Below are 259,752 nucleotides of genomic sequence, written 5' to 3'. Positions count from 1 at the left end.
GACGCCTAAATCCCTTCAGCCTCCAAGGGGCGGGGGTTTTGCGATGTCATTGGCATGCCGACCACCGAAGGAGGACCCGAGCCTGGGTTTGGAAAGTGGGAACGCTTCTTGTAGAGCTACTGCTCTATTCTCCCAGTAGACAGGCAGGGAGCGGAAGAAAAACTACAATTCCCGGAGTGCCTCGCAACGGCGGGGTGAGCTCCACGCTCTGCTACTAACGTGTGGGGTGTGTCTGCACACAGCCAACCTGACAAACCCCTTCGAGCCGGTTTCCCAGTCACCTTCACCCTTAGGCTGGAGAGGTGGAAAGAAGAAATCCTCATTCAGCTTTAAAAGCCACTTGAAGTCAGGGCTTGAACTCTCGCTGACATCCTAACATTGTATCCACTCTCCTCAGGAACTTTGTTGCCATCAGTATCTGTCTACTAGGAAGTTTCTGGCGGTTCCTCATCTTCTGGTTACAAAGTCCCAATCTCTGAGATCTCAGCAACAGTGTTGCATTTATTAGTGAGGGTTCTCTAGAGTCACAGAACTTATGGGTAGACTCTATATAGTAAGGGAATTTATTGATGACTTACAGTCTGTAGTCCAACTCCCCAACAATGGTCAGCAGCAGCTGTGAATGGAAGTCCAAGGATCTAGCAGTAGCTCAGTTCCACAAGGCAAGCAGGCGAAGAAGAGAGAGGCAATCTTTCTTCACCTAATGTCCTTATGTAGGTCTCTAGCAGAAGATATGGGCCAAATTAAAGGTGTGGTGTCACCATGCCTGGATGACCTTGAACTCAGAGAGCTCCCAGTCTTAATCTTTTGTGATTCATAGCCAGTATATGCCTCAAGATCTCCACGATAAGATCCAGGTCAGAAACTTGTATCTCCCAGCCACCAGATTAGGATCACAGGTGAGCCTTCCAATTCTGGATTGTAGTTCATTCCAGATATAGTCAAGTTGACAACCAGGAATAGCCACTACAATTTATTAAGAGGGCATCCAGACCCTGCACTTCTGTCCTAAGTCTCAGGATGGAAAATGCAACTCAAAACCCTCACACCCTGTTCTGTCTTCAAGCTATCTTCTTTGACGTTGAAAGACCATATAGATACCCAGAAATAGCTGAATGCCTTGTCATTGCTATTTGCACCCAAGCAAGACAGGCCCATAACCTGACAGTCTGTGTAGAAGGTCCAGTTTTCCTCAGAGGCTGGCGAACAGAATGTGTAAGGTTACAAGAAGAACATGGATTTTGGTTGGGTCAGAGCCAATCCCCAACTAACAAGCTAGGTCTGGCCACCCAACCTCAACAGGCCAATTAAAGGGCATAATTTATAGTTAAAAGCAGAAAAAGATATATCCAAAGTGGTCATATTAGGAAGAAGAAGGATCCAATAATTCAAAAAAAAAAAAATGATTTCCCCAACCTCAGCCCTGATCCAAAGCCCATCTTCAGAATCATGACCGGTTTAGGTTTAAGTAGAGAGCAGGAAGTATGCATGGGTAGTCATGGTAGCTGTGGTCCTTCCTATCATAAATCCACTATTGTGTCGGCTCTAGCTTCTGCTGAAAGGCTATCTGACAAGCTGCCAAAACTGTGAGAAAAATCTTTGTCTAGATTCAGGCTTCCGTTCTGGTTGGCTTTTGGCTTCAGCCATTTCCTTCTTCCAACATGGGATTCCTGTGGATACAAGGATCAATGGTCTTACAGTGGGGTTGAGGGCCAGGACACTGGTTCCTCTCTAGAATGTTTTCTCTCTCTCTCTCTCTCTCTCTCTCTCTCTCTCTCTCTCTCTCTGTGTGTGTGTGTGTGTGTGTCTGTCTGTCTGTCTGTCTGTCCGTCTTTCTCTCTTCCTGGGACAGTTAGAGAAGGGTAAAGGGGTAGATGCATGAGAGAACAGTGTGCCGTGTGAAGCACACCAAACCATCCAGTTGAGCCTCCTACAAGCCACAGGACATAGGACCAATTACCAAGTTGCTTGTGATGTTGTAACCAGGGTGATGGATGTTGACCTTCACAACTGTTCAGTTCTTACTTCTGAATCCTACAGATTTATCTTCACAGTAATTTTATTCCCCAGCTGGTTGGGTTTATTTTATTTATTTATTTTTAATGCATATTGCCTTAGCTGAGAAGAAACCCTCATCTTCTCACTCTAGTACATTCTGGCAAAACCGCAGCAATGCATTGCAGAGGCTTGCAAAGCTGGGTGCTACCCTTCTGCCACAGCACACTTCCTATGCTTGTCTCATTTCTGAAATGCTCTGCCTGCTACCTAGCTGTGTGGAAGTCCCACTTGGCCTTCTAGACTCCCCATTTTATTCCTGCAATTCTGAGTTAACACCCTCTTCCCTTTTTTGCTTCTTAGTGTCAATGGATTTTTTCCTTATTTTTGTTTGTTTGTTTTTTTCAAGACAAGGTTTCTCTGTAGCCTTGGCTGTCCTGGAACATGCTCTGTGTAGCCAGGCTGGCCTCAAACCTGGAGAGAAGATCAGCTTGCCTCTGCCTCCCAAGTGCTGGGAATAAAGATGCAGGTCACCAGCATGTGGCTTCAACTAATTTTGCAAATACCACAATTTAAACTGTGGGGTGAGTTTTCTTTTAACCACGAGATTTTGACATTCTCTGATGGCTCTAGCTTGGAAAACAGATAAATACAACTTGCTATGGTTCTTTCCCTCCCAAACATGTGCTGTAGCTTATTTTCCCTTGCATGCTAATAAAAGAATAGGAGTTTACACCACTAGGCGAGCCTCTAGAGGTAGAAACTTGGGCAGCCTAGTAGGATTAGATACGGTCATCGGTATGAAGCCTCTTGGTGGAGTGCAGTAGCTTCCGCAAAAGAGAGTGTGACCAGAGGAGGCACACAGGTGCACTCCCTGTTCCTTGCCCTGCAATTCCCTGCCTTGGGGCCTCCTCATATTTAAGGCCACTGCCAGGTGTTTTCTTTCAGCCTTAGGCCACTGCATCAGGGAACCCAAATCAATCTCTCCTTAAAATCACCCAGTCTGTGGCATTGTGCTATTAGAAATACCAAAGAGACTTAGACATGTGCCAGGTGTGGAGGGGATTGCTAGCAGCAAGCACCCCACACCATAGGGATGCCTGCAGCTGAGTGATAGGCTAAGTGGGGAAGAACACTTTGGAGGAACAGGAACCTAGCTGGCCCCAAGCGATCTTCTCAGGTGGAAAGGAGGAGCCCTACTGTGGATTGGGGAAAGGTCGACCTCACCCTGGTTACAACATCACTCTGGTTACAACATCACAAGCAACTTGGTGACCGGATCTATGTCCTGAGGCTTGTAGAAGACAACTGGAAAGTGAGTCACTAGGAGGACTTCCTAGATTTGCCAGAGGAGATTTCAAAACAAAGCACTTAAGACGAGCCACGGCTCACGCTGGCTACTTTCAGTTAGAGTTACTATTTGAATCTCTGCTAGCTGCCTGGAAGAGAGTGGGGGAGATTAAAGATGTGTTGAAGTAGTACAGGAGGTGTAAGCCTCCAACAACCAAAGGGAGTGGTCCGGCTAAGGAGCTACTCTACCTTGTAGGCACAGAATCCTTGTGGGGGTGAGTCCTCTCAGAGAATGAGCCCAGAGAACCCTTGGCCTCACTGCTCAAGGCACCTTGGGTTTGTTTTCTGGCATCCAGCAGGCAAAACACCCCACATCTAAAGCAAGGAGCGTTTGGATGTTGCTGTTTAGAATAAGAGACTTAGAGAAATACCTAAAATTAGATATCGCCATCACGGTGGTGCCACTGAGATGACCATTTGTGTCTTTGGAAGGGGAGAGAGGCAGACCAGAGGGAACATCAGCTTCCTGATCCACAGTGCCACCCGCTGACAGCCTTGAGGCTATACAAGAAGGCCATCACCTAGGTTTAGGCTTCCAGAACCACAAACAGAGTAAACCTCTTCTTACATCTTAACCAGCTATTGATATATGGCACTGACAACATAAAATGGCATAAGACCTATCTCAGCCTACTCGTAGGAGGACAAGGCAGGACGTAAAAAGAACATGTAGGTAGGAGCATGGCATGAGTTCTGACCCCCAGCATCCAAACCAAGGGCACTCCGTAGCAGCATGCATTGAGGAGGAAGAGACTAAAGGATCCCTTGGCATGCATGCTGTCAGCTAGTCTTATGGGATCCAGAAACGTCAGATCCTGTGTGAGACTCAAAAATAAAGCTGGAGAAAACTGAAGGAAGACCTAAGGTCAAATTCTGTCCTCCACACATTTGCTTATGCCACTCCTCCTCCACAGGGACACAGATACACACATGTGCGCACACACGTGTGTGTGCACACACACACGGGGGGTGGGGAGAGAGAGAGAGAGAGAGAGAGAGAGAGAGAGAGAGAGAGAGAGAGAGAGAGAGAGAGAGAAACGTATTTCCTCATAGACTTTTAAGAAGAACTATGCTTTTCTGACCATGTCCTTGGCCCTTCAGGGTACCTGCATTCTAGCCACGGCACAGAAGGATTCTCCATGCTGTCTGGTCCTGCCAGCTCTCTAGCTTTTGGAGACTCTTCCTAAAGGCCCACACTCTCACCTCATACCTTCACTGCCTCTAGGCACACCGAAGCAACACTTCCAAAAGCTGGCGTGATTGGCGGGCAGCTGGTTACTTACGTAACTGGGTGACACGCCTCAGCCCGGGTGGCCTGACACATTAGGTTCAGAAACAAAGGAAAATTCACCATGGGAAACTACTCATTATTTGAAGTCACTATATTTTGCTTTATGAGAAGATATATTCTTGGGCTGGGAGAGCTCCATTGCCAAAGTGCTTGCCACACAACGCACAGCCAGGAGGACCCAAGTCTCATTCCCAGAGCCCACATTTTTAACCATGTGGGTGCTGGGAATTGAACCCAAGTCCTCCAGAAGAGGAATAAACATCTTCTCTGCTAAGCCATCTCTCCAGCCTGCCCACATTTTAATAAAAGATTTAATTAATTAATTAATTAATTAATTTATATGTGAGTCCACTGTCATTCTCTTCAGACACAAGAGAAGCAGGCATCAGATCCCATTACAGATGGTTGTGAGCCACCATGTGGTTGCTGAAAATTGAACTCAGGACCTCTGGGAGAGCAGTCAGTGCTCTTAACCTCTGAGCCATCTCTCCAATCCCCCCCCCCCTTTCCCCCAGAGCCCACATGTAAAAGGCAAGCAAGCAAGCAAGCAAGCAAGCAAACAAACAAACCAATGGAGACATTCTTGCAATTTTAGTTATTAGGAAACAAGGACAGGCAGATACCCATCCCTGAGGCCTCCTGAACAGCCAGAATAGCCTGCATGGTGATTTCTAGGCCAGTGGGAGGCTCTGTCTCCAAAACCAAGATGGGTGCCACCCGAAGAGAGACACTGGAGAAGGTCCTCCACTGCCATGAGCGTGCTCACATGTGCACCCTGACACAGACATACAAGGAAAATAGTCTCTCATTTGATCAATTACCCAAAAGTGGGTTGAACAGTGTTATTAATTTTAAATCCCCCAACAACCCCTTAAAGTCTGCAGACATCTGTGATGTCTTCTGACTTTGTGACTTTCTCCTTCTGTGATGTAATGTTAGCATCTGGACACCAGGTGGCGATCTTTCCCTGTGTGATTTAGAAATAGCCTCGTTCCACTATAGCCTTTAGAGCTCCTTAGGGGAGGGAGAATGGTTCTTGGGACTGTCCACAGGGACAGATCCTGTAGGCCTTGCCCTCCACCGGTCAGTCCACTCTGCCTGGTCCAGTTTCCAGAATACACCTGCCTGTCCAGACTACATGAGTGTCTTAGAAAACAGTAGTTTGCTCTGAGCTATCCTTTAGAATGGTAAACCCAGAGGATAAACATGGTTCTCAAAGAAAAGCAAGGCTGCCTCATTTTAAATCAGTCATGACCTAGGCATGAATGAAAACCTGACAGGTATGAGAGCAGGAAGGACCTGAGTCCCTGCACTTCTGTCCTGTGACACGTGCAGACACTGTGCCTGCTTATGCACACCTCCTGACTGTAATGGCTGTCACACAAGGAAGGCAGGCCTAGAAGGCTAACAGGGGAACTCTCAAGGTGAGGATATGAAAGAGATGGAAACATTTCTCTTTACTTGGGGCCAGTGAGGGCTACCAAATGATGCACCCAGAACTGAAGACATTCTCTGGACTAGTTCCCAGGAAGCTGTGGGCTGCTTATGGGGCCTTGATCAGGGGATCTCTGATTATAGGAAATGGGTAGACACATGTGGTAAGCTATATTTTCCCATCACTGGGGCAATGAGGACAGGGTTCTGTGTGGTATGATAGACTACAGAGTAATGTGGACACAAGAGAACACCAAGGGGTAGAAAATGGGCCTGGCAGGTATTTTGTAGCATATTCAGGGCCAAGGCAGGATGGTTTGCACATCTTCAGAGGCAAGCTGGAGTTAACATGCTCCTATATCCACTGTCCTCAGACCCACAGCTGTCTAGAGCTCTGACTTCCTGCTGTGACCCCAGGGCACCTGATGCAGCTTAGCAAAACAGATTCCTATTTGTTCTTGGCATCAAGGCAGTTTCCAGGCCCCTGGCATCTGACCCATGGTACCATTGAGTTCTCCTGGCTGCCTGTTAGGAAAATGATCCTCCTGTACCCTTTGTCATGTCTATGAACTGGAGGAAAGATGATTCTAGAGCTCTGAGCTGCAAGTTAAGATGATCTCTCAATCCCAACCCTCTCCTTGTGCTGTCTGCTTCCGGATGCTAGGACACAGGACATGTGTAGCTGCCTTGCAACAATGTATCACGATGTGACTGAGTTCATACTTCCTGCTTCAGTGTGCTTCGTTCTGTGCTCAATCCTTGCTTTTGCACCTTGGCAGTGGTAGCTCTTTATGCAGCAGTATCTGTGTCGCTCATGCAGTATCTCTTGCAGACACAGTCCCATACTACTGCCTTTCTGTGACATGAGATTGGCTCCCAGTGCCACTGAGTCATGTCTCCCAACACAGAGACTCAGCAGCAGCACCTCAGATCCCTTTCAATAGTCAAAGCCTCTGTCTCCCACCACCCCCAGTGTCCTACCTAGCTATGAAACCTATGAACCACAGCAATGGCCAGCACAGCATGACAACATCAATGGATGGTATGCATACCTTGCCTGTTACCAACAGCTTCCTAATTGGACTTACAGCATTCCCAGTCAGTAGGAAATCAATCATGGTACTGGAAACCTAGCCAACTATTCAGAGCTAGTGAGCTCACAGATCTCAGAAGAGAACCTACAACTGCCACTTTACTAAGCCGGCATAATCGCTAACAATCTAAACATTTGTCCTTATACCAACAGGTTAAGTATTAACCTCACCCCCATCAAAAAAAAAAAAACCCAAAAAACAACCAACCAACCAAACAAAAAAACAACAAAAAACTTCTCTTTGCAAAAAAAAAAAAAAAAAAAAAAAAAATCACAACGAATGCAAATGCAGAGTTGTGGAGCTCAACCCCAACCAATGCTTCCACAGAACAATACTCTAAGGTAGTTGGAGGCAGAAAGATGGCAAGAGGCACAGGGAGATTGCTGTGAGGTTGTGTCTTGTAGAAGTATCAGAGAGGCTACTTCCATAAGGACTTAATAATGTGGTGGTCTAGACATGACCAGAATAAAACTGACATCAGGGCACATGCTAGTGTGAACTGGGGAAAGCTTGTGAGACCTCAGCCCTACACAGAGAACTATTTAGGCAGCCAAGAAATGCTGAGAGCAGGAGAAGTGGCCTTCCCCAGGGGAGAGAACCGTCACCCAGTCGTCAACCCTGAAAACATACGTACGAGTAGCTCTAGACAGACTGAGCAGGTTACATTTATGAATGTGTATATTTATTCACATCCTTGTGGAGCGTGAGAAGAAAGCCACTCTGGCCTCATAAATGCATGTCACAGCTGAAGGAGCCATGTGTGGTAGACATTTCTTTCACTGCTTCCTCCTCTCCTTGTCCAGTCCTGGAGGAATGCCAGCCAGCTGGATAATACCGAATCCTACTGGAGAAAAGGTAAGCCTTCTGGCCCCAAGCCCATCCCAGCTAGACCCTCAAGCGACAGATTAGAATTCCCGGCTGGGGAATTTTAACCAGATGATAAGAAAGAAAAGGGGCTGGGAGAAATGTTAACTGGAAGATAAGAGAGGCAGGCCTGACCATCAAACTGAAGGGAACTTTTTGTTTCCTCAAAGGGGCTTCGGGGGCCAAGGTCCATGGCTGATATGTCAGCTAAGAGACACCCCAGTTAAATCCCATGGAAATGAGCACACATATATGATTGATCAGGGGGTTTAAGTATGCCCTTCCTGGGTACCTTGCCCCGGGTTAAGACAAGTGTCATGGGTGTCCCCCTCTCCTCCCTTCAATATACTTAAGATATGACTCTTGGTGGACACCAGGCATATGGTTATTTTCCATTTTTTATCCTCCCCCCTGCCTAACAACAGGTGGTCACTCTGAAGAACTGGCTGGGCATGCAGGTGGCACGCCTTTCCAACCCAGGAGGGAGTGTTCCCAGCTCTCCAAGGTCCATTCAGTGCACTTCCTCTGGAGGGCCTGCTGGTGCTGTTGTATCTTCTCTGGTTATTTCTGTGCAATGCTTTGCTGGGTCTTCCTGGATCTTTCTCTTCACATTTCCACCCCCTCCCTACACAACATGCATCACTGAGTCTCGCTGGTGCTGTTTCCACAACAAGTGGTGGTACCTTCCTCTGCATCCACGCTCTCAGCTCTGCATGCACTCCTATCCCAGGCTTCCAGCTTTCCCCTGGATCCCTGGAGGAAGGACTAACTTCCTGCCACGTGCTCCCAGAATGTGCCCCACCCCTCCTTGCTCACAGTCCTTCACCTCCCAGCCGTGAGCATTGCCCAAGAGACAGAGGCTGGACGGTTTAAAGGTTCTTCTGCAGCAGTCACAAAGCCATACTTCCTTCTGTGGGTCTGCTCCAAGCCAGTCTTTCTGTGCATGATCCCTCTCATTCTCCAAATCTGTGTGGTTGCCTACCCTCAGCCCAAACATGGCCAGCTCCGGTCCTTCAGGTTCATACCACCAGGTATCTACCCCCAAATGGCCTCCATATCACATTACTTGAAATAAATATAAAATATTCAAAGTAGGTGAGTGTGAGAGTCAGAACTCACAACCCTGTGCTTCACAGTTGCTTAGAGCCCCAAATACCATGCAAGCAGATGGTTTATCTTGAATGCATTGATGAGTTTGGTTGCTTTAGCAAGTCAAACAAGGCCTGTGCTGATTTAAAGTGAGTCCTTGAAGGTCAGAGTTATCAAGCGGCTGATCCCGTGGGTCACAGAGAAGTGGTAGAGTTAGGACTTCAGCTTGCGTGCCAGAGAAGGTAGAGGCCATCTTGTGCCAGATTTGCTTTATGATTTCGCGCTATCTCCCAGAAGCCAGCACAGCACTTCAGACATAGCACACTTTCTAACAGGCCCCCAGAGGGTCTAGTCTCAGGCATGCATGGGGCTTTTCACTTACTACACACTTTTCTTGCACTGCTCTGTTCTTCCAGGTCTGTGTGAGGAAGCCTGTCTTCCATGCTCAGATGAGGCCTTACCACCTCCCTGAAGCTTCACAGACTTTTCGTTTCCATCCCTCTTCCTGTTTCCACCTGCCTATCCCCTGTACACACCTGAGACCCAGCTTCTGGGTTCTCTGGCACTTGTCCATGGTGCTATAATGTTACTTTAGTGACGACATCCTGCCCAGAGCACCTGCCTTCACCTGGCCAAGAGCCCTTGCTTCATTTTCCTCTCCTTGCTTGTCACCCCAGCACTGTGGCAGATGTCTACTGAATGGTGACTATGTCCTGGATGTGATTAACACACGGGACTCTGGGGGAGCAGGAGAAGAACCAGGGATCTCCCTAACACAGTGTGTTCTCCAGTCCTCTACCCAGAATTCCTTATCCCATCTTGCCAGTTTCTTGCACAGTCTCTTTGACAGCCAGGCTTATTTCTACCTCAAAATATCAATGTGAGCAGCATCTCCCTAGTCCCTCTGGTACCAGGACTAGAGCTATAACCTATAAAGCATGCTGTAGATGAAACTGGAGGTGCATCGCTCTAAACTCATTAGAGATGCTTAGACCCACCAAGTCATAGGCGAGCCTTTGAGAGTGTGGGTGGCTGTTATGTTAAATAGCATCCCCAGAAAGTGGCCTTTGTCAAGTACCTCTTTTCATAATAATTGCAGTTTTCCTCTTGTGCATGGTGTCATCATCTTTCCAAGCCCCAGTCACCAACTATCCATTTCCATTCTCAGACACACTCACATTGATCTTTAAGCCTTGTGTCCAGTCCCACCTCTCTTTGTAAGAAGTCCCCACCATCTGGAGATGTCAAAGATATTGCTGGCTGATTGATTTCTTGCATCAGCCAAGCCATGTGGATATCTTTCTTGTCTGTCTGCTTACCAGGTCTTTTGTGTTCCTCACGATGGGCTCACTGTGTACCTCACTCCTGCCACATACCGTATATGGATGTAGGATTAAAATTCTTCAGAGCATTAAGATAACCAGGAGTTGCCTCTGGGAATATTCCAGGGGACCAAAGAGCTACTCCCACAGGGAGGCCCCCTGTTTGTGATCCATGTATCTCAGTATGTGTGGGGAACATCCTTGCTGACTTAATCAAGACATCTTTAAGCTGGTCTTACTGTGAGACAGATCCCACATAGATACTCTGTGGCCACTAAAACAAGGGCTGATGGATTCCATTCATTGTCCCTCACACAATGGCCCTTTGATGTCTTTGGTCCTATCTGAGGAAATATCTTTCTCCATTTGTGAGCCTGGATGTAGGTTTGTGTCTCATGGGAGTCTTCTAGGAGAATTTGGAAAATGCAGGATCCCTTAGAGCATCCATAAAAGACTCATGATGCCAGTGTTTGCAACCTAGAGTCCCCAATGAAGGAGCTAGAGAAAGGACCAAAGGAGCTGAAGGGGTTTGCAACCCCATAGGAGGAACAACAATATGAACCAACCAGTACCCCCAGAGCTCCCAGGGACTAAACCACCAGCCAAAGAGTACACAAGGAGGGATTCAAGGATTCAGCCACGTATGTAGTAGAAGATGGCCTAGTTGGACATCAATGAGAGGATAGGCCCTTGGTCCTGTGAAGGCTCGATGCCCCAGTGTAGAGGAATGACAGGGCCAGGAAGTGGGAGTGGGTGGGTTGGTGAGCAGAAGGAGTGGGGAGGAAATGGGTGGGGGGTTCCAGAGGGGAAACCAGGAAAGAGGATAAAATTTGAAATGTAAATAAAGAAAATATCCAATAAACAAACAAAGAAAATCTCATCATTCTCTGTCAGAGTATCCCAGACTTGACATGTCCAGGTCAACTACACTCCTGTTAGTTATAGCCAGCATCTGAGGTTGAGACCTCCCACACAACCCTCCTTTCCCATGTGGACACTCATGTCCAGCTTTTCAGGGTAGCAGCTCAGTCAGAATAAAAATCCATGCAACCCTGACCCTGCCTTCACCACAAGCAGTGTTCACTCCTGTCTGAGTGCCCAGCATCTGCCACATACATCAAGACAAAGGTACTCTTAAATGTAAGTCCACGATATCTTCCCTGGATTAAGAAAGGAAACCCCAACATTAGAAGACTGTCAGTGACTCTTGCCTGCCTGTCTTCTCCTTCCTGGACAGCTGTGTCCCCTTCCTGCTGCCTGGCATGTGTCCGTCTTCCTGAAGACCTCTGCCCTGCTCTTCATTTCCTCTGGCTTCTCTTCCTTCCCCTGACCTCTGACCTCAGCTCACTCATACCTCTGCTCCAAGGCTATCCAGCCAGAGAGCTGCCTGGCACACAGCTCGTCCCTGCCTCTCAGCTGTCATCCCCAGCAGATGATGTCTATGCATTTGCTCACTGCCTCTCTCCCCAGGAGTGGGGGCTTCCATGAAGATAACCTTCACATTGTTTACTGCTGTGTCCCCAGGGCTGACATCATCCCTCACACATGACAATCACTCAAAAAAAATAGTTGTTGAAAGAAGTGTGAGTGAAGGAACTGATGGAAGCTTTCCAGCTGGTATCTAAAGGAACTCACAACCCCGGGAGAAGAGGGACGGAAAGTGTAAGCAATGGTGAGTCTTGATATCGACCCAGAGGGCTTGAAAAGTTTGGAGAATAGGAAAGCGTATGTGTGAGCATCAGGAAAACTCTTAACATCCCAAAACGTGGGGGGAGAACCAAGATGGTTTTTAGAAGGTGAATTAACGAACTCCAAGATGTAGTGACAATGGAATATTATTCAGCATTAAAGAGAAATAAGCAACCAAGTGATTCAAGGGACTTGGGGGAGGGAGAGGTTTTAAAAGCCGATTCATCAGTGAACAGTGCCCACGTAAGAAGGCTTCGTTTTCTGTGGTCCCATGACACTTGGGAAAGGCAGAACTGCAGAGACCCTGAGGATGCTGGTGGCTTTTGGCCCCACCAGGGTGGGAAGGGCAAGAGGCAGAGCAAAGGGAGATTACACAGCAGGGCAGCTGTTCTTTTAACTCTGTGATGTAGGCATATACACTTTTAGAAACCCATGGAGTGTCGAACTCAGATGAACCCTAACGGGAGCACTAACATCTACTAAACAAGCATGAACGGGTGGGAGTTGTTGCCACGGAGAGCTGCACACAGGTGGGGACAGGAGTTCATGGGAAAAAAAAAACCTCTCTGTACTTTCCACTTGCTTTTTAAAATAAAGGTAAAACCTTTAAAAAGTAAAGTCTACTGGGAAAACATACAAGAACAAAGTGTTGGAGCAAGAACAGTAACCTAGTCTGGGGTAGTTTGGTGTGTTGAAGACAAGGCAGTCTGTAAGTGTCTTGAGAGGGTAAGGGGCCATGGATACTTGTATGGAGCAACTGAGGCAAGAGGTGGGCACAGGTCAGGTTGGATGGACATTCACATGCTAGGGTAGCGAAGTTTTAGATAAAGAAGTTTAGGAATTGATAGTGTGGATGTGTGAATAACAGGAACAATGTCCACATGATTGACCTAGGAAGTTGACAGGGGAATAAGAGTAGAGAAGTGTACTGGCTAGTTTTATGTGGCAACTTGACACAAGCTAGAGTTACCACAGAGAAAGGAGCCTCCCTTGAGGAAATGCCTCCATGAGATCCAGCTGTAGGGCATTTTCTCAATTAGTGATCAAGAGGGGAGAGCTCCGTCCATTGTGGGTGGTGTCATCACTGGGCTGGTAGTCTTGGGTTCTGTAAGAGAGAGCAAAGTGAACAAACCAGGGGAAATAAGCCAGTAAGTAACATTCCTTCATGGCCTCTGCATCAGCTCCAGCTTCCTGACCTGCTTGAGTCCCAATCCTGACTTCCTTTGGTGATGAACAACGTGGAAGTATAAGCTGAATAAATTCTTTCCTCCCCAACTTGCTTCTTGGTTATGATATTTGTTCAGGAATAGAAACCCTGACTAAAACAAGATGCAAAGAGACTGTTCTGTTGCTGTGATGAAGATGCCGGGCGGGGGGGGGAGGGGGGCGGGGTAGGGGTGGGGTGCTAGAGAGATGGCTCAGCGGTTAAAGCACTGACTGCTCTTCTGACGCTCTTGAGTTCAAATCCAAGCAACCACATGGTGTCTCACAACCATTCATAATGAGAACTGACACCCTCTTCTGGTGTGTCTGAAGGCAGTTACAGTATATGTAGATATTAAAAAAAATTGTCAGGGGACACTTGGCCACTGTCCACATAGGAGAACAAGAGGGAAGGGGATCCGGCATGAATAGATACTATTGGCACTGGCAGAGTGGGAGGATTGGTGTACTGAGGGAGAAGAAGAGGTCGTGTTGGATCTTGGGATTCTAGCTTCAACCATGTGAAAGGAAGGGGGTGGGGTGGGCACATCACGTCCTGTGTAGACTATCACTTTCAGCTTTTGAGTTTAACCTTGTGGAGATGATAGAGCCCAACCATGTGGATGGTTAATGGCTACATACATTCCTAGTTTCACCAATATTTTAGCATGCATGTATGTATTTATTTGTGTGTATTTGCCTGTGTCTGCATATTGGTGTGTGTGCATGTCATGGCAAGAGGAGCTGTAGTTGATTCTTTTCCTTCAGTGTGTGTGTGTCCTAGAGATTGAACTCGGGTCACTAGACTTGGTGGCAAGCACCTGTACCTGTTAAGTCATCTCACTGGCCCTACTAAGGTGACTAAGTTCATAACCAGGACTTTAATGACAAAGAGGTGTCTGGTGAACCCCAATTTCTTTCATTGTTTCATTCATTACACAGAATGTCACTCTGCTCTTTGGAGCTGGGACATAGAGGAAGGAAAGGCCAAATTGCCTCTTCCACTGGAATTGACTTCCTCATAGAGACAATAAGTCCTGCCTAAGACTTGCCTGGATGCTTTTGGGACAGAGAACTGAACCTGGAGCCATGCCTACTTAACTTTGCATCGATACAATAGGGGCATAAGATGTCCTTATTAAAGGCATGCTAAGAAAAAAAATCACTAGGAAAATGCTCACATGTCTCTTGACTTTTATTTAAAGAGCTTTATGAAAATGAGCCATAAAGAGGAAAAAGTTTGGTCTTGTATGAGTAATTACTTTAAATTAAGGAAGGAGAAAAAAGGCTAGTTTAACTTCCCTTAGCTTTCAGCTAGATTATGTAGATTAAGTAGCTACAAACAGGACCCCTAAACTCAAGTTGCAGCAATTAGAAAGTGTCAGGGAAGGAGACAAAGCCAGGGAGTTTGAGTAGTCTTCTGCTCCTGATAGAAAATGGACACCTGGGGTGAGTCAATTCAGGTCACGTGCAAAGAGAGCAGTGGCAATAAATTAAAGTGGACTTGTGTCTCTTCTCCAGAGACGGGTTAAGGTGACAGACAAGTGATGCAAACAACACCATTCTCAACCCTGCCCTCATCTCTCTCTTCCATTAATGAAATCTCCAAAGCTGGGACTCTCTGGCATCCTGTAGAACATTAGAGAGAGAGAGAGAGAGAGAGAGAGAGAGAGAGAGAGAGAGAGAGAGAGAGAGTGGTTTCTAATGTTTTATAAAAACTAACAGAAGGACTGGAGTTTTCCTCATACAGAAATGACACACATTTAGGGAGAAGGGAACGCTAATTCTCTCGTATTGATCGAGACTCAGCTGTCACACAGAACTACCACGCTTCTCTATACCCGGGCATCATTTTCATTATGTGTCAATTATTTAAACAAAACCTAATTTTTGTTTAGATACAAGTTACACTTTGGCAATTAGACATTCACAGGGCAGGATCTGTCTTGCTGGCTGTATCTAGCAGTTCTCAGAAAAGCCCTGAACCCCCAGTAGGAGTGGAAGCTAGAGCTTTGGACTGGACAGGAAAAGAGGCCAATGGAGCAGGAAGGATGTGGCTGCTCTCTTCCTGACTCCAGTCTTCCTGAGTAACAGAAGGCAGTCACTCTGGTCTGTTCTGGTCTGTTCTGGCCTGACGTTCATCTAGAGGCCTGGTTTCCAGCCCAGTTTCCAGCAATTCTATAAGAACTATATTTAAATTATTTTATACTCAAACAGTTCGTGTCTTTTAAAAATGTTAAATGACAAACAATACTTGTATATTTTGGGGGTACACACACACATACACACCCATATGGTAAAAAGATTAATGTAATTTGCTAATACATCTGCCATCTCACCAGCTATCATGACACATAGAGAGGATGCTAAAAACTCCACACATACACAAATGTACTCCAACTTGAGTGAATGTGAAAAAATACCATGTGCTCTTTAAGACTTTCCCTCCAAAAAAACTTCCTGTTTGCTCAGCCTGCTGGCTAAATTTTCGCGGCAGACTGTACCGTGTTCAGGTGTGCTACTGTCATCTAGGGATGAAATAACTCAAAATATTATTAACTTTAGGGGGAGCTCAGAGCAAAAGAAGGCAAGGGACCAAGCCATCCAGGGCTCTAGCAAGCAAGGCACAATGGCGAGATGCTACAGAGACTTCAGTGAGTTCAGTAACAATTCCATTTTTGGAATGTGCTGTGCAGTATGGTAGCAGTTTTGACTGTGATGGGTCAGTTTTGTCTGGCACTTGTGGTGGGTCAACACCATCATTCCAGCCTTCTCTAGTGTGCTCTCCTGTATTTGCCACAGCATTCCTCACATTCCTGCAGTGACCAGGAGGAAGAGGAGCTTCGGAGCCAGCCTGCTCCCTTCAGGAAGAGTTCCAGGCAGAAGCAAAGCAGGCCTCACCTCCCTGGGGAACAGGAGTGAGCTGTGAACTGCTGTGGCCTTAGTTCATGGTCTAGCACACCCATCAGAACCTGCAGTAGCAGTTTCCTGTCTGTGTTCCTGCTGTAACCAGTTCCAGGGGTGATCTCATCACGGCCTGCCTCCCACTCCTTCTGGGGAGCTCAGCCCCTCAGAAGAGCCCTCCAGGGCACTGCCTGCTACCCAGATGGAGAGCCCTTCAAGGCACTCCCTGCTACCCACAGCTCCTTCTAACCTTTCAGCAGCCCCCCCCCCAAGTCTTCCCTCAGTTGGGTCAGTTGAAGATAGCTAGTGGACAGTGCTCCATGCCTTTGTCCCGTGCATGGCCTGGTGTTCCTTCTCTAGGTGTCTCTGAGCCCTTGCTTTTGTTCTGCCAACCTTCCTCCTTCCTATCACTGACAGTTCATCTGTCCTCTCGCTCCCTTGCCATTCTTTCATGTCCTCCTGCTGGGGGTCTTCCCTCTACAAGTGTTCTCTCCCTCCTGGCTCCAGAGAGACTTCAGGTGAAGCTGCCCAACTCTTTCTACCCCTGGAAGAGCAGACATACACCCCTTAAAGCAACGTGGAGAAAACAGGATGTGCTTTCATCCCCTCACCATTTCAGAAAGTAGTCCTACCCTCTCCTTACATCTCTGAACTCACCCTGCTGGTAAATAGGTCAGTAGGTCACAGCGCAGCCTCCCATCCTCACATGGATGGCTTTTACTCCCTGACGTTCTTCAGCACAATGCCATCATGAAGAGTCCTGTCTGCCTCACCCAATTCAACTTTGCCACCTCCAGCTTCCCACCCAAGCCCAGCGTGTTTTATGATTTACGATTGAACTCAGCTCAAACTAATCCCCCTGCCCTTTGAATCAAGGTAAACTTTAGAATTTAACAGAATCATGTCATCTGCCTCTCTCACCCACACCAACACCCACACCCACTCCTCTCTCCAGTTCTTCTACACTCTTTAATCTCTAGGTCATAAACTCCCAAACACTATCTCACCACTGGGTCTCCTCCAGTGTATGTTACAAATCAATTCACAAGGCAGGATTTAATCCATAATCATTTAACTGGAACGCTTGGGAAAAGTAGGCAGGGAATATGACTTATGCACAGCCCTCGAGGATGGTGTGAAATTCTTTACGTTGTAACATCCGATAGCCATGCATGTCTTGTGTTGCATAAAACCTTTGGTTTCCACTTGTGTTTCAGATGTTTTGCCCCAAACCAGGGGATAAGTATGTTGACTCACAGCTCTGGAATCCCGCAGAGCAAAGCACTGTGGTACTTGCTTTCCACGGGGAGACTGCAACGTGACCAGCACAGGGTCATGTTCTCCACGAAGCAGGTTTCACTCACAGATCTTAGATTTGACAAGAGCAAAAAGAATCCAATCCATTTCAAACTTGACAGACATGATCTATTGTCCTTGAACCAAGTGGTAGTAATTTAGAAAAAGAAAGGAAAAAAAAAAGTCTTTCTGGCTGCCAGAGTTCATGTTTTCAATTCCCTTATCTGAAAGTCGTCCCACGTTTCTATATCAGGGGAGATTCCCGGTTCCCACTACATTTGATGAAACTCTCAGATGCTATATGATTCTCTCACCTAAGCACACCCACAGAAAAGTAAGAATCCATGTTAAGACCCCTTCCCCCATTTCTGTTCAATTTTTACTGAATAAGCACAGAGTTCATAGGTGCCCCTGGCCAGCCACTGCTATGGGGATATGAAGGTTAAGGAGAATTCCCTCCTATTCAGATGTGATGAGGCTGAGGAGATGAGATCTCTTCTCCAGGTGCGATAGAAGCCAAGGAGAAACATTTCTGTATCCAGGTATGATGGAGGCTGAGAAAAAAAACACTCTGGTAACCATGGGTGATGAGGCATCAGAGATGCAGTTCCACCTCTGGGTAATTACAGCCTGATGAAGGGAACGCAGGCCAAGTGTGGTGGCCACTGTGAGCACTCAGTTCAATGAGCAGGGAGCAGGGAAGGAATATTTCACAAGGGAGGTGACGTTGGAGTCTGCCAGGAGCAGGGTTATTATTAGGGTCAAGTGTCTTCAAAGGAAGGGAACAGCTTTGATAAAGGCACTCAGCATAGAGTACAAGCCTCATAAGGACACGTGAGAACTAGCATACGGCTAGAAGAGAGATTGTCCGGGGAGTCCATAAATTCCAGGGGGACATCTGTAGCAAGAACACCATATTGTTTGTGTTCTAACAATCTGGACTTTCAACGTCAAGAGCTTTATAGGGATGGCTTCTGTTACCTTTTCTGTGGAGCACAAATAAAAACATTTGAAGCCCAAAGCTGCCCACATGCGCGCGTGCACACACACCCCCACACACACACATGCACACATGTGCACACAGTATTGCAAACTCAGAAGCCATGTACTCACTGTCTGAAAATACCAGAGAGCAGTGTGGTTTTATGCAAACACTTAGGGCACAGCCACTCAGTGTGGTCTTGGACAGATAATTAATGTCTAGGGAGGGTCTTTATCTATGCATTCACAAAAGGGGGCAAAAGTCCTTCCATTGTGCTACAGTGTATACATGCATTGTGCCTGGCTGCAGATCCCAGGCCAGGGTTCTCTTAGTGATGCATGTGGAGCTATAGAGACATCATGTTTGTAAGCCCGGTGCTTATCCATTTTATTGCACTTCCTTCTCACAGGCTGAGATCCTGTTAGAAGCAGCCCGATACAGAGAGCAAATGGACTCCTTGCTGTTCTAAGTTAAAAAGAAGTTATCTGGGTATAGTGGTTCATGCCTGCAATCCCAGAACCTGTAGTAGGAAGACAGAAACAATAGTATTACAGGATTTGAGGCCAGCCTGAGTTATACAGTGAGTTTTAGGTCATGCTGGACAAAGAGAGACCAAAACCCAAACAACAACCAGCAAACAACAGGAAGAGTTCACACTGTACTCAATGTCAGGATTATTAAAGCATCCTTTGGTTGACACAGTTACTCTCAGCACACCACTGTCAGCCTGTGGAAGCCAGGGCGTCCTCTGCGCTACAACTGTCTTGAGGAATTCTTGCTCATCTTCAGTTCCATGTTTTTGGTCTTTTGGACACACAGTTGCAGGTCATCTGATGGGTGAGAAGCATCCTGCTTGGACAGCCACCTTCCCTATAAGTCACCCCTACCCCTTCCTGCCTCTCACTGCTCTGACACTGGTTCTGACTGAACAGTAGAGTTACATCATGGACTCCCACCTCCATATGCCTGGCTTTCACCTGTCCCCTTTAGAAATTCTCCAGTGGGCAGTATGTTGAGAATCAGAAGGTTCACACCCACACTGACTCAGTGTCTACACTGGTACTGATGTCACTGTAGTTTTAAACCAAGTTGACTTTGACACTTCAAGTAACTCTTGTCCAGGGAAATTACAGTAAAACAAAACAAAACAAACAAAAGTAAGACAAAGCCCAATTTCTGATTTTAGTAACTTTCACCACCTGGGCCACCCTGGTTGCCTGGGTGCTCTTTGGCCATCTACTGCTCCTGAACCATTGTGTCAAGAATCTTACGTAGTCTAAGTAAGATCCTGCCTGTCACTTTGAAAGCTCTGCTTTAGCAGAGACAGAAAAAAACCACAATACTCACACTGCCCTTGTCCTTTTCCTCTTTGGCGCCTATCTGTGTTAGGTAGGACTTCCCAGATAGCATTATCCACCCTGTGCTCAGCTTGTTCAGGTAGCGTTTATAGGGAGCTGGCTTTGGCCTCATGAGTGTTAGTGCTAATGAGTTCTGTACTTAGTTTTGTGCCCAGGTCTCTCTGAGGGACCACTTAAGGTTAATTATAAAGTAGTTAAATAATCCAAGTGGGGTGGTACAGGCCTTTGATCCCAGAACTTGAGAGGCAGAGGCAGGCAGGTCTCTGTGAGTTTGAGGCCAGTCTGGTCTGCATAGTGCATTCTAGGACTGCCAGAGCTACATAGTGAGATCATTTCTCAAAAATATGTAATATATATGTATATATGATAGATGATAGATATAGATAGATATAGATATAGATAGATAGATAGACAGATAGGATAGAGAGACAGAGATAGATAAAGAGGTAGGTAGATAGACAGATAGGATAGAGAGATGGAGAGATGGAGAGGTAGAGACATAGTGATAGATGGATAGAGATAGATAGAGAGGTAGTGTCTTAGGGTTTCATGATGCACAAACATCATGACCAAGAAGAAGTTGGGGAGGAAAGGGTTTATTCAGCTTACATTTCCATACTGCTGCTGATCACCAAAGGATGCAGGACTGGAACTCAAGCAGGTCAGGAAGCAGGAGCTGTTGCAGAGGCCATGGAGGGATGTTACTTACTGGCTTGCTTCCCCTGGCTTGCTCAGCCTGCTCTCTTATAGAAGCCAAGACTACCAGCCCAGAGATGGTCCCACCCACAAGGGGCCTTTCCCCCTTGATCACTAAGTGAGAAAATGCCTTACAGCTGGATCTCATGGAGGCATCTCCCCAACTGAAGCTCCTTTCTCTGTGATAACTCCAGCTTGTGTCAAGTTTACACTCCAAACCAGCCAGTACAGGTAGATAGATAGATAGATAGATAGATAGATAGATAGATAGATAGATAGATAGGATAGAGAGATAGAGAGGTAGATAGATATTGATAGATGGCTAGAGATGGATAGATAGATAGATAGATAGATAGATAGATAGATAGATAGATAGATAGATAGATAGAGTAAAGTAGTTAAGCATACTACCTGTGGATTCCAACACACCAATCAGCAGTAGGTGCTGTCACTCTTGCTAATGCCGGGTGGTGGGCTGCATCATAACTGCTTCTGTCATGTTCAGCCTCTGTCCCTCCTGTGGCAATGGAGACTTGGAAGATGTGATCTTGGGATAGAAGGTTTGCTCTTGTTTTTCAGGGAAGGACCTACATGCAATCATGAGTGTCCCTATAATAGCAACTGGGTCAGGTTGATACAGATGTGAAACGGTGTAGGCAGAAACAGAGGTGACGTGATCCTTCACATTTTACTTCATGTAGGGAAATACTCAGTGGCCAGGAGGAAGGTGGGGAAGGGTGTGGTGAAAGTCCTCACAAAAGCCCCAGAGGAAGCTACTGACTGCACACATGGGGCCAGGCTGTCAACTGATCATCTCTTAGCCAACCCAACATGAAGGTTACAGTTCGTCTTTATGAAGTCCTCACTGACAAACATGTCATTGTCTGGATCCTGCTTACTTATCACCAGTGAGGTCACATGCACTTCTTGGCCATGTGTCCAGCCCACTTTACCTGTTCATGTCCTCTGTCCGTTCTCTTTCTAGGGAATTCAGCCTTTCCGAGAGTCACATTGTCACCATAATTTGCCTTTTATGAATGCTGCAAATGTTCTTCTAAATTCCCCATTGTCACTTTGGATTTATGCTTTTCTCCAATGAAGAAATTCACATGCAGTATAAATCCATCAAACCCACTGGCATTTTTCTTTATGATTTCAGTTCTTGGATTACGTAGACCTATCAATTTTTAACCCCTGAACTAAATGTACATCTATACTTTCTTCTACTACATTTTGAGGCTGTTATTTTGTACTTAGACTTGTATTATATTTAAAATTCATTTCAAAACAAGTGGCTATTAGAAAATAGACCCCCCCCAAGAGAGTTGGCCAGTCTTCTCAATTCTAACCATTGAATAATTCATCTTTTCTGTCATACTGTTCCTATATGAAGTCCGTAATGATCCAAGCTTTCCCAGACTGTCTATTCTATTCCCCAAGCCTGCCTATTATCTTGGCTGAAGGCCACATAATGTAAATTACTGTTGGTTTATATTACAGTTCCTTATCTGGAAAAACAAGCCTTGTTCAAAAGTCTTTTATTTGCAAATAGACAGTTTTTTTTTTAATAGAAAAAAATTGCTGCTTAAGGACCATGAGTTTTCATTTGGAGGCTAAGTACTTTGCAACTAGAAAGATATCTCCACTTCTTAGTGAAATATTCTGTCAATGATATTTGTGTTTTCAGTCATTTGGATATACATTTAGTTTGATTGCATTCTCATTATTATTCCCAGTGCTAATTTTTCTTTGTCCACAGAGCATGAGAATCTCTTAGACACAGGGGTCATCTGAATGTTGGTTGAGAGTCCCAAGTAGTGGGCAGCTTGTATAGTCTCAGGCTCGTGAGACAGTGTAGTGGTTAGAATAGGTTTGCCCCACATAGGCTCTGGTGTTTGAATGCTTAGTCTATAGGGAGTGACAGTATGAGGAGGTGTGTCCTTGTTATAATACATGTGGCCTTGTTGGAGGAAGTGTGCCACTGTGTAGGAGGGCTTGGAGAGGCTCTTATGCTCTGGCTCCACACAATGTTGAATGAGATCCTCCTCCTGAGTGGCTGTAGAAGACAGTCTCCTTTTTCCAGGAGCCTTTGGATCAAGATATAGAACTCTTTTCTTTTTCTTTTTTTTTTATTAGATATTTCCTTTATTTACATTTCAAATTTTATCCCCTTTCCTCATTTCCCCTCCAACCACCCCATCCTATTCCCCTCCCCCCTGCTCACTAACCCACCCACTTCTGCTTCCCTGTTCTGGCATTCCTCTATACTGGGGAATCAAGCCTTCACAAGGCCAAGAGCCTCTTCTCTCATTGATATCCCATCTTCTGCTACATATGTGGCTGAATCCTTGAATACCTTCTTGTGTACTCTTTGGTTGGTGGTTTAGTCCCTGGGAGCTCTGGAGGTACTGGTTGGTTCATATTGTTCCTCCTATGGGGCTGCAAACCCCTTCAGCTCCTTGGGTCCTTTCTCTAGCTCCTCCATTGGGAACCCTGTGCCCAGTCCAATGGATGACTGAGAGCATCTACTTCTGTAGTTGTCAGGCACTGGCAGTGCCTCTCAGGAGACAGCTATATCAGGCTCCTGTCAGCAAGCACTTGTGGGCATCTGCAATAGGTGTGGGTTTGGTAACTGTATAATGGGATGGATCCCCAAGTGGGACAGTCACTGGATGTCCTTTTCTTCAGTTTCTGCTTCAAAATTTGTCTCTGTATCTCCTCCCATGGGTATTTTGATCCCCCTTCTAAGAAGAACCAAAGTATCCACACTGTGGTCTTCCTTCTTGAGCTTCATGTGGTCTGTGAATTGTATCTTGGACATTCCAAACTTCTGGGATGATATCCACTTATCAGTGAGTGCATACCATGTGTGTTCTTTTGTGATTGGGTTAACTCACTCAGGATAAAATTTTCTAGTTCCATCCATTTGCCTAAGAATCCATCATTTTTAATAGCTGAGTAGTAAGTACTCCATTGTGTAAATGTACCACATTTTCTGTATCCATCCCTCTGTTGAACATCTGAGTTCTTTCCAGCTCCTTGCTATTATAAATAAGGCTGCTATGAACATAGTGGAGCATGTGTCCTTATTACATGTTGGATCATTTTCTGGGTATATACACAGGAGTGTTATAGCTAGGTACTCAGGTAGTACTATATCCAATTTTCTGAGGAACTGCCAAACTGATTACAAGAGAGATTGTACCAGCTTGAAATCCCACCAGAAATGGAGGAGTGTTCTTCTTTGTCCACATCCTCTCATGCTGTTACCTGAATTTTTTATCTTAGCCATTCTGACTGGAGTGAGGTGGAATCTAAGGGTTGTTTTGATTTGCATTTCCCTGATTACTAAGTATGTTGAACATTTTTTTAGGTGCTTCTCAGCCATTTCGTATTCCTCAGTTGAGAATTCTTTCTTTAGCTCTGTACCCCATTATTAATAGGGTATTTGGTTCTCTGGAGCCTAATTTCTTGACTTCTTTGTGTATATTGGACATTAGCCCTCTATTGGATGTAGGATTAGTAAAGATCTTTTCCGAATCTCTTGGTTGCCATTTTGTCCTGCTGACAGTGTTCTTAGCCTTACAGAAGCTTTGCAATTTTATGAGGTCCCATTTGTCAATTCTTGGTCTTACAGCATAAGCTATTGGTGTTCTGTCCAGGAAAATTTCCCCTGTGCTCATGTGCTTGAGGCTCTTCCTCACTTTCTCTTCTATTAGTTTCAGTGTATCTGGTTTTATGTGGAGGTCCTTGATCCATTTGGATTTGAGCTTTGTATAAAGAGATTAGAATGGATCAATTTGCAATCTTCAAGTGTTAACCGCCAGTTGTGCCAGAACCATTTGTTGAAAATGCTGTCTTTTTTCCACTGGGTGGTTTTACCTCCTTTGTCAAGGATCAAGTGACCATTGCTGTGTGGTTCATTTGTGGGTCTTTAATTATATTCCATTGATCTACTTGACTGTCACTACCAATACCATGCAGTTTTTATCATGATTGTTCTGTAGTACAGTTTGAGGTCAGGGATGGTGATTCCCCAGAAGTTCTTTTAATGTTGAGAATAGTTTTTAGCTATCCTGGGTTTTTTGTTACTTCAAATTAATTTGCAAATTGCTCTTTCTAACTCTATGAAGAACTGATTTGGAATTTTATGGGAATTGCATTGAATCTGTAGATTGCTTTCCCAAGATGGCAATTGTTACTATATTAGTCCTGCCAATTCTTGAGCATGGGAGATCTTTCCATCTTCTGAGATCTTCGATTTCTTTCTTCAGACACCTGAAGTTCTTGTCATATATATAGATCTTTAATTTCCTTAGTTATAGTCACACCAAGATATTTTATATTTTTGCGACTATCGTGAAAGGTGTTGTTTCCCTAATTTCTTTCTCGGCCTGTTTATCCTTTGAGTAGAGGAAGGACACTGATTTGTTTGAGTTAATTTTATATCCAGCCACTTTGCGGAAGTTGTTTATAAGGTTTAGCAGTTCTCTGGTGGAATTTTTTAGGTCACTTAAGTATACTATTATATCATCTGCAAATAGTGATATTTTGACTTCTTCCTTTCCAATTTGTAGCCCTTTGACCTCCTTTTCTTGTCTAATTGCTCTGGCTAGAAATTTGAGTACTGTATTGTACAGATAAGGAGAGAGTGGATAGCCTTGTCTAGTCCCTGATTTTAGTGGGATTGCTTCAAATTTCTCTCCATTTACTTTGATGTTGGCTACTGGTTTTCTGTATATTGCTTTTATTATGTTTAGGTATGGGCCTTGAATTCCTGATCTTTCCAAGACTTTTATCATGAAAGGGTGTTTGATTTTGTCAAATGCTTTCTCAGTATCTCATGAAATGATCACGTGGGTTTTTTTCCTTTGAATTTGTTAATATAGTGGATTACATTGATGGATTTCTGTATATTGAACCATCTCCATATCCCTGGGATGAAGCCTACTTGATCATGATGGATGATGGTTTTGATGTGTTCTTGGATTTGGTTTGGGAGAATTTTATTGAGTATTTTTGCATCAATATTCATAAGGAAAGTTGGTCTGAAGTCCTCTTTCATTTATGAGTCTTTGTGTGATTAAGGCATCAGACTAATTGTGGCTTCATAGAATGAATTGTGTAGTGTCCCTTCTGATCAATTTTGTGGAATAATTTGAAGAGTATTGGTATTAGGTCTTCTTTGAAGGTCTGATAGAACTCTGCACTAAACCCATTTGGTCCTGGGTTTTGTTTGTTTGATTTTGTTGTTGGGAGACTATTAGTGACTGCTTCTATTTCTTTAGGGCTTTCAGGACTGTTTAGATCATTTATCTGATCCTGATTTAACTTTGATACCTGGTATCTGTCTAGAAAATTTTCCATTTCATTCAGATTTTCCTGTTTTGTTGAGTAGAGGCTTTTGTAGTAGGATCTGATGATTTTTTGGATTTCCCCAGTTTTTGTTGTTATGCCTCCCTTTTCATTTCTGATTTTTTTTATTTGGATACAGTCTCTGTGCCCTCTGGTTAGTCTGGCTAAGGGTTTATCTATCTTGTTGATTTTCTCAAAGAACCAGCTTCTGGTTTTGTTGATTCTTTGTACAGTCCTTTTTGTTTCTACTTGGTTGATTTCAGCCCTGAGTTTGATTATTTCCTGCCTTCTACTCCTCTTGTGTCTATTTACTTCTTTTTGTTCGAGAGCTTTCAGTTTGTGCTGTCAAGCTGGTAGTGTATGCTCTCTCCAGTTTCTTTTAGGAGGCACTCAGAGCTATGAGTTTTCCTCTTAGCACTACTTTCATTGTGTCCCATAAGTTTGGGTATGCTGTGGCTTCATTTTCATTACATTCCAAATAGTCTTTAATTTCTTCCTTTATTTCTTCCTTGACCAAGGTATTATTGAGTAGAGTGTTGTTCAGCTTCCACGTGAATGTTGGCTTTCTATTATTTTGTTATTGAAGACCAGCCTTATTCAGTGGTGATCTTATAGAATGCATGAGATTATTTCAATCTTCTTGTATCTGTTAAGGCCTGTTTTGTGACCAATTATATGGCCAGTTTTGGAGAAGCTACCATGAGGTGCTGAGAAGAAGGTATATTCTTTTGTTTGAAGATAAAATATTTTATAAATATCTGCTAAATCCATTTATTTCATAACTTCTGTTAGCTTCATTGTGTCTCTGTTTAGTTTCTGTTTCCATGATCTGTCTGCTGATGAAAGCGGGGTGTTGAAGTCTCCCACTACTATTGTGTGAGATGCAATGTGTGCTTTGAGCTTTAGCAAAGTTTCTTTTATGAATGTGGGTGCCCTTGCATTTGGAGCATAGATGTTCAGAATTGAAAGTTCTTCTTGGTATATTTTACTTTTGATGAGTATAAAGTGTCCCTCCTTATCTTTTTTGATAACTTTAGGTTTAAAGTCTATTTGATTTGTTATTAGAATGACTACTCCAGCTTGTTTCTTGGGACCATTTGCTTGGAAAATTGTTTTCCAGCCTTTTACTCTGAAGTAATGTCTGCCTTTGTCACTGAGGTGGGTTTCCTGTTTGCTGCAAAATGTTGGGTCCTGTTTATGTATCCAGTCTGTTAGTCTATGTCTTTTTGTTGGGGAATTGAGTCCATTGATACTAAAAGATATTAAGGAAAAGTGATTGTTGCTTCCTGTTGTTTTCATTGTTAGAGGTGGAGTGTGTTTATGTGGCTATCTTCTTTTCAGTTTATTAAAAGATGATTATTTTCTTGCTATTTCTAGGGAGTAGTTTCCCTCCTTGTGTTGGAGTTTTCCATTTATTATCCTTTGAAGGGCTGGATTTGCAGAAAGATATTGTGTAAATTTGCTTTTGTCATTGAATACCTTGGTTTCCCTATCTATGGTAATTGAGAGTTTTGCTGGGTATAGTAGCCAGGGCTGGCATTTGTGTTTTGGGGGGTCTATATGACATCTGCCCAGGATCTTCTAGCTTTCATAGTCTCTGGTGAGAAGTCTGGTGTAATTATGATAGGTCTGCCTTTATATGTTACTTGACCTTTTTCCCTTATTGTTTTTAATATTCTTTCTTTGTTTTGTGCATTTGGCGTTTTGATTATTATGTGACAGGAGGAAATTCTTTTCTGGTCCAATCTATTTGGTTTTCTGTAGCCTTCTTGTATATTCATTGGCATCTCTTTCTTTAGGTTATGGAAGTTTTCTTCTATAATTTTGTTGAAGATATTTACTGGCCTTTTAAGTTGGGAATCTTCATTCTCTTTTGTACCTATTTTCCTTAGATTTGGTCTTCTCATTGTGTCCTGGATTTCTTGTATGTTTGGGGCTAGGAGCCTTTTGCTTTTTGCATTTTCTTTGACTGTTGTGTCAATGTTTTCTATGGTATCTTCTGCACCTGAAATTCTCTCTTCTATCTCTTGTATTCTGTTGGTGATGCTCACATCTGTAACTCCTGACCTCTTTCCTAGGTTTTCTATCTCCAGAGTTGTCTCCCTTTGTGATTTCTTTATTCATTTTTAGATCTTTTATGGTTTTGTTCAATTCCTTCACCTGTTTGGTTATGTTTCCCTATAATTCTTTAGGGGTTTTTTGTGTTTCCTGTTTAAGTCTTCTACCTGTTCTCCTGTATTTCTTTAAGGGAGTTATTTATGTCCTTCTTAAAATCGTCTATCACCATCATGAGATGTGATTTTAAATCCAAATCTTGCTTTTCCAGTGTGTTGGTGTATCCATGACTTTCTGTTGTGGGAGAACTGGGTTCTGATGATGCCATGTAGCCTTGGTTTCTGTTGGTAAGGTTTTTGTGCTTGCCTTTCACCATCTTGTTATGTCTAGTGTTAGTTGGTCTTGCTGTCTCTGGCTTGAGCTTTTCCCTTCTGTGGGCCTGTAAGCCTGTGTCAGCACTCCTGAAAGATGAGCTCTCCCCTGGCAGGACCCATGCACAAAGGGCTGTGGAACAACCCCAGCTCTTGGGTGCAGATGGAGGCTGGAAGGAGCTGTCCCAGCTGTTCCACTACTTCTGCTGACAGTGCTCTCCTGGCTGGTCCCACCTTAGACCGTCACTAGAGAGAAAATGGCAATCTCATGACGTAGAACTCTTAGCTCCTTCTCCAGAATTATGTCTGTGTGGACACTGTCATGCTTTCCAGTATGATGATAACATACTAAACCTCTGACACTGTAAGCCAGCTCCATTTTAATATTGTCCTTTGTAAGGGTCACCTTGGCCATGGTGTCTGTCTCTTCACAGCAATGGAACACAAATTAAAATAGTCAGCAAGACTATATGCTAGAGAACATCACAGATTTTTATGATTTGTGTCACAAGCTGTCTTAGTCAGGGTTTCTATTCCTGCACAAACATCATGACCAAGAAGCAAGTTGGGGAGGAAAGGGTTTATTCAGCTTACATTTCCACATTGCTGTTCATCACTGAAAGAAGTCAAGACTGGAACTCAAGCTGGTCCGGGAGCAGGAGCTGATGCAGAGGATATTCTTTACTAGCGTGCTTCTCCTGGCTTGCTCAGCCTGCTCTCTTATAGAACCCAAGACTACCATCCCAGAGATGGTCCCACCCACAAGAGATGCTTCCCCCCTTGATCACTAATTGAGGAAATGCCTTACAGTTGGATCTCATGGAGGAATTTCCTCAACTGAAGCTCCTTTCTCTGTGATAACTCCAGCTGTGTTAAGTTGACACAAAACTAGCCAGTACACAAGCCACTAGATTCCCCCAGCTGGCTGCAGTGGTTTTTCTTGTTCCATAAGATTCATCAGAGTGGCTGAAGGAAAATACTGTGGGGCCAGATGGGTTGCACAGTGCCAAGTGAAAACTGACCAGGCTTCCCTATTGCAAACCCTTGACTGCTGTCATCCCATGACTTTCTAAAAGTCAGGGTCAGCTAGATATTTGCACCTTTGAGGAACACCGGGCAGCATCTCAGTGTCCAGAGAAGCTTATAAAAGACTGTGATCCTATCACAATACTACCCAAATATGGGAAAGGCACAATTTCCCTACTGATGAAAACAACTTCAGCTGTAATTACTGATACAGCAGTGGGAGTGGAGTCAGCTTCATTCCAGATGGCAGTTTCCAGGCTTATAAGTGGGTCTGTGCACCCACCAGTGAGGGATGGAGGGCAGAGATTAATAATAAGGCTCAGGCTGAGGGTGCTGACAGTCTTCCTTTATGGGATGGTTGGGGCTTTTTCAAGGATTTACTTATTGATTCCAGAACAAATTGTATTAGTTTCCCTTTGCCATGGAAAGGTTACCTTGAGCTGTACTGCGTAGAAATAGCCACTTCTCTGTCTACCTTTAGCTGGTTCAAACTGGGGTATAGTGAGGCTGGGTTCTCTGCTCAGGGTCTCACTCAGTAAGATCAGGATGGTAGTCAGGCTTTCTTCCATTCAGGAGAGCTCAGAAGGACAACACTTCCTCAGAGACAGGCAGTGGTCCACGCAGTTCAGGTCTTCAGGGTTTTAGGGCCATGGATCCAATCATGTCTATACTCCTCTTCTTCCATGACAACCAGTCTCTCACATTGAATACCCAAGCACGACTCTTTCTTGGGAAAAAGCTTCATCATTTTATGAATTCACTTGACTAGGTCAGGCTCAGCTGGAAGATATCTGTACACTGAAGTGAGCTTATTTTGTATCTTCTCATCATCCATAAGATCCCAGTCATAAGATTGCCTAGCCAACATTAGATTGAATAATTTAATGGAATGATTGAATTCATATGCACTTGAGAGGGAATGTCTCAGACACTCCATAGAGGGGCTATCTCAGACACTCAGTAGAGCTCTGCCTCCCCTTTTCATTTTTCATACCTTTTCAGTATACCGGCTGCACTTCCCTTTTGTTTTGGAGGTAATGTGTGTGTCACCTGTGATCTACAAGAGATGTGTATTGAAATGCCTGAGATCTGCAATGATCGAGTGTATTGAAATGCCAGAGATGGGCCAGTGAGCATAACTCTGTCAACCTAGGAAGGCCTCCTCTGACCCTGTCAGAAAGACTTCCCTTGCTGCCTGTCCACTTCTTATCTCAGAACTAAATGACTCTGCATGCTTGAGACTGACAGTTGACTTTTGATGAATGGCTTGCAGATCCTGCTTGAAGCTTTGCTGTTCATGGTTTATTGGACACTCCGTATACTGGGACAAGAGGAGTTAAATAGTAGCCATAGTAGCAAGAGATATTAATATCATTTGCCTTTTGTTTGCCCTCATGAGGAGAGAAACCACCCAAACCCACAGCTGAGACACTCTGACGTGATTGTCACATCCTTGCTGTGTGCCAGTCGTTTCCCAGGCTACCATGATCTCATTCTCTGGGATCTTAGTCATGAGTATTTTAAAGTCTCTGGATTTGAACCATTGTTAGTGAAATTCTAGTCAGTGGGAAACACCAGCCAAATCAGGCTCCCCGGTGCAGACTGGTTGTATGCACCCTTCTTTCAGCAGCATTGGGAATGGGAATGAGTGCTGGAGAGATACTAAGGACTATCCCCACTAGTCCTCTATCCTTAAACCTCTCTGCCTAGAACATCAGCTTCTACATGACTGGAGGAATCCATGAGTCCCCACTTTTATGAAATGGGAGTGAGTTGCCCTGGATAGGAGGGAGAAGGCCCATTGAACCACCCTCTGTGCCAAATTGGTCACCAGTAGGATCCCCAGACCTGTTGTCCTTTTAGGGAACTGATGTCATTAATAAGACCAAGCTCAGAGACACAGCATTGCAGCTCATTTTCCAAAGCAGGCCATGTTCATATCATGAAGCTGCCTGGGCTTAATTTCCAGCCACCTCCCCACTGTCTGTTGAGAAGTATTGAGAGCCAAGCCCATTCATTCTTTCCACCTCTTGCTGGCGGTCAGAGCAGTTTAATGGCTGTCCTGTGAGGGAGACAGGGATGATGAACAGGAACAAGCAGAGAGTGATGAGAAAGAAGGATTACAAGTTGGAAGAGGAAGGCGAGATAATAAAAGTGTAATTTAAAACATCATACTTGTACAGTTACCACGCTTACTTAACAGGGAATCTAAATGTATCTCATTGCTGATGGTCCGCAGTGAGAAATAAGACTCAAGGAGATCCAGGGGGGCATTCTAATACTCTTAACAGAGCAGTGGGGGATGGGAAAAAGGTGGGGTAACAGCCACTCAGCAGTTTCCTACTCCCTAGGAGTATGTCTGGCTTCAGATGGGGTCTCAGCTCTGGTGCTGGCTTGCAGTCTCCCACATTCTCTGAGAGAACAGAGCAGAGAGAACAGAGTAGATAGGTTTTGAGTCTGCTGCTATTGCAGTGTCTGCTCTTACCAATAGTGTTAGCATTCTGTCTAAACCCCACCCCACAGTTACCTAGCAACAACCTGGTAGGCCTGACCCCACTATAAAAGGGGCTGCTTGCCCCCTTCTCTCTCTTTTACTCTTGTTCTCTTGTTCCTCTTGCTCTCTTGGGCTCTTGCTCCTTTGCTCTTCCCTTCCCCCCCTCTCCCCATTCCCTTCCTCTCCTCTCTTCACTTGCTCATGACCAGCTTCTACTTCTCTTCTCTTCTCTTCTCTTCTCTTCTCTTCTCTTCTCTTCTCTTCTCTTCTCTTCTCTCCCTCCCTTTCTCTCTGCCTCTACTACCCTCTTAACTCCCCTCTCCATGCCCTGAATAAACTCTAACCTATACTATACTGTCTTGTGGCTGGTCCCTCAGAGGGAAGGGATGCCTTGGCATGGCCTGCTGAGACATCCCCTTCCCCAACACCACACCACACATCCATAGAGCACATTCTTTCTTGCTCTATCTTCTTATAAACACATTAAATAGACCTTGCACCTCAGAGTGGTAGACACTGAGCCAGGCCTGAGAGTATTTCAAGTCTTGTTTGAACCTGCACCCTGGGAATCTAGAACATCCCACCTCCAACCTTTCCTTAGCATTCTCCCAGGCAGTTCTGTGGTTCCTTAGACTTCATTCTCTCCTGTATCCTCAGAATTCTGACCCACACAATATCTCACCACTCTGCCTCTATCCTCCCGACTAGGCTACTTCTTTCCCAGAACTACTCAAAGCCCTCCCCTCCCACATATCTTCCCTTTCTTGTTCTCACATATATTTTGTCTTCACAGTAGATTCCCTACTCCCTAGGAGTATATCTGGCTCCAGATGGGGTCTTCACAGGTGACAGAGTTTTGAAAAGGCTAAAAATCTAAACATCTGTGTCTTGTCCTTGCTCAAAATTCTCCAATGGCTTTTCATTGTGATTAAAATCAAGTATTCATGTGACCTCTGTAGAACCCACATTTGCTGCTTCCTAGCTCTTCCTACTGCCAACCTCCAGTGCTGTTTAATCTTTCTGTTAGAGAACTCACCAGGTTGTCTAAGCACCAAGCCTTCTGCCTGAAGTATAATCCTTCCTTCTGGATTATCCCCTGGTACTTAAGTGTTTATTCAATGCAGCTCTCCAGAAGGTTGTTCTGACGTTGTGAGACATGACCCCAGTAGGACAGCAGTCCTCATGGTGACAACAATGTTGTCATACTGAATTCTCTCAAATATTTGCAAAGTGAAGAAATGAATGATGGTACTTAATCCTTGTCAACTAGACAAGTTATAGAGTGTGCCACCCCCTCCCCCATCTCCACAGAGAATTGGCTGAAGACAGGAGAACTCTGGAATGTGTATGTGTGTGTCGGGGTAGGGGGCACAAAGTATCATCCTATAGGCTGTAGTCCCACACTGAATAAACAGAAGAATTCCAGCTGAGCACAGCATTTGTCTCCAAGCTTCTTGACTGCAGGCTTGGTAGTGTGACCAGGCATTTTCTGGTATGACCAGGAACCTCCTGCCCTACTGGCCCCAGCTGGAATCTCTCTCTCCAGGGTGTCTTCCCAAGACAATGAGCTACCATCCAGTCATGACCAAAACAATCCCTCCCTCCCTCCCTCCCTCCCTTCTTTCCTTCCTTCCTTCCTTCCTTCCTTCCTTCCTTCCTTCCTTCCTTCCTTCCTTCCTTCCTTCTTTCCTTCCTTAAACTGCTATGCCAGGTACTTTGTCCTAGCAATAACTAAAAACAGCTAATGCATGTGTGAATAAAATGGGTAATTCTCTCAGTGTTTTAGAAAGTCTAACCATCTAAACCATAAACTAAGTTTACCAGACACTCCATCTTTAAGTCTCTAAGCAGTCGTGCCATGTTACAGTCACTGATTGTGGGCAGCTACTGAGAAACAAACTTAATGAAAACACACAACAACTAAATGCTTAGTTCCTCAGTCATCTGTGTGCTGAGGATACACAGGGGCTGAGGATTCCTAATTGCTGACCCCTGAGTTGGTCTTCTGAGAGGAGGAGGATGCTGGGAAAAGGAAGACTACAGCAGATGACGGAGCGAGTCAGGCACAGATGGAAGAGATTAAGCAGAGAGGGGAGGCTCCAAGGCTTGTCTGGTCTTATCTTTTTGTCTTCTTTGCATGGTTTTTTTTTTTAAGAAAAAACAATAATTTATCATTTTCATTCCCAAACTGACATCAACTACAGGATGTCACAGTAAAATAGTGATAGTATTGGTTCTAGTCACTGCCGCCAAAAAGACAACTTAAATGAAATTTCCCCATAGGAACAGTATATGACCTTATAAGCTGCTGCCTTAGTCCATTTTTTGGTACTGTAACAAAGCATCTAAGTCTGAGAAACATAAAGAACAGAAATTGATTTTCTTAGAACTTAAGAGATTAAGAAGTCTGCTCTATGATCATGGCTCAACAACACAGCTTTCCTTCCTAGATGGCTCCTTTTTGCTATTCCCTCTGTAGGAGGTTGATCCTGTAAGGATACATGGAGGGGAAAAAGTCTTGAGCTAGTTCCCTCTAGCCCTTTTATAAAATACCAATCTAATCATGAAATTTAGTCAATGTATCAATAACTTTTGTGTTGTTCTGACCAAATACCTTAGAAAGACCAGTTAAGGGAGATGGGAGTTTTCGCCACTCACAGTGTCAGAGTTGTTTGATCACCATGAAGGAGAGAAGAATGTAGACATTGAGATTCTGGTTCTCAGGAAGCAGGCAGAGAAGACACAGGCACTCATAGGTTCAACTCTTCCTTCCTTTATCCTCTCGGGGCTGTGGGGTAGTGGAATGCTGCTGTTCCCAATGAAGTCTGCAGGTCCTCACTCCTTAGTCAGTCTTTCCTGGAAATACCTTCCCAGGCATAACATAAGCATATATGACCTACTGCATATGCCTCAGATCCATCAAGATGATGACTGAGGACTGACCACCCTACCATGCCACACGTTCCAACACTCATCATTTATAGGCACCTCCAAGTGCACTTAATGAACTATCAAAATAGAGATCTGAACTTGGGAGGGGGTACACTGAGAAAGAAATATGGAGAGTTGGAGGAAGAAAATGGGAGTAGATAGGATAACATTTCATTGCATACATGTAAAAGAAATTTCAAAAGTAGAAATGAGAAAGGAAAGGTTAATCTAGCCCCAGCCTCAAAGCCCCTGGTTCTTTACAACCTCGGTAGATGAATGAAAAAAGAACAAAAGAAAGCAAAAAGAGAGAAAGAACTCCTAGGTATGGTGTTTGAGAAAGTCTATTACAGATGTAAGGCTGACATAGCCAGAGGGAAACACATCTGGGAGAGTCCAGAGTGGGCATGACCCTGAATCATGTCGGGAGATAGGAGAGGGAATGGAGAAGGGGAGCCAAGTACAGCAGGAGGCCAAAGGTGCCAAGAGAGGAGGTAAGCAAAATGTCTAGATTATATAGGGAAGAGCCTCTGGTGAAAGAGCAGCCCTGCCCCTGGGCTGGAGTGTTCAGGATAGAGGGTGAGGTATGCCAGCCATACCCTGTAACAGGTAGGGACTGAAGGATGCTGGGAGAGCCTGGGGGCCAGGTCTGCTTTGATATGTTAAATAGGCACCTCAAGAGCTTGTCTTGGTTTTGGAACTTAACAGTGGAGAACCTAACAGGAGTATTGGGAGAACCACATTGAAACCAAAGCAGGAGCTATGTTAACATGCATGTCAACAATATCCTTCTAAGAAGCCAACTGTAGTCTGGAAATATCTATGGTGTATAGTGAATTCAGCTTTAGATAGGTTTGTACACAAACTTGAGGTTCTGTGCATCCCCAATGCCAATAGCTTAGGCTCCTTCCCTAGTGAGAGTTCACTTGCCTTCCTCTCCCACTCCTTTACAGTCAGCTGCGTTCTTGTCAGGATCTGTAGTCAAGAAGTGGACACACAGGACGCCAGTCTACAGGTATCCCATTGGTTTCCTTCCCCTTTGTGATTTTAGTTTCTGGTTCCTGGACAGCTAGGGACATTTAGGTCTTTGCTATCCCTTCTGCACCTGGTGGGATCATCTCCTGCAGCCATCATTTCACATTCAAATAAGTGCCTTCTAAAATGGTGTGATATTGCTTAAGAAACCAGAGTACTTAGGGGAAGGACTGAAGGAGCTGAAGGAGTTTGCAACCCCATAGGAAGAACAACAGTGTCAACCAACCAGACCTCCCAGAGCTTCCAGGGACTAAACTACCAACTAAAGAGTACACACGGAGGGACCTATGGCTCCAGCTGCATATGTAGCAGAGGATGGCATCACTGGGAAGAGAGGCCCTTGGTCCTGTGGAGGCTCGATGCCCCGGGGTAGGGAATACTAGGGCAGTGAGGCAGGAATGGGTGGGTGGGGGAACACCCTCATAGAAGCAGGGGAGGGGATGGGATAGGGGGTTTGCAGAGGGGAAACAGGGAAGGGGGACAATATTTGAAATGTAAATAAATACAATAACCAATTTTTAAAAAAAGACTTCACTTGGGCTCCATCCCCTCCCTGGACTGTAGGTAGTAGAAAAAATAACAGAGAAGGTTTGTGAGCCTCTGCAGAAGAAGTTCCAGAAACAATGGCACAGTTAATTTCTTGTTTCCAGGGACCTGGAGGAAAAGATGGTATTGGTGCAGAAGGAGGAAACCTGGTTGATTGAGTCTCATGGGGCCAGATGATGAAAGAAGAAAGGTGAACTGGGCTCAGATAACAGACTCTGAAACTGCCACTCAAGGGACAAGGGATGAAGATAATCTATAAGCAGCTCCTGGCCATGCCTGCGCTGGCCGCATGTCACATGGTGAGAAAAGCTGCGTGTTTATGCAGATGAGATGTGACCTTGCCTATCTGCAGGCTGGTTTTTCATTGCTCTTGGAGGGTGGGATGCTGCTCCCACATGTACGGAGATGATACAGCCATCTGCTTACAACGAAGCAAAGTGAACGTTGGCAGCCGAGTGTATTTAAATTGATATTAGTGCCAAGGTTGCTTTATTTATAGCTTTTCTAAAGTTTCTCACAATAGACCAAGGCAAGTTTCATGGTACCTGAGCCTAAATCAAACTTGCCTTTTTTCTGATGAGTATTTAATTTGTTTTTTGGCAGAAGACTGTGTGTTTTTCTTGGGCTTTACATCATTTATGAGGTTGCGTGGATACGCTCTAACAAAACATCATCTATAATCAGATGAGACTCACAGAAGAAAGAATAGCATTGCCAAGTCCGACTAATCTTAGCCTTTATGGGAATAGTTATTTGCTATGAATGATTAGCCAAACATCTGTGTCAACAGTTTTGGGGCTACAGATAGAGATGTTGACCCCCGCGTTTGCATGACTCTGCAGCAGGCTCAAGTACAGCTCCTCAGATCCAAACCCACTCTACTAATTAATTATGATCATTAAAGGCACAAATATTTGAACGGCGCATACGTGTACTAAACTCTAGTACAGTGGTATCCATTCACTACTGTATCGAGTTATGGAGTCATTTCTAGGGAGGAAACAATTTTATTTCCCCTGTTATACAGAAGCAGATGGTTCCATCTGGCCCTGTAATCTAAGAACCACCCAGCCTTTGCTGGCTCAGAGACTTACGTGTATTCTTCATAGGTGACTTGTATGATTGAGGATGACAAAGTTCGAACACTGGGTCCGTTGTAAATCCAGTTTACATCTGCACATAATTGTCCTACACATCTGTACATAATTGTCCTATGCACTTGTGACAGTTGCACTTGTTGTGGGAAACGCAATTACAAACACTGGACTTCCAGAGGTACCTGGCAGACTCACCGCCTGTGGGAAGAGGGCAGTGTGTGTGTCCAGAAGGGACATTTTTTTCTGCTCCGTTGGAGATCTATCCTGCTTCTTTGTGAGATTGCTTATTATCATGTCTGTAGAGCAGCGGTGGATTCTGAAGAGATGAGGTCTGCACTCCAGACGCTTTCTTCAGATGTAGAAAACGGTCATATGAGGACGATGATCAGTCCAGAGCAGTGTTTCTAACCTGGAGACGAGGCCGACACTCCCAGCTCTGGTTTTCAGCACTGGGGAAGTCGGTGCATTGCAATTACATTGGAATCCACCAAAAGCACCATCGCTCTTGGGATGCTCAGCTGTCCCTGGCTGCCTCTGTTTGGTCAGCTGCATCCGCTGTGGGCACGAGAGGCTTTCCAAAGCCCTCAGAGGGGGCCAACGCGAAGCCTTGAGTCATCAGATCAGCCAAAGACTAATTCCTTGTGTTTAATAAAAGGAACTTTTAAATCAAGTGAGCTTTCTTTCCTCCTAAGTATCTGCTCCTATTGAATCTGAATCCTTCATAAGTCCCAAGACTGTGGAATGGAAGGGCAAAGGAGAGAGGGCAGCCCAGGGTGGTTCAGGCTCAGCTTCCTTGGGATTCTTTTCTTTTTTTTTTTTTTTTTAACATTACTAAGGACTGCAGTGGAGTGGAGCCCGGTTTCAGATTTTATCTCACTCTGACCAAACAGTCTTATCTCTTTGTTTCTATAAGCCTGCCTCTTTGTTGGGTAGGATTTCACTTTATGAAGTAAGCTAGGTAGGGAACTAGGGAAAGGCTCCAGCAAACTTAGATACAAATTGTGTTAAGTTGAACAAAGAGTCTTGCGAATTTCTCTTGTTTGCCCGAGAGAACATATTGCTGATGACAGAAGTCTGTAGGCTTCCAGGATGATTTGGGATCGGCTCCCACCTCCTGGATAGCATGCACATTTTTCCTGGTCCTCTGGGTTTTCTCCACATACTATTCTGGGTTTGGCAATTTTACCAGGGAAACAATTCTTTACCTTTCCTCAGAAACCTACAAGTGACAGAAGAGATGATTGGTTCTTACTTCATTTCAAGGTTGGCAAACTGTGGAATCTCAGTGAGCTGCAAGCCTCCGCTATGCCACCCACAGTGTCAGAAGAAACCCTTAGCTCTGTGCTCCTACCTCAGAAGTCAGCTCCTACACAGAAGCTCAGTCTAATCTGTCTTCATAGAAGTAGCTTTGTGTGCAATAGTAGAACCTCATTCATAGGCTCCAGTTACCTGTGTTTAGTGTAGTTCAAAAATAGTAAGTGGGAAATTCTAGAAATAGGCAATTCCTCAGTTTTAAGTTACTTGTGAAAACATGGTAAAATCCAGGATCTTCTCTATGTGCCCCACTAAGGACATGGATTACCCACAGGCAGCATGTCTGAGTGCTATAGCTTACCTTACTGCTAGTCATATCCACTGTCTGCTATCTCAGCACTTCTGTTGAACTGACCCTTACTTATTTAATAGGAGACCCAGAACACGGGAGTAGTGAGACTAGCCATTTGGATGACAAAGAAACACAGTACCATGCTTGTGTGTGTGTGTGTGTGTGTGTGCAAAGACAGAAGTCTTCAACTTAATAAGCTAAGAAAACATATTATCTTTCACTTGGGACACTGCAAAAACAAACAAGAAATTCAGGTTCAGTCTACCTACCTCTGTGACAAATGTTCTGGCCAAGGTGGCGATGAAACGCTATATCATGTTAGTTCATGTATTCATATGGATGACGGAAACATGGCATCTGTGGTTGCTCATGTCCCTTGGGGTTTGGAACGTCATCCCCAGAACAGGATGTGGGTTTGTGCACAGCGGTGTCCAGTTCTGCATCTACAAGGGGACAGTGATGAATCTGAAGAGTATATCAGGTGCTCAAGGGCCTTCCACTGAGGACAATTCTGTCCTCCTACACCCCCCTAAGTCTGCCTGGATCTCCCTCTGGTATGCGTAGCTCTATAGGATGGTGCTAAGTCCCTTTCAGAGGAGGCAGCATCCTCTAAGCCATGCAATTAGAGAAAAGGGATGACTGCTGAGTCCTGCTACAGTTCAAGATGTCCTTGCTTCCATTCCAGAAGGCAGAAGCTCCCCACCCACAATCAGGGAGCATCGGAATGGAGGGCAACAGGGAGTAGGACTGAGTAGACTAAGCATTGAGCTTCCAGAATCTTCTTTTTGGAAATATTTTGATGAAATGTGACAGTTAGGCATTTCCATCATGCCCTCATTGTGGGGTGTGGGCTGTACCCCTTTCATTTTCTGAAAGCACCAATCTAACACCTGGACTCAAGCCTCCTATCTCCTTGGTCTGGATTGGAAACAATTTCAACTTAGAAGAAAGTGGGAAAGTCCAGGACATCTGAGGACCTTTTACTCAAAATATACCATGGTTCCTTATCTCATTTGCTTTTTCAGGAGTGGGAAGAAAGCAGTAGCATTAGCTGCTGTGTGTGGGATTCCTTACGTGTGTACACAGGTACACACATATGCACACACACACATACATGTGCACACTCAGACTCATATATACATATACAAGTATACACACATTTTCATATGTAGATACATGTATACACTCACATATATGTGTACATGCACAGACACACACATATACCTATACACATACATATACACATACACAAGACAGACAGACAGACAGACACACACACACATATACACACAGATAAAGAGTTCACTTCCGTCCTCTTGGATGCTATGCTCCAGAACTCCCATGGAAGACCAAAACATGTCCCATGTTGCCTGTCCTTCCTATTCATACACACCAAAACGCAATTCAATAGGAACGCACCATTCTTTGATATCAGTCCAGTGTGAAAGTTAGTATATGTAGACTGTCTAAGATCATCGCTTTCAATGACAGATGGGATACAGAGCCCCACAGTCACTGTGGCTTTTGGACATTTTGCTTCACTTCTGTCTCTCTCTCATTTTGCTTCACTTCCATCTCTCTCCATGTGCACGGTGATGCATGTATATATACAGTATCATGGTCCTGCACATGGAAGTCAGAAGACAGCCTCTGGTGTTGGTCTTCTGCTTTGAGACAAAATCTCTTATTTGCCACTCCCTATGCTAGGCTGTCAGACACATGGGGTCCGCCTGTGTCTTCTTCCTATACTTCTGTAGAAATACTGGGATTACAGACTTAGGCTGCAACTTCTTGCTCTCACCTTGGGACCTCACACTTGTGAGGCAGATACTTCACTCAATGGTTATCTCCTCAGACATCTTTATAGATCTTCCTTAGGAATGTTGTGGAGGAAAATGAAAATAGAGGGAAAACTGAGTCTGACTGAAGAACATACCAACGGCTGCTACTTTGGGGATTGATTCCTTTGTATAAAAATGAGCTAATTTTATATCATGTTCGGGGAAGACATTTTAGATTTAATAAACTAGTGAGCTTTAGACATTTGAAAACAATTACAAATTGTCCAGTTAGGTAGGGTTCATATTTAAAATGACTGACACCCACTCATTGAATTATTTCTAGCTTGAATGTTTAGTTTAGCTTTACTGTGGAGAAATGAGAAAATATGAGTATTTATAGTTTATTGTCTAAAAGTTTTCGCTACACCTTTAATCTGGAGATGTCGTTTAAAATTTTTGTTTCAAAGGAGCTAACAGAACAAACAACCCCCCCCAACCCAAAATATTTTTCAATACTTCTGACTGAATTTTTCCATTGTTAAAAAGTAAACGAAATGGCTAATTAGGGCAAACTGAAGAGCAGATCAAACTCCTTTGCTTTCAGATACTAGCTCTGCTCCATGATCCTGTGCAGGAGAGAAAAATGCCTGACAGGACGGAAGAAGGAAAGGACGGATACTCAACAATTCCACAGATGACTGAAATTGGAACAGCATGCTGGGAGTTGTGAAGCAGCGGCCTAGGAGGCATCCACAAGAACCTGAGTAAGTCCCAAAGAGCATGCGCAGTGTGAGGAGGGTGCTGGCCCAGAGGCACCACCAGGAAAAATCTGGTCACGAAGAGGATGTGCGTTTCTCTAATTCTTTCCTGAGAATTACCAAATATTTTAAGACAGATTTTTTTTTTTTTTTTTTTTTTTTTTTTTGTGAATGTTTCTTTTTATTACCCAGTTTTCTGAAACTGGAACATTAGTCACTTCCTCGGGATGAAATTGGTCCACCCCCTTTTCTCCTGCGTGTTGTTTGCCCCCAGGCACTGTTGTCTTTCTGCAAGGGTTAGCTCCCATGTCTTCTCTGTGTTTTTCTGCTTGTTCTGTGCCCCTCTGGGATGGTGACACACAGCTCTTTCTCTTCTCATGAAACAACAACCCTCAGCTCAGCCCCAGAATTCACAAACACTCAAAATCTTCCCACTCCACACAAGCTCCTTCTTGCACCTCAGGCTACCGCTCCCCTACTGCAGCTGTGCAGGCCAGCTCATAGCCAGGGAGGTTAGATCACTGTGACTTGTCTATACAGCTGGGTTCCTGGCAGGGTCCAGGAACCACTAATCCCTCCTTCATGGTAGAACCAAGAGTTTAGACTCAAATCCACTTTGCAGGCATACTCACATCTCTGAAAACATGATATGCTCGTCATAAAGTCCAAACAAGGGTCACCAAGCCTCAGCTGTGAGAGCATCCTTCTCCCACTGCCTGTCTGTGGCACTGGTCCTGGTGGAAGACCTGGACTCCTTCAGTTGCTTCCCAGGGGTCCTGCAGTGACTGTTCTCAAGACCTCATATGAAGGGGTCATATGTGGAGAAGGAGTTTCCCTGTGGTGTAAAGCAGATATTGGGGCGATGAAGACCATGGCGGACACTCTGGGGTGAAGGTCACGTGGTTGGTCATTTCTTATTATGGCACTAGCCACAGCTGATTTAGAATCTGATGGGTGAAGCCCACGGATTGGGTCCAAACCAGAAGAATGTCAAAAGGATGCCAGAGGGGAGTTGGAAATTAGGTAATAAGGAGGGAAAAGAGTCCATGACTGGGCTCTTAAGTCTATCTGTGGTCACCACTCATGGCTTGGCTGAGTTCTCATGAGGCCAAAGCCAAAGCTGTCAGGATAACAAGTCTGGTCAAACACAGACTCATCGTCATGGTGAGCTTGATCATGAAGTGACTGCATCCAGTCCAGGACCTAAGAGGCTGTGCCTGTTATCTGCCGTCATGGGCACTAAAAGCCTGTCTCTCCATGACCTTCCTCTTGATGGGCAGAGAGAGAGAGAGAGAGAGAGAGAGAGAGAGAGAGAGAGAGAGGCTGTTCGTTGGCACCAGTCTCTTGCTGCTGTCACTGGGACCTTGTATCAGAGAAATAACACGGGGTTGTGGTCACTGCAAAGGTCTCACTGAAGCAAACAAAGTCAGTTGCCATCTACAATCCATGGACATCATGTCTGCAAACTTTCAGCTCCTGGTACTCACAGTTCCTCAGGGCTCCCTGGCCCAGCTCCTCTTTCTCTGCCATCCACTGATCAAACAGAAACTGTCCAGTTCTTCCATAAGCCTGTGTCACGTGATTCTTGATTTACCTGGGGGTGGAAGTCAGGTCCTAATAGGTACTTTCTCCTCTAAGCAGGCTGACCTGGATTCTGTCACATGCTCCCTCAAGTCTGAATTTCTGTTTCTTACCACCCAAGAAATCCCAGACCACCAGTGGCTTTTGATTCCAAAACTTCTCGTTCTCAAGGATGGTAGATCCTAGGAATAAACCAGATGAACTTTGCCCAAGAGGAAACAAAGCTGCACAGCAGCAGAAGTGGCAACAAGTATTTAAGACCAGATATTTCAACTGAAGCCTAATTTCTGCTTGCAGAGTCCTAGGGCTGAACAGCAGGTGAGGGCCTGGGGATAGAAAGTTTCTGAAATCGGTGTGAGTCAGGACACCTGTCTAAACCAGTCTAACTGGATTCTGCCCAAAGCAGACTATGAGTGTGTGGCCCCAGAGATGGTGGGAGAGCAGGAAGCGGCTTGGATATTAAGGATGACTGGCGACACTGTGTGGAATGGCAAGTTATTGCTAAACTGACTAGGCTGAGTGTTTCATAAACTGCATAGTGCAGAGACAAGCACAGTAGTCTAAGATCAAGGCCAGTGGGAAGGATCCAAAGATAACCGACGATTGTTTTGTTCTCAGAAAATAAGGAAATGCTACAACCCTGTGATGGCATGTCTCAGGGACAGAGGACCTGGTAAAGATCTCCCGCTCCCCCTCCCTTTCTCATCAATCCTGGTTCATCCCAACTCCAAAATAATTAAGGATCTTAGTGGAGGATGGAAGCAAAGCCTGAGAGCACATGTCAGTAATAATTAGATTCTAAAACAAAGATGGGAGAGGCAGCCTTTGCTATATAGCACAGGGCTAGGTTGAGCTAGCTACATGCAGGATTATGGGATGGAAAAGCCCCTTTCTGAGGTGGGAAAATCTGGAGAGCTCAATTTACTCGGGCCAAATATACTTTGATGGGCTTCAGGACAACAACCTCTCTAAAGTCCCTCCTGGGTGGATTTCTTACTTAGAGAAACATTGTAGCTACAGAGAAGAGAAACCTGGCAACAGCACACAGACTGGTGATGAAAACCCGGTCCCGGACTTTGAGGAAGAGGCAGCGTCTAGTTACTGTTAGACAGAATTACATATTTTAGGCACACAAATTTCATTGGTATTTAAAATCGCTTTTTAACATGATTTTATTTTTTAAAAAATTACATGCACATGTGTGTGTGTGTTTGTGTACACATGGGTACAGGTACCTCCAGAGGTCAGAAGAGAGTGACAGTGGGCTGCCTGACATGGTTGCTGGGAATGGGACAATATGAACCTGTCACCTTAGAGCTGTTTCTTTAGGCCTCTAAAATATCTGTTGTGTCTAATATTCTAGGAGGGTCCTCACAGAAGTGCTAGCCTCAAGTGTATCACAAAGAAGTTTTTCTCCCCCAGTGTTACAATAGCTAAAAACAAGGAAGCGCCAAGGGCTGCCGATTACCCATGGTCTTAGACTAGAGGATGATGCCAGAGAAGAACCCATTGGGTCCACTGAAATTCAAGCAGTGGGTGAGATAAACATCAGTAAATGGAGGATGTTGGGATGGTTCAAGCTCAATCGAGAGGACTGGCTGATCCTTAGGAGGACCCAGGTTTGACTCCATATACTGGAGCCTCACAACCATCTGTAATTCCAGTTCCAGGGTATCTGAGTCAGGGTTTCTATTCCTGCACAAACATCATGACCAAGAAACAAGTTGGGGAGGAAAGGGATTATTCAGCTTACACTTCCACATTGCTGTTCATCACCAAAGGAAGTCAGGACTGGAACTCAAGCAGGTCAGGAAGCAGGAGCTGATGCAGAGGCCATGGAGGGAAGTTTCTTATTGTCTTGCCTTCACTGGCTTGCTCAGCTTGCTTTCTTATAGAACCCAAGACTACCAGCCCAGGGATGGCATCACCCACAATGAGCCCTCCCTCATTGGTCACTAATTGAGAAAATGCCCCACAGCTGGATCTCATGGAGGCATTTCCTTAACTGAAGCTCCTTTCTCTGTGATAGCTCCAGTTGACACACAAAACCAGTCAGTACACAGGGAATCTCAACTGTCTCTTCTGGCCTTCTCAGCCAATGTGTAAGCACAGGATACACAGATGCAGATGTAGGCAGAACATCATACACATGATTTAAAAAAAATCAGTAAGTGTTAAGTGTGTTAATGTTGGTAAATGTACTGTTTTGTTTTAATCAAAGTTCATTTCTAACACTAAAGCGGCATGATTTACCACGCTCTCAGACAGTCTGAAAAAAAGTGCATGTGGTGTGTGTGTCTCTGTGTGTGTGTTGTATAATCATGCAGTTACATGTATGCACATACACACACACACACACAGAGAGAGAGAGAGAGAGAGAGAGAGAGAGAGAGAGAGAGAGAGAGAGAGAGGAGAGAGATCTGCTTCATTTGTAACTTTGTGATTTTATTCCCTCTGGGCTTCCCTGTTTTGAAAATACTAGGAATTTTTCTTGACTGAACAGAGGCAGGCTGCGTTCCTCCACCCACACAGTATTATGATTCGTGGTTGCTACTTATTGCTTACTTACTGTCCCTAGCTTGTAAGTTGCACTTTATCATCGTTATGTATGCATCCTGTGAAGACGAATCCTACAACTAATATTGTATGGGGTGTCCTGTCTCTGGGAGGGGTACCACTATTCCTTAGATCAGGGTATTTGTCTGTAGATCTCTGCCTCTCTCTCTCTCTCTCTCTCTCATGCATGTGTGCGTGTGCATATGTATTATTGCATAGCCAAGAATCCCATTGTCATTCTGTCACTGTGAAGAAGCAAATGGAAAAGCATCATTAGCAGATTGTGAGCAAAAAGCCACATAATATTCTAACTCAATTTCTTGCAATTTTCTTTAACGTTGAAATGTTCTTTTAAAAAGGTATCAACAATGCCCTTCAAGGCAGCACTAACTTAGTGGGCTACAAAAACAAAACAAAACAAAACAAAACAAAACAAAAAACCAGACAAGAAGTCAGAGGTTCGAGGGAGACATGGGGAAAGTTGGAGAAGGACGTTAGGGCTGATAATAATCACATTGCATTGTATATATAAATGTTCAGAATTCTCAATGATAAAAAAGTTAAAAAAAAAACATGAAACTTGACTATATAACTTAAAGCCAACCTAGTTGAGCTCAAAGAATGTGACATTTATTTGGGGATAGTTAGGATTTCAATCTGTGTGAATAGATTCAAGCAGCCTTAAGAGTGCATTTACACATATAGGCTATATTATATACTGCACGTAGGCTGGCGATTTTGATACTTGTCAGTCAGGAATTATGACGGAGGAGTTAAGCGACTCATAGAGAAAGGATCAGCATCTTTCTGATCTTAGTTTCTGGGACCTTTGCAGAAGGAATGGATGCCTTGTGCAGAAGTGACCTCAGTATAGAGTAATGATGTCTCTGAGGCCAGCCCTGATCTGAGGGTTGGGGTTAGACAGGGTCTGAGTTGTGCATGTCTGTGCATGAAGGAGCATGGTCTCTCACCTCTACTTAAGCACCCCAGTCTTTTCTTTCAATCCTAATTCAGCACTAACAGGTGCAGAACATTCAAGTGGATCCCCACAGCACAAACTAAGGATTAGTGAACCCCACATCCTGGCCATCTGCTCAATTCCTCCAATGCCAGTATACTGTCTTCCAGATTCTGTTTTTACGGAGCAGCTAGCCAGAGGCAGCACATGTCACTCTCCCAGCAGCTGGCCTGAGGCAGCACAGTACACTCTCCCCTCCTTGTCTTTGTGAAATTGCTTTCTTCTTTCTGAGATGTTTATTTCAGTTCACCCCCAGGGAGCAAAGGGTGAAAGCTGTCCAGCTGTGTGTGGACAATCAAAACTGGGCTGGGCGCCCTTGTGCCCTCAGAAATAGTGTAAACAAGACACACACACACACACACACACACACACACACACACACAGAGAGAGAGAGAGAGAGAGAGAGAGAGAGAGAGAGAGAGAGAGAGAGAGAGAGAGATTTGATCTGGGAAAGAGACAGTTCAGTATTCCAGGATGTTAGAAACAAACTTTATTTTAACTACCAGGGATAATTTGAAGGGTTTCTTAGAGGTCTGACATGCCCACTGTTAGCTGACATCATCTCCAGGAAGCCACTCTGAATTGCTAACAGTCACAGCAGAAGTGTGACAGTATTAGTAATAATGTTTTCTACAAGTCCAGGAGCTGAGAGCCCAAGCCTTCAGAAATCCTCATTTCAAGTACAGAGGCCTGAGATCCATGTGGCATGGGAGCCCAGTGCTGCTCCTGATGGACAGCTCCTACACCATCATTTCACTTCATCGTTGCAATGTGAAGACCTAGGGAGGGTGTGGGTTTTTCAAGTGGTCAAGCTGAAGGAACATGGTCACAGGGACCCTGGGCCAGCAGCATCAGCAACATTCTGTGTTCCTAGAGAAACATGAGCTCTGGCTGCCCAACAAGCGAAGCGAAGCCTCTTAGCATATGGAGTAAAAAGATAAGCAATGCAGAGAAAGAAAGGAGATTTACTCCATGTGGCCATATTGAGAAGAGGGGCAGATTAGAGGTCTTGTGACTCCAAGCCTGTCTTTGTGGTACTGACATGACCTTTAAGATAAAATAGGGGGCACATGGTATGTATAACTATGGAGTCCTTATCTATATGTGGTGTCCTTGATCGTGCAAGGGGGTTGATCTTGATCAAAGGGGGAGGACACAGTGTTACACTGTCTAAGAATTACCTTCATCTTGGAGATGGTCTCTTTAAATCCCAGGTGGCTACAGGTTTAGGACAGTGACTGATTTCTGTTCCTTTGGCCTTCTGGGTAAGTAGAAAGCACTGAGATACATTGAGAGGTTAATTTGTTAACCTATGGCAGCAAGCTGTGTGTGATGCAGAGGAAATGAGGCACACACAGCATGGAGACAGAGATGCTGAGCTTCTGTCTGCCACTGAGTCAGCCCGTGAGCCGATGGGAAGCCAGTGTAAGGGCCTGCTGAACCCGGGCAATTATGATCTCAGGTTTATTGAGAAACCTTGAGCATTTTACCAAGGACTGTGTGTGATTGCCCTGCACTTGGATGTTTGGGTAGTATACAATACATCTCAATTCCACAAGGCTATGAACAGCACCAGGAGAAGGTGTTTGACCCAGCGCTGTTTGACCACTCATGGGATTTTGAGTAAATCAAATTAAACTGTGGGGCCTTCATTAATTGAAGAAGCTGTTACTTTGCTTATTCACATCAGAAGACCTGTATAATCTCAGCTTTGCTCCAAAATGGTTTGCTGAGCACCCTTTTCAAAACGTGGAACTGCCAAGTGTGTCAAATTTCATTACCAAGGAGACCGTATCAGCAAACCATTGAGGAACTCTGACTCCCTTTTGCCTTCCATTCCCCAACTTAGGATGAATGCAGAGACATGGAAGCTCTCTGGCTCACACCAAATTATACCCCAGAGAATGAGGACACCATCGTGCCTATGGATAGCTACCTGCTCTCTAGAGCCAGGGCTGGACCATGATGTCCATCTGCAAACAACTAGACAGATTTGCAAACCCACGGGACCTCAATGAGGAGAGAGCCATCACTACTGTATCCATGGAGTTGTTCTCTCTGAAAGTGATGTTTAAGGGGTTATGTATGAACAGAGGTCAGTTGGCAGTGGGCATAACTAGCTTGTCCCAGGTCCTGGGTTGATCCCAGCACTACACAGCTTGAGCATGGTAACACATGCCTGGATTCTCAGTGTTTAGGAAACAAAACGAGGAGGATTAGAAATTCAAGGTTATCTTTGGCTACCTAGTGAGTTCAAGGCCAGTATGGACTATAAGAGAACCTACCTCAAAGGAAAATTAAAAGGCCCTTTAGGAGGCTCTCAGATATCTAAACAAAAATACAGCCTTCAATTCAAAGGGAATGAAATAGCTTATTTTTGAGCCAAATGAGACTGCCTGTGGTCTAAGAACATGGGCTCAGCTTACCACAAATAACATGCTCTAACACAGAAATGGTTTCACGAGGCTTTATAGAGATTGACAGAAAAGAAAGCTGTGAGGGAAGGAACCTTTTGAATGCATTGGTGGAGACATCAGAAGGCATGCTTCAGCCTGTTCAGGCATTGATGTGATCTGACAGAAGTTGAAGTTTCCTAGGTGATGAGATATAGTGGCCTTTTAAGTTAATATATTCCTTTTGGCTTTATCTCATAGTCACAAAAAGGTAGCACAAACATAATTGTGGCTAATAAGTGGTCACTAAGGACCCTAACGACTGTTCTGGATCTGCAACATTCCAACCTTCCACAATTAGCCAATCAGCCTGGAAGAATCTTCAACACAGGTGTGGCTTCTGTTTTAATTTATTTATTTTTTTCTCTGGGAGTTTCAATTCGCAGTGATCGAGAGAAGTCAGGCATAGGTCTACCTTTCCCTCTAATGTCCTTGTTGCCGATGGCAACCTGTGATGGTGTCCACAGCAGCCAAGCTAAAAAGGCAGCATTGTTCCTCCTAGGAACAATGAGAGTAAGGCCTGGGAAAGACCTCCATGCTGTCACAGGGACCCATGTCTTCCCATCCATCTACCTTATGTGACTTCCTGAGCCTAATACACACAGGAAACAGTGAGGGGGTACAAACACATAGCAACAGCAGACATCAAGGCAGAACCAACTCTCCAAGGGTGGAGGTCATCCTGTGGGAGGCTGGAAGGTGGAAGGGGTACACACAGTCCCGTGGGAGCACTCCCTGGGTGGACCTGGGTGGTTATTTGTCCTGGGCCATCTGAGTGCTTCTTCTATATGCTTTGCTTCCTGCGGACAGATAGCTGGTTCTTTATCCCAGACTCTACCCAAAGTGATGGAAACTCTGTCTCTGTTCCTGCGAGGAGACTGAAGCTACTGAGGAAGTCAGTGGAGCTGGCATTCTGGGTTTGCAGTAAGCCAACTGTACACTGAGGTTTGGAGAGTGGAGTGCTCTGGGTGGATATAAGAAGATGTCATATGTCCAGTGTCATTCTAACACTGGCATGCATACATGTCACAGGAGGGGTTGGCATGACTACATGTCACAGGAGGGGTTGGCACACATATATATCACATGACAGTTTGAGTATTCACTCAGAAATGCTTGGAAGAGAGAAGTTTCTAGGTGTTCACACCTGCAGTCCACTCTTTCTTGTGAGCCCTTTTCGGCCTCAGGGTAAAGCACAAGTACTTTGTTCATATCTGTCCTGACGGTTCATTTTAAAATAAAACTATGTTATACCCTAGGGCAATTCCATTATTAAAGATATAGCTTTTTATGCTGTCTAGTGATGACTCATATGGCTTTGAATTTTACAAATAAAAAAGTTAAGTAACATAAAAAGAAAACTGAAGCCACTGTCCTCAGGAGAACACCTTCCTTCTCCCTTCTAGGTCAAAGCTTTCTCACGGGTGTAAGATAAAGATCTTGCTCACTGCAGGGTGGGGTTGGAGGTAGGGCATTTGGAACCTTTCCCACAGGTTCACCCCAGTTTTTCTAGGTATCCCCCACTTTTGTCATGATTGGGAAATCACGACTCCCAATCTCCCTTCTAAACCTGGGTCCCAAAACAGCAGTTTCAAGTTCAAGGGTAATCAAGAGGTGACCTTCCAGGTGTGTGTATCAGGATGCTCTGAGGTCTGTGGGTTTCCAAGGGCAAGGAGGGGACTGGGCAGATGACAACAGATCCTTCCAAGCCTGTCTTCCTTCTCCTGGGGAGTGGCTGCCTGTCCCCAATTTAGGTGGAGATGAATTAGAAACAGATGAATACTCACACTGGGTCAAAATTCTGTCTCCAGTTCCCCAGAATGCTTCCCCCCCCCCCGAAACCTCTCACCAGCACCGACCCCCAGGCTCTCAGCCAGCAGGAAACTCCTGAGGGAAAGTGATCTGGGAATGCAGAGAAGTGCTGTGCTTCATACATTTCATTCACAAGGTGTGATTCAACAGTGCGCTCCTCAAATGTAATGTGCGGGATCATTTTGTTTACAATGGGCCAAAATGTGACTCAAGGTCACTCTTGCCAGAAACAGGAGATGTTTTAATGAGGCAAATAATTGAACTGATTTAACACTTTCCAAGAACAAAGCACCCATGAACTGTTCGAAGTCAGTTTACCATACAAAATGTGTTTGGGACCTAGGGAGCTCTAATTTATTATTGAGTGTGTGCCTGGCAGAGGTCTTATAATATGAGAAACATCAAGCTTAAAGCTACAACTACCAAGGTGTCAGAGAAGGCAAGTTCTAGTCTCCTTTTTTTTCAGTTTTGTGTGTGAAGATTTTAGTATAAATCACTGGGCTTCTGTGAGTAAAATAAATACAAGGCAATACATTTTTTTCCAGGCAAAGCTTAACGCAATAGTCTAAATAGTGTGCTTGTAGGAAGGAGGGAGAGTAGGGATAGGGGGTTAGGCACATTGCTAAACTGCTTGTCATACAAACAGGGACTGGGTTTGAATCCCCGATACCCACTTAGCAGTGTAACCATGGTGCTGGGGAGTGTGGGGAGACACAGAGAAGATCCCTAGAGCAGCTGGCTGGCCAGCTTCACTGAAGCAGTGGGCTCCAGGTTCAGTAAGAGACCCTCACAGCCAATGAGATGGAAAGGAACTGGGAAGACGCTCAACTTGGACTGGCCTCCTCACCCACATACACTCACATAAGCATGCATACTGTCCCATCCAAGGAACATGTACACACACTCAAAGGGAAAAAAAAAACCACCAGAAAAGACAGAAATCAGTATCTTTGTTTTTAACAGGAAACAAAATGGCTGTTGCTCTGAGCCATGTGGCATACTGTCAGATAAGAACAATTTTAAAACCAGAATAACTGGTGTAATGGCAAGAGGATGCAGATTCCATCTTGTGCATCCTGGAGGAGGCTTTCCACCCTGTGGGAGCTTGCTCACAAGGAGATCTGAGTCTTGGTCTCTGTGGTTGGTGATGGAACCCTCTGGACAGTGGCTTTTTCTGTCCTCTGGGACTGAATCTGGCCCTGTCTCCATGGTGACAGCAACAGAGGGAAGGAGGCTTGGAGAATCTTTTTGTCTTGCTGATGCCTGCATAGGTCATCTTGGAGCCTTGGTCCTGTGAGCCAGGACGTCTTCCTGAAAACAGATGTCTATCCTCTTTACATCAGATGAAGAGCAATAGAGACTTGGGGACTCTGTGTTCTCTCTGTGTGTGTGTGTGTGTGTGTGTGTGTGTGTGTCCAGCTGCTATCTTTACCAGACTTGTCAGTTGCCTAGAAATGACTTTATCTTCTTTACAAACTTGAAGATGTTTTACAGTCAAGAGACACTAAGGTGGGCAGAGGAAGGGACACCCAGGGCACAGCTCTCAGACAGAGCCTCCTATGTTCAGTTCCTGAAGCTAAGATGTTGGGATCAGCATCTCTAGTTTCTTCAGTCCTCTTCTCTTTCGGTCAATACTGATTTCCACTTCTGGGGGCTGTTCAAATGCTTATCTCTTGATTTTGGTCAAACTCCAAGAAATTATCAGTTACTGAAGCTGAGTTTTAAACTGTTGAATAGACAAGTACTTGCTCAGGATGTGATACAAAGATTTGGGTGTTGGTTAGTTAGTGGCAGGCATTTAGCTTGTCGTAGCAGCTAGCTGTTTTCTGTCAAATATAGCTCGCAGCCTGTCTGGATATCCAGAGGACGGACCGTCTGTTTTCCTGGTGCCTCTAGCTTCTTCTGTGTGCTTCTATATCCCAGGCAACCCCGGCTGGAGGCACACTGCTGACAAGCTGTGGTCAAGAAGGTGGAGTCTACATTTGGAAGGTGAGAATTTAAAAACCTGGATGGAAACCCAGTAGCACCATGTAAAGTACCCCAATAGAGCAGAGCAGGCTTGGACATATGGCTTTGTTTTCATCACTCACAAGCCTCCTTCTTCTTTGTCTCACTGCCTCATTGAGGAAAACCAAGCACATCTAACTTTCTCTTCTTCATGTGTCTACTCTCTCAGTCTTCCCTGTGGTCACTTAGCATGGGTTTGGACCTGTGGATGCTTCTATGAAAAGGCCAAGCCCTCATTCCCTGCATCTTCTCTGCCAATGAGGTGCTCTGGGGAAGAAGGGAGGGAGGGAAGGAGAGAAGGAGGGAGAGAGGGAGAGAGAGGAAGAGGGAGAAAAGCAGAGAGGGAAGGACAGAGGGGAGGGGTCATCTGTGACATGGCAGTACCTTCCTTATTCCTTTCTTGGCTCTCCTTCCCTAGCGCTCAGCTTTCAGCCCACTTCCTTCCAGATGCACATGCCTCTCTGCTACCCACCACAGAGATCCAATTCTCAGTCCCATGCATCTCTGAAAATGCCCAGAGGTGGTGTTTATTAAAGATGCTCCCAAAATTGAATCACATCCAGACAGCAGCCTGGCTCCTTTCCATTCACAGCCCCTGAGCACATGGTAACCTTGTCTGCTTCTTCAGTGTCTTAGTTAGGATTTCCATTGATGTGAAGAGACACCATGACCAAAGGAACTCTCATAAAGGATATTTAATTGGGGCTGGGTTATGGTTTCAGAGATTTAGTCCATTATCATCAAAGCAGGAGTATGGCAGCTTGCAGGCAGGCATGGTGCTGGAGGAGCCAAGAGTTCTGTGTCTTCATCTAAAGACATCCCAAAGACTACATCTTTCACACTGGGAGGAGCTTGAGCATAGGAGACTTCAAAGCCAGACCTTAAAATGACATCCTTCCTCCAATAAGGGCACACCTACCCCAACAAGGTCAGACCTCCTCATAGAGCTGCTCCCCAGAGGCCAAGCATATTTAAAATACCACATTCCACTCCTTCACTACTTAACATTGCTTGCTTTGAAACTTGCTCTGTAGATCCAGCTGGCCTTGAACTCAGATCTGCATACCTCTGTCTCCTGAGTGCTGGGATTAAAGGCATGTGACACCATTCCTAGACATAAGCTTTTCTTTAATTCCTTTTCATTATAGCTCTTTATAATCATGGCCACTATTCCTTAAGATCTGGATTAAAGTCATGTGTCAATCCAGATCAAAATTGTGTGTCATCTGCCTCAAGATCTGAATCAAAGGGCTGTGTCTTCCAGCCTCAAGATTCGGTTCAGGTGAGCCCTCCATTTCTGGATTGTAGTTCATTCCAGATCTAGTCAAGTTGACAATGTAGAATAGCCGTCATGTTCAGTTTACTTGAAGCCTCTCTGTTCAGCAAGAGTGCTCGAGTTGGAAAAGGCTCATTTGTCTTTGAGTCCTGCTCCATCTCCTTCTCTCCACTGAAAGCCTTGTGGGAGCATCACCTAGATGGTGTCATGTGACCTTCTTCCTCTGTGGGAGAGGCAAGAGGGATATGAGGTAACTATGGAGTAGTGAGTCTTCATGTGCACAGTTCACAGTGCCACATGGCTTTTTCCTAGCAACTCCTTCGACATTTTAAAATCAGTATTGGAGATTCAACTCAAGACCTCATATGCTAGGCAAGGGCATTTGCTTTTATTCTTAGTTTTAACTTTTGAGACACATTCTAAGTTGCCCAGCCAAATCTTGAACTTGGGATCTTTATGTCCTATCCTGCTCAGTATCTCAGCCTACAGACTTGTGTTTCCAGGACCAAAGTGGTCTGTGCTTGATTTTCTGAACATCCAGATACATGTCTGCTGCACTCAATTGTGATAAACTCCAAGTTTACCAGTAAGGCCTTCCCCCAAACCTATTTAACTTAAAGATAAAAATAAGACATGGAGCAAAACAACAATAATGTCACTCAGAGAAAACTGTGTCACGGGCTCTCTGCATAGTGAGCTGGTGCACACAGAAAGTCTATGCTGTGTGAGTGTGTGCACATCATTTATAAGGTGATGCTGACATCAGGTGGCAGGTACCTGTACTGGAGCCATGCTCACAGGGACCACACCTCTTTCCTGCCATGGCCCTGTAATCATCTTCTTTCGCCAACCTGCCTGATTCTATTACAAAGAACCAAAGGTTGGAGTTGGTTCTGAGATGCTTGAGGCAAGAGTGGAGATAGCTCCTGGGTTTATTTATGTCAGACTGAAGCTAGGGTTCAGGGAAGTGACAGTTGGCAGGAATGCTGGCTACTGCTAGGCTGTGGCTGAGAGCTTGGGTGGGCTAGGCACAAGTGGCCTTACTATCATTAGCAGGAAGGGCATTGCTGTCTTGGAAATCCAGGACACTGAGGTAGATAGAGTCTATATGACCAAACAAAGAGAGGAGAGAGCTCAGGGAAGATGAGAAAAACCCACTCTCAACAGCTCTCCAGCCTGGCTTCTCAGTCTGAGAAATGGGTGGATTAAGCAGAATCCTGTATGTCCTTGTCAAGAATGGAATAATTTCCCCCAGTGGGTTCCATATCCAGGGTGGCTTCTCTTTAAACATGTATGGCTGGGAAATTGCACATTTATCTTTTTGGTCTTTGAGAATGTGAGTGTTCATAGATGAAATAATGTTTGTATACATCCAGTGTGTTAGTTTTTGTCAACTTGACAGAAACTAGAGTCACTTGGGAAGAGAGGACCTCAAATAAGAAAATGCCTCCATCAGATTGGCCTATAGGCAACTCTGTGGGGGCATTTTTAAGTTAATGATTGATGTGGGAGGACACAGCCCACTGTGGGCAATTCCACTGCCAGCTGGGTGGTTCTGACATGTCTAAGAAAACAAGCTGAGCAAGTCATGGAGCAAGCCAGTAAGCAGCATCCCTCCATGGTCCTTGCCTCTGCTCCTGTTTGGGTTCCTTCTGATTTCCCTCGATGATTGACAGTGATCATGGTGGATAAGCAAACAAACTTTACTTCCCTGCCCCATGTTGCTTTAGGACAGTATTTTAACATAGTTATAGAAGTGAACCAGGACCTCAGAAAAGACCATACTTGCTACAGTGATGTGGTTTTCATTCACTATCCCAGGATGTCCTCTTTCCAGGTAGGAACTAGACTTGCTGATCAAGCTGACTTGCCCCTAAACCTTTCAGTCTAAGGATCCCATCCTACCATCCATTCTCTTGGATATATGTTTCTTGATAAGAAAGTGAGTGATCTATTCCTCCATTAAAAAACTACCAAAAGCTAAAGTTAGTTCTGTGGATTTTTTTTTATAATTCCTTTATTTGCATCAATGCTAAATCACATTTCTCTATGGTGTCATGAAAGCTCAGTCTTGAAGGTTGAAGGCTCGCTGGTATTAATGAATGGACAGTATTAATACTGGGTTAGGTGGGTTCTTCAAAATTCCCCAGTGGTTCTGAGGCATTCTTTATTTCCCTGAAGATTTGTCTTGGTAGTCTTCACTCTTAACAAAGACTCTGAAGTATTATTTGCAGTTTCAGAGTCCATTCCATAACAGCACACACAGGAAGGTCTGGGCATACTTGACCCAAATGTACATAGAATCTAGGCTTAAATGATGAATCGTCTGCTAACTCTCCCTGAAATGCTAAAGAGCTTGCTATGTGAACTGTGCCCACCTGCCCACTGTCTGTTGGTGAGGTCACAGCTAAGCACACAGTGTAACTTATTTGAAATAAGAAAATGCAAGGACAGCTGTAGGAGGTATGCAGGCACTTGGGCTCACAGATAAGCTCGAGGGATGTTAAGCACTCAAGGTTGTCTCTTCAAAGAGAGTGATATATAACCTGCTTCCCATCCAGATGGCTCAGAGTAGACTAGTTAAATGGCCTGGTGAGTTTTGCACTTTCAGTGTGGCTGAGACCATGCTGGATCCTTCCCTAAATCCTTATCTTGAGCCTGCTTCTTTTGAGGCTGTGTTTTCAGTTTATCTATAGAACCTGTCTTTATAGAAGACATCACTTGTATTTTATAAGAGTTTTGATGTTATGTTTGTTGTGCTCACTGGGTTGAGTTAATTATCACCAGGAAACTTTTTTTTCCCAAATTGTGCTATGCTTAAATGTGCCTAAAATAAAGACCAGACAACGCTGTCTACTGAATTGTGGCTACTGAGTTATATTCCACAGAACTACCTTCGTGCCTCTTGTGAATCGTCATCCTGCTGGTTGTAGTGGTCCCAGAGACCCCTTATAAACATTTGTGAAGACTGTGTCTCAGCACACAAAGAGATACCAGCCATAACTGACTGTAACTCAAATGTCAATTTCAAATATAAAAACATCCAGAATAGTCATTATACAGTGTTTGCTACGTTCATCTTCTGAGACTATCAGAGGATGTGGATTTAACACTGAAACATTGCATGCTTGGAGGCACCCTTACTTTGTGTTGCACTGTCTAGAAGCGCATGATTTTATTAATCTGAATGATCAAGAACTGTCATATCGTGAGGACAGTTTGATTCTCCAAGCTCTATTTTCCTCTTGGGAATACGGTTGTTTTCTGGGATTTTTATCCTTAGTCCTCTTACACAGCCAAGCTTTTCGGAGAGGTCCTTGGTGGCAGGTGAGGTCCCCCCTGTACATAATAAGCTCATGCTCTCATATGTTTCTTTATGACTTTCAGCAGGATATATCCTCCTGGGCACACTCTGTTGCTTGGATCATCTGGGGCTGGTTTATTTTGCTTTTAGGCATGGGTCTTCTCAGATCTAAAATGAGTCTCTGGTTCAAGACCATAGGCTGTTTACATTTTGAAGACTATTAATGAAAATATTTCGCCTCAGTTCCTAAAAACAATAAATTAATCAGTACTCTTTGTTTTTAACTTGGCGATTGGCTGAAAACGTTATTTTGGGAGATGTTGCCAGGAGGTAATTTAGGTAGAAAAGAACACATTTTTCTAGGTAAATCTTTCAGGTCTGTGAGCCTAGCACACCTTGTGGCTTATTGGAATGTATAGTCAACCCAGGCTAACTAGGGCCAGATGATCTCAGTTATTTCTAAGAGTTTTGTAGAAACACGCATATGCACATATAGTTGCTTTGTCTCTATGATACCAATTTCACTGTTGAAGATGATTCTTATTAAAGATGCACATCTAAACCAGAAGCTTTACAAGTGATTGATAATTTCTGCTCAGGAATTTTTACTTTTATGTTTTATTCACTGAGTAATTAGCAAGTCTGTAAATTATCTTCCAGATATTTTGATAATGTTAAAATAAATAATTCTGCTAGCATTATCAAGTTTTGTACATCCACCTATCCATGATTTTATGTTCTTACGTAAGTGAGCTAGATCTTACTGGGATGTGGAATGCTATGCAAGCACTTTCTAGCCTGACACAGACTCTCCTGAACCCCAACATCTTCCCTTCTGTAAGGTAAGACTGAGCATGCTGAGGGTTGTGTTATTGTAGACCTGTCTGGTCTGAGCTAATGAATTTTGGAGATTTTGAAAGGAATGTAGATTTAAATGCATAGGGGATAATTTAGGGAGTATACTGAAGACACCACTATGCCCTGTGGCAGAGCCTTTGTGACCAGTGTGGAAACAGGTATCTGGGTGGATGGACCTGCAGGAGCTCTGAGATGATGGACGCTGGGCATCGGACACTGGCAGTAAAGTATGATCCTGGTCAGAACACAGGCAGCTATTCATTCCACCCATTGTGTTAAAAACCAGCCCTCAGCTCCTGAGGGTTGTGACAAGCCAAATAGGTAGCTTTTATGGAAGATTGAATTTTTTTCTTTCTTCCATTTTTATTTTTAAAGTGACAATAGACTTTTTTTCTATACAACATACTGTGATCACAACTTCCCCTACTTCATCTCCTTTTAGATCCATTCCCCCTTACCACCTATCCAACTATACATCTTCTTCTCACTCCTTAGAAAACAAACAAGAACAGTGGAAAAACAAACAAGAATAGAACAAAACAAAAAACAAAGAAAAAGCACCCACAGAGAGACACAAACACACTCACACACAAGACTGGGGCGCAGGGTGGTAGTGAAGGGGAAAGGGAGAGAGATCATAAAATCACACAATAATGTATAAAAAAAGCATAATGTATAAGCAATAGGTGAATAAGGTAAAAGAAAAAAATGATCAGACAAAGCATTGTGAGATCAAAAAACAAACAAGCAAACTCTAGAAATACCACTGAGTTTGTTTTGTGTTGGCCATTTACAGCCGAGCATAGGGACATAGGGACTGCCTGTAAGTGTAAATTTGTATGCCCAGTAAGAGTCCACTAATTTTTTCCTGTGTGAGCAGTTGGGGATTGTTGTCTATCCACAGGTGAGGGCAGGTGCAATATAAGGCTGGAGCCTGTGGTTGGGCAATGTAAAAAGAAGGCGGGCCTAAAAATTTTAGAGAAGGAGACAGGGGACAGATAGAGAGAGACAGACAGAAGATGGAGGAAGAAGATGAACCTGATCTACGTGGCTTGAAATAGTCAAAGGTAGCTATGGATATCATAGAAACACAATAGAGTAATAATGTAGGGTACGTTTGCCCCATCTAGATGGGAAGTTGGTATTTATATTAATTGAGTTTTGAGTTCTTGTTGTGGGCGTTTTAGAGGTTGAGGATTTACTGTTATAAATTTGGCTGATAAACTACAAGCCTCAGGAGTCTTCATTTAATAAGGTTAGGAATTTAGAGCCAGTGGCTGCCAGTCTCAGCAGGCTAGCTGCAAGGGCTAGCAGTGGGCAGATGGCCTTGGATGATACAAGCTGAACCACACGCAGGAAATTGGGCAGACTGCCACTTGGGGATAGCCTTGGGGGCAGGGAGACCGCATTGCTGGCACATAGTAGGCATCTTTAGCATGGATTTTTAAAAATAATTACACACTACAAGCAGTTGTCAACTGGAGATAGCTGCTGTCTTAGGGATGGGGGCTTGTGTCCACTTCCCCTCTCAGCACTGGGATTCCATCTGACTTAGATCTTTGAAGGCCTTGTCCTGTGTGTGCCACATCTCTTGTGAGTTCATTTGTGAGCCAACACTGTTGTGACTAGAAGGCCTTGTCTTGGTGTCTTCAATCCCCATTGGCCCTTATGATCGTTATGCTTCCTCTTTGGCAAAGTTCCTTGAGCTCTGAGGAGAGGGATTTGGTAGGGAAGCCTCTCTTAGAACACAGTGTTCCAAGTTCTCTCACTGCACATTGTCCAGCAGTGGGTCTCTGTTTTTGTTCTCCTCTAATGCAGATGGAGGCTTCTTCTCTGATGATGACTGAGTAAGACACTGATCTATGGATAGAGCAGAATTCTGTCTCATGGAATGGGCCTTAAGTCTAATCAGATAGTGGTTGGTTACAGCCATAAACTGTGTGTCTCTATTGTGCCAGTATTACTTAGGCAAGTCACCATTGTAGTTTGAAGAGTTTGAAGATAAGTTAGTGTTGACCTTTCTCCTCTGATAGCATGTTGGATATCTTCCAATCCCATGAACACCTATTTAGTAGGGGTGAAGACTATAGATGGGTACCAGTTTGACTTCTCCATGTTCAATGAGTTGTGTAATTGTAATCTTCGACAATAGGAACTTAGGTTTATCATCAGTTTGTAGAGAGCAACCAAAAACCTTGGCAAGAGTCTGGGTTGTTTGTGGGTTCCCATGAGGGTCCAAGAACTCAATTAGATGTGACCCATTCCTGGCATTGGACATGCTTATATATATATATATATATATATATATGATGATGAGACTCACCTCTTATAAGCAGGGAAAATTGTGGGTTAAAGGTTTTGTGGTTGGGTTGTTATTCCCATCCCTTCATTGGAAGTCTTGCCTGGTTACAAGAAGTGGAGTTTCACTCTTTGAGTTTCCTTATGCAGCTCAAGACCTCATACCCTAGGAATGGTACCACCCACATTGGGTCCTGCCAAATCAATTAACAGTCAAGATAATCCCTGGTAGAAATGTCCATTGATCAGTCTGATCTAGGTAATTCTTCAATGGAGACTTTCTTCCCAGATGACATCACGCTGGGTGAAATTGACCAAGGGAAGCTAACTAGGATGGGCTGTGAGCTGAGGCCAATGTTACACATACAGATTTTCTGCCGTAGGGAGTTCTATCAGTGGCTGGTATTAGTGACACTTTCTATAACCCAGAGATTTAAAACTACACTTCTCATGTTTCTAGGTTCCACTAGACAACCATTTGTTTCTAGCAGAGCCTAAAGTGAAAGGGACTCTTGAGTAGCTGGTTTTCTTGACCAGAAATCACTAGGAATATGTGGAGTCCTAAAACCATTTTTAAGTGGTATGGGTGTTTTCCTTTGTGTGAAGGAGGATGGACTTGTAGGGGTGCTGTAGTGTTACACTACAGAGGTCAGCCTTGTCAGACTTCATTTATTTATTGAAAACATGAAAGACCAGTGAGACCATAGAGATGGCCATGATCTTACAGAAGATTAGATCACATGGGATCAGGGCTTTAGCCTGCTGTCCAAAATCAATGTTTGGAATAGGATAAAGGAAGCTGCAAAAGGCAACATGACATAGCCCCCTGCCATTTTCATTAAGATGTTTATATGGGGTGGGGTCGTGTTGAGATGTTTATCCTGGGAGGGGCTGTGTTTCCTCTCCTTTGAAAATGAAGACCTGGCTTTGGAGGAGGCCACTACTGTTTGGTTGAAACCCATGCTTTTCTTCATGTCAATTTTATTTGGCCTCTAGGGGAAACCCATGGCTTCTACCTCCTTCCTCTTCTCTTCCAAGCTAGTTGTGACACAATAGGCTTACAGCATAATGTACAATTGAACATGAGTTATGTTTAGCTCCTTAGAGACAGGCATTGTGTTGCTGAACTTTGGTGTGTCTGCTGCTCATACATCAGGGTAGAGGAATTGCTTGCGTAGAAGCTGGAATGGTTAGTCTCTGTTGCCAACTTGACTGAACATATTATCACCATGGAAACACACCTCTGCACATGTCCATGAGGATGTTTTCAGATATGTTACTCTGAGTTAGGAAGGCCCATCCTGCATGTGGGAAGCACCACTGCTGAGCTGAAGTCCCTAGTGGAATAGAAAGGAGAGAATAAGATGTGTACCAACATTCATCTATCTGTCCCCGCCTCCTGACTTTGGATTCGGTGTGAACAGCTGCCTCAAGCTCCTGCTGCCATGACTACCAGGCAGAGATGCACAGGGACTAAATTCTCACAAGGTGAGCCACGGCAAGGTCTTCCTTGAGTTGCTTTTGCCAGGCATTTTGATGCACTGAGAAAGAACAACTCCTACATAATCCTAAGGAGACATAGTGAGAGCTTCAGCTTGTTTTCTTTGTGTGGTGTTGGGTAAATGTACATATACCTTCAGTACTGATTGGCCTTTCCTTCACAGAGTTGACTGCTTCATCTCATTTGTCACAGAGGCTTAGTGCTTCATGAGGAAGATCATATGAGACATGATGAGAACTCATGATATGATAAAGTATTGCAACAAATGCAGACTGGTTTGGGGGATATCAGATATGATGAATGAATCTCACATCTTATACAGAAATTGTTCAGAATGGACTGTATGCACAAACGTAAAACCAGTGCTGTACAGCTTGTTGGCTAAATGGCTCAGTAGTAGGTAAAGATGCCTGTTATCAATCCTGACATTGTACGTCAATTTCCAATTACCAGAATCCATATGTGAAAGGAGAGAACCAATTCCAGCAAGTTGTCCTCTGTCCTTTACATGTATGCTGAGACATACACATGTATTCCCCTACCTGTCACATGCTCACAAAGTAAATAAAATGTGAAAAAATATGCTAACCTGTAAAAGGAAAACAAGAGAAAATAATATCTGTGACCTTCAGGTAGACACAGAATTCTAAGATACAGCAGGAAGAACTCATGTTGTAAATTCGAAAACAATCAATCACACTTCTAGATGGCTAAACTCTGCTCTTTGAAATATGATGTCAAGAGAATAAAATCTAGGCTTTGTAGATGGAGGGAATAGTCACACATTTTATCCCCAGTAGTGTACATTTATATCAGTGATCAGATTTCAACCATAAAAACTAACATGATCAAAATAGATGAGGGATTTGAAAAGACAATTTGAGGAAAAAGAGATTCATGGGGGGAAGTTAGCACAGGGGAGTAGCTCCCATCATCAGAACCCTGGGAAAAGTCAGTTATGATGAGGAGAGGAAACACACTATTGAGTGGCTCAGTCCAGACACCTCCAGGCTTGAGGCTCCACGAGAGGAGTCCTGGTGTCAGTGGGATCTTTGGGATGCAAAGAAGAAAGAAGTTTCTGGAAGGAGACAGCATCCCCTATGAAAGTCTGGATTCAGACAGAACTTGTAAAGGTGACCCAAAGAGATGATTTAGTTGCAGATACCCAGACAACGCCTGTTGTCTCTGTGGTCAGGAGCATGAGAGTCTGTCAACCTCCTCATCTACTTCTTTGAAGCTGGAGCTATATTTGAACTTCTTCCCCATAAAAATCTCCCCATGCTTGATCAGCACATTTCAGAATATCTCAAACTTGTGAAGAATATTCTTTTCATAAAATTACCTTAGGAATGTGAGAATGTCAAGCACTAGCATGGAGGGCTTGAGGCAGAGCTGCTGGGAAATCCATGAGGAGGATACAGAAAATGTACCTCTTCCTCACATAGAATTGTAAGGATAGTACAGTGGGTGCTCAGCAAACACTGGAGGCAGCACAATCATACCTGCCAGGTGCAATGCACACAGAGCCCTGGCAAGAAGAGCAGCTAGGCACCCTGGGCCAAACTCCCCAGTTGATGCTGCACTGCCGTGCCTGTTTGTCCTTTGGGCAGCTTCACATCTCCTTCTGGAGTGAAATCCTTTGGACACCATGACTCCTTACCTCTCCTACCATATCTATTCCATGGGTTTGTTTGGAGCAGGAGCCTGAGACTCAAAAGTGCACAAACAGAAACATGAGTGTTTGTAATCCATCCAAATTCCCCCATATGCCCTTCCTTTCTCTTTTCCAAGATCATGACCTCTTTTAAAGTTAATTGTTGTTATACACACACACACACACACACACAAAGACAGAGAAAGACAGAGACAGAGAGACAGTGAAAGACACAGAGACACAGAGAGATACATACAAAGAGAGTCAGAGAGACACAGAGATATTTCATCAAACAGTTCACTTCCCATCCAAGCACTAACCAAACCTGACCCTGCTTAGCTTCCAAGATCAGACAAGATTGGGCATCCATGTTCATCTCCTTATGCCTGGGTACCCAATGGGTTGACTTTCCCAGAGTGAAAAGTGGTGACTGGACATCTCTCAGAAGCTGTTGTTGACTCCATGGGACGTTCTGTGCCGTTATTGAAGAGGACATTGGATATGGTTTGGGGAACAAGTTGCCCTGCCTGACATACCCTCCTCCCTTGTGTGTTTTGGTTTCTTAGGAAACTATGTGGGTGAGTGTTCGCAATCAAAGGATGCACAGCCAGTCCAATTCATGTGATGTTTCTATGACTATATGATTTTGAAGCCCATCTACAACTCATCAATAAACTAAACTTAAAATTTTTTCTATAGGCTGAAAATATAAACCAAACCTGTTTCAACATACAGAGGTAGCCAATGACTTTTATGGAAAGACAAAAGTCTGCAGATTATCTCATCCACAGCCAGACAATATGAATTTCTAAGCTGAGCTTTACTAAAAAAAAGCAACACTAGGCCGGTGGGAAATTAGATCTAACGGGCATCTCCTGTTCTCAGGCCAGGCCAGGAGTGCTCCATGTGAATTAGCTCCCCACCTTCTCACAGCAACCTTTTGAGGAGAGCACTGTGGTCATACCCACTTTATAGAGAGGCTCCATGTTGTTCCTCATCTCTTCCCAACTCTGCTCTCTAACAAGAGTGGGATGACTTCAGAGGATGTATAGTAGATAGACAGCTCTATTCTTTCTCACCCCCCTCCCCTCTCCTCCCCTCCTCTCCTCTAACCTCCCCTAACCTCTCCTCCTCTCCCCTCCTCTCCCCTCCTCTCCTTTCCTGTTTCTGCCATCTCTCTTTATCATCTACTATCTCTTTATTTTATCTGCCATTTATCTATTGATTATTCTATCTATCTGTCCATCTGTCTATCTATTATCTATCTATCTATCTTCATCATCATTATCTATATATCATCTATTTATTTATCTATCTTCTATCAATCATCTGTCATAATCATCATTATTTTCTATTATCTATCTTCATCATCATTATCTATCTATCTATTTATCTATCTATCTATCTATCTATCTATCTATCTATCTATCTATCTATTGTCTATCTATCTTCTTCCAACTCTCTATCACCTATCACTGTCATCTATCTCTCTGTCCATTATCTATCTACAGTATGTCTACTGATTATTTATCCTCCATCTATCACTCTCCTCTCCCTATCTTTTCTCTATTACTCATCTATGTATTCGTTTAACCAGTGCTACAGTCACCAGGAAAGAAGATCATTTGCCATCCAGGTGGAATGATGTCCTTAGGCTTCAGAAAGAGAAAAATCTACCGGAATCATGGACAAGAAGAAAAACAACCACCTAAGCATTCCCTGTGGGCCCTATTCGCCAGACATATAGCTTTTTAGGCTAGTATTGCAGAACTCGAAGTCAGACAAGCACACAGACAGTGTTTACACTGTTCCACAGGATGAAAGAGGTCTGTGACATTTACAGCCCAGATGGATATTTAGTGCTGATCTATAAATATCACACCAGTCAGCACACCCATTTGTCACTCATCCGGACAATTGCTGAAGCTTGTCACGAGGATTTTAGAGTGCAGAGCCTGAGAAAAAGTTTCCAAAATGTGGGAACCTGTGCAAGAATACAGAGATAAGCACGGCTCTACCACAGAGGCACTTTCAGGCTTCTGGGGTAACAGTGTGTGTAGTATCTCCCTGGAGATGCTGAAGACAACCTTAAAACAAAGCTTGGGAAACACTTAGAACTCCTGTCCCGTGCTGTGCCAAGAAGAACAGGACTTTGCCTCGGGTGCTGCATCCAGTGGTTCCTATGCCTTCTCCTCAAAACCACCTCCTCCTTGCTTCATTGCCCTCACCCCAAATTCTAAGGTTTTCCAGTCTTTAGAACCCTGGGAGTCCAGGAAAAGCTCCAAGTTTCATCCCCTTACCCTTCTTTTCATCTCACTTTCCTTTTTACCTCCCCCATTGGATACATGAGTGGAACTCTTCAGTGTCCATTCTTTTCTTAATTGCTCTTGATACATTTTCCCCTCAACTGTTCTTTGGTAATGTTGAAGTTGTATGTAAACCCCTCAAGGTTTTACTAACAAACCCTCAGGAGATCTCTCTGGACTCCAGCGCTACCAAGGTAGGGTCAGCCTTAAAGGAGACTAAGGGGGAACGCCCTCTAGGCCCTCAATCCTGGACCCCACTTGCTTTGCATGGCGATTTTCATATGCTGTACTTCATGTATGTGCCTGTGCACCCTTGAAGCTGTGTTTGCAAATTTTTATGTGCATTCATGCATCCATATTGTGTGGCTGAGTTTATATTTCTATGGGAAAAGCAGTCAAATTGGGCTAGGGGATAGTCAATAACCTCAATGTAGCAGGTTTAATTCTTTAAAGAATTTCAAGTTCAAGTCACATTCTGAGATACACATGAGTTACAGGGGATGTGGTGCACCTGTAATAATTTAAGATCCAGCCTAGAGAAAAATGAAGCAAAATGAGGCTGATTTGGGGTTAGTGCTAAATACAGACAACATGGGAGCATATGGAAAAACTGTCACGACAAGTATCAACTTCATACATACATTCTAAAAGGTAAAGTGTTTATGCATCTGTGAAATCAGGAACACAGAAACAGACCAAGATGAATTGTGAGTGTGGGGTTGTAGAGATGTGTGTGCATGAAGGTATGTATATGTGAGTACCCATGTGTGTGTGTCTGTGTCTCCTCTCTCTCTCTCTCTCTCTCTCTCTCTCTCTCTCTCTCTCTCTCTCTCTCTCTCTCTCTCTCTGTGTGTGTGTGTGTGTGTGTGTCTGTGTGTGTTAAGGTTCTGGGCAAGTGCTAATAGATACATAACTCAGGGACTGATGGGTACAGAGGAGTCATGCTGTCTAGGAAACCTACGGAATTGGGACGAAGACTCATTTGAATAGCTGAGGTCTTTTCCAATTGAAAGCTTGTATATTTTTATAGAGATAAGTATAGTAATGAATACCTCCAGCCAGAAAGTTTTAGGGCCAATTATAGGAAAGTAAATGCTGAGAGGATTGGGAACGGGGCAGAACTCAGGTGTTTTGACTGAGTGCAGGGTCTCAGTGTCAAGTTCAGCCCTCACAGTCTGTCCTTAAGACTTTCCTTTGGGAACCTTCATAGTCAAATCCACAACCTTCAAAAGTTTCTTAGATTTCCCAGGTGGGTTTCAAATCTACCTAGTGCAGAATTGCATTAAGCAAGGGGCTTTGCTCCTGGTGTTGCTGAAGAGTGTCTTTGAGTTCTCCAGGAGCAGACATAATCACCATAGAGGCTTTTGCTTCAACAAAACTATCCTTCCAAACACATCCACAGCAGACCATGGTTTAGGGGTGCACACAAGAGACATCAAGTAGTCTTCTGTGCTCTCCTCCATCTTCATGGAGGGGTTCTATAATCACCCTGAGCTCTGCTTTTATCCCATCTATTTAAACCAGGGATAGGAAACAGGAAGAAGAAATTTGTTTTCCTCAGACTCCTGCTGGATTAGCATTACATGTTGTCCTCTCTGTGGGTACTCAAGAAGAAACTTTCCATGTCTCAATTATGTTATTGAAGTGGGAGGACCCATCCTAAATATGGATGGCACCACTCACTGGGCTGGGGTCCTCAGCTGATCACAAACGGGGAGGTGAGTTGAGCAAGGTCATTTATTTCTCTCTTCATCAGCATCATGACAGACTATGCCCTCAAACTGTGAACCTGAATCAACACCTTCTAACTTAAGTTGCTTCTTGTTAGGCGTGTTGTTGCAATAGGACATGTGACTAATAAAATGCAGGTTCTTTCTGAACACTGAATTTATAGATACAAGATGATTTCATAACTATGGCTTAGGAAACACTGTTGAAGAGGGGACTGAAATATTGTAAGGGCCAGAGGTTCAGGGAGTTTGCTGTAAGACTGTGTCTCCTAGTCATATCAGAAGCCACACCCATAAGTTCTAACCATTGTGACTCCCCAAACATGAGGGGAACAGGGACAACACCCATTGGCTTCAGGTGAATGGAAAAAAGTTCATTAGGCCTCAACCCTGCACAAAAAGGAAAGCTGGGGCTGAAAAAGATGATAGTCTCCAGGGAAGAGCGTTGGCTCTCTAGTGCCAAACAGTAAGCCTGGAAAACCTAATAAAAGTAACATTATATGGAAGGAACATGTTACATTTAGAGATATAAGTATATACATATATGTATGTAATAACAAAGAGAAAAAAATTGCCATGAATTTGAAAGAGAGCATGGAAAGTCATATGGGAGAAAAGGGAAGGGGGGAGTGTTGTAGTTATCTCAAAATTACATGTGTACTCATATATTATATATTTCTAAATGCATTACTACAACCTGCTCAGTCTGTATATTACTTGTATGTGTGTTTTTATTGGCTGACCAATAGGTGTGCTCTTCTCTGGGAAAGGTTATTTCTCCTGCTTGCAACATTCCTTAATTGCCTGCAGTTCTTTGTCTAGGGTTAAGGCTGTGAATGCTTTCCCCAGTCCATGTTGACATGTTTATTTTTGTCTTTGTTCAGCTATGCTTAAGCAGTGATGTTGGTGAGACTTTGTGTGTAGCTGCTGACATTCCTAGGAGACACAATCTCACAGCAAATTCTCTGATCTTCTGGCTCCTAGAATCTTTAGCTTTTAACATATGGAATCTCTGTGAATGCTTCACACAATGCTTCATTTCATCCACCTTGAAGAGAGAGGGACATTGGTGATAATCTCCAGAGGTCTCTTGCAGGAGGTGTCTCTAATTCCTGAACTACGTGCCTGAGGAGGAGAAAATTTGAATACTCTGTTCCTTTGGGAACTACTGTTTCTCTTCCCCCTTTTCTCAATGATCTTGTAAACTGATGCCTCACTTTATAAAGCCAAAAGGAGCCCGAGGTCATCAGATCCCATAGGAGTCAGTGGGCAGCCCACAGCCTTGCAAAGGTATCTGTTGGGGCAGAATCTTCAACTACTGTGCTGATGGACACAGTTCCTAATACAACATGGTGGACCTGATCTCATGCTAAATCCAAAATGTGGGTGACAAATATTTTTTTCATGTGGCAAATTCAAATGACGCAAAGGTTGCCAAGCTTCTGAAGAGCCAGGCTGAGTGGTGGTAAATTCTATGGCTGTTTATTAGTACATGTGTGTTATAAATTAGTAAATGGCTTGCCTCACATCTAAGATGTCATGATCTTTGACTTTTTCCATGACTACAACTCACATGGATGTCTTGATTCTTTGGCTTGCGCAAAAGTAGCCATTTATATTTCATAGTTCTGTAGACTAGAAGTCAAAGGTTCTAGCACATTTGCTACTTGGTGAGTATATCAGGAATTTTGTAGACCTGCCAGCAGTGTAAATAAGGACACAATATTGTTGATATTTAAAACTTAGGCCTTTAGCTTGGGATACTTCTTGTCTATTTTAACATGACTAATTATGGTCAGTGTCCTTCCATGTTGCCAGGTCTACGTCTCTGTTCTTCTCTCTATCTTCTGCCCACCTCTGCCTACTGTTGGTGAATCTCTGCCTCTATTTTTTCCCAGAGTCCCTATGTGTTGTTCACCACTTCCTGTTCTGTTATTGACAACCGTCCTTTTATTATATACAATTGGCAAGTAAGGAAGGATGAATGTTTACAAACTATGAGGTCAGTGATAAGACCATATTGAGGCCTGATATTGAAGCCAGTACTAAGATCCATCTAGTACCCAGCCCTCTGCCTGGACGGCAATCAACAATGAACAGTACAGAGACACAGCATTATACAATATATACTAACATGTAACAGTTTGTTCTCTGAGTTGTAGGGCGACTGTTTTCTTGCTGTATACTCACATGGCATGACAGATGAACAGATCTCTTTTGGGTCTCTTAAAAGAACATTAATTATGTCATGAAACTCCACCCTTATTACCTATCACCCTCCTGGAGGTTCTGAGGCTCAACTGTCACTCTGTGGATTAGGATTCAGTACGAATTCCAGAGGACAGTCAGTCTCTCACAGAAAGCTCTTGTTTGACCTACATAGAGTTTGGTATCCTGAAGATGTTTTTGAGTAGGCCCATCTGAGTGGTGCCTGCTCTGACTTATCTATCTTTACTATCGCCAATTCTCTTCCATTCTGCTCACTTTGTGCACTTAAAATCTTACTGGTTCCTACAGGTGCTTGAATGTGAGACTCTGCTCAAAGGCCTCCAAAATGGTCATCTTCATGGTAAAGAAACCAGCGATATGGTCATGATTTATAAAACATCCTTGTTGAGGAAGAAGATCACCTGCTGTTCTTGGATGACTGGTAGATGACTGGCCCTTAAACTTGGTATAGGTTAGGTAAAGGTAAAATATGGGTTTCCCGTCTTTCAATTGGTACAAACTATTGTCTGTGTTCACTTGGGAATTAAACTTTATTAAAACAAGAGGCTTTTGAAGCTAAAAGAGATGGCAGGGAACATCTAAGCCTCTGGCATTGCTTTTAAGAGAACAGATGAAAGAAGAGGCATGGAATAGAGCAGAAATGCTGGTCTGAGCCTTTCTGCTTTTAACCTGCCCAGTCCTAGAAGGGAGTGCTTTCTTTTCCAGAAAAGACCCCACCTCCATTTTCTAAAACTAGACTGAGGCCTGATTGGATATACCTGAAGTTTATGCAGATGAAGCGGCTCTGCTTCTTGTGATTGGATGACACTGCAATATATACAAATCTGCAGGCGTACCCCTTCATGAACCTGGATGAGAAACTTTGGCTCCATCAACTGAATACCAAGGTAGAGCTGAGCAGTACATGATGGCACAACCAGGAGCAGAGTTTTTAGAGATAACACAAGTTAGGGGATGGTCAAGAGAGTCTTGACAATCTCTGGAGACTGCTGTTGCTGGGCAGCCATGAAAAAGCCTCAGACTCCAGAAGGAAAGCTGACCCCAGGACACCCATGTTTAAGATGTTCAAATGTGAATCTCACCACCAAGTCACAGGCAGCTTTGGCTGAGGTCATTAGTGAGCTATTGCTGTTATAAAACATCAATATATGCTTGTCAATAATAAAAAATACAAAAGCAGTGTTTACTCAGCCTCTTTCATCAGAAACCTGGACTTTAAAAGTGTGACTTTTTTGTACATCCAATCAAAGATTCTTTTTAAGAATCTGCTTTGGAAGTTATCTACGAACCTCCAGCCCTAAACACATCCACCCCATCTCCACACCCCAACCTTCACCTCCACCACCTATCCTCCCATCTCCACATGCCTTTCCAAATCCATGACCTTTGATACTGTTACATATATGTGCATGCATATAGATGCATATATGGTATATATGTACTTACATGACAAGTTATTTAGTATTACGATATATAAATGTTTATGGCTGACCTCTAGGAATTTGTAAACTATCTGTGAACCGGTCATGGAGAAAGCAAAATTTTTCTCTTTTGGCATTGGAATTTTTTTGTAGTTCATCTTCTAGGGGTGAGGCCTTGTGAGATTTCCTTATCCACACTGGCATGTCAACAACTCATGTTGTCCTTACTGAACCCCTGGGATGGTATCCACATTCAGGGCTATTCTTTCTGGCTTAGACAATCTACTCTAGAAACACTTGAGCTGACATACCAAATGGTGAGCCTCAGTTATGCCCTTGGTACACTTAACCCAATCACTTAGATAATGGAAGTTAACAATAGTTTTCCATCTATAGTCAGGGCTGGACCAGAGATGGAGGCCATTTTGTTTTCTGAAGGAATGAGGGAAACGTAGTTTTCCAATTTGTGGGGCACATTCTAGAGAGCAAGGGCATGGTAAGCTGAGGATTGGGTGTGAGGTGATGGTTTTCTTCGTCCTGTGACACAAGGGCATGGCATGCAACAGTGACTGGGTTTAGTGATCCTGAGAAGCACAGCTATCGCATAGCATACTTGGAAAGTGACAGTCATATTACAGGCCAGAGGTACCGCAGCAGTGTGACTGGAAAACAGGAGAAGGAAAACCTTCATGTTAGAGGCTATGGGGGCTTGGAGTGGGGTCTGCACTACCGCAGCCAATGTTCAATGACATCATACCCATGCTGTTTGCCCAAGGACCCCATAGCATCAGTCCTGTGTAAAGGAAGAACACTGCAAAACTGACAAAGTTTTAGAAACACACAAACAACCACTTTCATCAGCCTTAAGCATTGACCCTCTCCTAGGTCAGAGAGCAGCTTCGAGAGAGAGAATGAGATGAAGTCATTCCATTCTTTCTCATCCCCCTTGGACACTGAGGATCACTTGGGACTCATCTACTGCACAGGAGGATTAAACTCTTACCAGAAAGCAAGTTGGCTTTACATAACCTCTTTTTAGGCAGTCATTTCTTAGATAAGACATGAGAAGCTCAAGCAAGCAAAAATGGAAAAACAAAAACAAAAACAACTCAGATGCCCAGACCCCATTGAACTTCCCTTTTGCTGTCTAAAGGATGCTATCAGGAAAGTCGGGAAATAATCCCAGAAAAGAGAAAAAGATTCAAACATTCAATAAGTGAATCACACCCACAATCTAAAAAACATTTATTATTCAACAGTGCAAATGACTTCTTGTAGACAATAAAGAAAACACATTATTAGCACATATCCATGAAGTTCAGTAGATTAGTTATTAGAGAAAAGCAAACTGAAACTGAAATAGGATATTTTATTGAATCCTGTTTTGTCATATGTAGTTAACGTTTCTTTCTCTTTTCTGAAGGGAAACAGAGGGAGAGGATACAGGGGAGAGGGAAGGGGATGGGGAGTGTGAAAGAGTGGAGGGAGGGGAAACTGTGGTCAGGATGTATTGTGTATGAGAAGAATCTATTTTCAATAAATAATAATAAGTAGTAAATAGAACAATATGAGTTACCTGTTTGCACATATTAGACTCTTGAAGGCAGGAGGAACACAATGCTAAGTATAGGACAGGAAGGCTAAGGACAAGTTAAGCTGTGGAAAACAGACCCTTACACACTGCTGGCTCATAGGAGAAACAGTGTAGCTGTCTGGAGAGCTGAGTGAGCCTCTCAAAGTTAAACAGAGTTACCACAATACCCACTATACTCCTAGTTACAACCCCAAAAGAAATAAAGAGGCATGCTCAGCCAGACACTCACACAGGACTCTTCATAGCACATTGTTTCCCACAGCCAAGGCAGAAGAACAACCCCAGGATGACTGGATAAACAAAGTATCTACTTTCACCAGCTGGGAGAAGAAAACGTTCACCCTACTCACTGCACAAAGGGAAGGGGTCCTAGACAATGACCACATTCTAAATGAGTCTGCTTATGCAACATGCTAATGTAGGCAAAATCATAAAGACAGGTCAATCAGTGGTTGCCAGAGGCTGAGAGGCTGAGAGGCTGAGTGCTGTATGATGGAGTTTCTATGTGGGGAGATGAAATTGTTCTGGAATTGGGTGACGAAGAGAACCGTGGATATATTAAAACAGCCCTGGAAGCACTTAACTGTGTTATGTCTTAATTTTTAAAGAAAACAGAGTTGGAGAAGGCCTCAGAGAGTTTTGTAAATAAGCTGATAGGAGCTGCATGAAAGAAACAGAGCTGGGGACCATCATCAGTGCAAACGTCATCAGTTTCATTTTTATTTTAATTGGTTTTTTTTTTTTGAGAATGGTGTGCATGTTTTCTGTATTTACACCATTTTTAATTCATTTAGCTATGAAGCCTGAAAACCCAAGCAATCACCAACATGGCAAGATATTCTCAAGGGAACAATAGTAGTGCTTGAACCTTGGAGGTAACCAACTGCCATCTGACAGGGACTTAAGGTTGGCTGAATAGGAATTGTGGATCTTACCTGTGGCCAGTAAGATCGTGGACTATGAATCAGAGCAGAAGAGAACTTACTATTGTTACTGTCCTAAATAGTATAATGTCTAATTTCATTCTATCTATCTATCTATCTATCTATCTATCTATCTATCTATCTATCTCCCTACAGGTAAGAATAGCTCTTTCTTCTCAACAAAGAAGATTCTTTTTACAACAGATGGAGACCATTACAGAAACCCACACAATGCAGAGGACATATGACAGTGCATTGTACAACCATAATGGGTACATCTCAGTGACAGACTGAATCTAGTCACGCTTCTGCTGGTATCTTGGGTGCAGGTAGGTACTCATGGTACAGTCTGTTACTCTGGGACTTCTTAGTAGTTTGATGAAGAAACAGTCCAGTAAGGAAGGGGATCACACCTGGGTGCAGAAGGGGTGGGGGTGGGATCGATAGCCCAGGGCCAAGAGAGCTAAGCAGCTCCAGCCTCAGCCCCAGCCCCAAGTGGGGGTTACTTTTCCTGTGGCTTAGTCAACATCTGCAGGGGCAGAGGGAGAAGATAGCAAGAGTTCTGACTCATGGAGGCAACTGAGTATTCACACGGGAGGATAAGACACAGAAAATGTCGTGGGAATGCTTATATTGCTTAGGTCCTTCAAGAAGAGGGATTGCATACCAGGCCACAAGGACGACACACAGAGACACTTGTGGAGCCAGGAGGCAGGAAGGAGGAGGAATGGGAGAGCCCTTGCTGCATTTGTGTCAGATAGGCAGGTGACGAAAGGCCATGTTGTGGTTGGTTTGGGGACTCTGGGCTCCATAGGGTCATCTGTAGTAGATGACAGGACAGATGCTGGCTTAGTATGGGAGCTAAAGATCGTGGCTTCCTCCCAGGGGAGCCCTTAACTCTCTAGGAGTTTAGCAGTCCTGTGAGGGGCAGACTCTGCAGTTAGTAAAGAGTCAAGAGGCAGAAAGCAAGAAAGTTTTCTCCTCCCTAACAGCTCTCCCCAGGGACATTGATCATCCCTTCAGTGGCTCTGTCACAGGGGCTGTCTCTCATCCTGAGTACCCAGGATGGTGTCAGTGTAATCTGACCCCTTCCTCTGTGGGACACTAGGAAGCACAGGCTGACTATTGTCCCATCTTCTTTCCTTCCTTCCTTCCTTCCTTCCTTCCTTCCTTCCTTCCTTCCTTCCTTCCTTCCTTCCTTCCTTCCTCCCTCCCTCCCTCCCTCCCTCCCTCCCTTCCTCCCTCCCTCCTTTTCTCCCTCTTTTCCTTCCTCTCCTCCCACCAGATATCCCCTTCCCTCATCACCTCTCCTCTCTTCATTCCTTCCTCTCTCCGTCCCCTACCTTCCTTCCTTTCTTTCTTTCTTTCTTTCTTTCTTTCTTTCTTTCTTTCTTTCTTTCTTTCTTTCTTTCTTTCTTTCTTTCTTTCTTTCTTTCTTTCTTTCTTTCTTTCTTTCTTTCTTTCTTTCTTTCTTTCTTTCTTTCTTTCTTTCTTTCTTTCTTTCTTTCTTTTCTTTCTTTCTCTCTCTCTCTTTCTTTCTCTTTTGTCCTTCCTTCCTTCCTCCCTCCCTCCCTTCTTTCCTTCCTTCCTTCCTTCCTTCCTTCATTCCTTCCTTCCTTCCTTCCTCCCTTCTTTCCTTCCTTCCTCCCTTCTTTCCTTCCTTCCTCCCTCCCTCCCTCTCTCCCTCCCTCCCTCCCTCCCTCCCTCCCTCCCTCCCTCCCTCCCTTCCTTCCTTCCTTCCTTCCTTCCTTTTTTTTTTTTAACTCTTTGAGTGTTTGCTTGCAAGTCTGTGTACTACCTGCAGGCAGTGCCTGTGGAGGCTCCAAGAGAGAATCAGATACCTAGGACTGAAGTTACAAATCATAGCCTCCTCTTGGAGGCTGGGAATTGAGCTTCAGATCTTTAGAAGAGCAATCAGTGCTCTTAACCACAGAACTATCTCTCCACCCTCAGCCCATCAATTCTTAATGCTGCTTGTTTTTAGATTATTATTTTTTCTCAAAATAAATTCCTCATCAGTTTTAGGGGCCAGATACATGGGTAGCACTCATGGATCAAAGGTCATTTGTTTCTGTCCCTTCTGTCCTAAGCCATTCAGTTCTAGTCGATAAGAACCCACACACATTGCAGGAAAGATGGCAGAGAGACAGAGGACAAAGATGTAAGGATCCATCTGTGACTGATTTACATACACTTAGAGATAAACCAATCAGAATCCACTATGAGGAGAAGTCAGGAAAGGGTGAGCTGTTGCCTTCTGGGAATGTGAAAGGTCCCATGCCGTGTGAAGGCAGAGTAATTTTGAGATGAGTCATGTTAACAGGAAACAAATGCATGTAAGATCCCACCAATGGAGGTGGCTGGAGCAGGGCCTGGTGGGACAGAACTCAGGGTGTGAGTGGGCAGGCTGGGAAACTATGCTAATGTTTAGCTACATCTGTCCGAATTCCCTCCTTGCTAATAGTAGTCTTGCTACCCCATCACAGCAAACTTAACCTGCGTAGGTTGGTGGATGAATTGCTGGCCTCAGTTGTGTAGATTTGAGATTCACTCCTGCCTCTATCTCCCTACCTTATCAAGGACTTGGTTCTCTGGCAACCCACTCAGTTCTCTTCTGACCTTAGACCCCTCTCAGGGAAAGGAAATGCCAAAATGAAGACACCGAGCTCTTTGGGCTTTACTACAAACCCCAGTGATACAACTCAAAGAGGCCAATTTATAATTGCTTTGTAAAGTTGGACACTGAGAACAATTTATGTCTCACCATGAAATACAGCAATCAACACCAAAAGGGCTTTTATTCAGACAGGGTTTAGTGGTGTTTTTGATTAAAGGGAAACATGATGGTAGCTTTGCTTGTGAGCTCTAGAGTTGACCCTGAGAACTGACTACAGAATCTCCCTTCCCTTCCAGGGAAACCCCAGGGGACATTTAGACTTGTTTCTTCCAGAATCCAAGTCTGTTGCATCTAAGAAGGAAGGTGAGTAGGCACTGTTCTTAGCTCCGTGAGCATTGCTATGGTTACTGAGACCCGTTGACTGCAGAGGTACAAGGGCGATGTGCTATGCACCTTCCCAGCTACCACTGTGCCTGTGCAGTTCTGCTCTGTACCTTCCCAGTCATCACGCTGCAGTTGCACCTGTGCAGCTCTGACTGGGGGCCCAAGATCCTGAGGGGGGAAGGGGGACTACAGCCTGTCTGTCTGCTGGTGAAGCAGGCTCTCTTTGATTCATAAGAGGCAAAAGTCACAGTGGATAATTCATGAGCTGACTAAAGACTCATTCTCATGAAATCATGTATGTGGCTGACCCTTCCTTCCATCCAGGCTAGGCTGTTATGCACAATGTTGTTATGAATATTCATACGTTTTTCAGTGAATGTGTTTTCAATTTCTTTGAGCTTATACATAGAACTTTGTTCTATTGCTGTGTCATGTGATAAATCTGTTGCACTTTTTGAAGGTCTGCCAATTGATTTCCAGAGGGGCTACAGCATTTTGCATTCTTAATACTTGGCACTTAAAGACTTTATAATGAACTTGTTATTGTAGCTCTGCTCGTGGGTGTGAAATGCTGGCTCACTGTGGTTCCCTGATGGTTACTAATATTTGCCAGCTTGTTATCTTGTTGTTGACCAGTTGTAGGTCTTTGGAAAAATACTTTAGATTTTGTGTGTGTGTGTGTGTATGGCTTTTTTTTCCCTCAATTTGACCTATTTGCCCTTAAATTGTTATTTTAAAAGTTTTTTATACATTTCTGAATAGTAGGCCTGGTCTTCATCTTTGGGAGCCATTACATTATATTTTGGCTCGGGATGTCAGTAGGGCACAGTAAATGCATTAATTTGGCAATATCATTAAACTAAAAGCACACTTCATGCATCTAGTCACATGAACATCATGCTTAAGCTAGGCCATATCATATATATTCTGAGCACGTAGTTTAGCCCACAGATAGAGCTAGTCATGTAACATGAAGCCTGCATTGCACACATCATGATGATGTGCTTCGTGGCTCATGTAACTTACTCAGTGCCATAGTGAAACGTAAACCAGTGCAAGTGCTCGGGATAGTTTTGCATCACCATAAAGTTGAAGACATTTGCTCGATCACTGTGACAGAGATATCTCTTCTACCTTAGACTGAGACATGAACAAATCACAGTGTTGGTGTCACTGTTCTGGGGTCTGAGAGTCTTCATGACTGAGGCTAGAACTGCCCAAGCACACAGTTATGAGACATTTGAAGGTTTACCCTCTCAAGGGCTTTGCTGTGGTCATAAAGGATAAAAGGGAGAAAAATAGAGAAAGGGGGAATCAGATGAGGCTCCAAAGAGGCTTTTGGACTGAAAAGCTTCATGGATTTTGTGACCCTAGAACCACAAGTTTCATGGCTTGATTCTCAGAGAACTGAAGAGCCCAAAGGAATGTGCCCTTGCTTGTGACCCAAGGGCATCCAGAAAGTGTGTCTTCTGACTCATCAGAGTGTGTGGCCCATGGGGAGGAGTTATTTGCAATCCCAGGGTGAGGGGCTTGCCTATCCATTGTTGTATGTAGAAAGCACGCACAGTCACTGTTTCCCATTATGCCCACTGTTCAGTCAGCACTTCCTTCGCTAGCAGGATGCCATGGTTGAGGGAGGCAAAGAAAAGTCACTGCAGTGGTGATGTGTATCTTTATCTGAAGATAGGAAAGGAGGGGAGACTCCAGGGGACCTGAGGTATGTACCTGAGGTATTTTGTTGTTGTTGTTTTTCATTTTTTTACTTTTTATTTTTAAGTGGCAGTTAATTGCCCATCAGTGGCAGAAGGCTGTGTCCTAGCAATATCTGACATTTTAAAGAACATATCCTTCCATGCCTTTTGTGTATTTAATCTATTACATTACTACTTTCCCAGAGGAAGCTAGAACTGGCGCACTAGCTTCCAGGGACACACCCTCTTGCTTACCATGGCTTTGTTTGCACATATACGGGCCTTGCAATTCCAACCAGTCCTTTATCATAGACTCCCCAGTAGGTAGCCACCTCACATTGTCTGTCTTACTAGCAAAGAAATCGACATTCATCCATAGCCCTTCATTTATTCCTTAATAACTACCAATGTTTTCCTCCAAACTAGCAGAGACAAAGCACTGCTTGGGATGACAATCGTTTCTCTTCTATTCCATGTATTTGCACAGTTATAATGGCTATGGATAGCTCTTGATGCGTTTTATCCTTTCATTTTTGCAAGCTAGTTGCCTGAAAGACTTGGAATATGAGATACATAGTCTGTGCACCATCAGCTATTAAGTGCTGAGACTTCTTTCTGTGCAGTATGAGAGCTCAAACTCATAGCCTTGTGCATGCCAGCCTAGTCCTCCATCTGAGCACTCCAGCCCACCGCTCTATTAAAACACTCCAGCCCAGTGCTCCATCTGAGCATTCCAGCCTAGTATTCTATCTGAGCATTCCAGCGCAGTGCTCTATCTGAACTCCCCATCTAGCTCCAGAGACCCCTTCTTGAGTCCCTGATATTCCTGGCCTTGGTCCTTTGGACTGGGCCTTGTAGCATTTTCTATTCCCTTTCAGTTACTGCAGAAGGAATCCTAAGCAGTGATGCTTAAATGAGACCTAAACAAGAGTGAGTAGCTCACATTCTGCCCACAGTCTGAAAGATACAGGTGCTTACATAGCATGGCTGTCATGCATTTCTGAGGGCTGGATCTCTTGAAGCTAGATGCTAAGAAGAGACACCGTATCCTGATCTAAGCTGAGTACAGTTCTGATATTTTAACAATGAGTCCAATCAGCAGGAAGGACACCAGACTGGAGATTCAAACCAGGTGTAAGTGGAAAGAGGAATGGGATTCAGAGTGGAGGGAAGTGGGAAGATGGTGTCAGGGGTGGATCAGGCAGCTGGGATTTGGTTGGGAGGTAAATGGGGTTAGATAGAAGCAAACTCACCTCTGGGCTGAGTCAGGCTTCTGCATATCCCATGAAGAATGACAAGGAATGGATGGGGTGGGAATTCCTGATATTGCAGACCCAGAGGGGAGCAAGTGGCCACTGAAGCTTGTGGAAGCAGCTGAGAAGGTTCAGGAAAGCTGAGCTGAGAGGGATGTGTGACTGAGCACACAAGGAGAGAGCCTTAGAGAAGCCACATGGGATCAGAACAAGACTTCCCAGTTTCTAGATCCAGGTTCCAATACTGGCATGCACTCAGGTGTGTTGGGTTGGGAATGTGCTTGTGGCGATCAGAAAACAACCATGGGCATCATTTCTCAGGCATATTTTGTGTTATTTCTTTATTCATTTTGGAGACAGCATCCGAGTCTGGCTGGCCCGTGAGCCCCAGGAATCAGGCTACCTCCATCTCCCCAGTGCTGGGATTACAAACATATGCATCACATTCACCTTCTGTTCTCTACCGGTTCTGTTACTCAGGGCCTGGTGCTTCCCTGGCAAGCCCTTCGCTGACTGAGCTACATCCTCAGGCCTTAGATCCTGACTTCCTGCAGCTGCAAGGATGGAACTTCACTGAATGGAGCTTTACTGAGACTCTGAGTATGTGGAAACACTGACTCAAGAGTGATATCTGAGTTGGTGACTTCTGAGAAAGTGGCTTTGTCACTGTGTAGCAAGAGAACTAAATCAGAATCACAGAGATGAATGATGCCATTGTTAGGAGTCCCTGCCATTGGCCAGGGCCCTGGAACAGAAAGGCTTACAATGAGATGGTACATGTGTCAGGGATGTCTTCATGTGATGTCCCCTCAGCAGTGATGGTGACATCGAAAGTGTCAGTGCTGAGCATTTGCCTCCAGCCCTTCCAGGCTGCTTTGCTCTGCTTTATGCGTTTTGAAACAGTATCTCTATACATATCCTTGGTTGTGCTGGATGGCACTATGTAGACCAGGCTGGCCCTGATGGGACTTCCAGAAATAAATGACAACTATAAAGATTTTAACCTCTGTATGACCACACATCTCTAGCAACATCATACACTTCATAAGCTATGTCCTCTTCTCTTCATTTAAGCTCACCCAGAGCTGATCAGGGTATTGAATACACAACACTCATTTAAAGAGAAAAATGAAAAAAAATAACAAAATAATTCTTCCAGTGGATCAGAGAGAAAAGGATATATACTATATACCAAGTGGTAGGTGGCTCTGACAGCAGAATGGATGATTCTGTAGACCCAGAGGCTCAAGGACCAGCTGTCTTCAAGGCTGGTTCCAGGCAAGGGCTCTCTCCCCAGCCTGTAGATGCAACCTCTGTTTGTGTTGTCACATGACCTTTCCTCTGCGTGCAGGAGAGAGACTGGAAGCTATTCTCTATGAGAACAGTGGTCCTGTGTCATTAGGCTCCCACCCTTCACTGAACTCATTTCAAACCCTATCTCCAAAGGTAGTCAGCCACACTGGAGCTTAGGGTATCATTGTGTGGACTTGGGGCACACACATGATTCCATGTGGAACATGTACTCAGGGAATGAGACCTTAGGCTTCTCACAGTCATGGAAGCAAGAGTGACCAGGACAGAAGCATGGAAATGCACCACACATTTGAGAACACTCACAGTCACTTCAAAATGATGGAGGACAGAGAAACTGAACAAATACTCTACCCGTTTCCTCTCAGTGGTGACACTTTATCAGGGTAAAGAGGGAGGTTTGCATGTGCCCCAGCTACTGAAAAAAAAACTAGAATGGTGTGGCCTCATTTGTATTGGTAAAAGCTTCCTCCAGGGAGGACAGCTCTGTGATATCCAGTGCCTCTACAGAAGACATGGAGTTCGGCATCAGTGAGAATTGGCAGCTACTGGTGTCCCCTTGGCACAGAGTCACATGGAGAGATGATCCAGAGGAAGTAATTCTTCTGGGTTTTGTAGAGACATATGTGGCATGCCTTTCTTGGCCCTGAAAAAAGGGTGGCGGGGTTCAGATGTACAGTCAGAATCAGTGGATCCCCTGGACACCAGGCTGCCTACCTAGGGAGCACAGCAGAGTCTGACCCTCTTTACTCTCCTAATCTCAGAGCAGGGAATTGTTGCTGGCTTATCCCTCACTTCAGATTAGCTTTCATTATTTTGCATATCCACAACTGATCCTTTGTGGGTCTTAGTCCCCAGATGAAAGGAGTCAGCTTGGTCCAGCTGTCAAAAGCACAATATCAGAGGAAGAAATCTCCATCACTGTGAGTGTGGCCCAATGCTATCACCAGGTGGGTGTCCTAACATGCTTCACTCAAGCACATAGACCCTGGAGGAATTTAATTGCTTTCAGATCCAGTCAAGAGGCAAGTGCACATGGCAAGGCTATTTGTGGGGGACACTGCCAGGAGTATCTCAATCTATATATGCACCCCCCCAGTAGCCAGGTAGCCCTGGAATCTACATAACTGACCTCTTCCTGCTCTACCTGTGACCTAGAGTCTGGGTTTGGGCATAAGGATTTCAGCAGTCGTGGACAAAATGATTTCTGAAAACCCTTTGAATCTTTTCATATTTTGTTTTGAATTCAAAGCAACACTTTTCCACCAGCTGCCTGGTGAGTGAAGCTCTGATTTCAAGGCCACTTCATGTCATTAAGAGATTCTCAGATGTGAAGAGCATGTGACACTCTTCCAGAGAACCCAGATTTGATTCTTAACACCCAGATGGCTGACTGTTCATAACTGTCTGGACTCTCAGTGCCAGAGCATTAGGCGGCCTGCACTGCCAATGACGTCATGGGGCCACACTACTGGACTCCTTCCCTGCCTCAGGAATATCATGCATTGCTTTAGCCAGAAGACCACACACTCAAGTGGCAATGTACCCATTTAGAGCAAAAGCACAGAGGAAGTTGGCCTGTCCAGTAGCATCTGTCTCTTTCTCTTGGGATGATGGAGCAGTATGTCCTTGTTGGAAGCTGAACAAAACATCCCAGAAGGCCCTGTGCAGTCCATGTATGAAATAGCCTATCAGAAGGTTGTTATCACAGTGGCAATAAAAGAGTAGGTGTGCAGTGATGGTATGGAGGCTCAACAGGATACTCGTTAAGGGGCATACTCTATAAGGCTGGGGTGCTTCTACATACTGTGGTGTTCATGCACACTCTGGCCACTACTTCAGAACTCAGTGGTTGGATAAACAAGGCAACACTGGATGCACACAGGCACCGGTGGGGATGGTAGGTGACCTACAAACGTGTGAACACACCTGAGATGTGTGTAGCACTAGCCTGTTGCAGCTGCTTGGTGTGAGTGTCTTGAGCAGCCATGCAGATACACTCTTCATCTCTGGTAACCCACAGAATGATAGGATGAGTTCTCATGGTTATCTCTGGCCACATGAAGACAACTGGCATGTGATGAGGACAAGATAAGCTATGGTCTCATCTGCAGAAGACTGGGAGCCATGCTAGATAGATAGGTATTGTGTAGATAAGTCCTGTACTGCCCCCACCGAGACCTGTGCATGCAATGTGTCCTTTCTTAATCTCAAGGGGATTCTATTTGATAATGAAATATGTGGTCACCCAAGGCTTAACCCAGACACAAGTGCAAAACTATCCAATCTTTATACTAGCAAGAAAGACTCGAGAGCTTTCAGTTGAAGATAACTAAAATCAGTTGAAATGAAAAGAATTGGCTTTAAATATACCCATATCACTTAATTATCAGTTTTTGTGTAGTTGAATGTACATGCACAAACAAAGCAGGATTCTGAATTAACAGGTTGTGTTTTAAATCTGTTAGAACTTATTCTCTGTATCTATGTCACCAAGCAAACCCAAGTTTGGGTGTAGGGTCAATGTTTGCTGTGCAATCTCTTGCTGGTCCGCTGGCTCAGCTTACCTGAGTGATGATCCTACTTGGAAGGGTGATGCTATCTTTCTCCCTAGCAGTCCACAGTTCCTTTAAGGCAGGAGTCATGACTTGTGTATGAAAGCCATAAAAGAAAATCAGTAGTCTAAGATGGAAATGCTGTCCAGAGAAACTGAACCAAGTGGGATTGGATGCTTGGATTTATGTGTGAAAAGATACACTTGCAGATATAGGCAAATGGAGAGGTGTAGAAAGAGGTCTATTGGTTGATGTTAGACATGCATAGGCAGAAATAGATGGATAGATAGATAGATAGATAGATAGATAGATAGAGAGAGAGAGAGAGAGAGAGAGATAGAGAGATAGACACAGAGAGATAGCTATTGATAGGTAAATATAGATAAGAGATGCTTGAATAGATAATAACTAGGCTAGCTAGATATTGATATGTAGACATAGATGATAGATAATAGGTGAATAGATGGTAGATAAGTTAATCAATAAATAGATGATACCGAGCTATTTAGATGGGAAAATAACAAGTACATATATAGACAAAGATAGAGGCTGACAGATTGTTACTAGGTAAACAAGAGAATTTATTAGGAGAATTGGTTGTAAAGATTTTCGAGGCTCACAGTCCCATAATCTGCAAGCAGAAGGACCTTGTAGCATTATTCAACTGGAAGTGGATGCTCAAAGGTCTTAGAACTACTGGATTGGTCTTAGCATCTGACCACTTAAGAACCAGAGATAAGGGAAAATGTGTGTCCTGGCTGAAGTAAGAGAAGCAGTTTGGATTTCACCTGCTTTTGTGGGGAGTGGGAGTGTTATGGGCTTTCAATGTATTGGATGGTGCTGCCCACACTATTGATGGTGGTGTTTACTACATTTAAAAATCCCAAAGCCAATTTTTCCACAGACAGCATCCTAGCATCTAGAAATATTGCTATATCACCAATCTGGGCATCCCTTAGTACATTCAAGTTGATATCAAAAATTATTAATATCGAAGAGAAACAATGGAGTTCATTTGTATGCTGACTTTTGATGTCCCAGTGGTCACAATCTCTCTGAGGCTTCCCCTGTGACCTACCTGCTTCCCAGCACTGCTGCTCCTGATCACACCACTGACCAGTTACCAGCTCTGGTATATGTGAGTTTATAGAACAGTTGAGGATCTGATGTCAAGAAGTTGGGTGTCACTACCCTTCAGACTCATCATGTCTAAATGAAGATAATCCTTTACAGAGAAGAATCTTCTACAGTGGGAGGAATGGGTGTGAACATTGTGGCTCTGAGCTGGGGATGAATTGACAGTTCTAAAATCTGACAGAGGTGATCAGAGTCATTAGAACGCCCCTGGAGTTCTTGTGACTGGAATTCCCGGTGAGAAGCACAGACTGTATTTCTCAGTAGAACTTTGCTGACCTCAGTGATGGATTCCTAGCAGAGGAAATAATGTCTGCTGAAACAATGATGGCTTTCGTTGTGGCCCTCTATCTCAGTCACACTGGAATAGGCTAATTTCCCTTTGGGCCAACATGATGGAATTTGAATGAACAACTGCAGCATAAACTCTTTTATACCTAACTTTTAATCTCAAGCTCTTAATATAACATTTGCTTGTAAAAAGTTTTGCAAAATGTTGCCCAGAAGGCATAGCCTTGCCCACTACCCCTTTTTCTCTAAGAATGGCTGCTTTTTCCTGAACTTCAGGGTTCCCATATATGCATGGAAAGAGGAGAGAGTGCTTTCTTGGAGCTGTGAGGTCTCCTTCATGGTGCTATCTTCCTTGGACTTAAGGATCCTACACCATGAGTTCTCTTTAGCACCAACAACATAGAATCCATGCATACATTTACACTGTGCAATGACTAGCACCCAGCTATGCAGCTCAAGGTGCCTGCTCTGGGTCTCACTCAGCACAGGGTGTCTCTGTTCTTCTGCCTACTATTATACTTGCTTGCTACTCTCCATTGCTTTGGCTTATGAGGGCCAGAAACCTGGATGTGATGCTTTGAATGAGGAATACTCCCATAGGTTCAGGTATTTGGACACTTGATGCCCAGGTCATGGTGCTCCTTAGGGAAGTTTTAAGAGAATAGAGCCTTGCTGGAGGAAGTACATCACTGGAGGAGTGCTTTGAGAGCTTATAGCGTCACACAATGTCTAGGTCACTCTTTGCTTCTGACATGGTGGTAGAAGTGTGATGTTTCAGCTTACTGCTCCAGCTGTCTGCTGCCAGGCTTCCCTGACATGATGGGTTCATCCTCCTGAAATCCAAATACACTCTTTATTCTGTAAGGTGCCTTAGTCATGATATTTCAACACAGCAACAAAGAGGTGAGTTGGGTTTTCCTGTTTGTGTTGGAAAAGAAAGGAAATCTTTAGGCAAGGGGTGATGTGAGATTTCTGCTAAGTAGGTGACAGAGGGGAGAACACTGGAGGCTAGCTGTGAATGGCAGTGTGGACCCACCCTATGAGGGATGAACCACAAGACAGGTCTTTGCTGGCATCGGCTAGGAAGAGCACACAAGAAGGAATGCCTTGGAGACAAAGTGATCTCTGTCACAAAGCACGCTAGAGAAAGGGATGAGGGCATGCTTGGATGGGGGAGCAGCAGCAGCACTCAGTGAGTGATTTGCAGCTAGGGATTCTGGGAGTTCTAAGAGAAACTTCCACGAACAGTGGTAAGCTTTCTGGTTTCAGACACTTTGAGTATGCCCCTAAGTACAGACAACAGGAATTGTGGAAGTAGAAGGGGAAGGATGGGGCTAACCCCAGGTATGTTGTGTTGACATGCCTGGGCTTATCACAGGCAAGACAGTGGAGTACACATGGTGGTGCCAGACTGAACACATTTCTCAAGTAGACCCTGGTGGGGGTCAGGACCATCATACCAGCAGACTTTGTATTCTATCCTTGTTTAGGTTCTTGTCTGGGGCAGAGGTGAGAGGCTCACGGGTCTTTGTTCTCATTGGGGAGTACTGTTTGTAGGGGTCACTAGCCTCAGCTTCCTGAAGTCTAGAGGCATGGTGTGCTTACAGTAAAGGAAGATGATAAGACGCTTCGGAGAAGGGCAACATGCCAGAGTTGTGGTACAAAGAACAAAGTCAAGAAAGACCAGGGCAGAGAGAGCATATGAAGCTTGCTTCCTGTCCTGCTTTAGCCCAAGGCAGGAGTGGGTTTGCAGAAATAGCCCCAAGGGGGGTTGATGTGTCCTCTGAGACACAGAGGCATGAGCACCCACTGGAGCTGAGACCTGGCTGCCCTGGCTTACCAGACAGGCTCAGAATTACAAAGATAAGCAATAATACTGGATATGGGAGTGGGGAAGGGTGAGTTTTGCCACAGGAATTTTGAGGGGTGTAGGAGATTTTCTTTATCTTAAAGTCTCATGCAGATACTAGACACTGGAGTCTCTGAGCTAGGCTGGGAGGGATTGTTTGAAATGGGGAGCTTTGGCTAGATCTAGAGGACAGACAGGCAGACAGGGGGGAAGAGCTGTTCCTGATCTGCTTTGTCTGGTTGGGGCTGGCTCCTCACCCTGTCTCACCACAGCTTTGTTTTGTCTGACTCCTTCACAGCCTGGAATTCCTGGGGTCTGCATGTTGTCCAGATGGTTGTGGTTCCTGTTGCTGGGACATTCCGGGCTCACCCCATTGGGTTCCCAAATGCAGCATCTGGCATGATTCCCAAGAGGCCAGTGGGTAGGGACAATGGCTGCCTCTGGCTCTGTCACAGCTTCTGAAGACAATTGATAAGGGAGCAGAGATAATCCCTGCCTAAGCCCTCATGAGAAGACGAGGCAGCCAGAGTCATACTCAGCCTAAACTCGTCATTCACCAAGCATGCTGAGGCTGTAAAGATGTCTCTGGGTTCTCTATTTCTCTGACTATGGCCCATTTGTCACTAAGAACAGATGTGGTAGACAAGACATCATGACCAATCACAATCACCTGACCACAGCTCCTTGGGCTCAGAACCATACAATTATTCCAGGGCAATATGAGCAGCCATAGGTGAGTCCCGAGAAAGGAGGGGTGCACCGAGCACCTCCATGGGTCCACTGGTACCCAGGTTTTGACATTGCATATGGAGTGTGGTGCATAGGAGGGTTGAGAGGCAGGACCCTACCATGCACTTGGAACTGGGTGTGTCCCTGTGCACTTCTATACTTTACACTTAGAGCCATTTCCTGGCCCAAAGTTACAAGAGACTATATCAAAACACACAATTGAGAAAGAATAAGAAAAGTCCTCCAGTCGGGAAGAGGTTATATGATGACCAGAAATTTCTGGACACTGGAGTCTGAATATGGTAAGGTCCAGGTGCAACAGCAGGTTCAGCACTTGCCTTTAAGGAAATCCATGTTTATCTCCTTAAAGAATGAAGATGTGTGTGTGCGTGTGTGTGTGTGTGTGTGTGTGTGTGTGTGTGTGTGTATATGGTGTAACAGTAGGTTCTTCTTTTAAAGTGGTATCTGAAGATACTCAGGTATTGGAGCCTTACTGAGAATTACAGATAGAGAATGCCTGGCCCAGAGACAAAGAGGCTAGATCATTGTGGTGACAGGAGTATGCACCAAGAGGAAGGACCACACAGAGTGAAATGAAAATATGTGTAAGGACACAAGACAGAGGTTCGTGCTGTGACTGCCATGGCTGCTGACATGGCTGGGCTTCTGCTTTCTGGTCGAAATCACTTTTGCATCTTAAAACCTGCTAGCCTGGGAAGCACCTCATTGTCCAGTGCATTCTGCTCCTCCCGCTGAATTCAGAATGCCTGACCCCTTGTAATGAGAGCTTCAGGTCCAGAGCTGTTTAACATGAAGTATCATCCTCTCCACTACATTCAGCAAACACTAAACACATCCTAAGCAAAATGTGGTACTGGGCAGTTGCTTGCTCCAATGTTGATGGCAGAGAATAGATAAGGGCTCTGGTCAGACGTGGTGCAGCCTGGGTGAGATCCTTTCAGTCCTCTTCTGAAGGAGACCACGAGTAGCTATGACCTTGGAGTGGGAGTCAGAGAAGGGGCTGAGTTTCCTAGTTCTGTCCATCCTGACTTTAGCATACCTGGTCCAGTTCCCCTGTCATTGTTTTCCCTGAGAACAGAGTCTCAGACAGACAGTGGCTGCTCCATTCACTTCTCTACAAGCTCACAGTTCTGTCCAGTCTTCAGAAGGTTGTCCTTCTCTTGACACCATTGCTCCTTGTAGAGAAGCCAACACCTGTCTGATCCTATCCATGTGGAGCCCAGATGTGTTTGCTTATGTCAATTTGTAACTGCATATTATCTCCTTGAGGGACTGGGGCCATATCTTGGTCATATATGGAGATAATAACAGGTTCCCAGAAGTTTGCTCTGTTGGCAGGGCCTTGGAGAACTGCCATAGAAGGTCGGTGAATCAATATGGCTGTGAGATTTGAAGAACTACGGCTTTGGAATGTGTCACTCAGCATCCTATATAATTTTGTTTTGGTCTGTCTCTTCAGGGAACATTATACAGAGTTTCGTTCTTGATCTGTGTGTAAAATCGGTTGTGGAGTCTCTCTACGTGGGTAGATGAGATGGCCTGTACTCAAGGCTGTGGTGTGCTCCTGCAGCAGCAGAGGTCCTTTGCAAGTGAAGCAGACCACCTGAGTGAGTGGACCAGCCATGGGAGCTGACTTCCCCACAGTGAATTAGCTGATCATCCCTTGCAGGAAGGGGTGTACCTCAATCCCAGGAATAGCAATGGCTTCCCATGGAGACCAGCTAGGCCTGGATACCTCTGAGTCAAGTGGAGTACTACGCTGGTTATTCTGATTGGTTAGTGTGACCAGAGCATGTGATATGCTGGTCAAATCAATGCCAGACACTATGCTCTGTAAAAGTGTGTTCTAGATGTGACTAGCATTTGAATTATTAACCTTTAAGGGAAGATTATGTTCCCGCATATGAGTTGGCCTTAGCAGATGAGCTGAAGGCTCTACAGAAGAAAATAGAGGTTCCCGTGAAGAGTTGTCCGACACTGAAAAGATATTTTGGTTGGCAGACAGCTTGCCTTACAGGGACAAAGCTATTGTCCATTCCTAGAACATTATAATCCAGATATGGTGGCACACCCTTTCTAATCACAGCACTTGAGGAAGAGAGGCAGGGGGATCTTCCATGCATGGTCATTCTTGGCTACACAGTGGATTAAAGGCCAGCCTGTTTGCAGCCTGTTCTCTTAGGAGATTCACAGTCTAAATGGTAACGACATCCATTTTGTTTCCAAACTGCAGGGTTCTACTACGAACTCAAGGTGAGTGAGCTCTATAATCAGTGAGCAGTCCCTTGAATGACTTCTCTTCTCTTTATACCTCTGTGGGTTCTGAGTCTCAGGAGAGCTCCAAAGAGAGCCAGTAAGGATTGTTGCGTAAATGCTTCCACACAGTACACAGCCTCCATCACCCACCCTTGCACATCTCTCCCACAGATCTGTCCTCTTCTCCTCCATGACACTGGTGGGGAATTTCTCTCTTAGGCCAATCACAGTTTTTCCATGACATTTTAAAACCGTCTTAGAGACTGCTGTCCTGATATCCCCTGCCATCCATCCCTTCATCTGAGCAGTAGACCTCATGAAAAAACCATGAAGCGGTTCCAAAGCACACCATACAATATAAAATTTATTATAAAACTTCAGCAAATATAAATATCTGGGTTCCTACTGGGAAGGCCCTAGGTGGAGAGACCAGAAATAAGCACCAATGCAGAGGGAGATGGGAGCAGAGGTTGGAGGTGGCTGTGGGCCTTTCCTTTATAGACTATTGGCCTTTGCTCTCAGCTCAGAAGCAATCAAACTTATGGGATGTATTTAAAAACCACTCAACATACAATCCACAGCCTAGACCTTAACACTAACAGCACATTGGCCCCTTGACTGATTTCTATTGCAGGGGACCCTCACTTTCCACGGACACCTAGATTTTAATGTAACCGGTGCTTCCAATCCCTCATTTAAAACAGAACACTGAGAAATGGGTTGAGACAGGAACTCACTATAAAAAGTTGAGGAAGAAGACAAAATGTTGAAGTTGCTCCTCCAGCTCAGAGACCGGAAGTACAGAAAGCACCTTAGCAGGAATGTTTTTCCATTTCCAAGTATGCAAAATCTTATATCACAGCCCCCACCCAACTTGCAGGTACCTGTTCCAGGAGCCACTGGGGCAGGAAAGAATTAGCCCATACCTGCCTATCAAGGTCCGTAAACCTTTCACAGTGAAAATGGGGTCTCCAAAGTAGGAGGAAGGCTGGTGTGCTGGATGGCAGATATGTGAACATTTTACTGATTTCTTGGTCTTTTTCGTTTAAGAAATGCACCCAGCATTTGCTAGCTTGGATCTGGCTGTCTTTAGAACTTGATTCCACTGAATGAAAACATGGGGGGAAAGCTGCTTCCTGTGCACTATAGCACGGACTCTCCCTTCCACGTGCAGGAGACCAGCCCGCAGGATCCCACTTCCCCACCCAACAGGGTGCAGTTATGTGTTCCTATACTCAGAAACACATGGATCCACTCTAGGTCAAAAGACCCACAGTCCTTCCAGCTCCTGTCTTTTTTGGATGCATCCCAGTGCACACCATGCAGCTCTTGGGGCTGGCCTCTCTCTCTGCCACGGGGACATCTTCTTGTTTCCAGGACTGGTCCCAGCTCACAGGTTGGATTTGGAGCAGGTGTTGCAACACTGCTTGCTGTAGAACCTGTGGCCACACATGCCGTGCTGAGGTACCAGGTAGCACCAGTGGAAGAGGTCTTTGCAGAAGGTGCCTAGAAACAAGCACACTGCATGTCAGCCCGAGACTCCGATGAGCAGCACTGGACCCTATCAGCTACCTCTGTTGTTGCACAAAGAAAAGTGAATTTGTTGTTGCCAGAGAAGAGCTCCCCCTCTAGGCTGGTGGTTATGGTTTGAATGTGAAACCTTGTCTAGAGCCTGTTTTGTCTGAACTCTTGGTTCCTGGTGTTGATGGCGTTCTGGAAGGTCATGGAACCTTTAGGAGACTGAGAGTCACTAGAAAATGTGGGTCTTGAGGCTGTAGAGCATGGCCCTGACTCTGGCTTTCCTTTGTGTCTCTGCATTCTGATTATGGATACAATGTAACCAGCTATCTCACACTCCTGCTCCATCCCCCACCCAACCCCTACCTCCAGGACTGTATCCCCAAGTACTACATAAGCCAAAGTGTGTATGTGTGTGTGGGGGAACCATCTCCATGAAGGTACTTCCTGTGAAGTATTTGGTCACAGCAAGCGGACAGTTATTTATATGAGCTGTTAAAGGGGTCTTGCAGGACACTTGTTTTCATCAAACCCTTCCTACAAAACTGGGGCTTTCTTGTGCTAAATGCACTGATCCAACTCCTTGTTCCCACAGGATGTATACAATATGGACACTGACTGAATGCCATCCACCTGGTTCTCAGGATGAGCCCAGTCACAGGCTGCCTTAGCCCAGATGGTCTGGTCTAAGGTTCAGCCCGGACATCTGAGACATTTAGGTTTGTCCATTGCTTAAGGTCTTCTGCAGGTACACAAGAATGGCTTTTAGAGTCGACCCAAGGAATACGGAAGTTCGGTATATTTCAAGGTTACTTTTGTTAAAAAATGGTCTTTCTAAGGATCACAAAGAGCATACAAAAAGATGTAAGCATATGCCTTTTAAAGGAGAGACATCACAAAAGGTTCTGTCTTTTCTTGGGTAAGACGACAGTGGCAGGGATAGCCTTGTAATTATTTCATTGTAAAATTGAAGGAGGAGAAAAGAAGGGACAGCCCCAATTCCAGGGTGTTCCAGCCAGCACGCCTGTCTCCTGAGATCTTCTAAGGAATGTCTCCAGAAATTTGACACCACCACCAGAAATACCCAGGTCCAGTTGAGCAGTTCTGGCACTCACCTCTCTTCTCTGCAATGGGGCAGAAATGGGTGTTGCACGCTGAGGAGGTCTCAGGTTTCTCAGGCAGAAAACAATCTGAGGCTGGCTGTCCCCAAAGCAGGCATTGTACAGTCCTCCTCTGCACACCACCCCCACAGCTGGCTGTGCACTGCAAAAACCACACAAAATAGTCACAAGCTGCCAGGACATCAGCTCAGCTCAACCACTGGCATGCCCACAGGTCAGAGGGCAGGACAACAAGGAAAAGGGTGGAGGTCCCTGAAGTGAGGTATGTGACGACAATGCAGACACGGCAACTCCATCTCACCCTTCCCCCATCATGCACGGGGGTGTATGTCCAGCCCTCTCCTAGAGCCCCACAAACCATCCCAAGCTGTGGGTGCTCCGTGACCTGGCTGTCATCACCCTTCTTGAGGATCAAGAGAAGACACCCTCGGTCTGTTGGGATGCTCTCAGTTGGGGATGCAATGCTGCAGCCTTGACTAAGGTTTCCTGGGATCAGCATGATGGAGCACAACATACTTGTTAAAGACATCAATGTTTTGTATACAAACACAGGTATCTGTGGATTGTCTTAGGATTTCCTCAAATCATAGACAGTGTAAAAAAGAAAAGACTCAGATTCCATCTCAAGGGAACTTAACACAGGTTACTTTTATGTTAAAAAAAAATCAAGGAAGTTGTCGTCTACATCATTTTGGTTTCTTTTAAACATAATTGAGGTTATGCTATTGCTGATCGACACTGAGTCCAATGACAGGTACTCTGTCACTAGTGTGGGGCTTTGTCTTAAATCTGGCCTTATCATGTCCTTGTGCCAAAACCCTATTGCTCCTTCTCTTGCTCTCCTCTGCCTTCAAGGCAGCCATATTCAGGGTTAACTGCAGATATGAGCCTCTGTCTAGAATGTTCTTGGATGAGTCACTGATAACATAGGAAGCTAGTGCATGCAGGAGGAGAACAGGTTGCTTTCTAATGACAAGAAGGAACAGTGTCGTTAGGGTCAAGATGGCGCCTTCCCTGAGAAGCCTGGGAAGCCACATGGGTGTTAAAGTCAGACCCTTTTGGACTACAGGTTCCTCGGGATTCCTAGGTCTGGGCCAGCATGCTAGCCAGGAGCTCTTTGAGTTAGAGCATCATGTTTTAGCCCTGTAATCATCAGTAATTCAGGGAGAATGGAGAATGAGCTGCAAAGATCAATGTTCACTGTCTATCAAGGAACCCATGCCACAAAAACTGCATAGATTTTCCTCTGACACTAGCTGTGGGCAAAAGTGTCAGGATCCACAGAGAGACTGACAGAGGAACTCTCATGGGTCCTTGGAGAGTAGTTCACCCAAGAAAGAAAACAGAGCAAGTCTAGACTGTATGATATCAGCTGTCTTTAGGCAAGATGGGTGGCTCAAGTATGTTAAGAATGTGAGCAATTAAAGGGACACCTGGAAGATGAGGTCAGTGCTCAGTCGGGGTGTGTGGCAGGCAGGCAAACTGAACAGTTGCTTAATGTTTAGGAATCATACTGTGAAAGTTCGGGACACACATGACTCAATCCTGTTGCTCGCCCACACTTTCAAGGCAGCACACTGGACCCGTTGTCCCACTTCAGGGGATTAGAGCATCAGGAGAGGAACCCTTGTCCACAGCAGCCCTCCAGGGTCAGCCAACTGGATGCTGAACTTGTCCTTGCTGCTGCCTGCCACCATCAGAGTATTCAGGGTGACCCCAGATTCAGTGGGACCAGAAAGTAATGTCCCATCAAACAAATCACCTTTTCTTCCCCAGTGAGGAGGGAGGGAATTTGGACACACAGTCCTGGGAATCTCTGCTAAAGGGGCTGCATTTTGTCATTTCTTTCTCGTTGACTAATGCACGGTCAGGCCCTGAAGCCTATGATCGGAACATTTCCTAGAGCTAGACTCCTTTACTTCAAGATCAGTGAAAGTCACCCACCGTTCAGTTTTCACTTGTAAGTATGGCAACCAGAACAAACAATGCTTTGGGCAGCTGCAAGTTTTGTTTCTGAGTACCTCCAGGGTCAGGTGGGTCAGCAGGTTCCCCACTCTGTGTCATATTTCCGACATGCTGTAAAAGCTCGTTTCAGCCCTTTGTTCTTTACTCTGTGCATGTCAGGCCCCCAGCTCAGCTCATGGGACACTGAGAGCTCTTGGGACATGGGCAAACAGGACTGAAACAGCAATGGGCCTGGTATCACCAGGGACATCTGCAGTCATTTCTATCTACCTGCCCCTAGTTCTTCAAACTGAACCTGTTCCTGTTCAGCTGTGGATTCTACTTAGTGTGACAGTGAAATGTGACCAACCTTATAACACAGCTTCATAGCATCTTCTATAAGACCAACTCTTGAAAACCGAGTAATCATCGAGCTACCAAAATAAAGCCTATGCCAGGGTGAGGGGCATACGGGGGATGGGAGTGGGTGCCACTCTCTGAAGAGGAGAGGGAATGGGGGAGGAACTGTGGGAAGGGAAGACCAGGAAGGGGGGCATTGATCAGAATGTAAAGTGAATAAATTATCTCCTATTGTTTTACATAAATTATGATTTTAAGTTGGGAGGCATTCTCAACTCTCCTCTGCAGGCTGAGGGCCACAGATTGGATACACTTCGCACTTTTAAAACTGTTATGTTTGGTTTGATGTGTTTTCCCATCAATTGATTCCTCTAATTAACAACCCTAATAATCACCCCTCACTCCTGTTTCAGGCTGGGTTCTCAGCATTTAGCACTCATTGATGGACACAGAGACTCAGTCCCTGACCCCAGGGTTCCTGGTGAAGCCACTGATCTGATCAGCGTGTGGTCCTCAGCCTGGCAGTGCAGCAGCAGTGAGAACCCAGGCCCTCAGCAATGCTAAGTTCGCACCTTCACCTCCCAGTCGCCCCGCCCTCTCTGTTTCAGGCTTGGCACCATCACCTGTGATTCAGAAACCCTGGTTTAGAGAATTCGAGAATTCCCCATAGGGGAAAAATACTTGTGTAAGAAACAGCCTCTCAACTTCCCAACATTGGACTGAAAGAAAAAAGATGTTCTGCTCAAAATTTTGGCAATGTTCTGAATCGATAAAGATTGAAATATACAAGGAGATGAAAAGAAAATATGAAGTTAGAAAATGTGTATTTCTTTTTCTCTCCAGGGAAGGGAAAATGTGGAAATTGTTTATCAAGTATGCAAACATAGTGGCTTCAAACTTAGCTGTATGTTTAGGATTTTCATCACAGAGTTCTTGGGTCTTCCATTTACACACAGATAAGATGTTCCCGGGGTTCCTGGGAGCCAGCAGCCCCAGGGCTGGAAGGCAGGGAGCCAGCAGGGGTCAGAAGGCTCAGTTGGATGCTTGCTGTGGCCAAGCCAATGACAGCAACTTTGGAGGAAGACTGTTCAGTGGAGAGTCTGGACCATCAATTGCTTTGCCATCTTCCTGCAGTTTTTCCTGCATGTCCACTGAACAGTCTGCTGGTGGCACAGACTGGCTGTACTCTGTGTGTGCTCCCCTCTCTTTCTCTACCATTGCCGCAGGGTTTCACAGTTGTCATTTATGAAGCCAACAGTGTCATCTGTGACACAGCTGCTGACCTCACATAGTCAATGACCTTTTCAAATAACATGTACTACCCTGGTCCTGCTCTGCCAAGCTTTGAAACACTCATCGCTGACAAGTGAAGTGAGAAAAGTTTAACGGTGATCACGTTTAAGCTGTTCCCAGCCCCCAACAGCATGGCAAACACCAGATCCTAAGTCCTGACTGAAATGATTTAGGTCAGCGTTATATACGGTGGTACACCATAGCCTGAGAGGATAAACAAAACCGTTTGAGTCTGACCCCCGGATAACAAATCAACACAACATGCCTTAACTGAGGTAAGACTAAACCTGCTTGTAGTGGAGGGTCAGCCAGTCACAGACCATCCATTACTACCTGAAATTTTTCCAATTTGAAAAATTTCCCCAGATTATGGGCAGGGTCACAGTTACAAACGCTTATGAAAAACATACAACATAAGCTATTTCTCACCCCTTAAAGGTTATGGTATTGCATCAACAAATGAGTCACAGTGAATATAAACCATAGTCAGTTGATACAAATGACTCATTAGACAGATCAGGCATTTCAGATCCACCAAAACTATCGAAGAGGTGCAGTAGCTTTTGGTCAAGTAAAGTATTGATAAAACTCTACACAGTCCAAGAGCAAAGCACAGACTGTAGAGTTGATCACTGCTGGGGCAGGGATGGAGCATCTGGATTGGTCAACTCCACCAGTCATGAGGGTCACACAACTGCAAGACCTGTCTGCTTCTTGGGCTTTGACCCTAGCACCTATTCCTGCAAACAGTTATTGTCTCCCCAGGAAAAACTGTGAAGGCAGATGCTGCTTTGCTTGTAGTGAGTAGTGAGTTTGCCTGGCTCTTAAGTCTTTAGAAACTTACATACATGAATGTGGTCACCAGGCTGAAGAGCTAAGCACAGGCCCTTGTGAGGTTTTAGTGTAAAGCATCCTGCACGGGATTGGGTGTTTCAAGTTTTAGAAGATAGGGCCTAAGGAGAGAAAGTGGATTATGAAAGTGGGTTTTGGGCTGTGCCTCTGTCTGGCTACTAGAATGAAGCAGTGTAAAAGGATTGTCCTGAGCAGATGCAGGCCAGAGAGGTGGTTGGATGTACATCAGTGGCATGCTGGCCTCAGCAGCTCTGTGTTTACCCAATCTGGAAGTAGCAAGCAGTGAGTGAGGAGGCGGAGCATATGAGTGATGGACTTATGGAACCCAATCAGTGAGTGAGGAGGCGGGGCATAGGTGGGTGATGGACATGCAGAACCCAGGGCCTGAGAAACAGAAGCCCAAGGGACTCAAGTACCCAGAAGTCAAGTAGAAAGGAGACACAGAAGGAGGGCAAGCCATAGGAAGGAAGTGATAGGAGAAGTGAGGCCATGGGTAAGGAGAAGGGTGGAGATTCTAAAACCCCTAGAACAGTTGTTCTCGACCTTTCTAACGCTGCGACCTTTTAATACCGTATCATGCTGTGGTGACACCCAACCATATAATTATTTTTACTGCTACTCCACAGTTATAATTTTGCGACTGTTATGAACCGTAATGTAAATATTTGTATTTTCTGATGGTCTTAGGTGACTCCTGTGAAAGGATCATTAGACTCCCAAAGGGGTCACGACCCACAATTGAGAACCACTTCCCTGGAGGAACCCTGGAGACTCTCAGGTCAGGCTGCTCGCTCTACTCTAGGGCCCAGGCCCCACGTGAAAATCCCCATCTCATTTTCACAGCCTCTTGGTTAGCTATAAACCAACCACTGCTGATTTATTATGGATCTCATACTTTTTCCATTCACACCCATCTCTGGGGATCTCTGCCCAGGTTTTACCAAGAGTATTACATTTCCTTACAGCTGATGGCATAAACATTTACAATGATACTCAGGGGCCCAGTAAGTTTCAGCAGTATGTGGAGCCCATTCTCAGTAAGCCACACCCACCCTCGAGGGGCCACCCACATGCAAGAGAGGAATACCAGGAGGGCTCAGTGGGCTTTAGGGAATGCACCCCAACAGGGAGCTAGCTGCACCTTCCCAGTGTGAGCCAGCCATCAACATCAGCATCTTACCTGAGACCAGGGTGAGGCAAACCAGCTGCCTCTTGGGGAGCCTGAAGCATCATACGGAGGATGTTTGGGGCAGGGAATCAGGCCGCAGGCCCGTTCCAGCTCCAGGTCAGGCTTTGGCAGATGCAAGCATTTCTTCGAGGCCAGCTCTCGATACTTTCCGGAGATGTACTTCTCAGCACACCTGAGAACTCTCTGTTGTGTTCCCCCCTGGCATGTCACAGAGCACTATGAAGAAGAGCACAGAGAAGGGCATTTGAGCGAAATCAATGAGCAAAGTATCCCCTGATAAAACTGTTTTAACACTTATATAAATAAAGATGTTTCATGGCTTGGGCCTGGGCATTTAAAAAGATGTTACAATCTGAGGTTGGGTGTCTTAGCACGCGTTTGGGTGTTGTGGCACACGGATAGTGTTGTGGCACGGGGTTGTGTGTTGTAGCATGGGGTTGAGTGTTGTGGCACAGGGTTGAGTATTGTATCACAGGAACTCCTGGCTTGTGGGGCTAAGGCAGGAGGATGGCAAACTTAAAACCCTGCCTCAAAACAAGAACAAAACCAGCAGAGCATAGAAGCATGGCATTATGGGTAATAAATAGGGGCGGTCCAAAGAGAAACCACATGGGGATGACTGCAGACATTTTACTGAAAAGTATTGTCCTGTCCCTGATAACATCAGAGCGATTTTATGAGCAAAGACGTGGAATGAATCACAGCTCCCTGCATTGCCCCCACACCTCCTCTGCAGATACAATATGAGCCCCTAGAGTATTCCCAAATTCAGAAACCTTCCCTAGAAACCTGAGTGGTTCCTGGAAAGAAAGCAAGCAGGCATGGGGGGTGAGAGCATTTGCTCCCTCTGGGATTCAGGCCAAGCTTGAGTGGTCCTTCAGCCCAATCCTTGTATGAGCAGAGAGGCCCGGACAGAATGACATGTGGACAGAAGTGACTGAAGCATTTGCTAAGCAGAAATGGCTTGTGAGAGCAACACCCTACCGAGGGCCAGTGCTGGTGTTTGCAGCCAGGAGAGAGAGCGCACTCTGAGAGAGTGTCGGGGGAGGGAGGGAGCACATGATTTTTGCAAGGATAGATTGGCAATGCTGGGCAGCCTTAGGAGCATTGTGCCAAGGTGCCAACAGCAGATTTAAGGGAGTGGAGGTTCCCACACTCACTGCCTTCTGTGACCCCTTAAGCCGAGGCAGAGTCTCCACTGGAAGACAACTCTATGCTGTGTGTGTGTGTCTGTCTGTCTGTCTGTGCATTAGTGAGTGTATATATATATATATATATATATATATATATATATGTTCTACATGTATATGTGTGTGTGAGAGCGTGGTGTTTTAAATTCCATGTCAAGGATCTTCTCGCTGGACACAGCCGAAAGAGTAAGCAGCCTAAGTCTCCTGCCCTTCTTCACACGCAGCTGCAGAGGTTTGCCCAGCAGATTTTCAGCTTTTTCAGTATCCATTTGCCCTGGGTGAAAGGGAACATGGGCTCTTGACTAGCAGCTGTGAGCTTACTTTACGCAGCAAGCAATGCTGCATTTAGTGGTCAGTGACAAACTGTCTCAGATGCAAAGCCCAGGGCTCGTCTTACTCCCTAGCAAAAGCACTGCTTAAGGTGTGTGTGGGGGATGGGGCACCTTAGGTTCTTCCCTGAGAAGGATGAGCATGACTAGGGCCAGGAATAGGGCCAGGACCAGGAATTGGCTTCCCTTCTCAGCTGCTGCAGGAAGGTGGGGGTTTGACCTTGGGGAATAGACTTTTCTTTTCTCTTTCTTTCTTTCTTTCTTTCTTTCTTTCTTTCTTTCTTTCTTTCTTTCTTTCTTTCTTTCTTCCTTCCTTCCTTCCTTCCTTTCCTTTCCTTCCTTCCTTCCTTCCTTCCTTCCTTCCTTCCTTCCTTCCTTCCTTCCTTCCTTCCTTCTTTCTTTCTTTCTTTCTTTCTTTCTTTCTTTCTTTCTTTCTTTCTTTCTTTCTTTCTATCTCTCTCTTTCTTAAAAAGTCTATTTTATTTTACTTTATTTGAGTATACTGTAGCTGTCCACAGACACACCAGAAGAGGGCATCAGATCCCATTAGAGATGGTTGTGAGCCACCGTACAGTTGCTGGGAATTGAACTCATGACCTCTGGAAAAACAGTCAGTGCTCTTAACCACTGAGCCATCTCTCCAACCCCTCTTTTTCTTTTCCTTTTTCTTTTCTTCCTTCCTACCTTCCTTTCTTTTTTATGAGAGAGGGAGGGAGGGAAGGAGGGGGGGGGTGGTATTTTCTGTGTAACAGCCCTGGCTGTCCTGGAATTCAGAACAATGATTTCTGAATATGCTATAAGGACAGTGCATCCTTGACTGGTGTGTCAAGATTTCTGAAGCCCTTTAGGTCTCACTTAGGCCAAAGCTAGTCAGGAAGTCTTTTCTCTCTAAGCTCATATCTCCTGACTCCTCCTGTGTGGGGTCTGGATATTTACAAGCAGCATGAATGAGGACACGCCCTTCATTTACACCCATGCTGTCGTTGGTTTCACATCCAGTGGTTCAGGACATGGAACCTAAGCTGGCTGACCATCAAGACCATCTGTGTTTTCTGAATTAGCACATTTTCTCTCTAATCTGCCCAAGGCTTGATAAAGGCTACCGATATTCTTCAGTTATGGGCATCATTGTGAGGAAGGATGGGACATGGAGGGAGGTTGGCACAGATGCCAGCGAGGGGGAGTGATATGAGAGGATGAACCAGGGCAGTGACTGGCTCAAAGCATAGGAAACTGGACAGTGTGAGGAGACACAATGAAAGCAGAGGAGGCAGAAGCAGGCAGCTGGGAGAGTAGAAGTGGACCCCACTCTGAGAAGATCTGGTGAGCATACCTGGGACCAGGCAGATACCAGCCACTGTAGCTTCTTGTGCTTGTGGCAGCGCTTGAGCAGGCAGATTTCATGGGTCCGAGGCTTGGGTTCTGAAGTGCAGGCAGTGTCATGCAACAGCTGGGCTCGAGCTGAGGGGTTGGTGCTCTTGCAGGCCACTGTCCTCTTCCTCCACCCCTTGCCACAGGTCCGTGAGCACTGCATGAGAGAGCAAGTGGGCAAAACTTTCAGTGAAGGCGTTCCACAGTGTGTGGTCCAGTCACCACCATCCCTTCTCAGCCCACCTGGTTACCTCTGCCCAGGGCCCAGTGCTCCAAGCAGGTGGGCAGCTTTGAGAGTTGCAGGCTTGGTGAATGGGGGGCTCGGGCTGTGGACACAGGCTGGCTGGGATGGACTCGTCACGGTAGTGTGCCCTCCGTGTGCACCACACGGGCCTGCTCTGGGTGCCCCCACCACATGTCCGGCTGCACACGCTCCAGTTTCCCACAGACCAGCTGGCAGGGGACACAGAAGGCCACAGTGAGGGAAGGGATGGTGTCCTGGCTCCAAGGCAATAGACACATGGTGACAGAAGCCCATGGTTTTCCAGTGACAACTCACACAAATGTAGTGCTTTCTGGCCACAGTTTTCATAGAGAGGCCATTTGGACTGGTGCTGGGTTTGCCTCTCAAACTTTCAGGGCAATCTGGTTTCCCTGTACTTGACAATAACCCACCTTAGAACAGATCTCCGATCTCCCTCTAAACTCTTTTTTTTAAGTTAATAAAAGTTTTAATGAAAGTTTTAATAAAAATAGAAAATGTAATAAATTTTAATAAAAACAGAAAGCTTTAATAATTTCCCAAATAAAATAACTTTGAGCTTATATGTGCTCAGCTTCAATAGTCATCCATTAACAACTGACCTTAACTTATATAACACTTGCATGCAAATTTTACTTGTATGCAAATGAAATGCAGCTATTTCAATATAAAGTTTGCGTGCAAATTCCAGACAATTATTTCTATGTGCATGCCTTGAAGATCCAAATTCTTTGTGTTAAAAAAAAAAACATAGCCACAGTACCATTCTGGTGTCTAACATATGATGGTATTTAACTTGTGGATATGGGGTGAGATATTGATGGATTGGATGGGTAGTGTGTGTGTGTGCGTGTGCACATGTATGTTGATAAGTACAATCACAATATGTTGTGTGAAATATGGAGTTCTCAAAGAACTCACTCACTTCTAGTCAATGATGGGAGCTGCTTCCTTACTTTCTTACCTCCTATAACTTGGTTTTGTTTTTGTTTTTGTTTTTTTCTGATTACAGGATTTTGAGCACACGTCTCGGTCTCTCTTAGCAGTTGGATAATTCAGATTTGATTGGATTTTCCCTGCAGCCATTCAGGCCATGGCGAGCCCTTTTGATAAGATGCTGTGACACACCCCATCATCTGTTCAGTCTCCTCACAGAGTTTTCTCCCAGTGCTACACTGGGGATTCCCTCTCCCTTTTTAAAAGCATCCTTGTCAATGGATGCTGGCTGGAGAAGGAAGATGGAATGGAGGTGGGTCCAAGTGCAGCCCAGTGGTGCCCTGCTAGGTTGGAGCTTAGCCCGACTTGGGTAGGAGGGCTTCACAGCCATGATGCTCAGCTGGTACAAGTGGGACCAAGAGGATCCACACTGCAGTTGGGGCTTTTGCCTATTAAGCCATCTTCTTGGATGAGTTTGGAACTCTTTTGACAGTCCTAAGGCTAAGGTGGTAAATCTGAAAGGAAGGGAAGCTGATGGCATTTCCTGGAATAAATAGGGAAACTTCCTCGAAGAAAAAGGTAAGCACCGCACCGAGCTGCTGAGAGTCGCATCTAACTCCATAACATTTTCAACCTCAGCTGTATCACCCTGCTTGGACTCAGTTTTGCCTGGAGGAGCCGTAGGAGGTTTTATTCCTGAAAAGATTCCATTACGCTGTGAAGCAGGCTGTAAAAGGCCAGTGATGTAAATTTTGAAACACATAAAAAGGAAATACACAAGGGGTCGAGGAACTGATCAAGTGTCAACTGTGGGAACATATCAGGTTCTCGGTATCAGCAAGATGAGTGCTTTTTATTACATGCTAAACAAATAAATGGCACATCCTTCAGGCGAGGGACCGTTGTCTGCTGCCGTGGTGTGACGGCTCTGCGTCTGAGTCCTCTTGGCTGCTCTCTGGCCACCTCTGTGAGCTTTCATGTTGTTTTTATGTTTTCCCATTTCTTACATTCACTCTCAGCCCTGCAGCCTTATAAATGGTAATTGCTGTCCACACTGGGGCTGTGAAAGGCATCTTGGCTGCTCACGGGCTTTCCGCACCTCCTCCCTAAGTCTCCTGTCTCCACCATCTTAAGCCACTCCAACCGGGTTGATCTGTTCTCTGCCTTTCTCCCCTAACTGCAGGTCATTAAGAAAAGCCTTCTGCACAGAGATCGTGCAGATTGTGTCAGCAAGTGCCAAGTGTCTGCTTTGCTTCATAGGGGCGGCTCAGGGGAAATGCCTTCATTCCAGCTTAGGGGTGAGCTGCAATCCTTCTTACTCCTCTGCTGACCAAGGGAGGGTTCCCCGAGCAGAGCTGACTAGGGACTAGCAGTGACTGCTTTGTTTGATTTGCCTGTCTTTATTGGTGGAAACCAGGAATCTACCCTTCCTGAGCCAGTCAGAGTTCCTGAAGAAGTAACAAAATTTTAGGCCTTTAGGACAAGGCTTGGGAATGTGACCTTTGTGACTCATTGCTCCAAGGTATGCTAATCATACCTTGATAGCGACATTCCTTCCTCCACCTACCTGCTTCCTGGGTTCAAAGAGTGTTCATTCAAAGAAAGTCACCCTGACCAACTCCGGAAACTGCCATGCAAATGTGCTATTGTTAGGGGCTCTTAGAAACTGAGAGTTAACCAAAACAATTACCAGGTATTCTCTGTGACTCTTGTGACTTTGCACTTCCTTGTGACTCTTAACTGGTATCTTTGGTATTTTTCCAACAACGCCCTCCCCACTTCCTTGAGTTGTGGTTTCTTCCTTTAAATACCCCCCTATACAGCTACTTGGGGCGCCATGGTCCTCTACCCCTGCGTGGTGTATGACCATGGGCCCGAGAACTCTCTCGAATAAAAATCCTCTTGCAGTTGCAGCAAGACCGTTTCTTGTGTGATTTGGGGTGTCGCCTCTCCTGAGTCAGAACGTGGGGGAGTCCTCACGTTGTGGGTCTTTCATTCCCAGGCAGGGAATGTTGCATCCAGCCTTCACTCTGGGGTCGTCTTCACGGGGCCTCTGTGTGAGGATCTCACCACTGCCGCGAGCTATAGAGAGTGTTGCTGCTTTCTCTCAGAGTGTAAGTTGTATTTCCTGGGATCATTTGCTTTACATTAAGTATCTTTACTGATCAACAGCTACTAATGTTTGGGTATGGAATGTCCCTAAAGGTCAGAGTGTTGAAGACTTGGTACCAGTCCTCGGTGCCTTTTCAATAGAGAGGGAATGTTAAGAGGTGGAGCTTGATGACAGGAAGTGAGGTCACTAGAGCATGCCCTTGAAAGGGATGCTGGGAGTCCAGGTCTTCCAGTCTCTCATCTGCTTCCGGGCCACTATAAGGTAACAGCATTCTCACTTTCCTGTTCCTGCTATGATGTCATGCTTCCCCATAAGCTCAGGTACCAGGGAAGCCAGCTATGGAAACCTCTGGAACTGTGAGCCAAAATTAACTCCTCCTCCCTTTTCTGCTGATTCATCACCTGCATTTGTTACAGAAGCAGAGCACGGACCGACACACCCGCTATTTGATGTTTCTCAGTTAAATACTCCCCCACCCATTATAAAGATAAAAATAACACGCGACTCTGTTGTCTATTGGCCCAGTTGGAGCTTCGAGATCCAGCATTCGGTTCTGTTTTCTAGATTAACCGTCAGTGGATGCTTTTGGGTGCGGTAAGCATAGGGAATAATGACCACACAAATCCAAGTCTCAGCACACCTGTAAGAAGCTGTGAGGAGAGTTGGGTACACATAACTGGACCTCATCTGAAAGATGGGGGACATGGAGGCTCCAGCCTGAGCATTTACCACCAGGTGAGTCGTTCACATTCCTGTGTCTCTAAGTTCTCTTTCAAGATAACAGCATCTGTCAGCATACTCACATCCCTCATTAAACCACTTTCTTCACACCTGTAAATGAGCCCTGATGAGCTCTGTGACACCTCCCATTCAGACCACATGCACGCTCAGCATGTAGCAGACGTGTGCCTCCAGCTGCTTCTGCGGTGGGAGAGAATGGGTGCTAGCCAAGCTCTGAGGCCACATGAAGCCCCAACTTCACATGCATAAGTCATTTGGGATCCACTGCCCTTTCTAAGCAAAATGTTTTAAGTACAACAATTCACATCCAGCAGCAGACACAGGCACTATGAGGAAGATGCCCTTTCCATGGGAAGTGGGAGAATAAGTTAATTTAGAGCATAGTAGGCTATACCATGGCTGGGGTCAATAGACGAAGGGTGGGGGAGAAGACAGATGGCCAGATGACCTGTAGATCTTTTTTCTTATCAGGTGATGAGAATTTAGGAATTAGTCTCTGCCAAAGGCAGATGCATTTTGTCATCATCCATTGCTCTGTGGAAGCCAGTGGACCTGCAAGGTAACCAGATGCACACACGGGAGCGGTGGAGCCATATACATAGGCTTGGCAGACCCTCACAGTCTTTAGGCATGTGCTGATCTCTTGAAAAACAAACACAGAATCTCCAGGTCCTTCTAACATGTAGCAAGCAACGAAGGCTCAGAAATCATGGTGCAATATAGCTGCTGCACTGTCTCCTACCTTCTTCCCTAAAGGTGGTTTACACAGAAGGCAGACATATACTGACCAGAAGGCCAGGACCTTCTTTGTTTTCAGTGTTGCGTCTTTCTAGGACTTCATGCAGTGTCTATCTCTGCTATCTAGGTCAGAACAGAAAGCCCACCCCTGACAACCGTCTGGCTTGGGGCAAGGGCTGGTGCCAGGCCCTCTCCAGAACCATGAGGATTGGCACTTTATAGTTACTTCATTTTCTTTAGCTTCAAAGATCTGGACCACTTCTTTTTCCTTTGTAGAGCTGAAGGGGAGATTTATAATGAGCCAGACCCAGATCCAGGATTGTTTTCATGTCGAGATGCGGGATTTCTCTGCTGAAGCGTGCAAAGCCAGACATCAAAAGCTTGTTCCAAAGGAGCCATTGTGGCATTAATTTTATAAACTGTGAGGAGCCAAAGGCCTGTAAAGGTTCACTTATCAGAAGCCAAAATGCTAGTTTTGCCAGATTTTCTTCTCTTACCACCCTGCTATTGCATATTGTCTTGCAAACAATCAGGAAGACCATGAAGCTTCGTCTACACAGGTGAAGACAAGGAAGAGAGAATTCTGGGAGACAGACCTCCATGCTCTAAATGGTCTCAGTTCATCCAGGTTCCAACAAAAGCATTCATCTGTGAGACTCCTCCCTGCAGACACTTGGCTGTAGTAAGCTTCTCAGGATGCCTCGTAGAGAGACCAAACAGTTCCTGAATGAAGGTGGAATCATGGCTCCTGGGGAATCTGCCCTTCCTGTCCTTCCACCGGGAATGGGACGAGAAGAGTGTGCCTTTGAGCCTGGAAGCACATCAGTAGTGACTCCCATTGACCAGCCTTGCCTCTGAGAAAGCAGCCAGCTTGTGATTGAGATGGAGGCAGGAGTGAGAAGAGTTCTTAGTTCTGGGTTCTGTTCCTAGACAGCACAGAGACTCACACCTGCCCTTGTTCTGTTGGAAACAGCAGGGGTTTCAATGTTTAAATTCCAAAAGCTCTATCTGGCCTCCCGCAGAGAAGGAAGCTGCCCCTTAGGCACCTGGGTCTGCATGGTCCTTTGCTTAGGGTTTTTTGCAGGAACCCAGCTACCACCTCATGTGCTTTAGGGGCAGGCTGCAAGCCTCCTGGTGTTGAAGCAATGCCATCTGGGAAGTTAGCAGAGATTGTCTCCAATAGCTTATTCCTCCAAGCCTTCCAGTAAATTCACCTAAGGAAGTGGGGGACCTTCTTGCCCATGGAGGACAAAGGTAGGAAGGAGTCTGTTTGTTCTGTGCTTGGACAAGTCAGGCTGAGACAATGGGGAAACTCACAGCTGAGAACTAGCCCAGGTTGCCCAAACTGTACTTAAACCACCCCGTGAGCAGAGCACATGAGCACTTTCTCACTGGCAGGCTCCCACTGAGCTCTCTGCAGTTCTCCTCTCAGTGGAGAGCCACTCAGATGGGGCTCTGTGTATCTGCTGTATTCTTCCTGAGACATTAGTCTTGTGGCCTGGGTGGTCTCCTCTCTGCCCCTGAGCTCAGGTCAGCTTCACTAGAAGCTGGTGTGCGCACACTCACACCAAACTGAGACTTCCACTCCTTGGCACCCTTCACCTCCTGAGGGAGCTCTGTGGCCTTGCCCACCACTGAAGCACCATCTCAGAGGTGCCAAGCATGCCCTTGGATGCTCACAGCTTTTTTCTGCCACTGATGTCTTTTGGGTTTCACCCACTCTGCCGAGTCAGCCTTTAAAACCTGTTTATGCCAGCTGAACTTGTCACTGGAACTGTGTAATGTAATTAGGTTTGGCGTAACTTTGTGAAACATGAGCCTGAAAAAAAAAAGAGGCTTGTTTCTAAGAAAATGAAGTTGAGTCTTGGGATGACTGAGTCAAGACCAGTCATCAAGTGGGACTGCTGTCAAGTTAGGTGTGGCTGAGGAAAAAGTAAAACACTGAGAAAAATAAAAGTAAGCTGAAGCGATTTTGCAGAAAGATGAGTAGAGGAAGTCCACCCTTCTTTCAGAAACTCAAACTGAAACCAGGTGCTCTGAGCTTGTAGGTGGGTCCTTATTCGTCAAAAGGGTTGGGCCCTTCATGAACAGAATGAGCAAATGGCTCACAGTTATTGATGTCAAGTGAAAGCAAATATTCAGGCCATCTGGGTATTTTGTAAATTTGTCAATTTTAAAAATCAGTGGGTACCCAGATCTTATCTCAGTGACTCATGACCCACCCTGCAGAACCTCTGTTCATAGACAACTCCAATCAATAGCCAGTGGCCCCCCTCAGCTCCTGCTACCAAGGCAGCACTGTGTACTGAAGCTGGATCTTGGCCACTCTCTCCTAAACCACAGCCACTGTCCCACTCCCTAGCAAAGCTTTTCACCCCAGCTGTGGAGCCGGCTTCATGCCATTTCATGCCTTCACTGTGCTTAGCTGAGTGTATACCGTTCCCCATTGTGGAGCCAGGGTCACTTGCCCATGGACCAGGCAAAATTCGTAACCTGATAGACATTGAGAAAGCCTGTGGTAAGGATAGACACATTTGGGATTATCAGTGTTAAGACAGACTACCTGGGCCTCCAAGCTGACAACATGAGAGAAACAATCCGGAGTGGCAGAGACAAGGTCAAGAGAAAGGGTCTAAGATCAGAGTGTGGCAGCACACAGCAGAGAGGGATTGGAGGCCCGAGATGATAGCTGAGTTCCTGGAAATGATGGTGGAGAGACTGACTGGATGGCATATCGAGAGGCCTCCATGTCTGTGCGAAGGATCAGCAGAGCTCCTCTGTAGATGATCTACCCACTGGGAGTGACTGTGGCTCATTGACATAGCTCACACTGACTGCCCACGGAATGCATGCTCCAGGGCTGGCTACTTTATCATTGCCTTTGTGAAACTCACAGGTTGAAGAAGATGCAGTCTCACAAATTCACAACGGCCATCTCCATCTCCCGAGCACAGACAAGAAACCACTCTGTGTTGAGCATCATGCTCAACAGAGTTTCCTTTTAGTTTTACCACAGTGAACTTGTGTTGGGGAGAACTCATTTTCCTATGGATGCATAAATCCATCATAACTATTTGTACAGGGTTATGCTAGTCAAAGCCTGTCCTTGTTCCTGACCTTGGCTACAGAGCTGCCCATTTCTGGATTCGGACCACAGAGGCAGGGTACTGTGGGATAGAAAAGTGATCCTGGGTCAGGCTGTCTGGATTCAAATCTTTGCTCCTCTTTTTTTTGGAAGGCTGTCTTAGAATTTTACTGCTGTGAACAGACACCATGACTAAGAAAACTCTTATAAGACAATATTTAATTGGGACTGGCTTACAGGGACACAGGTTCAGTCTGTTATCATTAAGGTGGGAGCATGGCAGCATCTAGGGAAGCATGGTGCAGGAGGAGCTGAGAGATCTACATTTTCATCTGAAGGCCATTAGGAGAAGAATAGCTTCCAGGCAGCTAGGATGAAGGTCTTACAGCCCTTACCCACAGTGATACACCTACTCCAACAAGGCCACACCTCCTAATAGTGCTACTCCCTGGGCCAAGCATATTCAAAACACCACAATGACCTTTGGAAAATCATGAATATCCATGTCTCTATCACCTGTAGACTAGAGTTCATCCTTATATCCCCTCTATGCACTGTTTAGAGAAACAGGAGCTGGTATACAGCAGGAACTGCCGAACCATGAACTGCTCTTCTCATAGAGATATCATCCTCCACTTCACCCTACCTGGGCCTCTGTTCCTTAGCCCTATACCCCATGTAGTACACAGGACTCAGTAAACCCAGTGGGTTCTCAACTTAATCCACAAGCAAGGAGAGAGAAGTGTGTTTCCTACTGCATTGCCTAGACGTATGTGTTTGGAAACCCCTCAGAAGGGCATTAAAAGCATGATCAATCAATATGAATTATTTTAAAGCAAAAATAAATAAATAACTACAGGGACACAAACACTTTTTGTCAGCCTTTCAGTGATTTCCTGTCACAGGTTAATATGAAGTGGTAAAGAGACCACAATGTCGAGATTCTGCAGGAATATTGAGTCTATCAATGTTATAAATTTTAAAATTCTGCAAATGAGAGGAAAGGGAGGAAGAACGAATGAGGAAAGCTACAGGAAACCAGGTGCATTAACGCATTTCTAAAAAGGAGAAAGCAATTCACTGAATGAGAAATACCAGGAAGGTCTACAAAGAAAGTGACCTACATCTCTGCTGGAACAATGCCTTGGGGCTCATCAAGGTAAGTCAGCGCAGGAAAGAACCACCTGTGAGTAGCTCTTCCAAATCTGGTGCTTCATATAAAAAATGTAACCGAGTACTTGAACAGCTCCCAGGAGAAGCTGCTTGGGTCCACTGAGTCCAGAAATGGGAACACTGGGTCTTTGTGTTGCTTTTAGACAGTGCCTTTTGATGTCCCACAAAAGGACAAGGCCTTTTTTCCTCCTGTGCATGGCCACACCTTTAGGTCATAGGCTCCAATAGACATCTTATTCATTGGCCAGGGAATGTCCTCCTTACAGTATTTAGAGAAAAATGAGCTACACAGACATGAACTTGCACCCGACATTGGTGGGACAACCTCACAGCTAAGACACTTTGTTCTCTGGGAAGCTTTCCTGTCCTAGGAAGTGCCATGTTTCTAGCTGAGAAAGGAGACATGCCACCCAAGCTGTTCAGGCAATGAACCTGCTAATAAACACATCATCTAAACCACCCTGAGATTGTGCTTAGTGGCCTAGCATCCAACACAGGCACCATGCTTTCTATGAAGACAGTCTCGCTAGGGGATGCAGTCACCTGGCCTGGGAGAGGCAAATGTCCTACCAAAGGGTCTGGTGATAAAAGGCTTAGGTTAGTGATCCCTTTGAGAAGCAGAGGCTTTCCTACCTCAGTTCTTACAGACATAACTGTAACCATATATATGCAGATTTGGTGGCAGCTGCACCAGACCCATCTGAGGAGACGTTGCTTTCCTATGAGCCTCTTCCTTTTACCACATATATGTAAGCACGGTGGTGTGATGATGTCACTCCCTCTGATGCAGGGTTTTCTGACAGTCTACTTTGTGGTTTCTTGGATGTTCATATCTGTGTAAATATGTAGACGAGATCTTCTCCAGGGTCTTGAGTCCATTTCAAGTGCTCTGAATCTAGTGCATCTGGATTGTGGGAGCCTGGAGCACAGCTGCTCAGTCCCTGAGGCTTGGGAACATGGCCAGTGGGAATACTTCAAGGACTTAACACAGCAGGCTCTAGTTAGGCTCCTTCTCAAGTTCCACGTTAGAGCAACGGCAACCAAGAAACCACAAATCGCCTTCAATGCGATGAGTTTTCAGAGGGAAACCGAAGAAGCTGATTGGTCATGCTTATTCTCAGATTCAGTCCCCCAGCCTCCGACACACTGTGTGAAATCAGCCCATGCCCTCCCCAAGTCTCAGTCCTCTGCATCAGAGGACACAGAGGGATAGCAAGTACATCCAGTCACAGCACTAGTCCTCCTTCAGGGAGGTTAGCTTGCTAAGAAAAAAACCTGAGCATTATAGTTTCTTGTTTTATATAAAAGCTGAGAACTGTCAATCAGGGTTAGACAGCAGGGGTGGAGATGAGTACTGGGAAGTGACAGGCATCCTCCCGCTCCTCCTCTTCCTCCTCCTCTTCATCTCCCTCCTTCTCCTCCTCTTCCTCCTCTTCCTCTTCCTCCTCTTCCTCTTCCTCCTCTTCCTCTTCCTCCTATTCCTCCTCCCCCTCCCCTTCCTCCCCCCTCCCCTCCCCCTCCTCCTGTCTCCCTCCCCTCCCCCTTCTCCTTTCCTCTGCAGCAGCCCCAGCAGTTGCTGTGGCTTCCATACAGCGACAGCAGTACTGGTTCCTGAGTTGCACGATTTCTCAGGATCTGTCCATCTTATCTTTAAAGCTCTCAAGCAGCTGTCTGTTTACACCTAGCTAACTGTGTTTGAATAAGAATTGCCCCACAAAGGCTCATATATTTGAATGCCTGGTCATTAGGAACAGGTCTCCTCTGCACACATCGAGTCCTGAGCTCAACCTCTGAAATACCTGAACCCAACCACATCTTACCACCTGATCAATCTGCCTCCTAAGTGTATAGCCTCCACTTTCATCCTCCAGCACAATAGCAAGAATGTTTCTAAAATGCTTTTATGTGTCAGGTATTCTGTGATGATGTGAACCAGCATTGCTCCACTGGGGGTCAGGTAGGAAGGCAGTGTCCTTCTCGCTGACGTGTCTATACCCTTGCCTGACTATTTATGTAGGGTATAATTACCTGAACCAGCTAGCTGCCCAGCTAGATGAAAACTAGTGACTGCAGAGAATTGTGGGCATTGGATTTCTCTGACTAAACAAAGATGTGTTAGACGCTTTCCCCATGAGACAGTAGTGGAGAAAGAATCACTTTAATGTGTGGCTACTCAAGTAGCCTTGTTTTACCTGAGGACCTTTGTACCAGCAGTCTGTACCTGAGGACCTCTGTACAGTGTAGTGCCTATGTCTCTATGGAAGGCCTTCTTCCAGTCCATTGCAATATCTAAAGGCCACCATACTATACTCTGTCATACCTAAAGTCCAGCATACCATATGTGGGAATACTTACTTCTCATAAGAGAAAAGAAAGCTTTTGAATAGAGCTGTAGCCAAATATCCTCCCTCATTCAGGTTTGCCGTTGTGGTGTCACAAAAGAATCCCTTAACCCGAGACCCTGAGAAACAGCTTCTGTACTCAAGGGCACCAGACCTGCAAACAAAACTAAAGCAAAACAAGAAGACATTCTAACACTATCCCCAAGTGTTCCCGAAGGCAATGCTGAAATAAATGGAAATGCTGAGCAGGACCAGTTATGTTACGTCATTCATGGGAACTAGAGTCTAGTAAAGTGCTACACTCACTGTGAGAAGTCACTCAGTTCATGTGGGCAACAGCAGAGGCAGGCTGTGCTGTGTGTCTCAGCCTTAGGATGATATACCTGCTGAAGTGAGAGGTAAGGCATTTGGATAATTAAATGACCTGATTAGCTGGATGGCATCATATGAGCCAAACTGTCTTTCAGGTATTGCCTTCGTGGTCATCTATCTCTCTGCCTTGCCCTGGCAACAACATACTACTATGTGGCTAGTCTTTGTAAGACTTTTGTGTATGAGAGATAAGAGGTAGGAAAGAAATAAATGCCATTCTTTCTTGCTCTGTCAAGGAGTCAACTAATATAACTAGCCTGTTCATTCTTGTGTTTCATTTAGGCTGTGTGCAATCAAGCACACTCATCGGACCTATGTAGCTTGGTTGCAAAAAGAGATATTCAGCTATGGATTCTCTAAGAAGTCATGAGGGTATAGCACAGATAATACAAACAATTGAATATCAAGTACAGATGTGACCTCATTTGTAGATCCCGGTGAAAGACTTGAATTTTTCTATTTTAAGTATCTATCAGAATGTAAATTCTGTACTTGTAGAACTGTGAGAGAGTTTACCACCACCTGGGAGCCATTTTCACCCGACTTCAGTTCATCTACTGGGAAGGTGTGCTATTTGTACTTGTGCTGAGAAAACTACCGTTCAGTAACACTTGAGCTTCTCCGTTTAGATAGGTAGGTGAACAAGAAAGCAATATATCCCATGATTTGAAAGCAAGTGACACAGCTCCTGACTTACATTAAGATGAGGCATGAGTAGGGGATACAGGTCAAGGATTTGGGTTTCCTGACTGGACCAAGAGCAGAAACAATGAACAGGAAGAGTCCAGAGCAATGTCCGCTGCCCCATTCCAGCCCATGAAGCTTAGCTGGTATCCTTTACCTAAGCCATGGTGCTTAAGCTGGCTGGAGTGTGGACACATATATCTAGACAGACTCCCACTCTGTCCCATTCTGAAATCCTACTCCCTACTCTTGGCAGAGACTGATGGCTCTGGGGGATCCCATCTGAGTGAGTTCAGCAGGAGTCTAGGTCCTGCAGAGGAGGGTCTCAATGCTGACCTGACCCAGAGGCCCATGCTCTTAGCACTAGAATCTGTCTTGTTTATCGCCTTAGTTATAGATGAAGTGATTTAAGATAGTTTTGAAGTCCCAATCTCTGTGCTTCAGGACCCTCTTGCAAGCTGAACATGAAGCATCAGATATTGTACCCTGTATTCGAGATAGTCATCAAGAGCAATGACAGAAACTAGGGGTGCTTTGTGGCCTCAGAACAAAGCCAGTGAACACGAAGGATGGGGAGAGTGTCAGGACACCACACAGGGAGGTAAAGAGGTCACAAATACACCTTTGACTGCCAGAAAGATAGTCACAGGCTTGCTGTATAACAGGCGGCAATAAAAAGTCACCACTATCCTGGTATACCAGTGACTTTTCTGTTGCTGTGATAAAACCTCATGTCTGGAAGTAACTTAAGGGAGGAGGGCTTTACAGTATTAGCACAGGGTTCCAAAGAGAGGATGCTTTCACTGTGGGAAGTGTGGTGTGGGCTCAGGAACAGGAAGCTGTCGACCTCATCTTTACCCCCACACAGGAAGCAGACAGAGAATAGACAGTGGGGTGGGACCATAAACCCTCAAAATCACCAATAGTGACATTTAACCTCCAGATAAGTTGTACCTCTTAAAGGTTTCAGGACCTTCTCCAAAAACAAAACAAAACAAAAAACAAAACAAAACACAAAAAACAAACAAAACCCCCAAACAAAAAACTATCAATAGTTAGCCACACCTTCAAATTCATGACCCTAGGAGGGACATTTCACATCCAAACTCAACATACCTGGACAAAAGGGATATGTCACTTTTACAACTTATAGAAAAAAAACAAATCAACATCTTAAGGAAAATATATTCTCTGCAACTCAGGTGCAGATGGGCAGTGGTTAGACAAACAGACTCTATAAGGATTAGTGTGTGGTACAAATTCGGTTTTCTGCTTTGTCCTTGATAATTTCTGTTACAGATCAAATAAATAATTGATGAGAATGTTTCTCCATCTACAGATAAAATGATCAGAAGCCAAGAGTTGGTGAGTGTCCCTCTTAGGTTTAACATGGATTGTTTCAAGCCCTACCTTATCCCATAGTGGTAACTCCATTTTGATCTGGGTGATATCCAATCAGGAGAAGGCAGGTAGACCAGGTCTTGATCCCAGCTGCACCTTTGCCAGGTGTGTCATGCCACCTGTTTCTGTGCAGTCCTCCAGCCCTGGCACAGCTCAGGAGCCATAAACCCCCCTTGTAGGAGCTTTTTGTAGTAAGGATCTCTTGTTTCTCAGCTAACTAGAGACCTATGGATTCCACTTGTTTCCAGGCCTCCCACAGCCTGGTAGAGACGAAGAACAAACCCAGAAACATATCAGGAGCCATTTCCTTCTGAAAAACTGCCTAGCCAGAAATGCATGGTTTGAAGTCAGCAGTAAGAATTTTGTGTTGTTTCAGAAAGCTTTCTTTCACAGGAAATAATCCGAATATTCTAAAATCAAAGCTGTATCAAGGTAGATAAGAAGGCATCATCAGAAAACTGGGGACCCACAAAATCAAGTGTCTTCCATGTGCTGTTAGATACAACATACCTCCCCAACCCCGGCCCTAGAGTGATCCTTTGGTCAGTGAATGGTGGCACTTTGGTTATTAGACACTGGCCCTTGATGATTCTTTCTTAACTAAGAGGTATCAGAGTGAGAGACATACATTATACTGGACACAGGAAATGCAGAGGTGTCTTTGACTGAGGCTCCCTCCATATCAGTAAGACAGAGACAGCAGAGACACAGTGAGGAGAAACAGCATTACTCTCTGTAAGTGAGCCAGTTGTGAGTGAGCAGCAAGGCACCAATGCATGTCAGTGGGCCCATATGATTACCAGGAACTAAGACCCTCATGTCAGCTAGTGGTGTCAACTAGAACATAGGTGCAGAGGCAGCTGTGCACAGGGCACACAGGTGCAGAGGCAGCTGTGCACAGGGCACACAGGTGCAGAGGCAGCTGTGCACAGGGCATACAGGTGCAGAGGCAGCGGTCCACAGGGAAAGGGCTACCTTGGCACCGCACATGACAAGGCTTTTGTCCTTTCAGAACTCTAGCCAGGCTCCTCTGAACCCTTTTCTGACAAGCCTTAACTCCAGTTCAAGGACATGATCCTTGATGATACTAGTTCCCTTGACACACATCTGCTAGAGTAAAGCAAGGCTGCCAGAGGGCAGTTCTCCCCTCCTCTTCCTCTCAGAGGATAGATGTCCACCCTCTCCAGGAGACAAGGAGCCTGGCATCCATGAGAACAATCAGCAAGCACAGGTGGACTTCAGGAGGTCCGAGCAGCACCTCACATTGAGAGATTTCCTGTACACTTGCCCCATCATCCTCCACTCTCTCCCACATACATGCCTGCTCTAGCCAGGTGGCAGCTGAGATTGGCTCATGCTGGACTCCTTCCTGTATTAGCTACCACTGAGATCACTGATTAGCACCTGTCTGGGCTTCATTTAGTGTCCTTGGTTGCCTGTTGTACCTCAGCCCTCTTTCCCTCCAGTGGGAGCCTCCTTTCCTTCTGTAGTCAGTGGTGACCTATTTCTATTTCTCAGTTGGCTGTCAGGCTAACGTCTTAAATGTCCCTGGCTTGACATGACTGCACTAGAAGACCCGGGCAGACCCACAACAAGTCAGTGGCGTGATGTGCTCTTTCCTTCTGGCTCAGCTCAGCCCATGAGACACTTAGATCACAGGTGGCCAGTAGCTTTCTTTTACCAACCTTCTGGGCATCACAGGCAAGCTGCAAAGGCCAGTGTTATTAAAAAATATTGTGCCCAGTTCCCATGGACTCCAGGACCACCTTTTCATTGTAGTACAGATCCTAGGAGGACATCCAGGGGACCTTGTGATCAACAGTTTATCAAAACCTGTGTAACTTCTGACCAACATCTGGCTCAACAGCTGTGGGCTCTGAGGTCAAGGAATCATGGCTGATGTGGGGCTGCTGGCTGAGAAAGGTGGTAGGGCTCTATGGACATCACTGTTGAGAGGATATCATTTTCTGGAGAAGGTCCTGACCTTGATGGGGGCAACTCTAAGCTTTGTAAGTGTGGTATGTGTCTCCCTTGCTATGTTGAGAGAGAGGCCAGGTTCACTTGGAGTTCTAAAGAGAGCAGAGGGAGAAGTCACCTCCCTGTACTCAGCTGACTTGGAGAGATAGATAGTCACGTGCTTTAGCAAACTATTTCCCCAAACTGGGGATCCATTTTCCATACTCTGTGGACCTTTACATAGAAATAGTTTTCACCTTCTATTATGACCTGTTCCCCATAACAACAAAAACAGTGAAGCCCCAGGATGAGGTCTTACATGGCCAGGAGCTCCCGTCTCTCAGGAAATTACCCAACTCCACATCTCAGAGAACAGAGGAGTAGGAGTCATGAAGGCAGAAAGGAGATGATAGACAACTTGTCTCACCTGTGCACATGTGTGTAACTGTAGGTTCTAAATAGTTTACAAGCTGGGCAGGCCTTGGGTGTGACATTCACTAAGTAAAAAGTAAGCAGTGGTGGCTGCCACCAAAAGCTTTGGGAGACTCCACCATTAGCACCTGCTCATAAAAACAACAAGATTACAGGAAGACTCCCTTTTACAGGTGAAAGAATTTTCAGGCTATTTCTCACCCCCAAAGACATTTGTCCTGGTCCTCCATTCAGGTTGCTTTTGCTCCATTTGCCAATTTGCTACAACGAACCAGGATCTGGCAATGATCAACTCTCATTCTCTAGAACCAAGGGATCCAATGATCTGGGAACCCTGAGACTTCTTACCTGGCAGGACAAGGTGACACCTGGCAGGGCGCGAGCCCTGTGACAGGTCGTGTCTTGGGGTTGCAGAAAGATGCATTCACCGGAACCTTCAGGTCTCTGTAGCATCCCGCCTTTGAGTTCATCTTGCCTGTGGAAAGGGAGGCTGTGTTGAAGACTTGAAATTCTTTTGAAAAGCCTAAATCAAGCACTGTGGAAGGAAACTCCACTTTGAGTGAATGTGGTATGAGTGAAAGGGTTGTGTGAGCTATTGTGTCTGGAGTACTGTTCTCCATTGCCCTGACTCTGGGCTTACCTGGTCAATTGCTTTACCTGGCAGATTGCTTCGCATTTCTCCAAATCAAACCAGGACATTCCTTATCTTAATTCCTTAGTCAGAGCACTTTAGACTGAGTGTGCCTTGTATTTCCTGGATATATGAGACCCTCCCCAAAGTGTCTGAAGAAGTATGCATATTCGGCTAGGTTACTATTGTTGGATTTCAACAGTTGGAGTCTGAGCAAGAGTCTCTGAAAGAAGAAGGGGGAGATGGTTTGGCATACTTTGCCACAGTGAACATTTAATTGGTTATCACATGCTTGTATGAGTTGCTTATATTCCTTATCACCAAAGGCTTCTAGAATTTTGTGTATCTTTTAAGATCTTGGAAAACCAGAGACCTACAGGAGACTATCTGTAGCCACTCTTTCTGTTTTACAAGCAACTAGTCTCTTGTATAAAACACCTTCCTATTTATATATCCTATTTATATATGATGAAGATGTAGCGACAAGCCATGGATGTCAGGGCAGAGGAAAGAAGCCCTGATGTCTTACAGACATGGGGGGAATGAATGGTGAACCCTTGAGTGCCATGGGATCAAGAAAGCTGAGCTGAGAAAGACTTCAGGTACCTCAGTGGGGTTCTACCTGGAGAATAAAGTTGGCAGACAGAAACCACAAGGGCTTTAAGATGAGCAGAGGTCCTTGGTTGAGCACAGGGATAGGGATTGTGGATGACTTGCATAGAAAGAGTCGTAAAAGGCAAAATATAGAAGGAACAGGAAGAAGGAATGAGTACATCTTAAGACTGAGTTCATGGCAAAGAAGAACAGAAGGTAATGCTGATAGAAAACGGTTATCATGATGGGATGAATCTGGCCAAATGTCTTCTCTGCAGAGTTAGATTTACAAGAGGGAGAATAATACTCCTAGATTTGAATGGCCCAATGGAGATCAAGGAGCAAGAAACTTTCAGTTGGTCAGCACAGGGTCCCTGTGCAGGGTAAAAGTTGTTTTCCTGTGTGCAGAGGCTGTGAATGGTGCAATAGATACAAGAGTTGCCGTTGTTCTCCATGATGGTCTGGTCTCCTGTTTGCATCCCTGCACTGTTAAAATGTTGACTTCAGCCTATAAATGTCAGTAGGATTGGGAATTTTGTTAACAGAAATTCTTCTCCTACACAAGATTCCTATGATTAAAGCCATATGTGTGGGTGGGTTGTTCATGGTCCCTGGTCCCCAGTCTCAAGTCTTAGGGGATTTTATTTCCACTAATTCTCTTCAACGCATCTTCCAAACTGCTGCTATGACTTCCTCCTCAGTGCCCCTGGGAGGTGCTCTTCTGGCCATTCTTAGCTTCTGTGTTCAGAGTACTTACTGCTTTTTTGGAATCAGTTTCTTTGGGGGGTAATTGTTTCTCTGCAGTGACTCTTGAACACCAGAGATGCCAGAAGTATCAGAGTGTGCACAAAGTGCACTGGGGAACATGCATAGATACAGCATGTATGGGAAGAACTCTCACTGCAGAATCACAATGGAAAGTGATGCCTGCTTCACCAGAGACCACTGTCTTCTTTACTAAATAATTCTGACATATACATCTTGTCCCTCATGAAAGTGAACTACTTTCCTGCTGTCTTGAAGCCAGGGAAAGATGGAGGATTGTAGACAGATGGCTAATGGCCGAAGCCAACACTTTACCCAGTCTATTGGCCTGTGGGTGATGGAGCCTTCCTAGGTCCCCATATATTTTCTGTAGCATATATCTTTTTATATCTCACCATTTATCTCTTCTTCCATAAGAGACTCAGCTTCAGAAAGTTCACAGCATGAAGGAAGCACTGGTTAAGGGCTGCGAGGACAGCCAACTCTCATTTTACTCTTGATTTATCTTACATGTTATTGATTGACCAAGACCACAGAATGAAACTGGGAAGGGCCTCAGGGGCCACTTACAACATACAACTGTGTGAGTGACATTCATGCAGACAGCTACATGGACAAAGGGTAAGGAAGGAGAACCTGTTTAAATTTCTCTGCAAGCAAAGGTCAGAACAAGCCCAACTCTGGATCAATGGCTTTCTTTTAGTCTTAGAGTGCTTTGATCACAATATGTTTGTGATGAACATAGTCTTGAGTTCAGTGTGCTTCTAGGCTTTCTAAATAATTGGATTCTCATCTTTGCAGAGAAACCTCTGCATCTTCAGCCTTCAGAGTCCAGGATGTGCACCCTTCTCCTCACCTCAGCATGGATGCTGAAAGCATCCTTAGCAACCCTACCCTCTATGAGATTTTGTGTTTTCAGTGTGTCCCTCTCCACCCTGCCCATCCTCAGGAATTCCTCATGCATGCAACCCCTGCAAGAGGATCCTCAGAGTAGCTTAATATAATCTCTTCCAAATGTTCCCTCTACTGATCTCTAGTGAAATTAATTTTCTACTCTGTCAGTTGCAATAACATGAGATCTTGTGTGGTGATTTTATCAGAAGCATTGCATGCAGGAAAAGCAAATCCTTAACCTGAATAGGTATTTACTCCAGTAAGAATAAAACATTATTCATTCCACAGAGGAAGTGGTCCAATGTAGTGAACCTGCTACCAGGTTTCTGGTTGGTCACCTTGAGGAATGGTGCCATATCCGAAGCTTAGTGATGGTCTCTGCTTTTAGCAGATCTGGTACTCAGCAGTGGTAAGTGGAAGATCAGCCTTGGTAAGTGGAAGCTGAGCCCAAGCATAACCCTCATCTCTGCTACCATGGCCATTTTGTTCATGTTCCCATTGAACAATGACAGGGATGGCTGGGGAAATAGGTGACTGTCCAAAGAATGGGTCATCTTATCCAGTTGATTATTGAACTCCTCCTTGTCTGAAATCACCATTTGATGAGCATTTACATGGGACACAACTGTCTTCACATTCTTTGTCCATTTGGAGAGGTCTATCCGCATACTCCTTTCCCAGATGTCTTTCTTCCCAATTTTTCAATCCCTGACTATCCAGCCAATCCATTGGGTAAAGACCATGAGTCAGTGAATAATCATGTATCTGGCCATTTCTTCTTCCAAAAAAATTGTAATACCATGTGTACTACCTGAAGTTCTGTCCACTGCGAAGATGTTTCTTCGCTTGTATCTTTCAGGGTTTTTCTAGAAAAGGATTGTAATGCTAAAGCTGTCCACTTCTGTGTGGTGCCTGCATGATGTTCAGAACCAGCAGTAAACTAGGTCTGGGACTTCTCTTTTCAAGTCAGCTGGCCATAGGGAATACTCCATGAGACTATAGGTGCATGCTGGGCAGCAGGTGGCATTGTAACAGGAGTAGAAACCATAGGCATTTGGGCAACTTCTTTGTATAACTTCTTTGTGCCTTCAGGACCTGCTCAGGCCTGATTTCATATATATCACTTCTATCTGATAATACACTGCTACTGTGCACATCCTTCTTCATGACTCTATGGGCCCAATAACACTCAGCTCATAATGGTCAGTTCAGGTTGCATGGTAACCTGGTGTCCTATATTGTCAAATGATCAGTTTCTACTATGGCCCAATAGCAGTCCTAGAGCTTTTTTTTTTTTTCCAAAAAGAGAATAGTTGTCTGTAGATAATAGTAGAACTTTGCTTCAAAATCCCAAAGATCTCTTCTGTGATTCACCTACAGGTGCCTGCCAAAGGCTCCAAGCAGCATCTTTATCTGCCACCTAAATTCTTTGAGCCTGTGGGATCATATTCAAGTGATAGAGCAGCTTGCACAGCAGCCTGGACCTGTTGAATATCCTTCTCCTGTTCCAGGCCCCACAAAAGGTAGCAGCTTTCTGAGTCATTTGGTCAATGGGCCTGAGAAACCCACACAAGTGAGCAATGTGCTGTTTCCAGAATCCAAATAGATCCACTAAACTTGGTGCTTCTTTTTTTGTTGGTGGGAGGGGCCAGGTGCAATAAGTTATCTTTCACTTAGAGGGACTTCATTGAGGTGGATAGTCCTTGAATTTTGGTTGGATTTATTTCCCGTTCTCTGCTACACATATGCTTCACCAATGTATCAAAAGTGGTTGCTACCTCCTGCTCACTTGGTCTAGTCAGCATAATGTCATTAATATAGTACACTAATGAGATATTTGTGGAAGAGACAGATGATCAAGATTACTTTTAAATAAGTTATTACTCAGGACAGGATAGTTAATATATCCTTGATGTAAAACTGTAAGGCTATACTACCTGTCTTGCCAACTGAAACAAATTGCTTCTTCTGGCCCCTATGGATAGGTACTGAGAAAAGAAGCACTTGCTAGATCAATAGCTGTATACCAGGTGCCAGGAGATGTGTTTCTTTCCTCAACTAAGGAAACTACAACTGATACAGCACTGCAATTGGAGTTACTGCCTGGTTTAATTTTTGATAGTCAACTGTCTTTCTCCATGATCCTTCTGTTTTCCACACTGTCCAAATAGGAGAGTTAAAGGAAGATGTTGTGGGAACCACCACGCCTGCATCTTTTAAGTCCTTGATGGTGGCAGTAATTTCTGCAATTCCTCCAGGGATACAATACTGTTCATGATTCACTATTTTCTTTGGCAGAGGCAACTCTAAAGGGTTCCATTTAGCCTTTCCAACCATAATAACCCTCATTCCACCAGTCGGGGAACCAATGTGAGTATTTTGCCAACTTCTAAGTATATCTATCCCAGTTATACATTCTAGAAATAGGGAAATAACCACAAGATGAGCTCAAGGACCTAGTGGACCTACTGTGAGTCAGATGTTAGCTGAAACTCCATCAATAATCTGGCCTTCATAAGTTGCTAATTTAACTGGAGAGCCACAATGTTTCTTGGGATCTTCCAGAATCAACATCAATTCAGAACCAGTATCCAATAGACCACAGAAAGTCTGTTTTTTTTTTTTCCTTTTCCCCAGTGTACAGTTACCCTTGTAAAAAGCCATAGGTCTCTTTGTGGAGTAACTAGAGAAAGGCTAACAGTAAAACTTTTAGGTTCCAGAGCCATGGAATAGCTACTGAGGAAAGCCATTAACAGGGAGTGGAACCAGCCCAGGAGAAAGAAGCTTGTTGCAGTCAACAAAGATGAGAGGAGTTGGAGATCTGAAGAGCACTTTGCCATCGGACATGGAGATGCAGAGTTTGGAGTTGCCCAGCTGTTTGTTACTCTCAGTTTGGTCCATTATTTATTCACCATGACATTTTGGAGTGATAATATATATTCTGTAATATTAGAAGGATGTGATCTGCTTTTTTATTTCAATTTTATAGGGGATTACACTTAAGTGGTTGGATGAATCTCAGAAGAGACTTTGAACTTCAGACTTACACATTGTTGAGACTGCTATAGATTATGGAGACTTTTGAAGCTGGACTAAATATATTTTGCTTTGTGCTATGTTTAGGTATGGACCCCATAGATTCATGTGTTTGAAGAAGCCTATGGGACCAGGGAGTGGAATGTGGTGGTTTGTATATGCTTGGCCCAGGGATTGGCACTATTAAGAGATGTGGTCTTGTTGGAGTAGGTATGGACTTATTGGAAGAAGTGTGTCACTGTTGAGGTGGGCTTTGAGACCCTTCTCCTAGCTGCCTAGAAGCCACTCTTCTCCTGGTTCCCTTTGGAAAATGATATAGAAGTTTCAGCTCCTCTAGCACAATATCTGCTTTGATGCTACCATCCTTCCTGCCTTGATGATGATGGACTGAATCTCTGAAACTGTAGGCCCACCCAAATTAAATATTGTTTTTTTGTTTTTTTGGGTTTTTTTTTGTAAGAGCTGCCTTGGTCATGCTGTCTGTTCACAGAAATGTAAACACTAAATAAGACACCTTGGAAACTAAAATTAAACTCCTGCATGTGTTTGGAGAAATAAATCCATATTGAAATGAGAAAGTGTATAGACAATATTGACATAGACACAGATGTCCCACCTTCTCAGGTTCTATATGTACAAACATGAAGTCCTACATGCATGAGGATAAACACAGTAGGGTGTAGAGAAGATCTGCCTATGCCCACCAGGATAAGGTCAGTTTCCAGGACCAAGGACAAACATTTGACTCTTGTCCTGATGAACAAGGTGTGGGAGGAAGGATTGCTGCTCCTTGGTAAGGGGGACTTCTTTGTTTCACTCTAAACTTCAAGGCATCCTTGAAGAAACCTGTCAGATAGATCCAACTTAGGTCTACTGAAGAAAGTGTCTCCCCTCTCCAGAAAACATACCACTTTTCTTTCCCTTTCACTTATTTTCCTTCCTTCAGGAGGTAGGAAGATAGGATTGAGAATGGAAACTCATTTCGAATTCATTACAGTCAAGGCCAAAAGGCACAGAGTTATTTGTAGAAGGTCTGTTTGAAGGTGACTGAGATCTAGAATCATTTCCAGTTTATCTGTATTGCTTTGCTCTTCTAGTGAAGTTCAAGAGAAAGAAGTTACTCTGAGATTCCAAACGTGATAGCACATGAAGCAAAGGTAAGAGTGCGTAATTGGAATCAAGTCGACACCAGAATCAGAAAATGCAGAAGTATTGATAATTTATGCAGTAGGATGCCCCTGCTCCCCAGAAGCTATCTCTGTAATACTGCTCTATAGGACACATATTCCTGATGTCACAATGGTCTGTCTGAGTCACAGTCTTGAGGTGTCTGAGGGTTCTTCTTGACCATTGCATAACAGAGTTACAATCTTCCCTTTATCATACATGGACAAAGTCTCTCTCCAGACTGAGTGTATTTTTGTGGATCAAGCATGTACAAAACCAGGGCTAGAGGGATGACTCATTGGCTAACAGTGCATACTGCTCTAGCAGAGCATCTGAGTACATTTCCCAAAACTTATGTTGAGTAGCTCATCACCGTATAAAGGCATCTGTGTAACTTCATATCCTGGGGATGCAGTTGCCTCTCCTGGCCTCCTCAGGCTCAGTGTGCGCATGCATGCACACACACACACACACACATACACACACACACACACACTTTAAAATCTTTTTAAAAATTCATAAAAGTAGCACTTTCAAAGGCCCAGAGCCCAACCCTGGGCCTCATATATCTACAAAATAGTGGGTTCATAGAAACACCCACTTTCTTGGTGCAGTTGTTCTGGTGTACTTCACTTCTATTGTCTACCAACTAAAAAGTCACTGATCCATTTTTATGAAATTCAAGGAGCATGTCGAGATTCACTGCCAATCTAGACACAGAAGGAATTAATCTATGGTCTCCTGGACCTCTTAACATTTACCTGGATAGCTTTAAGAAGTTTGAATCCCAGATCTTAATTTTAGCATTTGCTGAGGGGAGGAATTCATGAACGAGTGAAGGAATTATTTGAAAGTAATAAAATAAGGGCAAGATTACTAATGGCTTCTCTTCAATTTTCCAAATCTAATTCCTCAATTAATTAAAGCATAAGCTCCAGAAATATTATCCAAGAAGAGAGTATTAAGGAAATCTATGAGAGGTTTATAAAACTAGTCTTAAAGCTTGTTGGGGAAACTTGAGTCATGAATTAGGTGAATGTGTTCATCCAAAAGAAAAGCCTCATCCCCAGAAATGCCCACTGCATATTGGAGACCTTGGACCATTGCCATGGGCCCTGCTTTGTAAACATTTCAATATGGAAAAGGAGCTTATGATTAGTTGACTGAGACACATTGAAACAATTCAATCACAGAAAAAAATATTTGAAAAAAATTACATTTTATAAAAACTTGAAGAAAATCTGATGCTTTTATGGAGTGAACAGCAAACATGAGCTCAGCACCAAATTTAAGTCTCCCTTCCAGAAGCAGACACCACCAGATCAGCTGGGTCACCACAAGATTCTTGGCTTCCCCTGCCATATCCCAGGGGCTGAATGAATGTCAATTCAAGGCCTGGCAGAGTAGGAAAATTGAGCTAAAGTCTGGTTATGTCATAAATAAAAAATGGAGATTAAGAAGTAAACAAAGTAGCCAGACAGGAAGGTGGAGGGCAGTGGTTGTTCACGGCTGCCAGGACATCATTTCCCTATGGAATCTGACCCATCATAGAAGACAACATGGCTGTTCATAATCCCAGAAGGAGGACACCTCCTCCTGATGCCAGGCAGAATTTATGAAGAGATTTCCAAATGTCCTCTCCCAGTTTGGCACTGCCTATTTGTAGATAGTTAAGAAGATGATACTTGGATATTAATAATCCACAATAATGGAAAGTCTGAACAAGCTATGATTTTGAAAGCATGGAATATAGGAATCTAAATATTCTTCCTGTGCAAAGTCAGTAAGAAAGGAAGGCAACATTCAAGATCTATTATCAGATTCCTGGACAATTGATCATTTGTCAAGAACTGGAACCATGAAATGATGCTGGTGTTAGATTTTCATTCTCTAATATTGATTGTATACCAGGCAAAATGAGCTATTTTACATCACATCTAATTTTTTAAAAGCTCCAACAGCATGAACATATTAAACAACTTTACCAACTTAGAGTAACTAAAAATTCCATTCTGAAGGCAATACGTGATTGCATTACATCTGTGATCACAGGACCTAGATAAAGCAAGCCAGAACTGGACTGGAAGTTTCCTCCTGGTTGGCCAGTCCTCAAAGTGCAGGAAGATGCTCCATAGGACACCAGGAGTGGGATTGTCAGCAGTCATACTCATTTATGGACCCCATGTAAAGATATAGTTATCACTCAGGAAAGAAGTACCTACTAATGCAAGAGTGGTAGTGGAAGAAACCACCCACTTCTTTATTGAATTTTTCTGACTTATTGCCATGACCTGGTTGTTACAGCAGCTGTGATTATTCATATAAGGAGGAGGAGAAAAAAGGAAGAAGAGGAAGAGGAGGGGAAGAGAGGAGAGGGAGAGAGAGAGAGAGAGAGAGAGAGAGAGAGAGAGAGAGAGAGAGAGAGAGAGAGAGAGAATTTGTATGGTTTGTAAGGCAGTTAGCTTTAATTGTCAAGGTGACTCTCCTGGGTAGAGTCTCAATAAGGGGTTGTATATGTTGGGTTCCCTAGGCAGTGGGTCATGAGCTTTTTAAGAATGGAGAGCACAAGCAAGTTCTCAGATCTTGAGTATAGCTGTGAAGTGTCTAACTACTCTAAGCTCCCACAAACAGTGACAGACTAGAACCTGGATGTGACCTAAGGGAAACCTCTTCTCCTCCAAGGCACTGTTTGCCATGGGCTTTTGCCAAAATAATAGAAAGCAACCAGGAACAGGTTGTGAAATTGCATCAACCCAGACACAAATATTTCTAATATACTCTATGATTTATAAATGGTGTACATTCCTCATCACATGCACATGGTCAGGGACTTAATGTGCCCCTAGAACACCCAACCTAAGAGTCAGACATCAAACCTACAAACATCAAGTCATAAGCCCATAGAACTTTGTAGTTTAATATATCATCAGTTAATATATCAGGTGATATACTAAACTACAAAGGAAATCCCAACAAATAAAAAACGGAATTGTTTCTTGCTTCTCACACTCTTAAATTTCTGTGATATTAAAGCAGTAAGTCTATTATCTATTATGGTTTTCTGCAGTGACATTTCTTCTCATTGTCATTACAAGTTTTTGTAACATCATAAAATTTCTTGGTGGATCTGAGTATACAAGGGGATGGCAAATTATTTTACAGTTTACTTCATTAATAAGCATGGATTAAGACTCTTGCTCTATACATATGCTTCTATCTTTCATGACCCATGACCTGATTTCATTCTGTATCTACATCGCACCTCCAGCGCAGCATAAGAAGTGACCTACCCCCTCCACAGGAGACGGAGCACTCAGAGCGTACGATGGCCCATGAGTAGCTGGGCTGGGCAGCTGGAGTCTTCTTAGCCCCTGACCTTGGCAATGAGAATTCCCAGGCCACACCAGGATTCCTGCCTTGGAACAAAAGCTACAGAAGAAGAAAGAGAAGACATAAAGTGAAGTACAGTAAAATCAATGACAAACTGATAAGGACTTTGCTTTAAACTATATAAAATAATAGCTTACAAAACTAACCATGTTGACAAATTTCTGTCTATTTTCTAAAAGTGTATCAGACACATGCAACACACAATTTTTTTTCTGAAGTTAGGAAGGATACACACAAATGAATGAGTAAATAAATACCACAGTAACTATAGAGAACGAAAGTCATTTCAAGACGAGAACCAGCTGAAGCTTGACTTGGCCATCAGCAGCACTTGTAGAGGATGTTTAAAGGAAATGTACATATAGAAAAGGAAGGAGGTCAGAATCCATCACAAGCACACAGGAAAGAATGATTTTCATATGGAAAGAGACCCTAACTGAGGAGACATAAGAACATCTCACACAGTATACCAGAGAAACCCAATATGAATACAAGAAAAAGAAAAGGAATAAATGAGTCTACTAAGAAAAGAGCCCACGAAATTACAGGACTCTATGATCAATCCCTCTCAATAGTGAATCTTCAGCTGTCCAGTTGGAAGATGTAGAGCAGCTGGTTGAGGTAAAAAGTAAGACTAGATAGTCTTTTTTGTTTTTTAAAGAAATACCCACTACTTTCTGGCCAAGATGCATCCATACTGAAAGTGAAGGTATGGAGGTAAAGCTGAAAATGGGCAGGGACAGCTATGCTCTCTGATAAACTAACACAAAGCCAAAATTAGGAGAGATACAGAAGATAGTGACATATTAATAAAGAAAATGACCTGCCAAGGTAATATAGAAATTTTATATACATAGGCACCGAACACTGATAAGCCCAACTCCAGAGAACAAATATAAATAGACATAAAGGCATTGATTTGTCCAGCTACGGTAACAATGGGTGACCTCGTTACCATGCTTTCCAAAAATGTGGAAACATAGTAACAAATAAAGTATTCAGACAAAAAGGAAAAGCACACAAAGAAAATTCAGACTTATACCACACATAGATCATAGGGACTTAACAGATACCCACAGAAATACCATCCAAGAGTCAGAATAAGTCAGCATCCAATGAAAATCATTGAAAATATATAGAGAAATCAGAAGCCTTTCTCAAAATAGCAAATATACCAACACAGAGGCCGGGAAAATAATTCCATTCATAATACCTAAAAGGAATTTCTAGGAATATAGCAAACTATATGGTTGATGGGACTAAATACTGAAATCTTCAAAACACTTTATAAAGAAATTGAAAAAGAAACCAGAATGGATAAAGAATTGATGATTCAGCAATATTAATACGATGAGAAAGGCTACACCATTAACAGCGATCTACAGATGCAATGCCATCCCTGTCAAAATTCCAATGACATCCTCCACAAGGATATGAGAAGTAATTCTGAATTTTTCTGGAAGCATAGAGCATCCTGGATGGGCAGTGTGATCCACAGAGAGAGAACGATGCTGAGGGTATCATAATAGCTAGGTTTTCAGCTTATACTACACAGCCATAGTAACAAAACCAGCTTAGTAAAGATCAAAAATAGACATAGAGAGCCATGAAATAAAATAATGAATGAAATAAACTCTTTCAGATAGAGCATCCTGAATTTCAGCAAAGTTTCCAAAACATACACCGGAGAGAAGATAGCATCTTCAATATTGCTAGAGAAACTGCATATCCATGTGTAGAACACTTAAACTAGACTGGGAGCTCTCAGCTTGTTAAACAAGCAATTGAGCAAGCAAGCAAGCAAGCAAGCAAGCAAGCAAGCAAGCAAGCAAGCAAGCAAGCAAGCAAGGAACAAAGAAAGAAAAAGAAAGAGAGTGAGCAAGCAAGCAGGCAAGCAAAGAAACAAATGAAACCCCACAAAATGTATTAATGGCTTTAACTATTAAAGGGAAACATAGACTACATTCATGGTATAATTGTAGGTAAACAATTCAAACAGGCCTCCATGGCTCAAGAAATAGCCAAATTTGACAAATGGAATTGAATAATATTCAAAAATATTATACATAGAGATAAAATATAAACAGAACAGAATAGGATAAAACAAACAATTATTACTATTATTGTCTATATCAGATTGCTGTTTTGTAATGACAAAGAAAGAAAGGGAATGGAATTTGCTCCGTGATGAGGTGGGGAGATCTGGGAAGAACTGAGGGAGGGAAAACCATAACCAGAAGATAGTCTATGAAAAAAAATCAATTAAAAAAGAATAGCACAGCATCATCAGAGGAGAGAAGGTGATAGAAAATCTTTGTTCACATGCACCAGATAAAGAATGAAAGAATGAACGAAAGACGAATAATATGTATAAAGTATCATAGAGCTAACTCCCCAATCTCAAAAGTATCTAATCAGTAAGTGAGCAAATGAACAAAATTGACAATCACCAAGAGCAAGGTATACAAATAATCACCCAACTTAGAAATGAGTCCAACATTATTAGTCTTCAAGAAAATGCAAATTGAATTTGCTCTAAGTTTCTCATTGCTGTCAGAATGTCTATCATCAAGAAACCACGTGACAGTGGTGGTTAATAAATGTCGTCAAGGCTATAGGGACAGAGGATAGGCAGCTGTTTGAAAGAAAAGTGATGCAGCCATGGTAGAAAGCAGTGTAAGGTTTCCTCAGAGAATGAACCCTAGAGTACTGCATGCTACAGTCCTCCGTGATGTATGAAAAAAAAAAAGGATCTAGGTCAGCACATCACAGGGATGCATGTGTATGCCTGGCTATTGTAAGACTACCCACAATGGCCAAGACATGGAGTCACACTGGCAATCAACAGGGAAGTGGCTAAGTACTGTGTGGTACATATACTCAACCAGGCTTTGTTCAGACACAAAGAAAAATGAAATTATGTTACTTAGGGGAAATGGATGGAACTCGAGATCATAATAGGAGTAAATAAGTCCCAAATATTTCTGTTTCCTCTCATATCTGGAATTTTCACATATGTGTACATATTCAAAAAGAATTTAGGTTTCCCAAATTTCTCATGGGTTTTTGGGTTGGTTTCCCAGACTTAGGGATTGTGGGGATGCTTGGATTCTCCTGCCCTGCTGCAGCTCATCTGCACTGTCTATCGCATGGGGATCATTATGATTGCTGAAAAGTGGCCTCACTGACTGACAGTAGCACTGCCCAGAAACTGGGCCCCTTAGAGGTCTGCTGTTCCCAAACCCAGTTCCTAATCTACATAGCAGTGGTCACCTGGATGAATTCCTGTTCATGCCTTTACCCACTCAGCACCCCAAGAGCACAGCTGACACTTACATGACATGAAAGTCAACAAGGGATGATATGGTGACAGAATGAATGCAATACAATGGGAACGAAGGGAATCAAGGCACAGGAGTAGGAAGAGAGACAGAATCACACTTTCATATGATTTATGCTAATCATGTATCAACTATGTATCTATGTATCTATGTATATCTATCTATGTATCTATCTATGTATCTATCTATGTATCTATCTATGTATGTATCTATCTATCTATCTATCTATCTATCTATCTATCTATCTATCTATCTATCTATCCATCTGTCCGTCATGCATCATCTATATTCAGCATCACCTATCTACCTATATATCCATCTATAGATTTCTACTTATCTATCATCTTTCTCTCTCCAACCATGACCTTAAATGAGAAGGGAGACTATGTGGTTGGAGAGCATCATGGGGGAAGGGGAGAAGGGGCAATGAGGAAATGAAAACAAACGAAGCCCAAGTATATACGTGTTCAGATATGTCATAACAAAGCCCAAGGACATATGTGTTCAGATATGTCATAAAAAAACTCTAAGTGGTATGCTAAATAAAATAATAATTAAAATAAAACAGCCACCACTCATAAAATCTACTGATAAAGACCCAGAGACTGGAACACAGGTAAGTACATGTACAGGCTCCTAAATCAAGCAAGGAAAGACAATAGTAAAAAGTCTACTGCCCCCTTGAGCCTGCTGCATGGATTGCTCCTGATTCTTGATAGCTACAATTCTGCATACATGCAATTAAAACCACCACAACAACCCTACCAAAGCCCCAGTTCATTAGCCCCAGAACCTAAAGCTGGTCTCTACCTCCACAATCAGAGTTTCATTAGTTGGTCCAGGGGAGGTTAAACTCTCAGGCTCCTTGTAGGACCGTTTGTAGTTGAAGGTGGCACCCGAAAACTTGTATCGCCCAGGCCAGTCCACACTCCAGTGTCCATTCAGGTAATATCTCTTGAGAGAATTTCGCACAGAAATATAGGAGGTAGAGATGTTTGTTTCATAGATGTGAATGCTCCGAGCTCCAGAAGGAATGGTTACCATGTGGTAGTACTCTGGATAGAGGAATGCAGTGTTTAGTTTAACCTAGCTTCTCCAAAATTGGATGTCAGAGTCCATGTTCCGAATTGATGGATCTACCTCTCGTTCTGCTATAGACACTTGTAGGTGTCCCTTTTCATCATTGGTTGGAGGAGTAATCTTGTAATGTGCAGTCTTGCTAAGGATCACTTTAAATCAAAGAACCTCCTATCCACTACCAGGTTAAAACGGAAGCTCCAGGTCAGTAGTCCTCAACCTTCCTATCGCTGCAACCCTTTAACACTGTTGCTCACATTGTGGTAGCCCCCTCCCCCCCCATAAAATCATTTTTGGTCTTACTTCATAACTGTAATCTTGCTACTGCATGAATCATAATGTAAATACCAGTGTTTTCCAATCCTCTTGTGTAACCCCTGTGAAAGGGTCACCCAACCTACAGATTAACAAAAGGAAAATCCTCCCTAGAAGACCTCAGCCCTCTAAGCATCCTCTGTTTCCTCTCCCTTAGCACCACCCAACACAATCTCTGGCTGAATCCCTTCTTGCACAGATGTACGACTCAGAGGTACTCACGGTTCGTGGAATGGTGCTTACTGTAGAGCCCTCTATGCGTGACACAGTCTGAGTTATTCCCCTTGCAGACCCCACAGGAGTCCTCTGTTGCATCTGATCCAAGGACATTGTCACAGCCAACCTTCTGGAGGCCCCACGAGGTCATAATCATTCATGAAAGAAAGGATGATACATGCGACAACATCACCAACCATGTGACAAAATCCTCCTCCCATTCCAGTCAAACAAGTTTCCAGCATGGGGTAGTTAACAAATAGGTGATGGATCCTGGTATGTGCACAGCATGGCTGGTCCTGGTCTCCTGGGATCTTTTTCTTGTGATGTGCTATCTGTCTCCCTTAGCAATTCCTCCCCAGGTGTGGTGCTCAGGCCCTAAGTTAAAGCTGGAGGACTGTGCTAGAGTAAATCTCAGACCAATACTGACTTGGTAAGCTGGATGTTAGTGTATTCACACAAGCTCTGCAGAAGTGAACTTGTAGCAGGAACTTATTGCAACTGCACAGAAACTCTCCCATCAGTGATTCATAGAGCTTAGATCTATGCAAGGCTGTAAAATTTGAGGCACTTATTACCATTTCTATAATTCTTGCTCTCTTCATATTTCCTATCAAGGTATGTAAAAGAATAAAATCCACTCAGAAACAAAGCAATCATAGTCTTTGTCCCCATGCTGCAAACCCTTAGGGCAAGAAATATTGTAGTGCTGTCGTGTGTGAGTGTAGAAAAGTCAATTCTATCAAGTCTGCTATCGAGTATGGCTCCCTGCAGGACTTGAGACCATTATGTACAGATTACTCATTAATTATACTGCAAATCTCTACCTGAGTTGGGAGGAAGAACGTGACCACCAGGAATACATGAGTGCAAGGAAGATTTTACCACTAAAAGAACCTAGGTTTCCCAGATTTCTAATAGATTTTTTGGGTTGGTTTCCCAGACTTAGGGATTTTGGGGATGCTTGAATTCTCCTGCCCTGCTGCAGCTCATCTGCACTGTCTATCATGTGGAGATCATTATGGTAGCTGAAAAGTGACCTCACTGACTGACAATAACACTACCCAGAAACTGGGCCTCTTAGAGGTCTGCTGTTCCCAAACCCAGTTCCTAATCTACATAGCAGTGGTCACCTGAATGAATTCTTGTTCATGCCTTCATCCACTCAGCACCCCAAGAGCACAGCTGCCTTCTGAGCACCCCACCAGCTTCCTGAAGCCACTGTGCTCTGCTCCCAGCACCCTTGTTCCAATGCACCCTTTGAAATAGAGCTCAGATGATGATGTTCCCTCCTCCTAGGTGCCCACAAATGCTCCAGACCCGCATCTGAGAATCAGCTCTCCCCTCTGCTCATGCTCCGTACACACCTCCATCACAAAGCAGTGCCATCAACATGAGCTCTTCTGGCTTTCTCCCCCTGGGCTGGGACTTGGAGGGGAAGGGCTCCTTTCATATGTCTGGCTTTCTAGCCCTCACGGGATGCCTGGCACAAAGCAGACTGTCTGGAGACGTTTGTTGAATGAATAAGCGGTCGTTATTACCTCACACATCCCATCTATACAAACATTACGGCTATCCTCCGAGCATGGAGTCCCATCTTTCACTTTATTTGACAAAGAAAAGAAGAAATCAAATCCTTCTGCGATACAGTAGAGTTTGCATAAGTCCTGATCTTAAAAAGAAATACACACACAAACACAGATAAGAAAGACACTTAAGCTCGGTGATTTTCGCTCGAGGTTCAGATTCTTCTGCGGTTGTCTACCCCCTAAAATTAAATCCCACAGAACAACACATTTCAAAGACATTTTGTGTTTTTAAGATTCGGGCCTCACCAGGTTTCCCTGTCTCTCCTAGAATATGCTAATATACTAGGCTGTCCTTGAACTCACAGTGATCTACCTGTCTCTGGTGTGTCCGACCATTATGGACCTTTGAAAGAAATTTTAACGTTCATCTTTGGTAAAATACTTCAAATTATCATTATTATTATTTAATGCTTTACTGTTATCTTTCTAGTACCTGTTGTCTAATATTTCCTTTATATAGTTGTTGGTACATAGTAGGTATTCAATAAGCATTTGTTCCTGGATTACGGTGCTTATGATCTACTGTATAAAGACTGCATCACAGGAATATAAAGTGATCAGTAGTGTTTTCTAACACTATGTAAAGTTCTCATGAATACAAAATGGTGTCTTTAAATTGGTAGAAGAAATGCTCAAAGTCCAGGATTCAATGTGTTCTGTAGGAACACTGCAGTACAAGGCCCTGGGGATCAGAGCTCCCTCATGGTTCAAGGCCTTACAGTTCCTATGGGTATCTGAAGCTTTTGTAGGGACCTTCTCTCTTCTCTCTGGATAAAACTGGGAAAGCTGAATATGGAAAGCTACACTGTCTCGGGAACTTTCTTGGGCCTAAGACTCACTCACAGATTCTTTTGCTTAATATGATTATATGCCACAGTCTAGCAAAGTTAGGGGTAGCACACACATTTCACCCTGATGTCACAGCAGCTAAGCCCTGTTTCTGTCATATCCCACAGACTGGTTTTCTTCTGGCCCAGGGCTATGTTTATTGTGGGCTTCAGTTTTACAGTTTATGCAGAAGGGCCAAACCCAATCTGCTGTGTATGAGAATGCTGGCAACTCCCTACCTAGAGTTCAGTAATTTTGAGAATTCACTGTGTGAACACATGGACTGAAATGATGGATGTACAGCCAGATGGACTGTTTCAGCTTTTCGGCTTCCCCAGAATCTCTGCCACTTGCCTGGACAGAATTCTCAGCTCTAAACAGTGAGGTAATTAAATGTTCTTTAACTATACTCCGAATCACGCCTCTTGAACTAGCAACATTTTATATTTTAGCTACTATACCATAATATTCTGCTCACTTTCTCCATCTGGTAAGTGTAAACCTAACTCATTCCAGGCATACATTTCTTATTGTATAGTTACAGAATAAGACTTCATCGCTATAGTATACTTGAAAAAATCATTCACTTTTTAATAAAGCAGACTAAAATCTTCTCTCAGCTTTTAATATTTAAGTTTGTAGTGGGCGATGCTATTATGGCAATGCCAACCACAAATACTGCCATTCTTATTTTTTCTCAGTAACTACTCATTCAACACATCTAGGCTGTGGACTTCTGACTACATGTCCGATATAGGTTAGATGCTTTGACAGAGGGGCAGGCCAGATCAAACCAGTCCCAGCAAAGAAGCATGTTCAACTGGGTTCCTAGATCTAGATTATCTGCCCATTCAAACATGGCAGTGCAATGCATATGATGTATTTGAAGCAGGTAACAAAGCATGGGGCACCCTAGAGGCTAGGACTGGAAACTTACCTTCCAATTGGGTGTAAGGCTTCCACTTGTAGAGCCACCCTCGGAAGCGCTTGCTGTTATACTCGGCACACTGGGCAGCACGGAAATCCACACTGTCCAGAGGGCATTTCTGACTGTTGCAAAGCTTCAGAGTGCGTGTGGAGCCCTGGCAAAACTTCCCTCCATGAGATGGTCTGGAATGAATGATTTAGTCAGAGATCAGCTCTTCCTGGACATGATGTTCAATGGGGTGACACAGCTGCTAATGTAAACTACTCAGAATGGGCTCTGAAGGGAGGCATCTTCCTGAGTCCATCCCGAGTGTTATGGTCCTGATGCTGGAGGACAAGATGGAGTTCAAGATTCCGGCTTGTATGCACTTGTTCCTTGTACCCCAGCATCCTCTGGAGAGGCAGGAAAGTGAGCTGCCCTTCACACCCTACAGAGGAAGTTGGGGAGTTGCTACTGAGAAAGAGGGTGACATTCCAAGATGCTCTGGTTAGAGAGATACCAAGGCAGAAATCCAACATCTTCTTTCTACTGCCAAATTCCTTGTGACAAAGCCAGGACATTAGGCCTGTGGGTCAAGTCAGATTATCACCCAACAGCACATGAGCCTGCTGGATGCTGGGGAATTCCCATGAGCATACACAAGGGTAGGTGTACACAAGGGGATGGTGGAGCAAATGTTGACTTTGGTGCGTCATGATTTACAGAGAAGAGCAAGAGAGTAACATGACTTATTTCTGAAAGGAGCCTGAGAGCACTTTACTTCCCAAGCTAGGTAACTGTCTCTCTGAGTCTAGTTGTTGAAATTAGGTTGTCTGTTGAAACATGAAGGTATTTGATGGGAAAGCAATAATGTTCCCTGCAGTCATGTGTAAGTGCCGGCATCAGCAACCTAAGGAAGCAGATCATGTACATACCTGGGATTGGTACAGAGACGGTCTCTGTGAGAGATTCCTCCCCCACAGGTCCTGGAGCAGGGGGACCAGGGGGACCAATCTGACCAATGGCCATGGGTGGGCTTTGGGCCTTCATCACCGTACTTGACACACTGTCCTCCACGGCACCACTAAACATTATAAATATGAATTAAAAGTAATTTACAAGAGTCCTGCATAGGTGGTTTCATTTCATTACTTTTGTAACATCGGGGGGAGGGGTTGTGTAAAATATGCAAACATTGGATTCTCTGCACTCGAGTGGCATGCACTGAAGACACATTCAGTGTTTTTTTATTTATCTTCCTAAATGCAGCATCACCTGAGGAATGCATGTAAAGAGAAGATGCATGGATCAGTCACCACAGAACCTCCCAGAAGATGGCTGACACAACTGAAATATTTACATGAACATCTGGTCTGATGGCTCATCTCTGAAACTGTGACCCCTGACTTCCACAAACAAGGTTCTTTTCTCAGCTTTCATTTTCAAGAGAATCTCGAGGGGAGGAGCCTAGCTTGGGGAGACCTGGGACTCAGCACCTTGTCATATCTGGTCAGCACCTGGATTTTACTCTGAAACACCTGGGCTCAAAGACTCCAGCTTGTTCATTTAGAGGAGGTTAGATTATAGCCAGCTTTCTGCGAGGTGAGGCAAATGCTCAGGAATTCTGCCTCCTCCCATGAGGTCTAGAGATGGTCTGCCCCTCTTTTGTAAAAGGACGGCTCACTGACCTCGATTACAACTGAACCTTGTGTGGCACCTTCACCTTCCTCATATACACACAGACTTTTGATCCTGTGTCTGGGACTCTTATAGTACTGTAGTATAACATTGACTTCAAGGGACACAGTGATGCAGGATATCTATTGAAAAGAGCGAAGACAAATGCCTTCCCTGGTCGCTGTTTTCATTCAATAAACAGAACCTGGTTTATGGGCCATAGGTGCATGCCAAGGGGCCATCTCTAGGATTTGAGCCAAAAGCTGAGTCCTGAGAGAAAGCAGTGCGACTTCTAAAAAATGGAAATGACACGATTTCAATTGCTTATTACTGGTGTGTGGGGTAAAACCTGTCAAATCAACTGCTGACAGCTGACCATTATTGATCAATGAAAATCGTTTTAATAAATATATAGGAAATTGCAGGATACATGTGACATGAAGCAGGAAATGGAAAAATGGGGATAGGAACTCAAGATAGATAGTGAGGAGGGAGGTTGGTGTAGAAGAAGGAGCAAAACAGGGAAAATAATACCAAGGTTGTTTGATAAAGCCTCGAGAACTCATGTTATTTTCTATTTACCTAAAATTATACACAATAAATATAAACATATGCATATATATATGTATATATATATACATATATATATATATATATATGTAGTGTGTGTGTGTGTGTGTGTGTGTGTAGCTTGAAGGATGTTATGCCACTAAAGCTGACAATGCTTCCCATAAAAACCACAGACTAACAAAAACCTCAGTACCAGGCACTGAAAAATCCTGTCAAGAATGGTTGGCCAGGTACACCGAGTGACTTTCCAAACAATAGAAAGTATGGCAGCTGCCACTGATTGACCCTCAGATGCTGAACGTGAGACCCTGTTGCTGAGGACACTACACGACCAGGATACAGGACTTCGACAGTTTGAGCTGTATCTAATCTGAAAGTCTCTTCCCTTAAGTGCAGATTCCATGGTACCAGAAGATCCTGGTTGGGATGCTAGAGGAGGAAAGTACACAGTCTTACCCAGCTGGGACAACTATGAACTGCATAAAAGACCGACAAGGCAAGATATTAGGTGCCACTCTTGTTGGTATTAACCAACAGCAGCTGCCTAACTGGACTTAAGCCTCTCTCAACAGGAAGAAAGCTATGTAGTATTGGAAACATAGACAGGTGCCTGGGGGCTTTGAGGTCCTGGGTCTTGGAAGAGAACCTACTACTACAGCATACTTCTGACTACATTCCAAACCCTGTCTTTATATCCATAGATACGAATAGTCATTGCTCTTCATCAAATAAGCTTCTCTTTGGAGTCCATGGAGACCATCACAGACGATCACATATGGGCAGGATGCAGAGATCAATCAGCTATGGGGCCCAGACCCAGTGGATATACCTACATCACAGCTCTTACATCTGTGGCTCATGGAACATCCCAGAAGAAGGAACAGAAAGAGTGTAAAATCTGGAATGCTGGAAAGTCCACTATGAAACAGTATCTCATAAAAAATAGTAGCATAAACAATATCTGAACAATAATAACATCAATACACATGAGAGTGTGGAAGTGGGTGGTCCAGCCTCTAGACAAGGAACTGTGGACAACTGAGAATTGCTGGGAGAAAGAGTTAGACTCTCCCAGGGAGGAGGCCCCTTATTGGTTGCCCAGTAGAGAGTGGGTGACTCTGAAACAATATGCACACAAATGCACATAAATAGTAAGAGTGGACACAGCAGGTTGTAGTTATATATTTGTGCATATATATTACTGTTAAATAATTATTATTGTTCATATATTTATATGTATATATATATATATATATATATATGACGAAATCAATCTGCAAGTGAGGGAGACATGGAAGGAGTTGGGGTAGGGTATTTTAAAGAGGCTGTAGGGAGGAAAGTAAAGGGAGAAAGGGATGAAATTATACTTTAATTAAAATACAAAAAGCAAAGCATTTTGAAAAATCTCATCCACATAATTTTTTGCATTTTCTTTTCCCTATAAGGAAAAAAAAAAGCTGTCTCCCATTTCACCCTCTGCTCTTACTGCACATGACAAAACAAAGTGCTAGCAGACACCTCTGCTCCCTGAGGCTTCTGTAGCTGGTATGACCAGATCTCCTAGTCTCAGACGACAGCCCCACCCTCAAGGGAAATGAAAGATGAAAAGACCAGGGTAAGGCCAAGGTGTTGCCTGTGAATGAGAGTGCCTGGTGGGCAGAAGAAGGTGGGTGTGTCTACTGCTCGTTTTATTCAGTTTTAAAACCACCTGTTTGAAGGTTTTCCAACACAGGGAGCAGCAGACACAGAAGCCAGGATTAGCAAGTTGACTAACCTGAGAATATTCTCAGGTGGACATGTCTCAGTTTAAAGATGACAGGAGACTGGAGCTCCTGAACAGAGGCAGGTAAGCAAAGGGCAGACCTGTGCCCAAAGGAAGAAGCTTGCTTCATGGGAGAAAGCACAGCATTACTCAGTACCTGTGGGTCATCTTGCTGCAGATCACAGGACTCCTGAATATGTGCCAAGTCCTGGCCAAGTTCACAAATTGAAAATAGGTGGTGTCATGTTTATGTGTGGTCACCTGTACCTGAATGCTTGGGAACATTACCCAGTGTTCTTTGATGATTAGAGATTCCAAAGCTGGTGTTCTTCCTACCCCCCTCCCACCATGGACTTTCAAGGAACTAAAAGCTTTGTGTTAGACTTTTATTATGAGTCAGTTGAGCTGCCTTTATCACTAGAATTTAACTGTCAGTTATGAATCTCAAAGAGGAAGTTGGCTGGAGAGGTACACTTATGCTGGCTACAGAAGTAAGACTATGTCAGCTGCAGAGGTAACACTATGTTGGCTGCAGAGGTCCACTGTGTCACCTGCAGAGGTTACACTGTGTCAGCTGCAGAGGTTCACTGTGTCACACTGTTTGTTGGATGCTAGTCTCAGGGAAGCTTCTTGTTGCTTAATGGCAGTGCTTCAAATTGAAAGTATGCTTTGGCTTTGTGTCAAACGTCAGATGTTCGACACAAAGTGTGTTTAAGTGTGTTTGGCCTGTGATATAACTGGGAATTCAAACTTGGTATTACCTATACATTTCTCTTTTACTTCATTAGTATCATATAAAAAGGTACACTACATAGCAAATGAAAATTGGAAGTGATTGCTTGGGTACAATATATTACCATTTTCACCATTACTCTTTGAGCCGTAAGCAGTGGTGGCACTTGCCCTTCATTGGTCAGTGAGACTTGGGCGATTTGTCTTTATTGTTGTTGTTGTTGGATATACTTTTAATTTATGAGGAATACACAAAGTTAATGTGTGTATACACACACACACACATACACACACACATATATATGTGTATATGTGTGTGTGTATATATATATATGTACATATACACACACACACACACACACATATATATATATATATATATATATATATAATTCTTTAATCCTTTTTTTACAGTCCAGTCTTCATTCCCCACCTGGCCTGCCCCCCCCCCCACTACTTCCCATCCCATTCCTCCTTCCCCCCACACTTATCTACAAAAGGATGTCCCCACTCCCCCACTCCACCCCACCTGGGGCCTCAAGTCTTTCAAGGGTTAAGTGCATCTTCTCTCTCTCTGCGGCCAGACCAGGCACCTATGCCTGATCATTACCTAATGCCTGACTGTTCATTCTACTAACTGTCTGTATGGCTTATTAATAGCAATATCAGCATAGAAGAGTCACAGTGTTTTAGCCAGGATGTAGGCATGCACATGGATGAGAAATTCTGGTTTTCAAACACCAGTGTAAGGGAAGGAGGGGGGTGTGGGTTGCAAGCCTGAGGTTGTAGTGAGGCCCGGTGGAATCAGCATCTTACCATGTCCTGTCCACACAGAGTACCCTCTGCTGCTGGCATGAACTTGGTCTCACATTTCCTTCCAATCCGATGGCACCACAAGGCCTTACAGATGTCCTAAAGGAAGGGAAGCCATTACTTTTAGAAATATTCTACACATCTGTAATAAAATCTCAACTTTTCAACAAGTGGGAGCCAATGAATGTCCCCTCAGCCACAGGGAGGAAAAGTCAAAAGATGACCAAACCCCAGAGCTCTGGCTTCTGCTCCCCTGGCTTCTGCTCCCCTGAATTCCATCCATGGCATTTTACTATTTGTGTTTATTCAATCATGAAATATGAAAATCTTATGTTCTAAACCAAAAGATAAAATAGGTTTAATCCAGGTATAAAGGGAACCCATAAAAATGTGATTTAAAACATGCAAATATCATTTGATCGTGTATTCCTCTCTACCTCTATTTCCATTCATTTCCTCGCATATGAAAATCAATTTTTTACTCATCCCTTATTAATTCCTTTATATTTAGAGTTAGAATCCTATTGTTATTCAAGCTGTCTTTGAATGCCTAAGATCAAATGATCCTTCTACTTCAGCTCCCCAGTATCTAAGACTATAGGTACTGTATCTACTCCTCAAGTTTTGGATTATCCACGATCACGATATTATTGGAAATCCATTCATCTACACACCATGTATGCAAGCATGCATGCCTCCACCTACCCATGCATCCATCTACCCATTCACTAATCCATCCTTCTAGGAGTCACAGAGACACAGAATTCTAATTGTATATTTACCTATTGCAGAGTTTCTAGTTACCCAAACAGGAGCTAGCAGAAATAAACAAAACTAAAAGGAAACATGGTAATTTGAAGGAGCATAGCTGGAGGTTTTATATGCCTCTATTGAATTACTGAAAAATATGGCAACATGGGGAATAAAAACATAAACGATACCACCAGACAAAAAGGAGTTATTTGGTGAACAGTGGATATGGCCAGTGCTGATGTCTGTAGCTTGTATAAGCTAGTAACACCTTGTTTGGGATACTGATAATAGCAATACATAGTCTGTAAAATAAATAGGATTTAAAATAATTTCATTTCACTCCATGAAACCATTTCATCAATAATAAACAGATACCGTATATTGTTTATATTTTATAAGTAGCATTGAAATGCCAGTGATGGCAGGGTTCAAAGCCACAAAACAAATAATATAGAGACCAGATGTACAGTCTGAAAAGTCTAATCTTTAAATAATAGCTTTAGTTTTATAAGTTTTCTTTTCCTTGACATATGTAAGAGTAACATAGAAAAAATCCTAGCTATTTCCCACAAAAGGGCAGCTGGCCTTTAGAAGAACCCTGACTGAGTTCAGAAGATGATTGTGCTGGGAAGACAAGAGGCAGGGGCATTACTATCACTCCTGAAGCGATGAGGGGTTTTTGGAAGACTGTACATACCTTTTCTATTTTATTATTGATTTCATTATAAACTAGAGTAAAAGTAACCTCAAAACTAGTTACTTTCATTGATTTATGAGTAGTTTTCCTTGTGGTTTTAAGTAGAGCAAATTCCTAAATCTGGATGCTCTCTGTCTAGCCAGAGTGTGTATCTGTGCTCTGTGAAGGATTTATGTGGGAAATCACTGAAGAGACATCCTGAGGGCTGCAGAGACATCACCTTTGTGAGGAACTGCTCTATAAATACTTTACTTGGGAAATTCAATAGTCAGAAGCACCATGATATACTGCTGCCTTTCAGTAGACTGTTATGTTGGAATGGGGGTGGGGACCATTGTTTTCTTAATATTATCTGAAAAATGCAGGGTATTAGTTTGCCAACTTAAACCAACTAAACGTTATTACTGCACTCGCTCCCACGTGATAAATCAGAGAGAAAGATCTGACCTAACAAGTCAAGTGAGCTCCCAAATGAAAGCTGATACCCACAAAAGTATCTCCCATCATCTGCTCCGCCAGGAAAGCATGTGTTTCCTGTTACATTGGGCCAGTCCCGGCGTATAGGACTTGACATTTGGTAGGTGCCCAGTAAATGTGGAATACATCACTGTCAGTTACACTAAACAAAATGGTTTTATGAATCATAGTGTACTGAGCATGTGGCAGTAACTAACCACTTGCCTTTCTGAAGTCCAGCATACAGAGCTTGGCTTTCTCTCCAAACTGCCACTTGCATTGGGTATTTGCATCGTACAACTGTCCCGGCAGCTTCTCGGGGTATTTATACTCTTTCACAGGCTTTGGCTGATCAGCAAGACATATCGCTTGGGCGGTGCTGAAGAAAACAGGATGAGTTACCAAGGGATATATGACCAATTATGTATCCTTTCCCACACAATTTGATGACAGATTTTGTTTAGAGAGAAGCTTACTCCCCCGCCCCCCCAGGCTCAGTACCATATCTTTCTTAGTTAAATTTAAATACAGAAGCCACATTTTCTGAAATTATTCATAAAATATTTTACCTCTCTACGACAAATTGCTCTTCATTAGAAATCTCAAGCTTATCATTCATCAAGGAGAATGAAGCTGAGTAATTGCAAGCAGATGTCTAACGTGAGGATTTCCCCCACAGAAGTCTTTATAAACAGCCTTGCCAGACACATGCAGACTATGGAAATTGCCGTGAAATCAAACCTTAATCAAACTATCTCAAATATGGCAACTCACTCCCTGCCCTCCCCCCTCCCCTTCTCTTTCCCTCGCCTCTGTTTACCGCTCCTCTTTTCCCCTTCCTTTCCTCCCTCCCCTCCCCCATCTTGTCCTCTCTCCCTCCCTCCCCTTCTCTTCTTTTTCTTCCTTCGCCTCTCCTCTTCTCTCCCTCCACTTCTGCCCAGGCTGAGGGGCACACACACAGCATCTACAGCGCCCTCTTCCAGGACTTTCTGAATATCCCATAGCCATTATCTGTACTCAGGGTGAGTACTGAGTAGACTTCCAAGTCCAGAAGGGATTAAATCCTGCTAAACCTCACTGGTAGGTAACAAGAGTCCAGCCAAGGATTCCTTTGTCAACAAACACAGCATTTCTAAGGGGGTCTGGATACAAAGAAGCCCCTCCAAGGGCTCATGTGTTCAAGTTTGATCCCTGACTAGTGGGCTTACTGGGAAGTAATTGGCTTCTGAATTCACTGACTTCATCAAAGGATTAGCATACTGATGAACTTGCCTGGGATATTGTGAAGTCAAGTCTAGTTGAAAGAACAAAGTAATATCTCATCACCCCCACTCTCCCCCTTTCTCTCCCTGCGCTCTGGCCCTGGTGAAATGAGGAGCTTCTTTCAACACGCACTACACCAGGATAATTTGATTTGCCTTACCTCACTCTCAAAACTAGCAATTCATAACTGAAATTTCTGTAACCGTGAACTCACAGCACCTTTCTCAGGAGATTTATCACAGCAACAAAATGTAATTGATATAATTCCTTGCTATACAGGTTAATATGTTTTGGGTGTAATCTGTGCACTTGTGGTGAGCATTTAATAGTTTTATGCTTGCAAGTAGCTAATTCATCCTCCCTGTAAGTTCTCACAGCCCACATCTCACTAAACATCTTGCTAAACCCAAATGTTGTAGTTATGACAGACTGAATTCTACAAGCTTTAAGTGTTATCTAAACTGACTAGGAGATCTTTGGCTGTACTTTCCATGATGTTACTTTGAGATCCCACACCTTGTAGATCACTGATCTGAATCAAAGTGGTGCATGGTCCTAAAGGTTCCTCCAAACATAGTGGGGTAAGACATAATGGTTCTCTGCCATCTTTTGAGAAGATGGGGGTAAAACCAAGTCTGAGGTCAGCATTACCCAAACCCAAATCCGGAGGGACTTACTAGAGGAAGTTACAAACCAAAATCTCTCATAAATATCATTGCAAAAGTCTTTTAAAAATTAGTGAAAAGTCCAAAATTATACAAAATAAATTATGTATTACAACCAAGTAATCTTAATCATAGCTTCAAAAATATAGGCTATAGCACAGACATGTGGGCATTGTCCTAGCTAGTTCAACATTCAAAAGTCAGTTAGAGGGCATGCTGGAAAGATGGCTCAGTCCTTAAGAGTACTGTCTGCTTTGCTACAGGATCTGGGTTTGGTTTCAGCATCCATGTTGTGGTAAACAACTGTCTGTAACTCCAGTTCCAAGGGTTCTAATTTTTTTCTTTTGGCTTCTGTGGGTACTGGGCATTCATATGGTATAGACACTCACATGCAGGCAAAACATCCATTCACATAAAATAAATTTAAAAAAATTAAAGATGGTTGGCACAATCCACTTTGTCAATATCACATAACCTTATCAACAGCTGCAAGCAAAACACAGTAAACTCCAACACCCATTCCTAGCAAACAACAACAAGAAGAAAATCCCTTCAACTTAATAGAGAACATCTTGAAAGGCTAAATTCATAATCAGTCTTGCAAAAGATGAAACTTTCCCATTAAGACCAGTCTCATTGATCATTTACAACTCTGTAGTAGATGTTCTAGCCAAGTCAGTCATGGAAGCAGCCAAAGAAACTGTCTGCAGATAGGGAGACAGGAGAGGAGACTGTCTGTGTGTGCAGATGACTGTCTATGGAGAAACTCTGGAAGCACCAAGGACACTTCCTGGAAATAATAGGGCTTACATAAGAAAGCTGCAACACAAAAGGCTACTATACAAAACTGACTGGTTTGTACGAACTGGCAAGGAAAAGCAGACACAAATTACAAGTATAGTGTAGCTTATATTGAGGCTTCAAAAACAGATCAGGAGTATGAATCCAGACAGAGATGTGTAATAACTTTAACTTGATATGCCCTAAACTGTTAAAAGGAACCAGAGAACTGAATGAATGGGGAACAGTTGATACCCTGAAAGAGGAAGTGGAACCAGTGGCATGGGGATGGTGTCCATCCTTGTCCTGATCTGTAATTACAGTAAGAATTCAAACATGTCATTCTATGGCTATAAATGCTGGCTCTCGAATTTATGTGAAGACTAAAGAGATTCACAATAATGTGCATAGAATTTAAGGATAAAAACAAAGCTGAAGGGTCATACCTCCCAATTTTAAGACTTTGTGGAAACTCACAATAATCATCAAAAGGTTGTAGTGCCAAAAGAACAGATAACTCCATCAGTGGGGCAAAACAGTCCAGCACAGAAAGAGTCCCATATAGATGTGCTGAACTAACCCTTAACAAATGAAGCTTGAGCTGAAGGGGTCTGCAACCTATAGGTGCAACCCTATAGGTGGAACAACAATATGAACTAACCAGTACCCCCCGAGCTCGTGTCTCTAGCTGCATATGTAGCAGAAGATGGCCTAGTTGGTTAGTCTTGCAAACTTTATATGCCCCAGTACAGGGGAACGCCAGGGCCAAGAAGTGGGAGTGATTGGGTAGGGGAGCAGGTGGAGGGGAAGGGTATAGGGGATATTTTGGGATAGCATTTGAAATGTAAATGAAGAAAATATGTAATAAAAATTGAAACAAAAACAAAAACAAGTGAAGCTTGAGTAACCAGATATCCATATATAAAATCACATCAATATTCTCAATACATTTTCTGGTTTCAAGATTTGCTATAAACTTATGGTGGTTAAACTCCTGTCATCTTCACAGAAGCTCAGATGTACAGGTGAGACAGAATAGAGGCTCGAGAGATATATCAGTCCTACACTGTCAGCTAACTTTTAAAACATTTCACAAAACTCAGTGCAAAATAACTTTGGCTGTCACATAAAATGGTCCAATTTTTTAAATTACTTTTAGACGTTATATGTTCATACAATAAAAACGAACGAACTAAATCAGTGTCAACTTAACTACGACAAATCTCTAATACGTGTTTCTCACGCGTCATTTCACAAGTTGAAAAGAAGAGGAAAAAATAACCCTCAGAACTCTGGGTTAAGAGACTGGCCATTGCTGGTGAGGTATTGCCTAGAGAAGACTGAGGTGTCTATATCGAGGCTCTGTAGCCTCACCCGAGAGAAGCCCCAGGCTTTGGCCACCATAGAAAACCCAGTGAGTCACATCGTCACTGTCTGTGTGCTACACCAGAACAGAAATAACTTGAAAACAATTGTTGGGGCCAGAGACAGGTTGGGGGTATCTCAGAACCCTTCACCATTCCAATGACTACATCATATACCATAAAGAACTTGGTATTGTTCAGCTTAGTCATAGCACCTTATTCCAAGAAAGAAAGTGGGAGGTCTCAGAAAACATAAATATGCTAACTCAGATACTTTCAAGAGGTGAGTTTAGATAAATGCGGCTCTACCCGCTAACGCTAACTCATCCCTCTATCTTCCTGTCCCTACGTGGTAGACTTCTTGTCTCGCTTTGTATCTTCAGCATGAGCGTCAGCCATGGCTGGCATTCCTAATATGAATGCTGGACAGCATCTGGATATAATAAAAAAGGAAATCATCCCAATGATGTCTCAGTGGGAATCCCATTATCTCGCCCACCAAACAGCACTTACCATGACAGGGGAGCCCGCTCTCTCTTGCATCTACAGCCCCTCAAAGTGGTTCCTGTCCCATGTATAATGCGCTAAACTCACAGACCCACACTGGTGAGAGGGCTGCCATGGGCTCTGCTCTATAGGACAGGATTGTAAATAGAGAAAAATAATAAACTGAAGACAATGAGTCCGTGTTGTAAAATGCATCATGGCAGGGGAGAGTCTCCCCAGGTCACTGACTTCTGGATGCAGACATGAGTAACTGGATGGCAGGCCAGAGTCTCCCTGGGTCATGGGCCTGATTTAGACATGAGTAAATTGAAGAGCTTTGTGTTTATTAATGGGAAATGACACATGACTTCACTGGGCAAATTTTCCAAACAAGCATCTGTCTTTCTCGACTCCACTGAAAACAGAGAAAAGCAGTGCTGGCCACCCCAGGTCCTTCAGGCTCCTTTAGTACATGTTTTTCCATTTCCCACATGCTGGGCTGCTGGAGGACAGCAGCAGCATCTTACTCATGGCTGGGACTGTGTCCCAGTGGCCACCTAATGGTGAAAGATAGAATGCTATTTGGATGATTGGAGACCAGGGAGCCAGCAAGCTCTTCAGACAGGCAGGCAGGCAGCCTGGGATTCCTTACTGCCGAAAATGCTAGGTTTCACGCATGTGAGACTGTTTAATGTGAAATTCTGTTTTCAGTTTAAATGAAACTCTGTACAGTTTGATATTAAGAAGTTACAGCATAAAAATTATAACATTTATTTATAAGTAAAAACAGTCTATGGAAATTAGTAAAGTCGCTGAAGATAATATCATTTAAAAATTCATTGGCTATTTTATTTTTTTTCTTTTTAAATATTTTTATTAGGTATTTTCCTCATTTACATTTCCAATGCTATCCCAGAAGTCTCCCATACCCATCCCCCCACTCTCCTACCCACCCACTCCCACTTTTTGGCCCTGGCGTTCCCCTGTACTGGGGCATATAAAGTTTGCATGACCAATGGGCCTCTCTGTCCAGTGATGGCCGACTAGGCCATCTTTCGATACATATGCAGCTAGAGGCAAGAGCTCCGGGGTACTGGTTAGTTCATAATGTTGTTCCACCTATAGGGTTGCAGTGCCCTTTAGCTCCTTGGGTACTTTCTCTAGTTCCTCCATTGGGGGCCCTGTGATCCATCCAATAGCTGACTGTGAGCATCCACTTCTGTGTTTTCTAGGCCCCGGCATAGTCTCACAAGAGACAGCTATAATAGGGGCCTTTCAGCAAAATCTTGCTAGTGTATGCAATGGTGTCAGTGTTTGGAGGCTGATTATGAGATGGATCCCTGGATATGGCAGTCTCTAGATGGTCCATCCTTTTATTACCAGAATGCAAAAACAGGGGGCTTCAACATCTACTTTTCCTCTTTCAATATTGGTGAACAAAACTGGATTTTAATTATAGAAGCTTAATAATTTTGAGAACAATGTTCTGATTTGAAGATTACTACAACCGGGCAGCAGTTTCTTTACCATGAGTCTTCATTACCTTCCTTTGGCCTCTTTCATGATATCCAAATTTTCATTCTCTAATTTTCCAAGCTGTCAGATGATAATTTAAACTTCTAAAAATGTTGATGTGTTTGTCTCATAGACATAGAAGTGAACGAGAGCTTTGTAAAATGTGGGACGAGAACCAGAAAATTTGGAAAATATTTTGAGTAAATCCAAATCTTCCCTGCTAATACAAGCAAGAGCAGAGCCTCTCTAAAAGGGCAAACTCTTCCTCATTACTGAAAGTTTCACTCACACTGGAAAAAGAAAGAACTAAAGACACTCCATCCACCCCCAGCATGTTGTGGGAATCACAGAAAACTCCCAGGGGAGGGAACCAGGATAGGAAAGTCCAAATGAGGGCCAATCAGTGCTGCTCTCCACTGCTCAGAGCAGCCTGTTTCAAGTGGCAGCAGCTAACTTGGGTGTTATAACTGGTCAAAGTCCAAATGTAAGTAGCTATGAGTGCTTGGCTCTAAGTGGGATATCGAATCAGCCCCTCTAAGCCCTTAGGGAACAACCATGAAAGAGGGTACAGAAAGAATGTATGAGCCAGGGAATGCAGAGTGTGGGAGGGAGGTGGGGTTTTATGAACCACTGATGTCCGTTTGAAACGGCATGGCTACTATATCCATGAACTCATAGAAACTGTGATTCCTTGCAAAAGACAAGACTGGCACCAGTTGACTTCCCAGTATGGAGTCCCAGCTCCCTCGAGGATGTTAGTCATTTAAAGATCATTGTGGGGAAGCAGAGCCATTTTCTTCAGTGGTGTGGCCACTATTAACTTATCCATGTCCCAATAGATAACCCTTAACCTAGCAAACAGAAGATATCCGAACTAAACTCAGTGAGTCACAAAATTAAACCACCACCACCATCACTACCACCACCAGTAAGCCAGAAAAGGCAATGGAGAGGGATATAGAGGGTTGAGGGATCGCCTAGTTAGAAAATTGCCAGATACAAGGACCTGAATTCAGATCTACATATAAAGCCAGGTAGGCAATAGATGCCTGCAACCCCAGCCTTGCAGTGGGGTGGAGGAGGGAACTAACAGATTCTTGAATCTCATGGGTAATCCAACATGGTCAAATACAATTTCTTCAGCTCATGGAGAAACATTGTTTCAAATAAATAAACAAACAAACATGGGAAGCAACTGAAAAGTGAGGCTTGATCTCAACCTTGGGCCCTCATACCCATGTGTCCTCCCCCCTCCCCAGCAGGCCCTACACTTATGCAAACATACACATGAACAGAAGAGAGAGAGACAGAGACTGAGAGAGACATAAAGACAGTGACAGAGAGACAGAAAAACAGAGACACTGAGAGAGGCAGAGAGATAGAATGACAGAGAGACAGAAAGACAGAGACAGAGAGAGACAGTGACAGAAAAACAGAGACACAGAGAGAGACAGAGATAAAGACAGAGACATACAGATAGAGACAGAGATGGGAGGACTTGTCAGAAGAAGGAATGGTTTCCAGTAAGGGAGAGAGAACAAGAGATGATAGTGGGCACATAAATGACCAGAATATATTTTATATACATGCATGAAATTTTCAAAGAACAAATATAATTTCAAAATAAAAACATATGAATTAAAACTCTAAACAATTCAAATTGTTGATGGGAAAATAATAAAAGGTCCCCAAAAGTTCAAAGTAGTCACAAAACTGCCCCAAGCGATCCATACCTCAAGAACTTGTGCAGGTACTGACGGCTGCAGGAAGACCAGGAGAAGACGCCATTGCGTCCTGCCAATGTTGGGGACATAATGTTGCCCTCAGACTTCTTGCACATATTCCCTTCTCCATCGTGGACCATGCCAAAGCTGAGGAAGAGAGAAAACGGTCATTTCAAATCACAAACTGGGCGATAGTATCCAATATACACTGAGAGGGGAAGTAGAGGATGTGAAGACCACTCCTCTTCAGAAACAGAATTGTATCAGTTAGACTGTGGTGCACGTAAGTGTGCTCCCAGAGCCTCTTGGAAGAGCGAGTGACTCATCACATAGCTTCAAGGACAACATATCCAAACTCAGTGTATCAGAACCCACAGGCATTACCAGGACGGGTGGAGGTTTCAGAGCCATTTGTTAGAAATATGGAAGTCATATGCATGCGTGCTTAGGGCTGATCACTTGGGATTGGATATCAGGGAGGTTCCCCTGGAGTATACTGAATCTTGCTCTTTCGGTAGCAATCAAATACAGGTAACTCTATGTCTGAGCCTGCCATCCATGTTGGAATGTCAGCTGGTGTCATTGTCCTAGGCTTGTTCCGGTGATCATCTTGTTGACATTTCATGTTTGTAACTTCCAATTAGCATTAAATGGACTCAGCAGGTTGTCTTCATAAATGCATATGTGTATATATGTGTGTACATATGGGTGTATATACATGTGTGTTCATATGTAACAAAACAATTGAAGAAGTCATGAATTTAAGAGGGAGTAGGGTATATACAGGAGGAGTTGGAGGAGGAGAAATTATATAAGTATAATTACTCATGTATGGAATTATTAAAAAAATGAAAATTTTAATTAGAAAAACAAATAGAGACGTCATGTTTCAAGCCAGAAGTTATTGGCTCAGGGGAAAAAAAAAAGATTCGGGCATTTAAGTTTTTCAGATAAGCTCCCCTGGCAATGTGGATGTTTGAGCGAGCTTCAGGATTACTGAGCAGCCATGTGTGCTCATCGGGGAGATAACATCCATCTCCACAACCATGCTGGGCTGCTCCTTGGCACCAGTTCCTCCACTGGAGGTTGTGGCAGATAGGTGGCCCTTAACTCCCTGACCCGATACCTACATTTCTGCAGAGCCTCCCTCTGCAAAGAGTAAGCAAGGTTGCAAGTAGAGGTGGGGACTCTTTAAATCTGTGCCCATTCTGACTGAGGGGAAACCACAACAGTTTGGGGGTTCTACCCTGGCCTCCTGCATGGACACATCTCAGACCTCAGTAGCTATGAATGGGGGTGCCACAGATGGCCATGTATTGCTCACTGTCAAACAGCATGTTCTTTGGAGAGTTGTGACACTGCAGCCCTGACCCTAAAGGGGCAAAGTGACTCAAGTAGCCACCTCCCAACAAAGCTCTGCATGTCTTAAATTCCCAAAGTTTTGCCTGCAGAAGAACTCATTGCCATTTTAAGCTCTTCCAGAAAGTACTCCAAACTGCCTTGAAGGAAAGCCTGGGGCAACTGGAAGAGCCACACGACCCTGAAAACCACTACTACTGTATGCATACTATTGGGGGCCCACTTACTGTTGGCCACTACTCTTTACTACACTGTCCTTATATTTGATTTCCCAAGAACAGGTGTTGAGTGAATGAGACCCAAAGGAAAGAGGAAAGGCTCTCGAGAGAAAGTAGAAGTGGGGAGCTTGGTTACTTGATTCATGGAAACTATCAAGATTCCCATGATGAGCAGATGGAAGACAACACAGTTAGGATGACTTTTGGTGGGTGTATGGTGAGGTCTAAAGGGAACAAGAGAACATGTCCTTCTACAGAGGCTTATATTTGCTTCCTGAGTATATTCTACCCTGATAAAGATAAAACAAAAGACTGGGGAGAGTCCTTTGTCCAGAATAAAGCCAAGAGCTCAGACATCCAGACATTAAGGTCTATGGGATCCATGCAATGGTCTAACTATAAGGTGATTGTAGGGTGTATCCAAGGAGATCTTGCAGGCAAATATTGTCAGATTTCTGCAAAATTCCTGGTCAGTACCAAGGGTGATGTGGATGTGGTCATTCTAACCTCCACCCATTCTCTGAAGTTCTATTAAAGGCAATTAATCAAGGCTAAAGCAACCACATGGCAGGGGAAATGTGTCATGGCTGTGAGAAGGATTTGGGCTGAAATCCCAGAAGGGAGGCTGCACAGGGAGAGAGCAATGACAAACAAATGCCAAAGCACGCTGTCTTGGCTGGCCCTTGACCTGGTTTCAGAGGAGAATGTTACAGCCCCACACATGACCTAGATAATTTTACTATCATTTCAGCCTACATTCTAAGGAATTCAAATAACAATGCCTGCTGCCTGGAGATGTCCTGGTTTTCTTTTTCTTTTTTTTAATTGAATGGCATTTTCAATGATCAAATTTCAAATTTTGCAGGTATTAAACATCAAAGAAAAACACCACAAACTTTGGCCACCTATAGCATGTCCTGGGAGACTTCTGGCATACTAGTAGGCTGTGAGATAGAGGTGAGCATGTGATGGTGTTCTCACTGACCCCATGTGACTTGGGTGCCCGACTACATCATTAGTTATCTTTCAAATCAGTACAGCATGCACAGACTCTATGAATATATCTATCACATAAACATACCACAGAGACCACATATGATATTAATGCTAAAGTAATGGAGTAAAGAGTAGATGTATTTCAAAGATAAGGTTGGTATTGCTCATCCAGAAATATAAGTCAAGCTATATATCACACATAAGACTTAGTTCCCATGTACCATAGCACTTTATTTAAAGTGGATATCATCCTATTGGCTAAATAATAAATACTATCTGTCCCTTCATCCTTAATAATGTGTAAGACTTAATGTCTCCTATCCTTACCCTGAAGCATACTGCCTGTGAATAAAACAGTCAATACCAGCTTCTCCATTTTGGGTTGTTGACTCAAGGGCAATCTTCCAACAATGACTCTGTCTCAAATAAAAAGTATTGGCCTGGAGGTCATTTTGCTCAGTTAGATATGCCAGATTCCGAAAGACAAATAGTGTGTATTTTCACTTGTATTTGAAGTCTAGATTTAAATATGTGTATGCACGCTGTCTTAGTCAGGGTTTCTATTCCTGCACAAACATCATGACCAAGAAGCAAGTTGGGAAGGAAAGGGTTTATTCGGCTTAAACTTTCATGTTGCTGTTCATCACCAAAGGAAGTCAGGACTGGAACTCAAGCAGGTCAGGAAGCAAGAGCTGATGCAGAGGCCATGGAGGGATGTTACTTACTGGCTTGCTTCCCCTGGCTTGCTCAGCTTGTTTTCTTATAGAACTTAAGACTACCAGCCCAAAGATGGCACCACCCACAATGGGCCTTCTCACCCTTGATCACTAACTGAGAAAATGCTTTTAGCTGAATCCCATGGAGGCATTTTTCCAAGGGAAGCTCCTTTCTCTGTGATAACTCCAGCTTGTGTCAAGTTGACACACAAAACTAGCCAGTACACACACATATGCATACCTATCTACCTATTTACATACATACATATGCATATAAAATGGAAGTATAATGTGGCTTCTGAAGGTGGAGAAAGACATATAAAGAGATGAGGAACAAGACATGATAATTGGGAAAGAAAAGAAAATGGTGTATGTTTTCCCTTGTATGGAAAATATGAATGCATGTATATGCATTCATGACACACACATGTATATATATATATATATATATATATATATACACACATACACACACATGACAATAAATCAGGAGAAAGGGGTTTCAGGGAGGAAGCAGACTCCCATAACAATGGAGTATACTGAAGATCAGTGGAAAGTGCAAATAAAACAGGCCACAATAATATATGTGTAAGAAAATCTCACCATGGAACATATATAATTAAACAATGACAACATGAAGAAGACAAAAATTACAAGCATACTTTCTTGAGAAGGTGGTTTTTTTAAGTGTACTCAGAATTCAGTGTCTCTCATGTCTTCCACTATCCTCTGAGTCCTGCCATTGCTATCAGAAAGTACTTATTCATTGCTAACCTATCTCCAGGGAGGAGCAGTGAGCAGTCTCAGTAAATGGTGCAGGCTGTTGGGACAATGTGGCTAAGGAGGTGAGATGCCCTTGAGTGCGGCAATGGGACAATGTCGTCCAGATGCTAACTTTGTTTTGGATGGTGACTGTAGGTAAGTCCAGATGCCCACAGCTCTGACATAGATTTCCTTATCATGAGGCAGGGGCAGACATGGAGACCCCAGATAGGATGAGATTAGGAGAGTTTAGACAGGTTTCTGGAGTGAGCAGGAGGTATGGAGTAGGGAAGGGGCTTAGTCAACACCTTTATTCAATCACACCCGAGCTGTTTAGTTCTGGGCAAATTGTTGGACTCACTGAGCCTCAGTTTATCCCTATATAAAGAGGCCTAACAAAGCTTTCTATATAGCAAACATGCACTGTGCTCCTGACATGTCACCCAACACAATGACCTCATCACTCACTAACGGTAGGTGTATATGTGTGGTGGTAAGGTGGTAGGGAGATGGTCAAATGCCAGTAAGTTTCAAATACAAGAACTCTCAAGAGGAATGACAATGAATAACCCAACAAGACCACTGGATCTTCCCAGAGGGCATTGACAATCACTAAGCTAGGTGATGGTGCCAGAGCTGGCTTGCTCTAAGGCTCTTTAAGTCAAGTGACTGGTCAGATGAAACTGGAAACTGAGTTCAACTGAGGAATAATCAAGCTGGATTTCAGTTAAATTAGCCACCTGCAGCAGGGACTTAGTACAGCCAAAGCCTATATCTCTCTGCTTATCAAACTCTAGTAGGTTGAGTTCTCAGAGACTTAAGTATTTCTTGCCTTGATTGTTTAATTAAGTTAAGGTATGGTTGAGTGGATAGCAAGAGCCTAGTGTCATTATAATGATAAACGTTTTTTAACTCTAGAAGACTATTAAAATACAATCATGTCTTAACTGAAAGCCTTATAGAGGGTAGGTGTAATTTTCTGGGCAATGAAATCACCAATCACTATCTGTGATAATGAAGGATTGGTAACTGGATGTATTGCTTTGTCTTAGGGTCAACAGTTCACATGGCCAAAGTCTGCATGGCCTCCATAGGATATGACTGAACAAAGGTATGCATGTTTGCACCTGTGGGGTGTGTGTGTGTGTGTGTGTGTGTGTGCTCGTGCATGCATTTGAGTACACCTGTGAGCCCACGAGTCTGAGAATCGGTGTATTGAATCCATTTTCCAATAGGAGATAGAAAAACTAGCTTTGTCAAAACACAAATCACAAGCATGCTGTCTCTATTTTCCTATTGTCAGGGAAATCAAACTGCACGAATGATGATTAGCAGAAAAGGGGGTTCCAAGTTGTAAGTTTTCTGAGATAAATTTCAAGGAGTGTCTCAGTAGGGCAAGCAATAATGTCTATGTTGCCAGTTGACCTCCATAGTCCTCAAGGTACTCAGAGGATGTCCAGAGCACTTTGTAAGGAAATGGGGCCTTTCATAACTCTTCAGTAGACCTGTCCCAAAGGGAATCAGCTGACAGGATTATAAGCATAAAACTCTTAAGTAGGAATATCAATTTCTCTGAGCTTTTGTGAGTATAAATATAAGATTCTTTTACATGAATAAAGAACACCATGAGTTACTTACTATGCTGGTTTATTATCTCACCTCCTCTGTGTGTGTGTGTGTGTGTGTGTGTGTGTGAACAAAACTCCAGAGCAGCTACCATTGACAAGAAGACTTGTTCCTCTGTCCAGTCAGATGGCATACCATAAGAGCAGCCTACTGGAAAATGGGATGAACCCACAGAATCAATGCAGAAATGCAGATATCATCCAGTCAGAAGATGACATCCTTCCTTCTTCAATGAGACAGACTTACTTGTGTCCAGACTCATGGGCAATGGTGAAGGCCAGTCCAAGTCCTGAGTCTTCATTGACTGTGCAGCTGCGATACTTACTGCACATCCCACTTATGGGCGCAAACCCTGTAGGACATAAAACATAAAGAGAATGCCATACAATAGTGTTGATTTATAATGAGTGGTGGTGGTGGCTTTATTTTCTGGTATTTGATACAGCTTGGTCCTTATCTTCATTTGGGAAATGTGCAGTGAGCTACACTTGGGCAGCCATGTAAACATGATGCATTGATGTGATAGAAGGGAACATATCTTACATATCCTTATGGGCCCATGGACTCTGCTTTGCGATAAACAAGCTTAGTTTTTATGCACTGTTCCTGGAAGAACTAAAGTTGGAACAAAATTCCAGTGTGGTTTCTCCTCCTGTCTCCCATGAGCTTTGCTTCTTTGTCGTTATCTTTCTGTAGTATTAAATCACTGGAGTTCTGAGATTTCACTGGGGGGACAATCACATAGGGCATGCTGAGTCCCCAGTGAGGAATTGTGACAACACCCATGAAGAGTCATCTGCCCAGAAGCCACACCAGGTTCTCAGCATCTGGAGTAGTCCCTGGGACCTGGTTGTGGAGGTATTTGGTGCCTGACATAGAGAATACTTCCAGACCTCTGGAGGAAGCACAGTCTTTAAGCTGTCCAGACACTGTAAGCCACGCTGGCCAGGGTGGGTAAAATATATGTCCTCCAAGCCCCACTGAGGGCTAGGCTCATAATGCCTTATTGAGAAACAGAGTTAACTTCTGCTATACTGGATCCTCTCTGGCAGCTTCTATATTAAAAATAAACCCCTCTGAACTTGGGAGACGAATAGAGTAAAAAGAAAAGAGTCTCTGTGGAGTCCTAAATAGTAGCACATTCTTTGGCCATTTAAAAAATTGCCAAAGCACCTCACTCTGTGAACATTTAAAACATAGCCGAACTGCTGATGGTCAGGTCTTTATAGAGAAACGTGGAAATGGAGAGTAGAGTATTACTGTAGTGTCACCATCAATATTAATGAATCCATTACTCTTGTGACATTATGAGACAGCTTGAATCTCCCTGTCCCGTTTGCAGTGGCAGGAGACATGGGAAAGGGCAATTATTACACGAGAAGAGGCAGGGACTGGGGTCCTTGTTCTTGCTACACACCAGTTGACACATCACATACAAGAAAGCTACTGGTGGTGATGATGGTAACTACATGGTGACCCTTCCCCCACATCCCTGCAAATCACACTGGAGAATCTTACCCAATGTGTCACAGGGCTCATTCTTCCAGGAACATATGTCCAGACCAGTCAGTAAGATGGCGTGGTCATGACGAGTTCCATCTTTCCCCATCAATCCAGATTGCCACTGACAGAAGCTGGTTAACGTGTGGTCTGCATGGTGACTAATCGCCAGCCCTGGCTAGGCAAGAGAGGCCAAGACACCCACAGACATGTAGAGAAAGCATGCTACAGCCATTCTCAACACAGCAGGCTATTCTTAGTGAAAATTTAAAATGCAAAGATGAACCCAGAAGGCACATGATAAGAGGTACATATGATGCTTTAACATCCCAAAGGCTTCATTAAACAAGTCACTTATGTACCTTTTTGTGCACAAGCCATTGGAATGTATTTGGTGGATTCTTGGATTCAATGACCAAGAAAAATAGCATCTTAGTAGGAATCTTTCATTAAAAAAATATCTTTGAATAACACTTTATAAAATTGTAGCTGAAATAGCATCTTTTGTGTGTAGCTCATACAATACACAAAGATACACACACACACACAGAATATCTCCCCAGCAATGAATTCAACTGTAGCCAAGAACAACATTTTCACCCTGATGTAACAATGTTAAGCCAGTAACTTTTCTACAGAGAAAACTTGTTTCCACCAAAAGGTCAATTTCTAGATAAACTTTAATCATGAAACAGTATAGAATCCCATTAGCCTTACCCATACATGTCAAGTGCAGCAGTGGACTATGGGCATGAAGTCTAGAACTACATGGGATGGAGGAAGGAGGGCCAGAAACACTGTGAGAGCTGTTGCATTGAATTATTGACCCACTTGTAGGTTTGCTACAGTGTCCTAACAGTAATCAGAGAATACCAGTTTACATGCCCCTGTTTCAGAGTGCTATCTTGTTCAATGCTTTAACCCCAACTGAAAAGAGTTCTCTCATAGTCACTCAAGACATTTTCTCCTTAAATGTTTATTTTGTTTTCCCAGAGTCCCATGCACTTAAGCGACCTGCTGTGCATAAGCACACAAGCACGCCTGCATTCCTCGGCTGGTGACTTCCAGGAAACTGTTGTTAATTAAAGTTAACACAGGTGTACGATCAAACGATAACCTTGCTTATTCTTTGCATTTTGGATGAATTCCAAAGCAAGAACGTTTTAATGCAGGGAATAATTAACCTGTCACCCGAGAAGCCTGGCTAGTTCAGCAACCTCCCTGCCCAGCTGCACACTCACAGAGCAGACAATGGGGTTAGACAGGCCAGACAGCCCTCCCTGCTGCATCCCACCTGCATGGAGAAGGGGCATCCCACAGATGGTATGAATCATCTCTGATTCCATCTAAAACATTCCTGGCTTTATAAACAAGAACGCTGTGGCTACCAGGAGACACTGAAGACGTCACCAAGGGTAGGGGTGGATGCTGGGTGTCTAGCTCAGGCCCTGAGCCCACATGCCTTTGCTGAGTCAGTAACCAGCCTAGGAGAAATAGAAGTAGGGCCCATTTTTAATGAAGATTTCCCTTTTGCTGATACTGTGAGGAGCTCCTTGGGGTGCTTAGCATGCATTTGTGTGGGGTGACAGGAGGCTACCCTGTGAGGAAAGGGTCTTTTTCACCCATTGCCACCAAGACAACATTAACTGAGATTAGTGTCCAGTGAGGAAAATGTGTTATGTCTTCCAGGATCTCCAAGAAAAAAAATAAAAGCCTATATCTGAACATTGTGGGGATTTTTGGAAGGAGGAGGTATCGGGTAAAACAACACAGCACAGCACAGTATGGTACAGTTTACCGTCCATGCTAGAAACATGGTTGGTCTTCTGCAAAGCACAGACAGAAAGCTCATGGTGTCTGAAGACACATTGGTCCTTCATTCTGTCAGTGTGTTTTCTTCCCACAGTCTCATGACAAATGCATTCTCTGTTCTGTTTCCTTGTGAGCTCACTTACACAACATAGTTCTCTCTCTCTCTCTCTCTCTCTCTCTCTCTCTCTGTCTGTCTCATACACACACACATACATACACCACACACAGCTCCCTACCATACTTACAGTACACATACAACATACACATGCAGGCACACACAGAGATAAACAAACACCATATAGACACATGTAATGCATTCATACATACACACACACACACACACACACACACACACACCAAACACACTACATAAACACACACACCACACCTACCATACCACCATGAGAAATGAAAAGAAATGAGTCATTTAAAACACAAAATATGAAATCTTTCTCTTCCCAAGTAAGAGAGAAATGAAGAATACACAGAGCGATTGCATTAAAACCAGAAGCAGCTTTTCACAGTCATTTTCCTCCAGGGGAAAGAGAGCCGCTGCTTTGGAAGCTGGAATACCTGTTCATCTTCCAGCAGAATGAGTCCCACAATGACAATGTTGATGTTTCCCCCAATTGTTCCATCCTTGAATAAGGTAGACACCTGAAACAGAAAATAAACAAACAAACAAACAAATAAACAAACAAAACACCTGCATTAGCTGTGAGCGAATCCTCAGCTAGTCATGGCCCAGCTTCTTGCCTGGCAGGGCAAACCCTAGTTCTTCAGTGCCTGAGCTAGATGAGTATCATCCCCTTACATTTCTCAGATGGTAAAGATATGTGAAACTCTAAATGTGGAAACTTGGAAGTCTACAGCTAAAGTTTGAGTAGGAGGTGGCAGAGGAGGATGAGGAGGTCCACCTATTAGCTATCAGGAAGGAGAAATGGGTTTTTAAAATCCTCCTCCTCCCCTTCCTCCTCCTCTTCCTCCTCCTCCTCTTCTTCCTCCTCCTCATCACCACTGCCACCATCATCATCATTATCATCACCTCCATCATCACCATCATCACCATCATCATCATCATCATCACAACAGCCTTGCTGTGTAGGCTAGTGAGCCTTTAACTCACACTCCATTATCTTCAGCTTCCTCTGAGCACTAGCCTGTGCCACTGTGTGCTACTAGAAGGATTATTTCCATCCCAGTGGGAAAAGCTTATGCCAAGTGCACTACAGGACATCTAGAACCACAGGGGAGACACTCAGGGCAAAATCAGGAGGACATAACAGAAAGGAGGAGTGGGGGTGGAACAAGAGAATGAGTGGACAGCATGAACACCGGGGACCAGGGCACCCAGACGCAGAAACAAAGGGATTAGGAGTAGAGTCAGTGTGGCAGCCATGGAGGCCTGAGAGAACCCTTTGCTGCCAAGGTAAGGAAATATTGGAATGCCTCTACAGAATACAGGCAAATGGCAGCTACCACTGATCAGAGATGCAGGGACCCGAGACTCCACAGAGTATAGCTTCAGAGCCAGGTGCTCTGGGAGGAGAGACACACAATGAATTTCCTTGATGGAGAGAGAGAATTTGGAGTTACTGTGGGGGAATGAGACCTATTTGGGGTACTTTGGGGGGAGTCACAGATTCATCTGGGTTACTCTGTTTACAGATGTCAAAATATACATTTTAAACACTGTTGTTAACTCTTTTCCTGACATGTGGGCACCTCAGTTTTTCTCTGTGATGAGGATTTGTCCCACAGGTGGCAGGTGCGGAGCACCGCTCCTGTCTTTATACAAAGACAGCTTCGTCTGGGAAGATATTCCAAAATAAGAGTTCTTCAGTTTCTGCAGATAACTTAGATTCAATACCTGAACATTAACATTCCTAAAACAATGGGCATTATCTGCACCCAACAATGCATTATCTGCATTTCACTTTGCATTATCTACACCTCACATTACATTACCTGATCCTCACCTAGTGTTATCTGCACCTCACCTTGCGTTATCTGTAATTCACATTGTGTTATCTGCATCTCACGTTGCATTATCTGCTTCTCACCTAGTGTTATCTGCACTTCACATTACATTACCTGCTCCTCACATTGGATTATCTGCACCTAACATTACATTATCTGCTCCTCAGATTAATACTATCTGCTCCTCACATTGTGTTATCTGTACCTCACATTGTGTTATCTGCACCTCACATTGTATGTTAATCTGATAAAGTTTTGTTGCATCAAAGTGTATCAATATCCCAGTGAGATTTCTAGTGTGTGAAGATATCAGTGAGCCCTAAATGTCTCAGAAACAAATTAAGTTGCAATGATGATCTAATTAGTTTCTCCCTATTTCATTCGCCAACATTCTAAAAATTCACCTTTTGATTGGAAATTAGTAAAATGAGAGTTTCTTATACTAAGACTCAGCTACACAAATGAGGAAAGAAGCACACGTCATATGCACAGAGATACATACATACAAATACACACATGAATAAGCATACAAATTAACATATACATATAATGTACACAAGGACACATGATCACATAAACACACACACCATACACAGACAGACACACATGCACAGATATATACAAGCAGATGCACACTTACATGCACACACACAAGCACACACACAGGCAGACACATACTGGGACACACACTGGCACATACACATATACACACAGGTGCACACACATAGAGAGACACACACAGACACAAACATACATGCTTACATGCACACACACACGTACACACTCAAGTGCACACACAAACACACACACACACACACAAACACCAGCCCTACCATGTTGAGAATGGTGAGGACATAGGTCGTAATGTTTTCATGGCCGTGGCTTTGCATCATCTTTCTGTCAACCACCACCAGTGTCTCCACATTCAACTCTTCATTTCTGTGGGATTTCCAGAGCGAGCGCTTGTGTCGGGAACTGGGATTGTACTCATCAGGCAAGATGTAGAGGTCATCGTTGGGAGGCTGGGGCATGTCTATGGAGGAACATGTAGAGAGCAAGCTAAAGCAAACCCACAAAACCAGAGGCATAGCTGATTCTACAGAAGTGTCTGCTTGTGCTGAGTAAGGCGATCCTGAATTTCATGAAAGCTTGGGCTACATAAAGACACTGAAGCATAGCAATAGGATTCTCATGTTAGAAGAACACAGAACTGCCCAGCTTTTAGAATACAAGACATGTTTTAGTCACCTTCTCTATTTATATGATGTTCGTACAATCTGGGTATCTTGGAAACCATTTCCAGAACTAACTTGGAATTCTTTTGTCCTGATTTAAAATGAGAAATGAACCCTAGCATCTAAAATGAGCATCCTAGGACCAAGGGCACAGGGACTTGCAGAGCAGGACTCCTCACACCTTGACAGAGTAGCAAACATCACAGGGCCAACAGCACAGCCATCGGCACTGGCTAATGTTTCTGTCATAGTTGACACTGGTGTCTGGATGGAGCTAGCTTTCCAGTACTCTTCCCAGTCAATCATCCACCATTGGTGGCAGCTGCACTCAGTGGGTGCTACACATTCTAACAAACTTCCCTGAATACTTAGCAGATTTAATTATAGAGCAGTCTGTTCTCTGCCCTCGTGGAAAGTTAACACTCTATCAAAAACAATTAACTCTAGAAGGGTGGCTAGGAAAACACAGGATCATTTTGTGGGGAGGTATACTTCAATCGCCACCTGGTGACATGAAACTCCCACTGGACCAGCTGTGAACATACATCTCCCTACTTGATTGGTGTTCACAGCCAAAGCACTTTAACTCTTTTGGTTTGTTGGTCAGTTGGGATTAAAAACTGAATCCAGAAGCGATCCAATATCCAACACTATCTTAGTTTAGACGTGAAGCACAAGTAGAAATCCCATCTTATATCCTTGTGACAAGTCAACCTGAAACCTACACACCCTGAGAACATTCTCGAGGATCACCCCAAGGATACATGAACAGGCACGTGGGCAATAATGAATTCCCTGTTCAGATTCGGAATCCACCCCAGGGTAGTTCATTATGTGTACACACAAGTATTCCACAACTCAAGATAGGATGACATAGGTAAAGGTTCCCATCTCAAGTGTTTATTACATCTGAGGAGAACATAACCTGTTACTCAAACCTAAGCAAGTCCTTGCCAAGGCTGACTGAAGCTGTATTAGCATTGTAACTTGCAGATGCATGCACGCCCTAGCACTTAGGAGCTGTCCTGGGTCACTCATTAGGCCTCTATATGAGCTACTGTACGAGATGCTGTGGGACCTGAGGCAGGGCAGTAAATGAAGACAACTGCTGGCTCTTATCTAGAAAGTGTTAGAAAGGAATTCAGATGTGTGTGGTGTGGTCTCAGATCCTTTGGTCTTAACCCCAAGTGGTGGGAAAATGTTGGCATAGCAAAAGGAGGCTGTAGCAATAGGCCTGGCAATTGTATCCCCAGGGCTGGGTACATGGGCAGGAAGTCCTGGAAGCTATATCAGACTGGCCAGAGCTCTTAGAAGCTCTTAGAGCAAACACAACATGTGCCTCAGGTCAGTGCTTTCCGAGTGCCCTGAAAACACCAGTCCAGGTAACCCCACATCAGTGCATGCCCATGGCTGAGATGATGACATTCCAATATTCCCTTCATCAACCTCAACCGTAGCTCCAGTTTCAGCATCCGCTTTAACATATTGTCTGCATTGGTCACTTGTTTCCGGCAGATGCCTCAGGGAGTGCGGAGAACACACTCAGGGTCTTTGCACACAGGTATTCTAATAGAGCCTTTGTAGGAGTGAGACCCACTTAGAAGAACAGGACCATACTGACAAAACCAGGACCCATCCCACAAGAAGCCAAGTAAGCAAAAGACACATCCCATTGAGTTGGACTCAATCTGAGATCTCCAGTTCTGTCTGAACACAGCCCTTGTATTTTGTTCCTGAAATAAGATGGGTTCAGACACTGCACAGGCTCTGATACCTCGGTGACACTCACTTCTTCATTGAGTATCAGGGCATTGACCCGTTCCCTAAGATTCACCCAAATCCACAGAGCACCTGCCAGGTTCTCCCTTCTGCTTCCATGGGGCAGATAAGACCACTATCAGAGGCAGAGAAGGCTGGGACTAGAGGCCTAGGCTTCGTTTCTGCTCTCTGAGAAGAGCTAATCAGATAGTACCTGGGCACTCAGGCAAATAGGGACTCCAGAGAACTGTGGTTTCCTAGATAGGGAGAGCTACATTATATGCAAACAAGGACCCTTGCTTGTGAATCAGAACAAGACTCTCCAAAGCCTTGCTGACAAATTGCAGGTGAGTACTTTCATGCTCTTGCCTCTTTGATGCAGTGGTGTCAAGCTTCAAATATGCATAAAAATAAGTTACTTCAGCAGGAAAAGTATGTGAGCTTTAATATGTCTAAACCTCAAGTATAGAGTTACTGGGGAACAGGGGGATGCCAGGGCTTGCTTTTTTTTTTTTTTTTTAGATGTCTGGCAGGTTCTATACTTCTGAGAAGTGTGTCATTTAATCTGCAAGGACAAGCTTTTTAAAAACTCGTCTGCCACATTCATCTACCACCCACGAGAGATATGAGACTACCACCAGAGTCACCTCCATAGCAGCATCAACAGAACATCTCACCTCCTCAGAAGACGTGCTTTCAATAAATTCAAATTGTCCCAGTATCCCATCTAATTATGCAAGTCATTAAATACACAAAATCTCCCTTACATACATTTCTTGCGTCTTCCACAGAAATGCTGCTTTTGTGAGGGGCCAAGATGGAAGTTGTCATGGTGCAGGTGTTGTCTTCCCAGATCTCGCTTCCTGGTGATCATCAGGACTTCGTTTTCTCTAGGAGCCTGGCGCTCTGTAGATCTCTTGTATAGAACATGGGAGGGGGAGTCGCCCTGTGCAGATCTGTTCAGTTTGCTTGTTAGGTGTGGAGGCAGTGGCTTCAAGAAGTAATCAGTGTCTTTTGTTCTTATCATGCCTAACTGGAGAAAAGGAGAGGGAGAGAGAAAAATGCCATGATCTAACAAAAATAGCAATGGCACTGGTTCTCCACCCTAGATTTGCTGTCATTTCTCCTCCAATATGGCTGCTTCGCCTCTGGAACCTGGTGAGAGAAGGGCTCAATAGCCTGGGCCTAGGAGGCAGTGTAACAAGGTCCCTACATAAGACTCCTCATCTCTATCTTGCCAGGAGCATACAACCTGACTTAGAGATGACAGGGCAGATGAGGCTCACAACACAGCCAAGGCAGGGAGTTTAAGCCACAATTACTTGGGACTGGAGAAACCATGTGCATAGGGTTAGATATTGATATTAGCAGGTGGTCTCAGTAGAGGGAAGAAATTAAAATCCTAATAATTTCCAAATGTCTATTCTAATGAACTTCAAATTTTTAATAGCATGCGATACATTCCAGAAAATATGTTAACAGAATTAATCTAGAAAAAGTCATGAAGCCTTCCTTTAGAGCATAGGAAAATCTTCCTAAATAAGATATTATAGAAAACAAGAGAGAAGTGTTTTTTTATGAAAACAATAAAATGCCTATATAGCATAATTGAATAAGAAAAATAACCTTTAAGATATGTTGAGGAGACAAACTGAGAGACTATTTTTAACCCTTTAGAATGGCAAAGACTTGAAGTCTGATAGTACAGCTATCAGTAAGAATGTGGACAAACAGTTGAAAGAGAAGACTCAGGGTCACACCCAGAAGGCATGCTCCATGGCCAGCCAGCATGTCAAGATTATAAATACATCGCTCAGCCCTACGACGTACGCCTTGACGGTCCCTGCCAAATATTTCTTGTAAGCATGCTTTTGTATTGACAAACAGAGCATGCTGGAAAGATTATTCACCACAGTCCAGTGAGGTACCCCAGACCCAAGGATGGCTCAGTATATATACCAATTAATAACTTTGTGTCAAAAGCATGTCCATCACACAGATGCAGGAAAGGCACTGGAGAAGATGCAATGTCCTTTTAGGATGGAATCACTGAACAGGTTAGACGTGAAAGAATAAACATTGACATAATAATGGCAATATTCAAACACCAACCTAGTGTCACTATTCTCATTGAAGAAATGATATAACCATATGTGCACTGTGATCTGCAGTAAGGCTGGGGCCATCTTAGCACTCGTATTCAGGAAATCATTGGCAATCTTATACAGAGCCATCAAGCAAGAGAAAGAAGTCAAGGACATTTAAATGGGACAGGAGAAGAACACCTTGCTACGTGGCTCACAGTGGCCTCAGTGTCCCCTTTGCCTACTCAACGCTCATTACCAAAAGCTATACAGAGAAAAGTCTCAGAGTCCATCAAAAATATTAGGATGAACAAATTCGGAAAAGTTGCAAGGTACACAGACAACACACACACAAAAAATCAGGAGCAGTGAAGAAATGATCTGAAAAAAATCAGGAAAGCAGCTGTATACAATAGGTATGGATGGAAAGAAAAGTAGAAGTAGGTTCAGTCAGTATTTCAAAAGGTCCTCACAGGAAGAGTTACCACTCACTGGTGGGAGAATGGAAGGTGACAGAAAGAAAAATCTCATTAAGGTTCATGGCCACTGAAAAATATTCGAAATGCCTTCTACCTTGCCTTGGTATGTGGGAAATTTGCACTGTGACTCTGCTGTTGTTATTCAAGCTTATTTTGAAGATCCAGTACATAGGATGACATGGACACCTGGATAAGCTTGTCTGTGATTTCAGGAGCTGATGATCCATTTTCACGGCCAGCTAGGGGTAGGGAGTCTCTCACACTGATGCCCATTAAATGTGCTGCCAGGCTGTCCACTGAGTTTTAAGATTTACACAGGCTTGGTTGACAGGCATGGAGAAACATTCTCTAGATATTGGGAGCAGGCCAATTTTAGTTGTAGGGAATGGGGATTTGGTGTGGGAGGTCTGACAGAAAGCCCTGGCTTCTCACACAAGGGAAGTTAAGCATTAGCCACAGAACTGTTGGGGAAGCAGACCTAAACAAAGGAAAACTTGGTTAAATTATCAGTGAAGCCATCAGGACCATGGGGGGTTGGCCTCCTGGGGCCCAGATTCCACCAAGGTCTGGGAGGTGGCAAGACTTTCAATGTCTAATCTGAACCAGGCAGAGCAAGAATGGGCTACCACCCCTGAGAAACAATTTCGGCCTTCTGGAACTTCCAGCTGAAAGAGACCTCTATTTTGTAGTTCTACCTGGGAACAGCCAAGTTTGGAATTCCATTGCAGCCCTGGCCAGCTGAGTTTCATTCTTGTGGTATTTTAGTGGACCCAGAAGTATCACAGAGGTGTTGAGCTCCGTGTACTATTCTGATTGGTTTTCCATGTTATTGAAGGCATCCAGTGTAGCCAGACGTTTGGCTTCTTTGTGGGTTCTTTTTAATTCCACCCTTCTCCAACCCCCTCTTCTTCTACCCTTTGAACCCCCTAACACTGGATAAGAGAGTAAAAAGGATAGAGGGAAAGGGTTCACATCATTAGACTACTCCTATTAAGACATCGATATTAGGATGTCCCTACTGCTACTAGGGACATCAATATCTAATTTCTTTTTATTTCTTTTTTCATGTCTACTTAGCAAACTGCTATCAATTACAACCAACAGCAACCAACCAACAATCCACCAACAAAGACCAACCCGTCTCTTGGGGATCTAGCCTTTACATACCCTCTGAAAATTTCTCAAAATTCCAAACATCACATAATCACAGAAACTACCTGCAACTGGCAAAAGCACACCTTTGTGAGAGCACAAGGCAAATCATAGTCAGCTGCTGGGGACAATTTGAATCCTACTCCTGGGATTAAAATGACACATTCTCTCTTATATTTCTGCCTTTTTAAAGAAATGAACATTTTCACTACAAACCAGTATGTGTAAATATTAAAGTTGAATAAGGAACTCACATTTGCAAACGTTCTCATTTGAGAATAATCCCTTGCTTTCTAGAAATACCCCTTAGAATAAAAGACCCTCTACTCCTTATGACCCAGCACAGACATTCCTCTGCCTCTCCAGAAAGACAGGGGTCGGCTCCCAAGCTTTTATTTTGTGGCTCTAACATTTATTTACTGTGTGAACTTTGATGATTTGTTCAGCCTCTCCTTGACATTTTATCATCTAAGTGGGTAGACACAAAGATAGTTACCTTTTGAAAAATCTAGCAGTATATTGCAAAACAGTCTAGTGAAGAGTCAAGAAAGATGGCTGGGCTAATGAAACAAAGAACAAAATGTTCTTTCCTTCACCCACTATGATCTCAGATTCTCTTCTGGTGACTCCAGGGTTTCTTAATAGTTCCTCAGTCCCCCTGGAGCCCTGATTCTCGTAGCATCTACCACCACAATCATCTTCCACACAACTTTGTTCAGGGCTACTCCTAGGTTCCTTGTGTGAAGTCTTTGTGTTCTATGATGGGTGTCTAGATTAACACCAGGTTCAAGCTGTTCTCTGTGATTAGGCTAAGAGAATTCCCACCCTGATTGTGGACCTCCTGAGACAGCAGGAGGAATGTGTGGAGTTTTACTAACCAAGAATCCAAGCAACATATTTGTTTAATCAATAACTTTTTGGTTATGATATTTTATATTTAAATAAGTTTCAATTTCACTAGACATGTAGAGCACAGTTAACTGGTAAAACAAAATTTTGGTAACAATGAAAAATCAGTGGATGAGGAAATATTTTTAAAAGTTACTCTACTACTTGTGTACATGATATCTTATGGAAAAGAATGGGTAAATCATGAAAGATGAATGTTTTCTCCCTGTTCAAGTGTTTTTTTTTTACTGAACCAAGAGGATTAATTTGGCAACTTGGAAAATATCTACTGCATACCTGTCTATGCTTGTTCCCAGTGGTATTAGAAGGTGGATAATTAACCAAGCTTCAGCAGAAGTTGGTATCTCCCAAGAGTGTATACCTCCCAGAGCCTGTACCTCTCACAGGTGGCCAGTCCTGTCATTTATCGTCACTGGAAATTTAGCAGTCTCCAGATGTCCCCGTAAGGGAGGGAAGGACACAGGCATGTAACCCTGAAGCCTGCTACAAAGCTCTGCACTTTCTCAATGCTGTTGCCTCAGACAATGGGCTGATGTGCTGCTCACAGGGGCCACAGTCATCGTAAACCTAAAACAAACCTGGGTCTCAGTGTTTCTGTGATTTAGTCAGGTCTATATTGTTCTAGGACACTTTCCAATAGCTTGTCTGTAAGTGTGAACCCTGAAGCCACATGAGCGGATTGTTAATGTGTCATCGCAGAGCATCCACTCTGTCATACTTGCTATTCATGATTAGAAGATGAGTTTTATGTCCAGTGCACTTGCTGACTACAGACATAGGTATGGATACATAATGTATCAATGTTTGTTACATGAACCAAACATACTTGGAAATGACTGTATATCCAACCCATGAGCCACCTCTCCTAAAGTGTGATAGAGTTCTAGAATGATCAGACTCTACGTGCATCTCTGATGGCAACATGTGCCCTTCCAAGAGAGATGTCTACCCAGAGGTACGGTGAAGACAGGATTGTGTTCAGCATGAAACTAGGAGTCTTTAGCTCCCAAATGGGAGCTAAACTGAACACGTCTCTTCTCTTCAAAAGCATGACCTGAGGCAAAACTTTATACTCATTTCAGAAGCCCTTAGTGATACTTCAGAAACACAACAGCCTCAGCATCCAACAAGCGTTTATCAAAGCCCAAATGCTCACTATTTCCTCATAACTTTAGGATCAAAATGAACCTGGCCCAAGACCAGCCCATCACTTGCCACATCTGCTCCAAACCACAGTCGGTTTTGTTCCAAGATGACATATGATGGTTTGAAAATACAAATTCAGCCAAAGTCATTGTGAAAGCTAAATGAGCCCAAGTGCTTGCCCTCTCCCCAAGGCATCTTGGGTTGGATTCTTTTTCTCTTACCATCATACCTGGCTAAAGCTCTGCACTTTCTCAATGCTGTTGCCTCAGACAATGGGCTGATGTGCTGCTCACAGGGGCCACAGTCATCGTAAACCTAAAACAAACCTGGGTCTCAGTGTTTCTGTGATTTAGTCAGGTCTATATTGTTCTAGGACACTTTCCAATAGCTTGTCTGTAAGTGTGAAACACTACTATTTTGACACTTGACACCTTGACAAGGTTTCTAGCTCAAGTTTAATCTTAGTAGTTATGGTCTTACTCATGTCACTAAATGCAATGAAGAGGACTAAGCCCAGGTTTCTCACACTCTTGTGTTACTGATGAGTAACACACCTTCAGCACTTGGAGCATGACTTCTGAGACATAGGAAGGAGGAAGGGAAAGAAACCCATAGGAAGAAAAGTCTGCATGTAGGGTATCATCTTTTAGCTGATTGATAGTATTCTTAGAGGCATGTAACCCCACACCTTCCAAGGAAACCTCCATAGAGCTTTTCTCCAGAAGAGCTAACAACAGCATTACTTTGTTGAATTCTGGGTAATTTCCCTTATGCTATGCAGTGCTCATCTCAGAGCTGAAGCTGCTCCGGTTTTGGATATGCTTTATGGCATTGGGAACCCTAGAGGGCAAAGAATTGTTATTTCTTTGGACAACTGAAAGACACAGTGTGATGAATCACTGTCCACAAGGGCTTCTCCAAGAACATTCTAGAATCTACACAATCCTTAGGTACTCGGAAGTATTACTCTTTTTGTCTTAAAGGTTCAACATTGTAGCTTCAAGAGCAAAATACCATGAACATGGAACACTCCAGGCATTGTCCTTAAGACTCAAGCAGATCTCATGTTGCTAATTTTTAGTACTAAGGTTCTCTGCTCAGGCCTTTCTTGACATATTTTCTGACCTACTAGAAGAAGGGACCTAATATACAGCTGAAGCTTTGAGGGGAATGATGCTTGTGATCCCAAGTAGCATTCTGGCTAAAGAACAAAGCTAGAGTGACTTGCTAGGGCTGAATTCTTCTCCTTTAGTTCTTGCTCTCCAAGAACAGGCTGTTTTACATGTGAGTTTGAGCTCATATCAGAACATAACCAGCACAACATTTTTCTTTCCAGATAAACATGACCAGAGGAAATGCATTGTCAATGGGGCTTGGTTGTGGGATACGCTTATGTAGCATGTGTGCAGTCCTGGGTGTCAACTATTGAAGTGAGTGACAACCAGAGATGTGGTACCTTCTGAAAGACAGAACATGGTCAAATTTTGGAGTTCAGGTTTAAAAATTCCACTTATGTATACAAAAACCTCTCTTATAGGCAAAAGTAGCCTATCAGTGGTTTGATGGAGAAACTGGGTCTACCATCTGAGTAAATATTTTTAGTTCATACATTATATTTGGTGTAGAATACAGACAATGGGTTTATTCCAGAACATTTAGGTAAGCCCAAATCATAACATTCTCTGTATCTGTTCCCAGGCAGAATATTAATTTGTAAATCATTTACTTTCTCTATTTTTAACTAGATAACATATGTGAAAATAAACAGATATAAACGTGACTTTATCTTTGATGCCTTCCACATGACTGAGAGGAGTCTACTAAGTTTTACAATGTATTTACTATTTCTGTCCATATAACAATTAAATAAGGTGAGAATTGGTGTTTCTATTTCAAGAATGAAGAAATGTTTCAGCATTGCAGAAGGAGCCAGCATAACAGCAGATGGGAGCTCAGGTTTGTGCGACTCCTGCATCCTGTCCTTTCCACTCCCTATTCCCTTGTTACCACCAAGTTGGCCTTATTCTTAATGAGCAAGTTCCTAGGCACACACAGGAGTGAGGGCAGAAGCTTAGAGGAAGGGACTGGCCTGGACTAGGTGACTGAGAAGCAAGAAGAGCAAGGAGCAAGAATGAGACAAAGTAGAAGGGTAAACAGACAGGTTGGGGTAAGATCAGAGCTCTGGGAAGGGGCTACTCCAGCACAGCCATATGTGGTAACAAGGGTATCTACTGAGAAACCAGGTATTTTGGGTTAAGACTCTATCTTAGAGAACCTGACATAAGGTTAAACTTGAACTAACAGACCAGTACCTAGCACCAGAGTCCAGGTAACACCTCCAACAAGACCTTCATCTGGCATGTTTGCCAGGTTATTCCCCAACAAATCTGTACCTCTAGGTCACAAGCGTGACACTTCACTTCCTAACAACCATCAACCAGGAGGAAAACAGAAGTTAAGCTTATGGTTTGGCTCCCAGCACCAGCCAATTATGTTAAAGGCCACAACAAAACCCCCAATTATATGCTTGCCAGGTTAGAAACCTCCAGCCCTTGCTTGCCATTTCCTATAAACCCTTGCCCTGATGAGTGGCAGCTTCACCAAACTGTCTTATGGGTTGATGATGAGTAAGCACAAGCTGCAGCTTCTAATTCAGAGACCCTAATGCTATTATATCGAAATTGGCTCCTTGGTGCTGTTTGGGTTCACAAAGGCTCCTGGCACAACAATACCACAGAAAGACTGAATTATCAACTGCAAGAACTTCACAGGGTCTGAAAAAGAGACTTGGATGGAAACATGCAGCTCTGAAGTGAGCAGCTAGAGCCTGCCCAGAAGATTTTCTAATGTACTGTCATGAAGTCAGTTTGGAGGCACTTTTATTTAAGAGTTGCATAATACCATCATAAAATCTTTAAATATAGCTGGTTGTTTATAAGTTATATTTAAAGATAGACATTATCCAAGAGGCAGCAGCATGTTGGAAATGGAGAATGAACATGGAAGCCCCTCCTGGTATCATCCTTGGTATTTATTTGGCAGTTATATCACCTGAGGGTTGAATCATGGGACCACAGAGAAGGCAAGCCTGGACAGTTTCCCCATCACTACAATAAACCCCAAACATTACAATAACAAATGTTATCATGGCATTATACGAATCATCATTAATATAATTTCCATCTCTTAGCTTACAATGTACATCAAGACAATATTTTCTGCATAGTAGCATATAGGCCAATGGTTTTCAACCTGTTGGTCACGACCCTTTTGGGGGATTCAATGACCCTTTCTCAGGGGTCACCTAAAACAATCAGAAAACACATTAATTTACATTTCATAACAGTAGCAAATTACAGTTGTGAGGTAGCAATGAAAATAATTCTATGGTTGGGTAGCCAGAACATGGAGAACTACATTAAAAGGGGAATAGCCTTAGGAACATGGAGAACCACTGTCATAGGTCCTAGCTGCGTTGATTTAAAAGTTGATAAAAAAAAAACTGATGTCAACATGGCTGAAATAATCCATGTGTATTCAAATGCCATGAATGGACAGAATTAGAAAATAACCCAAAAGCCATATCTGTCCCTGACACCAAGGCAGCAAGAGTGTAGGAATACACCCTGAGATGCAAGGGGGCAGTTAGCTTAGAAAGAAACTTGGAACTCAGGCTATTATTTATGTTCTGTCTTGAAAACTAACAGAGCATGTTCCTCTGATGGAAGATCTGAGTGGCTGCATACTGTTCTGGAGGATTGATGTGTTGGTGACCCCAACCCCGGGCCCACTGTGTTAAAGTCCATTTGCAATCACTGCTCATTTAAAAAAAAATTCTCTGTACATGCATAGTTATGTACTAGGTACATTATTTTTCATGCCTACCAAATATCCCTTGGGTTTCCTCATAGTGCATTTGAACTCAAGCTCTTCCTAGGTATAAATTATCAATTGTCAAAGTTCTCAATGCAGCCTTCCAAACACAGGCAAGCAATATCTAGTTTGCTTCTCTTGCAGTTGCAAACACGGTGACCAAAGCAACTCATGGATGAAAGGGTTTATTTATTTATTTATTTACATTAGATATTTTCTTTATATACATTTCAAATGCTATCCCAAAAGTTCCCTATACCCTCCACCCTCCCCCGCCCCCCCCCGCCCTGCTCCCCTACCCACCTACTCCCGCTTCTTGGCCCTGGCATTCCCCTGTACTGGGGCATATAAAGTTTGCAATACCAAGGGACCTCTCTTCCCAGTGATGGCCGACTAGGCCATCTTCTGCTACGTATGCAGCTAGAGACATGAGGTCCGAGGGGTACTAGTTAGTTCATATTGTTGTTCCACCTATAGGGTTGCAGACCCCTTCAGCTTCTTGGGTGCTTTCTCTAGCTTCTCCATTGGGGGCCCTGTGTTCCATCTTATAGATGACTGTGAGCATCCACTTCTGTATTTGCCAGGCACTGGCATAGCCTCATACAAGAAAGCTATAACAGGGTCCCTTCAGCAAAATCTTTCTGGCATATGCAATAGTGTCTGGGTTTGGGGGCTGATTATGGGATGGATCCGCAGGTGGGATAGTTTCATCTTAGATACAAACTTTGTCTCTGTAACTCCTTTCATGGGCATTTTGTTCCCTATTCTAAGGAGGAATGAAGTATCCACCCATTGGTCTTCACTCTTCTTGATTTTCTTGTGTTTTGAAAATTGTATCCTGGGTGTTCTATGTTCCTGGGCTAATATCCACTTATCAGTGAGTGCATATCTAATGACTTCTTTTGTGATTGTGTTACCTCACTAAGGATGATATCCTCCAGATACATCCATTTGTTCAAGAATTTCATAAATCCATTGTTTTTAATAGCTGAGTAGTACTCCATTGTGTAAATGTACCACCTTTTCTGTATCCATTCTTCTGTTGAGGGACATCTGCTTTCTTTCCAGCTTCTGACTATTATAAATAAGGCTGCTATGAACATAGTAGAGCATGTGTCCTTCTTACCGGTTGGAACTTCTTCTGGGTATATGCCCAGGAGAGGTATTACTGGACCTTCAGGTAGTACTATGTCCAATTTTCTGAGGAACGTCCAGACTGACTTCCAGAGTGGTTGTACAAGCTTGCAATCCCACCAGCAATGGAGGAGTGTTCCTCTTTCTCCACATCCTTGCCAGCATCTGCTGTCACCTGAACTTTTGATCCTAGCGATTCTGACTGGTGGAATCTCAAGGTTGTTTTGATTTGCATTTCCCTGATGATTAAGGATTTTGAACATTTTTTCAGGTGCTTCTCAGCTATTTGGTATTCCTCAGTTGAGAATTCTTTGTTTAGCTCTGAACCCCATTTTTAATGGGGTTATTTGAATTTCTGGAGTTCATCTTCTTGAGCTCTTTGTATATATTGGACATTAGTCCCCTATCAGATTTAGGATTGGTTAAAATTCTTTCCCAATCTGTTGGTGACCTTTTTGTCTTATTGACAGTGTCTTTTGTCTTACAGAAGCTTTGCAATTTTATGAGGTCCCATTTGTCAATTCTTGATTTTACAGCACAAGCCATTGCTGTTCTGTTTAGGAATTTTTCCCCTGTGCCCACATCTTCGAGGCTTTTCCCCACTTTCTCCTGTATAAATTTCAGTGTCTCTGGTCTTATGTGGAGGTCTTTGATCCACTTAGACTTGAGCTTTGTACAAGGAGATAAGAATGGATCAATTCCCATTCTTATACATGATAACCAGCAGTTGTGCCAGCACCATTTGTTGAAAATGCTGTCTTTTTTCCACTGGATGGTTTTAGCTCCCATGTCAAAGATCAAGTGACCATAGGTGCATGGATTCATTTCTGGGTCTTCAATTATATTCTATTGGTCTACCTGTCTGTCATTGTACCAGTACCATGCAGTTTTTATCACAATTGCTCTGTAGTACAGCTTGAGGTCAGGCATAGTGATTCCCCCAGAGGTTCTTTTATTGTTGAGAATAATATTGCTGGAAGTTCTTATCATACAGATCTTTCACTTCCTTAGTTAGAGTCACAGCAAGGTATATTATATTATTTGTGACTATTGTGAAGGGTATTGTTTCCCTAATTTCTTTCTGAGTCCATTTTTCATTTGTGTAGAGAAAGGTCATTGATTTATTTGAGTTAATTTTATATCCAGCTACTGCACTGAAGCTGTTTATCAGGTTTAGGAGTTCTCTGGTGGAATTTTTGGGTTCACTTATATATCCTATCATATCATCTGCAAACAGTGATATTTTGACTTCTTCCTTTCCAATTTGCATATCCTTGATGCCCTTTTGTTGTCAAATTGCTCCGGCTAGAACTTCAAGTACTTTATTGAATAGGTAGGAAGAAAGTGGGCAGCCTAGTCTAGTCCCTGATTTTAGTGGGCTTGCTTCAAGTTTCTCTCCATTTAGTTTGATGTTGGCTACTGGTTTGCTGCAGATTGATTTTATTATGTTTAGGTATGGGCCTTGAATTCCTGATCTTTCTAAAACTTTTATCATGAAGGGGTGTTGAATATTGTCAAATGGTTTCTCAGCATCTAACGAGATGATCATGTGGTTATTGTCTTTGAGTTTGTTTATATAGTGGATTACATTGATGGATTTCCATATATTAAACCATCCCTGCATCCCTGGGATGAATCCTACTTGGTCATGATGGATGATCATTTTGATGTGTTCTTGGATTTGGTTTGTGAGGTATTTATTGAGTATTTTTGCATTGATATTCATAAGGGAATTTGGTCTGACGTTCTCTTTCTTTGTTGGATCTTTGTGTGGTTTAGGTATCACAGTAATTGTTGCTTCATAGAATGAATTGGGTAGAGTACCTTCTGTTTCTATTTTGTGGAAGAGTTTGAGAAGAGTTGGAATTAGGTCTACTTTGAAGGTCTGATAGAACTCTGCACTAAACCCATCTGGTCCTTGGCTTGCTTTATTTATTTATTTATTTATTTATTTATTTATTTATTTATTTGGTTGGTTGGTAGACTATTGATGACGACTTCTATTTCTTTAGGAGAAATGGGACTGTTTGGATTGTTAATCTGATCCTGATTTAACTTTGGTACCTGGTATCTGTCTAGGAAGTTGTCCATTTCATCCAGGTTTTCTAGTCTTGTTGAGTATAGCCTTTTGTAGTAGGATCTGATGATGTTTTGGATTTCCTCAGGTTCTGTTGTTATGTCTCCTTTTTCATTTTTGATTTTGTTAATTAAAATACTATCCCTGTGCCCTCTAGTTAGTCTGGCTAAAGGTTTATCTATTTTGTTGATTTTCTCAAAGAACCAGCTCCTGGTTTGGTTGATTCTTTGAATAGTTCTTTTGTTTCCACTTGGTTGGTTTCAGTCCTGATTTTGGTTATTTCCTGCTGTCTACTCCTTTTGGGTGAATATGCTTCCTTTAGTTCTAGAGCTTCTAGGTGTGCTGTCAGGCTGCTATTGTATGCTCTCTCTAGTTTCTTTTTGGAGGCACCCAGGCTATGAGTTTTCCTCTTAGGACTGCCTTCATTGTGTCCCATAAGTTTGGATATGGTGTGGCTTCATTTTCATTAAACTCTAAAAGTCTTTAATTTCTTTCTTTATTTCATCCTTGACAAAGGAATCATTGAGTAGAGTGTTGTTCAGTGAATGTTGGCTTTCTTTTTTTTTTGGTTTTTCAAGACAGGGTTTCTCTGTGTAGCCCTGGCTGTCCTGGAACTCACTTTGTAGACCAGGCTGGCCTCGAACTCAGAAATCTGCCTGCCTCTGCCTCCCAAGGGCTGGGATTAAAGGCATGCGCCACCATGCCCGGCAGCTTTCTATTATTTATGTTGTTATTGAAGATCAGCCTTAGTCTGTGGTGATCAGATAGGATGATTGGGATAATTTAAATATTTTTGTATCTGTGAGGCCTGTTTTGTAACCAATTATATGGTCAATTTTGGTACCCTGTGGCACTGAGAAGCAGGTATATCCTTTTGTTTCATAACTTCTGTTAGTGTCCATTTGTCTATGTTTAGTTTCTGTTTCCAGGATCTGTCCATTGATGAGAGTGGGGTGTTGAAGTCTCCCACTATTATTGTGTGATATGCTATGTGTACTTTGAGCTTTACTAAAGTTTCCTTAATGAATGTGGCTGCCCTTGAATTTGGAGCATAGATATTCAGGATTTAGAGTTCACCTTGGTAGATTTTAACTTTGATGAGTATGAAGTGCCCCTCCTTGTCTTTTTTGATAACTTTGGGTTGGAAGTCAATTTTATTCGATATTAGAATGGCCACTCCAGCTTGTTTCTTCATACCATTTGCTTGGAAAATAGTTTTCCAGCCTTTCACTCTGAGGTAGTGTCTGTCCTTTTCCCTGAGGTAAATTTCCTGTAAGCAACAAAATGTTGGGTCCTGTTTGTGTAGCCAGTCTATTAGTCTATGTCTTTTTATTGGGGAATTGAGTCCATTGATGTTAAGAGAAATTTTACAAAAGTAATTGTTTTTCCTGTTATTTTTGTTGTTAATGTTGGGATTCTGTTCTTGCAGCTGTCTTCTTTTAGGTTTGTTGAAGGATTACTTTCTTGCTTTTTCTAGGGTGTAGTTTCTGTCCTTGTGTTGGTGTTTTCCCTTTATAATCCTTTGAAGGGCTGGATTCATGGAAAGATATTGTGTGAATTTGGTTTTAACATGGAACATTTTGGTTTTTCCATCTGTGGTAATTGAGAGTTTTGTTGGGTATAGTAGCCTGGGCTGGCATTTGTGTTCTCTTAGGGTTTGCATAACATCTGTCCAGGATCTTCTGGCTTTCATAGTCTCTGGTGAGAAGTCTGGTGTAATTCTAATAGGCCTGCCTTTATATGTTACTTGACCTTTTTCCCTTACTGCTTTTAATATTCTATCATTATTTATTGCATTTGTTATTCTGATTATTATGTGTCGGGAGGAATTTCTTTTCTGGTCCAGTCTATTTGTAATTCTGTATGCTTCTTGTATGTTCATGGGCATCTCTTTCTTTAGATTTGGGGAGTTTTCATCTATAATTTTGTTGAAGATATTTGTTGGCTCTTTAAGTTGAAAATCTTCATTCTCATCTACTCCTATTTTCCGCAGGTTTGGTCTTCTCATTGTGTCCTGGATTTACTCGATGTTTTGAGTTAGGATCTTTTTGCATTTTGCATTTTCTTTGATTGTTGTGCCCATGTTCTCTATGGAATCTTCTGCACCCGAGATTCTCTCTTCCATCTCTTGTATTCTGTTTCTGATGCTCCCATCTATGGTTCCAGATTTCTTTCCTAGGGTTTCTATCTCCAGCATTGCCTCACTTTGTGTTTTCTTTATTGTTTCTATTTCACTTTTTAGGTCTTGGATGGTTTTGTTCAATTCCATCACCCATTTGGTTGTGTTTTCCTGTATTTCTTTAAGTGAGTTATTAAAGCCCTTCTTGATGTCCTCTACCAGCATCATGAGATATGATTTTAAATTCGAGTCTTGTTTTTAGGGTGTGTTGGGGTATCCAGGACTGACTGAGGTGGGAGTGTTGGGTTCTGATGATGGTGAGTGGTCTTGGTTTCTTGGTTAGTAAGATTCTTACGTTAGCATTTTTCCACCTGGTAATCTCTGGAATTAGTTGTTATAGTTGTCTCTGGTTGGAGCTTTTTCCTCCTGTGATTCTGTTAGCCACTATCAAGCAGATCTGGGAGTCTAGCTCTCTCCTGAGTCTCAGTGGTCAGAGTACTCTCTGCAGGCAAGTTCTCCTCTTGCAGGGCAGGTGCACAGATATCTGGAGTTCAGACCAGCCTCCTGGCTAAAGATGAAGGCCTGAAACAGGGCCTGTCCCAGAAGCTGTGTAGCTTCTGTAGTCTGCACACTCACCTTCGAAGACTAGTCTCTGAGGGATCCGGGACCCAAGATGGCTCCCTCACCTGCTCAGGCAGAGCCCTCCCAGGTGGACACCTCTCCTCTGAGGCAAGGGTTTATTTTACCTCACACTTTATAGACCATCGTCTAGGGAAGTCAGGGCAGGAACTAAGTCAGGAAGTGAAGTAGAGAACACGTGGGAACACTGCTCACTGTTCTGCTCCCCATGGCCTCGTCAGCCTGCTGTCTCATACAGTCCAGCACAGCATGCCCATGGAGGCACATCCCATGGTGGATTGGGACCTCCCACATCAATCATTAATCAAGAAAACATCCCCAGACTTGCCTACCAATAGAGGTAACATCTCAATTGGGAGTCTCTCTTCCCAAGTGACTATATTTTGTATCAAGTTTACAAAAACTAACCAGCACAGCAGGAAATGACTAGATCCAGGAGATTAAACAATATGATTGAATTTCATGGTGGGCTCAGGGATCATAAAACACCATCATCATAAAACACCAATGTTTTCATGCCTGTCCATTTGTGAGCAGCTGCTTTGTATCCTGTTTCTCTAAGTTAGTTAGTTATCTGTCCTAAATTTCAGTTGAAACATCAGGAAATCATAGCAGCTTGTTAGCAGTATTATCAAGTCACTAGTTTCATAGTAAAAGTGTTCAAACAGAAATCACACAATTGTTATAAAAATAGTACGTATTTTGGTGCCACATTTGACAGTGACTCTATTCCCTGCTGAGAGTAAAACCGCTGATTGTAGAGCAGAGCCAGTAGCCTCCTCTGATCTCAGAGAGATGAAGCAAAGAATGCTAGAACCACTGAGAGACCAAGGTTACACACCAACTCTTCTGCTTAGAGCTCAAGGCCCACCTGGACCAGAGTCATAATGCTGACTTGCTACAACGTAAGGAATTCTGTGGTAATAGTGGCCACTGCCCCCATTGAATACCCTGCTTCCAACATGTCGTAATTAGTAAAGTCAGCCATCAGCTGAGTTAGCGTCACATGTAACTCCTTGGAAATACAATTGCCTTAGAAATAAAATCAACATGAACATGGTGGTAGCTTTGGACAAAGGAAATAGCAAGGAGCTTGAATGTTGAGGGAGCTCTTCCACACTGGTTCCTAGTCCTTAAAGACAGTGTCCCACACCAGTTAAGCAGGGACAAATGAGAGTATGACTGTTCTCTGGGCACTTGATGGGCTGTCATCATTGTTAGAGACCAAGCCAGGCCCTAGTGGGGTACCGACCAATGAGGAAAGGGGCTCAGCAAGCAACATGGGGGTATTTGTCAGTTACTAACCAGCGGGTCAAGAAGCCAAGCACAAAGAGAAACTGAGGATAAAGAGGAAAGAAACTCTGCACACAGTCATTGGTAAGTCATTGGTACACACTCTGTTTTTATGGACCCCCGGCCCGCAAGGCTCTGAATTCTCTCATTAACAAAATCAAGGAAGATTTCTTTTTAATTTTACCATTTTGATAAATTCATACATGAGAGCTGTGTCTGCATCACTCCCATCTTCCTTCGACAAATACCTCCTTCCCTGTCTCTGACTTTCCCTCTCAGATCCATGATGTCTTCTTATATAATCATTATTTTTACATATATAGATGGAGAGACACACATACAAGCATGAGTCTATTAGCATTGCTCAAATGTATACAACTAGGGCTGACTACTTGAGGTTAAAACTATTCAGTAACTCACGAGTCTTTAAAAATGCAATGAATGACCACCAAAACCCAGAAGAATAGGGTGGATATGAAAGAAATTTGGAATAAATGAGTCAGGAAAAAGTAAAAAAATCAATGTGATTACAGAGCAGATGCCCAACAACCTAAAACCTGGTTTTCATGCTGAAATGGGACACCTTCATGGATATTTAATGAGCAAAAACATGAAAAAGAGCCAAAATAACTGATACCATTATAAGATATGGCTGAGCATTTCAGTGGCAAGTCCCACTCCGAGAGATTAGATGCACAACTGCCTGCATTCTACATTAATCTGCTATGCTGATCTCTCTCTGACCATTGTACTGACTATCACACCAAACATTCTATCTGTACTGTCTCATAGATCCTGTGTAGCTTGTAAACTTAAATGTAATGCAAACTGAAAAAATTAAATTCAGTTCTGGGGATACTCAGAAGACTCAATAGACATCCAGGGTCAACTTTAAGGAAAGTGAAACTTCAACTTCCATCTATCAGTCCTCAGTCCTCCTATGTAGCCAGCATATCAGATAGTACACATTCTTATCATGATATGAAGTTCTACTGGACAATGTCAGAGCACTGCCATTGAACAACTGGAGATTAGTAGGTTTCAAAACACTGACTGAGATTTTCTTACAACATTTATCTGTGATGCAGAGTACATAATGTACAATAGGGGACATTTTTTGTTTCAGTTTTATTTAGGATTGAAGTCAGGGCCTCGGGCATGCTAGGCAGGTACTTTTCCACTGAGCTATAGCCTCAGCTCAAAAACAATCTTTACAGCCACACAACATAGCATTTTTGAAATATCGTCCCAGTTAAAACAATTGGAGCATGTTGTCCTAGACTGACTACATAATGACACTGCTCTGGGTTGATACAAAGCTATGTGAACTTACAGCAATAGACAGAATGTTTAAACAAGTGACCATCTATAGTTGAGGCATGGGAAATTATTGGTGCTATCAAAAACAATCTAAAAACGGCATAGATGAAACTGTCACAGATTTCTTTTTTTTAATTGGATATTTTATTTATTTACATATCAAATGTTATCCCCTTTTTCAGTTTCCCCTCCACAAACCTCCTATTCCACCCCACTTCCCCTGCTTCTATGAGGGTACTCCCCTACCCACCCACCCACTCCTACTTTACCACCCTCACATTCCCCTATACTGGGCCATCGAGCCTTCACAGGACCAAGGGCCTCTCCTCCCATTGATGTCAAATAAGGTCATCCTCTACTACCTATGCAGCTGGAGTTGTGAGTCCTTCCATGTGTATTCATTGTTTGGTAGTTTAGTCCCTGTGGGAGCCTTGCGGGGATCTAGTTGGTTAGTATTGTTGTTCTTCTTATGGGGTTCTAAGATTGCCTGGGACTTAGATATCAGTTCAGTTCCATACAATAGAAGTGACTCAGTCCTTTTAATCCTGTGTCTGTCCTCCCCACTCTGCAGGGGTCATTTACCAGCACAGACCGAGGATCCCACTGAGTGATCCAGACACATTCCCCAAACAGATGAATGCCCTTGTTCCAGCTTAAGTTAAAGCATGGGCCCTAGAGATGGATGACAAAAGAGATGTAGCAATGTCTCCTTTGATGTATGCAGAGTTGCAATCTAAGCCATGTTATTTTAAGAAATAAACAGCTCATGCTAAACAAGGACATCCGCATGCAGGGAGAGACCTAAGACAGAGAAGCTAGTCAGGCTTCCTATAGGAGGTGACACTTCAGAAAAGTCTCAGATAGGATGCACATCCACCTATGAACAGTGGAGGAATCGTGAGCCAGAAGAAGGGGTCACCCACTGTGGAGGCTCTGCACCTGCATGTGGCAGGTTGTGATCTTTGTGTTTCCTGTAGTATACACCTATGGCACATTCCTCATCCAGTGCTTAAGACAGTTGGGGAACTCCATATTCAGACAGGGAGCATTTCCTCCAGCTTGTCACAGAAGGTACAGTTCAACTTTTAGAGGTTGACCCTAGAGTTCAAGCCACCTCTCTCACCCCCAGGCTACACTTGCACTCTGGCAACCACCTTTCTTGTTTGACTTACATTTTTTTCCTCTAGATTTTCTAAAGTGAGAAGTACAAGCAGCCGACTCACTTGATAATGATAGCGTTGAGACCACTGATGAGCACAATACACATGCTGACCTGGCTGGGTGTCCTGAGCCTGCATGCTGTAGTCTGTTCAGCTCCTCCCAGGCTCCCAACCACCCACATAACTTGGGTTAGGACACTGTCATGTCAACCACCACTCTGTTCCAAGAACAAACAGATTATTTGGTCTCAGAATCTTCTATCTCAGTCCTCAGTCTTCCTGGCACACAAACCCTCCGTCATCCACTTGCCTGGGTCTTTCTCATCCTTCAGCCTGGATGGCCCAGAATAGAAACTTGCTTGTTATCATGTTGCTCTCAAAGCATCTGTTCGACCAAGGCCTTGTTCCCAACGCTGCATCCATCCTGTACCTTCCCACCAGTGGTACCTTCTGCTGGGCGTGACTCCAGCACTCAGCATGCTTTTCTCCAGGACTGGAGCTGTGCATGTATGTCTGTATGTCACCCATGTGTATCAGAACATACCCCTGTGCTGAGGGACTTGCATTCTATTTCTGGAAATAGGATATCTCTGTGGCTGTTTTACTGTGTCACTATGCACATTCAATAAGCCTGCTTCCAAGGTGAAGGGGGGAATTACAGTTACTGGTTAAGGTCACAGGGTAGATTATGGAAGAGGAAGTACTGCTTGGAACCTGCAAAAGAGATAGACACAGCTTTGAGTGTCTTAGGATTTAGTGCAGTGAGGAAATGACCAAGTCAAAGGGCAGTGTGGCAAGTTGCAGAAGAAGAGAGTGATTGTAGGTGATGCCTGTTTCTAGGTACATTCTGGCAGAAATGCAGCAGGTGGCCACAGTGGCAGGGGGACTCTGGAAAAGACAGAACGTCACACGTGCTTTCTAGTAGAAGCTGTGTGTCATGAGGTTATTGACACTCGGCCTTACTGGCTGGTTCTGAATTCCCACATGTTTCCCCCATATACTGCACCGCCCCTATGTGACTGTTGGGCTCCTGTCCCTGTACTTAAGGAGAGGCCGGGGAAATCTGTGATGAGGTCATGTATCTCACTCACACTTAGCTCATGAGTCAGCTGTTTTTCTTTTCCATGTCAACTCAATCCCTAGGGCAGTGTCTCCTTTCTCCTCTGTCATGCTATGGACGTCTCTCACAGCAGAGCCCTTGAGTACAGGCTCCGGGTGGGTGTGCTGTGCATCTGTGAATGTGAGAGGACTGTGAACTCTTATTGGGTGCCTATAATGCAACTCTTTCTGCCCCATGTTATGATCCAGAGCCTTGGGAAAGATGCACAGTGTAGCTTAGCAGTTATTGTTATGAAGAAATGAAAGCTGGAGGAATCTGAATGTCCACTCACTGGTGAGTGCCCCACTCATACAGCAGATGCCCTTTATAATGAAATGAACCGGGGAGATGAGAAACACTGTCCTGTGAACAAGTCCACATTCACTGTGCTGAGAGGGGAATCAGAACAACAGTCTGCAGTCAGGGAGATCTCTAAAGCAGGCAGTGGAGGTGGGAAGCAGACAGCACGGTTGACAGGCTTGAGTGGGAATAGGGAGTGAGTGCTAAGGGAATATGCTCTTCCTGGGGCAATGACAATGGCTAACGTCATATTATGGGGACCAGGGAAATGGATCAGGTGTTGAATGTACTTGCCCTTTCAGAGAACCTGAGTTCTGGTCCTGGCACTCACGGCAGTTATATAACTACTTGTAAATCCAGCTCCAAAGAATCTCGCACTCCCCTCTGGCCTCTGGGAGTACCCACACACATGTAGTATACAATCCCAAGACAGACACACAGACATACAGATATAAACCTTTAAAATCAGATTATAGAGAAGGTTTCACATGACAGCGTAAACTACCCAAATGTTCTTGAATCATGCACTTGAAGTGGTTAGATTTTGTTACATCGACTTTAACTCAAACATTTGGAGAATAAAGAAACCCGAAGCTCTGGGAGCCTGACTGGGAAGCTGGAGATCCTGGACCTCTGGGATCCTATGCTGAGTCCTTTATCAATATCAGTTGCCTCTTGGGAGTTGAGAAAAGCTAAGTGGAAGTCATTCTGAGAAACATCCTAGGGAAACACACGAATTAACCCACAAAATGCAGATGTCTAAATGCTGATGGAAGGTCACACTGTCTGCAAAGCGATAGTTGCAAAAGCAAAGAGGAGCAGGGACTCAGCCATCCCCAGAGGTGAATGAGATGTGGACTCAAGTAGCTTAACTTCACGCTGGGTAGAGCAGAAAGGTCTGTGTGTCATGCTTTTGATCATCAAGATTCTAGAGGCATCTGGGATCTGAAAGCCTATGGCCCTTCCCACTCTGCCCCAGTGGAAGGTGGTGAGAAGTCCGTGAGTTCCCTGCTGTAGATACAGTACAGGAACTGAACATGACTTCACAAAAGAAGGTATGGATGTTACTTGCGAATCTACCACCTCCTCCATGTCCACCCACAGCCTAAACCTTTTTGTTGAAGGAATGTAAAACACATTCTTTCTGTGGATGATATGAATCAGCTGGTGTGGGCTATGCAATGAAAGCAATGGTGCTCCCCAGATTCACAGGTCTGATACCAAGACAAGCCATGAGTTGTGCATGTGTATATACTGTGCTCTGTCATTTTGTATTTTTCCAGAGCTGGGCACAGGGGGGTGAGGGGATTGGGGTGTGGTAGAGTGGGGCAGAGGCTATTACTGAAGAAAAGCGTGGTTTTCTAAGTCATCTACCAAACACAATCTGACTATATGGAGTTTAATATAATGGACAATTTCTAATTTATTTTCAAGCAGGTTAGACTTAGACACCTAAGCTTCCTGATGCAAAGGTCATTGAGGAATTTCAAAGTACAAACTGACTACAGTCCCCTCCGTTCATTGTATGAACTGAGCTTATGATCTTCAAAGGCCTTTCACTCAGGGCCAGGAGGTGATCATCTGCACCAATACAGTTTTACCCTACTTCTACTACACATGTAATGACCTAGGGAGTTGCTTTAAACATCTGTTACTATGGAGACCAAATTGGACCATTCATAGCTTCCAGGCTCAGTTATGCATATGGCTGCATATGCTCTTGGTCACGTCAGCATCCTTGGAGGGTTATAAATGTTAGGACAGATGGTATTTTCAGATTGTTAGACTCAAATTATATGATCTTCATGCAAGCTGATGTGGCCACTGATACTCATGAAGATCTCTGAAGATGTCACAGTACATATAGAGATGGACTATTAAAGAACTCCCTAAGAAGCTGCTGTCCAGAATTTATTACACAAATAATGTCTTGTTTTCCTCCTGGAAACATTGACGTCACAGTAGCCCAGTTATTCCACAAGAACCTGGGCTATTCCTCATCGGTGGGACATTGTTTAAGGCTATAATGCCTGGACCGACCCACTGTTTCTAGAAGAGCAAAAATACAAAACAAAACAAGCAAAGGAAAAGGTTAGCAGATAATAAACACCCAGCAAACAACCCCAAAAAATGTCCAGTCTAGGTTGGCTGCTGTGGCTGCTCACTACTGTCCCTCTAAACCACTGTGATGCTATCTTTGAAAGTCCTAACATTTATAATCCTCCAACGGAGGATGCTGACATGACCAAGAACACATGCAGTCATATGCATATATGCAGTGGGTAGAGGATATTGTTGCCCCTGTGGACTCAAAGGAACCCCAAAGATGTGGCAATGTTTTTCTTTTCCTATCTCATGGCCAGAAAGCCAGTCTCAGAGGATATAAGTAGGATGACCAGAATGCTAAGTAAACTTTTTACATTAACCAGTACTATAACTCAGTTATTATATATCCATTTATTTTTATTATGTAACTCCTTTATTCACTGTAACAGTTGCAATTGTCTCAACCAGAAGCAGCGGAGACGCATCTCTGTCATCTCTCCCATCATCTTCCCACTCAGTTACTATCTGCTGGCTTTGATGACCATCTTTTGAGAATCAGGACCTGCAGAGAATTCAAAAGGCCATGACCATGGCTCTATCTGGCCTTCACAAACTCGCCAGCTCTTTATATACTTTTGGCTTAGAGAATTACTCTGAATAGATACTCTCCAAGTTATTAATTAGGTCACAGGTACAGAGCCTTGGGTAGATTTTCAAAGGGGAGCCCCACCTATTCCAAATGGTGTCCTCTCATACCGCTCTGCAATCCCACCACACATCATACACATCGGTGTCTGCTGAAGACTGAAGGCTACTCTTACCTACACCTCCTCTCCTACCGTCCACTTCCACTGTGCTGGAGCCCTGAGCCCAGTCCTGACATGAATGGTTGGAATATGTAACCCTTCTGTTAGGGCAGTAGGCTTCTTTAAACCTTACAGCTAAGGATTGTGATCAGAGTATACATAAGACCTTAACACAGTAAATGTTCCATAGAGGAGAGTACAGTCCCTACCAGGACATCAAGCCTGGTGTTCTCAGTATGGCTCTAAGCTGGTGGGATCCTTCCTGCTCAATTCTCCCCAGAGTCATTCACCAAAACAAAGTTTCTGAAAGGACAGCCTTGTGAAGTCATTACATAGGAGTGTGTGAGTGAATATGGGCAGGTATGGTGTGTGTGTGTATTTGTGTGTGTGGGGGGGTATGCATGTGTATGTGTGTGCATGGGTGTGTGAATGTGTATGTGTGTCTGTGCACAAAGTGAGAATGTGTATGTGAATGGGAATGGGCATATGGTGTGTGAATGTGTAGCTTTGAATACATGAGTGTGCTGATACCATGGTACTTTTTCCATGTCTATTATTGGCACAGTCACACTGAAAGTCACACTGTGCCAGGGCCACAGCTGTTCACAGGTCCAGACAGCTGAGAAGCACCTCAAGTAAGGAAATGACTGTGGGTGTAATTTAACTTCTGGGCTTCTGCTCTGCTTTTGATGTAATGCATGACAGCACTTTACCCCTGTCTCTCTCCTCCCCCTCCCTGCTTTCTTCCCCTCCCCTCCCTTTCTCTCCTTTTCTCTCTCCTTCCCTCCTCTCCTCTTCTCTCCTCCTCTCTCCTCACTAAATAGTATTGTGTCAAGAGTGTTGACTACTACATCTGTGACTGCCACAGGTGCCTTCCAAACTCTTTCCCAGAATGAATTTTCTGAGGGAGGCTGTATCCCATATACATACCAAATGATTAAGGCGTGGGTTATACATATAAGACCCTTTGTTAGCCCAACAGTCATTGAGACTCCAGAGGTTGAGAGGAAATGTCCCTGAATGGAAGAACATGTGTGGGTGGAAAGTTCCTCACATTCTGGAGTCCAATGGACATGGGTTGGGATTTGGGCTCCTCCTGCTATATGTCGGCATTTGGCAGGTAATATGCTTGATTCCCTTTATATAAGATGGTATGATACTTCATATTCATCATCAGCTTGACGTAGGTTCTTATCAACTGAGCATGTCTGTCTTGTACTTCCAAAGAAAATTACATGAGAAAGAAGTGCCTGTCCCAAGTGTGGGTGGCTCTCTGTGGTCTCGAGTTCAAGACCAAATAAAAAGGAGAAAGGAAAATGCTGGCTGACCAGCAAGCAGTAATCCCTGGCCTCTGCTTCCCGACTGTGGCTGTACTGAGACCAGCAGAATCTTTATCCACATTTCCTAACACAGGAAGAAAGTACCGATTACACTTACAACCCCACAGCCTGACCCCTGTGTATACTGTACCAGCCTCAGCCACGTGTGCACTGTATCAGCCTCAGCCACGTGTGCACTGTATCAGCCTCAGCCACGTGTGCATTGTATCAGCCTCACCCACGTGTACACTGTATCAGCCTCAGCCACGTGTGCACTGTATCAGCCTCACCCACGTGTACACTGTATCAGCCTCACCCACGTGTGCACTGTATCAGCCTCACCCACGTGTGCACTGTATCAATGGCAGCTAAGTCCCAGCTGCTCTATCCCATGGCAGAGCCTGAGTTGGTCACCCTTTGATATGCCGGATGGAAAGATGAAACTAGAGAAAGCAGAAGTGGTTGGGGGTTGACCCTGAGACCAAGAACAAACAGAGAAGACTCCTTAGAAGTTTCCAAATCGAATCCATTTTTCAAGGCAGGGCATGGCATGAAAGTGAAATGTAATCTGTGAAAAATTGCCAGATAATAGGTTTAAATTGCAAACTATGCAACTGAGTAGGATATGCTGTTAAAATGAAGCTCTCACTTCTCTAAGGTCGGCTATGGAGTTCTGATACAATGTATATTGTAGTCTTGCTACCATGTATAGCATTACCTTTTGCACCTAGTATAAAATGTACATTTATGATTGTGGCCACGTGATACTGTAATGTTAAGGGTTGTTTGTGCTTTTAAGACCTTTTGACATTTAAATTGCACTCTGGGAGATTAGTCACTTGCTCCCACTTAAAAACAAAAGTGTTTACGTTCTCTCAGACCCTGTGGTTTTCAAATGCCTGGTGTAGCACTGGGCACACAAGGTTCTTAGATTCCATGGTGAGGTCTAAGCGGGATTCTCCAGGTCCCAGCCACTACTGAACATAGAATTCAGTCGGAGGTAAGGCTGGAAGTTTCTCAGCTCTTCACCTTGCTCTTTCCCCAGGTTTTCCTTAATCCTAAGAGTGCTTTCCTAATTTAAGTAAATGTCAGCTTTTGCATAATTCCAGTTCAAATTCTTTAGAAACTGTAGCTCTACTGAGTCCTGTATCAATGTTGCTATTTTTTCCAAACAGTGCTCTTGAGATGTTTTTTTAGAAGACAAATGCAATTACAGATGCATTTCCTAAAGCATTGGGGAACTGAGAGGCACTTGTGTCACCTCTAGGAGGAGGAAGCATGCCAAGCACTCATGGCCATCCCTACTCATCAGGGAGGGCAGGAAATGTTAAAACACGGGAGCTCCTGGTAGTTAACTTTACTGAAGTGAGTAGCCCCACAAGCTCTTTCCTAACTAGCATACCAAACTGCTTGGAGTGAGAGGTGGGAAGTCAGTACTGACATTAGAGCGAAACCATTTTTAGTTGGTAAACATGCAGCCATGTTATATATCCCATCAACATGGGGGATGCAGATAGTGAGGGGGAATGGGCACAGAAAAGGTTAAATGATAGCACTAGCCTTCAGGAACAGATAATGACTGTGACTCTGCCTGTGGCATGCACACTGCCCTGTATAATTAAGCATTTACTATACATTTCCTCGTGTCTTCCACAAGTGTACATTTCAAGTAGAAATAGAACAGGGCTATAAAATACGCAAGCTTCTCTTTTGGCTTATTATTCCATAATCCATCACTCTTTATTTTATTGCCTAGTGATGACCTGCAGAGAGAATAGTCCAAACTCCCCAAGCTTCGGTTACATAATCTCTGCAAATAAAACAAGGGTTATAGCTCTTTTGGCTGCCGCACTGGGAATGCAGAGTCAGATGTTAGCTGTTCAGGGCACTTTATTCATTTACGACTCCTTGTTGCACACAAAGCAATCTCCCAGGTGCTGAGCATACACAACCTTCTTCCCAAAGTGTGGACATAAACGGCAGTCCTAAAAGCGAGTAAACAATGCCTAACATGGGAGAAAGACAGATCAAAGATTCAATGTTTATACTTTTAATCACCCACTATAATTCCAGTAATGGTTATGGAGAAAATAAAATATTTTAGAATCATATTTGCATTCCATTGTGGGACTCTCCTGGAGGCCAGCCTCGGCCATATTTGAATGACTGAGTGTGGCGGTTTTCTTAGCCTTGCTTGTGCCATATCCTTCACTAATGGGCAGAGAGGGGCTCACACAGAGTACGATCATACAGTTCCTCCACACCATCTCCTAAGGTAGGGACTTTGACATATCCTCACTCAGCCTTTATTCACCCCCACCAGAGATCCCCACTAGCCAAGCATAATGGAGACCGAAGCTCTGTGGAAAGCAGCAGGGCTAGTGAGAGGCATTAGACTGAGCTGTGCTCTCAGCCAGCATCTTGATTGAATCCCTCCTCCATCAGTATCTTCTCTGACTGTGCATCGATCGATCATCTGCTTCCCAAGGTAAGCCCTACACTCTTTGGTGGTATGTGTTCTAAAGTGTGTATAGTCGGGTCCTTGTTGTGTTAGCTTCTTAGTCATGTTGGCTAGGAAGTTTCAGTGAGGGGTTGTTTAGGTCAGAATTGGGGTGGGCATGTCTTTGAGGTACCATTTGGATCATGACCAAGTCTGAAGTGGGCAGCACATTCCACATGTTTGGATCCTGAACTATATAGAAGAAAATTCTTGAGGTGAGCACAGGCATGTGTGCACGAGTTTCCCTCTGCACCGGACAATAAAGTCATCACCTGTTTAACTTCTTAATCTCACAGTGCCGCGGACTGTACCCTAGAACTGCAAGCTAAAGCAAATCTGGGATCCTCTAAACTACTTTTCGTCAGCATGTTTTATCTCAGTGGCAGAAATGAGACTCCAATAGTCCTACATGTTGGTTGAAGAACTGTTTACTGTACGGTTCCCTTTCCTGGCAGAAGAAAATAAATCTTTGGTGTTCTCTTATTACTGTACACCATGTGGCCTCTCTCTGTCCCTAAAACCCAGTACAGAGTACATGTCACCTGCCACTTTGACAAAAAACTCAGCATGGCAGAAGACCCGTTCTCAGAATGCTTAATGCATGAGACTCACTCATCCTTGCCATGTGCCTGTTGATTAAAGAAAATACACATCTGAGAGGCTGAGGCAAAGCCATTGTAGTGTCTCTGTACCCCTATTGAAAGCACAAAGGTAGAACTGGACAGATACCATGTAATTTAGGAAATATCTAATGAAGTTTTCTGTCTATCACTTCATCATATACATAAACCTGAAAACCAATCAACTTATAGAATGATTAGTTTTGTGACAAATTGATTTTGTTGGTAGTGTTGTTAAAATTTGATGTAACAATTTCTCTGATTTGGTCTACTTGCTATTGATTGAGAAATAGAAATCCCACCTAAATTCTTTACAATGATCTTTTTGTTTGTTTGGGTTGTTGCTGTTGTTGTTGTTGTTGTTGTTGTCATTGTTTTGAGGCAGGGTTTCTCTGTAAGACCAGGCTATACTCCAACTCAAAGAGTTCTGCCTGCCTTTGCCTCCCTAGATGGAGAGGTGGTTCAGCCATTAAAAGCTAGGCTCACAACAAAAAAACAGGATGAACTTTAAAACAGCTATCTTTTGTTTAGTTTACTAAAATTAATATATATATGTATATATGAAATTATCACCAATTTATTAATAACTTAAATCCTTGGATTTGTTTGATTGAATGCCTCTCAAAACACGTGATATTCGTGCATAAAAATGTTAAAGCAATGAATTTCCAAAGAAAACAACAAAACAAAACAATCACTGCCACCAAAGCATATGACTGCATGCAGTAAGTGCCCAGGGACAACACCACTCTAGACTGTAATGAAATTTGGTGAATCACAAAAGACAAAAAAAAAAAAAAAAGACAAAAAAAAAAAAAGAAAAAACCCCAAACCTGAGGAACCAACTTGGGGCAATGGTGACCGTGGCTTAGAGTTCACTTTTGAGGTTTGGTTGCTTGAGACAGGTCCATGGTGAGGAAGGACAGGCCTCTGCTGATATATAACTCACTTTGATTCCGACTATGGCCTCAGGTCGAGCATAATGGTTCCCCAGTTGCTCCTTCAGGAATGATTTAGAGCTGCCAAACTCACAAATGGAAAACACACACATACACTTGTACATACAAGTCCCCCGAGCACCAGTTTATCCCTGCACATGCCATTAGATACAGCCCCAAAGCCTCTTGGGAAAAAATTACACTGCTTTATATTTCACACAAAGAGCACACTCTTTAACCAGGGCCGAAAGAGGGCAAGCACAGCCTGCCTGGGGAGAAACACCTGTGCATGCCAGGTTGCTATAGCTCCATCCCACCTACAGACAGGCTCGCCCTTCCTACCAAGGTCGACGTCCTGAGACAGGCTTCCCCTTTTCCTGTATAGACATGGGATGAGTTGCTTGTGGAGTCTTCATTAGCCCCGCAGACCCGTGGCTGTGTCTATTTGTTAAGCAACAGAATTCTTGATTCTGCCTTAAGACCAATTCATTCATTTTATGAATTTGTACTGAAGGCTTTATTGCACATTTTCACTGGCAAAATTAAAGAATGTGGACAGACATCGCTTTACATCCACACTGCCATCGCAGTGAAGAGCTTGTTTCCCGTCTCTCTTTTTACATTTTCTTTGTGAGGCTGACAGCATACTCCTCAAACCCCACTGTGCTTTGCCTCTGCACCTCTGCCAGTTCCACAGAAGGACACCAGGAACATGGAATCCAGAAAGGCCGATTTCTAGCTTCTTCCTTTCTATCCCTGTGCGTTTCTGATCTTCCCTACCACTTTCTCCTTCTCCTGTGGACTTCCGGTTTGCTTTCTGTTTTAGTTAGACACACCTCCACCTGTCGGTTGCAGTTTGTCCAGTAACTGAAGATAATCCTGGATTGTGGTTTTCCTCAACCACCTGATGCACATTGCTGCTTCCGAATTCTAGCAACAGCCGGCTAGCTCCTCATCCCCAAAGTTTTGAGGCCCGTTTCTGAATTTTAATAATGCAGAATCTCCCTCGGTTCCCTCAGCCTTCACTGCTTCTGGGTCTTCGATGGTGATGTCAGAGTCTCTTGAACTCTCCGTTCTCTCATGGCTTCTTGATGAATAACATTAGCTTTTTCCCCTAATAATTTATGTAGTTTCTGTCTCCTTACTGGACTGTTCTTGGTAAACTCAATGCATGCAAAGCGTCACAGGCGACTTCAGATGATGATGATGACGAGGAAACCTCCCGATAGTAGTGAGATTTCAGAAAGCAAAGTTGCATGAGCTAAACATGCAACCAGCTCCCAGCTCAGAGCACACAGCACCTCTAAAGAGCTTCTTTTTACTGGGGCTTGGGTTTGCTCAACATTACTCCTTCACGGTAGGTTTGTGCACCATTATTCCTAAAACAGTCCCACAAACAAACCATCTCTCAACGTCCTTGGTTACTGTTCTGTTTTGGTCCTTTGGGATGGTTTCAGAGAGATCTTGGTCATGAAGAATCTTTGCCGCACTGAGATGGAACATGAGCACTGTGACCCCATGATGATTATAGAAACCATTGCTGTAAGTCTGACCACGGTAAGAAAGCTTATGACTGCTGCCCTTGGTGGGACCAGGAGAGGAACTGCTTTATCACAAAGGGACTTTAGAACCTCCACAGGATAAGCATGGGAAAGCCTGTCATTGTATCTTCCCTGCCTGCTACCTCATGCATGTTCCAGGCCAAGGTTCCAATTGCTTTACTGTCACAGTCTCTGCAAAAAAAAAGTCTAACAGTTAAGTCAGTTGTTTGTCTTTTAATAAAAATATAAGGTCCATAGCTTCATCCTTGACTCCCTAAACCCCACCACGGCTTGTAATGATGCCAAAGCACACTACTATTAGAATCTCAAAAAATGAGGTAAGAATAATAAAACACATATTGTCATAATCATAGACTTATAGTTAAACCTATCTAATTCTCTATTATTTGCATCTCATGTTAAGTATAGAGAAAATATCTTATGTATTATAAGGATGCATCACCTGTCCATTAAAGAGCCTATGGCCTATGGCCTATGGCTTAAGCAGAAAGTAGAGGTAGGACAACTGGGAGGAGAAAGAACTCTGGGATAGAGGCAGGCAGGAGATTCACTGAGAAGATGTGAGAAGATGAATGCATGCACCGGTGCACAGTTAACCAGCCATGTGGCAGAATATGGGCAAAAATAAATGAGATATTTTAAATTATAGCTAATCAGAGAACAGCCTAGCTCTATGGCCAAGGTATTTGTAAATATATTTTGAGACCAAATCTTATTTCTGGGAGCCTGGGGATAGGAGGTAGAACCTGACTTAACATTAATAGTTAAGCCTCTAGAAACACCCATAATCTGTTAAAACACAAAAGGTAATCTCATTTAACATGACTTTAATGTATTTCTGGCTATTTGCACTTATTTAAATTTAAGGGTGCCATAGAGGTACACATATGTTGGTTGAAGGCAACCAACATCTTTTTTATTGAAGTGAATTCCCCTCCCAAAAAGAAGGAAGTCACATTTGGTACTAGAAACCTTGCTAACTACTCAGAGCTATGGGGGTCACAGTTTTTAGAAGATAATTTACAACCACCAAATTACTAAACCAACATAATCCTTAATAAAAATCTCTAAATATTTGTCCATATAATCACAGATAATCATCAAGAAAACTTCTCTTTGCAACAAATGGAGACTACTACAGAAAACCACAACCAATCAAAATGCAGAGTTGTGGAGTCCAGTCCCAAGTGATACATCTACAAAACGCTGTTGCACCTAAGTCTTAGGGAACATTGCTGAAGAAGGATCAGAAAGTGTAAAAAAAGTCACAGAATCAGGGAGTTTGCTGCGAGATTATGCTTCCTGTACCCATAAAGTTCCACCAGCATGACTAGCAAAACATGAACAATAATGACACCCATGGATGGGCCCATCAAAGTGGTTGGGAAAATCCCATGAGGCCTCAGCCCTACATAAAGAACTACAGGCAACTAAGGCGAGCAGGGAGTGGGAGAGGTGGTCTTCCCCAGGGAAGAGCTCACCAAATGCTTATCAGTCGTGAAAACATATAAACGTGTAACATTATATAGAGCGTACACTACAAGGCTGTAGTTAGAAATATATATACATATATATATATATATATATATATATATATACTATATATACATATATACACACATATACATATATGCATACATATGTATAAATATAAATAAATATTATATACACATATACACACATATACATATATGCATACATATGCATACATATGCACACATATAAGTATATATATGCATATTTATGCATACATGCACATATATGTATACATTTACATATATGCACATATTTACATATATGCAATATGTATATTTGCATATACAATTAATGAAATAAAGAGGCTATGAATTTGAAAGAGAGCAAGGGAGGATTAGAGAGGAGGGTTTAAAAGAAGAAAAGGGCAGGGAGAAATATAATTAAGTTGTAATCTCAAAAGCAAACAAAAGAGTCAAACTTTTTCTTACATTGTATCTATTCCTATGTAACCAATAGATGTTTCTGAAGCCCCCCAGTATTTTTCCACAATTGTCTTACAAACTTCATTATAGCTGACTTTGAGCAGAGGCCCTGACTCCCAAGATGTAGGTATCTGTGGATGCTGTTGCCAAGCAACGTTTCAGAACATGTATCATCTCTGTTGTCTGTCCTCAGTACTGATCCCTTTGCTTTCTATTCCTGCTTTCTCATTTTCCTGGCCCTAGAACATTTTTCCATCAGTTGAAAGTTTGGCAGAACTTCAGCATTTTCTAGGATTTATTGGCTGCTGTAGAAAAATCTCTCAATGGCTGGAGTTTCCAGGGAATTCCTGGAGCTTGTGGCTGGAAATACAACTGAGTACAGTTCAAACCAGTTCTCCAAGAAGCTCTCCAACCATATGAGAGGACTTTTAAGCACTAGGGCTCCTTGTGACATTTATGCTCTTTTGAAATATATTTGAAAGCAGGAGAGAAATGTAATTTTTAGGAAAAATTATATTTGCTTTACACAGAAATGCCAAAACAAAAATAATACTTTAGATCAGGAGAACTGAATTTCATGCAAATATTATGCCATATGTCATTAAATCATATTAACTTTTTATATAAAAAGCCAATCTAAGTACCGAACTAGCTGAAATCTTTTAAGAAAATCTATTCTTGTTATATCCAACAAGATGGATTTTTAAACAAACTCTTTTGGAAGTATTGGCTATTAGAACTTCTAGAGTAGTTTTATCAAAACTCTACAGACTTCAAAGCGGAATTTGGAGTGTTTAGCACTAGTTGTAGAAAGATATCAGCTGGAATGGATTATAAAACAATTTTTTTCTCTTTATGTGTACACCAAAATAAATGTAGGGCATATTCAGTCTCCTTCTCTCCCCTCACTTCCCTTCCCCCTCCCCTTCCCCTCCCCTCCCCCTCCTCTCCCTCTCCCCTCCCCCTCCCCTCCCTCTCACTTTCCCTCTCTATCTCTCTTTTGATAGTGGTGTTTCTCAAGTTTGGATGCAAGGTGTGCTAGGTACCTGGAACATATTCTGGCCCTGTACTCTATCCCAGATATCCCAATATTTCTGTTTTTTTTTTTCAGAGCTGAACCCAGGGCCTTGCACTTGCTAGGCAAGCACTCTAGCACTGAGCTAAATCTCCAACCCCACATTTCTGTTTTTAAGTTTGAAAAATAATAATTTATTATAAGAAAAATAATTTTAGTTATTAAATAACATCTTGAGGTTATAAGATGAGAGCAGAAGTACTCTCGCATGGTGCATAGGATAGTCTAAAAAAAAAAAAACCTGGCATATCTGGAATGGTCATAAACTTATGGCTAGGAAAGGTCACAGGCCTTAGAGGAGGCGTATTACTTTTCTAAGTACACATAACCCTAAACCAACTCCTAATGTCTTATTATTATGTGCGTATGTCAGTGCATTTCTCAAACTTATTGGAGAAGGGTGAGTTTACAGTAGATGACAATCAACAGATCAACAGAGACCTGGTTACTGAGCAGAGAATAAGAGGCTGCAGAGTTTTCATCCTGAAGGGGAATATCCACTCAGATCCCCTCCTCCCAACCCCAGGGATCATCACAGAAAAGGAGGCTGAAAATTACGAGACCCAAAGGCAGTGAATGACTGCAAAACATACTTCCAATTGAAAATACTTGGAGATAGAACCAAGATGACTAGAAATGATTTTAGCTCTTCGAGACCTTCCCCAGTGTAATCTTAAGTTTAATAGGTAAAAATCAGTCTCTCAAGGCTCCCAGGTGGTGCTATCATAGGACTACACAGTTTAGCAGTGTTAGCAGCTGCCTCACACACATGCTCGCCATGTCTCTATCTCTGATCAAAACAATCAAACTCTAAATGGGACCGGAGTTTGCACGTGGCTTTTGGACATTGCCCTCTTCCTACCAGCATGGGCTGAATTTCCCCTCACATCCATACTTCCTGTTTTCTGACCTGTAAGGGACTCGTCCATCCCCTTGTCTTTCCCAGGAGACAGCAACTATCTCCTGGGATGCAGAGTGGGTAAACTACAGAGTTACCATGCTGGGGGGGGGGCGGTTCATTCATTATTGAAACCTTTCTAGATTGCTTGTTGTTGCTATGCTAAAACACGTAGTAAAATCCACTCGGCAGGGAATGGTTTGTTTCTGCTTCCACACTCAGGTTGCAGCCTGACTCCAAAAGTGATCAAGACAGAAACTCAAGCAGATGTGCAAGTGGAGATCATGGGGGAATGGTGCTTCCTGGCTAGCCCTGGAGCTCACGTTAAGCTCTCTTCTACATAGCCCAGGCTCATCTTCCTAGGGGTGGTGCCACCCACAGTGGGCTGGGCCCTCCCATATCAATCACCAATTAAAACAGTCTCTCACAGACATGGCCATAAGCCAACTCAATGGAAGCAATTTATTCACCTGATGTTTTTCTTGCCCCAGGATCCATTGCTCTGACGGCAACTTCTAAAGAACTGCTTGTGTTAGTGTTTTATCCCCTTTATCTGTGAGTATGTTTTCATCCTTTTCCTGGTGAGTATATATTTATTGCCAATAGGATACCACCAATGATCTTTCACAGTCATCTTCATTCCCTAGAGGATTGTGAGGAGAATATTTCCAAGTTCAAACCCAGAGGGTAGAGGCAGATGGGGCAGTGGATCTACACATATATACTTGAAACTTGTGTTTTCTTACGGACATACACCATACACCATTTTCTCTAGTTGAATGGTAAATATGCTATTCCTAAGCAGTATGGTTTTTTTTTTTATGAAAAGTAATATTGTATCCTATGGGTTCTAAGCAGGAGGCACACAGCATTTCCTACTAGACAAGATATCATCTTCAGTATATCTCCTGGGCTCAGCCGAAGTGTGGATGATAATGAAACAAATGCTTATGGCCTGTGAGCACTAGACATAAATCCTTTAAATAACTAAGTGCTTAAGCTGTCTTTCCAGAAAAGGCCTCCAGATACCACTGGAGCACAATTTAGAGCTGTCTCTACAAGATTGGCTATGTGCAGGAATTGGAGTATCCATGTAAAGGCCCTCGGCTATCACAGGCTCAGAATTTCCCTACTAGAGCCTGACAGGCCAGCGTAAAACCACAGAGACAATCTATGTTTGCACAAAGGAGTTTAAAACCTGACCTCATCATCCAACTAATATCAGCTTCTCCTCTTACCCCACAAAATCCCCTGTCTCAGGCCTCTTTGAAAGGCCAATCAGAGCCTGTAGTTCCTCTCCATGCTGACTGTGGTTGCATGTTGGCTCCACATCAAGAAAATAGCACAATGTTCTTCTCTCTCTGAGCTCCCATCAGGGAACAGCATGAGTGGAGTCAGTGGGGGGAAGCCCTATGCAAACCTCAGCTCCAGCCTTCAGCATTTCACAAGGACAGTATTTGTCTGGCAGCATGGAGGACCCAGTTCTATCCTCAGTATAAGAAGCAAATAAAACTAGAGAGTTCATCTGAGCGCTGAGATGGACCACTGACTCTGGTTAAATATGAGAGTCAATATGTCAATGGTTATGAAAGGAGCTGTCATTCAGTGTGCACAGACTTGAAAGACAGAGCAACCACCATCAGGAACACACAACAGACTTAACAGCTTGCCTTAGTCAAGGTTTCTGTTGCCATGACAAAAGGACATGACCAAAAGCAAGATGTGGAGGAAAGAATTTGCTTGGCTTATACTTCTAGGTAGCAGTCCCTCAATGAGGGAAGTCAGGACAGGAACTCAAAGAGGGCAGGAATCTGAAGACAGGTGCTGAAGCAGTAGTCATAGAGGGCACTGCTTGCTGGCTTGCTCTCTGTGGCTTGATCAGCCTGCTTTCTTATGGAAGCCTAAGAATGGCACAACCCACTATGGACTGGGCCCTCTCCCATCAATCGCTAATTAAGAATGTGCTCTAGAGCTGAATCTCATGGAGGCATTTTCTAAATTTCAGATAACTCTAGCTTGTGTAAAGGAGACATAAAACAAGCCAGCGCACTGCTCCCTGGGGACCAGCTCCATGTTTGTATCATCTAAAGATGGAGGACTGGGTGGTTTTGTTTAAAATGCCTATAATTTGTCCTTTATGACATCATATACCTCTGATTCTTTGTTAGGAGAGAAAGAAAAACTGCACTGTGTGCATTTAGAAGGTCAGGAGTAGACTACATTCTCATGGTCTCAGTATCAGCTTCCATTGTTTATTGCCCAGAGAAAGCCTTCTGGTCTACCTTTATCACTTCTCTATCTTCCATCAAAGCATGTTTACAACTTTTGCTGTTAACTCCCATCAAGTTCAAATCGATTTAAAAAGTCTCAAACTATTCCCAGCCATTTAGACTCATGGTCAGATTCCCTAGAACAACTCAGCTACCTCTGCTGCTAGGAACCTCTAGGTTACCAGTGGGCCTTCATCTCCATTGCTAACTGGAAGCACCTTCCCCATTCTCTATGGCCAAATGCACTGGTGACTGAATTTAGAAGGCCATGACTTGCAGGCACTTTCTTTCCTGGATTACATCTTTCGGGAACAAAGCCAAGGATGTCTCAATGTTTTGGGTGTCACCTGAGATGTTTGGGTCTTTAATTACAGATGATTTATTTTTCTTGGTAGTTTGGAATAAATCATCCATGTGTCCTCATGCTTTTCACGAATGTGAAGTAACCACCACACTGGCTCAGGCAACTCCTTATGTCTACTCTCTAACCAAAAGTCTTTTACAAAGGAAGCAAGCATGATATCAGCTCATATCACATTCCACCAAAGACAGACTGTTAGCATTTCAAAAGCATTTAGAAGCGTTTGCCTGTGCTTAAGTGCTCTAAGGAGCTAGGTAGGAACATATGAACACAGTCTTTCAGCATATACCATTCTCGTACACATACACAGATTTTTTTTGTGAGATGAAAGAATTTAATTCTACCTTCCCAAAGAAGATAAGACTAAATAGAAGCCTTTCTAGAGATGAAATCAATGCCCAAATCTTTTGTTTAAATCAATGTTTTGACCATATATATATATATATATATATATATACATATATCCCCTAAATTCCTCTTGACTCATCCACCTCCAATAGTACTTCTTATAAAATATGAAATTATCTTAAGAACATCCATCCAGATGTCTGCCTGTGTAATTCTAATGAATAACTGCAGTGAATGTTAAGATTGATTCTCAACTTGACAGGATTAAGAGTTGTCATAGAAACACACCTCTGGCCACTCTTGAGACAGACCACTTAGTTCAGGTTAACTGAGGAGGAAGGACTCATTCTAAATTTGGGTTGCACTAGTCCATGGGCAGGAGACCCAGACTATACAAAAAAGGAGAAAGCAAGCTGAGTACCTATAGGGATTCATCTCCTCCAACTTCCTGATTGAGATATAATGTCACCAGCTACCTCTAACTCTATAGCTCCTCCCATATGATGCTCAGCACTGACAAAGGTGAGACAAAATAAACTATCTTTGTTAAAGTCACTTTTGTGAGGGCGTCTTGTCATGTCAAGAAGACAAAAGACTGCTGGGCCACATGCTCTTTATTCTGAACTCCCTGAAGCTGGGATCAATATCTTGTTGGAAACCCAAAGACCAGAAAGCACCTAGAAAGATTGCCAGTCTGAGAAGACTAGCATGGCCTCAGCATGGATGGATTCCAGGATGCATAAGCACATAGCCATTGTCAAGATGGCAGACACAGTGTTCTAATGGTTGCACACATCCCAACAAATAGCCAAGACAACGAAACCATCAGCATATAACATTAATACATAACTGGTTCTAAACGATGACCGTTTCTCCAGTTTTCACCATGGGCCTACACTCAAAATTAACAATGGAAAAATATCATTAACGTATTCAGACCTGGCTACAATCTCTTATGTGTGTTTCTTTCAAAAACAAGCATTCTTATAGGTTTGTGTTTTTTTTTTTTAGAACACCAGACAGTGAGTGCAAACATCATTCTATTGACCCAAGAATAGAGCAGAGAATATTTTAAAGAGCCACTTAGCAATTTCCATCTGCTGTCACAGATCACAGAAATATCCACAGCTGTAACAGAACAAGTGACATTGTTCTTCAGGCACCTCATGCCCTGTGGACAGCTAGTGCTGTCTGTACTCACCAAACCTTGGCAGGTAGAAAGGGCCACTGAGGAATTCCCCTGGGACCTTAAGGATCCTTGGTAAAAGCAGTTCTCTTCTGGTGGAAACATCTGTACAGACTTGGTGCCTCCCTTCCCCAGAGTTTGCACCATGAATCCAGGAGCCATCAAGTTGCTAACAGCTTTCAGGTCGAGGTGTAGGTCATGCCTGGGGCCCTTAAGCCTTAGATGCAGGGCATCTCCTCCTGGCTGGGTCACAGCTCTTCTCAGACGCCTCCGCTGGTAGTGCATGATGTCATGGGATACATAATCCCCCCTGTGGTCTACCTCATAGGCAGACACCAGGTCATACTCTGAAATTGAGAGAAGAGAAGAGGCTGAGTAATTTCAGGGTTCTGAGAAGGATCTCACAGTGAGTACACATGACAGCTGCTCCGTGAGTAAATAATGAAGTGCAATCCTGAAGGAGCAGCTCTCCTTTGATGTGGTATTTTTTTTTCTTCCGTTTATGAGTAGTAGAATTTGCTGTGTCAGTAATAAAGTGTTATGGCAGCAGAGATTTATCTGAAGTTTGCTTCCAAAATTTCCTCCTTTTGCTCTGTTATTTATCTCTCCACATGAATTTGAGAGTGGGTGGATGTTGAAATCACTCCCTCATCTCTTACTGTGTAGAAATGAAAAGGGGATCTTATGCTTTATAAAAGTTGTGAAGCATTCCTTTCTCTATACACTTTATGTTTTGTATAAAAGCCTTCACTGGACTGACAAGAAAAGAATGTTGGCCTCAAGTGCTGTAATTAAAATAACAAAAACAAACACAGAAAACATGACAGCCAGTCTTGCTAATTCTGAAATCATTGAACACACAGGAGGACAGGCAGACTAGAGTCACACACCAGGACTCACAGAACACTATAGAGGAATGCTCACGTGCTGCATCCCTGAGCCACGGTGGACTTGCCTGTTGCTCTGATCTCCCTTTTGTCCAGCTGGGTTCTTGTGACAACATTGGGAGCCCACCCCTGGGCCAGGTCTCATCATTATATTCTCTCGTGTCTTGGTCTGAAGAGCATTCAACTACAACAACTTATAAAAAGCAAAAGAAACTTCCAGACTCTGTAAGACTTACATGGCTGAGACTACAGCATCCTTTACAATAGCACCCAGAGTCACCACCCTCCACAGAAAGCAGAGAGATGTCACTGAGCCCGGTGCTTTCTGTCCCTGTGTATCTTGTCTGCCATTCTGGGAAATCATCTTTTTAATTGTTTTAAGATGATAAACAGGTCTTTCCGTACTCATCACTAACATTTACAATATCTTCTCCATGTCCACAGCCCAGGGATGGATCTTTCCAGGAGGGAGGAGCCAAGGACTGGGCGTCTAGATCAGGGTCACAGCTGGCTACTCGGCCATATCATCAGCTGAGACCTGTGGCCAAGGTTAAATTTTTTTGTTGTTGTTGTTTAGTTTTAGATTAGCTAGCTTGGTTTAAGTATTTGAAATCAGTAATTAAGCATGGAGTGTGTCCAATTGTATACAAAATTTGGCTGGGCTTTATGCCTGTATATTTTCTCCCCTAATCACTAAACACAACAGGCCAGCATGGTATCAGCGTTTCTATGAATGTACAGTGAGGTGTCTTTGCAAAGCTCATCACTTTAAACAGGGGGAATAGACAGGTCTAGCCTGACAATTTGGCAGACTATCCTCCAGACTGGCGGCCAGCACATTTGGAGTTTGACCAATTGCCACATTGTAAACACACGTTTCCACTCCGGACTATCAACCCTGTCTTAAGAGGTAGCTAGCTCTATTAGATGCTTTGTAACCAGGTCTCTGCCTTGGACTCAGCATGAGTAGACACATTTTTCAGACTCATGTATAAAGTATGACTTGGTTATAGGTGAGCAATATCAAGGTAATTACCACCAATTTATTTTGAGTAGGCACAGGCACTTGTCTGTGTGTTGCTATTCTCTCCTGACAAGTAATAGACAGGTAAAACAGAAGTTCGGAGAATGGCCACTGACAAGCCACAAAAGCTATGTGGTTGGGTTTAAGAGAGTCAGAGAAGGTTGAAGATCAGAGGCAGGGATTCTCTCCTGCTGACAATCATGGCAAGGTGAGGACTGGAGGGCACCAAGACTTTGGCTATGGTGCCTGCCACGTGTCATAGCATAAGGCCAGGGCTTCTGCTACTGAGGCTTCCTTCTTCTTCTAGCCCAAAGGGCTCTCTCTCTCTCTCTCTCTCTCTCTCTCTCTCTCTCTCTCTCTCTCTCTGCAGTCCAAAGCATAATCTACACATCTAGCCCTACTGTACAACTGTACAACTGGGAACAGCTGGCATAGGGAGGCAGCAGGCTCTGCAGGTGACTTAGCAGGCTCTGGCAGGCATCTGCACCAGAGCAGGAGATTTAGCTTTGGTAGGGTAAGACACTCTGGCTTCTATAACATTTTGTGTAGGATTATGGAGGATCAGAGAAACTGGTATATGGTGAAGTGGGGCAAGGAAGCACAGCAGGACTCAGCAAGTCTGAAGAGTGAATATAGGTGCATCCGTTGTCCTCGCACCATTGGTTTGCAGTTCACCAAAGTGTTTTCCCTCATGTGACACCGCCACTACTCTCTGCTCTGTGGGGCAGGCAGGTTTGCTGGGGTATTGTTGGCTAGCACATCCGAATCCTCACAGGATTCGTATCACTTCTGGCTACTTCCCCCTCCTTCAGAGGTAGTGGAAGAAAGGCAAGAGGTAAAAGTCACTGTTGTTAGCCTAATTCATGAGCTTCGCTGTCCATAGAGAGATGATTACAACCACAGCATCCAGCCGCACAAATCCTGGATATGGACTCAGATCCAGTCAACACACTACAGTCAGCATCCTACAGAGACACTGGACAGTTTTCACAGTAGCCAAGCTATGGAGTCAGCCTAGGTGTTGGTCATGTGAACAGATATGGAAAATGATAGGCAATGATAGGCAAAAAGACAGACAGATGACAGACAGACAGACACACACGAGAAGGACTGAAGAGCCAAGTCATTTGCTTGCAGGAAAATATATGTATGTAACCACAAGTTATCAAAGTAAGCAAATTAAGACCCATAAAAACAAATATACCACTTTTCTTATTGGGAAGCTGATAATTTGCACACATGTGTAAATCTTATATTCATATATACTATTTAAATTACAAATGAGACTACCTGGGGCAATGGAATGAGAACAGAGGGAAGCAGAGGTGGTAAGTACCGTCAGCCTCTGAACAATCTCTCTATCCCCCCAGTCAAAAGCCTAAAGAACTTCTGAACTTTTCCTTGAGATCTGGAAACCCAAAGTTTTAAAAAAGCTAAAAACCTGTGCCGTGCTCTTGGCAGAAACCATAGATGTTATTGCAATGACAATTATGGAAGGAAACCTTTGAGGAAACAAGAAATCAAAAGCAATAAAGAGTCATCAAAATGTAAATCGATACATCCGTGTTTGATAATCCAACTTATCAACTTATCTCAATGTAGTTATCCATCATTGTCTCAAGGGGTGCATGAGGCTCTCTTCCCTATTGCATAATTACTTCACAAAGGCAGCAAAATAGCCAGAACCCTTACAGGTCTCACTTTAGCCTAAATTCAAAAACAGCTCCAAAGAGTTAATTAAGAAATTATCTTGTATCATGGAGATGGGTCGTGCATAATATGCAGATCTGAAGGTCACAGGTGCTCTGCCACACCTTGCCTCTGCTGTGTGACTGCTGTCTGCTCTGCCTCTTTCTCTTTTGATAACCAGGAAAGGGTGAAGTTATCCTGCCTTCACAAAGTCAGCTCCACCTTTCAAGGACTCACACCCTCTGTGTACACTCTGACCAGGCAAGTGAAAGTCCATGGAAACACTGCCATTGGGATCCAGGACTGAGGCTCCAGGCTTGAGAAGCCTGCCCATGGCCTCAGGCACTAAGCTTGTCTTCTCTTCCTGAATAGCGTTCTGTCTATAATGTTATTATCTTGGATAACACTTCATTAGTGCAATAAATGTGTCCCGAGTGGCAAGGCTGGATTGCTCAGCCTGCTCCATGCTAAGCAAGACAGTCAGAATTTGATCCTTGAACTCCCACAAGTTGTCCTCTGACCTCCACAGTGCCATGCACCCTACACACATAATAAATAAATGTCCGAAATGCCTTGAGTCCCTATGGATTTTTTTTTTTAAGTTTTATTCTGAAAGTAGAGCAAAGTCCAAAGTTAGAGCATGAACACCTCCTGTAAGGTCATGATGTGTCAGAATTCGAAGTAAGAGGATCAGAAGAGGGTTGGAGATGCAGGTGACAGAGGGTGGGTTTCAAACACAATAGGCTTTCCCTTGCGGTCTAAACCACTGTACTGTTTGCGTCTGGCGCCCTCCAGTGGCATTCAGAGTCCTATAGCCGAGACTCATATATCCCTTCTTAACCCGTTTTCAGTAGGAGGAATTCAGTTCTTGTAAGTTTAACGTGATGAAGGAAGCGATAATGAGGGTTTCCGAAGTGTCAATTCTTTAATCCTGAACATATTCTAAAAATCTGTCGAAAAGATTAAACCTGGCTCGCCTCTGGTCGCCAATTCTCAAGCTAATTCATCCCAGGAAAGGACAGGGTGAGTAAAATCCTGCATTTGCTGTGGACCCAGCACAAACCTCCTGGCAAGTGCAATGGCCTGCTTTCTCAGTCACCAGGTGTCATTGCTAGGACACCTCACAGGGGAAAGCCACTTGTGAATCACTGAGGCGGCTGAACCCTGCAGAAGACTTGAATTCATGTTCAAGGAGGTCGAGGACACATCCTTTGGATGTCCCCTGTGCTATTAATTAACATTAAAGCGATATTAATGAGGTTGCCTTCTGTCTCCTCCTGTGACAGTCAAAGTGGAGAAAGCTTCAATGTGAAAGAAAGGCGAGGGGGAAGATGCTGGAGTGGGGACTACCTTGCTTATAATAGATTTGGTGTATACATTAATGATGTCAATATATAGAGTGATCTGGAGTCTTCCTACACCCAGATATCTCACTCCCCCAATGTAACTCTGGCTAGCCATTATCATATTACTAGGAAATAGGATACAGACGTTGGTCAGAAGTCATTCTTGAGCATGAGCTTGTGCTCGCAATGAATAGAAAAAGCAAGATAGCATCTTCAAAGCTTTTGGCGTCCTGAGTCCCAGGAGACTTGCAGACCAGCACAAGGGGTTGCTGGCCGCTTACCTGCGAGGAACTGAGAGCCCCCACCACGCGAACTTACCGCCGGTTTCCAGCCAGCTGGACCCGGAGGATGGGGGAGGCTGCGGGTCTCCCGGACTCCCAGACGCTGCAGCTGCGGGTCCCAGGGCGCACGCAGGTGTCTGCTAGGGAAAAAATATGAGGACACCTCAGTGAAAATGCGGGCACTGCAGAGCTCAGCCAAGGGCGGAATGCACTTGCAGCTATCAGACTCTGCTGGCCCTAGCGCCAGGACTCACCTGCTCACTGACCTGCGCCAGCAGCAGCACCCAGAGCGCAGCGCAACCTCGGGACTCCATGGCCCCCGTGCCCGAGGGCTCACAGGACTCAGGTCAACAGTCTAGACTGGGTCACTGGATAGTCCCGGTGTTAGCAGTATGCTAGGGTGCAGAGAACCGACCCGGCAAAATCGCAGGGTTTCCAGAGAGCGATTCAACCATGCACATCAGAGTTATCACTGCAGCTTCGTTCGGCACCCGGAGGTGGAGTGGCAGTGGTGGCGGGACTGCAAAGCACCCGCAGCAACCAAGGGACAGCAGGGAGGAGGGTAGAGAAGGAGAGGGCAGGGCTAGGGAGGGCAAAGGAGAGGAGAGGGGAGGGGATAGAGGAGGGAGTAAAGCAGGGAGGAGGGGTACCAGGAGGAGGAGGATAAGGGAGGAGTGGCAGGGAGAGGAGATGAAGCAGACTCATGGTAAGTACTGGGCATCCTTCACGCCTATAACCCAGCAGGAAGGTGTTTTGTCCACCTACATGAGAACTTGGGGTAGAGACAAGGCCAGGACATAGTAATATCTAGCCGTTCACCCCTGTGCTTTTGTGAAAAACTGTCTTGGTGTGTTACTCCAAAGTCCTCTGCCACCTGCCACCGCTGCAGCTCTGTGGGACTTCTCACTTAAGAGCAAGATTCAGCTGCATAGGGACAGGCATTCAGCATTCATTCTTCTCTAGTCCTTCCCCTGGTTACAGACCCTGTGGCCTTCCCTTCTAGTGGGAGATGTATAGAGAGGAATGTATCTGCTTATGAATGAATGTGAGTCTTTAGTTGCCCTGGGGCACGTGAAGAAAAGGGGTGAATGGAGGCGGGGCAGGGCAGGGCAGGGCAGGGCAGGGTAGGGCAGGCTATGAGGAAGTTGGATTTCTTTCTCACGCCTCTAATTTTTCATTGGACAGCAGTGGCCGATTTCAGATTCATTTTAGACTCTGGCTGGCCTGCTGGGAGAGCAGGTGTGAGACCACTGGGTTCCCAGAGCATCCTAGTAGGAAGTCTAGGAGCCCCAGCCTAGACCAGACCAAGTCTATCCAAGAAAACCAGCGAATGCTCTCTCTCCAGGCCTGTGTCCCGGTCCATCATGACCTGTGTATGTGTTTGAGTATGAGCGTCTTTTGCCACCATCAGTGACTGAGAGTGTCTGCTTCAGCGTGGGTACAGGTACAGACAGCACTGAGTGCATGGGTAGATGTTTCTATAAGTGGGACTGCCAATGACTGTCCATCCCAGCAGCTGCACTCCACTTCCTTCTGCCGGTCTCACATCCCAGGCTCCCTGCAGCTGCCATTCTAGGGTCCTCCATTTGCAGTCACACTGACCTTGCCTGGTTTGCAAGGCTGAGAAGGGGGAAGGCATGGGGAGCAGTGGCTGCAGTTTTCAGGGTGCTCACTCCAGTCTACACTGAGCTGAGATGCCCCAGAGTGGCTCTTTATAAGCCTGAAGTGACATACATCTCAGAAAGGACAGGGCAGAACCAAGATGAACTGATCTGTGTATGCATATCCATATCTCTCTCTGCTGCTCCCTCCCTTTCTCTCTCAGTCGTTCATATGAAAAATATCATCAAAGAGTACAGTTTTTTTGACTTACTGTTTCATTCTTTTATAATTCCATGCACCTACACTATGTTATTTTATTAAAGCCTCCCATTATCTCTTGTTAAGCCCTCTGTATTCCACCTGGCCTCTCTTGTTCTATTGTTCCCAAGTCTATCTGTCTGTCTGTTTGTCTGTGTGTGTGTGTGTCTGTGTATGCACACATAAGAGACGGGGGAGGAGAGCAGAGAGAGTGTGTGTGTGTATGTCTTAGTTAGGGTTTAACTGCTGTGAACAGACACTATGCATGACCAAGGCAACTCTTATAAGGACAACATTTTATTGAGGCTGGCTTGCAGGTTCAGAGGTTCAGTCCATTATCCTCAAGGTGGAAGCATGGCAACATCCAGGCAGGCATGGCGCAGCAGAAGCTGAGGAGTCTTCATCTGAAGGCTGCTAGGAGAATACTGGCTTCCAGACAGTTAGAACGAGGGTCTTAAAGCCCACACCCACAGGGACACACCTACTCCAACAGGGCCACATCTTCTAATAGTGCCACTCCTTGGGCCTATAATATCCAACCATCAGAGAGAAAGAGAGAGAGGGAGAGGGAGAAGGAGAGGGAGAGGGAGAGGGAGAGGGAGAGGGAGAGGGAAAGGGAGAGATGGAAAGGGAACAAGGGAGAGGGAGAGAGAGAGGGAGAGAGAGAACTGAATTAGGGCTTCCTGAATGAAGATGAAGATTAGCTACTGAGACATGGGCAATGTACCAGTGGTCATGTCACTAAGAAAGATGGCTTTCTCACTCCTATGACCTTTAGCTATCTGGAGTCCCTACAGGAGGGGAGGGACTGATAAGGCTTGTCTGCAATGGAACTTTGATGAAGCCAGTCTTCTGAAGGTTTCATGAAAGCAGCCATGGATGCTGAGTTCACCATACCTATCTGCCAGGCAGGAATTATCCACCAGTCCACTAGTGGTGTGACTGCTACAGCAATAGTCCTGCGCTTTCTTGGTGGATTTTAGGCCCACTACACCCGAGGAAATCATACCTGATACTATAAACCTGATCAAAGCTCAACTGGGGATGTCAGAAACCCGAAAAGAAAATCTATGACTGCTAAATAGTGTCAAACTGACTTCTAAGTTTTTATGTTTACACTCATTGTCTTAGGGTTTCTGTTGCTGTCATAAGACACTACAAGAAAAACAAATCAACGTGGAGAGCAAAGGGTTTACTTCATCTCACAGCTTGCATTACAAGATCCAGGGAAATCAGGGCAGGTACCTGGAGATAGGAGTTGGTGCAGAAGGCATAGAGGAATGCTGCCCTAGTGAATTATTCTTCCTAGCTTGGTCAGCTTGCCTTTTTACAGTAAGCAGGACTGTCAGCCAGGAGTGGCGGTGCCTACAGAGCTGATCCTTCTCACGTTTATCGTCAATCAAGAAAATGTGCCTCAGGCTTGCCCATAAACCAGTCTGTAGAGACATTTTCTCAGTTGAGATTCCCTCTTCCCAGGTGAGTGCCATTTGTATCAAGTTGAGCTATAACCAGCAACCATAAAATAGTGTTGCTCTTAGCCTTAGTCACAAAAACATACATTGTAGCTTTTATGCAAAGGTCTGAATTTGAGACTGGCCTTAAAACACCTGTATCCTCTCTGCCTCCTCCTTTCTAGCTTACTCCTCAGAGCCCATGCTCTCAGCCATGGGCTGGGAAGGACCAAGGTGGGCAGCACCATGGGCTGGGAAGGACCAAGGGGACACCCAAAATGCCCCCTAGAAAGAGAAGGGCTTCTTCTGGATGGGTGCAGAGCCTCATGTGTTTGGTAAGTGGAGGTTCTAAGTATCCCCAGTCCTGGCCAGGGTGACATGAAGGGAGCCAGACTGTCCTGTGGAGATGCCTGGGGCTTTCTTTCACAAGTTCCAACACTCACAAAGGACAGATGGCTGAAATTATACATTCACTCTTACAATGTAACCTAGCACAGTCTTAATGAGACTTTTTCCACTGTGAAGAGGCAATGCTCTTTACTAGGGCAGACTCTTTCCATTTCCCTTTGCCTGTGCAAGGAACCCAGTCTTCACGCTAGAACCAGGCCCTTGGGACAGCACATGGACTGACTGAGACTGAGAAAAGCAGAAGGTCAGAGATCGAAGTGTGTTAACACACCCCTCGCAACCCCCGGGAGGAGCCACAGGAAAGGATGGGGAAGAAGTAAACAATAGAATATGGTCCTCTTGAAATGGGAGAGTGGAATTGAATGCCCACACTGTGTGGGGTTTATCCTTACAATACTGGTGCCTGGTCTTCCGAATGTATAGAGAGAACATAAACTCTAAATCAGAATGTGAATTTCTCAAATATAAAAAATGTCCCAAAATAAGGGCCCCGTCTTCACCTTGCAGCTTCACGAGAACCAGCACTGCACACACAGAGGTCTGTGCTCAGGAACGTGTTCTGTTACCTTTGTTTAGCAGCAGGTTAGACTGCTATAGCCTGGATAGAATCTGCCTTGCTGCCTGGTTTTGTGCATACAGGTGTTTTGGAACTTGTCCTGTTGGCTTACAAATTGTCTATGACTGCAGTTAACTCCAGTGGCCCGTGAAGGCCAGCCAGCGTACTGTTGGTTCTTTGTGGAGGAACTCTGTGGACACATTGCTTCTTCTAATTAGGGGGCTGCATTGTCTCCTCTTGACAGCAGGGGCTCATTAAGAAGTCCTTGTGATGGACTGGTGGAGTACCTCGGAGGTAGACACTTGCCTAGCATGATGGATGCCATAGTTCCATTCTTAGCAGTACAGGAGGAAGAAAGTCATTTGAGAGAGTGAAAAAGAGAAAACAGAAGTGCTTAGTCAAAAGAAGTCTGCGATAAAGAAGCTGCAAAGTGGCCAAGTGCTGACCACTCGGCCTTGCTGCTTACCCTTTTACCCTTTTCCAGACTGGAGAAGCAGAGCCTCCCCCCTCCAAAAAAAAAGTGGCATTTTAGATAAGAACTTAACTTCGTCATTAGGCTTTTGTGAAGCACATAAGCTTTGACCCCAAGCAATGCAAGCTGACATAGACACATTACCTGGAAAGCAAAACTGCCACTCACACAATGGCATTGACAGAGGTGTGTGTGTGAGTGAGTGTGTACGCTACAAGGACTGTTTAGTCTGTACTGTGACACCCAGTCTATTCTGCACAGAAGTCAGTCAAGCAGCCAGGATCGCAATGGTCACAGATACTCAAAGGGAAAACTAAAGACAGGTCCTGATGACAAGCACTTGCAGTTCATGTTCTATTCTGAACAGTTTGGGTCAGTACTTAGCACTCCATGCAGACCGTAAGAGCACAGTGCCACTGGCACAGAGACAGGATCTTGCCCTTAGCGGTTTGGAGAGCTGAGAAGCATCAGGCTCTTCCTCATAAGTCACAGGTGAGCAGCTGTCCCACAGAGAAGGCAGAACAGTTCAGGTTACCACACCTGACACTACTAACTCCATTTGTTCCATGGAAAGGTTGTTCCAGGTCAGGCTTCAGGACATTTCTACCTCAGCCTCATCTTTGACCCCACTAGAGGGTGCTTTCTAAACCTGGAAATAGAATTTCTCCTCCATCATGAAAATTAAGCATAGTAAGAAGAAATACAAGTATTTTTTATGAAAGAAATTAAAATTTTCAGTCTGGGGAAAAATAAGGGCTGGGGCCAGCCCTGTATCCTATTGGTTAGAGCTTCCTGTGATCACAGGGCGCAGAGCTTTGGAAATCAGGGTCCTTGAAGAACTTCTCTTCTGTACCACATCTCCTACCCTAGACCCATTCCTAGATCACAGTGTGATCCCTTGTTCAAGGCCTATCTGACCACAGCACCTCAGTGATGATAGGGTTGTAATCCCTGGGTCCCAGGAACAAACCAGAACTGTCCTGATGGTTGAGCGAGGAGGGCAGAACCACTCTGGACTCCTGCAATCTGCTGCTCACCACTACTGGTGTGGTTTTCCTTCCTCTTCATTTTGAGATGTCACAGTTCGAAGATTAAGGAAGAGAGAGAGGCTGAAAGCACGAAGGGCAGACAGCACTGGGTTTCCAATTCAAAATTGCACACTTGTATTTATCTCCTTCTGTTAACTGAGTATGGATAAGCGTACTTCCAATAATAGTAACAATTTACATAGTGCTCTACTATGTTCTTGGAGTTACACTATCTATACTACTAATCTAACATTATTCAATTGATAAATGTTTATATTAACAGTATAAGATTTTTAGTTATGTACACAGTGGTGCAGGAGGAGACAGAGCCCAGTAGTGCTGACAGAGACCTCCACTCAAGGGGTGCTGCGATTCATGATTTCACAGCAGAAGGGAATTTTGAATTAGAGCATGAAGTGGAGTTAGAGCTTATTAAAGAGTAGTTCCTTTAAAAAAAAAAAACACAAGGGTGTTTAATTTAAGCGGTGGATAAACAGGGCATGTCCAGAGTCACGTTGCAAATGAGGGCCACAGTCTGTTTTCTTCATACTAGTGATGTATATGAGTTTGATAGGTTCTGAAGTTATCATCTTTAAAGACCTACTAGGACTTCAATGATTTCACAGGGAGATCCCTAAGGAGCAAGGGGCAACATAGAAAGGCAGCCTACAAGGTAACATGCAGCATCACAAAGGGCAGACAGGAAGTTAGGGTGTATTCAATGTAACATTTTGTTTGTGAGCTTCTTAAAAGTATCTGGGAAAGGAGGAAGGTGAGGAAGGTTACACTCAAGGTCATATTTGCTCAGGCGTTAACTGTGAGTCCTCCTGTTTTAACCCTGTTGTTTGGAAATCTCTCTCCATGAAAGGAGTATTGTCCATGCTGACAAACTTCACTGCAAACACTAACTATACAGCCATTGTTGAATCATAGCTGGTGAGAGGATGCAGTTGGACTTCAGACTATGGGATTCTTTCTCTTTCCTGCATGCCCCGTATTTCCTTTCTGTCCCACCTTAGCTACTGTACGATTTTTTCATCATGAATTGTAATGGCCAGTATTACACATGAAATAATGTGTCAGTGTTCTCTGTGCCACTGCAGTGATTAACTTCTTCCCCTTCCACGGTGTGGACTCTATCTCAGAGCTGTCACTCAGACACTTTTGAGAGTAAAAACCTAGCCTGTGTTCTTCCAAGCCTAGCCACATGGTCTATCATGGGGCAGGGGGAGGAGGGAGGACTTAGCAGATCTGCTTTATCCAGCTGAACCCAGAGGTAACAGTAACTGGGGAATCTTGCTGTCAATCAGCTGCTGCCATACTAGAAGCCCTCAGAATGTGAACGAGCTGCCAGCAAGAGCATGTCTGGCTTGCTCTCTTGCATTTCACATTGGCCTGTGGTCCTGATCCTACCCTGAAGGCTGGCATGGGAGGTTGCCTGGTTCCCTGGCATGAAAATTATAAGCGGTCTCAGTCTGAGATGGTCACACTGCCGCTCTGCCACATTCTGCTGACAAATCGGTTCCTGCAAGCTGTGTGATGCAGGGGGAATGTACCCCACGGTTTTCCAGTGGAGCTTCAAGGCCAAATAATGACAAGGATAGAGGAGAGTGGGTCTGTTCACCTCCATCCTGCTGTGTTTTATTAAAAGCTGCATCCACATACAGGTTTATATCTTTGCTATTATTCTCCATGAACATTCATTTCCATTTCTTTATGACACAGCAAATTAAAGGGGGAAAGATTGATTTTTTTTTTTTGGTTCACAGTTTCAGAGTGTCACAATCCTTCAGGTGAGAAGCAAAGTAGAGCCTTGGTGTGTATGGCAGCAAAGTGAAGTCCGATTCTAATAAAAAAAAATCAGCTTATGAAGCTTAAGAACATGAGAAATTGGCTAAAATTCGTCTTAAAATTAACATTGATATCAAGAAGCAGTATTAACCCCATAGTGAGTCTTCCCAGCCAAATCTTACTTAAGCTCTTCCTCCACCATGTATTTGGGAATAACTCCCCAAAGTAATTAAAGAAGAGACACAGAATACATGAAAGATAAGAGTGTGAGGAGGCTGTTTAGTAATAAAATTCACAGCAGTAAACCAGCAAACAGAACTGAGAGGGCAGGAGTGTGCACAGAAGGTGTTTAAATTTGGGTCCGACTTATAAAGTACTGTGCCTGTGGTTTTAAAGGTCTTAGGTTTTGTTTCAGAAGTAAAATGTAGTCATACATTCAAAATACATGTTTACTGCGCAAGTGAGAGACTGTTAAGTAATAAATTAAATTAACTTATATTTGTTAGGTAAGCATAAGAAAACTGTTACACAGTACTAAGCTAATTTATATTTGTTGGGTAAACATAAGAAAATGGAGACCAGTATATAGCACTGAAGGAGTCTTCATTTTCTCAGATCTATAATGGGTGCGATAAAAAGAATGGATCTATGGACAAGCAGTGGACTTACACCAAAATCCCAGAATTTACTGTGAATTAAAAATCAGTCTGGGACTGACTGATCCTGCCCCCTCCTCCTCCCCTCCCCTGCCCCTCTCCCTGTTCTCCCTCCATGTCCCTCTCCCTCTCCCGCTCCTTCTCTCTTCCTACTCACAGTCCCTATACATATCCTATCCCCGTGGGTAGTTTTTAAGGATTGGGTGAGTTAATGTTAATAAAGGACTTAGAATGAAACATGGCATATATAATTACTTTGAGTTTAAAACAGCTTTAATGGTTGTTGAATATTCTCAATGAAGAGTATCCCATGTTATTTGAAAATCAATGAGATGGGTAACAAAGCTTTCACACCAGAGTGGAGACACACCCAAGAGAGGCTGTACCTTGGCTCTGAATGCTGCCTCCAATTGGTTTACTGGGGGAAATAGCTCCAGGGACCCTTCAAGAATGAAGATTGCATCTCTGGAATAGACTGTAGCCTTTCTACAGCTGGAGACATGCTCAGCTGTTGGGTTAGTCTCCTTTGTCTTCCTGACAGACACCTTGTATAATCTTAAATACCTTCAACAAGTGGAAACACTGTGCACCAGAGCCACAGGAATGAAGGCAGCAGAGGACCAGTACTGCTCACTGTGTGCTCACTGTGAGGCGGGCTAGGAAACTCAGGCACTTTCAGAGAAGATGACTTGCCACAATGTTAATCCAGTCATGCTGTACCTAATGCCCTAGGCAGGTTCAGGGCAGGCTCAGTGGGAGCCTCAGTGATTGCAGCTCCTGTTCATTCTGATTCCTCTTTCGAACAAGTTGTTTCACATGTGAACCATTCAAATTATGAATTCTAAATTGACTGCCAGATGAAATTATTCTACGAACTAGACTTTTTTGTTTGTTTGGTTTTGGTGTGTGTGTGTATGTATGTGTGTGTGTGTGTGTGTGTGTGTGTGCAGAGCTAGGAAGATGTGGGGAGTGAATCTGGGATGAGTTAGGAAGGGGAGTGTAGTGAGGTTTCAAAATGATAAAAATATGTAGTACACATGATATTCTCAAATAATTAATAAAATGTTATATTTTTAAACAGAAAGGCTGATATTCCTCAAGCTGTCCTTAAACTAGTTCCATGGCAGGCAGAAAGCAGCAGACTTTATCATGTGGATCAGCGTGTGAATCCTTAGAACTTAAATTTCTCTGCCCTAAGCAGAAGGACCAGCATGAAAGACATGGTTTCTCTGGTGGTATGATTCTTAGCTGCAGATATTTCATCCTTGGCCCCTTCCCTCACCTGTGATCATGACAGTTCCCTTGGACCTTCATGTTTTAGAACAAGAAGCAGAGTAAAGCCATTTGATCCACTCTATATCAACATATTTCCTGTCCTTTAGGATTCACCTTTGGTAGTTTCAGGGAAGACAGAATGGGTAGCTTCAATGAGGCTTTCTAACGTACACAAGGACCATGCAGTGATTGTAGACCTTAGCAGGCTTCTGACAAGGACTCTAGTTCCAACTAGCACAGCCAAGATACACACAACAGCAGTGAGGCACGGGCAAGGGACAAGAATGGACCAAGGCTAAGATAATACAGTTGAGCACAGGTAGAAGCTAATCCAAAACTCCTAGCAGAGGGGGGATCTGAGGCCTGGGCCCCTGACTGCCTGATAGAGACAACAGCTAACCAGAGAAGACCATCTTCTCTTTACAAGTCCTGGGGCTGGGGCAGGGGGGTGGGGGAGCTGTCCATGAAGTTTCCTCTCACAATCAGCAATTCCTATCGCTGTCTTCCTTAACTTCTGGCCTCTGGGGTTGCCTGTGGTCTTTTACACAAGTTCCAATGTGCCTAGGAGTCCTGGGTGGGTTTTTATTCCATGACCCACAAGTTTGCACCAGGTTGTAAAGCTCATGGTCCATAATCCCCACTGAAGGCATGAGAACCCTTCAAGGGTCTAATGGTCTTATGTCTCTCTCTCTGCATAGTCTGACAAGCACACTTCTTGGAGGCCTGGAAGATAGAAAGTGAGCATTGCTCTTCTGCACGTGCACTAAGATTTTACAAGGGAGAAGTCTGAGATTGTGATCAGGTAACACAGAGGAAGCAGATGGTTCTTTATTGGGTCAGACTCCATTGGGAGTTGGGTAATGTTTGTGTCTCCAAGGGTCCACTAGACTCTGTAGGTATCTTGCACTCTGACATTCTGCAAGCCACAGCCACGATACATCATTTGTAGCAGATCCTCTCACCTAATCTCTCCAATATGCCTGCTCTCCTCTGTACAGACATGACAAATAGAGCAAATCGATTTATTCTTCTCAACAGAAGGCTGGGGCTGTCTGGGGCAGCTGGAGAGTGACCAAAGCTTTATATGAGTTTAGATTCTGGGTAACTCACACATGTAGTCCTGAATCTGCAAAACCATGTGGACACACAGAACAGAGTGGATTTAAAGGCAACCCCAGCCCTGGCCCTGAGTTACCTGTACTAAAGCCTCAGATGTTCTGCAGTAGATGACCTGAATATGGGTTCTGACTCTGGGTCTCCCTGGATTTTAGTTTCTCTGCCTTAGAACAGCTACAGATGGTGATAACTCATGTAGTTATCTAGAGGATCACATGATCTCTTGTCTATAAACACACGGTTTCCAGGAGTGCAGTAACAAGTGGCAACACATTCAATGATTGTGAGAGACACACATCCTTTCTGTAACAGTTCCAGAAGCCAGAGGTTCAAAAAGTTTCATGTCACTGAATTGGAAGTATCCCTAGAAGTCCCAGGACAATCCTGTTTGTTGCTTCTTATAGTGGTGCCCAGGGGACATCAGCATTCCTTGGTTTAGGGCTAGATCCTTCTGCCTCCCTTTCTTAAAAGCATCCGTGATTGTGTATTGTACCTATACAGAAAACCAACTATGTTGTCTCTCTCCCAAGATCTTTATTTCAGTATGTCTACCAAGAACATTAATTACAATGGATGGGTTTTGAGAGCAAGGACAGATCTCCTGAACCCTATTATTCAATTACCCAACTCATTATAGGTAGGAAGTGCTAATTATGTGTGTTTGATGAGCTGTCTTGTAGGCGTATTAAAAAAAGAAAGGGACAGCTCCAAATACTCCAAGTGTGAATGTGATTGAATCCTCAATGGTCTCTTGGTCAATTTTGTGTGCTGCTTTTAAGGGATTGGAGGCACGCTTGAAAGGCCAGCCTGACCTATAGCCACTTCATTCAACCCGCTGAGATGACAGTCTGAGGGTCTAGCTCCAAGCCTAGCAGTGCTCTGGGACATTGGGTGTCATATTCATGCCAACCCTCCAGCTGGAGATATGAGTAGGGTTTGTTACACATGAAGCCTGACAGGCAACAAGGAGGAGTCATGAGTTCTTGTTCCTATCTATGTCAAAAAGACTGGCTTGCTGCATTAGAAGATAACAGTGCGTCTGACAGAATCAGAGTGCCACCACTGAAAAACAAAGAGTGAGGGCTTGCTACTGAAGTCAGCATTGGGAAATGGAGTCCACAGGATATTCCCAGTGGCCCATCAGCAATCAAGGAAGGAATAGGTGGGACTGTGATCTGGGTGCCTTTTGGGGAGGCAGGGCAGATGTGTGCTGCAGAGAAAGTGTCTTACTCTCAGTCAGGAGCACCAAGAAGGAGTTTGAGAGGTCTGGAAGAGAAGTGGCCTCAGCCTAGGCCACCTATCCTAAGGAAACCTCTTGGTAGCTCTGCAAGAGACTGGGGTGACCATAGTAGCCCTTGAGTCATTTGAAGCCAGTTTTCATGTATGAATATCGGTAGACACACTAGCTGAGGGCACCGGGCATCCACAGGCTGGTACAGAATGTCTTTGGTTTTAGAGAGTCTGGAGTGGAACAGAAAGTGTCTGTATAGGAACTGGGGACTGGATCATAAAGTCCTGATCTGTGTGTGTGTGTGTGTGTGTGTGTGTGTGTGTGTGTGTGTGTGGTGTAAGAGATCAGGGGGTAGAGAGACAGAGGCAGAGGGGGAGGGGGAGGGAGAGGGAGAGGAAGAGGGAGAGGGAGAAGAGGGGGGAGAGGGAGATGGGGGAGACAGAGAGGACAGGAGAGACCCAGGCTGACTAAATCCACAGCAACCTTCCTACTTAAACCTTACAAGTACTGAAATTACAGATAATGAGGTCACCACACTTGGCTGAAATTCAATTTTTGAGAGAGGTTTTCCTCAAAAATTCAGAGAACTGAGCTGTCACTAGCTAGGAGCAGTATTCACAGGTCTCAGCTAAACCTTGGAGATGGGGAACATCTTGGGCTGATGATAAACAAAGGGTTCCTGCCACTTGGTAGGAGCTGGGGAAATGGACAGCAAGATGAGCTGCTTGATGGGGACTGAGAATTTTGTTTTAAAGTAACTAATAAATGTACTTATAATACAGGACTATACTTAGTTTAATTTTCTTTCTTTATTGTAATTATGCAAACAAATGAAGCTGGTGGAAAATTAAAATATGGAGGATGATTGGAGACCTGTTTCTTCTCTGAACACTGGGAGTTTCTGTCGAGTTTTAAATCTGCCATGCAAAGATTAGTGATCGAGTAGACAGGGCTTAGCATGCAATACATGCGTATTTAGGGTAGACGTTAGTGACTGACAGGTGGAGCAGGCATAGGTGGATGACTGACAGGTGACATGGGCAGAAGTTAGTGACCGGTGGGTGTGGTGTAGAGATTAGTGACTAACAGTTAGAGTTGTTAAAGACAACTGTTGCATGGGTGACATGCACACGGTTCCTCTATGGGCAGGTATGGATACCCCTGTGGTGGCAGAGAAGTTGGGCCCTTGACTTTCACTTACATGAACCTCAACAAGGAATTGGTTTATGGGATTTGCTCTTCAATGCTGTCACATTATCTCCTGTGGGATTTGCTTTTTCTAGAATGTTTTCCAACTTCTTTGGATTACTGAAGACATAGATTTTTCTGCTGACTTTGTTGGTTTCCCACAGTAGACACTCGAAGAACAAATATTCCCAAGGATGACACACTGGGACATTCCATGATTTCTCAGTGGACACTCTGCAATTCCCAGGCTGGGGGGGGGGCGGGGGGGAAGGCTGTGAGAGAGGCCTTTCCTCCCCCAAAAGAGGCTCTGAGGTCACTTAAACTTGGTGCTTCCCAGTGTGCTCAAGTCTCTCTTGGAAGCACAGCCCCAGGGTGGGAAGCTCTGCCTCCTCACCTTCTGTATCCATTGTAAGATCTGGTTCATGCTGTGACTACACTCTTGTGCCCATTGGTTATTTCAAATATTTACGTTTTTATTGTAACAAGAATGAAGTGCATATTTCTCTGCATAGTGAGCAATCACACTCTGTGATAAAATAGATTCTCCAGTTGGAACTCTCCCCTACACACACACACACACACACACACACACACACACACACACACACACACACACATTATCTGAATGACATTTGAAGTGTAGCCTGTAAGCTTCCATGACGTTCCTCTGTTCATTAACTGGCCTTAGAAAATGAATTTTCCGATGTCTGGGAGACAAGTTAAAAGTGTCAGCACCGTGTTATAGGATCTCACTAACACAGTGTTTGCTCTCATTTTATAACACGAGGCATTGTGGCAAGGTGAGCTTGGATAGGTGATTATTTGAGGACAAGGTGCCTGGTTTCGCAAGCATCCCAGAGAGTGGAGGGAAGGGATAGAGGGTCACGTTCCCTTGTGTGGTTAAGCCCCACACACCTTTTGGCTCTATATAAACCTGGAAGCTTGCCTCCCTTACCTGCTTTGGAGCCTGTTGTGTTTCTGTGGCTTACACAGAGACCCACTGGGGCTCAAGCCTGGGCCCCGGACAGGAGGTCCGCTCTGAGGTTGCCTCCTCCTGGTGGCCTCTGCTCTTGGGGTCCTGGAAATTCCTGGGAGATCCATGCTTCTTGACTATTGCGTATTCTAACTTAGGTAACATTTAGATGAGGGGTGGGACTTTAGAGCTGATACTGGATGGTTGATATTGTGGGGAGTCAGCATGGTGGGAGCTGTTGAGATGGGGTGAGTTTATTTTATATTCCAGAATGACATGCATCAAGAGGATCCAAGCATGGAATGTTATAGACTAAATGTGTTTCTGTAAAGTCATACATTAAAGCCCAATGCACTAATGTAACTATATCTTGACCCATTGTCAAGACATCAATAAACTTTTATCAGCTCACAGTCCTAGCTCTATCATAATATACATTAGTGTATTGGGCCTTAACTTACTTCAGCTAATTGTCATCAGCTCATGAACATCCATGCAGCACTATTTAACATTAACTCAGCGGGTCTCTCTCTCTCTCTCTCTCTCTCTCTCTCTCTCTCTCTCTCTCTCTCTCTCTCTCTCTCTCTCTCTCTCTCTCTGTTTTGTCTGTATGTCTTTCCTCCCTCCCCTCTCCCTGCCTACCTTCCTCCCTGCCTAGTTTCGTTTCTTTCCTTTCCTTTCCTTTCCTTTCCTTTCCTTTCCTTTCCTTTCCTTTCCTTTCCTTTCCTTTCCTTTCCTTTCCTTTCCTTTCCTTTCCTCTTTTCTTTTCTTTTCTTTTTTTTCTTTTCTTTTCTTTTTTTTTCTTTTCTTTTCTTTCTTCCTCCCTCCCTCCCTCTCTCTCCTCTTTCTTCCTTCCTTCCTTCCTTCCTTCCTTCCTTCCTTCCTTCCTTCCTTCCTTCCTTTCTTTCTTTCTTTCTTTCTTTCTTTCTTTCTTTCTTTCTTTCTTTCTAGAACACATGAAGCTGGAAGGAGTGGATCATGGGAACAATAAGGGAGGAATTGGAGGAGAAGGGATGGTGTGGGATTTGATCAAAATACATTATATGCATCATACATTTGCAGAAAGCAAGGAAATTCTGTAAGCTATGACAGCTCATGGTCCTGCATCACAGCATCTGGAGAAGACAAATGCAGAATGAGGAGAAAGAACATACAGAGGACCCAGGATCCAGAATCCCAGATTGGAGGATGTGAGTAAGGCTTCAGAATTCTACTCTGAACATTAATGATTCTTACTGCTTTTGCATTAAAGTAATTCATCTGCAAAGCCAGGTGGTGGTGGTGGTGGCACACACTTTTAATCCCAGCATGTGGGTAGTAGTGGCAGAGGCAAGGCCAGCCTGATCTACATGGAGTAATTAATTTACTTTTTTGTATAGAGAGATAGGAGTCAACTTTCATTCTACCTGTGAATATCCGTTTTTCTCAGCACCACCTGCAAAGAGGCTGTCCTGTCTCCAGTCTGGTTTTGCTGACTTTATCCAGTTAGCTAGCTGTAAATGTATGTGCTGATTTCTGAGCTAACAGTAGGTTACATTTGTCTATGTGCTGGTCGCTGTCAGCACCAAGCCTGTCTTGAAACTCTGATGCTACCATATAATTGCTTTGGGTACCCAAGGCCTTTTGAGTTTCACGCATGAACTTTAGAACTGCTTTTCTCTAGTTCTGTAAATAATATAATTTGTCTTGTGAGAATGGCTGCATTAGTGGGTACTTTGGGTAATAAAGATACTTTAACAATGTTGACTGTTCTTATCCATGAATGTGAGGAGCTGTCTTTCCATCTCTTAGTATCTTCTTTGATCACACACACACACACACACACACACACATATATATATATACTATATATTATGTACATATTACATACACATATATACTTAGTACATATATAGTACATATAGTAAAAATATAGTATATATAAATATATGTAGTAATAAATATATAGTAATTTTCCCTAATTAAATTTGTCTAGGGTTTTTTTAAAATAATTTCTAACCATTTTGAAAATGTAAAATTTTACTTTATTTCATTATTAGCTCTTTTCATTAGTTCTTGCTCAGCATTTTGAATATTAGTATCCTAAACACCATATTGAATGTATGTCCTGTCACTTGATCAAATTCGTTGATACCTTAATAGTCTTATTGGTGGAGTATCTAGATTTTTTTCATGTAAATGTCTTAGGGTTTCTGTTGCTGGGATACAACACCATGCCCACAAGCAACTTGGGGAGGAAAGGGTTTATTTCAGCTTACATGTTCTGACACAGTCCATCATCCTGTGAAGTTGGGGAAAGAACTTAAGTCAGGATGTGTGCAGAGTCCACAGAGGATGCTGCTTACTGGGCTGCTCCTGTGCTTGCTAAGCCTGCATTCTCAGAGCAACCAGAACCACTTGCCCAGGATGGCAGGGCTCACAGTGAGCAGGGTCCTCTCACACAAATCATCCATAAAGAAAATGCTGGAGAGATGGCTCAGCAGTTAAGAGCACTGACTGCTCTTCCAAAGGTCCTGAGTTCAAATCCCAACAACCACATGGTGGCTCACAACCATCCGTAATGAGTTCTGACACCTTCTTCTGGTGTGTCTGAAGTCAGCTACAGTGTGCTTATGTATAATAATAAATAAATCTTAAAAAAAAAAAAAAGAAAACGCACCCATCTGCTGAGGGAGTTTCCTCCAATATCATGTTAGCTGTAGCTCTCTCATATAAAGCCTTTATTATTTTGAAGGTTATTTTCTGCATTTAATTTCAATGATGATAATCATAGAGACATGTTTAACATTTTAAAACCTTCATTTTTTTTCAGATGGTCACGTGATCTCTACTTTCAGTTTTATTCATGGCACATTTATTTGCAGACTCTGAAGGCTCCTTGCATTCTTCTGATGAAGCCAGCATGATCGCAATGCATGATCTTTTTAATGTGCTACGAAGCTCACATGACTGAATAATTCCCTGAGGAATTCTCAGAGGATTTAAACATTTCTGTTTATCGGGAATGCTGGTTCATGGATTTGTTTTTTTGTTTTGTTTTGTTTTGTTTTGTTTTGTTTGTTTTTTTTAATTGTGTCTTGTGAGTTTGAGGTAATGCTTAACTCACAGAAAAAATTAAAGTGCACTTCATCCATTTATATTCCATGGAATAATTTGGGAAACATCAATGTTAATTATTATTTAATCATTTGGCAAGGCTCAGCAGTGAAGCCATCTTGCTCTGTTCTCTACTTAAGAAATATTTGTATTACTAACAATATGGCTGCATTTATTATTCTAGCCTGACTTCCTTTTCCCTTTGCATTCTTGGTGCAATGTTTGTTGGTTACATGTGAGTAGAAATTTATCTTATTCTGTACTTTTAGTTTGTTATCAAATAGTTATTCAAAATAATCCTTAGTGGTATTTTGAACTTCAATAGAGTGAGTTATGATGTTTCATTTTTTTGCTTCCATTTTTTCAATATCTAGGACATTCTTCCTATTTTCTTAGTCTAATTGAAAGTTTATTCATATTATTTATATTTTTAAAGCATGGACTCTGACTGATGGATATTTTTGTGTGTTAGATTATTTAATTTATTTTCTCTTAGTTTTCTTGTTTGTTTCTTCTACTTATTAGAACTGGTTGGCTTTTATTTTCTGAGTTGTTGGGCCGTTGATGTTTGGTTGACTTCTCTTTGTGCTGGGTGCTCAGTGCTGGACACTTTTTGCTTGGCGCTGATTTTGCTGCAACTTGTTGCTTTTGAAGTTTTGTAATTTTCATTCATTTCAAGAAAATTTTAAATTTCTCCACTCTCTCCCTCAATGACTTCTAGCTCATTAAAGTGTGCACTGTTTTGTCTCCTTGTACAATTTTTAAAGTTTTGTCTCCTTGTATAATTTTTTAAGTTTGCCTTGTTATACATCTACCACTTCCATTCTATTGTGACCTAGAAAGGATATACTTTTCAGTATTATGAATTTATTAATGTTTTGTAGCCTAGTCTGTGACTTATTCTAGAGCTAACTCTGTGTGATGAAGACAGGAATATGTATTCTGTAGCTACTGAGGCTATTGAGTGGAATTTTCCATAAACATTTATTAACTGGTTTTAGACTGTGGTATGATTGAATTGTGATGTTTCTGTGTTGATTGCCTTTGTATGGATGGTGTCAATCAGTATGGGGAACCGAAATTTCCCATCATCTGTGTACCATCAGGTGTATATTTCTGCTGGGTTTAAGGCCATTTATTTTATAAACCTTGTGCTGTTAGATGCATGTAGATTCACAACTGTTCTGTCTTCTCAATGAATGAACTCTTTGTGAATGAAGACACTCTTCTTGGGCTTTCCCGGGAAGCTGCTTCCTTAGGTCTTGCATGTAGCTATAACTACTCAGCTCCAGTTCTAATGTTTCTCGGGAAATTGTTTTCTTACCATGAACATTCAGCCTGAGTAATTTCACTGGTAAGGCAGATTCCTTGGGGTGACACACTATTGAGTTATTTATAAAAAAATGTATTTATCTAGATCTGTGTCTCTTATATAACCTATTCCATAATATATTAATAATATATTCCACTGTCGTCCATGTTCAAGGTTCTTTTGGGAAAGTCAGTGGTGACGCTTCCCACTGGTTTTCTTCTAGCTGTTTAAGATGTTGATGCGTTTGTTTTGTTTTGTTTCCTTGCCGACTTTTCTTTTATTCCTACTTGAATGTCTGTGTGTTTGGCAACTTGGGGTATTGATGATTCGATTCTTTCATATTTCTCTTTTCGATGTTTGTCATCTAGTGTCTGGAATCCTTCCAAACACTGTCACCATGGCTGTAGCTCCCTTTCTGCCACTTCGGCAAGTGGGCCTCCCCCTAAGCATTCTCTGTACTTTGTAGCCCAGAGGAGATAGTTTCCCTCTATTTCTGCTAATCTTTTAAGGTCTTTATGTATCCTTTATTTTTGAAAGATGGCATTGTTGAGAACAAAAATTCAGACTGATTGACTACTTATTATTTATAAGCTATAACTATTTCATTCTATTTCCTCCTTGTCCGCAGGATATCTGCTGCTCTGGAATTTCCCCCAGTGAGTCTCTCCTGATGATTTGAGATTCTTTCTTTGTCCCACAAATCTGTCAATTGGACTGTGATATGGGATGGTGAAGAGAACTTTTCTCATTCTGGTGGCCTTGTCTGTTAGAAGTTTCTCAAACCTCCTACACATGAGATTCCTGTTTTTTGCAAGATGAGATGATTTTAGTTTTATTTGATTGAATTATCTTCTGTGCTATTAACCTCTATCTCCTTGGTCTCAGATATGTCAGTGATGTAATCTTTACTCTTTTAAGCTTCTTCCAAAATATCTTGAGTACTCTCTTATCATTTTTACTGTTTTTACTTTGTAATATTTTCAAATACTTGAATTACAGTCCCAATATTTCCTTTTATTTATATTACCTGTTATTGAGACTTTCAACTTGAAATTGCATTTGATGTCTTGAATTCTTCATTTCAAAAGTTTCCGTTTGGTGTTTGGTTCTTTTTCAAAACACCCTGCTGACTTATTCATTCATATTCTGCAGTTTTGTTAATTTCATTCAACCAAATTTTATTAGACTCTATAGGTCTTTTAAAATTCATTCTTCTTGTTTCCTCTGTGTGTGTGTGTGTTTCCAGACAAGGTCTTGATGTGTAAAGTACGAAGATTTAGAACTCCTAGTCTTGTGGCATCAGTCTCCCCAGTGCTGGGATTATAGGTATACAGTATAACTCCTCTACCTAGAGTAATTTTTATCTTTTCTATCTGCCTTCTTTTAGCACTGTACCAGTGAGTTTGAATCTTTTGTAGGTGAAATTTTTTCGTTTTCCTAGTTCTCATGTTTCTTGAGACTTTCTTTCACATTTAGTAGACTGGATATATCCACTACTTTTATGGGGTGGATTTCTTATTAGGTGACTTTGTCCCAAAGGTGTTTCCCAGGGTACCAATTTGTTATACAATGTGGACTTTCTTATCATCTGGAGGCCATGGTCTAGCCTCCATGTAGATTCTTTGGCCATGTTTAATGAGTTTAAGCCCAGGTCATAATATGTTGGAGAGAGCCACTGTCTGCCTACCATGCTTTCTGATGGCTGTGGTAGACATTCTCCATGGGGAATCTACACACTTTGGTGATTTCTGCAGTGGAAATAGTGGCTCTTCAAGCCGTGTTAATATTGGCTTTATTAATAAAAGGTCTATGATACACGTGGTGGCAAGGGTGGGCAATACACCTGAAGCATTTCCCCCTCTGATTAGTCAGAGATACAGGCCTCTGTGTTTCACAAAAAAGAAATCCCAGCTGAAACCATGGCACTGCCTAGGTATAGTGCCAAAAGGGGGCTATGGTGTCATTCTCTGTCGCCAGATCGCTGCAGGAACAGGACTGAGTCCCCCTAGCTACCATCCTAAAGACACAGCAATGTCTGGAGCTTTTCTCAGTCCTGACCCTTTTCTTCTCTAGTTCCTGCCAAGGAACAAGCAGGAGATAAAAGCCAGCCTGCTTTCAGGGCATCACTGAATTGGACACACTTGGGCAATGCCCAAAGCTTTTGTCCCCTTGACTTCTTTAGCTGAAGCCAGCAGAAGGGAGTTTAAGTAGGACATGGGTGCTGCCAGACAGTGGTTCTCTGCAGACCTCTTCAGGTCAAGTGCCCCCAGTGGCAAGGTAACAATTGGTTTTCTGCATAGCTGAAGAGTATCCAGGACACAAATACAAGTGAGCAGCGATGAAGCTGGTACCCTGATCTATCAGTACACAGCCCATGTGCAGTGCTCAGGGGAGTCGTGGTTGGAGTCACAAGTGGCCCTGCAGAGCGGGGGAGTTGGGGGTGGGGCTTGTGGTGGTGTCCTGTGGTGTGGGTTCCACAAAAATGTTCAGCACTCCCTTGGCAGTTAGTCATCCAGCTGAGAACCTCTTGGCTCAAACATCTCCTGCCTGGCTTAGCTTTGCCTCTGTGTTTCCAGGCTTCTCTGCCAGTGTTCTTTCAATCTGCCCACAAGCTCTCTGGTCTTGAACTCTTGTCTTAACCTCTGCTCTCAGGAAAAAGAAAAGATTAAAAGAAAAACAAAAACAAAAAACAATGACATAAAATGAAAACATTAACATAAAAATGTATGCCCTTGTTTCAATCTGTCACTGTGATAAAATATCCTGGAAAGAAAGAAAGAAAGAAAGAAAAAAAGAAAGAAAGAAAGATTTATTTGGCTTAAAATTTCATGTTAGAGTCCATTATTGATTGGACGTTAAATCCCAAATTAAAATATCACATTCCTTTTTTTCCCATCCTGTTATTTTATTTTATTTTATTTTTTTACTTATTCACTTTGCATCTGGCTCACTGCCTTCCTCCTGGCCAGCCCCTCCCACAATATTTCCCTCATTCCCCTCCCCTTCTCTGAGTGAGTGAGGCTTCCTTGTATATCTCCCCACACTAGCACTACAAGTCTCCGTGAAGCTGCATGTTTCCTCTCTCACTGAGGCCAGACAAGGCAGCCCATCTAGCAGACCACACACAGTCAAAAGCTTTTGGGATAGCCCCCCACTCTAATTGTTCAGGACCTACATGAAGACCAAGCTGCACATTTGCTACATATGTTCAGGAAGGCCTAGGTACAGCCAGTGTGTGTTTTTTGGTTGGTGGTTCAGTCTCTTGTGAGACCCAAGAGTCCAGGTTAGTTGACTCTGTTGGTCTTCCTGTGGAGTTCATATCCCCTTCAGGATGGCAATCCTTTCTCCTATTCTTCCACTTGAGTCTCCAGGCTCCATCCAATGTTTGGCTGTGGGTGTCTACATCTGTGTGAGTCAGCTGTTGGGTTGAGTCTTTTAGAGGACAGCCATGTTAGACTCCTGTCTGCAAGCATAACTAAGTAGCATTAACAGTGTCAGTGATTGGTTCCTGCCCATGAAATGGATCTCAGGTTGGGCCAGTTCTTGGTTGGCTGTTCCCTCAGTCTTTGCTCCATCCACAATCGCTGTGTTTCTTATAGATAGGACAAGTTTGGTGTCAAAGTTTTGTAGTGGGTGGGTGTCCCTATCACTCCACTGGGGTTCCTGCCTGGCCATAGGAGGCAGCTTCCCCAGGCTTCATACCCCCAATGCTATAAGTCACAGCTAAGGACACCCTCACTGATTCTTGAGGCCTCCCCTATCCCAGGTCTCTGTCTCTTCATGGAGATGTTTCTCCCCCCCACCCCTGTCATTTGCAGACTTCCATTCATTCTCATGGCCATTCAGCCATCCCTCTTGCCCCTCCCCACACCTGACTCTGAAAGCCCCAGTTCTGTTCTTCCATCTGCCTTTCAAGACCATTCCGTTCCCCCTTCCAAGTGTGACTCAAGCCTCCTTGCTTTTGCCCTTCTTCCTGTCCAGCCTCCTTGGGTTTGTGGAGTATAGCATGGGCACCCTGTGTTTTACAGTTAATATCCACCTATAAGTAAGTACATACCTTGAATGTCCTTTGGGAAGTGTGTTACGTCACTCAGGATGATACTGTCAAGTTCCATCCATTTGTCTACAAAATTCATGATGTCTTTGTTTTTCATAGCTAAATAGCATTCCATTGTGTAGATGTACCCCAATTTTTTTTATCCCTTCTTCAGTTGAAGTGGCTTCCAGTTTCTGGCTACTATGAATAAAGCTGCTATGAACATAGTGGAGTACATGTCCTTATGGTATGGTGGAGCATCTTTTGGGTATATTCCTAGGAGTAGTATAGCTGAGTCTTGAGGTAGAGAACTATTCCGTTTTCTGAGAAACCATCAAATTGATTTCCAGAGTGGTTGTACAAGTTTGCACTCCCACCAGCAATTGAGGAGTGTTCCCCTTGCTCCACATCCTCACTAGAATGTACTATTTCTTGGGGTTTTGATCTTAGCTACTCTGAACAGTTTAAGAGTTGTTTTGATTTACATTTCTCTGATTACTAAGGACTTTGAACATTTCTTTAAGTGTTTGTTGGTCATTTGAGATTCATCGATGGAAAGTTCTGTTTAGCTCTGTAACCCATTTTTCAGTTGGGTTACTTGGGTTGTTTGATGTCTAACTTCCTGAGTTTTTTAGAAATTTTGGATATCAGCCTTCTGTTAGGTGTGGGATTACGAAATACCCTTTCAAATTTTGTAGGTTAATGGTTTTGTTCTATTGACAGTGTCCTTTGCCTTACAGAAACTTTTCAGTTTCATGAGGTCCTATTTATCAATTGTTGATCTTAGAGCCTGAGCCATGGGTGTTCTGTTCAGGAAATTGTCTCCTGTACCAATGCAATCAAGGATATTTCCAACTTTCTCTTCTGTGAGATTAAGTGTATCTGATTTTATGTTAGGTCCTTGATCTACTTGGACTTAAGTTTTGTGCAGGCTGATAAATATGAATGTATTTTCCTCCTTCTACATGTAGACATCCAGTTAGACCAGCACTAATTGTTGAAGATGCTTTCTTTTTTTTTTTTTTTCCATTGTATCCTTTCGGCTTCTTTATCAAAACTCAAATGTCCATAAATGTGCGGTTTTATTTCTGGGTCTCCAGTTTGATTCCATTGATCAAGGGGTCTGGTTTTGTACCAATACCATGAAGTTTTGATCACTATTGCTCTGTCGTACAGATTGAGGTCAGGGGTTTCTGAAGTTCTTTCTTTTTTCAGGATTGTTTTGACTGTCCTGTATTTAAAACATCACATTCTTAATAAAGGGCACAGATAAACAGCCACACTGCCCACCTCCTTGCATGTTATCTTTCTTCATTCTTACACTCTTCAGGGCCCAGCCTGAAGAATGTTGCTGCCCATAGTGGATTGGGTCCTTTTAAATCAATTAACCACCAAGACAAGCTCTTCCAAACACAACTACTAGCCAACCTGATGTAGATATCTCCTCAGTTGAGGTTATCTTCCTAGGTGATTCTAGGTTGTGGCATGTTGGCATTTGAAAAATAGCTATCACATTATTGTGATATAAGAGGGGTTCCCCTTCTTGCTCTAATGCCATCAGTGTGGGGAAGGGTAAATGGAGCCAGTTTGTTAGGTTTGTAGGTTTGTTAAGGCTCTGTGAGGTGGCGCCATCAGCTCACAGTTGCAGCAAAAGAGTAGCAAACGCTGATGCTAGACACTGTGAGTACCTTTTCTTCACTTCAAACCAATATGAAAGCCACTTGCCTGTTTTCTTAAGTGGGGTGCCAAAATACAGTTTACAGAAGTAAGTTAAATAGGATCCAAGCTTGATCTTTTAAATTTGAATATACAAGAAAATAGAGGAAATGTTTTATATTGGAGTGTTTGTGTATATGTGTGTGTGTGTGTGTGTGTGTGTGTGTGTGTGTGTGTGTGTGTATGTGTGTGTTTGCAGAATAAATTGTTAGAAAAAAATTTAAGGGATACATAACTGGGCTAGGTCTTGCATGAGTTGCTAATCAATTTCTGGGCAATTGATCTGCATACTTCCTGCTGTGCCCAGCTTGCCCTTGGAAAATGGGTCTCTGAGTGTGTGCTGGCACATGGCCACTTCACAGTGTTGGCCAGGGTTTTCTTCTCTTTGATGTTTGAATTTCAGCATCATTGGATGGTTTTCTAGTAGGGAAAGGCGTGTGAAAGCTGCACAATACGAAATAATGGAAATAAAACCGTTAAATCTGGCTCAAATACATATCCATTAAGGATTACTGAAATATACAAATAGATTTTATGGAGAATTTCTTAGAAAAGGGGGGTTGAGTGTTCAACCCCCTCCCCAAGCCAAAACTACACAATGCCAACATACCCAGATGCTCAGTGACCCCGCCTCCATTCCTATAGCCACAGAGTTAAACCAAGGCAGATGGGCACCCAGAGGGACAGGGTCCTTTGGAAGGTTGTGTCTACTGAAGGAATCAGTTCTGGTAAGTGCACATGGACAGAATGCCCTTGTTGTGCTTGTGGTAGCCCTCTTACCCACCCCAGCACATGGAGCACTGAGATTTTCGGAATCCATGAGATCAGCTATGATCCTTTTCAACTTTGTCAGCAAAGAGGCCCTAGTTTGTCACTCCTGTTCTCTTGAGGACAATGTCATAGAGGGTTCTCTATGTAGCAGAGCCTGGAGACTCACATGATAGTGTTACTCAGAGGTCAATCGAAGATCCTATGCACATGGATGCCTTTGCTGCACATGCAAGCCCTGCCCGTCAATCTCATGGCTCGAACGACCACTTTATCATGATGTTTTACATCCAGAACTAATCTTTATGGACCAGGGAGAAACACAGAAATTCATGAATCAATATGGAAATTCATTGGTAATTCATGAATATCACATCCACCTGACATTCACATGGACTCACGGGGATCTGAACTGTGGCTCCCACACTCACACATAAGCACTTAAGCGGAGGTGCCATCTCCCCAGTGCACGTATGGGATTTTAGTGCACCCTACAGGGTGAAGACACCCATATGTGAGAGGAGAAGTCTATGGCGTAGCACACTGATGCTGGCTTCTCAAGCCCACAGGCATGGACCTTGTGAAAGAGAGCCTCCTACCTTAGTTAGCCACAGCTGGCTCATTGGTTCAAAAACATTAGGACACCCAAGAGACGGGTACTACTCAAAGCTGGGTTGATCATTTACTTGTTACATGAGTGATTTCTCACCCCAAGTAGTCTTTCCCACTGTTCCAGTGACTACCCTGTCACTGAATAACTGTAGGTTTACACAAGTTACACACCAGGCCCTCTAAGGCTTATACCCAGCATGGACCATGCTGAAAACTGATAGATGCCCACCACAAACCTGCAGAGTTAACATGGGAACTGCCAGGAAGGTGGCTGGCTCATCTCTGAAAATTGTGGTGGAGGCTTCTCAACAACCTGGCAAAGAGCTGCTGGTGGGCAGGGCTATACTGTCTGTCTGGAGAGGTACAGCGGACCCTCCCCAGCTACAGACATTTTGTGTGGCAACCGGAAGAGACACGCAAAGGGAGAACAGGCTTCCCACAAGCACTGGGGCTGTTGGTGCATTTTAGAGGGGCGAAGTCGGCTTGTGTCTGACACTCAGCTCTTGAACAGAAGTTTACTAGTCGCCAAGGTACGGCAATATTGAAAATGCTTATGTGTTTGTCCAAAATCAACATTTTCAAGCAAACCAAAATAAATAAATCAAAAGAGATGAGAGGCATCTTTCTGTCCAAGTCATAGGAACCTCATTTTTGTTGTTGTTTGGGTTTTTTGTTTGGTTGGTTGGTTTAGTTGTTTTGTTTTTGTTTTTTGAGACAAGGTTTCTCTGTGTAGCCCTGGCTGTCCTGGAACTCACTTTGTAGACCAGGATGGCCTGGAACTCAGAAATCTGCCTGCCTCTGCCTCCCAAGTGCTGGGATTAAAGGCATACGCCAACATGTCTGGCTTAGGAACCTTGTTTTCAATTCTTTATGTATGTAGCTACCTCAAACGAAAGTACATTCCTTCATCCCCTTGCCCCTTGAAAGATTGTTATGGTCAAGAGAACAATTCTATGAGACAGAGGTAGACTATGCGATGCAGTACAGCTTTCTGGGAATGTTCACCTGACTGCTAGAAATCATCACTGGGAGAAAGAAGCAGGCTTCTTGATGCTGCTTAAGTCTTTGCCAATGAATTCTTGTGTCAAATGCATGGCTCAAGATTGCTATTTTATTGCTATGAAATGAGGAAGTTTAGGGGAATCACTACATTGACAGTCTGGCTTCCATTCAGTGAAATAAATAATGTGACTTAGGTTGCCAATCAGAGCATCCACACTCACCAGGTTTGTTTTTGCTGTTGTTGTTGTTGTTGTTTTGTTGGGTTTTGTGGGGTTTGTTTTCTTGTTTGAGCAAAATGCTGGTTTCTTCTGGAGAATGTTCTTATATCTTGGGAATGTCCTAGATCGCCTACCTACGAGTGACTTGGATGTGAATGGTGGGTAAGGAGTTATAGAGGATGTGTGATCCATATGTTGCTCTGTTCCTGGGATTCCATGTTTAGTCATCCACGTGAGCATGCCCTGGCCTGTGCCCAATTTTGTTTGGATTTTCTATGCCTTGTTGAGTTTGTTTATCTTTGATTTAAAACTTCTTAGGTAGGGGCTGGAGAGATGGCTCAACAGTTAAGAGCACTGGCTGCTCTTCCAAAGGGTCCTGAGTTCAATTCCCAGTAGCCACATGGTGGCTCACAACCATTTGTAATAGGATCCAATGCCCTTTCCTGGTGTGTCTGAAGACAACAACAGTATACTCACATACATAAAATTAAAAAAAAATCTTTTTTTAAAAAAAAGTTCTTTGGTGAATTTGAACTCCATGAACTGCATTCAAGTTCCTCTTCCAAGGAACCTTAAGATCTACAATCCTCCCAGTCAGGACTCCTGGGAGTCATTTCTTCATTAAAGCAATTTGTGATCAAATAAATTACAGAAATGCAACCAGGTGAGATACTAGAGCAGGAGCCCTCCTGCTGTCTGATGAAAGGAAAGCCCAGCGTTGGCTAGCACCTGATTCACTAGACAGAGAACATCTCACCGGGAACACAGGAGACTCATACTTGCTCATTGTTCCCTTAGGAAATGCTGTGCTAGATTGCATTGAAGGTCCATGGCTCTGTCTTCTGCTCCAACACCAGGGATGCTGGCTAGGGATGGAAGCAAGTGTGAAACTTTAGTAAACAAACAGCATTGTGTGTTTATGTCACAGAAGTTTAGACACGTGGGGGCTGTCCTCAGAAGACCCGTGCCTGCTCCACTCAGCATACCAGTGACCTGTTCTTTCTCCAAGATCTAAAAGTTCCAAGTCCAAGGGCATCCATCTGAAGAGTCTCTGCAAACAGGATGTGCATCCCATAGCTCACAGGTAGTCAGCAAAGTGCACACTGAAATCTGGAAGTTGCTCCTTTTTTTTTTCTTATTGTGCTGAGATGTAACATATACCTAGTAGCAAAATGAAAAAGAAGAAGAAAGAGGAGGAGGAGGAGGAGGAGAGGAAGAGGAAGAAGAAATAACTGAATATTGTGCTTAGCCTTAGGCTGTTTCGGCCTTGTTCTTTGCTTACAGGCCTGCTCATTTACTTCAGGCGTATCTGGTGCTATTGGTTTTCCTGCGATACCTCTTTAGACCTGGGCTCTTTGCAGTGTGGTCCTGTCGCTTGTTGAGCCCTTGCACTTAAAATAATGAAACTTTAAAGATATTATCAGCCCCTGATCATGTCTGACTGTAGGAAAAGGAAGCACAAGCAGAAGGAAATTGTGGAGCTCAGTCCTGGCTGGAGTGCCTGCAGGAAATTCACCCAGCAACTGTGTTGTTAGAAACCGGCAGCTTCAGGCCTTTTCATTGGTTTAAGTGAACTGCAGAGACTGATGGCATCCACAGGCATTTGTTATCTTTGTCAATCAAGAGAGTACATTTTTCAAAGAATAGCATGTATCCAGGGAAATTTCTTCCATCCTGGGATGGAAGGTGGAAATGGCAAAGCAGGTTGGATCCCAGGAGTGTGTACTTTAGACCCTGGGGGCTTTCTGTTTTCATTTCCTTGCCAATCTCTCTCTTTCTCTCTTTCTCTCTCTCTCTCCTCTTTCTCCTTTATCTCTCATTTTTCTCTCTCCTTTCTTTCTGTCTCTCCTCTCTCTTTGAGGACTTTACATTAATTTTAAGGTAGTATACAAAGATATGGGTTTGATTATAATATATACATATACATATACATATACATGACGTTTTAGTTTTTGTATCAATTTCCTACTTAATAAGTCAGCACAGTAGGACAGCCTAGTTACATGGGGGAAACTGGTTTGAAGAGTCTCCAGGAGTATCTTTGTAAAGTCTAAAGTCTAACAGTATACACAAGCAAAGGTTTGAAACCCATTAAAGAATGAAATCAAGACAGATTTTTATTTATTGTTTGTTTGTTTTTGCCATTGGGCTGAAACCAGGGCCTCACACATGTCCAGCAAGTGTTTTTCCACTGAGTTACAGCCTTGGCTCCAAAATTCTTCTAAAGTTTACTTTAAAGCTAAAAAACTAAATGTGAATGAATCAGCTAGAATATTGTGCTGTTTTAAAATTTACGTTTTAAAAGTAGTTTTCAAAATAATGGAATTCATTGTGATATTCTGGCTCAGATGTATCATGTGAGTATTGTCCTGCCCTCTTAACTGGCTTAGTGTGCTTAACAAGATGGTGTCCAGTTCCACCCATTGTCCTGAAAATGGCACCATCTTTCACATCTTAACAAAAGTTCTTTGTGTACACACAGCACTCTTTCTTTATACCTTAAACTCGTTACCTATACACAGAAGAATCAAACCAGATCGCTATCCCTCACCTTGTACAAAAGTCTAATTAAAGTGGATTGAAATCCTTAACGTAAAATCAAGTGATTTTATCTAAAGTTCATAGGAATTGAATGCTTCTACCCCACTTCAGCTTAATTGGCTATTTGCATGTCAGCTGAAATAGAGAGAATTTGTAGCCCAGTCCTTCCTTGGCCGTGTGCCCAGACCATGATAATTCATCCCTCAGGTCTTCAGTTTCCTTCTCTGAGGAGCTGGGTGCATCAACATGTGCTGCCGTAACAAAACACCACATGTGGGTTAAATGGCAGGAGTCCATTCTCTCACAGCTCCAGCATCTGTGGTCAGGCTGAGAATGGTGGAGCTAGTGAGGCTCCCTCCTCTGTCTCTGTGGCAGGCTGGAATTTGAGGGACGGCCAGGGAAACAGGTACATTCCACCACGGTGTTGGTCAGATCAGTCTGTGTGGCCCTGAAGCACCTCACAGCTGAGACTGGACCTTTGCATCACCAGGAAATGATTTGGTCTTAGCTTGGGTTCTCAAGAGAGCAGGGAGTTGAGGTGCAGGTTCATTAATAGTGATAATCATGAAGGAAACAGCAAGATGAGGTGGCAGAAGACGTGAGCAGGACCCATGGCTTCTACTCTGAAAGCCTTCAGCTTTGTACTAAGCAGACAGCTCGGGAAGAACCCGTGTAGTCCTGAAGACATCTCCAGAAGGGCCAGCAGAAGGTAAGTGCCACATAAAGTGCTAGAAAGAGAAAATGGAAGCGTGAATCTCCTCCTACCTTCCATTACCCCTGGGAATACCTTTCCATCCAGGTGGCCTTTCTTACTTCAGACAACAGGAAGAAGTGGGGATGCTTGCAGTTGGAATTGCATGTGAGTCAGAATAGAAACACTGACTGTCCCAGGAAGGTCCCAGAGCCCAGCAGGAGAAGAAGCGTGGGGTTGGGAGGAGTTGGGTAGAGTCATAGGGTGGTTTCTCAGAGTAGCAGTTCCTCCGAGGGTCTTATCATTGAGACCATGTTTGATGGTTTAGGAAATGGTCAGGCAGGCATGAGAGATCCAAGATTCCATTAGAATATTGTGCTAAAGAAAACACGGGCTAGCCCGGTGGTTCCAGATAAGGGACAAAGAGGTAATGGGTAACTTGTAGAGGTTAGTGGAGTATCTGGTTTTTCTTAAGTGGTTCTGAGAGTTAATAGTGTTACTTCCACATGTTTGTAAAAGAGACTTACAAGTGCAAAGGGCAGAGAGGGATGCCTGGAGGAGCAGAGACAAGAAGACTAACAAGGAGAGGGCATGGCTATTTCCTGTGACCTTGACCATCCTGATGTGGGCTGTCCTTCCAGCCCTGTAACTTTCTCAGGAAGATAACTGAGTCTCCTACGAAGCCTAGACAGAGTCTCAAAATGTCTGGGATAGAGCATCTGGCTAAGAACAATAGTTTCTGTAGAGAATAGCCTTTGGTTCTTTCTCTTTGACAACACTGTTTCCCTGGACTCTTGCTGTGAAGTGTAGGGTCCATGATTCGTTCATACAGCAAATTATAAACCCAACAGACAGGTAGGTAAAGAGGGAACACCCCAAGGCAATATAAACAGAACAGGTCCTTCGATTTCTTATAGTTCATATATCTTATTTAATATATCGTATTTAATATGATAATATATCTATAATCATATAATAACCTCATGCTAACATTAAACTAACAGCTTCTAAAAGAGACCTACTGCAGATCTGGAGAAGGGACTGGAGGAGAACATTCAGCTAGACTGACGGATAAAGGGTAGAGAGAGAGGAGACTCAGGAAGAAACTTCTGGCAATTATGCACCTCTACACACAAGAACAGGCGTGAAAGTTATACTCTTATAATGGGAAGTAGAGGATTAAGTTTTGTGATTCTAGGGACTCGTATCATCCAAGAAGCAGCAAAACCTCCTAATAGGGTTTAATGCATCTTAGCAAGGAAAGAGCACACTTAGAGAAACGTGTCCGTAAAGGGGGAGGGGGTTGAGATGATAATGCAAGCTTTGTGCGGCACCTGGTCTGGTTCCAGGGTTGCCTACACAGAGACAGGAGATAGTGAGGTCGGAGTCTACCCTTGAAACTGTTTCCTTGCCCTTGGTGGAATTCCTTTCCCTCTCAGAGGCCACTGTTCTCAAGGATAATTTGCTTCTCCCTGCTCCATTGTCTGGCGAAGTCTTTACTCCAGACATCCTGGATACTTTGGCAGTGACAAGCGCAGTCAACACAGTAGCGTCTCCAGCCTCATGTCCTGTCTTGGAAGGCACAGTGTAGTGTTGCAAACGATTGGGGTGCCTCTGATGTATCTTCCTCTGTCATGGACTAAAGATTAGTTGGTTGAAATACAGCTGGCACATTGCTCACCTCAGTCTTCAGGAGTTCAACTGATTCCGGATCTGTAGCTGTGTCTACTGTATTTTCCCAAGCCTTTCTCAGATGGCATCTGTCTTCTAAGTCAGGGACCTTGTCTGGAGGCATAGGTGTGAGCTCACCCTCCACTGTAGGTGAGACTCTACCCTGAAGGAAAGTGTTTCAAAGGAGAGAGGGTTCCACAACTCCAGCATGGGTTTATGGGAATCAGGGCTTTGTACTACAGAGCCAAGAGGCATATTCATGGGAAGGTTGCAAATTATTTTGTAAATTCATTTAAAGACTCTATTTTTGATAGAAAGCACTGAGAGAACCTTGGCAGGTTCTATCCTGAAGCATTGCTAGCTTCTGAGCATGCCTGCTTCAGGACTTCACAGGTTGTAGCCCAACCTGTGCAAGTCCCTGCAAAGGTGTGTGTCTACTTAGCATCCCTGTTCAGATAGCAATCGAGGGAGGAGCATTCAGACTTCCAGGGGTTGCTAGCACGTTTGGCTGTCATTCTCTTGAGTTACATACTGTGTACGTAAGCTGAAATTTTTCATCAATTTAGAAAGTCAAGGCTGTTTTACACCATCTCTTCAAATTCCGTTGCCATTCTGTCTTAGGGTTTTACTGCTATTAACAGATACTACAATCAAGGCAACTCATAAAAGACAACATTTAATTGGGTCTGGCTTACAGGTTCAGAGGTTCAGTCCATTATCATCAAGGTGAAAATATGGCAGCATCCAGGAAGGCATGGTACAGGAGGAGCTGAGGGTTCTTGGGTTCTACTACATCTTCATCTGAAGGCTGCTGGCAGAATACTGGATTTCAGGCAGGTAGAGGTAGGATCGTAACACTCACATCCACAGTGACACACCTATTCCAACAGGGCCACACCTAATTTTGCTACTCTCTGGGAGAAGCATATACATACCATCACACATTCTGAACACTTTTTTTCTTTTTCTTTTTTTTGGAACAGGCTACCTCAGGGTTGGGGATTTTGAGGCAGGGATGAGCTTTCCCAAGTACTTCTCTAGAGTGAGGGACATGATAAAGTGAGAAGAATCTGCAGGCCAGCTGGAAGGGGCAGCTATGACCTGGAGTGTGCACCATGCTTTGTGACTCAGGTGACCTATGGCCTGCAGTGTGCACATGCTCTGGTAAGCAGGTGAGTTGTGGCCTTAAGTGTGCACATACTCTGGGAAGCGGGTGAGCTATGGCCTGCAGTGTTCACCATGCTCTGAGTCAGGTGAGCTATGTCCTGCAGTGTGCACCATGCTCTGGGAAGCAGGTGAGCTGTGACCTGTGGTGTGCACCAGGCTTTGGGAAGCAGGTGAGCAATGTCCTGCAGTGTGTGCATTTTCTGGGAGACTGATGAGCTGTGACTTGGAGCATGAACCCTGCCCTAAGAAGGAAGTGAGATGACAGTCTCTTGAGAGGTGTTTGGAAGCTTACTGTATCCCTCTGAGCCTGAATCTCCTCTGTGTCACCTAATCCTTTCTTTCCTCCATGACTGTGGCACCCTCAACTTCCACTCTAGGATGCTTATGGTTCCTTTCTGATGGAATCTTTCTCTAGAGTGCTTTTATTAAGCTTTTCTGCCAATATATCAACCCAGTTTCTCTTGTAGTACCTGCATGGGCTCTGGGAAGGTATTTGATGACGAATCCAAGAGCATGTCCTCAGTTGAAAGCAGGGATACCATTTTTATTGGCTACATTTCCCTTGTCAGAGCAGAATCTTATATTGAACTTGGTCTCTCATAGACCCCCCAAAGGAAGCACTGAAGTCTCCCTATGCAGAGCACCCCTAGAGCTTCTGAGAGGTCTTAGGCTTCTCTGATACCCTCAAGCCCTAGGAATGGGTGTAGCATGACCCCTGCCCCCACCCCCCACTGGGCCATCCTCACTGTCTGATGGCTTCTCTGCAAAAGCCTTGTTTATTTTGAGGTGAGAATGGAATGCAGAGTTCTGCAATAACATTGCTGGGTAAACACTTAATTTTTTTCCCCCTTGTAAATCTTTAACATTTTCTTATATATTCTGGAGCTGAATGAGTGCAAAGTTTCTGAGCCAGCTTTTGGGCTGCCAAATGCACCCCACCCCCACACCATTCTGTGTTTCCCTTTAGAAGCTGGCATTACTGGGATATGTTTGTTCTAGTTTCAGGACCTCAGTTGAGACAGAAAGCCTGTTGAATTTCTACACCTATACAAAGATGAAGAAAATAAAAGTAATAGAAGAGATTAGTAGTGCTATTTGACTGATAACATAGTTACTTTAAACAAAAAATGATACAATGTTTCCCTTTGGGCTGACTCCATGACAGGCTTCAAATCGGCAGTTAAGGAGACTAGGCCTAAGAACTGGACAAGTCCAGGCAAGCCCAGGCAAGTCAATTACTAATAGGAAAAACCCCAGACTCCAAGTTTCACCCCAGATAATGGTTCTGTGATGCCTAGGGATAGTGTGGGATAGAGCTCATCTACCCCAGAATCCAATGTGCCTTTTAAATCGAGTCTGTGAACTCACTTGGTTGACTCTCCATTTTGGAATAAGGAACCCCCCCCATCCCGTGCTGGTCTTCTTCAGAATAAAATGCTCCTTGCCTTTTCATACTTTATGGGTATGGGTATCATTCTTTGGCAAACAATAGACACTTACACCTTCTTTCTCTGTTTCTACCTTCATTTCCTTGTACAAACCCTTTAAACAGTATTTCTCAACCTGATGACAATTTGCTCAGAACATTATACCATCCTTGTCTTCTAGGACTGCAGGATCCTCAGAGCATAACATCAGAGGTGGGGTACACCAAAACCGTAGGAAACTCAGTGCTCCACTAGGACAGGTGTGAGACCCGACACAATCAATTACTATGGGTCTGGTAAAGTCATTATCGATGGCACTGTAGAGAACTGAACGGGCTGAGCTGAAACTTTCAGAAAGAAAGTTCGGGTATTAGAGGAACAGCAAATATGGAATATTAGCTGTGTTTCTTCTATGTGGCACTCAGAAAGTCAGACACATGATTTCACACCCATTCCCCCCCCCCCAGCTCTGCCCTTGATTGGTGATCAGTTTAATAAGTCACTTTACCATGGAAGAGCTGGTGTCTTTGTGTGCATGCCTCAGTAGGTCTTGTGAGACATAAACCAGATTAGGCTCACAGAGAACTTGGCACAGTGCCTGGATAAGAGGGACCCCTTCCAAGTTGGGGCAGTTCGTTACACCTAGGCTACATTCAGGTGAGAACAGGAGCCAGGCACCTTCCCCTCACTACCCTGTTGCTCACATGACTGGCTGTTGCTATGGTGGATTTGGTGTTTACAGTGATGATCAGCTGCCTGCTGCATAAGGCCCCCGTTCAGATCACTGGCTGCTCCTACCCTAAGAGGTATGGAGGAGGTGCTGGCCAGCAGCCCTCATCATCCACTTCTAGAAACCAGCTGCTTCTGCTTAGCAACCTACTGGGCCCAGTGAACTGAGGGAATAAGGAGAGTCTGTCAGATGATACAGCCTGTGGGAGGAGGACCCGGGGCTCTGGTCATGAGGAATCCAAGGTCGACCTCCAGGTGGGGAGAGAAAAGAGCCAAGGTCAGCCATCCTCCGGAGCTTTATTTTGCTTTTACCAAGGACTTTGCTCATATAATGACAAGAACAAAATTTGCAGATGCTGAGGACTTCTTCGCAGACATAAGACAGCTCTGAGCTACCCAGACCACTCCGCTGCCTCCCAATTGGTGTTCTGATGGCAGGAATGGATTTAGGTTCACTGCAATTAGCGTCCAACCATTTAACCAGCTAGGCAGCCAAGCGATCACATAAGCCTACCCTGGCAGTGCTCTCTGCAGAGGGAACAAACAGGGAAGTTAGGTGACCAACTCGGACAGGCATAAAACATGTGCCTCCATACAGTCTGAACCTGCTTTGATATGATCAAAGTTAGAGGAATTTATGTCACTTGATTGGCTTTCCAATTTAGTGTGACATCAGAGACATCTGTGCTTGTACAGTTTGCTTTCACTCCAAGGGTAGTGAAGCACAGAGGCCCATGGAACAAGATGATGGCATAGCCACTGTTGTGAAATACTTCAGCAAAGTTTGCATACATGAGCTGGGGCTACCTCAGGAGTCTCTTTGTACAGCACTTTCAAACACCCAGGCTATTGCTGCCAAATATGAACTCTTGAGGCTATAGCGCAATGTTGCCAGTCTTCTTCTTTCCCAGAGGAATACTAATGCACAGACCTGATTTTCTAAAATGCAAACACACCATTTTTCTTTTAGTAATTAGTGATTATTGAATGTGGCTTCCAGCTTCCCTTTGATGCTTGAAAGGAATATTTGGAAAACTTGACTTTAAACCTGGCGTAGCTATTAGATTTGGGGTGGGAAATAAAATTTCTCATGAAAAAGGACAAAGCTAATAATTAAAATAAAAACCATACTTTTTGGCATAAGCTTTACTGTTCTCCCTTTCATGACAGTTCAGACATAGTAGAAAGAGGAACACACAGCTTATCATTGAAAAGAAAACGGCAATCCTAGCCACCCGCAGGAAATCCGTTCATCTGTTTCTACTGACATGAAAGCATGGTCCAGAATGGCCTGCTCTGCATCCTTCATAAGGAAGGGAAGATGAGAATTGGTACTGAAGTGTCAGGCCCATGGGCCCTATGGGAAGGGCTTATATGAGGGCTGTGGGGTTGGGCCAGACTAGGAACAATGCCATTGATCCTATGATCTCCCACAAGTCAGATGGCCAGGATGTACACTGGCCACTAGGAGCTGTATGGCAACCTAATGTGTCCCTGTCTACAAAAGCTTCCATGCCACCTGCTTGCTAAGTGTTGCACCATCTTTACTTGCCAAACACACAGAAAATTATAATATCACTTGGAAATTTGCAAGTGATTTCAAAACAGTGGGCCACTGAAGGTCATCTGGGGGCCACATCAAAACACAGGTTTCTGTTTAATGCAAGAGCATCACAGAGATCTTGACTAGACAGACAGTCACCTGAAGTCACCATGAGCATAGTCCAGGCATCCAGTAGACACATGTCTACCTGCAAAGGTGTGGTACCCGTAGTGTAACATTGTGCCTACAGTAGGAGACACGGAGTGATGAGTGCTCAACTCTCTTCTTTTTATTCCATTCACATCTTTGCTCACAGAATGGTGACTGCTACTACATTCAGGGAAGGTCTTCCCTCAATCAAACCTCTCTGGAAGATCCTCTCACAGAGCTGTGTCTCCCAGGTGATTCCCAGTACAGGCAAGGTGACAAAGATGATTAACCATCTCAGGTCCTGACCTGTGGATGTGGGTGGAGGAAAGAGTGTCCGGTGGGGCACTGGGGAAAAGCATGACAAGGCTCAGGAAATAAGGGAGGAGAAACATGTCTGTATACACTGTGAGGGCCCTCCAACTCAAGAACTATTTATCTCATTGTTTTCAGCACGAGGTGGAATCAGCATGAGGTGGATGAAGGTATTAGGCTTCAAATGATCATGGTACAGTGAATCTAAAACACACCATACTCTACAGGTGAGAGATATGTTCTAGCAGGCACAACCAGTATCTGGATTTCTCTGGACTAGGGTGGTAGACATTGAGGGATCTGCTACTGAGTCCTCTAACACAAATTGTAGGTAGAAATCACACCAGACTTCAAATAATAATAATAAAAAAAATCTTTAGAAAATGCTGCTCTCAATTTTTATATTTTTCAGAGTGACAGTGTTTTATTAGTTACTATCGTCACACATTTCATCAAAATCAACAACTTTCTATTTATGTTCTTGTGTTTTCTAAAGTGGTTTTAAGTTACTTCTGTAGCTTTACTTGCATTGGGAATCAGGGAAGGACAAAGAAAGAAAGTGGGTAGCACAAGCCATAGCCTCTCAGTGGGGGCCCCTGGATAAAGCATGGGAGGCATGTTGGAAACAGGGTGAAGGGTAACCTGGTATAGGCATTCTTTTATCCTGCTGAGCAGGACAGAGACTATGACTGGAAGCTGTTTTAAATACTAAGGAGTTCAAATACTGGCGCAAGGCCAATAATCTCTGTTCAGAATTGTAACAAGCAAACCAGGTTTGTCTAATGAATATCACCTCCCACAACATTGCAGGTATAAGTGTTGTGTGTGTTTCCTGTGAGGGTATATATTCACACAGACAGAGCAATGACAGACAAAGGAAACAGCCTCCCCAGGTCTAATTTGATGAAGCATAGAGTTACTTAAAAGGTGGGGGAGTTACAGGAGTATAGACAACTGACTACAAACTACTCTACTGAAGAAGAGACTGGTTATTTTAGTTGTCAAATCAGCATAGCCTAGGATCACCTGGGAAGTGAGTTGTCTATACCAGGTTAGCCTGTGGGCACATCTTTGTGAAGAGGTGTAGCCTCCCACAAGCCTGAAGTAGGCTGAACCAGACCTTGACTTTGTTGCCACTAAGGAGATGACTTAGGGTGGAGCCTGCCTCCCTGGATCACTCTATTGTTCAGCCACTGCAGCTGCTGCTACCTGCTGGGAGTCGGCCTAGCTATTCTGGAGACTACATGTGGTCACCTGCAGCTGGGCTCCAAGGATGATTTGGTGGGAATGGACCTCCCCTCTCCTTTATAAAGTGTGTCTGCCATTAAAAATTTAAGCCTTGATCAGAATCCTGTCTTGGTTCCATCTCTCTTTCATCCGCCTAGTTTCCCTCTTCTTTTTCAGCTTCAGGCTGCCTCCCAGGCTTGAATGGAGACAGGAGAGCCGCAGGCCGGCTGCAACAAAGAGGGTTATCTTGTTAGTCTAGTAGGAAGTAAGAAGACATATTGACTGCAATCGGCACTGGTCCCCAGACAGGGGATCCTGGGTTGTATAGGAGTGGAGCCACTAAGATGAGAACCAGCACACTGAGCTAATTCATCCATCGTTCTCTGGCCTTGACTGTAGATGTGATATAAGTAACTGTTTTAAGTTCCTACCACCTTGAGTTTTCTGCCACAAAGGACCATAAGCTAGAACTCTAAGCTGCTGTAAACCCTTTCACCCTTAAGTAAACAAAGTTTCCTCTCCCCAGAAATGTGAGCATGGTGTGTATCTCTAGAAAGAGAATGGTTTTAGTATACTTCATGAGCCGTGTGTTCCTTTCTTCCCCTCGTTCCAGAAAGAAAGGCTTGTCTTGAGAGGGTCTCATAGGCATATCTACAGCTCTCTGATGTCAATACAGCAAAGACCAGATTCCTACAGCCATAACCCACTCCTGTAGACATGAGAGTAAGAGTGAGAAGGAGCAGTCACTGGTAGCAGATGCTGATATTCATGTGTCCACATTGCCTTCTGATGGGTGAGAAAGTCCCCACCACACCTTCCCGTCTGCTATTTATCCTTCATGGTGAGCAGACAGCTGGCAGCCTAGCTTAGGGGAGTAAATGTCCCAGTTTGGCAAGTTGGGATGTTCCTTGCCCATGACTTCTTAGTCACCTTTCAACTTAGGCCAGAAAAGTCTCATAGTCTGGCACACATTTTATTGTATCACTTTTGTAGAGAAGTCTCTTTGTCGGACACATTTTATTGTATCACATTTGTATCACTTACTTTGTCTGATTCCTTTGACTCCTAGAGTTTGGGAGTATGGAGGAAGCAGATGGATGCCCTTAAAATGTTACATATTGTAATGAACCATTTTCTAAACCTACAGCTCAGCTATGTATACATTTTTTTCTTTTTGTTCTTTGAGTTCCTAAGACAATTCAATCTGCTTTGGTAATATTTCAACCATCCAGTATGTGCAAGTTACATATTGAACTTGACATAAAGGAGAAAGTTTCTTGGCATTCTTGGATTGAATGGTTTCCCGTTAGCTGGATGAATCTAAAACCATCATTCACTCGACACAGATACCTAGAGTTAAATGTAGAAAAGACTTTGGTAACGCATTCGGTAGAGGGTGATTGCTTTGACATTGGGTTAATGTTTAATAGTGTAGATAAGTCCGTTAACGCCATGGAACTTGAGTGAAGAAGTTTTATCTTCAAGTAACTTTGGAGAAACTATAGGAGCAATTGAGGATCTGGGTTGGGAAGAATGGTCCTCCACAGTTTCCTCCAGACAGGCCTGGAAGGACCTGGCCAGAGGTATGGAGTCTCCGCACAGGCCCTTTCATGGAGCAGGATCAGACACAGGCTGCTGACAGAGGACGCAGGTTCATTGAGAGTAGAGTCCATTTACAAAGCTTTCACCTCTGTTCTCAGGACTGAGACAAAATAGAAACCTATTCAGAGAAGGAGAGCAGGACACATTTATACTACAGGTGTAAGCCTAGATCTGCAGTCTTCAGTTTTTCCGAGAAACTGAAACTCAAAACACACTGTTCACCATTGGTAGGGCTTTCATGCGAAAGCCATTCTCAGATAGCATGGGTGTGCTGTACCCTGTATGGAGAAAACAATTGAAATTCCAGCAGTTTGTTTATTTGTTTGGTAGCTAATTCATGATAGATTTCTTTTTTTAAGTGACATGGGGAGTTTGAGCTGGCAGTACCTGAAGCTAGCTGAGCACTATAGAAAGAATCCTGGGTGGTACACTGTTCTCTGTAATGTTAAATTCTTGTTCCATGCACAGGAAAACTCAAGGTAGCCTGCAGATGCACAGTCACAGACTCTTAGTCAATACCAAGGGTCTCTTTTGAAAGGCTATGGCTGTACAACTAAGGAAAGATCTCTCCCACTGATTAAGTCTGCAAATAGCATAAGGTGATACAACAGCTCTGTGAAGAATGCCAGCCCAGCAGGGCCACCAAGAACACCATCTATACACCTCTACCTACATCTACATACTGTCTACAATCCCATAGATCTGCCCTTCCTTTCTCACCTTCTTCCTCTTTATACTCCTCTTCTTTTGTTCCTTCCCCCTCTTTTTCTAGCTGGCCTTGAACTCACTCTATGGCCAAGGATGACTTTGAACTTCTTATTCTTCTGCACCTACCTCTCAAATGCTTGGGTTGCTGTTGCGCATCATGGTGCCTGGTTTATTAGGTTCTAGGGGTCAAACCTATGGCTTTCTGCATGCCAGGCAACCTAGTCGCATCTCTATCCCCCTCCCTCAAATGTTTTCTGATATCTAAGTTTCTGAAGTTTGGATAACAGCACCAACAAGTACTATATTCTCAAGGACAGCCTTTGATAAGACAGCGAATACCATGGATTAAAACAAAGAACAGAATGTGTAGGTAATCGTTTTTTTTTTTAGAAGTTTTGCATACTGTGACCCAAGGGCAGAACTCAGGTTAGTATTAACCGAGAGGCAAATGGTGGCTGTCTCCTGTTTGATGTGCAGACCTGGAAACCACCAGCTATTAGCTTAATAAGCCTCAGCCCTGCTCTAATTGCAGCTTACCCTTTGTCCACATTGCCTGGTTGCTCGATTAAGGATGAGTGGTAAAGCTCTTCTTCCAGGCTTGGGCTTTATCCTCCCAATGGATTCTTTCTGGTTCAAATCTTATTGCCAAGACTCCTGCCTTCAATTTTAGTAACTATACCAATGCTCTGGTAGGGAGCAGGACTTCTGACAGACATGGGTTGATCGCTCGTAATGTCAGGGCACAGAGGACAGCCAGCCTTTCAGTGCATCCTCTCTTTTGCTGAGAGGAAGGCAGTTAGCTGTGGTTCTTCTGCAGGAGGCCCAGAGCCTCCCCAACTGGATCACTGTCTCTGCTGATCTGAAGGAAAGGCTTCTGTGAGAATGGAGTGAAGTGGTGGAGAGAAGCAAGTGTTCATGGCTTCACCTGCCATCCCCTGAGGAATGCTGGCTCCGAAGCCCACTGCAAGGCCCCTCAGGCAGCCTCAGTACAGAGCTGAGCACTTCTCCCTGCTCCTTCTCCTTATGTTATATGTCTGATTGTATGCTTTTAAATACCTCAATTTCTTAGAGAGGCTTTTGGATAATTCTACCTTGCAACAATCCTCAAGGGAAATCAATCCAATGGCAATAAATAAATAAGAGACAGAACAGTAGGTAGGAAGAGGTGTGTCTTCCAATACACCTATACTTACAAGTATCTAAATATATGTTTGCCTCTGTGTGGACATACACACACACCATAGGTCCTGGAAACTCATCCTGGATTGCTTCGATGGCTGGATACTGAATGCTTGGTGACGTGATCTATGTGATTCCTTCGCAGACTTCCTCTCCGACTTCTGAATGCACCATGAGCAGCATTATAGTCCATCTCCCTGTCGGCATTCTAGCAGTATCTGGGAGAGCCATGCACCTGCATGTGTTGTGCCAGAGGAAGAACATTTCTATGATGGTCAACACCTGCTCCTCACTGCTGTGAGCCCTGCCATGGGGGAAACTCACACACAGGCTGATGAACTGAGGAGAGACAACGCGAGCATGAGAAGATAGCAGATGCCCTGGGAAGGCTCCAGCTGCCTGAGCTTCTCATTGGCGGGCAGCCAGCTGCAGAGAAGGAGCAGATAGGCAGCGCTGACACAGAGCTGCAGAAGGTTGCCATCGGAAAGTCATTGTATTTTTAGCAGGTTCCAAAATAGATAGCAACCATAGTTCAAATTCCTGTCTAATCCTTTGCCAGCTGCTTGAACAATCTAAAGTTTAAAATCTTACTATTCTTACCAGCTGCTTTGCAACTTAGGATGAAAACCATGAGGTTAGGGATATAAACTACATAGTAGCATACACAGTGATGATTACTGCAGCCAAGAAAATTAACACAGAGCTCTTTGTTTGTATGTATGGTAAGATTATTTAAAATACATTCTTTCATCAAATTATTTGCATACAATGAAGCACTCTTTTCCAATCTATGTGCATGTACACATTTATTATCTACGAGGCATAAATATGTGCTTTTGACTGTCACAGAAATACAAATCCAAGCTGGAGGAGGAAGTTGAAGCCATTTCCTTCAGCACAAGTGCTATTTCTGGGACCCGCCTGGCAGGATTCCAAGTTAGGGGAAGGGGGTCACACTTCTCCCTAGAGCCACCACACAGCAGAGAAGCTGAGGGCATCCTGCTGTTCAGCTATCTTGGACTTTAAGAATGCTCAGTGGTGGACCTGTCTGGATGCCCTTTGAAGCTGAAGTTCACTGTGAACACAAGCTGGTCCTTATACAGCTTTCCCACCGAGTCTGTTTCTACAGAAGCATGGGAATTTGTATGCATTCATTTTCTGACAAACCACTTTTCTCAACAGTTTTTGAAACTTGGGTCCAGAACCTGTGGTTATCCAGTTTTCCCCTCACAAGTAACTCCTATGACACATCTTTAGGTGTTTCTGGGGTGAGCTGGCCAGTTGGAAGTCAGGATGCTTGTCACTAGAGAGGGTCTTAGAGGTGAGTTCATAAGACAGAGCTGCCTGCTTGGTTATGAATTTAGTGTCTACACTAGAGCAGGGAGCTTCCAGCTAGGGAAGGAGTCTTGTCTGTCAGGTCCCTGATGGCTCAGTCTCAGAGTGGCAGAGGTGTTATGCCAAAGTGCCTCAATTCAGGCTGCCAGGCTCCAGCCTAGTCCAGGGCTTCCTGGTTGTAGATTCCACACACAAGGAAGCCAGTGTACTCATAGGCTTCCTCCTGACATCAGTACACATGAGAAGTTAAGACTTCATCCCAGAAGGGAGGGTGGAGAGGCTCCTAAAGCAGGAGACTGAGAGAAATTGGTTTGTGAATTTGTGAGTTGATTCTAGACGGAATGATTAAGTGGAAGATTGGCCAACAACTGAAGACAACCATGTCCTGGCCATGTGGCAGTGGAGAAGTAACCATAGTTAGAGCCAACTGTAATGGACCCAGCGTTCTTAACAGAAACTAAAACAAAGGATCAGTATCTGTCCTCCTGACCAGAGATGACATGAAGATTTTCTTAGGATGTGATTATTAAATATTATAGCCTATCAATCTCTAGGAAGGCAGGGATGTATGAGGTTGTCATGGTCTTCCTTTTATCCTTAAGAAATGATTGACATTTGATCAGAATAAGGAACTAATCTGACAGTTCCCATAAATCCCTGGGGTACAGAGCAGCATTCTTAAGTCAGACTCTTCCTGTCACAAGAATGATCTTCATTGATCCATCACTTATCCACTAACCAATTAGTACTGATTGGATGTGTCAGCTGCCTCCCCCATGCCATGCCTGAGGCCTGTGGAACTGAAGAAAATGCAGTTTCTTCTTACATGTTCTCCTTCTCAGAGACCTGGCATGCAGTGTTTTCGGAGCCAAGTTGATTACCAGCATTGTCTGGTTCCAATGCTCACTCTGCAACACAGCCTCAGAGTTTGGTGTGCATGAAGTGTCTTATATTTCCAATAACACTGGAATGAGGAAATCTGGACTGTCATTATTTTCAGATTATCCAGTTAAATAGCCAGGCTATCTGAATGAGTCAGCTAAAAGCTCAAACAGTAACTTTATTAAAGTAGCTTATTAAAGGAAATATGAAAATGATCTTCTGTAGGGTGGGGATTAACTTAAAATATAATGAGGCTTATATTAAAGAATCATATGAACTTTAAAAGTTGACCTTTTGACATCAGTATGACAATATTTTGTGGAAAATTCTAAAAATACCTTTAGATAGTTGAAAAACAGTTTTCAGAATTTGAGAAGGATATAGTTCCCATGTATGATAAGCCATGTGTCCCTGGAAACAATGCCCTTGGAAACAAATGGTTATCAGTACTTTAAATAGCTGAAAACAGCAAAAGATAGACACTTTGATGAGATAATATATTATAAACTCATGTTTATATCATACTTTCTCCATAGAAAGCATGATCTTGATAGTACTTCTAGATAAATAGCAAAGTATTTATAAAAGTTTAAATTAAGGAACACATAATAAGGGATAAATAGTAAATGAACTACAAGGGTTAGCACAGTTTCTGATGGTGATTATAAATAGGTGCCAGGAGTGTAACGGCATCTGAGCTAACCCAGGAAAATAAGAACAGAATCAAGTTCCAGGTGACACACTCTGATTCTCAGTTACAAGGTTTAAAATGCACTGTCATTTACTGAAGACTCATACAAAGTAAGGTTCTCCAAAACACGTTTTCACAGGGAATCTTATGGAAGCGCAGCCACTGTTTACAGAGCTATATCCTAGTGTCCAATACAGAGCTGGGAGGAGGGGGCCCCCGCTTCCTGGATCTGCGCTGTGGGAGGATCCCACATGGGTTTGAATAAAGAGTGATTGACAGCCTGCCTCCAGTGTGCATGCAAAGCAACTGTATGCTGAGCTTACCGGGTGAACACTCTTCACACTATCCTGAATCTCATCCTGCTCGACCGAAGACTTTCCTCTAAGTACATTCTCTGTCCCTTCCTACTGCCAGGACCCCTTTCCTTTTACTCTTTGACAATGTCATATATGCTGAATTCTGGTTGCTTTTGCCTCTCAATCCCCTCTCCTGCAATGAAAACCTTCACAATTCCTTCTCCTCCTTTCAAGTATGTTGTGTGTACCCCAGTGGGTTTTATCATGGTTGTTTGCAAGAGTCTTGATGAGAAGTCTTTTGTTGAAGCATGGGTGATCTCAGGAGCTACATTACTGAAGAAAACAACACTGTCCCTCTAAAAGCATTAACCACCTGCAGACTCACAGGACGTGCTGGTGACTCAGCTCGCTGAGCCATTCATGGAGGAATGTTGGCGGCCCCAATCTTGTGCAGGTGACTAGGCTGCCTTGGTGTCATGAGTACAATGTCCTTGTCATGTCCATAAGAGAAGACTTCACAGCCCTCCTCCACATCCTCTGTCTCCTACATTCTTTCTGCCTCTTGTTTCCTGGTGTTTCCGGAGCCTGGCATGGGGTGGTGTCCTGATTCTTTAGTTTTGAATGAGAACGAATTGATCCCTTTCAGAAAAGATGGTTTAATGAACATATAACTTTCTTTAAGGAGATAAAAGAGTTAATTGAACATCCAGACATTGTATATTCTGATTACAAAATATATTTAGAAAATATAACATCTATACTAAAATGATAATAATTAGGAAATGTTGCAGTAAGCCAAAGAAGATGATGTCCAGTGAGTATTGTGTTCCTGATTTTCATTTCCTGTGTGTTCTCTATGGCCTTTAACCTCAGGGTGAAAATAGTGAGATACCACAATGAAAGCAAGCTTGCTGCCACCAAGGAGGCTCCTAGAGGCTTCTTCCCTGAGTCTTCCTCCTGGAGATGATGCCCAAATAAACAAGAAAGGGCTGGGGGTTTGCAGGGACCATGCAGAAAAGCCTAAGATGCAACATTTAGAAGCAATTGAATGTTTACTTTGTATCATTAACAGAAATGATACTGTGATAAGATTCTCCACCATGGCAATTTTATTGTCTACTATATGTCTACATGCAAAGTTGTGTCTGTATTGAGCAAAAACACTGTTTGTATAAAGCTGGCTGCCTACCATGTTGAGGTTTTATCTGAAACATGTCCCAAGGACTCATGTGTTAAAGCCTCATTTCCAATGCAGCAATGTTCAGAAGAAATCCTCTGGGGAGGTGATTGGATAGTGAGGTTCTGACCCCATCAGTGAGTTACTGTTGAAGGACTCATAATTTGGCAGCTTATTGAGAAGTGATGGAAACTTAGCGGGTGGGACCTAGCTGAAGTAGTAAGATCCTTGCCAGGATGCTTTTAAAGGGTTTATTTTATACCTGACCCCCGTCTCCTTCCTCATCCCATCCAGCTCCCTTGGTCATCCTGAGGCACACAGTTTTGTTTTCTAACTTGGTGACTCACCAATGTATCAAAGCAGTGGGGCCTCTGCTGGAAAAGCCAGAGGCCAACAAGATCCTTTCTTCTTAGTGTCTTTATTGGGTATTTTATTGCAACTCACCCAAGACATGAGTTAAAAGTGTCTTTGTTTCCCCTGCAGACACAAAGGCAGTATGAAAAAAGAATGCAAGCTGACCACCAGAAGCAGGAGAGTTACTACTACCATGGAATCCACAATGCCTCAAAAGCTGCCACAAATTGACCTTGTTCTGAAGTTTACTTATGTTAACAAAGTGAATCGGATTATCTTTAGTTCATCCTCTACCTTCTACCAATTAACCTTCCTAAATGCTCAACCAGTCCTTTATTCATTCTTCTAGTTCCTACAGAATAAATGCTAGGGTTATCAGTTCAAGCTCTGGAATTATTGTATATTAGAAATATGTGACCTACCTTTTCATTTTGATTTTACAGGGAATTACAGTTAAGAGATTGCATGAGTTTTAGGAGAAACTTTGAACTTTGGATTTTTAAACAAGTTTTTAAAGTCACCCCCATGCGCCCATAGAGTGTGGCACTATTAGGAGGTGTGGCCTTATTCGAGTATATGTAGTATTGTTTGAAAAAGTATGTCACTGGGGCAGGCCTATAGGACTCAGATGCCCACGCATAGGCAGTGTGTCACTGAGTCTTCCTGCTGCCTGCAGAGAGATGTAGAACTCCCAGCCACCTCTTGTGCACCATGTCTGCCTGTGTCCTACCATGATTATAATGGACTAAGCCTATGAACTGTAAGCCAGCCCCAATTAAATGTTTTCTTTTATAAGTATTTTCATGGTCATGGTGTCTCTTTACAACAATAGAAACCACAATTAAGACAGATTGTATTTTATATTCTAAAACTAACATGAGACTTTGCTTACAAGAGGTAAAAAAAAAAGGTAAAAAAGAGGTTAAAAAAAGTTATGGCTTAAGATAACAGTTTGTGTATCAAGTTGGCAAGGAGAGCTGGTTAGATTTGTCAATTTGACACAACTTCTTTTAGAAGCCCCTGTGAAGTCAATCTTAATGAGGAAATTGTCTAGATCAGGCTGATTTGTAGAAATATTTAAGAAGAATTATCTTGATTGTTAATTGACATAGAAAGGCTCATGCCCTTGTGGTGGTACCATTCCTTAAGCAGAGGGCCCAAAACAGTGTAAGAGTAGCAAGAATGCATTTATTTTCTCTTTGCTCTTGACAGTAGATGTGAGGTGGCAAGCAGCTAGAATTTTTGCCTTGGCTGTTCCAAAATAATGGACAATAACTTAGATTAAAAACCAAATAAACTTTTGCCTCCCATATTTTGTTTGCTTGTGGTGGTGGGGAGATTATCATAACAGTGGAAACAAAGCTAGAGAACCTCTCTTGGTAGCTCTTTGTAACGATTTCTTTATTTTTATATATGATTATATATACATATATAATTTTATATATCATTCTCCCAGTGACCAGAAAAGGGTATCAGATGTTTGAACTAGCATTACAGAGAGCTGTGAGCCATCATGTGTGTTATGAGAACCAAACCCTGTCCTCTGCTAGAAGTGGTCTTTCTTTACTGCTTAAGCCATCACTGCATCCCTGTGGTACCTCTTTAGCTAATACCAGCAAAGACTTTCTCCAGATTGTAAATGAAAATTTCACCCAAATTTTCATACATTTATTTTAATTTATGTATTTTTTATTTCACAAGTTCAAAATTCTTTTAGTTATCAAAATTAAATCCAGTATAGTAAGCATTATTCTTTATTCTGAGGAAAGTGTGAAAATGGTAGCTAGTGTTGTTCCTCTGCTACCACAAGACAAGGATAAAAGGAAACAGAGAAATAACAAAAGGAAATAGAGTTTAAAATTTAGTGTGGAGCAGAAAGGAAAGATTTCAGAATTGCTGGCAATTTGATCTGATTACATTAACTTGTTACCAAAGGCTAGAGTTTCAGGTTTGAATAGCATTTATGTGACATAACTTATTTTTTCCCTCTTTTTGCTTAAATTTTTGAATCTGTATTTTATCAATTTTTGGGTTGAGATTATAAGGCTCATTAGGTCATCTAAAAGCTTTTGTCTTCATTTGGGTTTCATTGCTATGAAGAGACTTCATGACCAAGACCTCTATTATAAGGGACAGCATTTAATTTGGAGCTGGCTTATAGGTTCAGAGGTTCTGTCCATTATCATCACGGCGGGAAGTATGGCAGCATGCAGGCAGACTTGGTGCTGGAAAAGGAGCTGAGAGTTCTGCATCTGTATTCGAAGGCAACCAGGAGAGACTGACAACCTCAGGCAGCTAGGAGGAAGCTCTATTCCACAATGGGTGGAGCCTGAGCATAGGAGGAGACTTCCAAAGCCTACCCATATGGTAACACACTTCCTCCAAGAAGGCCACACCTCTTAATGTACCACTCCCTATGGGCCAAGCATATCCAAACCACTACAGTTTTCAAAACCCTAGAACATTTCAGTCTGATTGTATAGATTTACAGCTAGTTTACAATTCCATAATGGCTGCTATTGGAGTTATGGATATATGCATATGGAGTTATTCATTGAACGGTGTTTGGTTCTCCTAACCCACACAGTGGCTCACAGCTCTCTGTGTTCAAAAGCTGGTATTTAAACACCACTCTTTCTATATTTAGGTGCTTTGTTTTTTTTTTTCTCTTTGATCACGTTAATGGTTCCATCCATGTGTACAATATACTGTGACTATACTTACCCTTCTATTACCGGCTGGTATCTGTTTTCTTTCCCCTCTGAGCTTTGTCTTCTTCTTGCCTATTCTGCCATTGTCTACCACAGAAGCATTGGTGGTCATTAGCCTCTCAGGAAGGGATGGGGTCTGTGGCCATGTTTCCTGATAGAAAGTTGAAGTACAGAATATGAAGCAGCTATCCATACTTGCAGTGTGTTTGATGGTAAAACAGAGGGCTGGGGATATGAAGTTCTTCAGACGCTTAGAAGCCGTGGCTATTTAACCTGAAGATAGAACTATGAAGGATGACACAGCGCACATGCTTCTCGGAGCCAATGAAGCTACGACTGAGGCAAGGGGGCTTTTCCCAGTTAGCACAAGACTACAGCTGTATCAGCTGATCACAGGAGTGTTTAAGCTTAGAATAAGGGGAATCCAGAGCAGCTGCAGTCTTTCTCTGGAAAGCATGGACGAACATCTCCAACTGACAGAATAATTCTACCAATGAACCCATCCTTGGGATCCTCCCATCCTGGGTCTTTCAGATGTAATTGCTGTTCCCTGTCTGGGAAGGAGAAATGTCTAAATTAGGAAAACTTATGTAAGGAGACCTCCTAGTGACTGACACAAACTCTTCATTCAGCTGAAGACACTGACATGCAGTTCATGCCTTGTTCAGGAAGCCGGGCGATGACACTTCCTGGCAGCCCCAGATGCTTCAGAATTGAGATCCAGTCTGCAGGCAGAGAGCTGTCTCCCCTGTCTGCCAGCCCACACAGGCAAACACGCCACTGATCATTCCTGGACTTTCTCTTGGCTTCCAGCACCTTTCTCGGGGCCTGTCCAACTCTCATTCAGTAGGTTCTTCTCTGTCCAAGATACTTTCTTAAACCTTCCTATGATCCTGTAAAACACAGACACGGCATTTACAGGGAACAGGATGCCAACTGCCTGCTGTAAAAGGAAACATAACAGTCACTCTAGACCTTTGAAGGGCTGAAAGACAGGCTCCTGCTCAAGGCTGAAAGTATCAATGGGGGTGTAAGCTGGTATTAGCACAAAGCCCTAAATCTACTGCACCGAGAAAAGGCGCCAAGTAAGCTTT

General features: G+C 43.6%; 1 protein-coding gene and 2 long non-coding RNA genes across 7 annotated transcripts; 2 read left to right on the top strand and 1 right to left on the bottom strand.

Moving 5' to 3' along the window:
• Positions 1 to 90,631: 90,631 nt before the first annotated feature.
• Adamts16 (ADAM metallopeptidase with thrombospondin type 1 motif 16) lies at positions 90,632 to 210,063 on the bottom strand. 4 transcript variants are annotated; one of them, XM_021180538.2, is made up of 23 exons: positions 209,755 to 210,063; positions 209,538 to 209,640; positions 204,289 to 204,620; positions 166,374 to 166,635; positions 163,443 to 163,642; positions 161,203 to 161,286; positions 158,836 to 158,995; positions 157,564 to 157,669; positions 151,650 to 151,787; positions 144,069 to 144,222; positions 141,941 to 142,036; positions 137,319 to 137,467; positions 136,414 to 136,586; positions 134,601 to 134,731; positions 133,066 to 133,189; positions 132,262 to 132,506; positions 128,011 to 128,149; positions 117,982 to 118,108; positions 101,650 to 101,851; positions 101,361 to 101,555; positions 98,500 to 98,724; positions 92,865 to 93,012; positions 90,632 to 91,737 (listed from the first exon to the last, which is right to left on the bottom strand). In XM_021180538.2, the coding sequence occupies exons 1-23, from the start codon at positions 209,812 to 209,814 to the stop codon at positions 91,622 to 91,624; spliced, it is 3,669 nt and encodes a 1,222-aa protein (XP_021036197.1). In that variant the 5' UTR covers positions 209,815 to 210,063; the 3' UTR covers positions 90,632 to 91,621. The 4 variants fall into 4 exon arrangements, 3 of the variants coding, with proteins under 3 accessions (XP_021036197.1, XP_085687091.1, XP_085687093.1); XM_085830965.1 differs by having other exon boundaries at positions 209,538 to 209,637; XR_015045399.1 differs by lacking the exon at positions 90,632 to 91,737 and having other exon boundaries at positions 93,001 to 93,012; positions 101,642 to 101,851.
• Positions 210,064 to 210,156: 93 nt separating this feature from the next.
• Positions 210,157 to 227,331, top strand: LOC147000894 (uncharacterized). The gene is made up of 3 exons (XR_015045400.1): positions 210,157 to 210,206; positions 224,568 to 224,695; positions 226,318 to 227,331. It is a non-coding gene; the product is annotated as an uncharacterized LOC147000894 (long non-coding RNA).
• Positions 227,332 to 239,072: 11,741 nt separating this feature from the next.
• Positions 239,073 to 257,245, top strand: LOC147000893 (uncharacterized). 2 transcript variants are annotated; one of them, XR_015045398.1, is made up of 4 exons: positions 239,073 to 239,515; positions 246,635 to 246,723; positions 251,358 to 251,934; positions 256,077 to 257,245. It is a non-coding gene; the product is annotated as an uncharacterized LOC147000893 (long non-coding RNA). The 2 variants fall into 2 exon arrangements; XR_015045397.1 differs by having other exon boundaries at positions 251,358 to 252,355.
• Positions 257,246 to 259,752: the final 2,507 nt, after the last annotated feature.

Source organism: Mus caroli, unplaced genomic scaffold (genome assembly GCF_978045245.1).
Source record: "Mus caroli unplaced genomic scaffold, Mus_caroli_1 scaffold_15, whole genome shotgun sequence".
Lineage (NCBI taxonomy): Eukaryota > Metazoa > Chordata > Mammalia > Rodentia > Muridae > Mus > Mus caroli.
Note: the sequence above shows the minus strand (reverse complement) of the source record. Positions and strands in the feature narration are given on the sequence as shown.

Bases quoted from the DNA above. Each gene is read 5' to 3' on its own strand.
- Adamts16 (XM_021180538.2), bottom strand. From the start codon at position 209,814: ATGGAGTCCCGAGGTTGCGCTGCGCTCTGGGTGCTGCTGCTGGCGCAG. The intron at 161,287-163,442 runs GTAGGGCTGGTG...TTTCTGTTTCAG, and splicing joins TCCTCACCATTCTCAACATG to GTGTCTACCTTATTCAAGGA. The intron at 137,468-141,940 runs GTAAGATGCTGA...TATAATGTTTAG, and splicing joins CTCTGTGTGGACAGGACATG to TGGTGCCGTGGAGGACAGTG.